The 277,422-nt window shown below is 37.6% G+C and overlaps 11 protein-coding genes, 6 long non-coding RNA genes and 3 pseudogenes across 118 annotated transcripts in view; 15 read left to right on the forward strand and 5 right to left on the reverse strand.

Annotated features, from left to right (window-relative positions):
- The window catches only part of LOC139195780 (uncharacterized), a 10,773-nt gene extending 10,397 nt beyond the window's left edge, over window positions 1–376 (reverse strand). The window contains exons 1-2 of the long non-coding RNA XR_011580741.1: window positions 294–376; window positions 19–81 (exon numbers count right to left, since the gene is read on the reverse strand). This is a non-coding gene — a long non-coding RNA (uncharacterized lncRNA). The remainder of the gene's footprint in view (window positions 1–18; window positions 82–293) is intronic.
- Window positions 377–4,533: 4,157 nt separating this feature from the next.
- LOC103419225 (protein ROOT HAIR DEFECTIVE 3 homolog 2-like) lies at window positions 4,534–7,071 on the forward strand (annotated as a pseudogene).
- A 16,112-nt stretch (window positions 7,072–23,183) lies between these two features.
- Window positions 23,184–23,581, forward strand: LOC139195781 (uncharacterized). Its single transcript, XR_011580742.1, has 2 exons — window positions 23,184–23,260; window positions 23,372–23,581. It is a non-coding gene; the product is annotated as an uncharacterized lncRNA (long non-coding RNA).
- Window positions 23,582–33,811: 10,230 nt separating this feature from the next.
- Window positions 33,812–34,511, forward strand: LOC139195779 (uncharacterized). Its single transcript, XR_011580740.1, has 2 exons — window positions 33,812–33,976; window positions 34,262–34,511. It is a non-coding gene; the product is annotated as an uncharacterized lncRNA (long non-coding RNA).
- A 427-nt stretch (window positions 34,512–34,938) lies between these two features.
- On the forward strand, window positions 34,939–36,549 carry LOC114823293 (uncharacterized). Its single transcript, XR_003771408.2, has 2 exons — window positions 34,939–35,069; window positions 36,320–36,549. It is a non-coding gene; the product is annotated as an uncharacterized lncRNA (long non-coding RNA).
- A 3,069-nt stretch (window positions 36,550–39,618) lies between these two features.
- On the forward strand, window positions 39,619–46,366 carry LOC103432961 (probable LRR receptor-like serine/threonine-protein kinase At1g56140). The gene is made up of 24 exons (XM_029098785.2): window positions 39,619–39,806; window positions 40,130–40,316; window positions 40,458–40,529; window positions 40,850–40,921; window positions 41,166–41,237; window positions 41,364–41,435; window positions 41,553–41,624; window positions 41,731–41,802; window positions 41,893–41,964; window positions 42,049–42,120; window positions 42,234–42,305; window positions 42,399–42,470; window positions 42,603–42,668; window positions 42,819–42,881; window positions 43,071–43,115; window positions 43,221–43,279; window positions 43,520–43,932; window positions 44,079–44,274; window positions 44,375–44,503; window positions 44,625–44,743; window positions 44,878–45,088; window positions 45,200–45,431; window positions 45,578–45,728; window positions 45,818–46,366. The coding sequence occupies exons 1-24, from the start codon at window positions 39,704–39,706 to the stop codon at window positions 46,136–46,138; spliced, it is 3,015 nt and encodes a 1,004-aa protein (XP_028954618.1). The 5' UTR covers window positions 39,619–39,703; the 3' UTR covers window positions 46,139–46,366.
- A 3,547-nt stretch (window positions 46,367–49,913) lies between these two features.
- On the reverse strand, window positions 49,914–58,733 carry LOC103413662 (uncharacterized). Of its 50 annotated transcripts, XM_070821340.1 has the most exons (14): window positions 58,492–58,722; window positions 58,230–58,288; window positions 58,064–58,129; window positions 57,436–57,506; window positions 56,297–56,394; window positions 55,741–55,940; window positions 55,436–55,514; window positions 55,191–55,260; window positions 54,946–55,024; window positions 54,640–54,699; window positions 54,326–54,467; window positions 54,175–54,226; window positions 53,790–53,935; window positions 53,518–53,609 (listed from the first exon to the last, which is right to left on the reverse strand). In XM_070821340.1, the coding sequence occupies exons 1-5, from the start codon at window positions 58,583–58,585 to the stop codon at window positions 56,307–56,309; spliced, it is 378 nt and encodes a 125-aa protein (XP_070677441.1). In that variant the 5' UTR covers window positions 58,586–58,722; the 3' UTR covers window positions 53,518–53,609; window positions 53,790–53,935; window positions 54,175–54,226; window positions 54,326–54,467; window positions 54,640–54,699; window positions 54,946–55,024; window positions 55,191–55,260; window positions 55,436–55,514; window positions 55,741–55,940; window positions 56,297–56,306. The 50 variants fall into 50 exon arrangements, with proteins under 50 accessions (XP_070677470.1, XP_070677460.1, XP_070677478.1 ...); XM_070821377.1 differs by lacking the exons at window positions 53,790–53,935; window positions 57,436–57,506; window positions 58,064–58,129; window positions 58,230–58,288; window positions 58,492–58,722 and adding exons at window positions 50,326–51,269; window positions 51,630–51,696; window positions 52,684–52,768; window positions 56,753–57,118 and having other exon boundaries at window positions 53,469–53,552; window positions 54,946–55,015; XM_070821342.1 differs by having other exon boundaries at window positions 53,362–53,935; window positions 54,946–55,015; window positions 55,191–55,269.
- On the reverse strand, window positions 51,100–142,930 carry LOC108170255 (uncharacterized). Of its 30 annotated transcripts, none has more exons than XR_011580730.1 (12): window positions 142,817–142,930; window positions 142,560–142,636; window positions 142,428–142,493; window positions 141,800–141,830; window positions 138,679–138,740; window positions 133,256–133,317; window positions 132,968–133,030; window positions 132,803–132,874; window positions 132,485–132,549; window positions 131,784–131,837; window positions 129,481–129,527; window positions 128,873–129,001 (listed from the first exon to the last, which is right to left on the reverse strand). XR_011580730.1 is itself a non-coding variant. In XM_070821319.1 (11 exons), the coding sequence occupies exons 2-10, from the start codon at window positions 142,608–142,610 to the stop codon at window positions 131,815–131,817; spliced, it is 495 nt and encodes a 164-aa protein (XP_070677420.1). In that variant the 5' UTR covers window positions 142,611–142,636; window positions 142,817–142,930; the 3' UTR covers window positions 51,100–51,244; window positions 131,782–131,814. The 30 variants fall into 30 exon arrangements, 17 of the variants coding, with proteins under 17 accessions (XP_070677420.1, XP_070677424.1, XP_070677422.1 ...); XR_011580735.1 differs by having other exon boundaries at window positions 132,968–133,067; XR_011580729.1 differs by lacking the exons at window positions 128,873–129,001; window positions 129,481–129,527 and adding exons at window positions 130,084–130,158; window positions 131,214–131,276.
- On the forward strand, window positions 64,343–83,714 carry LOC103454295 (protein ROOT HAIR DEFECTIVE 3 homolog 2-like). 8 transcript variants are annotated; one of them, XM_070821301.1, is made up of 16 exons: window positions 64,343–65,003; window positions 65,093–65,161; window positions 65,262–65,518; window positions 65,598–65,694; window positions 65,786–65,956; window positions 66,041–66,145; window positions 66,620–66,714; window positions 66,840–66,936; window positions 67,524–67,576; window positions 68,160–68,245; window positions 68,373–68,410; window positions 68,828–69,805; window positions 70,909–70,996; window positions 73,679–73,724; window positions 78,079–78,155; window positions 83,639–83,714. In XM_070821301.1, the coding sequence occupies exons 3-12, from the start codon at window positions 65,448–65,450 to the stop codon at window positions 69,050–69,052; spliced, it is 1,038 nt and encodes a 345-aa protein (XP_070677402.1). In that variant the 5' UTR covers window positions 64,343–65,003; window positions 65,093–65,161; window positions 65,262–65,447; the 3' UTR covers window positions 69,053–69,805; window positions 70,909–70,996; window positions 73,679–73,724; window positions 78,079–78,155; window positions 83,639–83,714. The 8 variants fall into 8 exon arrangements, with proteins under 8 accessions (XP_070677402.1, XP_070677401.1, XP_070677404.1 ...); XM_070821300.1 differs by lacking the exons at window positions 78,079–78,155; window positions 83,639–83,714 and adding an exon at window positions 74,889–75,526; XM_070821303.1 differs by lacking the exons at window positions 78,079–78,155; window positions 83,639–83,714 and adding an exon at window positions 74,889–75,526 and having other exon boundaries at window positions 69,734–69,805.
- Window positions 78,605–84,404, forward strand: LOC103423324 (uncharacterized). Its single transcript, XM_070821928.1, has 6 exons — window positions 78,605–79,004; window positions 79,131–80,528; window positions 80,640–83,209; window positions 83,639–83,713; window positions 83,841–83,936; window positions 84,345–84,404. Exons 1-6 carry the CDS (start codon window positions 78,605–78,607, stop codon window positions 84,402–84,404), a joined length of 4,599 nt encoding a protein of 1,532 aa, XP_070678029.1.
- LOC103413668 (replication protein A 70 kDa DNA-binding subunit B-like) lies at window positions 84,107–98,525 on the forward strand. 8 transcript variants are annotated; one of them, XM_070821292.1, is made up of 22 exons: window positions 84,107–84,248; window positions 84,345–84,447; window positions 84,602–84,721; window positions 84,814–84,917; window positions 85,465–85,572; window positions 86,096–86,197; window positions 86,598–86,798; window positions 87,663–87,814; window positions 88,781–88,863; window positions 89,348–89,419; window positions 89,611–89,656; window positions 92,909–92,961; window positions 94,121–94,268; window positions 94,981–95,254; window positions 95,399–95,498; window positions 95,583–95,707; window positions 95,777–95,858; window positions 95,942–96,074; window positions 96,250–96,407; window positions 96,728–97,177; window positions 97,370–97,522; window positions 98,349–98,525. In XM_070821292.1, the coding sequence occupies exons 9-22, from the start codon at window positions 88,817–88,819 to the stop codon at window positions 98,380–98,382; spliced, it is 1,875 nt and encodes a 624-aa protein (XP_070677393.1). In that variant the 5' UTR covers window positions 84,107–84,248; window positions 84,345–84,447; window positions 84,602–84,721; window positions 84,814–84,917; window positions 85,465–85,572; window positions 86,096–86,197; window positions 86,598–86,798; window positions 87,663–87,814; window positions 88,781–88,816; the 3' UTR covers window positions 98,383–98,525. The 8 variants fall into 8 exon arrangements, with proteins under 8 accessions (XP_070677393.1, XP_070677394.1, XP_070677392.1 ...); XM_070821293.1 differs by lacking the exons at window positions 84,107–84,248; window positions 84,345–84,447; window positions 84,602–84,721; ... (3 more) ...; window positions 86,598–86,798; window positions 98,349–98,525 and adding exons at window positions 88,949–89,088; window positions 98,111–98,172 and having other exon boundaries at window positions 87,738–87,814; XM_070821291.1 differs by lacking the exons at window positions 84,107–84,248; window positions 84,345–84,447; window positions 84,602–84,721; ... (3 more) ...; window positions 86,598–86,798; window positions 98,349–98,525 and adding exons at window positions 88,949–89,088; window positions 97,613–98,016 and having other exon boundaries at window positions 87,739–87,814.
- On the forward strand, window positions 98,430–107,925 carry LOC103416833 (protein ROOT HAIR DEFECTIVE 3 homolog 2-like). Of its 7 annotated transcripts, XM_070821311.1 has the most exons (12): window positions 98,430–98,526; window positions 99,379–99,423; window positions 100,100–100,141; window positions 100,429–100,507; window positions 101,030–101,195; window positions 101,278–101,402; window positions 101,518–101,780; window positions 101,860–101,954; window positions 102,046–106,495; window positions 106,965–107,059; window positions 107,185–107,281; window positions 107,483–107,925. In XM_070821311.1, the coding sequence occupies exons 4-8, from the start codon at window positions 100,436–100,438 to the stop codon at window positions 101,879–101,881; spliced, it is 648 nt and encodes a 215-aa protein (XP_070677412.1). In that variant the 5' UTR covers window positions 98,430–98,526; window positions 99,379–99,423; window positions 100,100–100,141; window positions 100,429–100,435; the 3' UTR covers window positions 101,882–101,954; window positions 102,046–106,495; window positions 106,965–107,059; window positions 107,185–107,281; window positions 107,483–107,925. The 7 variants fall into 7 exon arrangements, with proteins under 7 accessions (XP_070677412.1, XP_070677410.1, XP_070677411.1 ...); XM_070821309.1 differs by lacking the exon at window positions 102,046–106,495 and having other exon boundaries at window positions 101,518–101,748; XM_070821310.1 differs by lacking the exon at window positions 102,046–106,495 and having other exon boundaries at window positions 98,463–98,526; window positions 100,100–100,184; window positions 101,518–101,748.
- Window positions 115,445–117,882, forward strand: LOC139195777 (uncharacterized). The gene is made up of 2 exons (XM_070821290.1): window positions 115,445–117,339; window positions 117,516–117,882. The coding sequence occupies exons 1-2, from the start codon at window positions 115,450–115,452 to the stop codon at window positions 117,516–117,518; spliced, it is 1,893 nt and encodes a 630-aa protein (XP_070677391.1). The 5' UTR covers window positions 115,445–115,449; the 3' UTR covers window positions 117,519–117,882.
- LOC103435246 (probable LRR receptor-like serine/threonine-protein kinase At1g56130) lies at window positions 117,971–126,070 on the forward strand. The gene is made up of 27 exons (XM_070821288.1): window positions 117,971–118,124; window positions 118,448–118,634; window positions 118,780–118,851; window positions 119,175–119,246; window positions 119,491–119,562; window positions 119,987–120,058; window positions 120,490–120,561; window positions 120,806–120,877; window positions 121,248–121,319; window positions 121,437–121,508; window positions 121,588–121,659; window positions 121,751–121,822; window positions 121,907–121,978; window positions 122,093–122,164; window positions 122,259–122,330; window positions 122,493–122,558; window positions 122,669–122,731; window positions 122,912–122,956; window positions 123,061–123,119; window positions 123,368–123,768; window positions 123,915–124,110; window positions 124,211–124,339; window positions 124,425–124,543; window positions 124,676–124,886; window positions 124,998–125,229; window positions 125,376–125,526; window positions 125,617–126,070. Exons 1-27 carry the CDS (start codon window positions 118,013–118,015, stop codon window positions 126,043–126,045), a joined length of 3,336 nt encoding a protein of 1,111 aa, XP_070677389.1. The 5' UTR covers window positions 117,971–118,012; the 3' UTR covers window positions 126,046–126,070.
- A 13,619-nt stretch (window positions 142,931–156,549) lies between the features above and the next one.
- On the forward strand, window positions 156,550–183,509 carry LOC103425604 (probable LRR receptor-like serine/threonine-protein kinase At1g56130; annotated as a pseudogene).
- Window positions 183,510–198,304: 14,795 nt separating this feature from the next.
- On the reverse strand, window positions 198,305–200,019 carry LOC139196252 (uncharacterized). Its single transcript, XM_070821929.1, has 2 exons — window positions 199,479–200,019; window positions 198,305–198,402 (listed from the first exon to the last, which is right to left on the reverse strand). The coding sequence occupies exons 1-2, from the start codon at window positions 200,017–200,019 to the stop codon at window positions 198,305–198,307; spliced, it is 639 nt and encodes a 212-aa protein (XP_070678030.1).
- Window positions 200,020–223,265: 23,246 nt separating this feature from the next.
- Window positions 223,266–226,635, forward strand: LOC108170140 (uncharacterized). 2 transcript variants are annotated; one of them, XR_011581061.1, is made up of 5 exons: window positions 223,266–223,382; window positions 223,753–223,800; window positions 223,948–224,084; window positions 225,749–225,844; window positions 226,432–226,635. It is a non-coding gene; the product is annotated as an uncharacterized lncRNA (long non-coding RNA). The 2 variants fall into 2 exon arrangements; XR_003771126.2 differs by having other exon boundaries at window positions 223,278–223,382; window positions 223,750–223,800.
- A 9,216-nt stretch (window positions 226,636–235,851) lies between these two features.
- Window positions 235,852–250,234, reverse strand: LOC103428482 (protein ROOT HAIR DEFECTIVE 3 homolog 2-like). Of its 2 annotated transcripts, XM_070822696.1 has the most exons (20): window positions 249,957–250,234; window positions 249,795–249,858; window positions 249,593–249,695; window positions 249,319–249,389; window positions 243,410–243,473; window positions 243,203–243,278; window positions 243,032–243,079; window positions 242,860–242,922; window positions 242,338–242,394; window positions 239,455–239,613; window positions 239,280–239,348; window positions 239,103–239,194; window positions 238,934–239,012; window positions 238,245–238,407; window positions 237,983–238,110; window positions 237,159–237,421; window positions 236,962–237,058; window positions 236,728–236,847; window positions 236,212–236,316; window positions 235,852–236,085 (listed from the first exon to the last, which is right to left on the reverse strand). In XM_070822696.1, the coding sequence occupies exons 6-20, from the start codon at window positions 243,248–243,250 to the stop codon at window positions 235,966–235,968; spliced, it is 1,611 nt and encodes a 536-aa protein (XP_070678797.1). In that variant the 5' UTR covers window positions 243,251–243,278; window positions 243,410–243,473; window positions 249,319–249,389; window positions 249,593–249,695; window positions 249,795–249,858; window positions 249,957–250,234; the 3' UTR covers window positions 235,852–235,965. The 2 variants fall into 2 exon arrangements, with proteins under 2 accessions (XP_070678797.1, XP_028954025.1); XM_029098192.2 differs by lacking the exons at window positions 243,032–243,079; window positions 243,203–243,278 and having other exon boundaries at window positions 249,957–250,221.
- An 8,424-nt stretch (window positions 250,235–258,658) lies between these two features.
- On the forward strand, window positions 258,659–270,709 carry LOC103416834 (probable LRR receptor-like serine/threonine-protein kinase At1g56140; annotated as a pseudogene).
- LOC114822960 (uncharacterized) lies at window positions 260,410–262,076 on the forward strand. 2 transcript variants are annotated; one of them, XR_003771128.2, is made up of 5 exons: window positions 260,410–260,583; window positions 260,941–261,031; window positions 261,223–261,293; window positions 261,645–261,743; window positions 261,875–262,076. It is a non-coding gene; the product is annotated as an uncharacterized lncRNA (long non-coding RNA). The 2 variants fall into 2 exon arrangements; XR_003771127.2 differs by having other exon boundaries at window positions 260,422–260,583; window positions 261,645–261,750.
- Window positions 270,710–277,422: the final 6,713 nt, after the last annotated feature.

Here is a 277,422-nt window from a genome sequence, read left to right on the forward strand (position 1 = left end):
CTAATCGAGATGTCATACATTCTCCAATCCAAGACCTTGTGTGAATGGCGCTCTTCCAGTTGCAATTAGTGATGCATCTACCTAGGAGAAGATAAAGAGTACAATGGTCTATCACAAATGCCTTGAAAAACCTTTCATACTTATGAACTGTAACACTTATGCCTATAGTAATTTTAAGGCAAGCACTCAGGCTACTAAGTCATCAATTTGGAAGTCTAAACATATGCCTGACTTCAAGAACAGAATCACAGCAGGTTATAATCTATAAATTAGCGACAGATCCAGTTATTTACCTCAAGAGTTTCTTTTGGTTCCTTGGTCTTTGCATCAATTAGTTCAATGGTGACTTGTTTCCCATCCTTGGCTAGTGTGATCTATAAGAGACCAAAGAAGGTGAAAAAACTGAAACAGAAATCCTGAAAACACTTAATAAAAACGTCAATCATCAGCTTACCTTGGATGCGAATACCCCAGTTTGACAATCAATCTTCCGTGGATTAATTAGAACCCTATGGGCTAACTTTCCAATCTCAGGATCAAAACCAGGCACAAGCTGATCTAAAGCTTCAATGAAAGTAACCTACAAAATACTTAGGATTAATCTAGGATGCCTTGTGAGATAAGAACTCCTAGATAGTAAAAAAACAGTATTGAAAAATTAAAATAAATAAAACGTGAGAGAAGTTATTGATTGACCCATAAAATTAGCAAATTTCACATAGAACTATTGTAAAAACTCAGAAGATAAATGAAAATAGAAAGAAAGGAAATACCTCACTCCCAAGTGCTGTATATACGTCACTGAACTCAAGACCTATGTAACCACTGCCGACAATGGCAATCCACTCTGGAACAAACTCCAATTTGAGTGCATGGTCACTTGTAATTACAAGCTGAGCTGAAATGGAGGTGGGGTGGCCAGTTGTGGAGGTGTCTGGGTGTGTGTGTGTTGAGTAGAACTGCTTTTGTGCTTTATGGCTGGGGGATATAGTAGACGAAACAGAGAAATAAAGGAAGGAAACAGAGAAATCAAACTCTCCCGTACCTCCCTTAGTAACCCCTTCCTGACCGGCCAACCCCACGAACTGCACACAACCATGCCTTCCCCATTAATTGTTGCGGAAATGGCTTCCAGCTTGATTCGCTCATCCTACCCCTCCCATCTTTCCTTCCATCCCGTTTGCAACGCACGACTCTTCCCACTCCCCTCTTCTCTCACCCACGACTCTTTCATCTCTCCTCTTCTCTCTGCCTGCAAGCTGCAGATGCTCTGTGGACGAGTCACCGCATCCACCTCACTCCTTACCTACCGCAAGGTAAACTGTCATTTAACACCTATGACGTCAGTGTCAATTTCCTCTTGAACTATTTTTTCAGCCAATTGACCCCCGAACTATGTTTAAGTGGTCAATTTGGCCCCTACTGTTAAGCTTTTCGAGTTCCATCCAAATTGCCTTCAAAATTAAGGGTAAATATGTCATTTCAAAGGGTAAGATAACTATGAAAAACATAAGTAAAATAGAATTAAAAAAATCAAAAATTAAAAGAAGTTAGTAAAAGGCCAGATCTAGTCTATTTTAAAATAGAATTTACCTGACACCCCAGCTTATTTTAAAATAGAATTTAAAATAAGTAAAATATGTCATCATCAAATCTCAGGTGCCGTCATGAATAGGGAAAAAGAGAGAGAGAGAGAACTAAGCTGGGCGGGGTGTCGGGCAAAATGGGAAGGGAAAGGTTGCTAGCAGGGAATGGGATTCGGGGGTTGGGTTTTCTACTTTACTTTTTCTATTATTTTGAATGATTAAGTTTAGGGTTTGTATTTTTTTTTTAAATATTTGTTTTACATTATATGTTTTCTTTGTAGAGATTTAGCAGCCCATTTGCCCAAACCCAAAAAAATAAACCCGAACCCGAACCTTCCACAAAGCCCACTCATTAAAGCAATGGCATGGTTGTAATTAAACTGAAATCCGAGTACAAACACTGTTCATTGTGCCAATTGCAATGCTTTCTTTAGACTAAAGTAATAACTAGAAAGTGTAGCCCACGCATTGCTGCGGGAAATGTGATTCACGCGTTATTGCGGGAGTGGAAATTGTATGACATATTTTGATGAACTAAGTTAGAAAACGACTACATGTGTGACCAATGCAAACAACTAAATTAGACGCAAGCCAACTAATTTCGAATTTAACCAAATCAGAAAAACAATCACAATCGAACTAATCTCTACTTCTCATATGAAGTAGGAGATGTTCCCTGTTTTGCATCTGTGAACGGCGCGGTTTTCACCCTCTACGGACAAAAAGATGAAAGTAAAAATGTTTAGCAACATTATAAAAATTATACATACAGGATTATATATGTATTTGCACATAAAGTATAAAGATTTACTAACATATTCGAGGTTAAATTTAACAAAATAAGTACTTCTGAATTGAAATCAAACTATATCATAGTTGTTAAAAAATACTTTTGGCTAAATCTTACAAATAGAATGAAAATGTCGCTTTCTTATCAACTAATCAATTGTCTCAGCTGCGGAAAAAATTGATTTCAAAGTGTCCTTCACCAACTGAATGATGCATAAAATCTTTAATTTCAAAATAAACCAACTTTCAAAAATCCTAACACGATATGACATTATAAAAAACCTTAAACCCTTTACTGGAATAAACCTCAAAAATGGCCACTAATTGTTCTGGATGGGACACACCAATTTTTACCATGAGAAGAAAACAACTCCAAACCCAAATTAAGCATTGATAAATCGTATTTACTGAAGAGAAATTTTTTTTGAAAGGGAAGCTTACCAGTGTTAGCAAAGTTAAATTCAGTGTAAGAAAGTGAAAGAATATTGACATAAACATAGTAATGGGATTGATCATGGATTCAGTATGTTATTTTGTATCAATTCAAATGGATGAAAAATATTAAGGGAACTATAGGTCACAGTTTGGAGTACGCAAAAGTACAACTTCAAATTTTCAACATGCTCAGTAGATCTCTAAATTTCAAAAAGTGTACAAATTGAAACTAATAGAGCTATTTCTAACTTTCCAAACGTATTTAAATTAAACTAATAGATCTTTCTTCTGTGTACTGATAATTTAAGAATTGAAACTAATTTAACTCTTTTGGATATTGATACTTTAATATTTGCTACAAAAAATGAATCCATAACTTTCTTAGAGCATGAAATTGGAGCTAACATAAAAAAAAAATGTATCAAATTAACAATATGCAATCAATTAACAATTTCATAACAAAACAACTAAAAAGTCAGACCCAAGGAACACATATTTTATTCGCTTTTGAATACCAATTAAGAAAAAATCTTATGATAAAATTCAAAACCCACATAAACAAAAAATTCTATTAAACTGAAATCTCCCTAGGAATAGAGCATGCTTACAGAAACTTTCCTTTATGTTGAGATTGATTCCGGCAGTTAATGAAGTTACAGTGTTTTATTTGTTTTGGGAGCCATTCATACCTGAAGAAGCATTTAAGTATCAAATTCCTACACCAATATTAAGAAACAGAACAACCAATATATACACAATGACAAAGCTTAATCAAATGAAAAATGTAACCACAGTAGACCAAACAAATGTAACCTTTTGAATAAAGTATTTTTACATCATTCGCTGCAAAAGCAAGAAAAAAAAATGGCAAACACAGTTAGTATTGGATTAGGTTTAGAATATAATTCAAAACCTCATCTGTAACCTTGTTTCCATCTTGATCAGCGGCAGTTAAAACCGATTTGAAAACCAAATCACATAATCAGTTTCTAGCTCGAACAAAAAAGGACAATTTTTACAGCGATAAAAAAGTCCGTAATAAAAGGATTTTTACCATCCATGAACCAGCCACTATCCGAAGATATGTATGCTTTCGTAACAATAAGGTTGAGAGTAGTAAGTACTTCTACAACTTCCATAAGTATTCCATGTTTGTTCCTCCCTCCTTCCTTCACCACGCACCAACAATAAAATTCCCTATAACTAAATAAAGCAACATCTCCCCAAAACAACCGAAAACTCATCATCGCTCCCGACTCTATGTCATCTCACCGAATTTCACATGGCTCAGCCGCCCTTCCCCCAATTTCAAACCCTCAGACACACATATACATTACCTTGAATCTGTGTTGTTCGATTTTGTTGATGGGGATCCAGGTCGAAGATCCGAGACCAAAATTTTTGGTGCCCGTTTTCGCTGGAAACCATGGCTCATCTGGCGAGCCACATCCAAAACTACGAGGTCCGATTCTTCCCCGAGTTCTTTGACTCTCGCTCAAATTGGACGGATTTTCGAGTGGAACTGTTCGCCATGGCCTGCAGCAACGCCGTCGAGTTGCTTGGGGAGGCTGAGATGGACGCATCACAAAAGAGAAAGAAAGAGAGATGGCTTTTTCCATTCTATTTCTCCACGAGGGCTTGCTGGCGATAGAAGGGGTGTTGTCCCTGCGTCAGGATTTTCCTTTAGTGCACAACAGATTTGGAAAGTAATCAAAGAGAACAAGGACTTCACTTCTCGTATGCATATAATATATAATACACATACTGTAATTTAATTAGGTTATGGTTGCTACGGTTCGGTGTGAAGAGATTGCCAACCAGAAATTCAAACAGTTGGTCCACGATGAGGTATGTGGTCATTTATCTCCACATATGAGGTAGTGCTCTGATAATGTATCAAAGTCTTGGTTATTCAAATTTCTTAATGCAAATACCCATTATTTTTCAGAAAAAAACTTTCTTCGTCTTTAAGCGGTCCTGTAGAGGCTCTACTGGAAACTGGTGCGAAAGACACCTGGGCTTCGATACGAAAACTACTTAATCGTGAGACCAAAGTTGCAGTATCGGAGTTCTCAACTGCAGTTGCCAATTTTGAGTTGGACAATGAAACGGTTGTCAAAATGAAGCAGCATTTGAAGGATTATGCAAGAAATTGGTGGAGAAAAAAGCAAGAGAAGAGGCTGGGAAAATTATGATCCACATGAAGGATCGGTAGGAACTTTTTAAAAATCTTCTTTTCCTTTTCACCTTGTTATTTTGGTTGCTGATCACTTCTGTTGTCATTTCTCAGGTTTGCCGTAGTCTTCAATTATGACAGCGATTCAATGCCTAGGGTTTGAACTGGGAACGAAGACATTAGAAGTATTACCAAGGATGCACGAACTGCGGTAATCATTGGGAACTTTTGTGGAAGTACATGTTATCTATCTTTCTGACTTAAAGTGATGTTTTAGTTGTTTGATCATCTCTTTCTTGCAGTCTCTGAAGCTTTTGTTGACCATGGCTGCCATTCGCTTGGATGAGAAGCCAGATAATATTGAAAATGTCCTAGTTTCTTCTCTGGTGGACAGGACTGTTACTGTTTCATCTTCACAAAATAGGAAACTAGGACCTCCTACAGATCCTCTTGCCTCAAGCTCTTGGCAAGAGGTACCATTTATTTATGGGTTTGGTTTTTATGTAAAATTTTTCTATGATGAGACTCCCTTCTTATTAAGGTTAACTCTAAACTATGTTTCTTCAAAGGATACCTTAATTACCCCAGTACAGTGCAAGTCATTGTCAAAGCAGTTCAAAGCAGAGACCGAATATATCGTCACTCAAGCTATTTCGGCACAGGTATACTTAAGTTTAACTTTAGTAGTGTAATTGTTTTTATATCGTTTAATCAGAGTTGCATCTCGAATAAATGAATTTTGTCTTTTATAAAATGTTCTTTAAAGATTTGGTTATGAAAATATGAATATTGGAACATGTTCCTGCAAAAGTAATGAACAACTGGTGGGAGGAACGTGGAAATAGGACGCATGCATTGTCCTCGGATGACATTTTGGGTGGGAGTTCTTGTGTAAATTGGATTTAGTTTAGTAGTGAAACCAAACATATGGAAACATTTCATATTGAAAATCGCGCTGATTCTTGACTTGGGAATGGTTTAGTCAGATAGGACCGACTTATAATCAAGTTCAGTGTATTCTTGTTTTTTCTACAAAGAAAAATCCTAGCATCCTATTACTATTTTTGTAACGAGCTCCCTATCTTTATGCTTATAGCTCTGCTCGATCATGATGTTGTTTGCTTTTGTACTTTCAGGAGGCTCACAAGCGGAGTAACAACTGGTTACCTCCTCCATGGGCTATAATGGCGATGATCATTCTTGGTTTTAACGAATTTATGATGCTTTTAAAGTAATTACTTTCGTTCTTTTTTGTTTCCTTTTGCGAGTTTTAGGTTTTGGACATTTTTAAGTGTCCAGACGCTAATGTCTTGCACATCTGTTAATCACTGTGCCTTTTTTCTTCAAATGAAACAGGAACCCTCTCTACCTCATGGTTCTATTTGTTGGATTTTTACTTTCAAAGGCCTTATGGGTACAGATGGACATTACAGGACAGTTCCAGCATGGCGCTGTAAGTATAAAACTGAGTTTTTTATGTCTCACTTAGTAGAGTGTAAAATTGGGATTGAACGTGGAATACAACAGCTGGTGGTCCTAATTTGATAGAGACCTCACTCGGGGCTGGCCTTTTTGGTTACAGTTTCTCATCAAATTCTAATTTTCTTGATTGAAGCAGTTTCTAATTCTAGTTTCCGTTATTTGTTTTTACCAGCTGTCCGGAATACTGTCTATCTCATCAAGGTTTCTTCCAACCGTCATGAATCTTCTAAGAAAACTCGCAGAAGAAGCTCAGGGGAATCAAACACCGGAAGCACAAAGGCGGCTAGTTCTCTTTCTTCTCAGAGTTATAGAAATGAAACACCTCAGCCAAATCCAGTAACAAGCTCATTCCCGGAGTCCTCAGTGCCATCCAATATCTCGTCATCAGATACCGGCATGGAATACTCAAGCCCTCCTTTAAGACAAAGGCGAACGGCAAACGTTGAGGAAGTTGAATCTTCATGATGTATGATCTCCGTTGTTTGTACCATGTGCAGCAGATTAAGGTCACTACTCATTTGTGCGATAGTTTTCATTCTTTTTTATTTTGTTTCTTGTTTGTAGTTACTGAAAATTTGAATAAAAATAAACGGGGTTTGCTCAGTGCCTGGTTTTACAAATTATAGGTTAGTTGTTATGTTTCGAGGAATTAGATTGTAAACTCTGCGCATTCTATAACATATGAAATTTAATGAAAATAGTTTCAAAATTTTGCATTTTAATTAAAAATCAACTAATAATTTTATTTAATGATGAAAAAAACATAAAATATAAATATGTGTGCCTATCGCGTCCCCCCAATCCCCTCTCTTCACCCCTTGAAATATAACTAAATAAGAAAAAGTACATGAAAATACACATATATATTATATTATGTATGAATTAGCTAACTGTAACAACAATGACACCAATTTTTAGGCCTTTGACAGAGCAAGATAACACAAACACGTTTGGTACAATTTTTAGGCCTTTGACAGAGCAAGATAACACAAACACGTTTGGTACTATAATCTCATAAGGTGTATATTCATGTATATAATAAATAATATAAGTAAAAGTAATGTATGTAGATTTCACTTGTGCCTACTTAAGACAAAAGAATTAACATACATATATACACAGCAGTACTGTTACATTTCATAAATAGTGTAATACCGTTAAGTTTCATAAACAGTATAATAAGTTTCATAAACAGTGTAGTACCGTTTAGTTTCATAAACAATGTAGTAAGTTTCATAAACATTATTTCTGAGGACACGCGGAGGTACGTAAGTTTTTTTAATATTAAAATTATGTCTTTTTCATTAAAATTTGAGTTCTTTTGTCATTTTGATTAAAATTTAAATTTTTTTTCATTAAAATTAAGTTTTTTCATTAAATAAAGTTATTGTTTTTGGTTAAAATAAACTTAGTCCAATCCTTTTTTCATAAAAATTTCATTTTAACATTGCTTCTCTTTCTTGACAACTTTTTCTATATATTAGTAATGTCAGTAAAACAAGTCAAAAAAACTTGTGTGGAGCTCAGCTTATTACTGGACTTTGCTGAGTGGCGCTACATCCATTTTTTATCATTATTCTATTATAAATATAATACTATTTTATCATTCTTCTATTTTAATTTTTCATAATTATCTTTTCTACTAATTAACTATAAATTAATTAGGATCATCTACTACTAATTCATATACACCATGAAAATCATATCAGATATAAATTTAATTAGAGCTTTGCATAGTCTTGAAAATCATGTAGTATATTACACAGGAAAATTAGAAAAAAATGAAATCAAAATATAAAATATAGCACTTAAATCCTACTACAAAGTTTTTCTCGTGTTCAGCAAATATGAATGGTTGTGCATGTATGTTTCTTTCCCTTCTTCATAAGAATATGAATGTAAACAAAAAGCATCCACAATGCTAATATTTCATCAATAAAAATGAATTACAGTATCTACTTTGACTAAGGACAAAATTGAATATCACAAAAATATATTAAATTGTATGTAAGTTTGTTTTCCTTTTCTTTTCTTCTACCTTGACGAGCAGTAGCCTCAAATTTAGATCGTGGGTGGATTTTCTCAATTAAGATGCAGTTGGGGATCAAGATGATTTTAACTATGTTTCTGAAATTGATTTTTTTTCTTTCTTTTCATTCCATTATAGTTGGAGAAATTGGCTTTTCTTTTCCTCGTGTCCTTAATGAAGCAAGGAAAGAAACTAGGAAGAAGACTGCAACGGCAGAGAGAAGGAAAAATAGAAGAAATGAGAGAAAAAAAATATGAACGGTTAGATTAATCTCATGGTGTATATTATTAGTAAAAAAGATAATTATAAAAAATTTAAAATAGAAGAATGATAAGATGGTGTAGAACAAATGGCGGAATTAATCGAGGAGGAGATGGAACGTCGGAAGACAAAAGGGCGCAATCATAAAAGAGGTGTTAATTTCCCATAAAAGTGGCTTTTTGCAGAAACTTGTTAAAATAATTTTCCCACAAAAGTGGCTTGAGCCATCTTTTGCAGAAAGTAATCAGAACAGCAGCCTACTAATGAATAGAGTCTTTTGGGGTTTCAAGGGCTTTATTATATGTTAGTTATTTCCATTTTAAATTCCTAAGTCTTTTGAGTTTTTCCAAAAGGTTGTAAAAGGCTTATTTAAGCCATGGCTTTGTAATCATCTTTTCATCTTTCAATCAATTAATCAAATTATCCTTTGGGATTTCTATCAAACTGGTGGATTACAGTAACTTTGTTCTACAAGGGATTACGCTGGTAACCCTTTCATTGCTTCGTGCTACTTCAATTGGTACCAAAGCGGGTTTCTCCCGTCTTGGCATCGTTGTTTACCCTATCTATCCATGGGTGATCGTGATCGTGAACCTGCCCCTATCACTCGAGCAGACTTGGATGCTCAAGCTGAACAGATTACAAACTTGACTACTCAAATTGGAGAACTTCGTGAGATGTTGGTCCAAGCCATTAGTCCAAATAATCATATAACTGCTGGAGTCAATAATCTGAGAGTTCCTAGGGTCCGTGTTCAAGACAGCGAATCGGAGTTCGAAGATGAAGATGTGGAACCACACCCGGCTAACCATCCAAATCATCAAAACCACAATAACTTTGATGACTTTCAGATTAAGGCCGACATTCCAATTTTTGCGGGAAACCTTAAAATCGAAGATTTCCTGGATTGGCTAGTTGAAGTAGAAAGATTCTTTGATGTCATGGAGCTTCCCGAGACAAAAATGGTGAAGATGGTGGCCTTCCGTCTCAAAGCAACTGTCGCTGTTTGGTGGGATCAATTACAAAATACCCGGCAGAGGCAAGGAAAGAATCGAATCCGCACTTGGAGAAAAATGAAGCAACTTTTGATGGATCGTTTCTTACCTGCGGATTATGAACATCTTTTATACCGTATATACATCAGCTGCGTCCAAGGCAATAGAAACGTGACTGATTATACGGATGATTTCATGAGACTTACGGAGCGAAACAATCTGATGGAGACAGAAAATCAAAGGGTTGCGAGGTTCGTGAATGGATTGAAACCCTCCATTCAAGAAAAGATTGGGCTGCAAAATCTGTGGAGTTTGCAAGAGGCCATTAACATGGCCTTGAAGGCGGAGATAATAGAGAAAGAAAGGCGACAAACCTCTTTCCGGGGGAACGTGACGGAGCATTTTGAAAACCCTGTTGTCTCGTCCACCGACAAAGGAAAATCTGTGCCACAAAGTTCGGGAGGATTGAAACCTTCAAGTTTTCCTTCTCGAGCATCAAATGAAGGGAGTAGCAGAACTTTTAACAAGGGGCAGAATAGAAACCAACCTCCAAGGGAGAATCCGTATGCCAAGCCTATAAGAGACATTTGTTATCGTTGCAACAAAATTGGGCATCGATCTAACGTTTGTCCTGAATGGAGACAAGCCAACTTGTTGGATGCTGAAGGGAACCAAGAAGAAGATTATAGGGAAGAAGAAGTTGGTGATGATGACTATGAAGACGTTGAATTCACAACTGAAGAAGGAATGGATCACCTCGCTTTGGTGTTGCAGCGAGTTCTTTTAGCACCAAAAGAGGATGGGCAACGACACTGCATTTTTCGTTCTCTTTGCTCCATTAACAGCAAAGTTTGCAAAGTGATAGTAGACAATGGAAGTTGTGAAAATTTTGTGGCCAAGAAAGTGGTGGAGCATTTACAGCTACCAACGAAACCTCATGTCTCCCCATACTCACTTGGATGGGTGAAGAAAGGCAAGTTCCGTTGGGGAGATGAACAAGAACAAAACTTTGTTTTGATCAAAGAGAAGCTTTGTACAGCTTCGGTGTTAGCTCTTCCAAATTTTGAGAAAGTATTCGAAGTCGAATGTGATGCAAGTGGAGTGGGAGTGGGTGCTGTCCTTTCCCAAGAGAAGATACCTATAACTTTTTTCTTTGAAAAGCTAAGTGAAGCCCGTCAAAAATGGAGCATTTATGATTATGAGTTTTATGTGGTGATTCGAGCTTTAAAACAATGGGAACATTATCTCATTCAGAAAGAATTTGTGCTATTCACGGATCATCAAGCCTTGAAGTTTATTAACAATCAGAAGCATGTTAATAAAATGCATATCAAATGAGTAACGTTCTTGCAAAAATTTCCATTTGTTATCAAGCACAAATCTAGAGCTCAAAATCGGGTTGTCGATGCCTTGAGTAGACGAGCATCATTGCTAATCACTCTTTCCCAAGAAGTTGTGGGTTTCAAGTGCTTAAAGGAGTTGTATGCAACCGATGATGATTTTCAGGAAATATGGAAGAAATGCATTAATCATGAACCTATGTCAGATTACTTTATCAACGAAGGTTTTCTGTTCAAAGGTAACCAATTATGTGTTCCTGTCTCTTCCTTGCAAGAAAAGCTTATTCGAGATTTGCATGGAGGAGGACTAAGCGGTCATCTTGGTCGTGATAAAACTATAGCAAGTTTAGAAGAGAGGTACTTTTGGCCACAATTGAAACGAGATGTTGGAGCCATTGTGAGGAAGTGTTACACTTGTCAGGTTTCAAAAAGGCAAGTCCAAAATACGGGCCTTTACATGCCTTTACCCGTTCCTAACGACATTTGGAAGGACATTGCTATGGATTTTGTGCTCGAACTACCCCGAATGCAAGGGGGAATGGATTCAGTTTTCGTGGTGGTTGACAGGTTCTCCAAAATGGCTCATTTCATTGCTTGCAAAAAGACCGCTGATGCATCCAACATAGCCAAACTGTTTTTCAAGGAGGTTGTTCGATTGCATGGGGTACCTAAGTCCACCACTTCTGATCGAGACACCAAGTTCTTGAGTCATTTCTGGATTACATTATGGAGAATGTTTGGGACTACTTTGAAGCGAAGTACTATTGCACATCCCCAAACTGATGGACAAACGGAGGTCACAAATAGGACTCTTGGTAACATGGTTCGAAACATTTGTGGAGAAAAGCCAAAACAATGGGACTATGTCCTGCCTCAGATGAAGTTTGCTTATAATAGTGCCATGCATCGTGCTACGGGTAAGTCACCATTTTCCATTGTTTACACTGCCACTCCTCATCACGTGGTGGATTTGGTGAAGCTACCTAGGGGACATGGACTTAGCATTGCTGCATAAAATATGGCTGAAGATGTGGTGGCAATTCGTGATGAGGTCAAGCAACGGCTTGAACAAACCAATGTTAAGTATAAGTAAGCAGTGGACAAACATCGGCGTGTTAAAGTGTTTAAGGAAGGAGATTCTATCATGGTGTTCTTGAGAAGAGAATGATTCCCTGTTGGAACTTACAGCAAGTTAAAGCCATGAAAGTATGGTCCATTCAAAGTTATCAAGCGAATTAATGACAATGCCTATGTTATTGATTTGCCGGAGTCTATGGGAATTTCCAATACTTTCAACGTTGCTGATTTGTATACATTCAATGATGATGAAGTTCTTTATCCTGATCATAACTCGGGGTCGAGTTCTTCTGAAGTGGAAGGGACTGATGTAGAACAAATGGCGGAATGGATCGGGGAGGAGATGGAACGTCGGAAGACAAAAGGGCGCAATCATAAAAGAGGTGTTAATTTCCCATAAAAGTGGCTTGAGCCACTTTTCGCAAAAACTTGTTAAAATAATTTTCCCACAAAAGTGGCTTGAGCCATCTTTTGTATAAAGTAATCAGAACAGCAGCCTACTAATGAATAGAGTCTTTTGGGGTTTTAAGGACTTTATTATATGTTAGTTATTTCCAAAAGGTTGTAAAAGGCTTATTTAAGCCATGGCTTTGTAATCATCTTTTCATCTTTCAATCAATTAATCAAATTATCCTTTGGGATTTCTATCAAACTGGTGGATTACAGTAACTTTGTTCTACAAGGGATTACGCTAGTAACCCTTTCATTGCTTCATGTTGCGTCATAAGATATTATATTTTAAAAACTTACTATGTGTCGAGTTTAACTGAATTCTAGTGTCACTTAGCAAAATCAAATGGTAGCTGAACTCCAAACAATTTTTTTCTCACAACGAAGAGCATGTACGTTCGGTTCACCCTAGTTTTTATTGACATCTCACTAAAAAAATTTCGTTTTAATTTTTTTAAAAGAACACCACTTTTGTTACCAAATTACCCATAAACATCATATTCCGTTCACCCCAATGAAAAGATACTTTGTTTTTAAAGCTCAAGACAAATTAAATCATATGTCTATTATTTTTTAAAATAATAAAATATGTATTAAAATATTATTAACTCAAAATTGAAACTAAAAACTGCAGGTCTCGGGTTCAAAACCCGCTGCTGGTGTGGAAGCCAAACTTATGGCCAGGGGGAGGCTGAAATGCCTCTGTGAGTCTTCCCGGCGCCCAAAAGGGGTGGATAACCATGACTTGCCACCAGTTGTTCCTCTTGTTTTATTAAAAAAAATTGAAAAATGATTATATAAGGTATTTAGTATTCTAGTGAGTACAAAGTATTATCCTAGAATTTTTGCCAACTGAGAAAATGGCATACTTTCATGGGGTAAATTACCAAGTTTGACCTCTTTCTTGGTGAGTATTTGCTGCTTTGCCATTTGTTGCAGGGTCTATGGAAGTAGTATGCTAGAAATTTTTCTGTGTATCGGAAACACATTTCGATACATCAAGTGTAATAATACAATTGATTGGAAATTTAAAGAAAAAAAATCAACTAATTATATTATGACACTTGGTGTACTAAGCTGTATTTTCAGCATACTGAAAAATTTCTCAATAGTATGCATACTTTGTCTCTTTCCCTGCACTGCACACCATTGTACACCTCACGAGTCCATGTGTCAATGGATGCATGGTGTAAATAATGTCTCACTCGTTGGTTAGCTCTTCTCCTCTACAAGTTTACGAACATCACCATCTTCCAATCTCAAACCCGAGAACGATGATGCTCACAGTTTGATGAAATATAGATTATGAGTTTGGATATTGGCTTTGCGATTTTTTCCATTAATCTAGTTATTCGTTCAGTCTACAATTCGGTTGGACTTGCCAAAGATTCTTTGCATAATTTTTTAATTTAATTGGACCCCTCAGTAAAAAGAGGGCTTCGAACTTAAAAAGTTTTGAGAGTTTTTGAACATTGAAGATAATAAAGTCCATGGTTTTGTACTGGTTGTTTGTTTATTCTTTTTGAACGAATGAAAACTGTTGACTTTGAGATCTAAGGTTTTATGTCTAACAGTTAAAAACACTAGGAAATGTAATATGAATTTTTGAAAAAAAATGAAAAATTATGTAATATGAATTTGTCTGTCATAGCATTATAATTACTTTAGTTTAAAGTAGGGGGAGGTGGCACTGTGCAATTTTGGGGTACATTTCAGTTTATTTACGAAATTGCCACTGAGTCTCTCTGCCCCCCGATTTAACGTTATTTGCAAAATTGCCACTAGGCTTCAAAAAGGGTTTTGGGTTGTTAGGCTGGAATATCACTGTGTAGGATCTCCGGCTGTGTAGGATTTTGTGAGGGGATGGTTACGTGTCCATCATCATCGAAAGGTCTGCTTCAACTACAACGTCTCGACTTTTCTTTCTGTTTCAACTTGTCTCTCACAAGCCTCTGCTTCAGTCGCTCTTGATCTTAAGGTAGTTATAAGGGTAAGATTGGTTAGAATTGTTGGAGGGTATTATTGTAATTGAGCTTATCAATTCATCTATATAAAACCAAATGTAAACTGCCATTTATGGCATCTGAAAATATATACAAAACTTCATATTCTCTCATATTTTTCTCTAAGAGCTTCTTCTTCGCTCATTCATTGTTCATACATTTAGAATAGTTGACAATACTTTAAAAACTTACTATATGTCGAGTTTTAACTGAGTTCTAGTGTCACTTGGCAAAATTTAATGATAATTAGGGATGGGCAAATACCCATTGGTTATGGGTAACCGCGGTTAACCGCCCATTTAAATTAAACGGTTACGGTTATGGGGTAACCGTTTAGATAAATAAACGGTTATGGGTATAACCGTTTACCTGCGAAATTTAAATGGGCGGTTATGGGTATTAACCGCGGTTATAAACGGGTAACCGTTTACCCATTTATTTTATATATGTAAAATTAGCACAAACCATGTTCCCTATTGGACAAAACTTAGATCAATGCTATTGACTATAATGTGATTTATATAGCGATGTTTTAATTAATTAAAAAGTAATAAACGATAATCCGTGCAGTATTTCTATCCTTAAATTGAATAAATCAAAAGAAATTTAAGTGAGAAAAAAAATGGGAGCGCACTGAAATCATTTCCCTTGCAGTATGCATGCATTAGATTTGTTTCTGTGTTTACTGTAGCTATATGTTGATCTTGGATCGAACAAACTGGAAATCGAACATTCTTACAAGGCTATTGATCCCCCTACATTTTCTTTACCCTTCCTTCAATATTGTTCAACATCTTTGGGTTATTTTCTACACATAGTTATTGTACAAGTTATATATTTCCTGTTGTCGGTGTTTTTGGTTCGTTCTATTCCCTAAAAATCTTTATTTTTCTAGGGGAGAGATTGGAAAATGGATTGCTCTCGTTACGTTGGCATATAAATAACCGACGTAAGAGTGCTCGTTGTGTCTTTGTCGGCAATTATTTCCATTATTGGAATGGTATAAGGATTTAAAAAATTAAAATACGAAAATGCATGATGAATGTACCTATAACGGTGTTTAATTGTAAAAAAAAAAAAATTATGACAATTTTTTTTTAAATTTTCAAGTTCTTAAAAAACATGTAGACGGGTGAAAAATGGGTAATGGTAAAAAAAAAAAAAAAAGATAAACGGGTTAAAAATCGTAAATGGGTAAACGGGTATTAAACGGTTACGGTTAAATGGGTATGCGGTTATGGGTATGGTTAACCGTTTATAAATGGTTATGGGTATGTGTATAACCATTTAGGCAATTACCCAACGGGTAAACGGTTATGCGGGTATGAGCATGAACGGTTATGGGTAAATAACCGCGGTTACCCGCCCGCCATAACCATTGCCCATCCCTAATGACAACTAAACTCCACACAATTTTTTTCTCACAACGAAAAGCATGTACGTTCGGTTCACCCTAGTTTTTATCGACATCTCACTAAAACAATTTAGTTTTAATTTTTTTTTCAAAGAACACCACTTTGGTTACCAAACTACCCATAAACATCACATTCGGTTCACGCCAATGAAAAGATACTTTGTTTTTAAAGCTCAAGACAAATTAAATAATATGTCTATTATTTTTTAAAATAATAAAATATGTATTAAAATATTATTAACTCAAAATTGAAACTAAAAACTGCAAGTCTCGGGTTCGAAACCCGCTGCTGGTGTGGAAGCCATACTTATGGCCAAGGGGAGGCTGAAATGCCTCTGTGAATTTTCCCGACGCCCAAAAGGGGTGGTTAACCATAACTTGCCACCAGTTGTCCCTCTTTTTTTATATAAAAAAAAATTGAAAAATGATTATATAGGGTATTCAGTATTCTAGTGAGTACAAAGTATTATCCTAGAATTTTTGCCAACTGAGAAAATGGCATACTTTCATGGGGTAAATTACCAAGTTTGACCTCTTTCTTGGTGAGTATTTGCTGCTTTGCCATTTGTTGCAGGGTCTATGGAAGTAGTATGCTAGAAATTTTTCTGTGTATCGGAAACACATTTCGATACATCAAGTGTAATAATACAATTGATTGGAAATTTAAAAAAAAAATCAACTAATTATATTATGAAACTTGGTGTACTGAGCTGTATTTTCAGCATACTGAAAAATTTCTCAATAGTATGCATACTTTGTCTCTTTCCTTGCATTGCACACCATTGTACACCTCACGGGTCCATGTGTCAATGGATGCATGGTGTAAATAATGTCTCACTCGTTGGTTAGCTCTTCTCCTCTACAAGTTTACGAACATCACCATCTTCCAATCTCAAACCTGAGAACGATGATGCTCACAGTTTGATGAAATATAGATTATGAGTTTGGATATTGGCTTTGCAATTTTTTCCATTAATCTAGTTATTCGTTCAGTCTACAATTCGATTGGACTAGCCAAAGATTCTTTGCATAATTTTTTAATTTAAAATGATCCCTCAGTAAAAAAAAGGGCTTCGAACTTAAAAAGTTTTGAGAGTTTTTGAACATTGAAGATAATAAAGTCCATGGTTTTGTATTGGTTGTTTGTTTATTCTTTTTGAACGAATGAAAACTGTTGGTTTTGAGATCTAAGGTTTTATGTCTAACAGTTAAAAACACTAGGAAATGTGTCGGATTCAGCTTTAAAATTCGGTGATTTTTTACCTTGAAGCTTTTCTTAGGGAATGAAATAAATATCGGAATCCTTCTTTTCCTTCTTTTCCTATTTAAATGCTAATTGTTTTATTGTGATTTTGTATGTTTTCTTCGACATCTGTTATTCTTAAATTAAGATAGTGTTTTTTTTTTGTTAGGGAGTGAAGATGAATTTTAGAGATAGACAAACAAAATCAGTAACATATAAACCTAAAATTGCAAATTAATCCAAAAATAACAAATAATTAGATAAAAAGTTGTAGCCATATACATTTCTATATAATATTTGAAAAAAAATGAAAAATTATGTAATATGAATTTTGTCTGTCAGAAAATTATAATTACTTTAGTCTAAAGTAGGGGGAGGTGGCACTGTGCAATCTTGGGGTATATTTCAGTTTATTTACGAAATTGCCACTGAGTCTCTCTGCCCCCTGATTTAACGTTATTTGCAAAATTGCCTCTGGGCTTCAGAAAGGGTTTTGGGTCTTTGGGCTGGAATTTCCGTTCAAATTGGACTTTTCGATTTTGCCATCCACACGTTGATAATCGCTGTGTAGGATCGCCGGCTGTGTGGGATTTGGTGAGGGAAAACTTCACAGGTTCTTGCCGCTATTTCTCACTCGACAACAACGTTCAGGGATGCCTGGTCAATCCAACCCAACCCCGAGGTTGCCATTCCTATGGAATCTAGCTTTGCCGCTGGTTGGTCTCCTCCAAGTGGGGGTTTCGTGAAGATTAACGTGGATGCCAGCTGGTGCGCATCGGACGGCCTGGATTTTACGGGAGCTGTGGCTCGAGATGAGGAGGGCAGGTTCTTGGCTGCCTGCAGGTTCAAAGAGAAAGCCACAAGCGTGGCATTGATGGAGGCGAAAGCTATCTTGCATAGATGTAAGCTGGGTATGAACAGAGGGTGGAACTTGATAATGGTGGAGTCTGATTCTCTGGAGTCTATTTCTTGTTTGAAGGACGCAACAAGGAAGGGCAGCTGGGAAGCCTTCCCGATTATTGCGAGATGTAGTATTATGGGAAGTGGCTTTCAAGATTGCCGCTGGTCTTGGGTTCCAAGGTCGACCAATGTGGCAGCGGACCTTTTGGCTTCGCGGCGTTGTAAGGAGGTATGTGATTTTACGTGGGTCGATAGACCCCCATCCTCCCTTGTTCATGTTTTGTGTAATGACGGACTTCCCTGTCCGCATTAATTGTGTTGGTAGTGCGAGGAAGGACGCTGTAGCACTAGGTGCGGTGTCTTAGTTCTTGTTACCTCCTTGCTCTACCCTTTCCTTGTATTGGTTGTTTGCCTCCTTGTATTCCTTTGACATCTTTGCCCGGATGATATATAATCCCGTCTTCCAAAAAAAAAAGGCGCCATTAATACCAAACTACAAGGAAATTCAGAAAAAAAATGAACATAGCTCGACCTCAACACCTTATCAAAATATAGAAACCCATGTATCTTCTCACATTCCCAAAAGCAGGACGAAAATTTTCGCAGCATATCTACTGCTGTACACCCATTTTTCCATGTCCTATTCGATCAAATCCCACACATTCATAGTATGCCGAATTCTTCATAGGTGATGAATGGTGGGACCTATGTGCGGGGCCCCATGTTGAAAAAACTGGAAGTATTAACAGAAAAGTTGTCTAACTTGAGTCTATTGCTGGTGCCTACTGGAGAGGAGATGAAAAGAAACCGATGCTGCAGAGGATCTTTGGCACTGCATGGGAGAGTGAAGATCAATTGAAGGCATTTCAATGAGAAAGCTAAACGTCGAGATCACAGGCGCCTTGGTCAAGTTCTTGACCTGTTTTCTATACAGGTACTCAGAATTGCCCTGAATCTCTTTCTGCTGTTTACGCAGATTTATCAGTTAGCAATCCCATTATTTGTAATTATGAGGATTCTTGCATTGAACATTTTCATTGTTGAATTTTCACAGAATGATGCTGGTGGGGGTTTAGTGTTCTCGCATCCAAAGGGTACTATTGTGAGGCATGTAATGGAAGATTTGTGGAAAAAGATCCACATAGAACGTGGTTACGATCTGCTGTATACTCCACATGTTGCAAAGGCGAACCTTTGGCAGATAAGTGGTCATCTGGATTACTACAAGGAGAATATGTATGATCAAATGAATGTTGAGGATGAACTTTATCAGCTTCGACCGATGAACTGCCCCTATCATATCTTGGTTTACAAAAGGAAGCCTCACTCATATCATGAATTTCCTATTCGAGTTGCTGAGTTGGGAGCCGTATATAGATACGAATTATCTGGAAGCTTGCATGGTCTTTTTCATGTAAGAGGTTTTACTCAGGTATGGTGTTAGTATTTGCAAACTGTTAGTTTATAATCTCGGGACCTGTTGCAGGATGATGCCCATATATTTTGTCCAGAAGATCAGATCAAAGATGAAATTAGGGGTGTCCTAGATCTTACCGAAGAACTTTTGTTGCAATTCGGCTTCAGCAAATATGAGGTCAATCTCTCTACGAGGCGAGAGAAAGCTGTTGGAGATGATGATATATGGGTGAAACCGTGAAAGCAACATCTGCCCTTAGAGATGCTTTGGATGATAAAGGTTGGAGCTATCCAATTGATGAAGGTGGTGGTGCCTTTTATGGTCCAAGGATTGATCTTAAGTGGAGGATGCCCTTGGAAGGAAGTGGCAGTGCTCAACTATACAGGTTAATCCTAAACTCATGACGGGATAATTCTAATGTGTGCTTTGTTTTTTAATTGGTAGTCTCTCCGTCTATCTCTGTGTCACTTTGTAAAATGTTCATTGGAGATTTGAGCATCTTTTTTGAATTGAGCGAATTACATGGATTTGTTTGATAGACTAAAGCCACTTATTATTGTTATTTTAAATTGTTTGATCTTTTGTATTTCCCAAATTGTACAGGTTGATTTTAACCGACCACAGCGTTTTGACTTAACATATGCTGACTCAAACTCTGAAAAGAAGCGGCCTATCATGATTCATAGAGCTGTTCTTGGGTCATTGAAGCGATTTTTTGGGGTCCTTAGAGAGCATTATGCCGGGGATTTTCCATTATGGCTTTCGCCAGTACAAGCTCATGTTTTACCAGTTACTGACTCTCAGGTTTGTAAAGCAGTTGCAAGTTTAATTTTTCAATTAACTCAAGAACCCTCAACACACCTGCACAACGGTTACCTGGGCTACGACCCCCAACTCTCCTCCCAGCTATTCGACTCCTTTGTCGACTCTGAGTCGCTCAAGGACTCCGCCACCGATTCCCCAATCTTCCACAGCTCTGCTGTAGACAACGCTTTCGTCACTCAGCCGGCATCGCAGGCCTTCTCTCCTCCGTTGATCTACGCTGAATCGAACGGCCGGGGCTTTGATGGAGGGTTTGGCGGGTCCGACGATCCGATTTTGGCGGCTCCATCGGAGATGCTGCCTGAGGAGGGCTTCGCTCTCAGAGAATGGAGGAGGTAGGTTCTCGAATTCTAATTGTTTTCAATTGAACCGATAGTTCTGTATAGCAATTAAATTTTGACTCTTTTGTGCAATTTAGTTGAAAGTTGTTGGTTTTGATTTGGCTTGATCTTTCTGTTGCTCAGAAATTGAGTGGAAGTTGTTGTTTTGATTTCGGTAGTTTTCAAGAATTGGATGCTTAGTGATCAGTAATCGTCTGGCTCTATCGGGTAAGGAGATAAAGCAATTAAATTTCAAATTTTGGATTTATAGTTCGTATTTTGAGCCTGAATTCATGAAAACAAACATAACCCATTATTTATTAGCGATTAATGGTATGATTAATTTAGTTTTTAATCATAATCAATAGCATGTAGCTTTAGCAGAAGTGGGGTTTGGGAAATTGGCTAGCACCCATGTTACTTTTTGTTTGTCTGCTTTCCATTTCTCCTTTCTCTTGCCATCTTCTCTGTATTTTGGCTGCTTCTCTCTCCCGCACTCCCTTTTTTACTCTTGGTTGTTCTGTGGTTCTCCAGCCGCCGTTAGGTTTTTGTGGTCAGACAACGATGGAATCCGAGGACGATGACTACTGCAGCAGCGACGATTACTACTAGAAAATTTTATTTTGAATTCGTATCCCCTAATCACCGATCTCCTCAAGTTTGCCCCAAGCCGGCAAAGGAATAAGGGGAACGGAGCTCAGACTATCAGAGGTATAAATTCACATCCCTAATTTTTTTTTTATTAATTTCAACCGGATCTGAGAAATTCTAAGTCATGGATCTATGAATAGTGTCTGTTGAGTCTCTGAGCGTCTCTATTTTTTTTCATCAAATGGTCTCTGTAGTCTCTCTGTATTTGTGCATCCATATGGGAATATGATATTTAAAAGCTCATTCTTGTCCTGGGAAACCTCCTAAATTATCGATTCCTTGCTTTCTACGTACAATGTTTCATATTCTGTTTTCTAATTTTCTGATTTTGGGGTGGAGGGAGTGCTAATATGGTAATTTTCGGGGAGTTTGGGTCTTTGCGGGATTTTTTTGGGTAAATTTGTGATTTGCAGTTGATTTATGGGTTTGGTTTGAATGCACTGACAAAAGTTATTGTTTCTGTTAATGCAGATGATGAAAGGTAAGTTTGAAAGGAGAAAGGGTTGAAGTGGTGTCTGGTTAGAAGGAGAAAGATCCATGGCAGTTGGCACGACCATGGCCACGGCCACGAAGAGGAGACATTGTTGGCGATATCGAAGCTTCTCAAGGAATTGACCAAGGAGGAGGACATGAAAGTACATATTTGGATTTCATCAGCTTGACCAAGATCATGAGCATTTTGATTGTCTGCAGCTCTCAGTTCTTGGTATTTCTTCTTACACATTTAACCTGGTTGAATTTTTTATTTTGTGGGTTTGGAAATTCAAGTTTTTTTTTTCTGCAATTTATATTTCCATTGAAGTTTTTGAACTGTTCTGTTTGGTTGCCAGTATGATTACTTATAGACTATTTCGCCATATGCATTTGCTACAAAATGTAAACTTATTTTAAATGAAACATGTTGAAGTCTCTTTGCATTTGCATAAGCTATTGTGTGTTGTTAAAAGAGAGGGGGCATCTAGCATACAACACACACGCCATGGGTGTACAACTAAGTTTGCCATGGAAGGATTTCTGGATGTCTTCGATGCCTCTCCTTCAGCCAAACCTCTGCATTTACATGAATTTTTAGATTGCAGAGTCTGACAGCATGAAGCATATAGACTGTTAGCAGCTATAGATTTATTTTTCTAAACATTTTGGATAGGAAAATAAATGGATGGTAAAGGTAAAACTGAAATTGAAAAACACTGAGGTTAAACATGTACAGTTGAAACCGTACCATTTGTATAATTTTTTCCCAAAAAAAAGAAAAGAAATTAAGGTCACATGGCTTCGCCAAGCTCACAGCACACACGCCATGAGAAGAAATTTAATGACTATTGTCTGTTGCTAAAAGAGAGGAAAGGTAAAAGGTAATGGAATAAATCTGTTCTCAAAATCTAAAACTAATATTCTCAATGTGTTGGAATTCTCTTCTTTTCATTGTCATTATTTGGCTTCCTTCTTTCATTGTTTGTTCATTATACAACTGTTTTACTTACCATTAAAATCCAACTGATATAGTTTGATATTACAGATATGAATCCCAGAAATTAGTTAAACAGTTTATAATCTATTCAAATTAACAAGAAAAACATATGTTCCCATGCATGTAGAAACTCAGTGGAGATAAAACTACATTTGCAAATGAGGCAGAGCACCAATGAAGTGATTATGGTGCATGTGTTGTGTGGTCTAATATAGGAAGTATGTTAGTTGTACGAGTGATAATGCGACTTATTGCATGTAAATTTATCATCAAATTTGAAAGATATTGTACATTTATTTTGGTGATCGATATATCATTGTTTGATTTCAGTCTTTTGTTTTTACCTTTTCAAATAGTTGGTCTGCTTCTCTATATTTTCTCATTGCCTCCACGCAAAAGGTCAGTTTTCTTTTTTGTCATTAAAATGTTCTTAGATTCTGGTTATATGTGTTTGGTTTTTTGCTATTGTATCTTTTGAAGTTTGCTTATTTGTATATTTGTTTGCATCAGGTTTTGCTTGGTTGGTCTATAGGTGGCTTGGTTGTATCTTCCCCCTTCCTTTTTATCAATTTATTGCTTGGCAATGTTAATTTATAACTGCAATGCGCAAAAAAACTAGGACTAGCAAGAGAGTGGATGATACAAGAAAGACATAATATCCTGCTTTAACTGGTGCACAAGTGTGCAATGACAATATTTATCATGCTAACAATGTGGAAATCAACCTGCATTATTAGCTTTTACTGCCCTCATGTTAATTTGTAATCAGTCATTGATTTCTGTTCTTTTATGCACAGTTTTGGGTTTGTGGTATTGTGTTGATTGATGCTATTGGGGCTGGAGAATGTTAAAATCCCATGTCGGAAGTTTAACTAAATGAAATACAAAAAGAAATGAATGTTGGCAATGTTAATTAGTAGTGAGCCGCTAAACCGCCTCTAGAATGAAGGCTGGCTAGCCCCACCAATTTACTCTTTTGTGTTTCCATCTAATTTGGTGTATATCTTTGGCAGATGGATCTGGGATATGCCGATTGCTAGCAGATGGAACAATTGCTTCTTGGGCTCTTCTAACTAACAGACATTCAGTATCATGTAAGGAATTATAATGGTTTCGATTCTTCTGTACTTTTCCTTTTAAGTTTAGTGTTGTAGTACTAAGTTTTCTGGATGTCACATTGAGTCATGTGACCATCGTATTCTCTCTCACAGCTCACAACGACGAAATCGCGCATGGCTTTGTTGATTTTTGTCAACTCCGACCTCGATAAGCTATTGACCACCCCCTCTCCATCTTCTTTTTCTTCTTCTGCTTCTCCCTGTGCATTCCAGTTTGACTGTATGTGATCGAAAAGGTCAGTTCATCTAAATTCAGCAATTGACTCTCAAACTCTGAATCTGATTTCATCTCCTTCTGCTGTTCTCCTCCATTCCCCTCTTCTCTCTCTTCTTCTGTAAATTTAATCAACTAATTCGATTACTCATTTTTTTGATAGAACATCTGCGGCTCCAGGAAAGATCTTGGAGACTTGGTGCAAGGAATTGCTCAGACGGTGAAGTTATTTATAGGAGGAGATTTAAATGGACACGTGGGCAGGGAGACAGGCAACTATGGAGGTTTTCATGGTGGCCATGGTTTTGGGGAGAGAAACGAGGATGGGGAAGCTATCTTGGATTTTGCAATGGCATATGATATCTTCTTAGCCAACACCTTCTTTAAGAAGAGAGAAGAACATGTGATCACCTACAAGAGTGGGTCGTCAAAAACACAAATAGATTTTCTTCTAATGAGGAAAGTGGATCGTATAACTTGTAAGGATTGCAAAGTTATACCAGGAGAGAGCGTGGCTAATCAACATCGCTTGTTGGTGATGGATGTACATATCAAAAGAGTAAGACAAAAGAACAAGACTTGGAAGTGCCCAAGGACTAGATGGTGGAATCTAAAAGAAGAAAAACAAGCCATTTTCAAAGAGAAGGTAATCACCCAATGTGTGTGGGATAGAGAGGGGGAAGCTAGCCAAATGTGGGATTCCATGGCTAGTTGTATCCGAAAAGTAGCAAAAGAGGTATTAGGAGAGTCCAAGGGCTTTGCCCCACACCAAAAGGAATCTTGGTGGTGGAATGAGGAGGTACAAACAAAGGTGAAGGCTAAGAAGGAATGTTGTAAAGCCTTATACAAGGAGAGGACCGATGAAAATGGTGAAAGGTATAGAAAAGCGAAGCAAGAGGCGAAGAAAGCTGTCAGAGAAGCTAAGTTAGCGGCTTACGACGATATGTATAAACGACTAGATACCAAAGAATGAGAGTTGGATATCTATAAACTATCTAGAGCAAGGGAAAAGAAGACAAGGGACCTAAACCAAGTGAGGTGCATCAAGGATGAGGATAGAAAGGTTCTTGCTACAGAGAACGCGGTTAAAGACAGATGGAGAGGTTATTTTCATAATCTTTTCAATGAAGGACATGAAATGAGTGCTTCTTTAGGGGAGTTGAGTAACTCAGAAGAGTGTTGAAACTACTCTTTTTATCGTCGAATCCGGAAGGAAGAAGTGGTTGTAGCTTTGAAGAAGATGAAGCATAAAAAAGCAATAGGCCCAGACGATATACCAATCGAAGTGTGGAAACTTTTGGGAGAGACAGGTATAACATGGCTCACTGACCTTTTCAATAGGATTTTGAAAACGAAGAAGATGCCAAATGAGTGGCGAACGAGCACTTTGGTGCCTATCTACAAGAATAAGGACGACGTACAAAATTGCATGAACTATAGGGGTATTAAGCTAATGAGTCATACAATGAAGCTCTGGGAGAGAGTCATTGAGCATAGATTGAGGCAAGAGACACGGGTTTCGGACAACCAATTCGGGTTCATGCCAGGGCGCTCAACCATGGAGGCAATCTATCTCTTACGAAGATTGATGGAAAGATATAGAAATTGGAAAAATGATTTACACATGGTCTTTATAGATTTGGAAAAAGCGTATGATAGGGTCCCAAGAGACATTCTTTGGAGGATTTTAGAGAAGAAAGGAGTACGAGTAGCATATATCCAAGCTATAAAGGATATGTATGAAGGAGCAAAGACTGCCGTAAGAACTCATGAAGGACAAACCGAAAGCTTTCCCATAACTGTAGGATTACATCAAGGCTCATCCTTAAGTCCTTACCTTTTTGCGTTGGTAATGGATGAGTTAACAGGACATATTCAAGATGATATTCCTTGGTGTATGCTTTTCGCAGACGATATAGTGTTGATAGATGAAACTCAGGAAGGGGTAAATGCAAAGCTTAACCTTTGGAGAGAAGTGTTGGAATCTAAAGGTCTTCGCATAAGCCGATCAAAGACAGAATATATGGAGTGCAAGTTCAGTGCAAATAGAGGTCAAAACGAGTTAGGGGTGAGGATCGGAGATCAAGAAATACCAAAGAGCGACCGTTTTCGTTACCTATGATCTATCTTGCAAAAGAACGGAGAATTAGATGGAGATCTCAACCATAGAATACAAGCTAGATGGATGAAGTGCAAGAGTGCATTCGGCGTGTTGTGTGACCGCCGTATGCCACTGAAGCTCAAGGGAAAATTTTATAGGACGGCAATAAGGCCGGCGATGCTGTATGGCACAGAATGTTGGGCGGTGAAACATCAACACGTACACAAAATGGGTGTAGCGGAGATGAGGATGCTTCGTTGGATGTGTGGGCACACGAGAAAGGATCAGATTAGGAATGAGGATATCCGGGGTAAAGTAGGAGTAGCCGAAATTGAAGGAAAGATGAGAGAAAATCGGTTATGGTGGTTTGGACATGTGCAAAGAAGGCCTACTGACGCTCCGATTAGAAGATGCGACTATGGGACAGAGGTTCAGGGCCGAAGGGGTAGAGGAAGACCTAGGAAAACTTTGGAAGAGACTCTAAGAAAAGACTTAGAGTACTTGGATCTAACGAAGGACATGACACAAGATCGAGCACAATGGCGTTCTAAGATTCATATAGCCGATCCCACTCAGTGACTTGGATTTTCCAAGTCTCCAACCGAGAAGTTTTCCTCACTCGGGAAATTAAGGGAACATTACCCCAACCTACATGCTCCACTCAGAAAGCTTCAACATACAAGCTTCAACAAAAGAAAATTCAAAGAACTTAGCGAAGAAGGCTTTGGTGTATTTAACACAATACGTTGAAATGAAGGAAAGCTTATTTATTGATATCCCCGATAAGCTACAAATATGTACATATACATGAGTCAAAATAAACACACAAGAGGGAGCCTTCACAAAGGTTGCTTAGGAGAAGTCTCAGCAGTCGGTAGAGCCCCAGAAAGAGAAGGCACCGGAGGGGGATCATTTGGAGCCTCAGTACTGGACAGAACCCTAGAAGGAGGAGGCATCAGAGGTTGATCATTTGGAGCTTCATTACGCGGTACAGCCCCAGAAGACGAAGGCAATAAATGCCTTTGGAACAAACCCACAAATCTCTGATGATCAAGTAAAACCTGACCATCAGTTTCCTTCATCTGGTCAAGCTTCCTCTTCATGTTTGTAGCATAGTCATGTGCGAGCCGGTGCAACTGTTTATTCTCATGCTTGAGCCCTCTAATCTCCTGTTTAAGACTCATCACTTCAGCCGCCAATGATTCAACTTGGCGGGTTCGAGCAAATAGGCGTTGGGCCATATTAGACACAGAACCTGCACACTGAACACTGAGAGCCAGCGAATCCTTAACAGCTAACTCATCAGACCGTTTGGAAAGTAGTCTGTTATCTTTGGGAGTGAGAAGGTTCCTGGCCACCACCGCAGCGGTCATATCATTCTTCATCACGGAATCCCCAACGGTAAGAGGACCAGTAGGGGAGACGAATGATGGGCGCCATATGTTGTCTGGAGAAGGCGGGGCTGCCTCTTCAACAAGGTTCAAGTCAAAACGACGGTCGGAGGGGCCAGACATTTTCAAAGGTGTTGAAGAGAGAAAAGGTCGGACAAATCAAGATCTTAGAAGTGCAAGAATGAAGCTTCTACTGGTGGAGATTCAAGTGTGCTTTGGAACTTAATGCCAGCCCCTATAAAAATCTGCACTCGACGGAGCTTCAGAAATCGAAGAGGCGCCTGCTCAGAAATCGAAGAGGCGTTTGCTTTCTCAAAAACTGGGCTGCTTAGAGATCACGAGGGTTGATCTCAGAAATCGAAGAGGCGTTTGCTTTCTCAAAAGTTGGGCTGCTCAAAGACCACGAAGGCTGATCTCAGAAATCGAAGAGGCGCTCGCTTTCTCAAAAGCTGGGCTCCCCAGAGACCACGAGGGCCGATCTCAGAAATCGAAGAGGCACCTACTTTTCCAGCCTTGTCAGCACCTGTCACACGCACACTCAGCTTTGCGGAAATTATGGGCATTCTGTCGAAGACTTCTGGGGAAGTAGAAAACACACAGATAACTTTGCCAAAGTTCTCTGCCAAAGTTGAGCACGTGAAGCTTGCAGCTCCCACTACATCGCTCTGACCAAGAAGGGTAAAAGAATAGCAAAGAAACAGCACTAACAAAGTTTAGACCTATAAATTTTGAAGGTCTAGCTACCATATTATTACCCACAAGGGTAAAGGAACAGTACCACTGCTGGATAATTGGAAAGTTCCTGTGTGTCAACCTCTGTGCTTCGTGGCAAGGTAGACTAGCAAACATGCCCAACCTTTACTCACATTCGAGAAAACACTCCCAATAAGATTGTTTGCTCCAAAATCGAAGAGGCACCGTCCTCCGAATCTCGAGAGCCAGACTCCCAACATGACTACTTTCTTAAAAATCGAAGAGAGGGTAAAGGAACAGTACCATTGCTGGATAATTGGAAAGTCCCTGTGTGTCAACCTCTGTGCTTCGTGGCAAGGTAGACTAGCAAACATGCCCAACCTTTACTCACATTCGAGAAAACACTCCCAACAAGATTGCTTGCTCCAAAATCGAAGAGGCACCGCCCTCCGAATCTCGAGAGCCAGACTCCCAACATGATTACTTTCTCAAAAATCGAAGAGACTGCTCCCCGAATCTCGAGAGCCAGACCCCCAGCATGATTGCTTTCTCAAAAATCGATGAGGCATCGTTCTCCGAATCAATCGAAGAGGCGCTCGCTTTCTCAAAAGCTGGGCTGCTCAGAGACCACAAAGGCCGATCTCAGAAATCGAAGAGGCACCTACTTTTCTAGCCTTATCAGCACCTGTCACACGCACACTCAGCTTTGCAGAAATTATGGGCATTCTGTCGAAGACTTCTTGTGAAGTAGAAAGCACATGAATCTTACTGTTCAATCACCCACTTCCCACACGCAACAATAGCTCATGGGTACCACAGATAACTTTGCCAAAGTTCTCTGCCAAAGTTGAGCACGTGAAGCTTGCAGCTCCCACTACATCGCTCTGACCAAGAAAGGTAAAAGAATAGCAAAGAAACAGCACTAACAAAGTTTAGACACATAAATTTTGAAGGTCTAGCTACCATATTATTACCCACAAAGGTAAAGGAACAATACCACTGCTGGATAATTGGAAAGTCCCTGTGTGTCAACCTCTGTGCTTCGTGGCAAGGTAGACTAGCAAACATGCCCAACCTTTACTCACATTCGAGAAAACACTCCCAACAAGATTGCTTGCTCCAAAATCGAAGAGGCACCGTCCTCCGAATCTCGAGAGCCAGACTCCCAACATAACTACTTTCTCAAAATCGAAGAGAGGGTAAAGGAACAGTACCATTGCTGGATAATTGGAAAGTCCCTGTGTGTCAACCTTTGTGCTTCGTGGCAAGGTAGACTAGCAAACATGCCCAACCTTTACTCACATTCGAGACAACACTCCCAACAAGATTGCTTGCTCCAAAATCGAAGAGGCACCGCCCTCCGAATCTCGAGAGCCAGACTCCCAACATGATTACTTCCTCAAAAATCGAAGAGACACTGCTCTCGAGAGCCAGACCCCCAGCATGATTGCTTTCTCAAAAATCGAAGAGGCATCGTTCTCCGAATCTCGAGAGCCAGATACCACAGACCACTTTTTCAAAGTGCTCTGACAGAGTTAAAACATGTGAAACTGGCAGCTCCCACTACCGTGCTATGACCAAGCAGGGTAAAGGAATAGCATTACTACTTGTTGTTAGGGAGACTCCTATATATGTCGACCTCCATCCCCAACGGACAGGCAGACCTGCAAAAATGCTCAACCCTTCATCATATCTGAGAGGGCACTCCCAACGAAGCCTTTCGAAATATTCAGCTTTCTTTCCCCCCGATAATACCTCTGCAAACAAGCTATACTAGAGCAAGAATATCTCATATCATCAGGGTTAAAAGCAAGAGTATCTCATATCATGCTTTTTCCCTGTCTTTTCCTTTGGCCTTGTTTTTACCTGCAAGACAAGGAGAAAGAGAGCAATCAGTCAGCACTTGGAATCAAGCTTCCAGCCAGGAACTGACTGCCTGGAACCCCTTACCTGATTACTTACCTGGCATTGCTCTCGAGTACTCATCTTCAACATCTTATGTTTCCAGGGAAGATTCCGCATCTGCTTGAGGAACAGATAGGGCAAGTGCGAAGGATACAAGGAAGCATGTGGAGACAAGCGTAACAGCACACATGCCGATACATCCATTACTCTGTCAAAAGCAAAAGTATTCCATATCAGTAGGGTGGAACGTACTCTAGATTTGATGGACTTGTTTTGACCCTCAAATTCTTCAGTCGGCCTTATACTCTGGAGGAAACCAGAAAACCCTCCAGCTCAGTTCAAGAATAAGCCTGTGGAAAGTTACTTCTTCAAAAGCAAAAGTATCTCATATCATCTCTTCTAATTTTTCTTCTCTTTATCCTTCATGCTGCTGCAAGATGGGGAGAAGGTGAACAATCAGTCGGAGCTCTGATTGCTTACCTTGTATGTCACCTCTTTCAGCAGACCCCCTAGCTCGGCGACTTGGGGAACTCCTACTACATGGTTTGTATCGCGCTTGACCAAGCCTGAAACTACAAGTAAGCTTCAAGTGAAATTGATACATTACCTTGTGCATCTCCATCAGTTAAAGATACCACCCCTGGATGGAGGAAGAGTACTTCCAGAGAAGATGCCACATCTACCTATGAGACAGATAAGGCAAGTCAAGACGACACCACACTCTGATACTTAGAAGTTTCGTGATTACGAGATCATTCTCCCACAATATTTCCTAATGTCATTTGTACTAAATCATTCACTTGTACTCACTAAATGAGAGCTTGAACCTATGTATTTGTGTAAACCCTTCACAATTAATGAGAACTCTTCTATTCCGTGGACGTAACCAATCTGGGTGAACCATGTACATCTTGTGTTTGCTTTCCTATCTCTATCCATTTATATACTTATCCACACTAATGACCGGAGCAATCTAGCGAAGATCACAAAAAGCGACCGTTTTCGCTACCTAGGATCTATCTTGCAAGAGAACGGAGAATTAGATGGAGATCTCAACCATAGAATACGAGCTGGATGGATGAAGTGTAAGAGTGCATCCGGCGTGTTGTGTGACCGTCGTAGGCCACTGAAGCTCAAGGGAAAATTTTATAGGACGGCAATAAGGCCAGCGATGTTGTATGGCACAGAATGTTGGGCGGTGAAGTATCAACACGTACACAAAATGGGTGTAGCGGAGATGAGGATGCTTCGTGGGATGTGTGGGCACACGAGAAAGGATAAGATTGGGAATGAGGATATCCGAGGTAAAGTAGGAGTAGCCGAAATTGTAGGAAAGATGAGAGAAAATCGGCTCCGGTGATTTGGACATGTGCAAAGAAGGCCGACTGACGCTCCGGTTCGAAGATGTGACTACATGACAGAGATTCAGGGCCGAATGGGTAGAGGAAGACCTAGGAAAACTTTGGAAGAGACTCTAAGAAAAGACTTAGAGTACTTGGATCTAACAGAGGACATGACACAAAACCGAGCGCAATGGCGTTCTAGGATTCATATAGCTGACCCCACTTAGTGGGAAAAGGCTTTGTTATTGTTGTTGTTGATTGTCAAATGCTGTAGCAACTGTAAGTTTGTCAAAATTTATAATCATGGTTATTGATTGCTGGAATTTTGATCGTAGTGGTCCAGATTTACTTGCTCATGATCTTTTTATTGCTTTATTGTGAAAAATGGATAATTTACTGCAAAATTTGCTTAATTGAATGGAGATTTGCTAGGTTTTTAATACAATTAGGTTAATTGGATAATGGATATTGGAGATTTTCTCTAAAGGATTATAATTGATATAGAATTTAGGGGAAACTTGATATAACTCCAATTTTTTGAGCCAATAGTAGGAATAGTTCAGTTTATTAGAATAGGTCCAATTCTTTAAATTTAATTATTTTATTATCAATAATTATCTCTTAAATGAAAAAATTTATTGTAAAAATCAAATTTCTTCCTAATTATCTCTTTGATTATTTCTTTTTATTTATTTATTTGTTATTTCATGTTCTTTCTCGTGCTTTAACCCATTTATAGATTTTATTTTAATTTTTATAGTCAACCTATATCACAGGTTAATTGTATTTATCTACCTATATGACAGATTCTTTTTCATAGTCAACCTGTCACAGATTAATGTGTCTTGCTTGTAGGTATATTATGTTTTTTTCTACCTTTTAGTTAGGTTTCATATCTCACTTATAGGTATAATATACAATCATATATTTGCTACTTGAGTTAGGGTAGAATGTTTTGTAGATAGATTTATGTTAGTATATCAATTTTTTTTGTTATAAGATATTAATTAGATATTTTGAAGTTGAAAAATGCATAATATTAAAAGATTTTAATTGATTTTTAATATTTTTAGAAAATATAAAATGAGTATAAAAGAAATAAAAACATATAATTTATTAACTGGACTCACTCCTAAAAACTCTCTATGTTTTTGGACCTGGATCTAAAAGCCCCTAGAATTTATAAGTTTTATCTCTTTCAGGTTACTTTTATGTTTCGAATTAGTTGGATTTAGCGTTCTTCACAAGTTTTGATAATTGTTTAGTTTTTAAGTTTTGTTCCTTGCATGGTTGATTTTCTTTGATAATTGTTGAATCGCTTCTATATTTGCTTGGTATTTAGGATCTAAAGCATTTTGCCTTTTGAAAAGCAGCTGCAGGGAAAGTAAGAGGTGCCCTTTTCTTCTGTGTTTTTTTTTTTTTAATTTCTAATTTTGATGCAAAACATGAAATATTGTGGGAATCAAATGTATGATTGTCACCAAATATATATATATATATCTTTTGTGGAATATTATTGGTGATAATGGTAAGTCTATGCATAGGTGGTTATCCTTATTCTGTTTGAATTTCTCTCAAATTTTCTTTACTCTTCCTTATCTGCTATATTGTATGTGAAAATCTGAAATGATAGCATTTGTTAATCTATGTTTTGGGTTGTGATTTCCATATTTTACTTCCAAGTTCTGAGTCATTTATCTGACCTGAAAAGGCATTGTCAGTGAGAAGGCTTTTTTTTTTCGTTTCACTTTATATACTGTGCTCACTATCTGTTTAATATGTTTCATCGTATAAATTAAAGTCTCATTTCTCAGGTGCTTTCAAGTGACAACCCCAACTATGGATGCATGTTGCCACTGGAAACTATGAAAATTTAATAGTCGCTGGGATCACTGATCCAACTAAAGTGGGTTTCTTTATCAAGTACTTCATGAATAGAATATTTCGGAGATCCAATCCCTGGGACAGATTGAAGGTGAAGATCACAGGGGTGTGATACTGGGGAGGGTGGTAGGGGTATGGGGAGTGGGCTCTGGTTGGTTTCGATTTGACCGAGGCCATGGTTCGATGGAATCGAGGTGATGGGGACTATTCATGAGGTCACAGCCAGAAGATATGGGGCCTACGCATGGGGTTTAGGGGTTTCACGGGGAGGGTTACAGAGGGAGGGGGTGCACGTGTGAATTGCAGAGGGAGAGCTAGAGAGGGAGAAAGAGGGGGAGTAGGGTTGCTATATTCAAGTTCTCTTTTTTATTTTTACTTGAATTTGATTTGATTTGATTTTTTATTTTTTATTTTTTATTTTTTAATGCAACAGGTTGAGAATGCGAAAGCTCTGCCGGAGGTGGAGGTGAGAATTTTAATTTAATTCATGGTATATTGTTGTTGTTTTTTTTTTTTACTTTATTTTTGTGGGATTGTGCTGTTTTTGGGGAAAACAATATTAAATTGAAGTAAAGTTTAGATATTTCTGTAATTGGGATTTAGAGTAAGAGATGAAGAACTGAATGTGATTGCAAAATTAAAAGTTTAGAACTTTTTTGGTTTGGAAGCTAATTTTAAATTCAGTTAGCTAATTAATTAATAGAGAAATGTATAACGAATGCATGATATGTTTTTCGATGCGTATGAGCAGACATGGGTATTGCTTCAGCGGCAGTAGCTGCTATATGATGGTAGATGAGGAATTCTAGGATGCAGAGTGCTCTTAGTGTCAGAGATGAAGACTTGATAATGATCGTATCCAATTCCACCTCAAGATATACTTGATAATGTTGTCCTTTATGTGCAATTCACTGTATGATGTTCGTGCCTTTAATGGGCCTGTCAATATATTTCAGTGCACCCACCAATTGGTTTTATCATCATAAATCATTTGTGTGAAATGGGATGGTGAGTTTCTCAATACAGTTTTAATTTTTGTGCGAATAATGTTTGTAAAAAGTCTGTTTTTATTTAGTTCATTGCATATTCTTATTCTTTTATTTAGTTCACCATTCATGCTTTTAAAGATAAGAATTGCAAGGCTCTCTCAGATGTTAGTTTTGGGTGGCAATTGAAAGATACGAGGATAAACAAAAATACCTACCAATTGAAGAGATAAATTCAATTGAAAATATTTGGTTCATCAATTGTTATAGTTTGAGCTTTCTGCATTAAATGTCTTGTTTTCGGGAAGAGTGATTCATATAATTGGGTTTTATTAAATTTTTCATGATTTTATACAGTTTTTCGTTTAAACTTGTGGATTCTGAAACACTTTTATGAGTGTTAAAATCGTCTAAAATTTGTTTGGAATTTGGTGGTTTCTTCAATTTCATCACCACCCATTCTCACAACTTCATCTAAAGTGTTTTGCATGTACAAGATTCGTGTTCATGGAGGTCATTTCAAACAGATTTCAAGCTGAGCTGCAGAAATTTGATTCAAATTGGTGGATTTGGGTAAGAAACAAAGGGCTTGTTTGGTATCCTATTTGAAAATTTTTATCATTTCTCAAAACATTTTTTAAGAACATTTATTGAAAATAGTTTTTTTGATGACTCAAAAACTTGATTGGTTTCTAATTTAAAAATTTTAAATCTTACGACTTAAACTATAACAAAGCGATCTAAAAAGAGGGGGTTGCAAGAGAGGTAGAAAGAGGAGAGAGAGGAGGAAAGAAAGTAAGAGATGATTTAAGGAAAAAGAAAGGAGAGAGAATCGGAGGAGATAAAGAGGAAGATGAGTGAGAAAAAGAACCTAAAGAATAAAGAGAGCGAATTGGATGAGAGATGAAAAAGATAAAAAAAAAAAGGATAGAGAAAGAAGAAAAGAGAGAGATTTGAAGTGAGAGTGGAGGAGGAAGAGAAAAGAAAGAAGTGAGTTTAAGTTTAAAAACTCTAAAAACTCACTTTTTATGTTTTTAAATAATAAACTATATTTTTTAGTTAGTCTTGAGTTCAGTTTTTGAAAATAGTCCTACCAAACAAGTTTTTAAGGCCTAAAACTTGAAAATTATTTTTGAGTTTAAAAAGTTTGATTCAAGTACATTACCAAACAAGCCCTAAGAAACCATAATCTTTTCTTTTGGTTTTAAGAACTGAATTTGATGGTTAAGTTTATGTTTCAAGATTATCTTCCTTTCTCCTAAATGCTGAGTTTTATGAGATTACATTTGGCAAGTCTGAAAACGAATTAGAAATACTGAGTTTTATGAGATCTATTTGGCAAGATTATCTTCCTTTCTCCTAAATACTGAATTTTATGAGATCTATTATGAGATCTATTTGGCAAGATTATCTTCCTTTCTCCTAAATACTGAGTTTTATGAGATCTATTTGGCAAGTCTGAAGCGGATTGCGTATGTTTATATCTTCCTTTCTCCTAAATACTAAGTTTTATGAGATCACACCATCTTATGTTTATTGTATAATCTTTTGCGGTCAGAAGAATTATCATCTTTTTCCTTTCAGATTTCAACATATTTGGAAATACTTCAAATTTTTTGTAGTGCAGTTTGTAGTTAACGTGATTACGTAAGTTCTGTTTCTTTAGTAAAATTTTATGCAGGAAAGAAAGTCATTTCTCAGTTTGTAGTTAACATGATTACATAAGTTCTGCTTATCTTATCGACCTCGTTCACTCATGTGTTCTTCTGTTCATTCATGCTTGTGTTAAATTTATTCATGTTAAATGTGTCTTATTCATGCAGTTACTCATGAAACAGTTGTTCCTGCCGCAACGCACATGCGTATTTTCTAATTGAGACTATTAGTCAAGACTCAAAAGTTGGATCTTACTTCGTTGACCGGTATGCAACTATGAATTTTTTTAGATGCTAGCAATCTACGAATTTTTCTAGACGCTAGAAAATATTAAAGTCCCAATTAAGACGTTATGCTAGCAAATATATAGATAGAGAGAAAGCAAGTTGTTTACATACGTACAGAATTATCTCAGTTGTCTCGATTAAGACTTTACTAGCAAATATATAGACTGAGAGAAAGCAAGTCAAAATTACCCCAATCGTCCTAATTAAGACTTTACTAGCAAATATATAGGCTGAGAGAAAGCAAGTTGTCTACATCCATAGAAAAGTATGTCAATCCCAATTAAGACGTTGCCATTGAATATATTAACTGAGAGAAATCAAGTCGTTTACCTTCAAGCAAAAGTATCTCGGTCCCAATTAAGATGTTACTGGCAAATTTATGGACCAAGAGAAAGCAAGTTTATATACATACAAAAGTACTTTAGTCGTCCCCAATTAAGACGTTAGTAGCAAATATATGGACCGAGAGAAAGCAAATTGTTTGCATACTACAAAATTATCTCACTCCCAATTAAGACGTAAGAAATTTCGTCAACAAAAGCAAGTCATCGGAATAATTAAGCCAAGGTGGGTGGGGTGGTGGTGCGTTCATACGTGGCAGTATGACTTTCTGTCATCCAAAACATAGGAATTGGATCTCATCCGAATCCACTTTGTGGGGATCGTGTATTTTGTGGGAAAATCCCTTTCCCAAAACATATCATCTTTTGACTTTTCTCGCTGCATCATTCAACTACTTGCAGATATTTTCATCCCAACTTTTGAAAATTCCACCAGAGATTTTTCTTTCTTTTTTTTAGAAAATCCAACCTGTGTTTTTCTTTGAAAAAATCCACTTCCACTTATCTAAAATTCATTTTATCGTTGAATTTATATGTAAAATTATGACTGAAATATTATTCTTTTACCGGACAAACTTACAACATGTAATCTTAGCAATATTTTAAGCTAATTGTCAAAGTCTTGAGTTCAATACGTTGTAATCTGCGTACTTGCTTGAACAAGGTCATCAGTAGGTAGGGTATAATTTTCAACTAGCCTCTTCTGAATCCGAAAAAGGTGGATAACTGTAGTTCGACACTAGTGTCCATCCTTTTAGAAAGGAAAAAAAAAACTAATCAAATAGTGTGTCATGTGTTTTGTTAGACATAATAATGTGATTAGTTTAAGAATTGTCACAATGACATCGTGGTTTGATGTCATATCAAAATCACCAACTAACAAAGAATTAATCCTTCGTTCTTTCGCTATCGAGAAAAATCCCTCTCCATAATTACAGTAATTGACCAACTGAGCAAGAATATTAATCCATAAGTCAATCCATAAATATTTCAATGCTAAGTGTGTAATATTACAGTATAAAATTCAACTAATATGATCAAAGTCTTGGCCAACTCCAGGTTGGAAATTAAAAAGTAGCCGCCATTTGATCATGCAACTTGGACAAAATATATTACAGTATAAATTACATAAAACTATCTTATCTATCGAAACCATAATTTCATACTTCATGTTTTAAACATTGCAATGTCATACCTCAACCTATGATCGTTGCAATGTCTAAATTTTCTGTCAATTTAACTGTTAAATGATGAAGTAGTAGGAGTGAGACCCACTCATTTACCACATTGAATAACAAATTAATTAATTAATAATAAATTACTAGTTCTTATTTAACAATTAAACTTAATTTAAAAAAAAATAAAAATAAACTCTCTTCATTTCCCCAGAAATCGTCTCCTCCCCTCCCCCACCTCCCTCGTCCGTCCCCCTTCTTCCTCGTCCTCCTTCGTCCCCCTTCTTCCTTGTCCATCCACCGCCTTCGAGTCCACCGATTCGGACCAGCGAGTTCGTCATATCAGATCGGCACATATTCAATCTGTTCGACGGGAAAGATCCGGTGTTTTGACTCCCTCCGTGGTTCTTGTGGAGGTTGCAACGAAATGATCTGGCTACGACGTCGGCGAGCACATACCTTCCTCGGCATCAAAATCGGTCCGGTTTTCTTTGAAACGGCAGTGGATCGATTCGAATGATGGTTGGGAGAAATCGAATGGTGGTTGATGGAGAACCGAACGGACGGAGACGGAAATGAGAAGGTGTAGAGGTTGATACGCATCGGGGAAGCGAATCTGTAGCAGTGGTGGTAACCCAGAAAATGGGAAATAAAAAGAAAAAAATTGGACTGTAATGAACTTCCATTCTTCAATTAATATTATGGAGGATTTCGAAAATCCGGAGTTCTTGGCGAATTTTCAAATGGCCACTTCTTGAATTTTTGAAATTTTAGTTTCTCTAATTAAAAAAAAATGAATTCTCTAATTTCTTGAATTTTCTGGGTTTGTATTTGTGTTTTTCGTTTTGGGTTTTGTTTTTGTGGGGTTCTTCGTTTTGGCTTTCTGGAACTCTCTACCTTTGCAATTTTGTTTGGTGGTTTTTCTTAGAAAAATGGTGAAGAAGAAGAAATTGAAGAAATGGCAGTGGGGCGAAAGCCCCAGTCGGTGATGGGATTTGAAGAGAGGGAAGATGATAAGGGGATGGTTTCTAATGCTCAGTTTTGCGAAATCTTAGTGAACTTATGATGAAGAAATCAATTAGTTTTATGTAAAGACTGTTGGAGCAAGATGATTTGGGTCTGGTTTTGGTTTGCCATCAAAACCCACTTATTTGGGGTCTGGTTTTGGTTTGCCATCGAAACCCACCTGCGTTTTGCGATCGGCGGTGTATCAGTTGTTCCCGGAGGAGGACGAAAATTAGCTGTGTTTAAGGAGGACTAGGAAGAGGGGGAGCGGAGGAAGGAGTGATGGGAGGAGGAACGGGACTATTTCCACGAAACAAGGAGGAGAGGTTTTTTTATTTATTTATTTTTAAAGTTAATTTTAATTGTCAAATAAAAAATTATTAATTTTTTAATAATTAATTAATTTTTTATTCAAGTTGGCAAAAAAGTGGGTCTCGTTTCTATCATGTCATCATTTAACAATCAGATTGACAGAAAATTTAATAAAGACCTGACATTTCAACAAATTCATACGATGAGGAATGATATTGCAATATTTAAAACATGAGGTCTGAGATTGTGATTCGACTTATAATTGAGATAGTTTTTTGTAATTTACCTTATATTGTATATGTATACGTTGTCAATATATGACTAAAATCTAATGGTCTTCTTCTTCTTACATGCAATGCATGATTCAGCCAGTCGGAATATAAGTGTTGGCCGTTTAAGTTCATGAGGAGAGCAAGTTCTGCACATACGATATGAAGATGAAGTTGATGATGAGGATACTATTACTCTGCTTCCTCGGCTGCTTCTGGTTTCAGCTGTCCATTGCTCAAAATGCTACCACTGATCCATCTGAAGGTTCTCTCTCTCTCCCCACCCACCCCCTACACACACACTTTGCCACATTTAAGTGTTTTTGATCAGGAACTGGGCTTTTTTCCCTCAACAAAATGACATTTTTAAGTGTTTTTCGACTATATGAAATGAAGTTTCGAAGAACTTATTTGTAAAGCCCTTTTTCTTCCCATATACAAAACATCCAAATTAAGGGTAATTTTCCTGTGTAATAATTAATTTGATCTCTCATTTGATTCAAGATAGTCTGGTAAGTGGTAACGCAAGTCAAAGTATGGTGTGATATAACCTAATACACACAATGACTGAATTAACTGAGAGTGCAGTGAGGGCGTTGAACTCAATATTTGAACAATGGGACACACAAGCAGCGCCGGGGCTGTGGAATATCAGTGGAGAACCCTGCAGTGGATCTGCCATCAACGGCACCGAATTTAACTTCCCCGATAACAGCGCAGCCGTCGTTTGCAACTGTACTTACGACAACAATGCTACATGCCACATCACCAAACTGTATGTTAAACTACTCTCTTTATGAACAAGATTTCCGTGCCACTGCTGATTTTTCACTTGTTACCTATATATTGATGTCATAATTTGACTGTGTCGCTCCATTTTATGTAGTTCTAAATGTTCAATCTTTTTGCTTTCCAGGAGTGTGTATGGTCTTAACAAACGAGGGGTGTTTCCAGAAGAATTTTTGGATCTAAGATATCTCGCAAATTTGTATGAATTTTTTTCCAACTCCTTTCTCTGTTTTTCGTTCATATTATCCATTGGATATTAAAAATTGTAGAATTATCAGAGAGAGGAGTCAAAGACTCACTTCCAACAACACCGATATTGTCTCCAAATTGGTAATTACCACCTGCACAATCCGTCAGGTGTGAGGTTTATCTCAAAAATGCCTCAGCATTAGTTGGAGTGGGATTTGGATATTTAAACTCTTCTTTCTTTATTTCTCTAGCCGATGTGGGATTTCAACAAAAATATGGTGATGTTGTAAGATTAAGAGTTAACGATTACATTCCTTTCAATTTTTGTAGGTATATCGATCATAATTATTTCACCGGTCCCCTACCAGCATTCATTGGCAATATGTCCGCATTGACTGAATTGTAAGTAGTGAGAGAACATTTCTTTAAGTACTCATACTTCTGATGAGACCCATAGGAATTTGTATACTTGATTTTGAATATCATAATCTACAGTTATGTTCTTTACACCTTTTCGCTACTATTTATGCCGTAATCTACAAAAAATCATTATGCTTTTATTGAATAATGCAATACTAGTTTCCTGTTATGTAATGTAATTAAGTTTAATGGTGCTTATCTTTCACTAACTGATATCTCCATTCAGGACAATTAGCAGAAATTCATTCTCAGGGTCCATCCCCAAGGAACTTGGAAACCTTTTGGAGCTAACTATGCTGTAAGCCCTGAAAAATTAGAGAGCATACAATAAAATTTTGTATCGTAAACATTAGATACAGAACCTTCTATCACTCTTCAATATTTGCTTTCAAGTAAGTGTTTGCCTGTTCAACATGACTTGCAGGAGCATCGCATCAAATAATTTCTCCGGAACACTCCCTCCAGAACTTGGTAATTTAGTCAAGCTCGAGCGACTGTAAGTGCTTCGTTAAATCATCAAATTTGAATTACATGTTAATTCCTTACGAATGAGCAAAAGTTGCGCTTTATCGTATGAAATGGGTACTCATCAATTGCCTTATGATTTTCACAGTTACATGGACAGCTGTGGACTCGGTGGTGAAATTCCTTCAACATTTGCCAAGCTCACCAACATGCAAGTCTTGTAAGAATGGCTCTTAAATCGTATTTTAGATTTGTTCGTTTATCCAGTACTTTGAGATTGCTTTTCTTGGATGAGCTTTAGTATAAGTCCACTTTTTGAATTTTAGCTGGGCATCGGACAGTCCTTTCTCAGGAAAGATACCTGATTTCATAGGGAATTGGACACAACTCACTGATTTGTAAGTAGAGAAACCTTTGATCTTTTGCAGTTTATGAAAGCAGGCCCGAGGTGGATAATTTGTTCACAAGTGTCTTATATGTTTCTGTAGGCAATTTCAAGGGAACTCTTTCGAAGGCCCAATACCAACCAGCTTTTCTCAACTGACCTCATTGAACTCTCTGTAAGTACAAATGTTTCATAAATTGTAATTCTCTCTCTTTCTCCGAAGATGGGATTTCAGTTTATTTTGCATATAATGATGTAGGCGAATCAGTGATATATACAATGGGAGCTCCTCTCTTGATTTCATAAAAAATCTGAAAAACTTGACTGAATTGTAAGTGAAGATTCTCATCAATCCAGATACTTTCATCTAACTTCTTTTTCATTTTGAAATTTGATATCTTACCCCATCTTCTTTTTATCAAATTTTATGTTTTTGGAATACAGAAAACTACGAAACGCATTAATCACTGGTACCATCCCATCTAATATTGGAGAATATCAAAGTCTAGAGACACTGTACGTACCAGCAAATATAAGCTTGAGTCCCAACGAGACCAATTTGTCTTCTTTCATTCTGATTGCTCCTCTCAACTTATCGTTGGTGTGCAGGGATCTGAGTTTCAACAATTTGACAGGCCAACTCCCAAGTTCTTTGTTCAACTTGAGTTCTCTTGAATCCTTGTAATCCCCGTCTTTATTATTATCTTTTTCTTGCCTTATCATGCATAAGTTATCAAATCTTTAACATTCCCTTTTGTTTGTTCATCTCCTTTTCTTTTCTGGGTGCCTTTCTACTATAATCAAAATGGCCAGGTTTCTTGGAAACAATAGTCTCTCCGGACCTCTTCTGAACCAAAAGAGCGATCAACTTCAGACCATGTAAGTCCTCGTTTCTTAAAGTAGTCATATAGAATGCACGGTGCATGTATGTGTTTGTGTATAACCATAAGCATTCTAATCCTATCTTACACAAGCTCTTAATAACTTTCATGCATTTTGTGTCCTCTGATTTTATTTTGTTATTTGCAGAGATTTGTCTTACAATTTTTTATCAGGAAGCTTTCCCCAGTGGGTGACCAATATATCGCAAGTGTACGTGTCATTTTATCTTTCATCTTCATTCTACAGTTTAAATCACCAAAATATGTTCGGACAAAAAATTATCGCTGAGATTCGTTTTCACAGTGCTACTTGCCTACTAAGTTTTGATCTTGTACATGGAATTTTCATTTGATAAAGATATAGTTCTTCATATGTTGATTGATTAATGATTTTATGCAGGAACTTAGTGGTCAACAACTTCACATTTGACAGTTCAAACATAACGTGAGTTGAAGTTTCTCTTACTCGTTTTAGACAAGCAATACCATCACTACTCTTCCACTACATGATTCTATTTGGATAACTAATAATTGTTCTCTGTGTTTGCAGTCTTCGTGGATTGAATTGCCTCCAGAGAAATTTTCCATGCAATCGAAATACCCCACGATGTAATCTGCTCTTATGTCACCCATCATTTACTATTTTAACGCAACATCATGTTACAGGAAAAGGCATTGCTTCTCTAGTTATGTATACATATGGGTATAGATTGCAAGCATGTTTTCATAAGTTCAGTAATATGCATAACTGGTTAGAAATATGTGACTGAAGAACATTAGTATGAGTCTTCAATTTGAAGTTTCATCGCTAATCATGGGTAGATTCTCGTATTACATGAAACTTTACAGATGCAAGCTTCTCAATCAACTGTGGTGGACAGCAAATGAAGGGAGATGGCATATTGTATGAGACTGATGAATCAGTTCTTGGCTCAGCAACATTCAGTGTAACCAGTGCAGAGAATTGGGCAGTCAGCAATGCCGGTTTGTTTTCTGACCAATATCCCTCATCGTCCCCCTCATCGTCTCGGGAAAATACCCCATCGTTGGTAAATACCCATGCACAAGTCACCGGAACAGACGTGACCCCGGAGCTTTTCCAGACTTCAAGAGTGTCCACAGGATCACTGAGATACTATGGCCTGGGCCTTGAGAATGGGCCCTACACTGTAACATTGCACTTTGCAGAGACGGTTTATGAAAGTCGCACTTCGCAAACTTGGCAAAGTCTAGGACGGCGTGTATTTGATATCTATATCCAGGTAAGACTGCTTATAGAATAAAAATTTTAACTTATTTGAAGTAAACACCTCATTGGACAGGTTTTCGATGTTTTAAGCTACATTAACTAAAGACAGTGATTTAAAGGAGAATAGAATTATCACCTACCTCTTCATTTGGTTGCTAGGGTACCCGCAGGACGAAGGACTTTGACATATCGAAGGAGGCAGGTGGTGTTAACCGAGCAGTTGTGAGAAAATTTAATGTTAGCATGTCAGAGAATTATCTTGAAATTCATCTGTTCTGGGCTGGTAAAGGGACTTGTTGCATACCCGATTATGGTCATTACGGCCCACTAATAGCAGCTGTCCATGCTTCTTCAGGTATAGTATCTGATAACTTATAGAGATTTCCTGTGAGTGGTTTAAATGTATTTTTATGCTGTTAATTGACATTGAAGAATTCGTCTCTTTTATCACTTAGATTTTACAAAGAAGAGCAAGGCTGGGTTGATAGTCGGTATTGCAGTTCTTGTTGGAGTTGTGAGCTTGCTATTAATATTTGCGATTCTATTTATGAGGAGGAAAAAAACAGAAAAAGAAGACGATGAAGGTAAACGACCATATCATTACTGGTACCCAATTCAGGTTTCTTTGCTCTGACATTAACACACAAAAGTAAGAAGGCTTTCACTGAAGTAAAACTTATGTCATACTGTTTTGTGAATGTGCAGATATTCTAGGATTAGGCCCCTGGCCATATACTTTTAGTTATGCTGAATTAAGAGCTGCAACCGAAGATTTTAATCTTTCAAATAAGCTAGGAGAGGGAGGATATGGCCCCGTTTATAAGGTGAAATCCTTATTACATCAATATCATGTACTTGAAGTAATGACAAGAGAAAGGAGAGAGAGCGAGAAAAGAACATATAGCTTCTGTTTTCTTTCCCTTCACGTCACTAAATTGTGTTTCTGTGTACATTGTAGGGTACACTTTCTGATGGTAGAGTAGTGGCTGTGAAGCAACTTTCAGTAGCATCTCACCAAGGGAAGAGTCAATTTGTATCTGAAATTGCTACCATATCTGCTGTGCAACATCGGAATCTAGTGAAATTGTATGGATGCTGCATTGAAGGCAGCCACCACATTTTGGTTTATGAGTATCTTGAAAACAAGAGCCTTGATCAGGCACTTTTTGGTACAAACCTATCTACTTTTAGGTTGCATAGAAACAACATTGTCTGCAGTTTCAAGCACTCTAAAATTGTTAAGAAATGTTTTTGATTGGATGTGTTCACTGATATTTCAGGAACAAGTAACTTGCACCTTGACTGGCCTACTCGATTCAATATATTGTTGGGAACAGCAAGAGGACTTGCTTACCTTCATGAGGAGTCAAGGCCAAGGATTGTACATCGAGATGTCAAAGCGAGTAATATTTTGCTCGATGCAGAACTTTCCCCAAAAATATCAGATTTTGGACTGGCAAAGCTTTATGATGACAAGAAAACCCACATCAGCACCCGAGTTGCAGGGACAATGTAAATCATCCTTTATTGTTTTTCCAGAGGATACATACATTATGGCCACACACATTTATACTTGCATGAAATTTTCACACATGTTAATAATGCCTCTAATGATCTTAAGTAACATTGTGCAACCATTTGATTATCTTGCATTGCAGAGGCTATTTGGCACCGGAGTATGCATTGTTTGGACATTTGACAGAGAAGGCCGATGTGTTTGGTTTTGGAGTCGTCGTTTTAGAGATCCTCAGCGGGAGACCAAACTCTTACAATAACTTGGATCCAGAAAAGATTTATCTTCTTGAATGGGTAGGAATTGCATTCGCCTAGCTTCATTTAGGCATTGTTGTGAAAAACTTATTTATACTTTCCTTTGACAGTGGCATAATGTTTTTCAGGTATGGACTCTACATGAAAACGACCAAACTCTGGGGCTGATGGATCCGAGATTAATAGAGTTCGATGAAACTGAAGCAACTAGATTGATAAGAGCAGCTCTCCTGTGCACGCAGGGATCACCGATGGCACGGCCATCTATGTCACGTGTGGTTGCAATGCTCTCTGGAGACATTGACATAAGCACTGTCATGTCGAAGCCAAGCTATTTGACAGATTATGATTTTAAAGATGTAACAACATCGTTAACAAGTAGATTTTTGGTGGAGGATGATACCCCATCAACTTCATCCAAGGGTAGTAATGTTCGCCTCAACTATTAGTCGGGAGGCAGCAATGCAAATGGTGCTAACACTCCCTGGATTGACCCTACACCTTCTGTAAACGTCACTCAATCACTGCTCGCTAGCATTAGAGGAGAAGGAAGGTGATAAATATCGGGAAATGATTTTCGCATGTTCTTTTTACCCCTTTGTGCACCCTTGTACTTGTTTTGGACCCTTTCCTTTTATATAATACACATTTTAATAATTAATTGTAATTGTAATTTAGCTTTGGCTTTTGGTAGTGGGCAGGGACTGGCATGCCAGATTTGAATATACCTTAGCAGATGGATGTATATCCTACTTATTCATACACAATGTTTATAGATATGTTCATGAACCACCACCACTTGATGGAGATCCCACCACTAAAAATTAAGAATGTGTTCAGGGAATTCAGATAATTTAATAACGCCTTTTTGGGTCTATAAATTGAGCCTTGATGTTGATGGTCCAGTTGCATAATAAAGAAGAAAATGCCTTTTTGGGTCTATAAAATGAGCCTTGATTTTGATTGGACGTGTTCACTAATATTTCAGAGACAAGTAACTTGCACCTTGGTTGGCCTACTTGATTCAATATATTGTTGGGAACAGCAAGAGAACTTGCTTACCTCCATGAGGAGTCAAGGCCAAGGATTCTATATCGAGATGTCAAAGCCATTAATATTTTGCTTCATGCAGAACTCCCCCCAAAAATATCAGATTTTGGATTGGCAAAGCTTTATGATGGCGAGAAAACCCACATCAGCACCTGGGTTGCAAGGACAATGTAAGCCATCCTTTATTATTTTTCCACAAGATACATATATTATAGCCACACATTTATACTTGCATGAAATTTTAACACAAATCATGTTAATAATGCCACTCATGATCTAAAGAAACATTGTACAACAATTTGATTATTGCATTGCAGAGGCTATTTGGCACCCAAGTATGCAATGCGTGGACATTTGATAAAGAAGGCTGATGTGTTTGGTTTTGGAGCCGTTGCTTTTGGAGATCCCCAGCGGGAGACCAAACTCTGACAATAACTTAGATCCATAAGAGATTTATCTTCTTGAATGGGTAGGAATTGCATTCCCCTAGCTTTATTTTGGCATTGTTGTGAAAAACTTATTCACCCTTTCCTTGGACCATGGCATAATGTTTTTCATACATGGACTCTACATGAAAATGACCAAATTATGGGGTTGGTGGATCCGAGATTGACAGAGTTTGACGAAACTGAAGCGACTAGACTGATAAGAGTAGCTCTCATGTGCACACAGGCATCACCAATGACGAGGCCATATATGTCACGCGTGGTGGCAATGCTCTCTGAAGATATTGACATAGGCACTATCATGACGAAGCCGAGCTATTTGACATATTATGATTTTAAAGATGTAACGACATTGTCAACATGTAGCTTTTTGATGAAGGATGATACCCCATCAACTGCATCCAAGCATAGTAATGACCGCCTCAACTATGAGCCTGAAGGCTATACAAGTGGTGCTAACACCCCCCGTGGTTGACCTTGCGCCTTCTCCAGTAAACATCACTCAATCACTGCTCGCTGGCATTATTAGAGAAGGAAGGTGATAAATAATGGGAAATGATTTATGCACGCCTTTTATCCTTTTGTGCACCGATGTACTTGCCCTTGAGTAAAACTTACATGTCAATTTTGTGGTAGTATGTTGCGGTGTAAATCTCCACTTTTAATCAAAAGGAAAATAATGGATGTTTCTTTTTCAATAGTTGGTGCTATTCACACACCCATTTTAATTTCTCACACATTTTTTTGGTAATTTTTGTCTTTTGGTCTTTTTTAATTCATTCGATCCGACGGTCGAAAATTGAGAAGAGTGGGTGGAGGTAAAATAGGTGTGAATAGCACCACCCTTTTCTATCTGATACCCAAGTAGGTATAATAAAACATAAGCAATCTTAGTAGATGCCTATAAACAAAAGCCACGAGTTGGCTCTAGATGAGTTATTGTCAATTGTTGATTCATTACGGTGTCACCCTAATGTGACTCTTTGGTAGTGTTTTTGCATAAGCCAACTTTTTTACATGAATGATTATGAATTGTTGGTCGATCAGTGTCACCTGAAGAAAATCTTTGGTTAAATTGCTATGCAAGTGTCACCTTTCTCACATGAGTGGCCTCAACAGTGGGGCCCGAGTAAAACCAAAATGTAGGGAAGTTCATGCTCACCAAAGCAAATCTCAGTTGAAAAATAACCTCGGATCAATAAACAATTCCAAAGCAAGATCAACCTGTTTAAGGCTATGGTGCTCATCTAGTTGTCTTTGTGCCTTTTTTCTTTACATTTGGAAGTGCCAGTGCCAGATCACTTGAGGCAGCAAGTCTAGGCCCCACATTTTATTCGTTTCCATTGCCTACACTAAAAGTGACCATTAGAATTTGAACGTTATAAGCCTACCGTTTTCCAGTCCCACTTTTTTAGTTCTCGTCACTCACTTTGCTCTTCTCTGCAAAAGTATTAATTACATATATACTCTCTCTTAGTATCATCAGAACTCAAAGAAAGAATGAGAGCTTTGGAGAAGTGAAAGTAGTAGCAGAAACTAGAAGAAGAAAGGGAGACATCTTAGTCTCCCCCCAGAAGCTGAGGTTGCTGCCTGTCAAGAAGTGTTTGTATGTGGTCAAGGCGAGCACCTTCTTGACCATCTTATCTGGCTTCAAATTCGCATTCACTACCTCTTCTAGAATCACATCGAACACCTTCTTGAAATCAGCCGTCCAGTCCTGGCTTTTGATCAAAGTCTGCATAATATTCGGCCCTCGAATTAAGATCATCGCCTTGTATCGAATGCAGCTAAAGGTTTTTGCTTTAGGTGACCACATTTCCCTTCCATCGCTCGTCACTCAATTGAGGCAACAAAAGCCCCAAAGCCAAACTCACCAACAAGGTGTTGTCGACAACATACAGCTAACCAATTCTTCAACTTCCCCTGCTTTGAGTAGACCTCCATCATTTTCTTCCACTTAATATTAGCTTCTTGCTCGAGCTCAGGATACTTGATATAACTTAATATGTCATGTGGAAGCAGCGCTGCATCGTCAGCGGAAGCAGCGCTGCATCGTCAGGATCAATCTCATTGGCTGGAGCCAGTTGCTCTCGCTTGTTCTTCGCTCTATAACCCCACCGGTTGGAAGGTTCCCAGCCCTATGGCGCCATAGTTTTTCTCAAGGGCAACAAAACCTCCTTCCTCAGTCGGTCAATACAACAAACACTACCATCCCCTTCTCGGAGGCATGATTCTGGCGGGAAAACCTTCATTGCAATGATCAGCGATGGTAGGCAAATAGGTAGCTGCTTGGGTAATCTGCAAGCAGTAATCATCATGATGGTCATGGTCCTTGTGATGATGAATTTTTCAATATCAAACTTGAGGCACTGGGCAAAATTATCCGAAACACAGTCGTGCAAAAAGCGATAATCAGCGTCGCACTCGTATCTCTAAGCCGCCTTGTTGGTCGTGTGGATCGCCTTCCTCCTCAACAACAATTCGCTTGCCTTTGACTTGGTGTCTTTTTCCTTAACCTTCACCATTCCGTTTGAATCCGCCTTCTCCCTCGTCCTCCCAGTAAATTTCAGGTGAGCTTCGCCTCGTCGAACCTGCGAGAAAATGCGAGGAAGGTCTAGGATATGTCCGAAGGAGCCGAAAATTGGCACGAGATTGTAGGCAAGGGTTTTGGGGTGGTTCTAGTAGAGCCAAGCCGCGTCTGTCTATGAAGTTGCAGATGAGTTTGAGGGTGGTTAGAAGATTGTGCGACCAGGCCGAGGGAAGCACTTGGTTCATCAGAATTTTGTGGAATTCCACGGTCGACATGGCGTCCTTGGCGTAGTGGAAGTACATATCAACACAAGGGTTGTTGATGTTGTGGAAGCCTAATTGGGGTTGTTTGAATTTGAACTGCTCAGGTCGCGGCAGAGCAATTCTTGTGAATTGCGGTCAAACGGCCTTGTTTCGGCGTGCTTCCAGAATCGATATCAGGAATTCCCACGCTTTGCTGCGGGTTTTCAAACCATGAATAATATTCATAGAAAAATTAATTGAAAATGCTACACGAATACAATCACATTCTTAAATGTAGCAATTCAGACAACACACGTTTCATATGAGTAACACTCACGAAACCACACATTTACACAATTATCTCCAAATGAAAGAAAAAGCAAGAGATAGGTGAATTGATCCATAAAATAAGCAGTTCAATTTACATTGCTACTCTCTTGTAACTTATTAGAGCTTCTTTGCAGATCAATCATAATGATTTCTTCATTGCTTTCACCAGATATTTCTATAGTTCTACTCTAGCAGTCCAATTGACAGAACAAATAGCAAGTGCGATTTTATTTGTTGCTTTGAATGTGTTGTAAAGATAATACCACCAACTAAGGGTGGCAATTGATTCTTGTAATAACATACTATCTATGAAGCATGGATACGGATACGGCGATGCGATACGATACGACACGACACGGCGATACATAAAATCTTTAAAAATTAAGATACGATATGCTATGGATACGGCAAATAAAAATGTATGTAGCAACAAAAATATACATTTTAAAACATAATTCATCATTCAAATTCAAGTACATTTGAGTTGTTAGAGAAGAAAAGTTCAAAATATAATCCTCTTTATATAGTAGAAGAAGTGTGAAAGTCGTATTCATGATTTTAATTAAAGGGAAGCTCTTTTTATTCAACAACTTTCAATTATAGATGCCTCCTATTAACTTTCTCCTCCTCATTACCTTTTTTGAAAGTGTAAATGTATCCTAAAAGCTAGATACGTGTATCCTAAATGTAAGATATGCGTATCCATCAACTAGGATACGTTTCAGACGAGTATCCGAGAGTATCGGGCAAGTATCGTATCCGATCAAGTATCGGATACGGGATGCGGGACCAAACAGAAGTATCCGTGCATCATAGCATACTATAAAAGTAAAGGTATGGATAAAAAAGAAAATGCGTCTTTTGAAAGATATAGAACAAACCTGAAATTCAACGAATTGTCCTTTTACAAAGCACAACACCAGACTTGATTTCCCAGCTCCAACATCCCCAAGAAGCACTTGAAGAAGAACATCAAACATCACTGTGGTGATCACGACATGCAATACCCAAAGAAAAATAATTTAAGAAAAAATAAACCTATTCATCACATAATGCTAAAATACATATGCCTACATATCCATAATTCCTATGTTTACGGAACATCTTTCGATAAATCACAACTTCATTTTAAAATGGACTTTTGTATTTGTATTTTGCTTGTGAGTATGGTCTTGGTTAAAATTTAGCATTCTAGCATTTACTTATATGATATCATATAGCAAGAAAGCTATGAGACCCGAGTCACAGTATATTGTATTCTCGGAGACCCTCAAAATACCAGAGCTAGACAGAGATAAACAACAACACGAAAGAGAAACCTTTGCTTTACATGAACACTGACATTTGCATGTGCAGAGCTCTCTTTCCTGCTTTCCCTTCTTTTCTTCCTCACCTTTCGGCTCTTTCTCCTAGATTAAGGAGATCGTTGTTTTGTTGTTAGTGGTTACCATCATCAAAACATTCAAATCAAATTTAGTTAATATAATTAATTTTAATAATTGTAATAAGAAGTAATGATTATGTCCAACCTCTGGGTCAACATTTGTAGGCTATATCTAAAAAAAAGTACTAAAAAAGTTTAAACACAAAACCCCCAAAATTATAAAATCAAAATATAATGTACTACCCCTTTTCTCCCGTTTTTCTCTCACCCTCCATTTCTGCAAATCACCTACCTCCCTCTCTCCCTATGTACTCCTTACCTCTCTCATAATATCAAAACTCTCAAACCCAATTCAATGCCTCATTACCTAGTTTTTTTTGTATATCTTTTTCAACTAAACCCTAAACAATCTATTGCTGCAAGCAACATAACGTCCACTTTGAAGATTTTTGTGGAACCACTTTGCAGGTTTTGTGGAACCACTTTAAAAATTCAAATCTTTAAGCACCTGAGTACTGGAAATTCAAAACTTCAATAGGTATCCCTCCTTACCACAGATATGTAGTTTTAAAAATAAAACCAAAAGGATTAATTCCAATTAACATATACTTTAAAACTACCATAGTAATATTGATTAATTAAACTACTTTTTAAATATGCCCAGCAAGGTAACTTTTGGGTTTGACAAAAATTTTAAACCTACGAAGGGATATATCAAAATCAATTTGTAAGTATGACAAAAGTCCCTATGACAGTATCAAAGCAACTATAATCACAAAGAAGTTGAGAGATTACTTTCTGATTATCAAAACCACTACTGGATTTATGCAGACACAAAATCTCACAATATTATTACCACGACCTTATGCATAATAGGAACAACACCATAATCATTTGCCTACCAGACATTAACTCTTCTACAACATCAAGTTTAACAACCAACCAACCTTTGAACAAAGAACACACGGACAGAAAGAAGCGGGATAGATAAGGGGCAAAGCAATTTTCTTACTTCTACATCAAAGCAAAAGAACAACCATTATATAGGTATGCCATTATCATCTGAAGAACAAATCCAATTGGCAGCTTTTAGGTACCTACAATTATAAGCAAAGTTTGGAATTCACAAAAAATACTGGGCAAATACTAAGGCTACCATTTGAAAAAGCTAAACAACAACAAACTTTGACATGTTAACTACAACTAAATTCAGATGACATTCGATATATGAAGACAATCTGATAAATCAAAGGCTCTAAAATCAATACCATATTTCATGTGCCTTTTATTGATGGTGAACCCAACAGTAGAATCAGGACAAAAATTTGATTTAAAACCTTGCTATCTTTGTCCTTGTAAATATGATATTTTGGCATCGGCAATATATCACGAAAAAAAAACCAAATATATATGAACTCAAAGAAAATATAGAACGAAAATAAACAAGCAAATGATGAACATTTAGAAGCTAACTAGTATAAGTACCCGCGCGTTGCTGCGGGTTTTTAAAGCGTATAAAATATGTAAAAAATTCTACACACATGTACAACCAAAATAGGGATTCAATTATGGATTCGTATTCCTGTTTACAGTATTTGCACACATACACTAATCAGCACTTTTAAATTCTTCGATTATCACTTCAGAACTTCTTTTATTTTTTATGATATTCATGCTTCTCGGTAACAATGTGAAAAAGTAAAAGCTACTAATGTAAATTGTTAAAATAATTCAGTAATATCGCAGCTCTCAAATCCATTTAATAGGATACATTAAAAAAAAAAAATTGCAAGCTACCTGTTATCGTTGATCAGCAACTTTTTACATACATTATTTTGGTGGCAGCATAGGTAGATCAGCAACCTTCTACAAACTTTATTCCTTGCATAACATTGACAATAGTAATATCACATGACAATTTTATGATCACAAAAATTTCTGCAAGGCCAGCACAAACTGTCACAACCTTTGAAAATAACAATTGACAAAAACTTGTTCAGATTCAAGATAAAACTTCAATGACGCTCATATGATAAATCTGCCATTCATCTAGTAGCATTCTTACAAAAAAAAAAAAAAAGCATTGAGTTGCTTTCCTTCCAAATTAAGTTTACCTACCACGGGAGAGGTTGAACCAACTATCCCCTAGATCCCGAGTACATGCCAAAGCTCTCATTCAAAGCTGAAGGCATACCGCTGATTGACTCGAGACCCACCTTGGGTAAAAAATTTGACCACTGAGAATGTTGAATTCTCTGATCTGCCTTTAGATGAGAAAGGAAGATTTCGGGGGATGAGCATATCAAGAATGTAAGAGACTGGATAGAGGGGTTTGATTTCACAGTGGAAAAAAGCAAAACTCCACATACAGATATATACTACTTCCAAACTAAACTTTTGCAGAAACTATACATAAACTTTCTCAAAGATACAATGTCCGGCTTCAATACTACTCAGAAGACATAATTCATTGAAAATTATTCTGGAAGGGAGCAAAATTTACCTTAAACACCGCCGTAAGCAAATCAGCATTGGGGAGAATTTTTGTTGAAACACTGAATGGAAAATCAAGAGTTTAAAATTCAAACAGGAGCATTATTTAAAACCCAAAATTGAATCATCACATAAGGAATTCAGTGCAACCATCATCAAACCTGTTGCTCTTTCTAATCAACTACAGCTCCTTTCTCATTTTTCGTTGAGTTCCGAACACTCTGTATGCCATTGATTTGGATTGCCTCATTTCCTTTGGTATTTCTGCTAAACTTACTGGGAACGTCTTCTCTCTGCATTTCCCTAACCAAACACAATCACAAATTAGTCAATTATAATAAAAAAACGTAAAAATAGCGCTACATAGTGGATTTATAGAGGGTTTATAAAATAACAAAGGCACGTAATTTAATAGTTTATGAAAAAATAAATCATACATCGTTTTGAATAGTTCCTATTCAAAAAATAGACTTACTGATGAGTCAATTGCCAATTTTCTGAAGAAATCGTATGCTTTTTATGAGTGTATCACAACCTTCAAAAAATACATAAAAATCAGTAATATTGTAAATTAAAACAAAAAAGAAAACCTCAAAAAGGAAAAAAAAAACTAATTATCATTGAAGTTACTGAAAGCACCAGAAATTACAAAAAAAAAAGAGAGAGAATCCACACTAAACAAAAAAGAAAAGAGAACTTGCCCTCAAGTATGGATTGTATAATGATTTCCAGTGTCCAGGTTGTGAGTTTTCATGCTATTTTGAATATAACTCGCACTTACCAAGACCAATAGATGATGCTACACCAAGAGCCAGCCATCAGAGTCCAAATTGCAGATAACGAATAAGCTCCTGGATATGCTACATTTTGATTAATTATAAAATCAATAAAGGAAACTCCAAAAGAGAGAGAATCCACACTAAACAAAAAAGAAAAGAGAACTTGCCCTCAAGTATGGATTGTATAATGATTTCCAGTATCCAGGTTGTGAGTTTTCATGCTATTTTGAATATAACTCGCACTTACCAAGACCAATAGATGATGCTACACCAAGAGCCAGCCATCAGAGTCCAAATTACAGATAACGAATAAGCTCCTGGATATGCTACATTTTGATTAATTATAAAATCAATAAAGGAAACTCCAAAAGAGAGAGAATCCACACTAAACAAAAAAGAAAAGAGAACTTGCCCTCAAGTATGGATTGTATAATGATTTCCAGTATCCAGGTTGTGAGTTTTCATGCTATTTTGAATATAACTCGCACTTACCAAGACCAATAGATGATGCTACACCAAGAGCCAGCCATCAGAGTCCAAATTGCAGATAACGAATAAGCTCCTGGATATGCTACATTTTGAATAATTATAAAATCAATAAAGGAAACTCCAAAAGTACATCAACATTATGCAATAAACATGCCCAATAATGCATATATGATGCAACATTCATGGGAAATCTTTATCCCAACAACTCATACAAACAATATTAAGCAAACTATATTAATCAAATAACGGTTACTCTAACTAAAATTCTAAATGCAACTGAACAAAAATGTCACCCTTCGAGTAAATACCTCTTGTTGAGGTCCACCAACTGTCGCAGTGATCACTCATGTACCTCCTGCTAACATAATTAGAAGCAGAAACCAACCATCTCTCGCCATAAAACACCAAACATATTTGCCAATAGCCAAATTGAAATACTTTAACGTCTTTAACAGCTGTGTTGTAAGTGTTTAATTTTCTAGTTCCTGGTGATGCTTCAAACGGAGTCCTGCGGAATTCAAAGATTACAGACAACCTTCAGATTTTCAATCTGAAAATTGAAAAAATTAAACTACTTTCCTCAATTGGAATTTAATTAAACATTTAAAGAGTTAAAATGATCAAACTTTTTGTTTTTATTTACCTACCCATAAAAGTTTGATTTCCATTTTATTTAAAAACGTACAAAAATTGAAACCTTCTGTTTCCATTTGATTTCCCCTTTCATAATTAGCTCAGCTGAGTAGCTCCCCCACCTTATTACTCCCACGTACTAACGTAAACAATGAGTCACTACAAATTTCAGGTTTTACATGAAATTTTTTAAAGGAAAGTGTATAATTGGAAAGAGTAGAAGAAGAGTACATGTGCATGCTCAGATCAAATCAGCCAGAACCTGATCTAATTGCAATGACAGGAGTGAAATCCGACTTCCAGTTGCTGCACCTCCTAGCTTCCTTCTGCTGCAACTCAAATTTGGTAGAACAAAAGTCTCAATCTTTAACAGATAGGAAAAACCCAGTAATCACACATATTTAACAGATCGAACTCAAAAATTAAAGAACGAAAAGAAAAGGTGAGGAATTTACTCGAACCCACAAAATTAAAATTAATTACAGCATAATCAGGCTAAAGATTCAAAATTCACTATGTAAAGACCCAAATTAAACATAAAATTCAAAATTCACGACGCAACAACCCGAATTAAACACAAAATCAAGGTCCTTTCAGAAAAATAAGCTTAAGAAAGGGAAAATCTGAAACCTATCGAAAGCGCAGAAATAGAGAGAAAAGAATTGGGGGAAAAGTTGGGAAATTTACCAGAGGGGTTTAGGTGGAGGCGCCGAGAGGAGCCGATCTGCAAGGCAGATTGAAGCTCGAAGGGCCGAGCTTGGACTCTCCGGCAGTGGCGAGATCTAGGGTTTTCCACAGACAGATAGGAAACCTAGATTCGGAAAATAGGGAGAGAAATAGAGACCTTGATTCGAAGAGAAATGGTGAAGCCCTAAATCGAGCTGCTTGGTGCAGAGAAGAGTGAGGCGAGGAGGGAGACGGGGAGAGCAGGAGTCAAACAAAATAAGGAAAAGCTGATGATGGGGAGAGAGAGAACCGAAAAGCACCCAAAGAAATCGAAACCGGAGAGGATAAACGCGTGGCCTCGGAGGGGCAAGGAAGTCATTTTACTGTAGAAAAGTTGGCAAAAAATTGGCTTAACAAACGAATTGAGGGGTATTTTAGTCCGCACACTGCCCTAGAACAGTAACCAGCGTTTGGGTTTTAGTATATATAGAATTTCATTAGCAATTAAAGCAACCAAGCTCTCTCAACATCAAGATTCAGAACCCCCCAGGAACCAGAAATTTGATGAAAACTTTTCTAATCACTCAATTGGATTAGACAAAATCATGAATTTTTTTTCTAAAGCCCAATTATATTAAATCACAAATTTGAAGCAGAATTTAACATGCAATAAGTCAATAAGATTGGAATCACTTCAGACTAACCTCGATGGCAGGCCTCCGGAATCGCCCGATCCGAACCAACCAAAAAAAAATCTATTAACTTGATCTTCAACCTAACTATAAAGAGGAGCTTTATAACATCAACATGCCAAAACAACCAAGCCCAACAAATTAACAAACTAATTTTTCTTAATCAATAATAGCATACATATTATCAAATTATCAATCAATAATTCACATATCGTTAAGGGTTAAACAAATATATGAAGACTGGAAATTTACTCACACATCTAATATATCCTTGCATTTCTATTTCAATTCATAATACGTGGAAATCACATCAACAAATCAAAGCCCTAAATTTTTATCATCCTGAACTGGAAAAATCTGTAAAATCTAAAATTTTTGACTAAAAATGCTAACTTAGGAATAGGAGGAAATTTGCAAATTAGCTAAACAATGCTATTATTTATCCAATCAAAGGCAAATTGGAGTGGTGCAGAACTAACACTACAAAATTCGTTAAACTAAACAATGGGTAGAATGTTTATAAGATTTATATTTTATACAAAAATTAATCTTCTAAAAAAGCAAAAAACACAATTTTTTTGTTAAGCAATCGCATGGATTATAAATGCCAAAGATTAGATGATGGTAGGCGTCAGATTACCTCTTTAGCCGAAGCTGCGAAACCCCTCATTGCCGACGTGGCGGGGAGGATCTTCTGCCCCAAAATCTGAACCAACACAAAGATTAGGCAGTAAATCACATAATAATAAATTAATCAAGTGTTTTATATAATGAAGGTTCATAAATTGCAGAAGTAGAGGGTGTACCATAGCTGATGAGCTTCCAGCTCCCACTTTTTGCCTTAAAATTCCCAACATCTTTGATTCTTTCACACAAAATCACACTGAACGCAAACAGAAATCAGAAACAAAATACGATCTAAGAACTGAAAATTTCAGTGAAAGCACCAAGAGAGATGAGGAGGAATAACAAATGATTTACTGGAAATATGGAAAAGAAAAAAAACCAGATCAAAATTCGGATAGAAATAAACAATACGAATTAGGGGATTTGGGAGGGGGGACGAACCTGTTTGGCGGATTGGAGCGGGGATCGGATCGACGATGCGATGTGTAAAAAATGAGCGTTGAGGGAGCGGAGCAGCAGCAGCCAACACTTTCATGCAGAACTTAATTGGAAAACCCAGATCAAACCAACCTTTAAGTTTCAAGGTTTTTACCCTGGAATCCAGGCAGAACCAGATTAGATTCTAAATGGGTTTATCAAAAATAATAATTTGATCAAAAATGCTTATTCCTGTAGTGGGTGTACATCTGGTACTGCGTATTCTTGTAAATTGTCGTTGCAATAATACAATATTACTCAAAATGATGCAGTGGTGGGTGTACCGTGTACGGATTAAAGAGGGTTTTAGGTGAATGTGATCAGCCTACCCATGTGTCTAATGAATTAAAATAATAAAATGGTATGTGATGTGATATGTTTTAGGTCAATATAATAATAAGGGTTAAACTCTGTTTACTATCCTGAAGTTTTGTGGTTTTCAATATTTAGTACATCAAGTTTTTTTCGTCTCAGAGTCATACCTAAAGTGTTAATTTTGGGACAGTCTCATACATCTGTTAGTCAAACTGTTAAATCTACCGTTAACTGATGACGTGGCGCCCATGTGGACAATGACTAGGCACCACGTGTCATTAAAAGGTCCACGTGGATTTTTCTTTATCTTCATCATCCCAAACCCCTCATCCTAAACCCATCTCAATCTTCATCTCCAAAATCCAGAAAAATCAACAACCCTACAAAAATCAAGCTAAAACTTTCAAAACCCAAATCAAATCTCAGCCCCAAATACCCTCTAAACCATGAAAAAAAAAATCAAACAACAAAGAAATCTGAAAAATACAATAAAAACCCAAATCCAAGTTTCCGTCGATTAGCACGCAGAGCCATGAAGATCAGAACTTTGAAGCTCCGAGAGGTCCACAAGCCCACGAGCAGCGGCGGGGGGCCGTCGTACTGCTCGATGCCGTGGAACCAGCAGGCCTACCACGTAGTGACGGCCTCCTCCTCCGACCCCACAATCGCCATCCACGACTCTCTTATCTTGTCCAGCCTTCCCAAGCTCCTCCGCCACCACCGCGACAGCGTCACGGCTCTCGCTCTCAGCCCCAACTCCACCTGCCTCACCTCCGGCTCCGTTAAGCTCTACAAGTTCCCGGTCCCTATCTCCCAACCAAGTAAACAAACAACACCAAGATCTGAATTTCCATCCAAAATCAAATACAACAAATTAGGGTTTCGTAATATGAGAAATTGGGATATGAGATTTGGGTATAACAAGGAGAAAAATAACAAATTCATAATAAAGTTTGAAGCTTTTAAATATACAAATATGCACAAGAATGTAAATGGCAGGTTAATAGTACAAGAACCCATATATTCAAATTTTAGATAGAGAAAGAGAGATTGTGAGAGAGAAGAGAGAAGATAGGAGAAAGGAGAGAGAAAACTTACTCAGGTGGGTGTAAACGGTTCTTTAGGGTTTTGCCCTTCTGGCGAGAGAGAGAGGAGAGAGAAACCTGAGAGAGAGAGAGAGAGGAAAAAGGAAAGAGGAGAGGAGAGAAAATAGAGGAGAGAGGGGAGCGAGCGGTGGAGATGGAAGCTAGCGCGGGCGAGGGAGGCAAGGGGCTTACTGTCGCACCAGTGGGGAAGACGAAGGGGGAAGGAATCCAGCCCTTTTTCCAGTGAGGAAGACGAATGGGGGAAGTGAAAAAGGGGTTTTGTTTTGTTTTTTTTTAATTTTGTTTTGTTTTTTTTAAGTACTTTTATTTAATTAATTATTTAATTTTTTTAATGACACGTGGCACCCAGTCATTGTCCACATGGGCGCCACGTCATTAGTTAACAGCAGACTTAACAGTTTGACTAACGGATGTATGAGACTGTCCCAAAATTAACACTTTAGGTATGACACTGAGACGAAAAAAACTTGATGTACTAAATGTTGAAAACCACGAAACATGAGGGTAGTAAACAGTCTTTTACCCTAATAATAAAATATTAAACAATGAGCTGTAAAGGAAGATACTGCTCTTAGGTCATCTTCAACCAAAGGTTGGCTAGAGGGCTCGTTTTAGCCTTCTGGTCATTTAAGATATTAATATTTTAATAAACAATACATGATCATATTTGCCTTCATCTCCAACCAAGAGTCAAAGGGCCAAAGAGCCCGTTTCAACCCTGTCATAAAAAACCATATCCAACAGAGGGTCAAAGGGTTATAGTATGGAATGTGAAGAATTGAAATAAAATAAGGTAAGACAATATGAAATGATGAAAAATATGTGAGAAATGATGCAGAAAAAATTAGAAATTCAAAAAATAAATAAATAAACGTCCAAAAAAATGGCATGTTGAAAAAAAAATACAAAAATGGGCTGGGACCAAAAAGTGACAATTTCCCTTGGCCTGAAAGCCCTAAACTAGGCTGAAAGAACAAAAAAAAGAGAGCAGAAACTGGGCTGGGCAGCAAGTGGAAAAGAAAAATAAATAAAAAAATAAAACAAAATGGGCTAGCTGGCTGAAGATGGCCAACCGGTTGGCCATTTGGCCCATTCAGATTTTGTGGGGCCCACGAGCCCTCTGGCTTAGCCCTCGGTTAGAGACGATTTTCGGGTTATTTTCGGCTTGGACCCTTCGGTTAGAGATGACCTTATATTCGGAGTAGGATATTCTCCCCTCTTTTTTTCCCTCCTCTTCCCTCTCCCTATTTGAACAGTCACGGTTAATCGCGTCAACATCTTATATTAATTTTTTATAGAAAGAGAAAGACAAAATGAAAAATGTGAAACGAGGGAACGAAATACGATGGAAAGATGAGGGAAGAGAATCCTAATCCCTTATCTTCTTCGTGAGTTTTTTCAGACAGTGAGATAGTGAGTATATATTACACTATGTATTTGTACCCTGCCATGAATGATTAAAGTTTCACTTGGTCAGGAATTATTAAAGATACAGCAATTACCCTTCTAAGGTGAAATCAAGCCCAAATCTGATGAGGTTCTTATAAATAAGGTGAAATCAAGGGCCAATCTGTCCCATATCCTATGGACAAAATTACCATTCTAAGTTCTAATAATTACCATTCCAACCCAGCCCAAATCTAATGGGTTTCTTGTAAATAAGGTGAAATTGAGAAGGAAAAATTTAACTGTAGCTGAATGAACAGTAAATCATTCCTCAATTTTAGAATAGATAGCTAGAAAGTGTAGCTCGAGCGTTGCTGTGGGAAATGTGATTCACGCATTACTGTGGCATTGGAAATTGTATGACATATTTTGATGCACTAAGTTAGAAAACGACTACATGTGCAAACAATGCAAATAACTAAATTAGACACAAGCCAACTAATTTCAATTTTAACCAAATCAGAAAAACAATCACAGTCGAACTAATCTCTACTTCCCATATGAAGTAGAAGATGTCCCCTGTTTTGCATCTGTGAACCGCGCGGTTTTCACCCTCTACGGACAAAAAGATGAAAGTAAAATTGTTTAACAACATTATAAAAATTATACATACAATATTATATATGTATTTGCACATAAAGTATAAAGATTTACTAACAGATTCGAGGTTAAATTTAACAAAATAAGTAATTATGAATGGAAATCAAACTATATCATAGTTGTTAAAAAATACTTTTGGCTAAATCTTACAAATAGAATGAAAATGTCTTTTACCAACTGAATGATGCATAAAATCGTTAATTTCAAAATAAACCAACTTTAAAAAATCCTAACACGATATGACATTGTAAAAAACCTTAAACCCGTTACTGGAACAAACCTCAAAATGGCCACTAATTGTTCTGGATGGGACACACCAATTTTTACCATGAGAAAAAAGCAACTCCAAACCCAAATTAAGCATTTGATAAATCGTATTTACTGAAGAGAATTTAATTTTTTTTTGAAGGGGAAGCTTACCAGGGTTAGCAAAGTTAAATTCGAAAGTGGAAGAATATTGACATAAACATAGTAGTGGGATTGATGATGGATTCAGTATGTTATTTTGTATCAATTCAAATGGATGAAAACTATTAAAGGAGCTATAGGTCACAGTTTGGAGTATGCAAAAGTACTACTTCAAATTTTCAAGTTTGGAGTATGCAAAAGTACTACTTCAAATTTTCAAGATGCTCAGTAGATCTCTAAATTTCAAAAAGTGTACAAATTGAAACTAATAGAGCTATTTCTAACTTTCCAAAAGTATTTAAATTGAAACTAATAGATCTTTCTTCTGTATACTGATAATTTAAGAATTGAAACTAATTTAACTCTTTTGGATATTGATACTTTAATATTTGCTACAAAAAATGAATCCATAACTTTCTTAGAGCACGAAATTGGAGCTAACATAAAAAAAAGAAAATGTATCAAATTAACAATATGCAATCAATTAACAATTTCATAACAAAACAACTAAAAAGTCAGACCCAGGGAACACATATTTTATTCGCTTTTGAATACCAATTAAGAAAAAATCTTATGATAAAATTCAAAACCCACATAAACAAAAAATTCTATTAAACTGAAATCTCCCTAGGAATAGAGCATGCTTACAGAAACTTTCCTTTATGTTGAGATTGATTCCGGCAGTTAATGAAGTTGCAGTGTTTTCTTTGTTTTGGGAGCCATTCATACCTGAAGAAACATTTAAGTATCAAATTCCTTCACAAAATGAGTTTTCACATAATCTGAAAAAGGTCTTTTAATCACAATCTTAAGAAACAGAACAACCAATATATACACAATGACAAAGCTTAATCGAATGAAAAATGTAACCACAGTAGACCAAACAAATGTAACCTTTTGAATAAAGTATTTTTAAATCATTCGCTGCAAAAGCAGGAAAAACAGATGGCAAACACAGTTAGTTTTGGATTAGGTTTAGAATATAATTCAAAATCTCATCTGTAACCTTGTTTCCATCTTGATCAGCGGCAGTTAAAACCGATTTGAAAACCTAATCACATAATCAGTTTCTAGCTCGAACAAAAAAGGACAGTTTTTACAGCGATAAAAAAGTCCGTAATAAAAGGATTTTTACCATCCATGAACCAGCCACTATCCGAAGATGTGTATGCTTTCGTAACAATAAGGTTGAGATCAGTAAGTACTTCTACAACTTCCAGAAGTATTCCATGTTTGTTTGCTCTGTTATTAATTACAATCCTAAGAGAAACATTATTGGATGAAGAGGTGTAAGTTTGAATAAGGGAGATGGTAAATAATTGAAGTGATTTTGAGGAATTTAAGGTATGATTTATGCATATAGCTTGGTAGGTTCATTCTCCGCATGAGTTTCTCATACTCATCATCCATGTCATGCGAAAAGCTTATACTAACTTTTGCAGAAAGTCACCTAAAAAATGAAAAATAAAATTAGACAAAAGGTTAAAGAGAACAAAAAAACTAATTGGAGAGATGAACAGAACCATTGTAACCAATCGGAAAATGACTTGTAAATGTCAGTCAAAAGAATGTTTTATGTGTTTCTTTGAAAAAATGTTTGACCCTTACTTATAAAATTCCCTTACTTATAGAATTTCTATTATGGTCATGAAAGGTTTTTTCAAAACAATTGGTTGATTGATCCAGTGTGTTAACAACGTTTTTTCCTTTTTATCCCTTGTTGATTGAAAATGACTTAAAAACTAATGAAAAATGATTTCATTAAAGTAAATAGTACCATGATTGTAGTGGAAGGACTGTAGAATGGGATGAGTGGGATTGGCCATCCACACATTGCATGGCTTATAATATTACCACAGTTTTGGATTTCTAAGCAAGAAAATTTAAAATATGATTTTTTTCTTAAAAAATAGTGGCCCTCCTGCACAAGACTCTCCTGCAGCGTTCCTCCCTCCTTCCTTCACCACGCACCAACAATAAAAATCCCTATAACTAAATAAAGCAACATCTCCCCAAAACAACCGCAAACCCATCACTCTGTGCCGCCAAATCTTTCTATCGCCGACTCCATCCCCAAACCAGCCCAAAACTCATCATCACTCCCGACTCTATGTCATCTCACCGAATTTCACATGGCTCAGCCGCCCTTCCCCCAATTTCAAACCCTCAGACACACATATACATTACCTTCAATCTGTGCTGTTCGATTTTGTCGATGGGGATCCAGGTCGAAGATCCGAGACCAAAATTTTTGGTGCCCGTTTTCGCTGGAAACCATGGCTCATCTGGCGAGCCACATCCAAAACTACGAGGTCCGATTCCTCCCCGAGTTCTTTGACTCTCGCTCAAATTGGACGGATTTTCGAGTGGAACTGTTCGCCATGGCCTGCAGCAACGCCGCGGCCGAGTTGCTTGGCGAGGCTGAGTTGGACGCATCACAAAAGAGAAAGAAATAGAGATGGCTTTTTCCATTCTATTTCTCCAGGAGGGCTTGCTGGCGATAGAAGGGCTGTTGTCCCTGCGTCAGGATTTTCCTTTAGTGCACAACAGATTTGGAAAGTAATCAAAGAGAACAAGGACTTGGATCTTCCCGCTCACAAGGTTTGTTAGTTTATTTTCTTCCCATTGATAATTTGTGGTCTTGCCTTCTCATATGCATATAATATATACACATACTGTAATTTAATTAGGTTATGGTTGCTACGGTTCGGTGTGAAGAGATTGCCAACCAGAAATTCAAACAGTTGGTCCAGGATGAGGTATGTGGTCATTTATCTCCACATATGAGGTAGTGCTCTGATAATGTATCAAAGTCTTGGTTATTCAAATTTCTTAATGCAAATACCCATTATTTTTCAGAAAAAACTTTCTTCGTCTTTAAGCGGTCCTGTAGAGGCTCTACTGGAAACTGGTGCAAAAGACACCTGGGCTTCGATACGAAAACTACTTAATCGTGAGACCAAAGTTGCAGTATCGGAGTTCTCAACTGCATTTTTGAGTTGGACAATGAAACGGTTGTCAAAATGAAGCAGCATTTGAAGGATTATGCAAGAAATTGGTGGAGAAAAAAGCAAGAGAAGAGGCTGGGAAAATTATGATCCACACATGAAGGATCGGTAGGAACTTTTTAAAAATCTTCTTTTCTTTTTTACCTTGTTATTTTGGTTGCTGATCACTTCTGTTGTCATTTCTCAGGTTTGACGTAGTCTTCAATTATTACAGCGATTCAATGCCTAGGGTTTGGACTGGGAATGAAGACATTAGAAGTATTACCAAGGATGCACGAACTGCGGTAATCATTGGGAACTTTTGTGGAAGTACATGTTATCTATCTTTCTGACTTAAAGTGATGTTTTAGTTGTTTGATCATCTCTTTCTTGCAGTCTCTGAAGCTTTTGTTGACCATGGCTGCTATTCGCTTGGATGAGAAGCCAGATAATATTGAAAATGTCCTAGTTTCTTCTCTGGTGGACAGGACTGTTACTGTTTCATCTTCACAAAATAGGAAACTAGGACCTCCTACAGATCCTCTTGCCTCAAGCTCTTGGGAAGAGGTACCATTTATTTATGGGTTTGGTTTTTATGTAAAATTTTTCTATGATGAAACTCCCTTCTTATTAAGGTTAACTCTAAACTAGGTTTCTTCAAAGGATACCTTAATTACCCCAGTACAGTGCAAGTCATTGTCAAGGCAGTTCAAAGCAGAGACCGAATATAGAGTCACTCAAGCTATTTCGGCACAGGTATACTTAAGTTTAACTTCAGTAGTGTAATTGTTTTTATATCGTTTAATCAGAGTTGCATCTCGAATAAATGGATTTTGTCTTTTATAAAATGTTCTTTAAAGATATGGTTATGAAAATATGAATATTGGAACATGTTCCTGCAAAAGTAATGAACAACTGGTGGGAGGAACGTGGAAATAGGACGCATGCATTGTCCTCGGATGACATTTTGGGCGGGAGTTCTTATGTAAATTGGATTTAGTTTAGTAGTGAAACCAAACATATGGAAAAATTTCATATTGAAAATCGCGCTGATTCTTGACTTGGGTATGGTTTAGTCAGATAGGACCGACTTATAATCAAGTTCAGTGTATTCTTGTTTTTTCTACAAAGAAAAATCCTAGCATCCTATTACTATTTTTGTAACGAGCTCCCTATCTTTATGCTTATAGCTCTGCTCGATCATGATGTTGTTTGCTTTTGTACTTTCAGGAGGCTCACAAGCGGAGTAACAACTGGTTACCTCCTCCATGGGCTATAATGGCGATGATCGTTCTTGGTTTTAACGAATTTATGATGCTTTTAAAGTAATTACTTTCCTTCTTTTTTGTTTCCTTTTGCAAGTTTTAGGTTTTGGACATTTTTAAGTGTCCAGACGCTAATGTCTTGCACATCTGTTAATCACTGTGCCTTTTTTCTTCAAATGAAACAGGAACCCTCTCTACCTCATGGTTCTATTTGTTGCATTTTTACTTTCAAAGGCCTTATGGGTACAGATGGACATTACAGGACAGTTCCAGCATGACACTGTAAGTATAAAACTGAGTTTTTTTTGTCTCACTTAGTAGAGTGTAAAATTGGGATTGAACGTGGAATACAACAGATTAAGGTCACTACACATTTGTGCGATAGTTTTCTTTCTTTTTTATTTTGTTTCTTGTTTGTAGTTATTGAAAATTTGAAATAAAAATAAACTGGGTTTGCTCAGTGCCTGGTTTTCCAAATTATAGGTTAGTTGTGATGTTTCGAGGAATTAGATTGTAAAATCTGCGCATTATATAACATCTTATATAGAAAGCCGGAGGCAATGGTAAACAGTGGTAAACAGTGATTTTTTGGGTCACAGCACGCAGACAAAACTTTGGTGTCACCGGCTTCGACAAAAATAATTGGACGCAAATGCCCTCGGCCAAAAAAAATTCAAAGAGGCTAAAAAGAATGCATAAAATTATCCAAGGGTAATTTTAAGTCATTTTCAAAGAACGAAGTCGCTGGAAGGTTTCAGTTGCCATCCACTTTTCTGCTTCTTTCTTTCCGTCTCTCTGCCTCAGTTTCTTTATCTCTCAAACCCTAATTTTTCTCTTTCTGATCTCATCTCTCTACTCGCGGCGATCAGTCGAACACCGTCCAGGAATGCGTCTCCGAATTCATTAGCTTCGTCACCAGCGAGTAATTTTCACCTCTCTCTCTATGTCTCTTTCTCTCTCTACTGTTATTTACTTTGCTTTTCAATCGGAATTTTTTGTGTTGATTTTGAAATGGGGTTTTGTGTAGAAACAAATTTCATGATTTTTTTTATTTGCGTGTTTTTGTTGGTTCTGTTTTTTAGCTACAAGCAAATAATCTGCATATAATTAGTATTTAGGATCTAATGTTTTTTGGCTTTTCAAGAGCAGCGGCAGGAGGTACCTTTTCTTTTTTCTATTTTTTTAATTTCTATTTTCTATTTTTTATGCAAGATATGAAAATATTGTATGAATCTTATGTACGATTATCACCAAATGTATATATCTTTCTTGGAATTCTTGAGAAAATCCAAGCTGAATTCCATTCTGATTGAAAGAAATTTAATACCAGAAAGCTTGGCTCCCGTTTTGATTTGAAGAAATTTTTTTCTTGGATTAAACTACTAGATTAATTGTATTTTGTGGGTTCAATTAGGGATGTTTTAGGGTCTTTTTTTAAGAATATATTGAATTAGTTTATTTATTATTTACATTATTCCATTGCGAACTTTTGAAGGTGATCTCAGTGCACCTGTTGTGATCACAGTTTGTGATTTTGCACTCCCTGATGGCAGGTCACTACTCGAAGCTAGAGAGACTTCTTCAGCCCTTGGTTAGTTAAAGCCTACATTAGAGTCAATATCATGGATTCTCTATTCCTTATTTAGTAATAACTTGATTTATGCAACCCTCAAGTTTATTTAGCCATGTAAATTGAACTTTTTCCTGCTTTAATGTAGGGGCAGTTGGATCAGCTGACGGGTCAGCATTAGCAAAGGTTGGTTCAATTGTAATTACTTATCTCTATTTAACCATGTGTGTTTATTTTTTATGTATAACTGAAATATATAGTTGTGTGAACAACCCATGAAGAAGAATATTAGCTGGGTGAGCAACTTTTGTTTTTTATATTGTGTTTTGAAAATGTTTTGGAGCAACATTGTCGCACTGTAGCGCAGAGTATTTTTTATGAAAGAAAAGATCAAAGAATCCCCAGTTTTTAATAGCTCTGTATCCATAGTTGCCAATTTTTCTGTTATTATTATTATCTATACTAAAGTAGGGGGGAGGGCAGGCACTATTCACGTTTGTTTTGATTTTGCTTTATTTACAACAATACCAGCCTGATGGGGAGTGGGTTGGGAGGGTAATTCTCAAAATTTCAGAGGGTAATTTTGTCCATGTGGCTTATCAGGGAGCCACTCGATTTCACGCTATTTACAACAAGCCCGTCAGGTTTGGTCTGATATTGGGGCTGGTTGGAAGGGCACTTTTGTCCTATTTGTTTGAGACGGATTGGGTGGGTTTACTTTGCTGTCATTCAGGGAGGGTTTCGGGGATGGGAGGCCATGCCTCCGTTAGAGAGGGAGAGAGAGAAACAGAGCGAGAGAGAGAGGGAGAGGGATCCTGGCATGGGTGAGTGGAATGGAGACAGTGAGAGAAAGAGAGAGGGAGGGGTTGGATGGTGAACAGAGCCGAGTAAGGTCCCCTCAGTTCATGAATCACTCTGGATCGTTCGTTCCCTTTTGCATGTCGGATCAATGGCTGGATTTCGAAAGCTAAGTTCCATTTTTTATTCCATTATTTGCTGTTAGCATAGATGTGAACTGTTGGGTTAGGTTTTGGGGGTTCCTTTGTTTCGTTTTCTCTCATTTTCTTTCATTTTGGGGATGCATCTCTCTGTTCTGTGCATTGCGTTCTGTTTTAAGGTCAGTTTTCTTCTTCTTTTTTGTGGCTTTTTTTTGGGGGGTTTTCAGTTTGTTCATCTTTCACTCTGTATTTAGATTTTTCGTTCGTGAATGACTGAATGGATATTGGGTTTTGGTGGTTGAAAATATGTTTTTTTTTTCTGCTTAAGCTTCTTGCTCATTTTCCTGGGATTTTTGGTTTTCGGTTGCAAGGTTAAAGAGAACACTCAAATCTCAGGTTAAATGGGTATTGGGTTTTGGTGGTTTAAAATATGATTTTTTTTCTGCTTAAGCTTCTTGCTCATTTTTCTGGGATTTGTGGTTTTTGGTTGCAAGGGTAAAGAGAATGCTAAAATCTTAGAAATTGGTATTGGCTATTGTATTAATGCATTTGCATTTTCGTTGGTTTGCAGTGTAGGTGCATTGAGACCTAAAAATATTTGCGAGAACTTCATAAATTTTTCTGAGGCTCCGATCCTTGAAGGGTATGTGTTTTTGAGCTAAGTTTTTTTTTTTTTTTCGCTTCTCTATTGTTAGCATGTATTGTTGTCATTTCTGGATATTATATAAACTGCATAAAATTTGGATATGATGAGAAAACTAATTAAACTCAATCTTGGTAATGATTTCGTTTTTGAGAAGCTGTCGAAAAACAAAGTTTGGATAAGAAAAACATCATCCTTACCAGTTAAGTCATTGATAGCATTTTGAGCATCCTGAAAAGGTAAATGAGAGTATGATGAGTTTTGATTTAGTTAGAAATTGACAAACTGTTAAAGGCAGAGGCTGGGCTCTAAACTATTGTTCAGTGTTTATCTGTACTGGTTTGTTGTGTGCTTGAGGAGCTCTATCTTTTATTCTGTCCTGAAATTGGTCTGTCTGTGGAATGGAAAGATAAAAATTTCGTAAATGTTTTGATATTTTTGACATGATTTATACTTGGGATTCATATTTTTCAAAGTTTGTAAAAGTACTTGACCTGTGATGAGTTCCTTTGTATACCTTATTAAATAAGTTACATATTTTTCGTGAATAATTGTGTGTTTGATCTGGTATTAGAACAAGAATGCTGTTTGAAATTTTGTTGGCGTGCTAAGTGAAACCACGACTACTGAGGCTTTGGAGGAATGGTGTTGAAACCTATCAAATTTTCCCGTACTGATTGCTTCGTTTATTTTTTTAAGCTTTATTTGCTTCATTGTTCACCTGTGATGGGTTCATCAATATTGGTAACATAGGATAATTTCATGTTTTTTTCTTTCGGTTTTACGACATTTTTCCTCACTTCAAAATCTTATAGGTTTCATAAATTTACTTACCTTTGTTGGGATTCTGATCTTTTTACTGAAATTGTTTTGGTCCCTGATACTCAACTCTGATTTCTGCTATTAATTGCTGCTGAAATGTGACTTTTGCTATTAATTTATTTACCCTTCATATTTATGCTGCTTTTTGATTCCATTCGAATTAAATAATGTAGTTAATCTTGATATGAATTCTCTCTGTAACAATAATTAGCGATTTTAATTTAAATTATTACTGATTTGTTCTTGATTTGCCATTGAATCTTTCTTAATTTGGTCTGCAGGTGGTTCTGACGCGGAGGAGAAGCTGTAAGAGGTTATGATCTTGCTGCACTTAAGTGCAGCTGTTCTTCAACTCATATAAACTCTTTGGTAGGGTTCAAACTGTTAAGGGTTTTATTATTTTGTAAAAGCTTTTTAGCAGCAGAAGTTTGGTCTTTTTGTGGTTGCATTATTACACTGTACAACTCGAGTTAGAATGGGTTTCTTGCTAACTGATGTGACTTAGGGATTCTAAAAGTGGTTGCATTTTACAACATACAACTTCAGTTTGTCTCGGTTTCTCAATGAATGTCGTATGAATTCTTAATTTAATTTCAGAAGGTGATGCGTTTAAAGTTTGTGCTATGTGATGAAGTTAGCATTTTGTTTTTTTTATTATATACTGGTGGTCAACATTTTTAGTATATTGGTTGAGAAAGATTTATCATTTTCTCATTTTTGTATTTCTATAAATTTTGAGAGTCTTCGTTCTTCAAAAATCAGAAAGGTCACAATGTAGTAAGGGTGTAACAGTTGCCTAGGATCAAGCAAAAGGAGTAATACATTCAGCATTTACACACTGAAGTAGGCCAAAAGTGAAAACTGACCAGTAAAGATTATGGTAATTCACTGATTTAAACATAAACCAGCTTTGAGAGTGATGCTCACCCATTGTTCGTTTTCCTTGCAAGCATATTTTCTGCCCAAAGTTTCCCAAACTGTTCTCGAACCGCTGTATCAGCATATCTTTCCAACTTCTAATAGTCTCTGGTGCTAGAACATCTTCTAACTTCTAATTTTTTGTCTTTGTGTTGGATTTTGATGTTTATGTTTTGCTGCTAAGTAGACTTTATACTGTTTTAAATCTATTTTGTAAATGTGCTTAAAGATTGGACATGTTATTGAATATTAGCCATGTAGTTTGAATTGGATATGTGATTGAGTATTGGGTATTTAGTTTAAATTGATTTGAAAATGTGGTTTGTTGAATTGGAATTTGGATGTGTGCTAATTTGAATTGCATATGTTTGAATTAGAGATGTGCTGCTTTGAATTGGATAGGTTGAATTGGAGTGTGCTATATTGATATATAATGAACTAATGGATACAAAACACAGACGCACACACACGCACACATTCACCAGTAACCACCTACTTTGGGTTGTACCTGTATGGGTGAATCGCTCTGATACTGTGTATTCACACGGTTAATTCTGTTAGGTGCACGTTACCCTATAGATGTTACAATTTAGGTCTTGAATAATTTTTCTCACCTCCCTTCTAATACCATCAAATCAGGTAGACCTTTCCTTAACAAACCTAGCAATCTCTAAAATCTTCCAAATTTCCATACCTCTTCTATAGGTTTTCAGTGAATCAAGACGTTTTGTTGATATCTTGGTGTTTGTGTTCAACACATAACTGAACAACGAGTTACAAGGAAATGAGATTTTTATGCAAATCATTTGGAGTTTGATCTATTAGTATTAATGTACGAATGGAGAATTATTGTAATTGTTTTTTTTTTTATGTTTAACATCTTTTGCTAATCATATTTTTACCTCTTTTCCAATTTTGGGTAGCATTTTTTGCTTTTTAGTTGGCTTTGAAACGAAATTTTTTAAGCTGCCAAACACCATTTCGTTTTGTTTCAAGCTACTAAACCGCATTTGGTTCTGTTTGATTGTTGTCTATTTAGAGTTTTTCCTGTTTTGGTTGGTGGGGTTGAATTTATTTGGGTTTATATTTGATTTAGTTGGTTAATTTTTTTATTGGTTGCAGATGATATATTACTGTGGAACTTTCTATCTTTGTGGTTGTTTCAGTGGTCGTTTTTGCATATCTTGATATGTAATGATAAAAAAGTTAATGACATTGATCATAAAACAATTTTTTGGTTTGGTTTAGAAGAATGCAGTTGGTTCAGTGAGATTTTTATTCATTAACTGTATAACCAAATTTATGAATTGTATATATTGTCTTGATATCTGAATGTGTAATGGAGATGTAAACACATAGTATGAATGAGAGGGTTGAAATGGAATCAACCCTGTGGTTGGGGACTGAACGAATGTGAAATGTTGCATCTGGTATAAATTGGATAGTTGAGCATCCCGCTGTGGTTCTCTGTTTTTCCAAGAGAGGGTATCTGTTTTGAGTCTGCTATACTTATTGCTTTAATTTTTTATGACCCTTAATAATAGAGATTGAACTACAGTGTTGTATGATGGTGTTTCCAATGTTTTAGATGACATTGATCTATATTAGTTTAAAAAAATATTTAAAGATTTGTTTTCGAGGGAACCATTAGGTATTAATTCATATATGTATTCGGTGAGTTGGTCAGCTTCGATTTCAGCAATAGGAGAAATTTAAGCTGTGATATATAAAGTTGGTTATTTGCTTCTCAAGCCATTGAGCCACAAAAGTTATTCATGCACTTAGTTCTTTATTATAAGATTGAACAAATTTAATTTGCTTTTATATCCGATTGTATTGAACTAATTGTAGATTCCATGACATTACTGTTCCATTATGGCCTTGGTATAGAGCCCTTGGAATTTACTCAACATTTCACCTAGGTCTACAACTTTTGTATTCTTCGCTGAACCAAATTATTGTGTTAGATTCAAAATATTCCTAAATTTTTTTTTGTTTTGTTTTGCTTTTTTTTTTTTGGGCTTTTTGGTTTTTTGGTGTGTCTTTGCTCATTTAGCTAAAATTTCATTAGATTTCATCTTTAAATTTGAAAGTCTTAGGGTTGCTAATGGATTTACTTTTTGCAAATTTCAGAAATTTCGATCGTTGGAGGAAGAAGTTGGTTCCTTGATGTTTTGAGGTATATAATTATGTGCCATCATTTTTTTTTCAAAGCCTGATTAGTTATCTACCTTTTTTTTATTTATATTCGTGAAGCATTCATATTTGGATTTTAAATATATGATTAACTTTTGTTATTTTAGCTTTTATTGGAACTGAGTTTTTTTCTTTTTTATGTGTGTATCTGTTATCTGTTGATTTATGCAAATGTTGAATAACTGAGTATTTATTTGGTGGTTTAAGTTTTAGAGTGGAACTGGGCTTCTTTCTATTTTGTACACGTATCTGTATCTGTCTATTTATGTAAAGCTTGAGAAAACTGAGTGGTCGGTGTATTTGTTCCAAACAACATTCAAAATGGATGATTGGTTTATTTGTTCTAAACCCTATTAGATTTGTATTTGCTTGGATGGGCTGTTAGTATAGGGATGGTTAGATTACGAATTTTGTTTTGGCATTTTGTGATTCAGATCTAATTACAGGTTTTGTGTTCATGTCTCCATGTTTCGGTTTTTGTCCTCTTTGTGTGGTTAGTTTGGGATCTAATTGTCCAATGGTTGGATGGTTTGTTTGTTTTTTTTTCTTTGAACTTTGTTTGTGTGATCCTGTTAGAGTTGAAGGTCCCTTGCTAACTCTCTTATTCTGGTTTAGGCCAGCGTTGTAGCTTTTTTTTATCGAATGTTGTTAGCCATTTTATCTTTGTGATTTTGTTATTGGTTGGTTGGTGTTTTAATTAGGTTTTTCCGATAGTTAACTATCTCATCGTTCCCGAATTGTTTTAACATATGCTGTTCATAACTGCACTTTCTCAACAAATCAGAATTTAAAAAAAAAAAAAAAAACCAGCGTTTTAGAAAATGAGTTGCCTTTTAACAACTCATAAATACATCTTAGATGTTCAGAAAAATTCGTGAGCATTTACATTCAAAGCGCATTAACTCATGAATAATTAGGTTTTGTAGCTTCTTTATCAGCTATCACTTCAAAATTTGATTTACAACACTGTCAAAATACTTTTTGGTTGTGTTTTCTTTAATAATTATCTAACATTTGGGAGCTCTTATGCATTTACTTTATTAATTTGAGTTTTAAAGATTTATCACAGTGTCATTCTTAAATCTGGAAAGTTAAATATATTTTGAAAAACCATCAATATTAATGTTGTATTTAATTTCTGATTCAGGGTAAATAAAATGATGAATGAGATTGATCGAAGAGAACAACAAATTCTAGGAGGAGTTTTGGTCAAAAATTTAAGGGAACTGGTTAAGGCACGAAACGAAGAAAAAAATCGAGGGACATTAGTGAGATATTTCGATGCTCCCCCGGGATCTGGTACAAGAGAGCAGTGAAAATAGAAAAAACAAGGATGGGTTTGCGTGTTTATGGTAAAGGTCCGAATCGGAACAAGTTGGTGGTCCATACTATGTATCGACCTGCAAATCGTACTAATCCGCCGAAAGAAAAAGTTCCGATGAATGATAATGTTTTGCAACGATTTTTGGGGTTTTTTCGTGGAATGTTCAAGTTTGATCGTTCGAAAAAGGTTGGAGTTTTGTTGTTCTTGCTTGCCTCTGCTGCAACAACCTTTTGGGTTCTAAATGTCTTGAGACGACGTGGGTCATGGATAAGATAAGGGTAGTGTAAATTTTTTTTGTTTGGTGATAAGGGCAATAATGTAAACAATTAACCCTTTAACCATTGTAAGCATAAAATGTTGTTGATACTCTTTTTTGAACTTTTTGGTACACTTTTGTATCGCACTTTAATGTTTTTTCGTGACCCTTTTAGCATCTTAACTATGAAGTGTTGTTAATACTCTTTTTTACACCTTTTTGATACAACTTTGTATCATTTAAGGATATTTTTTTGCCTCATGGTCTTGGTATTATGTTTCTCTGCTTATAGTTTTATGCGGTTGCCTGTTCTCATGAATGAATAATTTCTTTGCTTATTTGGTCTGATGCTGAACAAAGCCAATGTATATGCAAGATTGCTAAAATTCAGCAGATTGGTTTTCCAATTGCAGCTTTGGTCGATTTTTGTAAAGATTCTATTCTCTTTTGTAACTCAAAAAATTTTGGTTGGTTAAATTCTATTTGTATGGATGATTATGTTGTGCAAGTTATTTGTTTTGAGCAATGACTGGACTCTAAAAAATTGTGGTGGTTAATGTGGTTTTTAGGTTGGTTTTTTGGTCGGGAAAGACGAGGTGTGCATGAGTTTTACATTCTTATTTTCGATTGATATATCACTACTAGAATATGGAAGACATTCATATCGTGCAACAAATCCAAGAATTTAAAATAAAAGGGCTAAGTGCGGTTTGTAGAGGGTGGGTTCAAGAATGGGTGAAGTTTGGGTACATGGTGGGATGAATACTAATGGTTTCTTGATTGTATCCATGCCTTTGGAAAACCGTAACGATTGTCTCCTCGCTGTTTCTGTGCGGGAAGCACAATGCCGGAAAACAAAGGTTAGGAAACTAACTACGGAAGCAAAGAAAGAGTGAGGCATGATTACAACGGCAACATTGTGCCCTGCAAGAATTGCCGGTGAGATAGAGATGGCTAACAGCCTTCGCACTTGGGATGCACTTTCAAGTGTTGTCAAGGTCCTCATGTGGTGTTATGTCTCTTTAGATTATAAACTCCGAAAACTCTCTCCATGTTTTGTTTGTATTTCCGCCAAGCAGGAGCAATATCTTCTGCTGTCTTATCTCTCCCCCAAGTGGATGTGGATGTTTCTTTAGCTGCAGTTTTCCCCCAAGATGGTGTGTCATCTTCACTTCCCTTATTTGCCCCTTGGGGAAATGTCATGGATTCTTCACTTTTGCCCTAGATAGATGTAGCATCTTCTGTGGCAGTATTTGTTCACCATGCTGGAGCAGTATCTTCTGCTGCCTTGAGTATCTCCCAAGTAGATGCACCAAGTTCTTTAGCTAGAGTTTTACCCCACGATGATGAAGACCATCGATTGTGTGCCTTTGACTTTTTTTGGCTTTGCTTTAATCCATGAGTTTTTGTGCCGTAATGAATTCTTTCTCATATTGCATATAAAAAACTACTCTGGTGCTTCTATTAAACCAAAACAAAGTTATATGTCACTTATACAATTTGCATGGTAGTTGTTGGTTAGGTTTGCTTAATTCTTTTACTAACAATTTGTTTACACATACTCGGTCCATTTGTCTTCATATAAGTATATAAAAACTGCATCGTGTAACTAATTAGATTTTGTCTACCTATAATTGAGCTTATGGGGCATATCTACTTTTAATGAAAGAAAAAAATGGCAAGCTAAAAATTTAAAGAGTTTCTAACACATATATACAACGATTATGTTTTACCTTGATCTCACTCTAACTCATTCATCGTGGCAGTATATAATCGTTCCATCAAATTTATGTGTTTAAAATACTTTTCTTGCAACGCCTCCTTAATGGCATTATTGTTACTAATCATATAACTTTATATGATTACTTTTTGTTTTTGTTGGTTTGGAAAAATAATCTTTTTTTAGTTAAAAAATGAATAATATAATAACCATAGTAAATATTTATTTTTATAATGATGAAAATTGAAATGGAACTTGACAATTCTATGGATGATATGCGATGGATAGATATTATTTTCAGGCTTAGATTCCAGCCTGATGTATGCTATCGCAAGTGATGGAATTGCATCATTCGTTTCTACCTTTTCTTGAATATATGTAATGAACATTTTTTCCAACGTCTATGGGATCAGACATAGCAAATGCAAACTTTCAAGTTCCGACTTTCTGATTGTTGCAATCTTTGATGATTTGTTTAATCCTCTTAGCCTTTTATTGGATGAATGAAAACTGTTTTGCATTGTTGTTATTTTTTTGTCTTATATGCTTCTTTTTCCTAGATCGGGTTTGATTCTACATGATTCGTTTATCTTGGTGCATTTCATTGGTTAACGAAGGGAAAAAATTTCAATGTTTCAAACCCTAATCATCTTGGTTTTAGGCAATACATCTTTTTTTCTACTCGAAAAATGTTTGGTGCATGTCCTACATAATGGATTAGAACTACTTTCTATGTTTGTTGTTGATTAAGTGCGCAAAGCCCAACTCCATTTTTGACTGCTAAAAATGATTTGTTGTTTTAAATAAACAGGTTAGATTGTTAACTGTGCACTTATCGTCTCGCACCGTTTACCGTTTTAGAATGAATAGAGCCTAAATAATTTGTTTCTTTCTTTCAAATTTATGCATGCATGTCCTACAGAACTAATGGCATAGAATTGGAATTGTGACTTGCCCTTTTTTGTTTAATGTTTGTTTGCTTTTCTATTTCCCTCCAATTATATATGTGTTTATATAATGTCTTCCTCTTTGTCCAGGTTCTGTTTTGATCATTGGGGGTCCTACATTGTTCTTCATTAACATTTGTAGCAGCTGGGCTTCCACATCTACAAAGGTTAGATTTTTGGCCCTTTAAAAAACCATCGCCTTTTTTTTTAATCCACTCTTTTCTTGGTTTACACGCTTGATTGTCAATGCATGTCTTTTTTGAATCATGGTAGCGTTGTTGTTTCATCTTTTGCTATTTACCTTTACCGCACTTTTTTTGTTGTCAGAATTCGTTTTATTTGTTCCTTTTCCGTATTCCACTATGAAACATCTTTCTCTAAGGAAACAGCTGCAGATCAACTTTTTGTATTCTTCCTTTTTTTTTTTTGGTAAAAGGGCTAGGATTATGTTTTTACTATTATGTTTACAACGTGGTCAGGATTTTGAAAACCTCCTGGTTTAATGGGTTGTGGTTCACTGGTCATTCCATGTGGTTAACATGGTTACTTCATCGTGGCATTGCTTTAATTAGAAAATAAACCACTACCGTGTGGTTTTTTCCGTCTGTGTAGATTTATGTCTGGAAGAATAGGGGTAGCTAGCAATGCCACTGGAACTAAACATGCCGATTTGCCTGCATCTGTTGCAGTCGTTGATCTGAATAGTTTGGTGTTACAAGATGTTCCCACCATTTATAACAATGAATACAGCAATGCTTCAAGCTCTTTGCTATTTTTAAACAGTGGAAGCAACCCTTCCCACACATTTGCATCAAATTTTGAACGAAATTTTCCCTCCAATGATGATTCTGCCTCACCTTTGGAAGCTGGGACAAGTTCTCAACCAATTTCTGTACCTGTTTGTCTTGCTGATCGTGCTACTCTACACTATCTATTAGCCAGAGATACTCAAAGTGTTAATTCTGTTGCAAATTCGCTCATCACTGGACAAGCAGCTTATCAGAAAAAAAGAAAAAGTATGCAATCTTCCAATGTGACTTTCTTTGCATTCTCTTGCTGGTTTGAAAATTTAACATTTCTTCTATGATCAACTTCTATTCATTGGTTTCATTTATGCTTCTATTAATCTTTGTTTTCTATAGGAATTGATCCAGAATATGTTGATTTTGGATTAAGAGATTGCCAATGTCAATACTGCAATGCTCTGTTTTGGCCTGCAGAGCAAACAAAGAAGCATGCTAAGCATACTTCCTCTGTTTCAACCCCGCAATTTACTGCGTGTTGCATGAGCAACAAAGTACACTTTGCACGTGCTAAACCCACTCCTGCTTATTTGGAACATTTGTTAAACCCCATGAATTCTCAAGCCTTTTTGAAGTTTAAAACAAATATTAGATCATATAATTCAATAATGGCATTAACTTCAATGGGGGCCAAAGTTGATCCGTCTATCAACAAGCGTCGGGGTCCATATGTTTTTAAGATTAACGGTCAGGTACATCATTTGATGGGTTCTCTGTTGCCTCCAGAAGGCATCGATCCTAAGTTTGCACAACTGTATATTTATGACACTCAAAATGAAGTCAATAATCGTATCAATTGTTTCAATGGATCAGAACCGTCTGAAAAACTTGATCAACAGATTGTTGGTGACCTCATCAAAATGCTGGATGAGTGTAATGAAGTTGTTAAGCTTTTTAGGCTCGCCAGGGATAGGATTAATGAAGGGTCCATAAGTAATTTAAGGCTGCGTTTATATGGTGCACAGAGCAATCGTGATGTGCAGTACAATTTGCCGACATGTGACGGGATTGGTGGGTTGATAGTTGGGGATATCGGCCAATTTCACACCGAAAGAGATATTGTTGTGGAGCATAAGACTGATGGCCTGCAGAGAATCACAAAGTTACATCCTAAGTACATGGCACTTCAATATCCTCTTCTTCTCCCATACGGTGAAGATGGTTATAGGAAAGGTCTCCCTTGGAATCCCAATTTTAGGGGGAGAAAACCAAAGGATGGCAGCGGGGTATCCATGAGAGCATTTTTTGGTTATCAAATTCAGGATAGACCAGGCCATACTGACACCCTGTTAAAAGGTGGGAGATTGTTTCAACAATACTTGGTTGATGCATATGCGACACTTGAAGAAGATAGGTTAGATTTCATTAGAGCAAATCAAGATTCTTTGAGAACAGAAGGTCTTAAAGGAATTCATGAAGCACTTAAAGCAGGAAATGCAGCTGGTTCTGCTGTTGGCAAGAGGGTTATTCTGCCAACTTCGTTTACAGGTAGTGCTAGATATATGATAAATAATTATCAGGATGCCATGGCTATATGTCGTCAGTTTGGAAATCCTGATTTATTTATCACTTTTACCTGTAATGCTAAATGGCCTGAAATTATTGAAGATCTGCGTGATAAACCTGGTTGTAAAGCTGAAGATAGACCAGATCTAATTTCTAGAATTTTTAAGGCAAAACTTGACCATATGATTAAATACCTCAAATCAGGAAAACCTTTTGGCGACGTCGAATCTGGTCAGTATATTTTTCTTGGCCAAAATTTTCCCTTTATTTCTTTTTGTCTTTTTGATACAAATCTAAAAAGTCTATAATTTTGATGTATCTACATTCTATTTTGATTAACAGTCCTTTACACAGTGGAGTTCCAGAAAAGAGGTCTTCCTCATTGTCATATCTTACTTTGGGTCAAAAAGCATTATAAGTGTCATTCTCCTTATGATGTTGATTCTATAATTTCGGCTGAGATTCCTGATCAAAGATGTGACAAGGCTGGGTATGATGCAGTTTCACAATACATGATACACGGTCCATGTGGTGCTGCAAATAAATTTTCACCTTGCATGAAAGAAAACAAGTGTTCAAAAAAATTTCCTAAATCTTTCACAAGTGAAACCACTTTTTCTGACGAGGGTTTTGTTAAGTATAAGCGTCGAGATATAGAAAATCTTTTTGTTCAAAAAAATGGAATCAAGCTTGATAATGCATTTGTCGTCCCTTACAACCGTGAGCTATTATTGAAGTATCAAGCACATATAAATGTTGAATCATGTTGTCAATCGATGCTTATTAAATATCTTTTTAAGTACATAACTAAAGGTGCTGATCGAGCTAGAGCTGTTTTCGAGGATGAAGAGTTTGATGAGATTGTGGCTTATCTAAACTGTAGATACTTATGCCCTTACGAAGCAGTTTGGAGATTGTTACAGTTTCACATTCATTTTAGAGAACCATTGGTTCAGAGATTGTCTGTGCACCTTCCATCTGACCAAAATGTGGTTTTCAAAGAGACTGATGATCTCAACCATGTTGTTAACAACCCTAATCTTGAAAGCACAATGTTAACACAATGGTTTCAAACCAATGTTGAAGACCCTGATGCACGTGAGTTATCTTATGTTGAATTTCCTACAAAGTATGTATGGAAAAATGATGAGAAACAGTGGTCCCGTAGAAAAAAAGGCAGATCTTTAGGTAGGGTTGCATATGTTCACCCTGCTGCCGGTGAATTATATTACCTGAGATTGTTGCTAAATTACCAAAAAGGCAGCTTTGGATTTGACCATCTGAGGACCGTCAATGCTGTTCTTCAACCCACATTTCAAGCTGCATGCACCTCTCTTGGTTTATTAGGTGATGATAGGGAATGGAATAACGCTATGTTAGAAGCTGTTCTCACTGCATCATCCTCTCAACTTAGGCAATTGTTTGTCACATTGGTTCTCTTTTGTGATGTTGCTGATCCATCAGCTTTGTTTGAAACGCATTGGAAGACGATGTGTGATGACATTGTGAAAAATATGATGAATGCTTTTGGCTTGCAAAATGTTTCTAAATACCAAGATGAAGTTAGAAATTTACTTTTGTACGAGTTAGAAAAACTGTTTGTTGCTGCAAATAGTTCTTTGTTGAAGCATCACTTACCGCAACCAAGCAATTTGATGATGGATAGGCTTGCAAATCGCAGTTTGAGAGAAGAGTTAGATTATGATGTGGACAAGATGAAACATGAGCACTCGCTCTTAATCAGCCAGTTAAATACAGAGCAACAATATGTTTATAACAGTGTCATGGAAACAATTGACAACAATAGATCCGGCCTATTTTTTGTGCATGGTCATGGTGGCACAGGTAAAACTTTTTTGTGGACAACCATCATTGCTAAAATAAGATCCCAAAATCAGATTGTTTTGGCGGTGGCTTCATCTGGAATTGCCTCCCTCTTGCTACCTGGTGGAAGAACGGCTCACTCTAGATTTAAAATTCCCATCAACATCACAGATTGTTCAGTTTGTGAAATAAAAAAAGGGACTCATCTTGCAAAACTAATCATTGAAGCTGTTCTTATTCTTTGGGACGAAGCCCCCATGAATCATAAACAATGTTTTGAAACTCTTGATAGATCTCTTCGTGATGTTCTTAAAGGGTCAAGACCAGGTTTCGACCATTTGCCATTTGGGGGTAAGCCGATTCTTTTTGGAGGTGATTTCAGGCAAATTCTTCCTGTTGTCCCAAACGGAAGCGTCGCTGACATTGTTGAAGCTTCATTGACAAGTTCATATCTTTGGCCCTATTTAACTATATTCTTTTTGAAGCAAAATATGAGACTTTCAAAGACAGGTTTGGACGAAAGGGAAAAACAAGAACTTGCTCATTTTGCAAAGTGGATATTAGACATTGGCAATGGTACTGTTGTCGAATCTTTATCTTCAACTGATGAAGAAAGCTGTTGGGTTCAGATACCCGAACAATTCCTTATTCGTTTTGATGAAGATCCCATCAAAGCCATGGTTTCAGCTGTGTATACGGATTTCATGACAAATTTTCAAGATGTCCCGTATTTGAAAGAGAGAGCTATTGTGACACCACGTAATGATACAGCTGCTGGAATAAATGATTTTCTGTTGGGTATGGTACCCGGTGAAAGTCGTACCTATCTCAGTTTTGATTCAGTGTCTTCTTCAACAGAAAATTTAGAGAATTTAGACGTGCTTTATCCAACAGAATTTCTAAACCAACTTGATTTACCTGGTTTGCCGCATCACAAGTTGGTTTTGAAAGTTGGCACCCCAGTGATGTTGATCAGGAATTTAAACCAAAGTGTTGGGTTGTGTAACGGAACACGATTGGTTGTGATCCAATTAAACGACAGAATTATACAAGCAAAAATCATTACAGGAAGCAACATTGGTGAAAAAGTTTTTATCCCCAGGATAATTACTGAATCATCTCAGCACAAATTTCCCTTTATCTTGCGAAGGCGACAGTTCCCTCTAAAAATTTGTTATGCGATGACAATCAACAAAAGTCAAGGACAATCCTTGAAAATTGTCGGTTTGTATCTATCCCAACCTGTTTTTTCTCGTGGGCAACTATATGTTGCGGTGTCTAGAGTCACCTCAAAAAAAGGTCTCAAAATTGTTATCACTCATGATTCCGACATGCCTTACGGCTATACAAAAAACATAGTTTATAAAGATGTTTTGAAACATTTGCATGAAGGTATAACTTTGCATTATTATTTTGTCCTTTTATTTATTTTTCTAAACATGACTCTGCCGTTACTTTGATAAATCAGCTTAGTAAGTTTTCAATTTAATTTGGTTCTCAATTTTTATTCTATTTAGATTGATGGAGATGATGCCGCTTCATTTTCCAATACCATACTAGCCAGCAAACAAGCTCCAAATCAGGGTTTGCAGGTTGGTGATCAAAATGTGATTGTAATCAATATTTATATATAGATAAATAACTGAAAGTTTTAGTTTCAGAGATGAAATAGGTATGAGTGCTTATTGAAATCTGTTCTATTGTGGTTTTTTTTTGCAGGAAAAGCAAGAAATTACAATTGAAAAAGAAAAGTGTAATAAGCAGAAATGTATCACCATTGTGAAAGCACTGCAGCTTTTTGGTGAGCTATCTGTTGTATTATATCCTTTGTCTTTCTATTTGCAAACTTTTATTTAAATCCTAGCATAATAGGTAACTGCAATTTATTTTTGGATTTGGTTCTTCACTGATGGGATGTTGTGGGGGCGTGATTTGCGGGAGATAGGGGAGGGGATTGGGTGCAGAGAGAGGTGAGGGCAGGTGCACGATTAGGGGGACAGAAAGAGAGTTGATTGGGTCCACCATGAACAAAGCTCCTTTGAAGTTCGAAAGCCCGATATGAAATGCAATTTCCATAATCCTGTTCGCCCTGAAATCCGACAATGTCCTCATCTCCTCTCGCGACCTGTAAGTGTTACTCCACTTTGGTTCTCAGTAATATGGAGTTTGTAGCACTTTTGGCTTTTCAATTCTAAAAATTTATTCTTTAAATTCTTTTTGCAGATATTAAGATTGTACGACCTGGAAGTGACGGGCATACCAAATGGATCCATGGATGGATGAAACTATGAAGAAGACTCATGTCAGCCGCCAAGCTACCCGAAAAGTGAGGCTTCAAATTTGAGTTGTCTTTCATATCTGTGTGTGATTTTGATTTCTTTGGTTCTGGATGGGTTTTGATTTCTTTGATTCTGGGTGGATTTTGATTTCTTTGATTTCTGAGTTGGCTAATTTATGTGCTCATTTATTTCTTTATACAGCTTCCAAATCTTGCGTGGATTTTTCAATGAGTTGCACACCTCAATTCGGTTGTTGCGGTTGACAGGATTAAAGCCCAGTTTCAGCAACATTTACTCCCAAATCGACTGTTTAACAGATAGGTATTTTCTTTTGCTTTGTTGTTGACAAAATGAAAGCCTGTTATGTAAATTGATCGCTTTTATCTCGATTTTTTGTATTAATTGGACGACAGTGATCCTGACATGGCAGATCCTCTTCTTCAATGGTAAATGACTGAAAAATATTGTCCCATCACCGCGGAAAATGAGCTGTCCATTGTGACCATAATCCATGGAGGTAATCTCACCGTCAAATATTTTATGAATGACTCTCCCACTGTTAAAATTGAAAACTTGAAATATAGGTGTAAAAGTTCCACCAAACAAATACAATCAATTAAATTGATAATATCCTTGCAACCCTATAACATTATTGGAATAAAAAAAACAAAAAAAATACCTCCCTCATGTTTCATAAAAAGGATAAGCAAATATGAAAGTAACAATATAAACTTTTTATATGGGGATGTCTAATAAGATGTTCCATTGTGATTGTAATGCAATGCATGCAATAAATGGCGTTTTGTTCATCTTATCAGGAGCAGTAAAATCTTTAGTTATAAAGTATGAATCCGTGTTCATATTAATTTGAGATCCAAGATGTTTTTTAGACTAAAAGAAAGAGTTATAAAGTAAATATGGCTGCAGCACCATTGGACCAGAAGACCACATACTTTAACAATATATGATGAAAACTACTCATTGTTCTCTTATTCATTTTCTAATTCTTCTCTTTAAGATATAATATGAAAATCTTATTTCAAAATTGTGTTTTTTCCCTTCAGAAAAAATTTGGGCTATAAGAGCTCAGTGCAAAGCTTCCTGTAAGCATGGGACAAAACCAAGGCACAGTTCCACGCAAGGTGGTTCAATCGTTCATTTTCGTCTAATTGGTACTTGCCCTCCAATTATTAGATTTCTTGCAATTTTACTTTTGCAGTGCTCTTATAGTTTGTCATTTTGTTTTGAGATGCTTTTAATTCTTATTACATAGGGGAGCAATAGTTCATGTGTGTGAATTTTTGTTTGGTTGTGTTTGGGGTTCAGAAGTGGATCCATTATGCATGGATAGCTGGCTGTCAGCTTATCCCATGTATCTCTTATGTTTTCACTTTATTAATGTGCTGAATTATGGTTTCTCTCTAAATTGAAGAACTAAAAATCGCAACCAATCAAAAAAGTAATCAGATTATGAAATGAGTACTTTGCTTTCTCATCATTTGTCTGTTTTGTAATTTTCATTTATTCATCTTCTTTTGACACTCTATTCAATTGTATTTTTGGTTTTCCCTGCTTCTTTTATTTTATGCTTGCATGTTCTTTTGTATGCCTGATGTCTTTCTCTACAAGCTATGCATGAACATTTGTTGTTGTTCTCAACTAATAGATATAATTTCACGAATTATGTTTTTAAAGTCAGGGAAAAGACTTCTTCAGCATAACTGGGGTTGCCGTGGGGTTGCTGGGACCTGTTTTCACTACAAATAGGATGTATCTTTTATATAAAAGAAAAAAATGGTGAGTTCACAAAATTTCATTCTTCATCTTGATTTCTTTGATCATACTTTTTCTTTCATTTTGATTCTTCCGTTAGCTTTGCTAATTGCTACCACTCAATTTGCAATTTAACATCAATTACATGCTAAATGAACTTTAGAGATCAAGTAGGGAGTGGAATGAGAGGAAAAGTCGTCACTTTCTCTCAGCTCTCTCTAGACAAGGTTTCCAAATAGTTTTCCCTTATTTTTTATAATTGTTTTTTTTTAGTTTAATGGGATGGAATTAAATAGTTAAGCTACCATACTAATGAATGTGCTTTATTGAATTTTTAGTAATCAGAATGTGACAAAATGAACACCTCTTTGTGTTTTTAATTTTTCTCACCTTTTCGGATTCAATCCCATGCCGCCATGTCCAGCTCGCTCGGTTACCATAATTGACACAAAAATTGGAAGTACCATATACCCAGTCACAAACACTCAGGAAATCACAGCCACGTGAAAAGAAGCTTCCTTTTTTTGCTGGTCAAAGAAAGCTACTTCCTTTAAAAACCAGAAAAGTCAAAGCGACTGCCTTTTCTCTCTCTTCTCATCACCATCACTTTTTGTGTCTAATTGGAGTAAGTGTTTTCGGATGCCCCTACTTTGAATCTTCAATTTTTTTCCCTGCGTCTTTATTTACATTCTCAGCTTTTACACTACAACCGTTAGATCTGTTATTTTGTTTTCTCTCTCTTATTTTTTTTTGGTTTTCAACAATAAAGTCATCATCTTGCTTCCCCATTAACATTTAGCGCAAATAAACAAATTCAAGTTTTATATTGGGTTTAATGCATGCCCAAGATTGGATTTTGGGCAAAGTTTTTGAAAGTTAATGGTTACATTGCTGACGATTAATATGTAAACATGTTAAATTCAACCAGGTGCATAGACTTGAATTGCAACGTTACATTTCCACTTTTATTTATAATTGCACCATAGAGAACCACTATAATTCTGAATATTGTTATGCTAATTAAACGCTTAATAAATTTTGTAAAAAAAAAAAAGATTGTATATGGTTCCCACAAATTTAGAATGTGCAAGAACTAGGAAAAAGAATTTGTATACATTGTTTGTTCATTTAATTTTGCTAAATATTAATTTTACTCTAATTGTTTGCTTTGTGTTTTAGGTTTTTGGAATTTTGATGTTTGGTAGTTATTTTGTGTTTCGATTAAAGCATTTGGTAATCTATGACTCTGTTGGTGCATGATCTCAGGATTCCAAATATAGTTCTCAAACTATATTTTGGGATCCCACTTCATATGCCAATACATTTTGTAATATGGATCAATGAAATTAATTGCTAATTTTTAGACTTTTGCATAACCTGATTTCTGAGTTCGACTCTGCAAATAATTTTAAAATACAGTATAACCTGATTTCTTAGTGGTTTGGATTTATGTAATCTCATCATCTCATGGTTTCTTTTTGTTGAGCAGAAAGCTTGGGAAATTGTACAGGTCCCATTCAAGAATTTGGTGATGATGGTTTCATGATTTGGATGGCTGGGAGTATAGTGTATTTGTTTAGCACTGAATCACATTTTCCGCTCTTTGGCAACCCATAATCACCTTACATGGTGTAGAGAAGGGTAAATGATTCTTATTCTGTTAATTGGTCTGTATGTGTTTGATTCTCCACTTCAACTCCTTTATTTGGTAGTGTTATATATTCTGTTCATACAGTATAGACTAATGCTTAAATTAGATATTGCTAAACTTCTAAATCCTTAGCTGCTCTACCTTGAATACATTTCGAGTTATTTTATATAAGATTTTCCCTTATGAACAAGTAAACTAAATGGAGTGATTCTTATATTTCTTAAGATTTGGTTCCCCAAAATGATTGTGACGATGATGAAAAATGTTTATTATGTGATTTTAAAAAAAAAGGGTCAAATACAGTAAAAGTAACTCAAACTATGTCATTCAGGGAGGGAGGGAGGGAGGGAGAGACAGAGAAATGGATTTGGTGAGAGTAAGGCATGCGGCTCGCAAGCAGACAGAGTTCTAGGGTTTAAGAGTTGGTTTCAAGAAAGTGAACGGGCTAGAGTGGGGGTAAGGCTTGGGCTGGGTTTGTGCAATGGTGCTGGATTAGTTACAGACAGAGAAGGCGATGAGGACGTGGAATGTCAGGGACAGGAAGGGAGAGGGAGGTCTGCCAAAAATTAGGATTGATGGTGAGGAGATTTTAGGGCAGGCATGAGGCCATGCTGCCTCTGAGATAGAGATAGAGAGAGACACACAGAGAGAGACAGAGCGAGAAAGGGCGGGATTTCACAGATTTGCAAATTCATCCCCTTGCTGACAGTTCCGATCTGATTTGAAGATTTGTCAACTGGCTATAATTTCATGGTAGCTTGGTTTAAAGCGGTTCCAAAATATGGGATCGTTTGGAATATGTTCCCCTCTCTCTCCATCTCAGATCTCTGCAGTTTCATAAATTAGGGTCACAAATTTCTCTCTAACTTCTGATTTTTTAATTTGTGCTCAGTTTTTTGTTTGTTCAGATTTTCGACCTATGGTCTGATTGACATTGGGTTTGCTCGAGTTTACAGATCTATGTGTGCAGCAAGCAAAATCCTTTCATTCATATGAGCTTCTTGATCCTCTTTAACTTCACAGCAGCTGACCTACCTGGGTCAGTAATCTTAAATTGATTTGTTAATTTCTGTTGTTAAATGTTTATCTTTAATTGATTCCTTCCAGGTTATTTTCGTCTGCAGCTTTTCTTTCGGCTCCAGAATACCATATGGAAACATATCATCTTTCTCTTCTCTCTCTCTCTCTCTCTTTCTCTCTTCATGATCTGTGTCTTTCTTTCTTTAGGTGCGCACCATCAGGGTGTATTATTCTTTGTTTTCAGGTCAGTTTCCTTTTTTTTTTTTTTTTGGTTTTTTTTGTAGGTTTTTAGTTCGTTAATTTGTCACTATGTTTAGATTTTTCGTTCGTGCATGATTAAATGGGCATTCGGTTTTGGTTGTTGAAAATATGATTTTTTTTTTCTGCTTAAGCTTCTTCCTCTTTTTTCTAGAATTTTTGGATTTCAGTTGCAACGGTAAACAGAACACTAAAATCGATATTGGCAGTTGTATTAATGCATTTTCATTTTCGTTGCTTTGCAGGATAGGTGCATTGAGACCTAAAAATGTATGCGTGAACTTCATACATTTTTGTGAGGCTCGGAACCTTGAAGGGTAAGTGTTTTTGCTTTGTTGTGATGTTAAAATGATGTGAGTGTTGGGGTTGGGGAAGGATACTGGTTCTTCCAGATTACTGGATTATGGTTGTTAAATTGACACGTTCTTAGATTATTGGATTACGGTTATTTACCTTCTCTTTGAGTTTAGCATGTTTGAGAATTGATAATGGATTTACTATGTTTCAGGATTTTGGATCGTTGGAGTAAAAACTTGGTTCTTTGGCATTTGAAGGTATATAATCATACACCTTTTTTTGTTCAGAGCTTAATCAAGAGGACAGCCTTATTTAGATTTTCTTCTCTGTGAAAAAGTGAATTAGACCTCAATTTTTTTAGCATTCTCTAATTTCTGTGATGTTTGATATGTATTTTATGGTTTGTGACATCTGTTATACCAATGTTTACTAAACTATGATTCATGTTTTTTATTATAGGGCTAAACATGTTCGTCCACCGAAAAAATGACTGACTAGAGTCTCCATTATAAATTGCCACAAAGTTGCTCTGCCGTTTTTTGCCTTTAAAACATGTACAGCTGAAAACTTAGTTGTTGAAGCAACAACAGAACCTTTTTTTGAGTTTTTTGTAACTGCTTAAACAAGTGCCTAGATTCTAGAGTATGTATTTTGTCACCTTAACTATAGGGGAAAATATGTGTCAACTACATCTTCCTTTTGTAACTAACAAAAACAGGCATCCTACATCTTTATTCCTTTGAACATTTGGCTTTCTTTTTTGTAAGTACTTAAACAGGTGCCTAAGACTGCAAGGCCTGTATTTTGTCACTATAACTACAAGGGAAAAATATGTGTGAACTACCACTTTCTTTTATAACTTATGGAAACAAGCATACTGCATCTTTGTTACTTTGAACATTTATACTTGAAAGATTAGCTTCCAAAAAAATTGCTTTTTATTTAATGTTGATATGCGTACTGTTTTTAGTTAATAGAAATTGGCTGGTAATTAACAATATTACCATTTAGATGCCTTCAATTGTTCTTATTGAAAGTATTTAGTTGAATTCTACTATTTACATCAAGCCATATATACAATGATGTAATTCTAAAAGTAGAGATTTAATGGCATTACTATGTTTTTAGTTCAATTCAATGATACAAACTGTTAATTTCCTTTACAGTTACTTTTATTTCAAGACACTGCACTCTTCTTTCAATCCCACATTCTTATAAATCCTCAAAATATTATTTTTACGCAGAATTAGTTTTGCAAAATACACACGACGGTGTTAAAATTGAGAGTTATTAAAATAATATGATTTCCCTGGAATCTGACGGTGTTAAATTGCAACAACTAAATTTTTTCCGTTGTATTAAATTTTCGAAGCGCTTCCTTTACACTTTTGATAACTTAGCAGCTGCAAGAAAAGCACAAGCAAATAAATTTTTATTTTACTGCAGCTAGGGGTAGATGGGTTAGGAAAGTGGGAAATGGACCAGTTTTTGTTTTTTATTCCTTGAGTCCATTATTTTGTAAGTGGTTTGCCGACTCCTTAATTTAATAAGATTAGTTTAGCACTTTGTGATAACAAAACAATTTAAAAGTTGAAAAACCTTATCCACTCATCTATTCTATTAAACCTTAAAGATACCTCCCAATATAAACATAAATTAAATATAACTAAAAAAAATACAAATAAAACAAACAATACTAGAGAAAGCAATGTCATCCACAAAAACCAGAAGAAGGACAATACCAGATCTGATGTTGACCTCTTTGACATTGAAGATTGATTTTTTTTAAAACCGGCTCCTTTCTTTTCTCCTATTTCGGCTCAACTACATGCTGCTACACCTTTCAATCGACTGGGTTAGGTTGCTAATTCTCAAAAGTTCAGAGAGTAAATTTGTCCATATTGTTTAGCAAGGAGCCACTCGATTTCACACTATTTACAACAAAGCTGTAAGGTTTTGCCTCATATTGGGGCTGGGTTAGAAGGGTAATTTTATCCTGTTTGTTTGTGACAGATTGCGGTGGGTTTACGTTTGCTGTCATTCACTGAGCTTTTCGGGGATGGGAGGCCATGCCTCCGATAGAAAGAGAGAGAGACACAGCGAGAGAGAGAGGGAGAGGGAGGACTGGGGATCTCAGTGTCATTGCTGCAGATCCTCGATTTCATGAGTGGGGAAGGAGAAAGAGAGAGAGCAGAGAGCAACATGCGTTTTTTGAGGTTAACGAGTTACCCCACGGGGTTGGTGAACAGAGGATGTCTGAGAGAGGTATGGGAGAGGAGAGGGTTTTCAGTTTTGTCCTCTGATTCAACAGGTAAAATACTGTTGAGAAATCATTGTTTGTTGTTTGTTTCCCATTACCTTTGTTAAAACTGTGATTGACATTTTTTTTGTTTCAATAAAATTGTAATGGATGTTTATAACCTGCTTAGTTGGGTATTAGCAAGATAGATCTGTTTAGTGCACTGTTTGGTACATTGTTACAGTCAGGTTCGTGTCTTTTAAACTTAGGGTGTCGCACTGTTCGCATTTCTGTTTTCTTCATGCTTTGCTGCTGTTTCCTTCTCAGCAAGTCGAATTGAGGTTCCTTTTCTGCTTTACATCCTTTGAATCTCCCTCTCTTGCTAGGTTGTTTCTTTGAATATCCCTCTCTTGCTAGGTTGTTTCTCCATGTTTTGTTGCTTCTGTATTTGTGCGATAAGAATGTTTGAAGACTGTTTTATTTATTGTTTTGCTCCTCTGTTGCTAGGTAGTATAATTTTGGAACAAGTTTCTTCTCTATGTGTTCAAATCCATCATTGTTTTTTTGTTCTTCAGTTTCTTTTTCACCATTTGCTCTCTTCTGATCATTGATAGTTTAATAGCACTTGCAAATTCAGCACAAACAAATTATCTACTCTGTTTATTTCTACTAAGCAATATTTCTTTGCCGAGATTATGTCTAACTTTAGCATACTTGAAGCCGGTATGCTATGCCATCAGTTGCTTCTAATTTTGTAAACAGTTAATATTATCTTAAAAGTGAAATTATGAATCCTTATAATTCAAATGCCAATGATTCGAAGCTCATGACTGCATTATTATAGCTCTGTAAGACTTATACTAATGTGAATAAAAATTGCTGACATACTTGCCATGTAAACTCATATCCATTTGCTACTATTGTCCTGCTTATTTGACCACATTAAGGGTAGTGGAAGAAGATAAAGAGCTTGACTTAGTCATCCTGTTTCCTTTACATGAGGAAAGAAACATAATAAAAGTTAATCTTCCTGTCAATTTCCAGTTCATTATGGCCTTGGCCGAGGCCTCTTGCAGTTTACTCAACATTTGACTTAGGCCTTAACCTTTCGTATTCTTTATTGAACCAAATTAGTTCTGTTGGTAAAAAATGTTTGTAAATTGTTATTTTTTTTTTGGTGTGTCTTTTGGTCATTTAGCTAAAATTTCATTACATTTGGTCTTTAAATTTGAAACTCTCTGAGTTGTTAACGGATTTACTTTGTTTGCAGATTTCAGAAATTTGGATCGTTGCAAGAAGAAGCTGGTTCTATGCCGTTTTGAGGTATATAATTATACGCAATCGCTTTTATTCAAAACCTAATAAGCTATCTACCTTTTTTTATTTATATTTGTGAAGCTTTCATGTTTGGAATTTAAATATATAATTCAATTTTTGTCGTTTGAGCTTATTTTGGAACTAAGTTTCTTCCTATTTAGTCTGCGTATCTGTATCTGTCCGTTTATGTCAAGATTGAAATAACTAAGCATCCATTTGGTCGTTTAAGCTTAGAATGGAACTAGGCTTCTTTCTATTTTGTGCATGTATCTGTATGTCTCTATTTATGAAAGCTTGAGATAATTGAGCATGTATTTGTACCAAACCCGTTCCAATTGAATGGTTGTTGTATTTGTTCGAAACACCATTCGAATTGGATGATTGGTTTATTTGTTCTAAAACCCCATTATAATTGTATTTGCTTGGATGGGCTGTTAGTATAGGGATAGTTAGATTAGGAATTTTGTTTTGCCATTTTCTGATTGGTATCTAATTACAGATTTTGTGTTGCATGTCTACATGTTTCAGTGTCTGTCCTATCTGTGTAGTTAGTTTGGGATGTTTTTAGATTCTTAAATAGTGCTGCTTAATATTGTTTATAAGTTTATTTTTATGACTGGGGGAGCAGCGATACTGTCGCAACTGAACTTAGAGTTGTGAACATAACTGAATTGATAGGTAACAAAAGTACTGGGAGAACTTTCATGGGTAAGAATAAGATCGCCATTTTTTTCATCCTCTTAGCTCAATTTCGTAGTTAGATGTCCATTGAAGACACAGTCAAGGTTTAGATTCAATGTGTTTTGTATAATTTTGTTTTTTAGTATTAAACAAGCAAGAAGCCACCTTTCAAGGACTGCAGCATATGTAAGAGTATACGTAAAATTGAAAACCATTTATAGTTAAAAAAAAAAGGGACGGATTAACTAAAGAAAAGTTGAAAATTTTTATCTTCCCCATATATTACTCATGATTCCGACATACCTTATGGTTATACAAAAAACATAGTTCATAAAAATGTTTTAAAACATTTACATGAAGCTATAAGTTTGCATTGTTATTTTGTCATTTTGTTTATTTTTCTAAACATGACTGTGCCGTTACTTTGATAAATTAGCTCATTAACTTTTCAATTTAATTTGCTTCTCCATTTTTTTCTATCTAGATTGATCGAGATGATGTCGCTTCATTCTCTAATACCATACCAGCCAGCAAACAAGCTCCAAATCAGGGTTTGCAGGATGTGGATCACAAAAACCATCGAAGATGACCCTCAGCCACAAAGTCTTGATTGTGTGTTTGTTGATAAACAGGTGAGAATATTTCCTCTTTTTCGTTATCGTAAGATGCTTATGTTTTTTATGTATCCAAGTGTGCATGCTGTGTTCTTGGTACAACAAATTTTGTGGTCAAACATTCTCTAAAGTTTGGGAACTGATTGCTCTATGCAATTCATTGCCGAATTATACATCACTTCCACATGATTAATGTTTGTGTGGTTAATTGTTCTATTGGATTCAATCATGGGCCTTGATATCAATTTTTAAACTGAGCCACTACATTCATGCAAATCCAAAAGAAATCAAAATTCCATCTTCTCCATATAATGCCATGTGATGCAATAAATTTTGTTCTTAGAAAACCAAATTTTAGACTCTGTTGTTGACACTTTTCCTCTCCTTGCATTTCACTACAAAGATTATATGTAATTCTGCTGAAACAATTTTTTTTGCATGTGTAAACAAAACTAAGTAGAGACAATCAATTCTTCTTTTTCTTAATTTGTTTTGTTTCTTTTTTTTACTCACAAAAATATAATTCAAACTTTATTTATAAGTTTGCTTCACTTGCTATCATTTCAATTCATAAAGTAATCTTTACTATTATGGTGTATTATCTTAAATGCCGCCTCTGTGAACAGAATTGTTCTATCCTCACTGTTTTTTAGCTTCTTAAACCGCATGTATTAAATGTTCTCCCGCACATTTAATAATCTATATTATTTTAATTTTCTCCTTCTAACAGGGGGATGCAGTTCACGCGACTGTGAATGCTCGAGACATTCAATTTTTTTTGGACCTTCTGACAGTCGGCGATGCATACGAGATCACTAAATTTCGTGTTGTTCACAACAGGACATCGAGCAAAGTTGTCCCTCATCCTGCGGCGCTTGAATTAAATAGGAGAACCACATTCGTTCCAATTCACAAAACAAATCAGGAGATCCCAAAGCAATGGTTCAATTTGATTGACCTTGATCAACTTCATAAGAGAATCAACAACGATGTTGAACTTACAGGTAACAAATTTGGTTTTGCGTGTTGCACTAACATCTAAAATCATCATTATAATTTATTCATTGCCTTTGGTGCGCAATAATTTTCACCGCTAAATATTATTCATAGATGTGTTTGGTTATTTAACAGCTAAATATTGTTTGTAGATGTGTTTGGTCATTTAACGGCTGTGCAGCCGATTGAAGACGTGACTGTCCAAAGCTCAAGAATTGCGAAGAAGAGGAATCTTAACTTGCAAGACATCAGGTCATTCCTATGCGTTAAGTTAAAATTACGCACATAAAACGTCATATTAATGACATAAAACATCACATATTTTTAAACTTACAGGGGCGAAACGATTAGGATCACCTTATGGGGAGAAGCTGCAACAACTTTTGAGGACAGTGGAATAAAATCCCTTCCACCACCTATCTTCCTTGCTGTAACAAGCCTCAAAGTCAAAGAATACCGAGGTTGTACCTCAACGTCCTTTATTTAGCTGCTTAAACCATCTATTGCTCATTCTTATGTTTTATATATAGGAAACCCTGTTCTTGGAAGCACTGGATCAACTGTTTGTATTTTCAATCCAGAGATTCCACAGCTCACCCAATACAAACAAAAGTAAATCGACAACCTTCCTTTAATAACTTTGCTGTTTATATTTCTTCAATTTGTCTTTCTCAACCTAAACATTCATGACAAAGGTTTAAGGATCTGAAATCACCTGTTCAAACCTTACGCACCTCAGCGGAAATGTATGCAGACCGTGCTGTTAGTCCTAATTTTGAGTCCAAAACAATTGATGAGCTCCTTCTACTTGATCCTGCTTTGCACAAAGTTAGTCTCTTATCACCTACTTATTAAGAAAAATCACATCTTTTTAATAATAAATTTTATAACTGCTTCATACTTAGCTATATCTTGCTTTCTTCTATATTCATTTATATTTCATGTTTACAAGACGATGATTAAATGTATTTCATTATTTTAAAATTGTGTGATTCCATAACAGAATGTAAGTTTTGAATGCAAAGCGACTGTCATTGGATTTGATTTGAGTAGAGGTTGGTGGTACAAGTCGTGCCCATTCTGCCATAAAGCTGTCAAAAAAACTTCCGGAGCATTTCAGTGCAATGAACATGGTTCATTTAACAGGTTACCTGAACCATGGTAATTTCTTTTACACCTATTTTACATCTAACTGTTGTATTAAGCTGCTTAGTCATTTTTAAATTTCTTGCAATTATAAAATTTATGATTGATGATGTTTTTGTGGCTATCATATGGTTCCTGTGCTATTTTACTTAAAAATAGTTTAGTTATATTGGTTTTTTTTTTTTCGTTTTGGATTTTGTGATCATTAGCATTCTTACACCCATTATGTGGTATCTGGTTAAATTTGTTGACTTGATGCTTTTGGCAATCTATACTTTCAGAATGTTAATGGTAGTGATAAATGCCTAACCTGAAAATATATAACTCTTCCTTAGGTTCAAAATCAATCTTATAGTGGAAGATAGCACAAATCAGCACAATTTCCTCATGTTAGGAAGGAACGCTGAAAAGATACTTCATGTTTCTTGCCACACTTTGGTAATAGAAGACGGATATGACGATCCCTTCATGGTGCCACCACCTCTAAAAAAATTGGTGGGCGAGACAAAAAGATTTTTGCTATCTTTTGGCAATCAAAACAGTGATTTTAGGAAGACAGACTTCATCATTTATGGATTGCTTCAAGATCAGCTGCCCTTGAACACAGCAATTGCCTCAATCGACCCACAAACGCCTACTGCCACTGCAGGAAAACAAATTATAACTGAAGCGACTCCTGCCCCAGTGACACCTTCCCAGCGGCCAGATCACCATCCCCAATCGGTTGTACCTCTCAAAACTTCAAAGAGACCATTGTTCATTGATCAAGCAGACAAACCAGACAGGTTAAGTTTTCCTCTCAGTTATCATCTTATGTGTAAGTTTTAATAAATATACTTGCTTATCTTGGGTGAACATATGTATTATGCTGTTGATATAAAAATTGTTAGCCAATATTTTTGCTCCAGTCTTTTGACTCCTTTTTTCATACCTATCACAATTCTCTCAGACCTTATAAATTCTACCTTCATTCACAGCAAAAAAACTCGCACTGAGCAAATAGAGGTAACCAATTCTGCTAGAATTGCCAGAGAATTCCACAAACTGGTTGTCCCTAAGATTGAGCCCGCCGATAAAGAACCGATAGCTGCGCTCAAAACAAAGTCTCAAACCAAAAAAACCAAGGATAGGTAAATTACAATTTATTTTTTGCATGCACACCTACATAACATCTGTTATACCAATGTTTACTAAACTATGATTCATGTTTTTTATTATAGTGCTCAAGATGTTCGCCCACCAAAAAAGTGAATGACTACATTCTCCGTGATGAATTGCTACAAAGTTACTCTGCAGTTTTTTGCCTTTAAAACATGTGTAGCTGAAAACTTAGTCAAAACATTTTTTTGAGCTTTTTGTAACTGCTTAAACAGGTTTCTAGGCTGCAGGGCATGTATTTTGTCACCTTAACTATAGGGACAAAATATGTGTGGACTGCATCTTCCTTTTGTAACTAATGGAAAACTGCATCCTGCATCTTTATTCCTTTGAACATTTGGCTTTCTTTTTTGTAACTACTTAAACAGATGCTTAGACTGCAGGTCATCTATTTTGTCATTATAACTACAGGGGCAAAATATGTGTGTCCTCTTTCTGTAACTAATGAAAACAAGCATATTGCATCTTTGTTGCTTTCAACATTTATGCTTGGAAGAATAACTGCAAAAACAAAAACAACCTTATCTTTTTACCTTTCACTCATCTATTCTTTTTATTAGTTCGTGTAGTTAACATTTGTGCATTCAAGTCCCGCAGCAACGCGCGGGCAGTTTTGCTAGTTACAACAATTCTGAAAGGGACTCAATTTTCGGAGTCTTCAGTTATTGTTAACTTTTTTTTAATCGAAAGTTTTTTTTTCACCTTTTGGTTTAGGCTTCTCTAAATATCGAAGCTATATTTAATGATTTCATGTTTTTTTTTTAATTGTGTTACATCTTAATTTGATGGTGTTTACAGAAGGATACATGTAGATGTAGCAACTGTTTTGTAAGAGCCAAAGAAACTGTACATGGGCTTGGGTTAGCAGTTGCTATTTCATCCCACAGATGGAGACGCTATTGATATTGAGTATTCTTCGAAGAAATTCCCCTCTTCAGAGAAGTAATCTGGCAGCATTCGTTAAGCACTTTCCAAGGTACGGACTTCACCAATCCCAGGTTTTAGTTTTATTGAATTTTTAGGGGCATATTCCGTAATTAAAGGGGAAGGAGGGGTCCAATTTGGTTTCGAAATCTTCAATCTGGTCAAATGAAAGAATCAAAATTCAAAGATAATATGCCACCAATCATAGGACTCTGACTTCCAACTCTGCTGCTGCACTGAAAAATCATAGTTTTCTTCATACGTTGGAAACATATTCTTTTGTTTTTGGTTTTTTTTACTAATATTAGTAGCTTTTTAGGGTTTAACTATTTGATTTCACACATTCATTACAGACACAGTAAATAGTTACATTTTAAATTCGTATAAGCATGGAATTTTTGCTTTTGTTTTTATTGTTGTTGCCTTGATTGTGGTTATCTGACCGATTAATACTCCATGATATATTGAGCAATATTGTGCGGCTCAAAGAATTTCGTATGTGTTTATGCGTATTTTTGTACTCTTGGATAATTCTAATCAAATTCCATTGCTCCTAAGCTAAGGTCAGAATTTGTAGCATATAAGGGAAGGCTAGCAGATTCTTGCCAATTATCCAAAGCTGGATATTAAGGTCTTTAAGATTAATATCTTTTTGTATGTGTAGCATCTGCTTGGAAAAGGTTTCAACTTTATTTTTTATTTGTTAGATGATCAATTGATGTATTTTATGACAGTTGATCCGCAAGATATAAACATGATTTCTTTGTTTATGTATACTGTTTAATTATATCGATGGAAATTGGTGCTGCCATTGTGGCAGTATATGAATTTCTGGCTTTTGAGATAAAGTACTAAGAAATTTTGATTTCTTTTTTCTTTACATGCTTTTCTTTTAATTTTGCAGGAATTCTCACGTTGCTTTGATTAAGTTATACATGGCCATGATAAGGTATTGCTCATCCCCACAAACATTTTGTACATGTGTGGCATTAATATATTTTGTTTTCTGATTGAATTTGTTTTCATTCAATGGGGTTGGCGAACTAAACAGCAAGTAGCTTTTTAATCGTGTTGAAATTGAAGTCCTAATTTTGGTAGTTTGTTCATAATTAGTGTGTTATGTTGTTTTCCTGTGTGTTTTAAGTGTTTCTTAACTTATGGGAGTCTTCACAAGAAATGTTTTGTACAAAGATATTTTGCTTCGATCAAATATATGATATGGTTACATTCATTCTTTTAGTGTTTAATTCACTTTTCAAATCCACGTAAATAAATACATTTAAATTGTATAAATCGTGGGTAGAATGCCGTAATTATAAAAGGGCCTTCCGCACGCGCGTGAGCGCGTGCAGGGAGGCTAGTATGGAAATTAATGAAAAGGATTTCAAAACTTTGTATTTTAATAAAAAAATATCTAATAACTTTATTTAATGATAAGGATAAAAAAAAACATAAAATATAAACATGTGTGCCCAACGTGTCCCCCCACCCCCCTTCCCTCACCCCTTGAAATATAACTAAATAAGAAAAAGTACATGAAAATACACATATATATATATTATATTATGTATGAATTAGCTAACTGTAACAACGATGACACTAATTATGTTTTTAATCTTTGGTAGCACTGCAAGAAGCTGTTGAAACTGGTCCCGTACAAGGCTTTGGTAAAAGGCTCAGTTCCATTCTAGCCACCTATCTTTCCGAGAAGTTTGACTCTGGTTTAATTATGTTTTTAATCAATTGTATAACTTGAACGCATTTTTCCCATGTAACACTGTCCACCTTGTTTTTTGGGTTTTAATTTTGCCACTAAAACTAAATTTTTATATGTATTCTTACCTGTTGTGTGTTTTCTATTCGTTGGAAGGTTTATTGTTAGTGTTCTATGGGCTTGTACTGTTTCTAGTTCTGACTTTATTTTGTATGTCTTGATCTCGCTTATGCATCATAGGTATGACATGGAGGCCATCTACTTTGATGAACGTGTAAGGAACTCAAAACGACAACTGTTGGAGTCAAAAGCATTGGATGTATGTCTACTCTCTCTCTCTCTCTAATTTAACAGAGGGTATAGTTAAGTTTTCAGTTTCTTAGACAATTTTTGCAACATAAGGAAGTTGTGATTAGTAGTGGTTCTAGTTAGGTTGTCAGTTTCATATACCACGTTACTGTTGGCCTCAATCTCAGAATGAACACCATTATAATGAAGTGGTTTGGCAACATAAACTTTATCCTTCAAGTATCGCTATCAAAGAATTATGCTTAAATCAACAGCTAAACATCACTACCGGAGCATGACTCCATCTAATTACATTACCAGAAGCTTAAAATCACTAATCTCACTCCGAGAAACTGAGAGGACAAATAGAGCTTGCTTGTTATGTAATACACGAAAAGTAACATTGCCTTCTACCTCAGATTGTCTTCAAAGTTCAAAATAAAACTGGTTAAAGGGTCTGTTGGACTTGATGTGGTCAACTTTGTAAATTCGTTGCTGCCACTAATGCGAATTATTATTTTGTTTAAATCTTGCTTACCTCTGAATTTTCCAGTTTGTTTACCCTGCGTACTCGGCCATGCTCGGACACCTACGTTATAAAGCCCTTGAAGATTTTCAAGTGAGGCTGGAGCAATTGTTGAACAAAGATGAGGGATTTGCTTCATCTGTTCGTACCTGTGCTCAGTCTTCTATGCTTGAGTTCGAGAAAGGATGTGCAGGTAATACAATTTGTTTGGCTAATTAACATGTTTGTCAACCAAAATATTGCTTTCATTGCTTTTAACATGTTTCTCCTTTCAGATGTTGCCATACAACAAGCTAATTGGGATGCTTCAAAAGTCCGGGAAAAGCTTCGACGTGATATAGATGCACATGCATCATCGGTTCGTAGTGCAAAACTGGCAGAATTGAATTCCAACTATGAGGTAGTGCTCTGATAATGTATCAAAGTCGTGGTTATTCTAAGACTATTCTTATGACGTTAGGCTCATAATCTGTTGTTATTCAAATTTCTTAAGGCAAATACCCTTTATTTTTCAGAAAAAACTTTCTTCGTCTTTAAGTGGTCCTGTAGAAGCTTTACTCGAAACTGGTGCAAAAGACACCTGGGCTTCGATACGAAAACTACTTAATCATGAGACTGAAGTTGCAGTATCAGAGTTCTCAACTGCAGTTGCCAATTTTGAGTTGGACAACGAAATGGTTGCCAAAATGAAGCAACATTTGAAGGATTATGTGAGAAATGTGGTGGAGACAAAAGCAAGAGAAGAGGTTGGGAAAATTATGATCCACATGAAGGATCGGTAGGAACTTGTTAAAAATCTTCTGTTCTTTTTTACGTCGTTATTTTGGTTGCTTATCACTTCTGTTGCCATTTCTCAGGTTTGCCAGTCTTCCATTATGACAGCGATTCAATGCCTAGGGTTTGGACTGGGAACGAAGACATTAGAAGTATTACCAAGGATGCACGAACTGCGGTAATCACTGGGAACTTTTGTGGAAGTACATGTTATCTATCTTTGTGACTTAAACAGATGTTTTAGTTGTTTGATCATCTCTTTGTTGCAGTCTTTGAAGCTTTTGTCGACCATGGCTGCCATTCTCTTGGATGAGAAGCCTGATAATATTGAAAATGTCCTCGTTTCTTCTCTGGTACTCAGGAAATTAAGGGAACACTACCTCAACCTACATGCTCCACTCACAAAGCTTCAACAAAAGAAAATTCAAAGAACTTAGCGAAGAAGGCTTTGGTGTAAATTAACATAATACGTTGAAATGAAGGAAAACTTATTTATTGATATCCCCGATAAGCTACAAATATGTACATATACATAAGTCAAAATAAAGAAACAAGAGGGAGCCTTCACAAAGGTTGCTTAGGAGAAGTCTCAACAGTCGGTAGAGCCCCAGAAAGAGAAGGCACCGGAGGGGGATCATTCGGAGCCTCAGTACTGGACAGAACCCTAGAAGGAGGAGGCATTAGAGGTTGATCATTTGGAGCTTCATTACGCGGTACAGCCCCAGAAGACGAAGGCAATAAATGCCTTTGGAACAAACCCACAAATCTCTGATGATCAAGTAAAACCTGACCATCAGATTCCTTCATCTGGTCAAGCTTCCTCTTCATGTTTGTAGCATAGTCATGTGCGAGCCGGTGCAACTGTTTATTCTCATGCTTGAGCCCTCTAATCTCCTGTTTGAGACTCATCACTTCAGCCGCCAATGATTCAACTTGGCGGGTTCGAGCAAATAGGCGTTGGGCCATATTAGACACAGAACCTGCACACTGAACACTGAGAGCGAGAGAATCCTTAACAGCTAACTCATCAGAGCGTTTGGAAAGTAGTATGTTATCTTTGGGAGTGAGAAGGTTCCTGGCCACCACCGCAGCGGTCATATCATTCTTCATCACGGAATCCCCAACGGTAAGAGGACCAATAGGGGAGACGAAGGATGGGCGCCATATGTTGTCTGGAGAAGGCGGGGCTGCCTCTTCAACAAGGTTCAAGTCAAAACGACGGTCGGAGGGGCCAGACATTTTCAAAGGTGTTGAAGAGAGAAGAGGTCGGACAAATCAAGATCTTAGAAGTGCAAGAATGGAGCTTCTACTGGTGGAGATTCAAGTGTGCTTTGGAACGTAATGCCAGCCCCTATAAAAATCTGCACTCGACAGAGCTTCAGAAATCGAAGAGGCGCCTGCTCAGAAATCGAAGAGGCGTTTGCTTTCTCAAAAGCTGGGCTGCTCAGAGACCACGAGGGTCGATCTCAGAAATCGAAGAGGCGTTTGCTTTCTCAAAAGCTGGGCTGCTCAAAGACCACGAAGGCCGATCTCAGAAATCGAAGAGGCGATTGCTTTCTCAAAAGCTGGGCTGCTCAGAGACCACGAGGACCGATCTCAGAAATCGAAGAGGCACCTACTTTTCCAGCCTTGTCAGCACCTGTCACACGCACACTCAGTTTTGCGGAAATTATGGGCATTCTGTCAAAGACTTCTGGTGAAGTAGAAAGCACATGAGTCTTACTGTTCAATCACCCACTTCCCACACGCAACAGTAGCTCATGGGTACCACAGATAACTTTGCCAAAGTTCTCTGCCAAAGTTGAGCACGTGAAGCTTGCAGCTCCCACTACATCGCTCTGACCAAGAAGGGTAAAAGAATAGCAAAGAAACAACACTAACAAAGTTTAGACACATAAATTTTGAAGGTCTAGCTACCATATTATTACCCACAAGGGTAAAGGAACAGTACCACTGCTAGATAATTGGAAAGTCCCTGTGTGTCAACCTCTGTGCTTCGTGGCAAGGTAGATTAGCAAACATGCCCAACCTTTACTCACATTCGAGAAAACACTCCCAACAAGATTGCTTGCTCCAAAATCGAAGAGGCACCGTCCTCCGAATCTCGAGAGTCGGACTCCCAACATGACTACTTTCTCAAAAATCGAGGAGAGGGTAAAGGAACAGTACCATTGCTGGATAATTGGAAAGTCTCTGTGTGTCAACCTCTGTGCTTCGTGGCAAGGTAGACTAGCAAACATGCCCAACCTTTACTCACATTCGAGAAAACACTCCCAACAAGTTTGCTTGCTCCAAAATCGAAGAGGCACCGCCCTCCGAATCTCGAGAGCCAGACTCCCAACATGATTACTTTCTTAAAAATCGAAGAGACACCGCCCTCCGAATCTCAAGAGCCAGACCCCCAGCATGATTGCTTTCTCAAAAATCGAAGAGGCATCGTTCTCCGAATCTCGAGAGCCATATCCCCGATAGGATTGCTTGTTCGAAAACCGAAGAGGCAACACTTTCCCAACTTCAAGAGCCGGATCTCCTTGGATAAAGCTGTCTGTAATCTTCACACGCAACATCTGCTTTCCAGATACCACAGACCACTTTTTCAAAATGTTCTGACAGAGTTAAAACATGTGAAGCTGGCAGCTCCCACTACCGTGCTATGACCAAGTAGGGTAAAGGAATAGCATTACTACTTGTTGCTAAGGAGACTCCTATATATGTCGACCTCCATCCCCAACGGACAGGCAGACCTGCAAAAATGCTCAACCCTTCCTCATATCTGAGAGGGCACTCCCAACGAAGCCTTTCGAAATATTCAGCTTTCTTTCCCCCCGATAATACCTCTGCAAACAAGCTATACTAGAGCAAGAATATCTCATATCATCAGGGTTAAAAGCAAGAGTATCCCATATCATGCTTGTTCCCTGTCTTTTCCTTTGGCCTTGTTCTTATCTGCAAGACAAGGAGAAAGAGAGCAATCAGTCAGCACTTGGAATCAAGCTTCCAGCCAGGAATTGACTGCCTGGAACCCCTTACCTGATTACTTACCTGCCATTGCTCTCGAGTACTCATCTTCAACATCTTATGCTTCCAGGGAAGATACCGCATCTGCCTGAGGAACAGATAGGGCAAGGGAGAAGGATACAAGGAAGCATGTGGAGACAAGCGAAACAGCACACGTGCCGATACATCCATTACTCTGTCAAAGCAAAAGTATCCCATATCGGTCGAACGTACTCTAGATTTGATGGACTTGTTTTGACCCTCAAATTCTTCAGTCGGCCTTATACTCTGGAGGAAACCAGAAAACCCTCCAGCTCAGTTCAAGAATAAGCCTGCGGAAAGTTACTTCTTCAAAAGCAAAAGTATCCCATATCATCTCTTCTCATTTTCTTCTCTTTATCCTTCATGTTGCCTGCAAGATAGGGAGAATGTGAACAATCAGTCGGAGCTCTGATTGCTTACCTTGTCTGTCACCTCTTTCAGCAGATCCCCTAGCTCGGCGACTTGGGGGACTCCTACTACATGGTTTGTATCGCGCTTGACCAAGCCTGAAACTACAAGTAAGCCTCAATTGAAATTGATATATTACCTTGTGCATCTCCATCAGTTAAAGATACTACCCCTGGATGGAGGAAGAGTACTTCCAGAGAAGATGCCATATCTACCTATGAGACAAATAAGGCAAGTCAAGACGAGACCACACTCCGATACTTAGAAGTTTCGTGATTACAAGACCATTCTCCCACAATATTTCCTAATGTCATTTGTACTAAATCATTCACTTGTACTCACTAAAGGAGAGCTTGAACCTATGTACTTGTGTAAACCCTTCACAATTAATGAGAACTCCTCTATTCCGTGGACGTAGCCAATCTGGGTGAACCACGTACATCTTGTGTTTGTTTTCCTATCTCTATCCATTTATATACTTATCCACACTAATGACCGGAGCAATCTAGCGAAGATCGTAAAAAGCGACCGTTTTCGCTACCTAGGATCTATCGTGCAAGAGAACGGAGAATTAGATGGAGATCTCAACCATAGAATACAAGCTGGATGGATGAAGTGTAAGAGTGCATCCGGTGTGTTGTGTGACCGTCGTAGGCCACTGAAGCTCAAGGGAAAATCTTATAGGACGGCAATAAGGCCAGCGATGTATGACACAGAATGTTGGGCGGTGAAGCATCAACACGTACACAAAATGTGTGTGGCGGAGATGAGGATGCTTCGTGGGATGTGTGGGCACACGAGAAAGGATAAGATTGGGAATGAGGATATCCGAGGTAAAGTAGGAGTAGCCGAAATTGAAGGAAAGATGAGAGAAAATCGGTTCCGGTGATTTGGACATGTGCAAAGAAGGCATACTGACGTTCCGGTTCGAAGATGTGACTACAAGACAGAGGTTGAGGGCCGAAGGGGTAGAGGAAGACCTAGGAAAACTTTGGAAGAGACTCTAAGAAAAGACTTAGAGTACTTGGATCTAACGGAGGACATGACACAAAACCGAGCGCAATGGCGTTCTAGGATTCATATAGCCGACCCCACTTAGTGGGAAAAGGCTTTGTTGTTGTTGTTGTTGTTGAAACTCCTTACTTATTAAGGTTAACTCTGAACTAGGTTTCTTCAAAGGATACCTTAATTACCCCAGTACAGTGCAAGTCATTGTGGAGGCAGTTCAAAGCAGAGACCGAATATAGCATCACTCAAGCTATTTCGGCACAGGTATACTTAAGTTTAACTTCAGTAGTTTAATTTTTTTATATCGTTTATCAGAGTTGCATCCCGAATAAATGGATTTTTTCTTTTATAAAATGTTCTTTAAAGATTTGGATTATGAAAATATGAATATTGGAACTTGTTCCTGCAAAAGTAATGAACAACTGGTATGAGGAACGTGGAAATAGGTCGCATGATTGTCCTCGGATGACATTTTGGGCGGGAGTTCTTATGTAAATTCGATTTAGCTTAGTAGTGGAACGAAACATATGGAAACACTTCATATTGAAAATCGCGCTGATTCTTGACTTGGGAACGGTTTAGTCAGATAGGACCAACTTATAATCAAGTTCAGTGTATTGTTTTTTCTGCAAAGAAAAATCCTAGCATCCTAATATTATTTTTGTAACGAGCTCCTTATCTTTATGCTTATAGCTCTGCTTGATCATGATGTTGTTTGCTTTTGTACTTTCAGGAGGCTCACAAGCGGAGTAACAACTGGTTACCTCCTCCATGGGCTATAATGGCAATGATTGTTCTTGGTTTTAACGAATTTATGATGCTTTTAAAGTAATTACTTTCGTTCTTTTTTGTTCCCTTTTGCGAGTTTTAGGTTTTGGACATTTTTAAGTGTCCAGACCCTATTGTCTTGCACATCTGTTAATCACCGTGCCATTTTTCTTCAAATGAAACAGGAACCCTCTCTACCTCATGGTTCTATTTGTTGCATTTTTACTGTCAAAGGCCTTATGGGTACAGATGGACATTACGGGACAGTTCCAGCATGGCGCTGTAAGTATAAAACTGAGTTTTTTTTGTCTCACTTAGTAGAGTGCAAAATTGGGATTGAACGTGCAATACAACAGCTGGTGATCCTAATTTGATAGAGACTTCACTCGGGGGTGGCCTTTTTGGTTACAGTCTCTCATCAAATTGTAATTTTCTTGATTGAAGCAGTTTCTAATTTTAGTTTCCGTTGTTTGTTTTTACCAGCTGTCAGGAATACTGTCTATCTCATCAAGGTTTCTTCCAACCGTCATGAATCTTCTAAGAAAACTCGCAGAAGAAGCTCAGGGGAATCAAACACCGGAAGCACAAAGGCGGCCAGTTTCTCTTGCTTCTCAGAGTTATAGAAATGAAACACCTCAGCCAAATCCAGTAACAAGCTCATTCCCGGAGTCCTCAGTGTCATCCAATATCTCGTCATCAGATACCGGCATGGAATACTCAAGCCCTCCTTTAAGACAAAGGCACGGCAAACGTTGAGGAAGTTGAATCTTCATGATGTATGATCTCTGTTGTTTGTACCATGTGCATCAGATTAAGGTCACTACTCATTTGTGCGATAGTTTTCATTCTTTTTTATTTTGTTTCTTGTTTGTAGTTACTGAAAATTTGAAATAAAAATAAACGGGGTTTGCTCTCTTTCTTGACAACTTTTTCTTCATATTAGTATTGTCAGTAAAACAAATGAAAAAAACTTGTGTGGAGCTCAGCTTGCCACTGGACTTTACAGAGTGGTGCTACAATGCACTTGTTATCATTTTTCTATTTTAAATATAATACTATTTTTTCATTCTTCTGTTTTAAATTTTCATAATTATCTTTTCTACTAATTAAGGGTAAATTAATTAGGATCATCTACTACTGATTCATATACACAATGACAATCATATCAGACCGGTAAAACGAGCCCCAGAAAATATAAATTTAATTAGAGCTATGCATAGTCTTGAAAATCATGTAGTATATTACACAGGAAAATTAGAAAAAAAACTGAAATCAAAATATAAAATATAGCACTTAAATCCTACCACAATGATTTTCTCGTGTTCAGCAAAATAGGAATGGTAAACAAAAAGCATTGTGGATGCTAATATTTTATCAATAAAAATGAATTATAGTGTCTACTCTGACTAACAACAAAATTGAATATCACAAAAATATATTAAATTGTCTGTATGTTTGCTTTCTTTTTCTTTTCTTCTACCTTGACAAGCAGTAGCCTGACATTTAGATCGTGGGTGGATTTTCTCAATTAAGATGCAGATGGGGATCAATATGATTTTAACTATGTTTTTGAAATTGAATTTGTTTTTCTTTTCATTCCATGATAGTTGGAGAAGATTGGCTTTTTTTATTCTTCTTCTCGTGTCCTTATGAAGAAAGTAAAGAAACTGGGAAGAAGACTGCAACGGAAGAGAGAAGGAAAAAGAGGAAGGAAGGAGAGGAAAAAAATATGAACAGTTAGATCAATCTCATGGTGTATATTATGAGTAAAAAAGATAATTATGAAAAATTTAAAATAGAAGAATGATAGGATATTATGTTTAAAAAACTTACCATTTAGCGAGTTTTAACTGAATTCTAGTGCCACTTAGCAAAATTCAGCAGAAACTCCACACAAATTTTTCTCAAAACGAAGAGAGTGTACGTTCCGTTCACACTAGTTTTTATCGACGTCTCACTAAAAAAATTTAGTTTTAACTTTTTTAAAGAACACCACTTTTGTTACCAAACTACCAGTAAACATCATGTTCAGTTCACCCCATGAAAAGATTCTTTGTTTTTAAAGCTCAACACAATTTAAATAAGGGAAATTTTATTTGAACCCATATTTTGTATCTCAACACCCAGCTTACTTTTTATATCCCTATTGTATTTGATTTATCTATCATTATCTATTTACACCCAACATTATTTCCGAAACCGTCTTTACTTATCAAAACTTAACTCAATCAAACTTCTTTTTACATCCAACTCAATCTACTTAAAAATAAAAAATAAAACCCTAACCAGTCCATCATCTCCATGGAGCAAATTCCCTTCTCTCTCTCTAAAAAAATCCTTCCATCTCCCATGGTATGGTTGTCATTCTACATCCCCATCTACTCCTCCGTAGTCATCCAAACCTTTTCCTCTTCCTTTTCTTCATCATTTGACATCTCTAAATTTCTAAAGCACTAACTAGCTTAATAATCGGTATGAGCTTCTGGTTAGAGTGTTTAATGAGTTTGGTATGTTTCAATTAAATGATAATCTTCTAGACTCTATATTCCTATATGTGGTAGAAAAATGGGTACGTCCATGATAAGTTTTGGTAGATCAATGAATATTTTTAACCGTGGATAATTATTACTTACAAAAGTTACGGACAACAATTCACATTACATTGAATTGTGGCTAAAAAGTATATCGCCTTTGCACGTTTTAAAGGCGAACTCATAGCTAAGCAGTTTTTATTGTGGAGCAAAACTTCAGGAATTGATCTAGCCTGGATGTGTAATTGAGTTTATGCATTTTAATGATTAAACTGATAAATATTTCAATCACATATGGATTTAATATCGTAGTATCTTTTAGCCTCTATATGCCACAAAAGTTGCGGACAAAAATTCACAATACATAGAACAGTGGTTAAAAAGTATATCGCATTTGCACGTTTTATAGGTGAACTCATAGGTAAGCAGTTTTTATTGTTGACCAAAACTTTGGGAATTGATCTAACTTGATTGTATAATTGAGCTTATGCATTTTAATGATTAAATTCATAAATATCTCGACCACATATGAATTTAATATCGTATTGTCTTTTAGCCTCTATATTGGTATCTGTGGCAAAAAATGGGTACATCCATGAGAAAATTTTGTAGATCAATGAATATTTTCAATCTAGATATTTATTAGATACAATAAATTATAAGTCTATTCGCAAAAGTCTAAGTCAATGCCACGTACAATATTTGTTAAGATATATTTAGGGAACTGTTATTACCACTTCAAAAATCTTATTCTACATTTTGCATAAGTGTATTTTTCTTTCTAATTATAGAAAGTTTGGAGTGCCAAATGAAATTTTTGGAGTGCTAATAATAATTTTCTATATTTATATACATTTTATTTTAGTTTAGAAGTTGACTTCCTTTTTTTTTCCTCTTTCTTTATCAAGTTGGGAGTATCACTGATTGTGACCCTGTGCAACTAGTTGTTGATTTGTTTTGAGTAATCAACATTATTTCTTACAATGTCTTGAGCGTATGAATAACAGAAAGAAAAGGGTCATGATACAAGCTCAATAAGGGTAGTACTAATTAGTAAACAACTTATGCATGCTGTTTGCTCATAATCAAGTGGTATGAAGGGACAAATGTGTATGTTTCATGCATGACTTGGAATAGTATTAGTAAAGTCACACATGCCAATCAACTTGTTGGCAAGTAGCCATTTACCACAGTGGTGAAAAAGTGTTGTACTCTTGCATGACGGTGTGGGTTCAAATTCTGTCAGTGTCTAATCTAACATCTAACTTACTACTGCTATAGCTCGACTTAAAAAAAAATTGAAATATATGTAGTGGATAAACACAATCTCAAAATTTAATTAAACTCACATAATAACGATAAATAAAGGCATTATCACAACTTGAGGGTGGTGAGCAATCCCATTAAAATAGAACTTAATATATACATATTAAAAACAAAAACAAATTCATGCAAAATCTCCCGACGACTAATACTATTCCAAGTCATGCATGAAACATACACATTTGTCCCTTCATGCCACTTGGTTATAAGCAAACATCATGCATTTACTAATACTATTCCAAGTCATGCATGAAACCTACACATTTGTCCCTTCATGCCACTTGGTTATAAGCAAACATTATGCACAAGTTGTTTACTAATTAGTATTACTACTATTCAGCTTGTATCATGACTGTTTTATTTCTGTTATTCATATGCCCAAGACATTGTAAGAAATAATGTTGATTATTCAAAACGAATCAACAACTAGTTGCACAGGGTCACACTCAGGGATACTCCCAACTTGATAAAGAAAAAAAAAAAAGGAAGTCGACTTCCAAACTAAAATAAAATGTATATAAATATAGAAAATTGTTATTAGCACTCCAAAAATCTCATTTAGCACTCCAAACTTTCTATAATTAGAAAGAAAAATACACTTGTGCGGAGACTTAGACTTTCGCAAATAGACTTATAATTTATTGTATCTAATAAATATCTTAGTCCCAATTAAGACATAAGAAATTTCGCAACAACTGGCTATATAGATGAGAAAATTATATAGTACGCTACTGATAATTACTTATTTCAATGTACCTTTCCATCTTTTTGTTAAAGAAAGAAAAAAGTGACTATTAATTTTAAAACAATAGAATATTATATTGGCACTCTAAAATTTCATTTTACACTAATTTTTTTATAATATTACTTAATTAGAAAGAAAAATAAAATTGTAAAAAATGTAAAATGAGATCTTATGAGTGGTCATCAGGACAGGACATCTAACATTTTTGGAGTGATAGCATGAGTCATGACTTGGATGAGTGGTGATGTAATTAAATGATGTGAACCATTTGGCGTTTGCATGCATGATGATGATCTTGGCGTTCTGAAGCGAAGAAGTCGTCGATATTAACAGCAACTGCAAGTTGCTGCAGATCAGGACATATGTTATCTACATCCCCAAGTGAATGAGAAAATTCAACAACGGCAAGTTGCTGATGAGGAAAGCGTATGCAGAGACTTGGTCCAAATGTAAAGTTGGTGTGAGAATGTGAGGACAAAAAGAGACTAAATTGTGTAATTGCTTATTAAGAGATTAGAGTACTTCTTATATTGTCAATTGATTTTACAAAAATACCACTCTTATCATATATTTGTATCATTATTTATAAGGAAAATTAATGAAAAGAGTTTGAAAACTTTGAGTTTTGATGATAAGGACAAAATAAAGGGTAAAATGAATAGTACCATGATTGACTTTTTAGTGTAAAAATATGGTTTTTCGTTAAAGTGAACAGTACCGGGAGCTTTTCGTTAAAGTTCCGTTATTTATATCCTCCTTCTAATAGAGATAGGATTCACTTGCATTGGTGGACACTACCATTATTAAAGAGATAATATAAATAATGGTATAAATAGGTTACACTAGGTAGTAAGTATAACATTACTTTTAATTTTATGATAAAATCTCAACTTTCTTGAGAAAAGTGTACGATACAAGTCGCATCTTTTATAGCCACCCTTCTTTTAAGGACAATTCTAGAATTGTACATAAATATTTCAATACTAAAGCAGCTCAATGTGTAATATTACAGTATACAATTCAACTAATATGATCAAAGTCTTGGCCAACTCTAGGTGGGAAATTAAAAAAGTGGCCGCCATTTGATCATGCAACTTGGACAAAATATATTATAGGGCAAATTACATAAAATTACCTTAATTATCGGTCGAACCACAATTTTATAGCTCATGTTTTAAACATTTCAATGTCATACCTTAACATATGATGATGTGTAAGAGTGGGATTCACTCATTTGCCACCTTGAATAAAAAAATAATAAATTACTAATTCTTAATTAATAATTAAACTTAATTAAAAAAAAAAAAAAACTCTCTTCATTTCCCCAGAAATCGTCTCCTCCCCCTACTCCCTCCTCCGTCCCCCTTCTTCCTCATTCGTCCCCTTCACTCCCTCATCCGTCCCCCTTCTTCCTCGTCCATCCACCGCCTTCGAGTCCACCGATTCGGACCAGCGAGTTCGTCATATCAGATCGGCAAATATTCAATCTGTTCGACGGGAAAGATCCGGTGTTTTGACTCCCTCCCTGGTTCTTATGGAGGTTGCAATGAAATGATCTGGCTACGACGTCGGCGAGCACATACATGTCTTCTTCGGTATCAAAATCGATCCGGTTTTCTTTGAAACGGCAGTGGATCGATTCGCATGATGGTTGGGAGAAATCGAATGGTGGTTGATGGAGAACCGAACGGACGGAGACGGAAATGAGAAGGTGTAGAAGTTGACACGCATCGGGGAAGCGAATCTGTAGCATTGGTGGTAACCCAGAAAATGGGAAAAAAAAGGGGAAAGAAAAAGAAAAAAATTGGACTGTAATGAACTTCCATTCTTCAATTAATATTATGGAGGATTTAAAAAATCCGGAGTTCTGGGCGAATTTTCAAATGGCCACTTCTTGAATTTTTGAAATTTTAATTTCTCTAATTAAAAAAAAATGAATTTCTCTAATTTCTTGAATTTTGTGGGTTTGTATTTGTGTTTTTCGTTTTGGGTTTTGTTTTTGTGAGGTTCTACGTTTTGGCTTTCTGGAACTCTCCCTTTGCAATTTTGTTTGGTGGTTTTTCTTAGAAAAATGGTGAAGAAGAAGAAACTGAAGAAATGGCAGTGGGGCGAAAGCCCCAGTCGGTGATGGGATTTGAAGAGAGGGAAAATGAAAAGGGGATGGTTTCTAATGCTCAGTTTTGCGAAATCTTAGTGAACTTATGATGAAGAAATCAATTAGTTTTATGTAATTGGAGCAAGATGAATTGGGTCTGGTTTTGGTTTGCCATCGTAACCCACCTGCGTTTTGCGATCGCCGGTGTATCAGTTGTTCCCGGAGGAGGACGAAAATTAGCTGTGTTTAAGGAGGACGAGGAAGAAGGGGAGCGGAGGAACGAGTGATGGGAGGACGAACGGGGACGATTTCCAGGGAACAGGGAGGAGAGGTCTTTTTGTTTTTTGTTTTTAAGTTAATTTTAATTGTCAAATAAAAAATTAATAGTTTATTAATAATTAATTAATTTTTTATTCAAGTTGGCAAAAAAGTGGGTCTCGTTTCTACTAGGTCATCATTTAACAGTTAGATTGACAGAAAATTTAACGGAGGTCTGATATTGCAACAACTTCATAAGTTGAGGAATGACATTTCAATATTTAAAACATGATGTATGAGATTGTGATTCGACTCATAATTGAGATAGTTTTTTGTAATTTATCCTATATTATATATGTATACGTTGTCAATATATGACTAAAATCTAATATATAATGGTCTTCTTCTTCTTACATGCAATGCATGATTCAGCCAATCGAAATATAAGTGTTGGCAGTGGCGGATCCACAGTGGGGTCATTGGGGTCGCGCGACCCCTTGGAAGCCATGGAAGCAACCTTCGAGACCCCTTGGAGATGGTGGGGCGACCCCTGGTGCGACCCCGTTGCCGTTGGAGTCGTCGGTTTTCTGGGCAGGAGGACGAACGAAGAAGACGAAGGCGCTGTGCGCCAGTTTTGATTTTGAAAAAACCTGGGCAAAACGACGTCGTTTTGGGCCAGGCCGAAAAAAAAAAAAAAAAAAAATTCCCACCGTGTCCCTCCCCATCCCAGCCCTTCCTACCCGATCCCTATACAATTAAAAGCCCCAAATTTTCATCCTTCAACCCTAACTCAATCCCCCCAAATCCTCAACTCCTCTCCTCCATAGCTGCTGCCGCCCCCAACGTGAACTCCATCTCCTCCCTCCTCTGCTGGCGGCTCCAACTCCATCTCCTCCCTCCTCTGCTGGCGGCTCCAACTCCATCTCCTCCCTTGGTTTTTATATTGTGATGTGAGTATTTATTTTGAATATTTTGTATATGTAGAATATATTTAATTAATTGAAATTCAATTCATATTTATCTTGTGAGTTTTTATTGTGAGTTTTTATTGATGGTTTGTTTATATTGATGATTTGTTTATATTGTGAGTTTTTATTGGTTTGTTTTTATTGATGGTTTGTTTATATTGTGATTTTTTATTTTCATTATTTTGTATATGTAGAATGCAAGATGAGATATTTAATTTAATTGAAAATCCAATTCATATTTATTTTGATTATGTTTATGGTTTGTTTATATTGTGAGTATTTATTTTGAATATTTTGTATATGTAGAATATATTTAATTTAATTGAAATTCAATTCATATTTATTTTGATTATATTGATGGTTTGTTTATATTGTGAGTTTTTATTTTCATTATTTTGTATATGTAGAATGCAAGATGAGATATTTAATTTAATTGAAAATCCAATTCATATTTATTTTGATTATGTTTATGGTTTGTTTATATTGTGAGTATTTATTTTGAATATTTTGTATATGTAGCAAGCATTATTATGGAACGGTTTTTTAAGAGAAAGTCATCATCGGGTTCGGGTAGTTCGAATAATGTTGATAGTCCAAATACTGTTGGTAGTTCAAGAGCTCCAAGTTCAAGACAAAGTCAGTTAGATGGTGTTTTGGGTAATCTTGAAGCAGATCCTGGATTGAGAACTCGAATAATAGATTATGATGCTAATATAAGAGATGAGGTCCGAAGATCATATCTACAAAAAGGACCTTGTCAACCTAGAGGTCATAATTTCCCAATAACTAATATGTCGGGAATTAATCGACGCTTCATTTCCCAATGGTTTGATGAGTTTGATTGGTTGGAGTATAGTGTATCTAAAGATGCAGCATTTTGTCTCTATTGCTATCTCTTTAAAACCAATTTTGCACAAGTGGGTAGTGAAGCTTTCACTGGAGATGGATTTAAGACTTGGAAGAAAGGGAGAGAAAGATTTAAGATGCATGTTGGACCGGTTGGGAGTGTTCATAATAAGGCTAGAGAAGTTGCTACAAATTTGATGAATCAAGCTACACATATTGAAACGGCAGTGAGCAAACACTCTGACCAAGCTCGTAAGGCTTATCGCACATGCTTGATTGCTTCAATCAAGTGCACTAAGTTTTTATTGAGACAAGGTCTTCCTTTTCGTGGCCATGATGAAAGTGCCACTTCAAGCAATAGGGGAAATTACTTGGAGTTATTGCAATTCCTTGCAGATAATAATGATAAAGTTAGAGAAGTTGTGATGGAAAATGCTCCGGGGAATCTCAAATTACTAGCTCCTTCCATTCAAAAAGAAATTGTGAATTCATGTGCCCTTGAAACACTTAATGCTATCATGGATGGTCTAAAAGATAGATTCTTTTCAATATTGGTGGATGAAGCACGTGATGTGTCTGTGAAAGAGCAAATGGCTATGGTGTTGCGTTATGTGGATGACAACGGGCATGTAATTGAAAGATTTGTGGGTATCCAACATGTTACCGACACTACTTCAAGTTCACTAAAGGATGCTATTGACACATTGTTTTCTCACAACGGTTTGAGCATTTCCAAGCTACGAGGACAAGGTTATGATGGTGCTAGCAATATGAGAGGTGAGTTGAATGGCCTTAAAACAAAGATATTGAGAGAACAACCTTGTGCATATTATGTTCATTGCTTTGCTCATCAACTTCAACTAGCTCTTGTTGCCGTAGCAAAGAATAATATAGACATTGCCTCTTTTTTTGCAATGGCTAATAGTGTGGTTAATCATGTTGGAGCATCTTGTAAGCGGCGTGATTCACTTAGAGGGCAACTTCAAGAAGAGCTTGTGATAGCTTTTGAAAATGATTGTCTTATAACGGGGCGAGGCTTAAATCAAGAAACAAGTCTCAAATGTGCCGGTGACACACGATGGAACTCACACTATGGTACCTTGATTAGCATCATTTCTATGTTTTCATCCGTGGTTCATGTGCTTCAAATGGTTATTAATTATAATCCCAATGAAAGTGCGGCTGAAGCAAATATGTTAATGAGAGTGATACTTACTTTTGAGTTTGTGTTTCACCTTTTCTTGATGAAAGTCATATTGGGACTCACAAATGATTTGTCACAAGCATTGCAAAGGGAAGATCAAGAAATTGTGAATGCAATGGCTTTAGTGAAATCATGCAAGGAAAAGCTATATTGGATGAGGAATAATGGGTTCGATGCATTGGTTGATGAAGTATCTTCTTTTTGTGAAAAACATCATATTGATGTTCCTAACATGGAAGAAGCATTTATACTTCCAGGGAGGTCAAGGCGTTATGCTCCAATAAAGACAAATCGTCATCATTATCGTGTGGAGCTCTTTATTTATGTCATTGATGAGCAAATTACGGAGTTAGAGGATCGCTTTAATGAGGTAAATACCGAGTTGCTTATTTGTATGGCATGTTTGAGTCCGAAAGATTCATTTGTAGCTTTTGATAAACCAAAGTTACTTCATCTTGCTCAATTTTATCCTCAAGACTTTTTGGATGAAGATCGTTTGGCACTTGAAGATCAACTTGAGATTTATATTCATTATGTGTGTTCCAGTAGTGATTTCTCTCAATTGGAAGGGATTGGTGATCTTGCAAAAAAAATGGTGGAGACAAGGATGCATCAAGTATTCAATTATGTATATTTGCTCATTACATTATCTTTAGTTTTACCAGTTGCAACTGCTTCAGTGGAGAGAGCATTTTCTGTCATGAATATTGTTAAGGGTCCACTTAGGAACAAAATGGGAGATCAATGGTTGAGTGATAGCTTGCTTGTTTATATTGAGAGATATATTTTTGCTTGTATTGAAAATGAAGCTATAATGCTTCGTTTTCAAAATATGAAATCTCGTCGTGGACAATTATAATTTGTAATATTGTTTCCGTTATGAATTATGAATGAAAGTACTATGATTTCATTTTCAATATGTTTTTCCATCCTAAATTTTTATTTGAACTTTTACACTGCGACCCATTGGAGTAAGATTCCTGGATCCGCCACTGAGTGTTGGTCGCTTAAGTTCACCCCATCGAGGAGAGCAAGTTCTGCACATGTACGATATGAAGATGAAGTTGATGATGAGGATACTATTACTCTGCTTCCTCAGCTGCTTCTGGTTTCAGCTGTCCTTTACTCAAAATGCTACCACTGATCCATCTGAAGGTTCTCTCTCTCTCTCTCTCTCCCTATACACATACACACTTTGCCCCATATAAGTGTTTTTGACCAGGAACTGGGCTTCTTTCCCTCAACAAAATGATATTTTAAGTGTTTTTCGACCATATGAAATGGAAGTTTCAAGGAACTTATTTGTAAAGCCTTTTTTCTTCCCATATACAAAACATCCAAATTAAGGGTAATTTTCCTTTGTAATAATCAATTTGATCTCTCATTTGATTCGAGATAGTCTAGTAAGTGGTAAACAAGTCAAATTGTGGTGTGATATAATGTAATACACACAAGGACTGAATTAACTGAGAGTGCAGTGAGGGCGTTGAACTCAATATTTGAACAATGGGACACACAAGCGGCGCCGGGCCTGTGGAATATCAGTGGAGAACCCTGCAGTGGATCTGCCATCAACGTCACCGAATTTGAGTTCTCCGATAACAACCCAGCCATCTATTGCAACTGTACTTACGACAACAATGCTACATGCCACATCACCAATCTGTATGTTAAACTACTCTCTCTTGACGAACAAGATTTCCATGCCAAAGCTGATTTTTCACTTGCTACCTATATATGTTAACGTCATAATTTGACTGTGTCGCTCCATTTTATGTAGTTCTAAATGTTCAATCTTTTTGCTTTCCAGGAGCATGAATTATCTTTACAAACAGGGGGTGTTTCCAGAAGAATTTGTGGCTCTGAGATATCTCACATCTTTGTATGAATTTTTTTCAACTCCCTTCTCTGTTTTCGGCTCATCAAAATCATATATTGGATATTAAAAATTGTAGAATTATCAAAGAGACGGGCCAAAAACTCACTTCCAACAACGCTGATACTGTTCCCAACTTGGTAATTACCACATGCACAATCCGTCAAGTGTGAGGTTTATCTCAAAAAGCCTCAGTATTAGTTGAAGTGGAATTTGGATATTTAAATTATTCTTTCTTTATTTCTATGGCCAATGTGGGATTTCAACAAAAATATGGTGATGTTGTAAGATTAAGAGTTAACGATTACACTTCCTTTCAATTTTTGTAGGAGAATCAGTCAAAATTATTTCACCGGTCCCCTACCGGCATTCATTGGCAATATGTCTGCATTGACTGAATTGTAAGTAGTGAGAGAACATTTCTTTAAGTACTCATACTTCTGATGAGACCCGTAGCAATTTGTATACTTCATTTTGAATATCATAATCTACAGTTATGTTCTTTACACCTTTTTGCTACTATTTATGCCGTAATCTACAAAAAATCATTATGCTTTTATTGAATAATGCAGTACTAATTTCCTGTTATGTAATGTAATTAAGTTTAATGATGCTTATCTTTCACTAACTCATATCTCCATTCAGGTCAATTAATGTCAATTCATTCTCTGGGCCCATCCCCAAGGAGCTTGGAAACCTTAAGGAGCTAACTCTGCTGTAAGCCACGAAAAATTGGAGAGCATACAATAAAATTTTATGTAAAATTTTGTTATAACAATGGAAGAATTATCTGAAGGTTTCTCTCCCTCTGCAAAATCTAGCAGGGCATATTCTCTTCATTTCTCTACAATTCACACACACTATGTGCTTTACATAACCGTTAGAATCCAAGGTGGATTCTCTCTCTTGACAAAACAATCTCAACCTTACATCTAGCTAGTTGCTAGGATCATTACACCTGACATTATTTGCCTTGCTACATTAGAGCTGCACACTTGGTATTTTAAACTCAAGTGAATACACAAATTTGATACACAACATATTTCCTAATCAGCTATAGACTTACAATTCAACACAACCTTCTATCACTCTTCAATAATTGCTTTCAAGTAAGTGTTTGCCCGTTCAACATGACTTGCAGGGACATCGAATCAAATAATTTCTTCGGAACACTCCCTCCAAAACTTGGTAATTTAGTCAAGCTCGAGCGACTGTAAGTGCTTCGTTAAATCATCAAATTTGAATTACAAATTTTGGTTCATCACTCCCTCCAAAACTTGGTAATTTAGTCAAGCTCGAGCGACTGTAAGTGCTTCGTTAAATCATCAAATTTGAATTACAAATTTTGGTTCATCACTTCATCAAAATTATCTATTGGATATTAAAAATGGTAGAATTATCAGAGAGACGGCAAAAGGCTCACCTTTCAACAACACCGATATTGTCCCTAACTTAGTAATTACCACCTGTACAATCCGTCAGGTGTGGAGTTTATCTCAAAAGACCTCGACATTAGTTGGAGTGGGATTTGGATATTTAAATACTTCTTTCTTTATTTCTCTAGCCGATGTGGGATTTCAACAAAAATATGGTGATGTTGTAAGATTAAGAGTTAACGATTACACTTCCTTTCAATTTTTGTAGGTATATGGATAAGAATTATTTCACCGGTCCCCTACCGGCATTCATTGGCAATATGTCTGCATTGACTGGATTGTAAGTAGTGAGAGAACATTTCTTTAAGTACTCATACTTCTGATGAGACCCGTAGCAATTTGTATACTTCATTTTGAATATCATAATCTACAGTTATGTTCTTTACACCTTTTCTCTACTATTTATGCCGTAATCTACAAAAAATCATTATGCTTTTATTGAATAATGCAGTACTAGTTTCCTGTTATTTAATGTAATTAAGTTTAATGATGCTTATCTTTCACTAACTCATATCTCCATTCAGGTCAATTAATGTCAATTCATTCTCTGGGCCCATCCCCAAGGAGCTTCGAAACCTTAAGGAGCTAACATATTTGTAAGCCATGAAAAATTTTCTGAAGGTTTCTCTTTCTCTGCAAAATCTAGCAGAGCATGTTCTCTTCATCTCTCTACAATTCACACACACACTCTGCTTTACATAACCGTTAGAATCCAAGGTGGATTCTCTCTCTTCACAAAACAATCTCAGCCTTACATCTGGCTAGTTGCTAGGATCATTACACCTGGCATTATTTGTCTTGCTACATTAGAGCTGCACATTAGGTATTTTAAACTCAAGTGAATACACAAATTTGATACACAGCTTATTTCCTAATCAGCTGTAGACTTACAATTCAACATAACCTTCTATCACTCTTCAATAATTGCTTTCAAGTAAGTGTTTGCCCGTTCAACATGACTTGCAGGGACATCGGATCAAATAATTTCTCCGGAACACTCCCTCTAGAACTTGGTAATTTATTCAAGCTCGAGCGACTGTAAGTGCTTCGTTAAATCATCAAATTTGAATTACATGTTAATTCCTTACGGATGAGCAAAAATTGCACTTTAACGTATGAAATGGGTATTAATCAGTTGCCTTATGATTTTCACAGTTACATGGACAGCTGTGGACTCGGTGGTAAAATTCCTTCAACATTTGCCAAGCTCACCAACATGCAATACCTGTAAGAACGGCTCATAAATCGTACTTTGAGATTGCTTTTCTTGGATGAGCTTAGTATAAGTCAACTTTTTGAATTTTAGCTCGGCATCGGACAATCCTTTCTCAGGAAAGATACCTGATTTCATAGGGAATTGGACACAACTCACTGATTTGTAAGTAAAGAAACCTTTGATCTTTTGCAGTTTATGAAAGCAGACCTGAGGTGGATAATTTGTTCACAAGCTTCTTAATATGTTTCTGTAGGGAATTTCAAGGGAACTCCTTCGAAGGCCCAATACCAACCAGCTTTTCTCAACTGACCTCATTGGAGTATCTGTAAGTACAAATGTTTCATGAATTGTAATTTTCTCTCTTTCTCCGAAGATGAGATTTCAGTTTATTTTGCATATAATGATGTAGGTATATCAGTGATATATACAATGGGAGCTCCTCTCTTAATTTCATAAAAAATATGAAAAACTTGACTGATTTGTAAGTGAAGATTCTCATCGATCCAGATACTTTCATCTGACTTCTTTTTTCTTTTTGAAATTTGATATCTTACTCCATCTACTTTTTATCAAATTTTATGTTTTTGGAATACAGAAAACTACGAAACGCATTAATCACTGGTACCATCCCATCTGATATTGGAGAATATCGAAGACTACGGGCACTGTACGTACCAGCAAATATAAGCTTGAGTCCCAACGAGACCAATTAGTTTTCTTTCATTCTGATTGCTCCTCTCAACTTATCGTCGGTGTTGCAGGGATCTGAGTTTCAACAATTTGACAAGCCAACTCCCAAGTTCTTTGTTCAGCTTGAGTTCTCTTACATCCTTGTAATCCCCGTCCTTATTATTATCTTTTTCTTGCCTTATCATACATAAGTTATCAAATCTTTAACATTCCCTACTTTTATTGAAGATCTGGACATCTGACCTTTTGTTTGTTCATCTCTTTTTCTTTTCTGGGTGCCTTTCTACTATAATCAAAATGGCCAGGTTTCTTGGAAACAATAGTCTCTCCGGACCTCTTCTGAACCAAAAGAGCGATCAACTTCAGACTATGTAAGTCCTCGTTTCTTAAAGTAGTCATAAGCATTCTAATCCTATCTTACACAAGCTCTTAATAACTTTCATGCATTTTGTGTCTTCTGATTCTATTTTGTTATTTGCAGAGATTTGTCTTACAATTTTTTATCAGGAAGCTTTCCCCAGTGGGTGACCAATATATCGCAAGTGTACGTGTCCTTTTATCTTTCACCTTCATTTTACAGTTTAAATCACCAGAATATGTTCGGACAAAAAATTATCGCTGAGATTCGTTTTCACAGTGCTACTTGCCTACTAAGTTTTGATCTTGTATTCATTTGATAAAGATACAGTTCTTCATATGTTGATTGATTAATGATTTTATGCAGGAACTTAGTGGTCAACAACTTCACATTTGACAATTCAAACATAACGTGAGTTGAAGTTTCTCTTACTCGTTTAGACAAGCAATACCATCACTACTCTTCCACTACATGATTCTATTTGGATAACTAATAATTGTTCTCTGTGTTTGCAGTCTTCCTGGATTGAATTGCCTCCAGAGAAATTTTCCATGCAATCGAAATACCCCACGATGTAATCTGCTCTTATGTCACCCATCATTTACTATTTTAACGCAACATCATGTTAGAGGAAAAGGCATTGCTTCTCTAGTTATGTATACATATGGGTATAGATTGCAAGCATGTTTTCATAAGTTCAGTAATACGCATAACTGGTTAGAAATATGTGACTGAAGAACATTAGTATGAGTCTTCAATTTGAAGTTTCATCGCTAATCATGGGCAGATTCTGGTAAAAAAAAATTACATGAAACTTTACAGATGCAAGCTTCTCAATCAACTGTGGTGGACAGCAAATGAAGGGAGATGGCATATTGTATGAGACTGATGAATCAGTTCTTGGCTCAGCAACATTCAGTGTAACCAGTGCAGAGAATTGGGCAGTCAGCAATGCCGGTTTGTTTTCTGCCCAATATACCTCATCGTCTCGGGAAAATAACCCATCGTTGGAAAATACCCATGCACAAGTCAGCGGAACAGACGTGACCCCGGAGCTTTTCCAGACTTCAAGAGTGTCCAGAGGATCACTGAGATACTATGGCCTGGGCCTTGAGAATGGGCCCTACACTGTAACATTGCACTTTGCAGAGACGGTTTATGAAAGTCGCACTTCGCAAACTTGGAAAAGTCTAGGACGGCGTGTATTTGATATCTATATTCAGGTAAGACTGCTTATAGAATAAAAATTCTAACTTATTTGAAGTAAACACCTCATTGGACTGGTTTTTGATGTTTTAAGCTACATTAACTAAAGACAGTGATTTAAAGAAGACTAGAATTATCACCTACCTCTTCATTTGGTTGCTAGGGTACCCGCAGGATGAAGGACTTTGACATATCGAAAGAGGCAGGTGGTGTTAACCGAGCAGTTGTGAGAAAATTTAATGTTAGCGTGTCAGAGAATTATCTTGAAATTCATTTGTTCTGGGCTGGTAAAGGGACTTGTTGCATACCCAGTTATAATGATTACGGCCCACTAATAGCAGCCGTCCATGCTGCTTCAGGTATAATTTGTGTTCACTTATAGAGATTTCCTATGAGTGGTTTAAATGTATTTTTCTGCTATTAATTGACATTGAAGAATTCGTCTGTTTTATCACTTAGATTTTACAAAGAAGAGCAATACTGGGTTGATAGTTGGTATTCCAGTTCTTGTTGGAGTTGTGAGCTTGCTATTAATATTTGCAATTCTATATATGAGGAGGAAAAAATCAGAAAAAGAAGACGATGAAGGTAAACGACCATATCATTAACACATAGAAGTAAGAATGCTTTCATGAAAGTAAAACTTATGTCATACTGTTTTGTGAATGTGCAGATATTCTAGGATTAGGCCCCCGGCCATATACTTTCAGTTATGTTGAATTAAGAACTGCAACTGAAGATTTTAATCCTTCAAATAAGCTAGGAGAGGGAGGATATGGCCCCGTTTATAAGGTGAAATCCGTATTACATCAATATCATGTACTTGAAGTAATGAAGAGAAAAAAGAGAGAGCGAGAGAAGAAAATATAGCTTCTGTTTTCTTTCCTTTCACGTCACTTAATTGTGTTTCTGTGTACATTGTAGGGTACACTTTCTGATGGTAGAGTAGTGGCTGTGAAGCAACTTTCAGTATCATCTCACCAAGGGAAGAGTCAATTTGTATCTGAAATTGCTACCATATCTGCTGTGCAACATCGGAATCTAGTGAAATTGTATGGATGTTGCATTGAAGGCAGACACCGCATTTTGGTTTATGAGTATCTTGAAAACAAGAGCCTTGATCAGGCACTTTTTGGTACAAACCTATCTACTTTTAGGTTGCACATAAATAGCATTGTCAGCAGTTTCAAGCACTCTAAAATTGTTAAGAAATGTTTTTGATTGGATGTGTTCACTAATATTTCAGGAACAAGTAACTTGCACCTTGACTGGCCTACTCGATTCAATATATTGTTGGGAACAGCAAGAGGATTTGCTTACCTTCATGAGGAGTCAAGGCCAAGGATTGTACATCGAGATGTCAAAGCGAGTAATATTTTGCTTGATGCAGAACTCTCCCCAAAAATATCAGATTTTGGACTGGCAAAGCTTTATGATGACGAGAAAACCCACATCAGCACCCGGGTTGCAGGGACAATGTAAGCCATCCTTTATTGTTTTTCCAAAGGATACATACATTATGGCCACACACATTTTTACTTGCATGAAATTTTCACACATGTTAATAATGCCTCTAATTATCTCAAGTAACATTGTGCAACCGTTTGATTATCTTGCATTGCAGAAGCTATTTGGCACCGGAGTATGCAATGTTTGGACATTTGACAGAGAAGGTCGATGTGTTTGGTTTTGGAGTCGTCGTTTTAGAGATCCTCAGCGGGAGACCAAACTCTTATAATAACTTACATCCAGAAAAGATTTCTCTTATTGAATGGGTAGGAATTGCATTCGCCTAGCTTCATTTAGGCATTGTTGTGAAAAACTTATTTATACTTTCCTTTGACTGTGGCATAATGTTTTTTCAGGTGTGGACTCTACATGAAAACGACCAAACTCTAGGGCTGGTGGATCCAAGATTGACAAAGTTTGATGAAACTGAAGCAACTAGATTGATAAGAGTAGCTCTCATGTGCACGCAGGGATCACCGATGGCACGGCCATCTATGTCACGCGTGGTTGCAATGCTCTCTGGAGACATTGACATAGGCACTGTCATGTCGAAGCCAAGCTATTTGACAGATTATGATTTTAAAGATGTAACAACATCGTTAACAAGTAGATTTTTGGTGGAGGATGATACCCCATCAACTTCATCCAAGGGTAGTAATGTTCGCCTCAACTATCAATCGAGAGGCAGCAATGCAAGTGGTGCTAACGCTCCCTGGATTGACCATGCACCTTCTGTAAACGTCACTCAATCACTGCTCGCTGAAATTAGAGGAGAAGGAAGGTGATAAATATCAGGAACTGATTTTCGCATGCTCTCTCTTTTGGTAGTGGGTAGGGGACTGGCATCACAGGCATCACCGATGAGAACAACTCTCCTGTGCACGCAGGCATCACCGATGACGAGGCAGTCTATGTCACGCGTGGTGGCAATGCTCTCTAGAGATATTGACAGGCATTGTCATGTCGAAGCCGAGCTATTTGACAAATTATGATTTTAAGGATGTAACGACATTGTCAACAGGTAGCTTTTTCATGAAGGATGATACCCCATCAACTGCATCCAAGCATGGTAATGACCGCCTCAACTATCAGCCCGAAGGCAACAATGCAAGTGGTGCTAACACCCCCGTGGTTGACCTTGCGCCTTCTCCAGTAAACGTCACTCAATCACTGCTCGTTGGCATTATAAGAGAAGGAAGGTGATAAATAATGGGAAATGATTAACGCATGCCATTTATCCTTTTGTGCACCCATGTACTTGTCCTTGGGTCTTTTTTGCCTCTAAGGTTTTGGCTATGATGATGTATATCTAAAAATAGATACGATTTTATAGATATTTGGTTCAAACTTACATGTCAATTTTGTGTTAGTATGTTGCGGTGTAAATCTCCTCTTTTAATCAAAAGGAAAAAAATGGATGTTTCTTTTTCTATAGTTGATGCTATTCACTCCCATTTTAATTTCTCACACATTTTTTTGGTAATTTTTGTCTTTTGGTCTTTTTTAATTCATTCGATCCGACAGCCGAAAATTAAGAAGAGTGGATGGAGATAAAATAGGTGTGAATAGCACCACCCTTTTCTATCTGATAGCCAAGTATGTATAATAAAACATAAGCAATCTTAGTAGATGCCTATAAACAAAAGCCACAAGTTGGCTCTAGATTAGTTATTGTCAATTGTTGATTGATTACGGTGTCACCCTAATGTGACTCTTTGGTAGGGTTTTTGCATAAGCCAACTCTTTTACATGAATGATTATTAATTGTTGGTCGATCAGTGTCACCTGAGAAAATCTTTGGTTAAATTGCCATGCAAGTGTCGCCTTTCTCACATGAGTGGTCTCAACGGTGGGGCCAGGTAAAACCAAAATGTAAGGAAGTTCATGCTCACCAAAGCAAGATCAACCCGTTTAAGGCTGTGGTACTCGTCTAGTTGTCTTTGTGCCTTTTTTCTTTACATTTGGAAGTACCAGTGCCAGATCACTTGAGGCAACAAGTCCAGCCCCATATTTTATTCGTTTCTATTACCTCCATTGAAAGTGACCGATAGAATTTGAACGTTATAAGCCTACCGTTTCCAGTCCCACTTTTGTCACTCACTTTGCTCTTCTCTACAAAAGTATTAATTACATGCGCACACGCACACGCGCGCGCGCGCACACACACACACTTATTAGCAGCACATATACACCTATATATATACTGTTTCTTAGTCTCATCAGAACTCAAAGAAAGAATGAGAGCTTTGGAGAAGTGAAAGTAGTAGCAGAAACTAGAAGAACAAAGGGAGACATCTTAATCTCCCCCCAGAAGTTGAAGTTGCTGCCTGTCAAGAAGTGTTTGTATGTGGTCAAGGCAAGCACCTTCTTGACCATCTTATCTGGCTTCAAATTCTCATTCACTACCTCTTCTAGAATCACATCGAACACCTTCCCGAAATCAGTTGTCCAGTCCTGGCTTTTGATCAAAGTCTACATATATTCAGCCCTCGAATTAAGATCCTCACCTTGTATCGAATGCAGCTAAGGGTTTTGGCTTTAGGTGACCACTTTTCCCTTCCATGGCTCATCACTCAATTGAAGCAACAAAAGCCCCAAAGCCAAACTTGCCGACAAGGTGTTGTCGACATCACATAGCCAACCAATTCTTATACTTTCCCTACTTTGAGTAGACCTCCATCACTTTCTTCCACTTAACATCAGCCTCATGTTCGAGCTCAAGTTACTTGATATAGCTTAATATGTCATGCGAAAGCAGCGCTGCATCGCCAGGATCAACCTCATTGGTTGCAGCCAGTTGCTCTTGCTTGTACTCCGCTCTATAACCCCACCGGTTGGCAGGTTCCCAGCCCTCTGATGCCATAGTTTTTCTCAAGGGCGACAAAACCTCCTTCCTCAGTCGGTCAATACAACAAAGACTACCATCCCCTTCTCAGAGGCATGATTCTGACAACATATGATGATCAGCGATGGTAGGCAAAAAGGTAGTCGCTTGGGTAATCTCCAAGCAGTAATCATCATGATGGTCATGGTCCTTGTGATGATGAAATTTTCAATATCAAACTCAAGGCACAGGGCAAAAATATCCGAAACACATTCGTGCAATAAGCGATAATCAACGTCGCACTCGTATCTCTGAGCCGCCTTGTTGGTCGTGTGGATCGCCTTCCTCCTTAACAACAATTCGCTTGCCTTTGAGTTGACGTTCTTTTCCTTGACCTTCACCATTTTGTTTGAATCTGCCTCCTCCCTCGTCCTCCCAGTAAATTTCAAGTGAGCTTCACCCCGTAAAACCTGCGAGAGAATGCAAGGAAGGTCTAGGATATGTCCAAATGAGCCGGAAATTGGCACAAGATTGTAGGCAAGGGTTTTGGGGTGGTTCTGGTGGAGCCAAACCGCTGCCGCGAAGAAAGCTTCGTCTTGGTTACATTTTCCACCATAGTCGCGTATGTCTATGAAGTTGCAAATGAGTTTATGGGTGGTTAGAGGATTGTGCGACCAGCTGAGGGAAACACTTGGTTCATCAGAGTTTTGTGGAATTCCACGGTCGACATGGCGTCCTTGGCGCAGTGGAAGTACAGATCAACGCATGGGTTGTTGATGTTGTGGAAGCCTAATTGGGGTTGTTTGAATTTGAACCGATCGGACCGCAGCAGAGCAATTCTTGTGAATTGCGGTCAAACGACCTTATTTCAGCATGCTTTCAGAATCGATATCACTAGCAGGAATGCTCGCGCTTTGCTGCGAGTTTTCAAACCATGGATAATATTCATAGAAAAAATAACTGAAAATGCTACAGAATTACAATAACATTCTTAAACGTAGCAATTCAGACAACACATGTTTCACATGAGTAACACTCACAAAACCACACATTTACACAATTATCTCCAAATGAAAGAAAAAGCAAGAGATAGGTGAATTGATCCATAAAATAAGTAGTTCAATTTACATTGCTACTATCTTGTAACTTATTAGAGCTTCTTTGCAGATCAATCATAATGATTTCTTCATTGCTTTCACCAAATATTTCTATAGTTCTACTCTAGTAGTCCAATCGACAGAACAAATAGCAAGTGCGATTTTATTCACTGCTTTGAATGTGTTGTAAAGATAATACCACCAACTATGGGTGGCAATTGATTCTTGTGATAACATACTATAAAAGTAAAGGTATGGATAAAAAAGAAAATGCGTCCTTTGAAAGATCTAGAACAAACCTGAAGAAGAACCTGAAGAAGCACCTGAAGAAGAACATCAAACATCCCTGTGGTGATCATAACATGCAATACCCAAAGAAAAATAATTTAAGAAAAAATAAACCTATTCATCACATAATGCTAAAATACATATGCCAACATATCCATAATTTCTATGTTTACGGAACATCTTTCGATAAATCACAACCTTCATTTTAAAATGGACTTTTGTATTTGTATTTTGCTTGTGAGTATGGTCTTGGTTAAAACTTGGCATTCTAGCATTTACTTATATGATATCATATAGCAAGAAAGCTATGAGACCCGAGTCAGTTTATTGTATTCTCAGACCCTCAAAATACTAGAGCTAGACAGAGATAAACAACAACACGAAAGAGAAACTTCTACTTTACATGTACACTAACATTTGCATGTGCAAAGCTCTCTTTCCTCCTTTCCTTTCTTTTCTTCCTCACCTTTCGGTTCTTTCTCCTAGATTAAGGAGATTGTTGTTTTGTTGTTAGTGGTTGCCATCATCATCATCACATTCAAATCAACTTTTGTAATTAAGGCGTTCTACGCGCGACTTATATAATTTAAATGATAACAAAAGAACGGTTGATCTCTGATCTAATTGCAGACACAATCTGCAGAACCGTCTTCTATGGGATTTGAACTTATGAAGTGTGAGGTGGAGACCTGAATGTAACAAATTGGTTTTAAGTGAATAATTCCAAACATATAAAATTTAGATCATCACACCGAACGCAAACCGAACAATTAAATAAAGAACTGAAGGCATAAGCAATCTAACTAGACAAATAAGTGAACTTTCCCATGCCAAAATCTGAAAGGCCAACAGAAATATTTCATTACAGCACAGAAGACAAAACTTAAAACTAATCAAACTTAGGTGAACCAATTATAGAGAACATAACCCTTGTAACCAATCGGGAAAAGATGCTTAAACAAAATTAAGAGGAGTTTTTAAAAAAACCATCATTTCAATTATTTTCCAGTCTTACATTTGGATTAAACAGAAAATATAAGTAAAAATGCCAACTTTCTTAAAAAACTACGACTATTTTTACAAATTTCCAATACCCAATACTGAAAAATGAGAATCACGAAGCAATGAAGAACGGAACACGCGAGAACCAAAAAGTTAAAAACAACACGTAACCATTTCAAAGGCCCAAAATCCTGCAAGGACAAAAAAATCCGATAAAATAAGTACATCAGCACTCCCTGCAAAACCCCAAAATCAGAAAATTATAAAAAGAACCCAAAATCAGTGGCATGGTCCTCGTTTCTCCATCATTCAGTAGCTAATGACCTAATGGAAAAGAACCCAAAACATACAGCTTAAAATATGGAAAGTGCTTATAAAAGCTCATGAATAACTTTCAAAGCCTGCATAGAAATGGTATAGCGCAGATAACAACAGACAATAAAACTATGCACAGTATAACCTAAATCTGATATGTTGCATTCCACACACACAGATTGTTCAAAATTAATTTCGTCTCCGTCTTTTTTCAAATCTGATAAAATCCCCAAAACACAAAAAATAGCAGCTAACTATTTTTTAAACTCTGTAAACAACGATATGCATCTTAACCCATTTAACATATTCATAAAATAACATCAAACACATTTATGCATGAGATAATATAGAAGTGAAGTCTCACAACTTTCATAAAAAGTTATTACTTTGTTAGAGAAAGGCTTGAAAAAATATGTAAATTACTCACGTCTATTACAAAAATGTTACAACAGCAGACAAAAAAGGCCAAAAATACCAAAAGCCGCACCTCCTGAAATAAAAAACATAACCAAACGACACATTCACAGTATCAATCTAAACGATATCCAGAAAAAAAATGAAATGAACAGACAAAACCCATGTAAATATACAGAACAAACCAAAAGAAAAAAAAAAGAACTGAAGCCAGTAAGAAGATCACAAATCTGATAAAGCAAAAGGTAACATAATCTATATCGATTTAATTATCCATCCAAAATGACAGAATCTATATCGATTTAATTATCCATCCAAAAAGACATTTGAACGAAGAATATTTTTAAGGATCCAAACAACCATTAAACTAAACAATTAAAAGTAAAAACAGCAAAGCATTCATTGAAGAAATATATATATATTATAACGTATTTGGTTTTTTATACCTAAAAGAAAAACATTGGCTTTCTTGTATGCATTGAAGTATGCATGTGTCGGAAATTTACAATCTATAGAGACTCAATCTTAGACTCAAAAAGACATTTAAAGGAAAAGTAATAAGAAAAATAAGTAGTGGTTTTACCTATACTCCATGTGTGGACTCCAATTTTCAATCACAATTCAAAATTCAAGAGGCCTATAAATCAACCAAATAGGAAATGATCAGTGGAAGAAAAAGAAAAACAACTGAAGCCAAAATAGCATCTAACAAATCATTTAGAACCATCACAGAAAACAATTTTTGCATATAAGTAATTTAAAGGAATACCATCAGGTCATGCATATATACAACGTACCCAATTAGATAAGAAGCACATCAACAATTGATGATCAAAAAGTTAGTCAGCCTCAATTGCTTGAATCCAATTAACTCAAAGATAATAAACAGTCCATTTAACGCACGGGCTGACTGTCAATTTTATAAAGCTATAATTCTGTGCAGTTCAAAAACCAAGTGGAAGAATAGGCAAAAACTATCTCATCGCCTGTAAATGTAATTAACTAAATATTAAACTTCACAGCCACAAATAAACCTAAATTCCTCCTAAAACTATCTCATTTAAGCTTGATTTTACTATAATCTATAAGTGTGGTAAAAAATGGGAGGCCAAACGATTTGTTAACAAAAAAGGTAGACATAGAAGTAAAAGGAACAGGGCAGACATTAGTTGAGGAGAAGCTAATGTCACCTTGAATTGACGACAAACAGTTCTTATCTTCTCGAATTAACGAAGATAAGTACCATTTTTCTTTAATTCAAGGTAATATAAAAAGAAATTATACCTGTACAGTGTTCAGATGTAGCAATCCTATGCAATCGGCTAAATGATGTGTGTCCTCTCAAAGATCTGTATATCCATTACAGACTAATCTTCAGTCTTGCAGAAAATGATATGTTGACTACAATTTCCCATACTACTAAAAAACACAAATAATTCTATCTACAAACCAAATAATACGTGCAACTTTATGCTACAATGGTAGAATAAGATGGTTGTACAGGACGACACAAAGATTGAGACTTTTTTTTACTTCTAAAATTCTACACACTTTCGAGCCCTAAATTTTCGCGGAAACAAAAGAAAGTGAAAGAAGTCGTACCTGGTTTGAGAGAGTGGGACGCCATCGGCGAGTTTGGTGTAGCAGTGATGGCGGAGATCTCTGGTGAGAAAGCTAATAAGATGGACAAAATCATTGAACAAAAAAAACCTCGATTTTTAAAATTAAAGTCAACAAAAATTTGAACAAAGAAAAGAGAACTCAAACCCGAAACAAATAAGTCGGAGAACTCGCCAGGAAACCCAAAGTTTCTGCAGGATTGGCGATTTCCTGAAAACCAAGCTTTTGTAGGTTTAAAATTTCTTCCCTAAGGCAACAGATCCAACATTCCCAACTTTAAGCTATTTCAGCTACATAATAGAAAGAAAAAAAATTTAATTTATATAATTAACTAATCTGATTTAAGATTAATCGAAAAGCTTGGAAATTTCAGCTTTAAAATTACATGTCAGGCTGCAAATCTAATAAAAAGCGTAGAATTTTAAAAATGCTGACCTTAAATACAGAGGCCTTCGCAGGCTGCAAAGAAACGTCAGAAACCCGAAAAACCGGATCTCCTGAAACCAAAAACAAAACCAAATTAACCATCATCACCCATAATTCGAAGCCACAAACAAAATCCCCAAAATTACAACCCAAAAATTTAAACAAAAAAACCTATTTATAAATCCAAATTTACACTCCCAAGTGCAAGACTCTAAGCTCCAACTGTTCTTTCTCAACTTTAGCTATTTCAGCAACATAACATAAATACAACAACAACAACAAAACCTTTTCCCACTAAGTGGGGTCGGCTATACGAATCCTAGAACACCATTGAGCTCGGTTTTGTGTCATGTCCTCCGTTAGATCCAAGTACTCAAGTCTTTTCTTAGGGTCTCTTCCAAAGTTTTCCTAGGTCTTCCTCTACCCCTTCGGCCCTGAACCTCTGTCCCGTAGTCACATTTTCGAACCGGAGCGTCAGTAGGCCTTCTTTGCACATGTCCAAACCACCGGAACCGATTTTCTCTCATATTTCCTTCAATTTCGGCTACTCCTACTTTACCTCGGATGTCCTCATTCCCAATCTTATCCTTTCTCGTGTGCCCACACATCCCACGAAGCATCTTCATCTCCGCTACACTCATTTTGTGTACGTATTGATGCTTCACCGCCCAACATTCTGTGCCATACAACATCGCTGGCCTTATTGCCGTCCTATAAAATTTTCCCTTGAGCTTCAGTGGCCTACGACGGTCACACAACACGCCGGATGCACTCCTACCCTTCATCCATCCAGCTTGTATTCTATGGTTGAGATCTCCCTCTAATTCTCCGTTCTTTTGCAAGATAGAACCTAGGTAGCGAAAACGGTCGCTTTTTGTGATCTTCGCTAGATTGCTCCGGTCATTAGTGTGGATAAGTATATAAATGGATAGAGATAGGAAAGCAAACACAAGATGTACGTGGTTCACCCAGATTGGCTACGTCCACGGAATAGAGGAGTTCTCATTAATTGTGAAGGGTTTACACAAGTACATAGGTTCAAGCTCTCCTTTAGTGAGTACAAGTGAATGATTTAGTACAAATGACATTAGGAAATATTGTGGGAGAATGATCTCGTAATCACGAAACTTCTAAGTACCGGAGTGTGGTATCGTCTTGACTTGCCTTATCTGTCTCATAGGTAGATGTGGCATCTTTTCTGGAAGTACTCTTCCTCCATCCAGGGATGGTATCTTTAACTGGTGGAGATGCACAAGGTAATGTATCAATTTCACTTGAAGCTTACTTGTAGTTTCAGGCTTGGTCAAGCGCGATACAAACCATGTAGTAGGAGTCTCCCAAGTCGCCGAGCTAGGGGATCAGCTAAAAGAGGTGACAGACAAGGTAAGCAATCAGAGCTCCGGCTGATTGTTCACATTCTCCCTATCTTGCAGGCAGCATGAAGGATAAAGAAAAGAAAAATGAGAAGAGATGATATGGGATACTTTTACTTTTGAAGAAGTAACTTTCCACAAGCTTATTCTAGAACTGGGCTGGAGGGTTTTCTGGTTTCCTCCAGAGTATAAGGCCGACTGAAGAATTTGAGGGTCAAAACAAGTCCATCAAATCTAGAGTACGTTCGACCCTGCTGATATGGGATGTTTTTGCTTTTGACAGAGTAGTGGATGTATCGGCACGTGTGTTGTTACGCTTGTCTCCACATGTTTCCTTGTATCCTTCTCACTTGCCCTATCTGTTCCTCAGGCAGATGCGGTATCTTCCCTAGAAGCATAAGATGTTGAAGATGAGTACTCGAGAACAATGCCAGATAAGTAATCAGGTAAGGGGTTCCAGGCAGTCAGTTCCTGGCTGGAAGCTTGATTCCAAGTGTTGACTGATTGCTCTCTTTCTCCTTGTCTTGCAGGTAAGAACAAGGCCAAAGGAAAAGACAGGGAAAAAGCATGATATGGGATACTCTTGCTTTTAACCCTGATGATATGAGATGTTCTTGCTCTAGTATAGCTTGTTTGCAGAGGTATTATCGGGGGGAAAGAAAGCTGAATATTTCGAAAGGCTTCGTTGGGAGTGCCCTCTCAGATAAGAGGAAGGGTTGAGCATTTTTGCAGGTCTGCCTGTCCGTTGGGGATGGGGGTCGACATATATAGGAGTCTCCCTAACATCAAGTAATAATGCTATTCCTTTACCCTCCTTGGTCATAGCACGGTAGTGGGAGCTGCCAGCTTCACATGTTTTAACTCTGTCAGAGCACTTTGAAAAAGTGGTCTGTGGTATCTGGAAAGCTGATGTTGCGTGTGAAGATTACAGACAAGCTTTATCCACGGAGATCCAGCTCTTGAAGTTGGGAAAGTGGTGCCTCTTCGGTTTTCGAACAAGCAATCCTGTCGGGGATCTGGCTCTCGAGATTCGGAGAACGATGCCTCTTCGATTTTTGAGAAAGCAATCCTGCTGGGGGTCTGGCTCTCGAGATTCGGAAAGCGGTGTCTCTTCGATTTTTGAGAAAGTAATCATGTTGGGAGTCTGGCTCTTGAGATTCGGAGGGCGGTGCCTCTTCGATTTTGGAGCAAGCAATCTTGTTGGGAGTGTTTTCTCGAATGTGAGTAAAGGTTGGGCATGTTTGCTAGTCTACCTTGCCACGAAGCACAGAGGTTGACGCAGGACTTTCCAATTATCCAGCAGTGGTACTGTTCCTTTACCCTCTCTTCGATTTTTGAGAAAGTAATCATGTTGGGGGTCTGGCTCTCGAGATTCGGAGGGCGGTGCCTTTTCGACTTTGGAGCAAGCAATCTTGTTGGGAGTGTTTTCTCGAATGTGAGTAAAGGTTGGGCATGTTTGCTAGTCTACCTTGCCACGAAGCACAGAGGTTGACACACCGGGACTTTCCAATTATCCAGCAGTGGTACTGTTCCTTTACCCTTGTGGGTAATAATATGGTAGCTAGACCTTCAAAATTTATGTGTCTAAACTTTGTTAGTGTTGTTTCTTTGCTATTCTTTTACCCTTCTTGGTCAGAGCGATGTAGTGGGAGCTGCAAGCTTCACGTGTCTCAACTTTGTCAAAGAACTTTGGCAAAGTTATCTGTGGTACCCATGAGCTACTGTTGCGTGTGGGAAGTGGGTGATTGAACAGAACGATTCATGTGCTTTCTACTTCACCAGAAATCTTCGACAGAATGCCCATAATTTCCGCAAAGCTGAGTGCATATGACAGGTGCTGACAAGGCTGGAAAAGTAGGTGCCTCTTCGATTTCTGAGATCGACCCTCGTGGTCTCTAAGCAGCCCAGCTTTTGAGAAAGCAAGCCTCTTCGATTTCTGAGATCGGCCTTCGTGGTCTTTGAGCAGCCCAGCTTTTGAGAAAGCAAACGCCTCTTCGATTTCTGAGATCGACCCTCGTGGTCTCTGAGCAGCCCAGCTTTTGAGAAAGCAAACGCCTCTTCGATTTCTGAGCAGGCGCCTCTTCGATTTCTGAAGCTTCGTCGAGTGCAGATTTTTATAGGGGATGGCATTAAGTTCCAAAGCACACTTGAATCTCCACCAGTAGAAGCTCCATTCTTGCACTTCTAAGATCTTGATTTTTTCCGACCTTTTCTCTCTTCAACACCTTTGAAAATGTCTGGCCCCTCCGACCGTCGTTTTGACTTGAACCTTGTTGAAGAGGCAGCCCCGCCTTCTCCAGACAACATATGGCGCCCATCCTTCATCTCCCCTACTGGTCCTCTTACCGTTGGGGATTCCGTGATGAAGAATGATATGATCGCTGCGGTAGTGGCCAGGAACCTTCTCACTCCCAAAGATAACAGACTACTTTCCAAACGGTCTGATGAGTTGGCTGTTAAGGATTCTCTGGCTCTCAGTGTTCAGTGTGCAGGTTATGTGTCTAATATGGCCCAACGCCTATTTGCTCGAACCCGCCAAGTTGAATCATTGGCGGCTGAAGTGATGAGTCTCAAACAGGAGATTAGATGGCTCAAGCATGAAATAAACAGTTGCACCGGCTCGCACATGACTATGCTACAAACATGAAGAGGAAGCTTGACCAGATGAAGGAATCTGATGGTCAGGTTTTACTTGATCATCAGAGATTTGTGGGTTTGTTCCAAAGGTATTTATTGTCTTCGTCTTCTGGGGCTGTACCGCGTAATGAAGCTCCAAATGATCAACCTCTGATGCCTCCTCCTTCTAGGGTTCTGTCCAGTACTGAGGCTCCGAATGATCCCCCTCCGGTGCCTTCTCTTTCTGGGGCTCTACCAACTGCTGAGACTTCTCCTAAGCAACCTTTGTGAAGGCTCCCTCTTGTTTGTTTATTTTGACTCATGCATATGTACCTATTTGTACCTTATCGGGGATATCAATAAATAAGCTTTCCTTCATTTCAACGTATTGTGTTAAATACACCAAAACCTTCTTCGCTAAGTTCTTTGAATTTTCTTTTGTTGAAGCTTGTATGTTGAAGCTTTGTGAGTGGAGCCTGTAGGTTGAGGTAGTGTTCCCTTAATTTCCTGAGTGAGGAAAACTTCTCGGTTGGAGACTTGGAAAATCCAAGTCACTGAGTGGGATCAGCTTCTATGGCCCCCTTGCTCATTTAACACTGCATCCGGGTGCCGATGGAGATACAGCGACCCTTGCTCACTTATCACTGTGCTCGGGCCACACAGCGCGCCACTTACGGGTGACGCCCTAGCTTTAGCGCGATCTTGTTCTGGATTCATTTTCATAAGGATTCGACGTAGTCATGGAGTGCCGGTTGTCGACTACCTGACGCCCTCCCCCTCCTCCTTTATCCGGGCTTGGGACCGGCAATGTAAGATCAATTTAACTATAATTAACTAATATGATTTAAGATTAATAAAAAAAACTTGGAAATCTGCTTGAATTCAATCTCAAAATTGAAAACGAACACTTCACTTTTACAAAAGTTGTACAAAGCAAAATAAAAAAGACAAATCAAAGTCTCACAAAGGGCCACAACGACAGCAAAATTGCAACAGAAAGAGGAAAAATGTTCAATCAAACCATTGGATAACTCTTCTCAGGCAGTCAAAAAAAACCCACAAATTCAAAACCACAAAAATCCAATCTAAAACATCGATTCACAGACTGAGATGCACAAAATGATATATTAACAAATCCAAAACGAAATACAAAAATTAAGAACCAACAAGCAAAAAAATACCGATTATCCCCTGCATAAGTGAGCACACGTTCAAAAAGCCTCTCAAAGGCTGAGATTCAACTTTAAAATATAAAGACTTTAAGCCACAATTGTTCTTTCTTAACTTTAACTACTTCAGTTACATAATCGGAAAAAAAAATTAATTTAATTATAGTTAACTAATCTGGGTTAAGATTAATAAAAAAGCTTGGAAATTTCAGATCTAAAATCACACGTCAGGCTGCAAGTAGAATCAAAACCATGGAATTTCAAAATCACTGACCTTAAACACACAGGTCTTCGCAGGCTTCAATGAAAAGTCACAAACTCGAAAAACCCAATCTCCTGAAATCGAAAACAAAACCAAATTAACCATCATCACCTAGAATCCGAAGCTACAAAACAAAATTCTCAAAATCAAAACCAAAAAATTTGAACAAAAAATCCATTTAAAATACAAATTTACACTCCCAAGCACATAACATTCAAAGCAGACAATTACCCAAATCAAATCGACAGCAGGAGATGCAATCTTTTATGGGCTTCAAATTTTCTTCAAACCGAGACCAAATTCGTTATTTTTCAGCAAGAGAGCGTTGCCGTTTGTAACCCCCGATGAAAAGATCCAAACAAATTTGACTAACAGTAGAGAGAGAAAGAGAGATAGAGAGAGAGGTGAAAATTACTCGCTGGTGACGAAGCTAATGAATTCGGAGACGCATTCCTGGACGGTGTTCGATTGATCGGCACGAGTAGAGACATGAGATCAGAAAGACAGAAAAATTAGGGTTTGGGAGATAAAGAAACTGGGGCAGAGAGAGATGGAAAGAAAGAAGCAGAAAAGAGGATGGCAACTGAAACCTTCCAGCGACTTTGTTCTTTAAAAATAGCTTTATGACAAAATTACCCTTGGATAATTTTATGCATTCTTTTTAGCCGCTTTGAATTTTTTTTGGCCGACAGGCATTTGCGTCCAATTATTTTTGTCGAAGCCGGTGACACCAAAACCGGCCTCCGGCTTTCGAAGAAGGATGGTCTGCTTTCCATTTCCGTGCCTTCTTCGTGTCTCCTGTTTGAGTGGTCACGGTTAAACCACGTTAACATTTTATATTACTATTCATTTTTGTCTTATTATATTTATAAAAATAATAATATAAAATGTAGACGTGGCTTAACCGTGATCACAAAAAACAAGAGGGCACGAGAAGGACAACGGAAGTGGAGGGCAGACAATCCTTATCCCGGCTTTCTATATAAAAGATAATTAACTTTAATAATTGTAATAGGAAGTAATGATTATGCCCAACCTTTGGATCAACATTTGTAAGCTATATCAAAAAAAAAAATACTAAAAAAGTTTAAACACAAAACCCCCCAAAATTATAAAATCAAAATATAATGTACTACCCATTTTCTCCCGTTTTTCTCTCGCCCTCCATTTCTGCAAATCACCAACCTCCCTCTCTGCCCGTATACTCCCTACCTCTCTCATAATATCAAAACTCTCAAACCCAATTCACTGCCTCATTACCTAGTTGATAAAAGTCCCTATGACAGTATCAAAGCAACTATAATTACAAAGAAGTTGAGAGATTACTTTCTGATTATCAAAACCATTACTGGCTTTATGCTGACACAAATGGTGCGTTTGTTGCACCGGACTATCTCGGACTGGACTAGCTTCAGGGACTAAAATGGACTGGCTTAGACTAGACTAAGCTGGACTGACTTAGTGAAGCGTTTTTATGCAGTGCCGGATTAAGAAGCAGAACTCTAATATTATATTATTAAATCTATATATACAATATTTTATCATTGATTTAATCTAATCTACTAATTTTTTTATTATTATTTTATCATTTGGCTAGAATCATCTTCTTCATTTTTATCTCCGCCCATAACTCCCAACCCTCTCCCTTTTTTCTGCCTTTTCTCCCTCTTTTTCTCAGTACTACCGTCTTCCCCCAAAAAACCCCAACCCCTCCCTCTCAAGCTTAGCATCACCAATTTAATGGCAGCAATGGTGAGCTTTCCTGTTCAGCTTCCTTTCTCTCTCTTCCCTTTGTTTTTTCGTTCAAATCCCTCTCTCTCTTCCCTTTGCCTCTTTTATCGTCAACTTCACTTGTTCTTCCATGGGTGAGGATTGAAGTTGCAGACGGCACGGGTGGGTGGGGCTGGGTATGGGCATGGGTAGGGATTGGAGTTGCAGACGGCAAAGGGTGCAACTTGGTCGGGTCGCTAAGAATATCGTTGTAGTTCTCTCGGATTTGAAACGAGGGAATGGTCTTGGTGTGGTGTTGTGATCTCGTTGGAGAGAAGACGCAATGTAGACGAAAAAAGGTCTTCGCAGAGGGAGGACGCCAAGCGGTGCAAATGAGACGAAGCAAGTCTCAGCAGTCCCGTGGTTTTCGGGGAGCTTCGCTAAGACGACCTAGCGAGGGAGATAGTCCACACGAGTCTGGACTAGTCTCATTTAAGTTAGTCCCCAAGCTTACCAAACATGGGACAATAATCCTAGCCAGTCCAGTCCCACTTAAGAAGTGAAACAAACGCACCCAAAATCTCACAATATTATTACCACGACCTTATGCATAATAGGAACAACACTATAATCATCTGCCTACCAGAAATTAACTCTTCTACAACAGCAAGTTTAACAACCAACCAACCTTTGAACAAAGAACACACGGACAGGAAGAAGCAGGATACATAAGAGGCAAAACAATTTTCTTACTTCTACATCAAAGCAAAAGAACAACCATTACATAGGTATGCCATTATCATCTGGGGAACAAATCCAATTGGCAGCTTTTACGTACCTACAATTATAAGCAAAGTTTGGAATTCACAAAAAATATTGGGCAAATACCAAGGCTGCCATTTGAAAAAGCTAAACAATAACAAACTTTGACAAATTAACTACAACTAAATTCAGATGACATTCAATGTATGAAGACAATCTGAGAAATCAAAGGCTCTAAAATCAATACCATATTTCATGTGCCTTTTATTGATAGTGAACCCATCAGTATAACCAGGATAAAAATTTGATTTAGAATCTTGCTATCTTTGTCCTTGTAAATATGATATTTTGGCATCGGCAATATATCATAAAAAAAAAACAAATATATCTGAATTCAAAGAAAATATAGAACAAAAATAAAAAAGCAAATTATGAACGCGTAGAAGCTAATTTCATTAGCAATTAAAGCAACCAAGTTCTCTCAACATCAAGATTCAGAACCCCCAGGAACCCAGAAATTTGATGAAAATTTTTCTAATCACTCAATTGGATTAGACAAAATCATGAATTTTTTTCTAAAGCCCAATTATATTAAATCACAAATTAGAAGCAGATTTTGACATGCAATAAGTCAACAAGATAGGAATTGCTTCAGACTAACCTCGATGGCAAGGCCTCCGGAATCGCCCGATCTAAACCAACCAAAAAAAAATCTATTCACATGATCTTCAACCTAACTATAAAGAGGAGCTTTATAACATAACATGCCAAAACAACCAAGCCCAACAAATTAACGAACTAATTTTTCTTAATCAATAATAGCATACATATTATCAAATTATCAATCAATAATTCACATATCGTTAAGGGTTAAACAAATATATGAAGACTGGAAATTTACTCACACATCTAATATATCCTTGCATTTCTATTTGAATTCAGAGTACGTGGAAATCAAATCAACAAATCAAAGCCCTAAATTTTTATCATCCTGAATTGGAAAAATCTGTAAAATCTAAAATTTTTGACTAAAAATGCTAACTTAGGAATATGAGGAAATTTGCAAATTAGCTAAACAAGACTATTATTTATCCAATCAAATGCAAATTGGAATGGTGCAGAACTAACACTACAAAATTCGTTAAACTAAACAATGGGTAGAATGTTTATAAGATTTATATTTTACACAAAAACTAATCTTCTGAAAAAGCAAAAAACATAAAAATTTTGTTAAGCAATCGCATGGATTATAAATGCCAAAGATTAGATGATGGTAGGCGTCAAATTACCTTTTTCACCGAAGATGCGAAACCCCTCATTGCCGACGTGGCGGGGCGAATCCTCTGTCCTAAAATCTGAACCAACACAAAGATTAGGCAGAAAATCTGAAAGTTCATAAATTGCAGAAGTAGAGGGATTACCATAGCTGATGAGCTTCCAGCTCCTACTTTTTGCCTTAAAATTCCCAACATCTTTGATTCTTTCACACAAAATCACACTGAACGCAAACAAAAATTAGAAACAAAATATGATCTAAGAACTGAAAATTTAAGTGAAAGCACTGAGAGAGATGAGGAGGAATAACAAATGATTTATTGGAAATATGGAAAAAAAAATCAGATTAAAATTTGGACAGAAATAAACAATACGAATTAGGGATTTGGGAGGGGGGACAAACCGGTTTGGAGGATTGGAGCGGGGATCGGATCGATGATGCGATGTGTAAAAAATGAGCGTTAAGGAAGCAGAGCAGCAGCATCCAACACTTTCACGCAGAACTTGTTGAATCCACATCCGCCGTACTAAAAGAAAAGATAAGTAATAGTTTAAATATCCTAACCTCACTCTAACTAACACCGATGCCTTTTGTGATAAAATTTTACACTTGACGGATTATGCAAGTGGTAATTACCAAGTTGGCGATAGTATCGATGTTGTTGGAAGTGGGCCATATGGCCCGTCTCTTTGATAACTCTACATTGTATCAGAGCCAAGGAACGAACCCGTAATGTACTATCACGTGATGGGTGGATCCTCTGGCCCCGTGCGATATGGTGGGTCCCTTGGCCCCGCTTATAGGGTGAGTCCCCTTGGCTCCACGTGGTTGCCAATGTGTGGGTCTTCCACGTGTGGCCCACTAATTGAGTCTCACGTGATGGGGCGTGTTGAATCTCACATCGGCCGTAGTAAAAGATAAGTATTAGTTTAAATATACTAACCCCACTCTAACCAACACTGAGACATTTTGTGATAAAACCCTACACCTGACGGATTGTGCAGGTGGTAATTACCAAGTTGGGGGACAATATCAATGTTGTTGGAAGTGGGCTGTATTGCCCGTCTCTCTGATAATTCTACAGAACTTACTTGGAAAACCCAGATCAAACCAACCTAGATCAAACCAACCTTTAAGTTTCAAGGTTTTTACCCTGGAATCCAGGCAAAACCCAGATCAGATTCTAAATGGGTTTATCAAAAATAATAATTTGATTTTGATCAGAAATGCTTATTCTTGTAGTGGGTGTACATCTAGTAATGCTTATTCTTGTAAATTGTCGTTGCAATAATACAATAATACTCAAAATGATGTAGTGGGTGTACGGATTAAAGAGGGTTTTAGGTGAATGTGATCAGCTTACCCATGTGTCTAATGGATTAAACTAACAAAATAGTATGTGATGTGATATGTTTTAGGTCAACATAACAAGAAAATATTAAACAATGAGTTGTACAGGAAGATACAGATGCTCTTATGTTCTTTGTGAGTTTTTCCACAGTGAGATAATGGGTATATATTACAGAGCCGACTTCTCTGCCCTCCCATTTCCCATACACTCTTATCCCCTTCTATTTTATGCTGTCACGGTTAAACCACGTCAACATTTTATATTGATTTTTTTATAGATATAATAAAACAAAAAGCAATAATAATATAAAATATTGACGTGGCTTAACCGTGACCGCACAAATAAGAAGGAATGAGAGTTTATGGGAAGTGGGAAGGCAGAGAAGCCAGGTCCACCGTCCATATATTACACTCTGTATTTGTACCCTTGCCATGAATGATTAAGGTTTCACCCTAACATTTAAATAATGAATGTAGTGGTCAAGAATTATTAAAGATACAGTAATTACCCTTCTAAGGTGAAATCAAGCTCAAATCTGATGGGTTTCTTGTAAATAAGGTGAAATCGAGGGGCAAAACTTTAACTGTAGCTGAATGAATAGTAGATCATTCCTCAATTTTAGAATAGATAACTAGAAAGTGTAGCCCGCGCATTGCTGCAGGAAATGTGATTCACGCGTTACTGCGGGAATGGAAATTGTATGACATATTTTGATGAACTAAGTTAGAAAACGACTACATGTGCAAACATTGCAAGCAACTAAATTAGACGAAAGCTAACAAATTTCGAATTAACCAAATTAGAAAAACAATCACAATCGAACTAATCTCTACTTCCCATATGAAGTAGAAGATGTCCCTTGTTTTGCATCGGTGAACAACGCGGTTTTCACCCTCTACGAACAAAAAGATGAAAGTAAAAATGTTTAACAACATTATAAAAATTATACATATAGGATTATATATGTATCTGCACATAAAGTATAAAGATTTGCTAACAGATTCGAGGTTAAATTTAACAAAATAAGTAATTATGAATTGAAATCAAACTATATCATAGTTGTTAAAAAATACTTTTGGCTAATTCTTACAAATAGAATGAAAGTGTCGCTTTCTTATCAACTATTCAATTGTCTCAGCTGCGGAAAAAATTGATTTCAATGTGTCCTTTACCAAGTGAATGATGGATAAAATTGTTAATTTCAAAATAAACCAATTTTCAAAAATCCTAACATGATATGACATTGTAAAAAACCTTAAACCCTTTATTGGAACAAACCTCAAAATGCCCACTAATTGTTCTGGATGGGACACACCAATTTTTACCATGAGAAAAATGCAACTCCAAACCAAAATTAAGCATTTGATAAATCGTATTTACTGAAGAGAAATTTTTTTTGAAAGGGAAGCTTACCAGTGTTAGCAAAGTTAAATTCAATGTAAGAAAGTGGAAGAATATTGACATAAACATAGTAGTGGGATTGATGATGGATTCAGTATGTTATTTTGTATCAATTCAAATGGATGAAAAATATTAAAGGAACTATAGGTCACAGTTTGGAGTATGCAAAAGTACTACTTCAAATTTTCAACATGCTCAGTAGATCTCTAAATTTCAAAAAGTGTACAAATTTTAGAGTACTCCAACTAACGGTAATTTTTTGGAGTGCTACCATACCCTCTCCACTGTTTTATTTCTTCACTCAAATTATAATTTCACTCATCATAAAAAGTTAAAAAATTAAAATGTTAGTTTCCAACCCACTATTTTTCTAAAACAACCTCTAATTAACAATTGGTGTAAATGTGTATGACCGCATTATACAGAGCCACCAACAGCGGCTGTGACTTCATCTACAGTCGCTCTTCATTGTACCAGTGAATCCACCTTCACAAATTCAAGTCCCCTTTTTGGCACAAGCTGATGATGGCGCCATTAGCGCCACCTTATCCAATTCCACACCACGCCTTCTCATCTAACCAAACAAAGACAAAGCTTGCTTATACCTCCCATTCTGAGCACACCCCACAATCATGGTGGTCCACGAAACAACATTCCACTTCGATATCTCGTTAAAAATCCTTTGCGCCCCATCAACATCCCGACACCATACATAGCCCGCAAGCAGCGAATTCCAACTTGCAACACTCCTCTCACGCATACCATCAAACACCAGGCGTGCATACTCGACACCACCCCCAAACCCACTTACCAGAACCCTCTTGTACACCTGTTCCCCTTCTATCACCAACCCTGACCTCGCACAAGAACCAAAAGAACATACGAATAGGAAAACCCATTAGCCTCTGCCTCCAAACCCACCAGCCGTTTATACAATTCAACAGACTTCCGCAGAATTTGCTCCAAGCGTGGCTTCTGATCATCTGGCTCCAAACAGTAGTAACTGTGTTGTCAACATTTTTGAAAATTTTTAGGGCATGATCGAGACACTCAAAAGAAACGTAAAATGTTAAAATTCGAACAAGAAGGTAGCTTTTTGTGTGAGTCCATGAATTATTATTTTGGGTGTGAATTTGGGTGTACTTGCACATCAATGGAAGCAAGTAATTTTTTATTTTGGTCCTTATATGTCATTTTACAAAAGAGTAAAATTGACATTAAAAAATTATTAAAATAGCGGGTGAGAAGATAAGACTGTAGAGTAGAATTATTAGCACTCATTTTTTATAAAATCGCATTCTAGGAAAGTAGGAATGGAACTTCCATTCTTATTATATATACAAAGTATGCAGATGCTCCCTTGCAATTGGCTAATGGTGATATTTCAATCATCCGAGAAAAACTCCGTGCTGATATGTATGAACATGCATCATCTGATTCTAGTGCAAAGTGGGCAGAATCGAGTGCCCATTATAAGGTAGTGTTCTACCTAATGTATTAAATTTTTTATTGTCATATGGCCAAGGACACTTATTGAGTTAATTAAGCTCCATAGAGGAATAGAGAAATTGAAGGGCAAGATAGAGAGGTCATTTGGGGGAAGAGGAAGCCGGGAAGGTGAGGCTGCCGGCTGCAGGATGATATGGTTGTAGCAACGATCATTCAGTGTTGTTTGATGACTCGTTTGGAAGTGCTTTGAAAATGATTAGAAATGCTTTTGGAGAATTTTTTTTTTTAGTTTAAAAAACACTTGAAGTGTTTCTTGCAAGAAGTACCAATTATGTACTTGTCCAAGAAATACTAAGTACTTTTACAGGATTCACTTGCATTTTTATTAATGAGTGATTCAAAAAACATATTCACCATAAGCACTTTCAGCTATTTTAAAAACATTTATAAACGGACTTGAGTTTCTTTCCGTTTGGAAATTTTCATCTTTTAAATATTAAAAAAGTAGTTTTTTTTTTTTAAATTGCATAAAGAAAACATATAAAATATCATTTAAGTTGTAATTATCGTTCAGCTTACTATACATGTTTGAACCTTTTATATGATTTGATTGTAATAAAATCACGTTTACGGATGTTGTCCCTTATGTTCATTTGTCAAAAGGCAAGTCCTTTTGGCTTGGTAAAGGCCATGTAGTCGTTCGTCCGAAAAAACAAAGGCCAGGCTGTCCGGTCAAATTGTGGCATCAACTCCCTTCTCTCTCTAACCCTCACACGCTCACTACTCACAATCCTTTGGGTATTAACTACATTGAGAATAATCAAAGGACAATGAATAATTGAGAAAGATGAAGAGCTAGAGAGAAATTTTAAAGAGAAATATGGCTTCTGTATTTCTAAGAAAATAACTAACTAATTACATTTGTCAATTGCAGTTCTTTATATGATAAAACAATACAAACTTACTTGTAACTGATTAACCAGCTAACAAATCATTTAATAGCCTAACAAATATTCTAACAACTTTGATTGACGTGGCAATGATTATATAACAACCTATAATCAAGATAAACACACATTTTTTGTCTCTCACATACTCTCATTTAGTTATGTCAATTGTTTTTTAGGATAATTCTTTGTGTCTAGTTTTGGGTAAATAGATTAACAAAAATCATAGTACTGTCTATAATTTGATGGAGATGTTGAATTATTGTATTTTCAGTCTCTTCAAACAAAAATGCTACACTCACTACATATTTGTACTATCATTTGTACAATCTATCAAATAAAAGTTGAGTCCGCCAACACATGTAAATCTCATATCAATTAGAGAGATGGTACAAATATATTGCAAATGTAGTATTTTTGCTAAATTAAACTAGCAAGTATAACGTCTCAGTGTTGAGGGATTCTTAAACATATGTAGGTTGAGAAATGATTTCCACACAATCTTTTTTTTTTTTGGTAGTAAACTCCTATTATGTTTTGTCTTGATTCTCCTCTGATTTATTCACCTAAAAGTTAGAAATAGCTTTCGAGGGTGTGTCAAGAATATAAGTGTGTAAAATTTATTTCCAAGTATGTAGGCTTATTTGTGTGTGAGGTGAATTTTAGTGTTAGTGTTCTAATAGGCCTGTACTGTTTTGTAGTTCTGAATTTATTTGTATGTCTTAATCTTGCTTATGCATCATACCAACCACCTTGACGAAGGTGTAACTCAAAACGGCAACTGTTGGAGTCATAAGCATTTGAGGTATATTGGTTACTCTCTGTCTCTCTAATTTAACAGAGGCTTTAGTTAGGGGTTCATTTTCTTAGAAAATTCACTACCAAAAAACTGGCATTTGGGTACAAAACTAAGGACACTAATGAAGAGTTTGTGTCTCTATGAACACCAATACAATGGACCAGTGCCCATTCAATAAAGAGCACAATGTATTGTGCCCAATGTAAAAGAAAATTGACACAAACACATTAGGCTGACAACTTTTTGATAAAAAATACTCAGAAAGGGATATTTGTGTCTATAAATAGACTTAAGCGCACAATTGTACGTGTCCTACTTTTATAATCGTATAAGTATATGTGTCTTACTAAACAAATCTGGGACAACTAAAACAGAAGAGCGGGTCATACTTTTTCTCTCCGTTGTGAGAGCCTTCACTCCGCAGTGAGAGTCTTCCCTCCTGTGTGAGAGCCTACAACATGATAACTCCGCCCTCAACTGTACCATACCAGATCTAATAGTGCATCCCCCTCCAGTTTTCAACCATTTCCTCCCTTTCCCCAAATTTTCAATTGTTCCCAAAATCGAGTTCAACTAGTCTGGGCGGTTGGGTTTATTAAGTGCCTGCGCTTCTTACACCTTTCCTCCCTTGTTCAATTATTGATTGTGTCCTCTTCGACCATCAGCATTGATTTCTCCATCTTTTCCCTCTGCTCATGCGGTGAGTAGTTGGGTCCAACGGCTGACGAATTGAAGGCTTTCAATTCAACTTCAAATGGGCCATAAAGGTCAATTAGGTATTGCAGATTGGTTGGTCCCCTTAGTTCCCTTCGTTCCCCTGGGTTCCTTTGTCCCTCCCCTGACGCATTTAACAGACTACAGATCTCCGGATTATCCTTGCAAATATTCAGATGTCAGGTACAATTACTCGGAAACTCAACCACCGATTAATAACTCAATTGCTCCTTGGGTAAGAGTTGTGCTCTGGATCTGGGTAAGTATTGGTTATAGGCATTTTAAACACCTTAAGAAAGCTGGGGGTTTGCCGAGTTACAGTTTCAAACACTGTGAAGAATATCACCTACAGGATAACTTTGTTGAACTGGAGTCGGCCCAATCTGAAGTAGAGGATCTAGTGGTGCAGCTGGAGGAATCGCTTGAACTCTCACATATGGAACAAAGTGTGAAGCTGGTAGGGGCAGCTCTGACAAAAAAAAAAAAAAACCCTAAATAAATGGGGTGTTCGAAATATTCTGAGGAGTGTTTGGGGTGAGTTTGGGGAAGTAAACATAAACTGGGTCTAGGAAAACACGTTCATCATTATAGTAAGAGATGAGGAGACGGCGAATCGAATACTAGAGCAGGTCCCTTGGGCAGTTATGAGTAAGAACTTATCTGTCAAAAGATGGCCTCAAGAACTGGCACTTGAAGAGGTAATGTTGAGAAAGGTCCCATTTTGGATCCAAATGAAGGGCGTGTTATTACATCTGAGCACAGAGGTAAATGCCAAGAAATTGGCATGCCATATGGGAGAGGTTATTAAGATAGAAGAGCTGTCACTGGCTAGAGGGTTCTTAAGGGCCCGGGTGTTGGTGGATACAGATAACCCTCTTATAAGCGGATGCTGGCTTCCACGTCCTGGGGATAAGGAATCCTGGATCGAGTTTAGATATGAGCGGCTCCAAGATTTCTGCTATAGGTGTGGGAGGATCGGCCATGTCATGACGGAGTGTACCTTTGAAAAAAGCAGGAGTGGGGCTGCTGGGTTTGGTGAATGGACTCGGATGAAACAACCCAGGCCTCTATAGGAGTATGTCCATCCACTACCAGTAATGCAATGCAACCGTCGCCATGCCGGAATGATACGAGAGAAGCGGAACTTAAACTTTCAAGATATGGCAGTCTCAACAAGCACGAAGGGGATTCTAGATTAGGGATCATCTGAACCCCAAAGGCTGGGAATTGTCTTCCATGATCTCGGGAACCAGGGGAGAATTGGGGGGGGATTATTGCTATGGTGGGACCTCCTGTTAGTGGAATTCTTCCCCCAGTGCAATGCGAGAATGTAATTCGGCCTGAAGCGGAACTAACAATCCAATCCTGGGTGTGAGTGATGACCTTGGTCTGCTTCCGGTGGAGACCCACACCTTTGAAGAGGGGGAAAGGGAAAGGGGTAGAAGCTCCCACCAAACTTCAATCCAAGGATTCTTTAATGGCTTGGGCCTAAAGAGGAAAACTGATAGGAAGATTCAGGGGGGAGGACAAGCTCGGAGTAAAAGAGTGAAAAAAAAAGCAGGCTGCTTAGGAGAAGGAAGATGACAGCGAGTAGGGGGCGAAATCCCAGTATAAGTGGCGGTGGCATAGAAGGTGGAATTTCTGTTCTCGTGGAGGCAAATCTGCTTGATGTGCCGATTGGTCAGGGGAAGAAAGTGAGAAGCCTGCGGGTTGGAAGCACAAACCAGGATTCTAATGCACCTCAGACTAAGAGGGCGGGGGTGGAACCTTGGGGTGGTGGCGGCTGGCCCATAACAGTTACACCATCGCCATGATCTACTTAATGTGGAACTGCCATGGTCTTGGGTCGGACGCGGTAGTTCGAGCTTTTCATGGGCTTATTAGGCGGTACAGACCCTGTGTGATCTTTCTGTCCAAGACGAAGATGAAGGATCACAAATTAGAAGGAGTTCGGCACATAATGGGTTATACATACAGATTCTCGGTCCCAACTATGGGGGCTGCGGGTGGTCTTAGTCTTTGGTGGAACGACCCTGTCCAAGTGACTATCCTTTTCTCATCAAAGAATCTAATTCACACAAGAGTCCGAGATGGGGGTTGTGATGATTGGTGTTTTGCATCATGGGTTTATGGTACTCTATATAGAGCAGAGAATAGGGCATTCTAGAGGTGGATCTCGGAGGTTTTACAGCCTTGCCCAACCCCGTGGTTTTGTGGAGGAGACCTGAATGAGTATCTTTGGGATAGTGAAAAAGCTCGGGGGAGGGAGGAGTCTCGCTCTCGCCCCCAGTTCCTGCAGGATTTTATGTCGGAAATAGAGCTCGTGGATTTACATTTCAGTGGACCAGCATTCACCTGGAGAGGTTCCCGTAATGGAAGCTTGGTGCAGGAAAGATTGGACCGTGGGATGGTGAATGGCAGTTGGCAAGATTGTTGGCCTAATACTTCAGTCACCCATGGAACGGTTATAGCCTCAGACCACTGTTTAGCTTTGAAATTCTTTCCTCGCCAAGCTTTTCAACAATTGATCTGACATTTATAAAGTGTTAAATGGAGTATTAGCGCAGTCGTATACCATCCAATGGAGCATGATCAACCAAAGCTGGTATGTGGTGGTATGGATTAATAGAGTACTTAACTGCAGTTTTTTGCTCAATATTATATGCACACAAATATGTATGTGTATCTGTGCCTGTCTGTGTACTTATGTACAGTTTTTTGCATAATTTTATAATATTTAACTTGCAAACAAAGAGCTAATGACAAGTTGCTTAAGAATGATTAATAGATCAATCAGTCACATTAAAGCTTATACAGTAATTTTTTGTTGTAACTGAACTTACTTATCATAATTCTATGTACTATTTGCCACAATGGAAATCGCATATGCTGTCAAGTGACACTAGAATCTGTGCTAGTGCAGAAATTTGGAATGAAATTGCAGCTGTGTCAGGGGCTGAGTCCTTTATGACCACATCGAAAGAAACTACTGCCAGAATGAGAACCTCAAGCGGTCCAATTATAGTCAAAGCTACAGTGCTTTCTGTTGTGTCCAAAACCTAGGGCATGTTCGTAACTGTCTGGAAACTTAAACATAAAAAAGGCATAAAAAAAAATATAAAATGTTTGTGGAAGCCAGACTTGTAGTCAGGAGGAGGCTGAAATGCCTCTATGAATCTTCTTGGCTACCAAAAAGAGTGGATAACCATGAGTTGCAACCAGTTGTCCCTCTTTAAAAAAAAAGAAAATTGAAAAATGATTATATAGGGTATTCAGTATTCTAGTGAGTACAAAGTATTATCCTAGAATTTTTGCCAACTGAGAAAATGGCGGACTTTCATGGGGTAAATTACCAAGTTTGACCTCTTTCTTGGTGAGTATTTGCTGCTTTGCCATTTGTTGCAGGGTCTATGGAAGTAGTATGCTAGAGATTTTCCCGTGTATCGGAAACACATTTCGATACATCAAGTGTAATAATACAATTGATTGGAAATTTAAAAAAAAAATCAACTAATTATATTATGACACTTGGTGTACTGAGATGTATTTTCAGCATACTGAAAAATTTCTCAATAATATGCATACTTTGTCTCTTTGCCTGCACTCCACACCATTGTACACCTCATGGGTCCATGTGTCAATGGATGCATGGTGTAAATAATGTCTCACTCGTTGGTTAGCTCTTCTCCTGTAGAAGTTTACGAACATCACCATCTTCCAATCTCAAACCTGAGAACGATGATGCTCACAATTTGATGAAATATAGATTATGAGTTTGGATATTGGCTTTGCGATTTTTTCCATTAATCTAGTAATTCGTTCAGTCTACAATTCGGTTGGACTTGCCAAAGATTCTTTGCATACTTTTTTAATTTAATTGGATCCCTCGGTAAAAAGAGGGATTCGAACTTAAAAAGTTTTGTGAGTTTTTGAACATTGAAGATAATAAAGTCCATGGTTTTTGTATTGGTTGTTTGTTTATTCTTTTTGATCGAATGAAAACTATTGGCTTTGAGATCTAAGGTTGTATGTCTAACAGTTAAAAACACTAGGAAATGTGTTGGATTTAGCTTTAAAATTAAGAGATTTTGGCTTTGAGATCTAAGGTTGTATGTCTAACAGTTAAAAACACTAGGAAATGTGTCGGATTTAGGTTTAAAATTAAGAGATTTTGGACCTTGAAGCTTTTCTTAGGGAATAAAATAAATATCGGAATCCTTCTCTTCCTATTTAAATGCTAATTATTTTATTGTGATTTTGTATGTTTTCTTCAACGCCAGTTATTCTTAAATTAAGATAATGTTTTTTTGTTAGGGAGTGAAGATGAATTTTAGAGACAGAAAAACAAAATTAGTAACATATAAACCTAAAATTGCAAATTAATCCAAAAATAACAAATAATTAGATAAAAAGTTATAGCCATATACATTTCTATATAATTTTTGAAAAAAAATGAAAAATTATGTAATATGAATTTGTCTGTCAGAACATTATAATTACTTTAGTCTAAAGTAGGGGAGGTGGCACTGTGCAATTTTGGGGTACATTTCAGTTTATTTACGAAATTGCCATTGAATCTCTCTGCCCCCTGATTTAAGTTTATTTGCAAAATTGCCACTGGGCTTCATAAAGGGTTTTGGGTCGTTGGGCTAGAATTTCCGTTCAGATTGGAATTTTCGGTTTTGCGATCCACACGTTGATAATCGCTGTGTAGGATCGCCGACTGTGTGGGATTTGGTGAGGGGATGGTTACGTGTCCATCATCGTCGAAAGGTCTGCTTCGACTGCAACGTCTTGACTTTTCTTTCCGTTTCAACTTGTCTCTCACAAGCCTCTGCTTCAGTCGCTCTTGATCGTCGCCTTTTCTAAGGCGTCCGAGGGACAAAAACCGAAATCTAAACCTCCACCACAAATGAAGTCACGAACGCCACTCTCACTCACCCTCCACTGTTGCACACGAACCCAATCATAATTCTGAAATCCAAACATAACCCAGATGTTAATCCTTCAGAGAATGGCAATGGCCACTTCTTCTTCCTTCCTCTCAATCCCTCTCCTAAAGACCTCTTCTTTGCTTTCCCCAATTAAACACTGCGCTTCGCCACTGAGCTCCGAGTTCAGGGCTATCCCTCTACGGCGGTAGAAATGGAGTCTTCACCTCCTCGGCGATGGCCACGAAATCAAACACCAGAAGCACAAAGGCGGCCAGTTTCTCTTGCTTCTCAGAGTTATAGAAATGAAACACCTCAGCCAAATCCAGTAACAAGCTCATTCCCGGAGTCCTCAGTGTCATCCAATATCTCGTCATCAGATACCGGCATGGAATACTCAAGCCCTCCTTTAAGACAAAGGCGAACGGCAAACGTTGAGGAAGTTGAATCTTCATGATGTATGATATATGTTTTAGTTACTGCTCATTTGTTTGTACCATGTGCATCAGATTAAGGTCACTACTCATTTGTGCCATGGTTTTCATTCTTTTTTATTTTGTTTCTTGTTGTAGTTACTCATTCTCGGTAATCAACTGATAGTAAGGGCTGGTTTGGTATTGCTGTGCTTTAAAAAAAAACTGGTTTTGCTGTGTTGTGAGAATAAGCAGCTGTGAAATAAAGTAGTGTTTGGTAAATTTTTTTGTAAAAGTGCTTTTGAAAAAAAAAATATTATAATGTTTTGTAAACTTTTATGTAAAACAGATGTGAAAAAAAGTCAGTTTTTCAAAGATGGGCTTTGTAGCTTCTTGTTTTTGGCTTTTTTTCACCCAAAACTATGAAAAAAAAGCTGAAGTTGAATATTTACCAAACACAAAAAAGCTCCCAACTTTTTTTTTATACCAATTTTTTTTCAGAATCACCTCAGTACCAAACCAGGGCTAAGTTCTCTCTTCTTTTTTTTTCTTGTTATTTTAGTTGCTTATATATCACTTCTGTTAACATTTTCAGGTTTTCAACAATCTTCAATTACGATAGCAACTTGATTCCTAGGATTTGGAATAAGAAGGGAGACATTAGTTGTCACATTCCAGTCTCGGCTCCGCTGTAGCATGATATTGTCCATTTTGGGTTCCGGCCACTCTCTCACGATTTTGTTTCTGGGAACTCATACGAGAACTTCCCAGTGGATCACCCATCTTGGGATTGCTCTCGTCCGAACTCGCTTAACTTTGGAGTTCCGATGGAACTCAAAACCAGTGAGTTCCCAAAAGACCTCATGCAATATGGAGGTAGTCATGTACATATAAGACACATTACCCCCTCTATGTTGGTCAGTGTGTGATGTTACATTAATACCATTACGAAGGATGCTCGATCCGCTGTAATTATTTAGAAACTTAATGGATGGAGGTATAACCTGTCTGTATTTTGTTTGCGTTTAAACGATATCTTAGCAACTTTTTTCTTTTATATCTCTTTGATGCAGTCTCTTAAGATTTTGTTGGCTATAGCTGCAATTCGCTTGAGTGAGAAGCCAAATAACATTGAAAAGGTTCTCTTTTCTTTTCTAATGGATGGAACTAAAGCCTCTATAGTCTATAGATCCTCTTACATCAAAACACTTGGGAAGAGGTACTGTGTATAAGGATTTTTTTTTCTTTATCTCCATATGGATAGACTTTCTATTGTCAAACTAATTTCTTATCAATAATTAATTCTGACTATAAGGAATTTTCCATTAATCTAGTTATTCGTTCAGTCTACAATTCGGTTGGAGTTGCCAAAGATTCTTTGCATAAAATTTTAATTTAATTGGATCCCTCAGTAAAAAGAGGGCTTCGAACTTAAAAAGTTTTGTGAGTTTTTGAACACTGAAGATAATAAAGTCCATGGTTTTTGTATTGGTTGTTTGTTTATTCTTTTTAAACGAATGAAAATTGTTGGATTTGTGATCTAATGTTTATGTATAGTAGTTAAAAACACTAGGAAATGTGTCAGATTCAACTTTAAAATTCAGAGATTTTGGACCTTGAAGCTTTTCTTAGGGAATAAAATAAATATCGGAATCCTTCTTTTCCTATTTAAATGCTAATTGTTTTATTGTGATTTTTTATGTTTTCTTCGACTCATGTTATTCTTAAATTAAGATAGTGTTTTTTTGTTAGGGAGTGAAGATGAATTTTAGAGACAATAAAACAAAATCAGTAACATATAAACCTAAAATTGCAAATTAATCCAAAAATAACAAATAATTAGATAAAAAGTTATAGCCATATACATTTCTATATAATTTTTGAAAAAAAAGGAAAAATGATGTAATATGAATTTGTCTGTCGGAACATTATAATTACTTTAGTCTAAAGTAGGTGGAAGTGGCACTGTGCAATTTTGGGGTACATTTTAGTTTATTTACGAAATTGCCACTGAGTCTCTGCCCCCTGATTTAGCGTTATTTACAAAATTGCCACTGGGCTTCAGAAAGGGTTTTGGGTCTTTGGGCTGGAATTTCCGTTCAGATTGGAGTTTTCGGTTCTGCGATCCACATCATCGCTGTGTAGGATCGCCGGCTGTGTGGGATTTGGGGAGGGGATGGTTACGTGTCCATCATCGTCGAAAGGTCTGCTTCGACTGCAACGTCTCCACTTTTCTTTCCGTTTCAATTTGTCTCTCACAAGCCTCTGCTTCAGTCGCTCTCGATCGTCGCCTTTTCTAAGGCGTCCGAGGGACAAAAACCGAAAGCCAAACCTCCACCACAAATGAAGTCACGAACGCCACTCGCACTCACCCTCCACCGTTGCACACGAACCCAATCATAATTCTGAAATCCAAACACAACCCAGATGTTAATCTTTCAGAGAATGGCAATGGCCATTTCTTCTTCCTTCCTCTCAATCCCTCTCCCAAAGACCTCTTCTTTGCTTTCCCCAGTTAAACACTGCGCTTCGCCACTGAGCTCCGAGTTCAGGGCTCTGTCCCTCTACGACGGTAGAAATGGAGTCTCCACCTCCTCGGCGATGGCCACGGAGGCTCAGATCTCGACCCAAGACGACAAATTGAAGGATGAAGAAAATAAGAACATATGGAAAAATGGGTGTACAGCAGTAGATAAGGTGCGAAAATTTTCATCCTGTTTTTGGGAATGTGAGAAGATACATGGGTTTCTATTTTGATAAAGTGTTGAGGTCGAGCTATGTTCATTTTTTTCTGAATTTCCTTGTAGTTTTGGTATTAATGGCGCCTTTTCCGCTGTTATGGTGATGAACTATTTATATGTGTTTGACTGCAGTGTGCACACGTGATGGCCATGGCTGTTCAAAAGCTCTTCCCTGATGCAAAAGTGACAATTGGTCCATGGATAGAAAATGGGTTTTATTATGATTTTGATATGGAGCCTTTGACGGACAAAGAGTTGAAGAGAATCAAGAAGGAGATGGTAAGTGGAATTTTAGTATAAGTTATCATGTTTGTATCAAAGTTTTGGAACCATGAAACTGTTGAAAACTATTCATGAGCATTTCTTTTGTGATTTGTAGGATCGCATCGTTGGAAGAAACTTACCGCTCATACGAGAAGAAGTTTCAAGAGATGAAGCTCACAAAAGAAAAACCGCTCTCAACGAACCATACAAATTGGAAATTTTGGATGGTATTAAAGAAGATCCCATTACCATATATCATATTGGTAAGGGTTTCACTATATTCAGGCTCAATATAGGATGGAAGGTGATGATTTAATGTGCAGGAACTGTGCGTAAAGGAATAAAAAAGAGAGGGCGGGGGTGTGCTCAGGGAAAACAATGTTGTTGGTGCTCTTTAAAAATGAGTTATTGATATGCAGATTGAAAAGGAGACTAATTTGAAGGTGGGAGGAACCTTTTGGTCAAGCTAACCAAATTATACTTATGTTTATACATATGCATGCTTGTACTGGGATTTGATTGTGTTTTAAACTAGCATCCTGTCATATTAGACTGTCTTTATGTCATAATTCATCATAGTATGCCGAATTCTTCATAGGTGATGAATGGTGGGACCTATGTGCGGGGCCCCATGTTGAAAAAAAACTGGAAATATTAACAGAAAAGTTCTCGAACTTGAGTCTATTGCTGGTGCCTACTGGAGAGGAGATGAAAAGAAACCGATGCGGCAGAGGATCTATGGCACTGCATGGGAGAGTGAAGATCAATTGAAGGCATTTCAAAGAGGAAGCTAAACGTCGAGATCACAGGCGCCTTGGTCAAGTTCTTGACCTGTTTTCTATACAGGTACTCAGAATTGCCCTGAATCTCTTTCTGCTGTTTACGCAGATTTATCAGTTAGCAATCCCATTATTTGTAATTATGAGGATTCTTGCATTGAACATGTTCATTGTTGAATTTTCACAGAATGATGCTGGTGGGGGTTTAGTGTTATGGCATCCAAAGGGTGCTATTGTGAGGCATGTAATGTAAGATCTGTGGAAAAAGATCCACATAGAATGTGGTTACGATCTGCTGTATACTCCACATGTTGCAAAGGGGCAGATAAGTGGTCATCTGGATTACTACAAGGAGAATATGTATGATCAAATGAATGTTGAGGATGAACTTTATCCATTTCGACCGATGAACTGCCCCTATCATATCTTGGTTTACAATAGGAAGCCTCACTCATATCATGAATTTCCTATTCGAGTTACTGAGTTGGGAGCCGTATATAGACACGAATTATCTGGAAGCTTGCCCGGTCTTTTTCGTGTAAGAGGTTTTACTCAGGTATGATGTTAGTATTTGCAAACTGTTAGTCTATAATCCTAGGTGTATGAAGTGGTTTTTTTTTGTTTAACCTCGGGACCTGTTGCAGGATGATGCCCACATATTTTGTCTAGAAGATCAGATCAAAGATGAAATTAGGGGTGTCCTAGATCTTACCGAAGAACTTTTGTTGCAATTCGGCTTCAGAAAATATGAGGTCAATCTCTCTACGAGGCCAGAGAAAGTTGTTGGAGATGATGATATATGGGTGAAACTGTGAAAGCAACATCTGCCCTTAGAGATGCTTTGGATGATCAAGGTTGGAGCTATCAAATTGATGAAGGTGGTGGTGCCTTTTATGGTCCAAAGATTGATCTTAAGTTGAGGATGCCCTTGGAAGGAAGTGGCAGTGCTCAACTATACAGGTTAATCCTGAACTCATGACGGGATAATTCTAATGTGTGCTTTGTTTTTTAATTGGTAGTCTCTCCGTCTATCTCTGTATCACTTTGTAAAATGTTCATTGGAGATTTGAGCATCTTTTTTGAATTGAGTGAATTACATGGATTTATTTGATAGACTAAAGCCACTTATTATTGTTATTTTAAATTGTTTGATCTTTTGTATTTCCCAAATTGTACAGGTTGATTTTAACCTACCACAGTGTTTTGACTTAACATATGCTGACTCAAAACTCTGAAAAGAAGCGGCCTATCATGATTCATAGAGCTGTTCTTGGGTCATTGAAGCGATTTTTTGGGGTCCTTAGAGAGCATTATGCCGGGGATTTTCCATTATGGCTTTCGCCAGTACAAGCTCATGTTTTACCAGTTACTGACTCTCAGGTTTGTAAAGCAGTTGCAAGTTTAATTTGTCAATTAACTCAAGAACCCTCAACACACCTGCACAACGGTTACCTGGGCTACGACCCCCAACTCTCCTCCCAGCGATTCGACTCCTTTGTCGACTCCGAGTCGCTCAAGGACTCCGCCACCGATTCCCCAATCTTCCACAGCTCTGCTGTAGACAACGCTTTCGCCACTCAGCCGGCATCGGAGGCCTTCTCTCCTCCGTTGATCTACGCTGAATCGAACGGCCGGGGCTTTGATGGAGGGTTTGGCGGGTCCGACGATCCGATTTTGCCGGCTCCATCAGAGATGCTGCCTGAGGAGGGCTTCGCTCTCAGAGAATGGAGGGGGTAGGTTCTCGAATTCTAATTGTTTTCGATTGAACCGATAGTTCTGTATAGCAATTAAATTTTGACTCTTTTGTGCAATTTAGTTGAAAGTTGTTGGTTTTGATTTGGCTTGATCTTTCTGTTGCTCAGAAATTGAGTGGAAGTTGTTGTTTTGATTTCGGTAGTTTTCAAGAATTGGATGCTTAGTGATCAGTAATAGTCTGGCTTTATCGGGTAAGGAGATAAAGCAATTAAATTTCAAATTTTGGATTTATAGTTCGTATTTTGAGCCTGAATTCATGAAACAAACATAACCCATTATTTATTAGCGATTAATGGTATGATTAATTTAGTTTTTAATCATAATCAATAGCATGTAGCTTTAGCAGAAGTGGGGTTTGGGAAATTGGCTAGCACCCATGTTACTTTTTGTTTGTCTGCTTTCCATTTCTCCTTTCTCTTGCCATCTTCTCTGTATTTTGGCTGCTTCTCTCTCCCGCACTCCCTTTTTTACTCTTGGTTCTGTGGTTCTCCAGCCGCCGTTAGGTTTTTGTGGTCGGACAACGATGGAATCCGAGGACGATGACTACTGCAGCAGCGACGATTACTACTAGAAATTTTTATTTTGAATTCGTATCCCCTAATCGCCGATCTCCTTAGGTTTGCCCCAAGCTGGCAAAGGAATAAGGGGAACGGAGCTCAGACTATCAGAGGTATAAATTCACATCCCTAATTTTTTTTTTTTATTAATTTCAACCGGATCTGAGTAATTCTAAGTCATGGATCTATGAATAGTGTCTGTTGAGTCTCTGAGCGTCTCTATTTTTTTTCATCAAATGGTCTCTGTAGTGTCTCTCTGTATTTGTGCATCCATATGGGAATATGATATTTAAAAGCTCATTATTGTCCTGGGAAACCTCCTAAATTATCGATTCCTTGCTTTCTACGTACAATGCTTCATATTCTGTTTTCTAATTTTCTGATTTTGGGGTGGAGGGAGTGCTAATATGGTAATTTTCGGGGAGTTTGGGTCTTTGCGGGATTTTTTTGGGTAAATTTGTGATTTGCAGTTGATTTATGGGTTTGGTTTGAATGCACTGACAAAAGTTATTGTTTCTGTTAATGCAGATGATGAAAGGTAAGTTTGAACGGAGAAAGGGTTGAAGTGGTGTCTGGTTAGAAGGAGAAAGATCCATGGCAGTTGGCACGACCATGGCCACGGCCACGAAGTGGAGACATTGTTGGCGATATCGAAGCTTCTCAAGGAATTGACCAAGGAGGAGGACATGAAAGTACATATTTGGATTTCATCAGCTTGACCAAGATCATGAGCATTTTGATTGTCTGCAGCTCTCAGTTCTTGGTATTTCTTCTTACACATTTAACCTGGTTGAATTTTTTATTTTGTGGGTTTGGAAATTCAAGTTTTTTTTTTCTGCAATTTATATTTCCATTGAAGTTTTTGAACTGTTCTGTTTGGTTGCCAGTATGATTACTTATAGACTATTTCGCCATATGCATTTGCTACAAAATGTAAACTTATTTTAAATGAAACATGTTGAAGTCTTGCATAAGCTATTGTGTGTTGTTAAAAGAGAGGGGGCATCTAGCATACAACACACACGCCATGGGTGTACAACTAAGTTTGCCATGGAAGGATTTCTAGATGTCTTCGATGCCTCTCCTTCAGCCAAACCTCTGCATTTACATGAATTTTTAGATTGCAGAGTCTGACAGCATGAAGCATGTAGACCGTTAGCAGCTATAGATTTATTTTTCTAAACATTTTGGATAGGAAAATAAATGGTTGGTAAAGGTAAAACTGAAATTGATAAACACTGAGGTTAAACATGTACAGTTGAAACCGTATCATTTGTATAATTTTTTCCCATAAAAAAAAAGAAATTAGGGTCACATGGCTTCGCCAAGCTCACAGCACACACGCCATGAGAAGAAATTTAATGACTATTGTCTGTTGCTAAAAGAGAGGAAAGGTAAAAGGTAATGGAATAAATCTGTTCTCAAAATCTAAAACTAATATTCTCAATGTGTTTGAATTCTCTTCTTTTCATTGTCATTATTTGGCTTCCTTCTTTCATTGTTTGTTCATTATACAACTGTTTTACTTACCATTAAAATCCAACTGATATAGTTTGATATTACAGATATGAATCCCAGAAATTAGTTAAACAGTTTATAATCTATTCAAATTAACAAGAAAAACATATGTTCCCATGCATATAGAAACTCAGTGGAGATAAAACTACATTTGTAAATGGGGCAGAGCACCAATGAAGTGATTATGGTGCATGCGTTGTGTGGTCTAATATAGGAAGTATATTAGTTGTACGAGTGATAATGCGACTTATTGCATGTAAATTTATCATCAAATTTGAAAGATATTGTACATTTATTTTGGTGATCGATATATCATTGTTTGATTTCAGTCTTTTGTTTTTACCTTTTCAAATAGTTGGTCTGCATCTCTATATTTTCCCATTGCCTCCACGCAAAAGGTCAATTTTCTTTTTTGTCATTAAAATGTTCTTAGATTCTGGTTATATGTGTTTGGTTTTTTGCTATTGTATCTTTTGAAGTTTGCTTATTTGTATATTTGTTTGCATCTGGTTTTGCTTGGTTGGTCTATAGGTGGCTTGGTTGTATCTTCCCCCTTCCTTTTTATAAATTTATTGCTTGGCAATGTTAATTTGTAACTGCAATGCGCAAAAAAACTAGGACTAGCAAGAGAGTGGATGATACAAGAAAGACATAATATCCTGCTTTAACTGGTGTACAAGTGTGTAATGACAATATTTATCATGCTAACAATGTGGAAATCAACCTGCATTATTAGCTTTTACTACCCTCATGTAAATTTGTAATCAGTCATTGATTTCTGTTCTTTTATGCACAGTTTTGGGTTTGTGGTATTGTGTTGATTGATGCTATTGGGGCTGGAGAATGTTAAAATCCCATGTTGGAAGCTTAACTAAATGAAAAACAAAAAGAAATGAATGTTGGCAATGTTAATTAGTAGTGAGCCGCTAGACCGCCTCTAGAATGATGGCTGGCTGGCTAGCCCCACCAATTTTCTCTTTTGTGTTTCCATCTAATTTGGTGTATATTTTTGGCAGATGGATTCGGGAGATGCCGATTGCTAGCAGATGGAACAATTGCTTCTTGGGCTCTTCTAACTAACTGACATTCAGTATCATGTAAGGAATTATAATGGCTTCGATTCTTCTGTACTTTTCCTTTAAAGTTTAGTGTTGTAGTACTAAGTTTTATGGATGTCACATTGAGTCATGTGACCATCGTATTCTCTCACAGCTCACAACGACGAAATCGCGCAGGGCTTCGTTGATTTCTGTCAACTCTGACCTCGACCAGCATCGGGTAACCTATTGACCACCCCCTCTCCATCTTCTTTTTCTTCTTCCGCTTCTCCCTGTGCATTCCAGTTTGACTGTCTATGATCGAAAAGGTCAGTCCATCTAAATTCAGCAATTGACTCTCAAACTCTGAATCTGATTTCATCTCCTTCTGCTGTTCTCCTCCATTCCCCTCGTCTCTCTCTTTCTTCTGTAAATTTAATCAACTAATTCAATTATTCATTTTTTTTATAGAACATCTGTTGCTCCACGAAAGATTGGGTTTTTGCTTGATCATTGTCAAACGCTGTAGCAACTGTAAGTTTGTCAAAATTTATAATCATGGTTATTTGTTGCTGGAATTTTGATCGTAGTGGTCCAGATTTACTTGCTCATGATCTTTTTATTGCTTTACTGTGAAAAGATGGGATAATTTACTGCAAAATATGCTTAATTTAATGGAGATTTGCTAGGTTTTTAATACAGTTATGTTAATTGAATAATGGATATTGGAGATTTTCTCTAAAGGATTATAATTTATATAGAATTTATAAATTTTATCTCTTTCGGGTTACTTTATGTTTCGAATTAGTTGGATTTAGCATTCTTCTCAAGTTTTGATAATTGTTTAGTTTCTGAGTTTTGTTCCTTGCATGGTTGATTTTCTTTGATAATTGTTGAATTCTATATTTGCTTGGTACTTAGGATCTAAAGCATTTTGCCTTTTGAAAAGCAGCTGCAGGGAAAGTATGAGGTACCCTTTTCTTCTTTGTGTTTTTTTTTTTTAATTTTAAATTTCTAATTTTTATGCAAGACATGAAATATTGTGGGAATCAAATGTATGATTGTCACCAAATATATATATCTTTTGTGGAATATTATTGGTGAACATCGCTTGTTGGTGATGGATGTACATATCAAACGAGTGAGAAAAAAGAACAAGACTTGGAAGTGCCCAAGGACTAGATGGTGGAATCTAAAAGAACAAAAACAAGCCATTTTCAAAGAGAAAGTAATCACCCAGTGTGGGATAGAGAGGGGGAAGCTAACCAAATGTGGGATTCCATGGCTAGTTGTATCCGAAAAGTAGCAAAAGAGGTATTAGGAGAGTCCAAGGGCTTTGCCCCACACCAAAAGGAATCTTGGTGGTGGAATGAGGAGGTACAAACAAAGGTGAAGGCTAAGAAGGAATGTTGTAAAGCCTTATACAAGGATATGACCGATGAAAATGGTGAAAGGTATAGAAAAGCGAAGCAAGAGGCGAAGAAAGCTGTGAGAGAAGCTAAGTTAGCGGCTTATGACGATATGTATAAGCGACTAGATACCAAAGAAGGAGAGTTGGATATCTATAAACTAGTTAGAGCAAGGGAAAAGAAGACAAGGGACCTAAACTAAGTGAGGTGCATCAAGGATGAGGATGGAAAGGTTCTTGCTACAGAGAACGCGGTAAAAGACAGATGGAAAGGTTATTTTCATAATCTTTTCAATGAAGGACATGAAATGAGTGCTTCTTTAGGGGAGTTGAGTAACTCAGAAGAGTGTAGAAACTACTCCTTTTATCATAGAATCCGAAAGGAAGAAGTGGTTGTAGCTTTGAAGAAGATGAAGCATAGAAAAGCAGTAGGCCCAGACGATATACCAATCGAAGTGTGGAAAGTTTTGGGAGAGACAGGTATAACATGGCTCACTGACCTTTTCAATAGGATTTTGAAAACGAAGAAGATGCCAAATGAGTGGCGAACGAGCACTTTGGTGCCTATCTACAAGAATAAGGGCGATGTACAAAATTGCATGAACTATAGGGGTATTAAGCTAATGAGTCATACAATGAAGCTCTGGGAGAGAGTCATTGAGCATAGATTAAGGCAAGAGACACGGGTTTCGGACAACCAATTCGGGTTCATGCCAGGGCGCTCAACCATGGAGGCAATCTATCTCTTACGAAGATTGATGGAAAGATATAGAGATGGGAAAAAGGATTTACACATGGTCTTTATAGATTTGGAAAAAGCGTATGATAGGGTCCCAAGAGACATTCTTTGGAGGATTTTAGAGAAGAAAGGAGTACGAGTAGCATATATCCAAGCTATACAGGATATGTATGAAGGAGCAAAGACTGCCGTAAGAACTCATGAAGGACAAACCGAAAGCTTCCCCATAACTGTAGGATTACATCAAGGCTCATCCTTAAGTCCTTACCTTTTTGCGTTGGTAATGGATGAGTTAACAGGACATATTCAAGATGATATTCCTTGGTGTATGCTTTTCGCAGACGATATAGTGTTGATAGATGAAACTCAGGAAGGGGTAAATGCAAAGCTTAACCTTTGGAGAGAAGTGTTGGAATCTAAAGGTCTTCGCCTAAGCTGATCAAAGACAGAATATATGGAGTGCAAGTTCAGTGCAAATGGAGGCCAAAACGAGTTAGGGGTGAGGATCGGAGATCAAGAAATACCAAAGAGCGACCGTTTTCGTTACCTAGGATCTATCTTGCAAAAGAACGGAGAATTAGATGGAGATCTCAACCATAGAATACAAGCTGGATGGATGAAGTGGCAGAGTGCATCCGGCGTGTTGTGTGACCGCCGTATACCACTGAAGCTCAAGGGAAAATTTTATAGGACGGCAATAAGGCCGGCGATGCTGTATGGCACAGAATGTTGGGCGGTGAAGCATCAACACGTACATAAAATGGGTGTAGCGGAGATGAGGATGCTTCGTTGGATGTGTGGGCACACGAGAAAGGATAAGATTAGGAATGAGGATATCCGGGGTAAAGTAGGAGTAGCCGAAATTGAAGGAAAGATGAGAGAAAATCGGTTACGGTGGTTTGGACATGTGCAAAGAAGGCCTACTGACGCTCCGATTAGAAGATGCGACTATGGGACAGAGGTTCAGGGCCGAACGGGTAGAGGAAGACCTAGGAAAACTTTGGAAGAGACCCTAAGAAAAGACTTAGAGTACTTGGATCTAACGGAGGACATGACACATGACAGAACACAATGGCGTTCTAAGATTCATATAGCCGATCCCACTCAGTGACTTGGATTTTCCAAGTATCCAACCGAGAAGTTTTCCTCACTCGGGAAATTAAGGGAACACTACCTCAACTTACATGCTCCACTCACAAAGCTTCAACATACAAGCTTCAACAAAAGAAAATTCAAAGAACCTAGCGAAGAAGGCTTTGGTGTATTTAACACAATACGTTGAAATGAAGGAAAGCTTATTTATTGATATCCCCGATAAGTTACAAATATGTACATATACTTGAGTCAAAATAAACAAACAAGAGGGAGCCTTTACAAAGGTTGCTTAGGAGAAGTCTCAGCAGTCGGTAGAGCCCCAGAAAGAGAAGGCATCGGAGGGGGATCATTCGGAGCCTCAGTACTGGACAGAACCCTAGAAGGAGGAGGCATCAGAGGTTGATCATTTGGAGCTTCATTACGCGGTACAGCCCCAGAAGACGAAGGCAATAAATGCCTTTGGAACAAACCCACAAATCTCTGATGATCAAGTAAAACCTGACCATCAGATTCCTTCATCTGGTCAAGCTTCCTCTTCATGTTTGTAGCATAGTCATGTGCGAGCCGGTGCAACTGTTTATTCTCATGCTTGAGCCCTCTAATCTCCTGTTTGAGACTCATCACTTCAGCCGCCAATGATTCAACTTGGCTAGTTCGAGCAAATAGGCGTTGGGCCATATTAGACATAGAACCTGCACACTGAACACTAAGAGCCAGAGAATCCTTAACAGCCAACTCATCAGACCGTTTGGAAAGTAGTCTGCTATCTTTGGGAGTGAGAAGGTTCCTGGCCACTACCGCAGCGGTCATATCATTCTTCATCACGGAATCCCCAACGGTAAGAGGACCAGTAGGGGAGACGAAGGATGGGCGCCATATGTTGTCTGGAGAAGGCGGGGCTGCCTCTTCAACAAGGTTCAAGTCAAAACGACGGTCGGAGGGGCCAGACATTTTCAAAGGTGTTGAAGAGAGAAGAGGTCGGACAAATCAAGATCTTAGAAGTGCAAGAATGGAGCTTCTACTGGTGGATATTCAAGTGTGCTTTGGAACTTAATGTCTGCCCCTATAAAAATCTGCACTCGATGAAGCTTCAGAAATCGAAGAGGCGCCTGCTCAGAAATCGAAGAGGCGTTTGCTTTCTCAAAAGCTGGGTTGCTCAGAGACCACGAGGGTCGATCTCAGAAATCGAAGAGGCGTTTGCTTTCTCAAAAGCTGGGCTGCTCAAAGACCACGAAGGCCGATCTCAGAAATCGAAGAGGCTTGCTTTCTCAAAAGCTGGGCTGCTCAGAGACCACGAGGGCCGATCTCAGAAATCGAAGAGGCACCTACTTTTCCAGCCCTGTCAGCACCTGTCACACGCACACTCAGCTTTGTGGAAATTATGGGCATTCTGTCGAAGATTTCTGGCGAAGTAGAAAGCACATGAATCGTACTGTTCAATCACCCACTTCCTACACGCAACAGTAGCTCATGGGTACCACATATAACTTTGCCAAAGTTCTCTGACAAAGTTGAGACACGTGAAGCTTGCAGCTCCCACTACATCGCTCTGACCAAGAAGGGTAAAAGATTAGCAAAGAAACAACACTAACAAAGTTTAGACACATAAATTTTGAAGGTCTAGCTACCATATTATTACCCACAAGGGTAAAGGAACAGTACCACTGCTGGATAATTGGAAAGTCCCGGTGTGTCAACCTCTGTGCTTCGTGGCAAGGTAGACTAGCAAACATGCCCAACCTTTACTCACATTCGAGAAAACACTCCCAACAAGATTGCTTGCTCCAAAATCGAAGAGGCACCGCCATCCGAATCTCGAGAGCCAGACTCCCAACATGATTACTTTCTCAAAAATCGAAGAGAGGGTAAAGGAACAGTACCACGACTGGATAATTGGAAAGTCCCTGTGTGTCAACCTCTGTGCTTTGTGGCAAGGTAGACTAGCAAACATGCCCAACCTTTACTCACATTCGAGAAAACACTCCCAACAAGATTGCTTGCTCCAAAATCGAAGAGGCACCGCCCTCCGAATCTCGAGAGCCAGACTCCTAACATGATTACTTTCTCAAAAATCGAAGAGAGGGTAAAGGAACAGATCTGTATGTCAACCTCTCTGCTTCGTGGCAAGGTAGAATAGCAAACATGCCCAACCTTTACTCACATTCGAGAAAACACTCCCAACAAGATTGTTTGCTCCAAAATCGAAGAGGCACCGCCCTCCGAATCTCGAGAGCCAGACTCCCAACATGATTACTTTCTCAAAAATCGAAGACACCGCTCTCCGAATCTCGAGAGCCAGACCCTCAGTGGGATTGCTTTCTCAAAAATCGAAGAGGCATCGTTCTCCGAATCTCGAGAGCCAGACCCCTAGTAGGATTGCTCTCTCAAAAATCGAAGAGGCATCACCGCCCTCCGAATCTCGAGAGCCAGACTCCCAACATGATTACTTTCTCAAAAATCGAAGACACCGCTCTCCGAATCTCAAGAGCCACACCCCCAGTAGGATTGCTTTCTCAAAAATCGAAGAGGCATCGTTCTCCGAATCTCGAGAGCCAGATCCCCGACAGGATTGCTTGTTCGAAAACCGAAGAGGCACCACTTTCCCAACTTCAAGAGCTGGATCTCCTTGGATAAAGCTTGTCTGTAATCTTCACACGCAACATCAGCTTTCCAGATACCACAGACCACTTTTTCAAAGTGCTCTGACAAAGTTAAAACTTGTGAAGCTGGCAGCTCCCACTACCGTGCTATGACCAAGCAGGGTAAAGGAATAACATTATTACTTGATGTTAGGGAGACTCCTATATATGTCGACCTCCATCCCCAACGGACAGGCAGACCTGCAAAAATGCTTAACCCTTCCTCTTATCTGAGAGGGCACTCCCAACGAAGCCTTTCGAAATATTCAGCTTTCTTTCCCCCCGATAATACCTCTGTAAACAAGCTATACTAGAGCAAGAATATCTCATATCATCAGGGTTAAAAGCAAGAGTATCCCATATCATGCTTTTTCCCTGTTTTTTCCTTTGGCCTTGTTCTTACCTGCAAGACAAGGAGAAAGAGAGTAATCAGTCAGCACTTGGAATCAAGCTTCCAGCCAGGAACTGACTGCCTGGAACCCTTTACCTGATTACTTACCTGGCATTGCTCTCGAGTACTCATCTTCAACACCTTATGCTTCCAGGGAAGATCCCGCATCTGCCTGAGGAACATATAGGGCAAGTGAGAAGGATACAAGGAAGCATGTGGAGACAAGCGTAACAGCACCGATACATCCATTACTCTGTCAAAAGCAAAAGTATCCCATATCAGCAGGGTCGAACGTACTCTAGATTTGATGGACTTGTTTTGACCCTCAAATTCTTCAGTCGGCCTTATCTCTGGAGGAAACCAGAAAACCCTCCAGCCCAGTTCAAGAATAAGCCTGTGGAAAGTTACTTCTTCAAAAGCAAAAGTATCCCATATCATCTCTTCTCATTTTTCTTCTCTTTATCCTCCATGCTACCTGGAAGATAGGGAGAATGTGAACAATCAGCCGGAGCTCTGATTGCTTACCTTGTCTGTCACCTCTTTCAGCAGATCCCCTAGCTCGGCGACTTGGGGGACTCCTACTACATGGTTTGTATCGCGCTTGACCAAGCCTGAAACTACAAGTAAGCTTCAAGTGACATTGATACATTACCTTGTGCATCTCCACCAGTTACAGATACCACCCCTGGATGGAGGAAGAGTACTTCCAGAGAAGATGCCACATCTACCTATGAGACAGATAAGGAAAGCCAAGACAATACCACACTCCAGTACTTAGAAGTTTCGTGGTTACTATATCATTCACTTGTACTCACTAAAGGAGAGCTTGAACCTATGTACTTGTGTAAACCCTTCACAATTAATGAGAACTCCTCTATTCCGTGGACGTAGCCAATCTGGGTGAACCACGTACATCTTGTGTTTGCTTTCCTATCTCTATCCATTTATATACTTATCCACACTAATGACCGGAGCAATCTAGCGAAGATCACAAAAAGTGACCGTTTTCGCTACCTAGGATCTATCTTGCAAGAGAACGGAGAATTAGATGGAGATCTCAACCATAGAATACAAGCTGGATGGATGAAGTGTAAGAGTGCATCCGGCGTGTTGTGTGACCGTCGTAGGCCACTGAAGCTCAAGGGAAAATTTTATAGGACGGCAATAAGGCCAGTGATGTTGTATGGCACAAAATGTTGGGCGGTGAAGCATCAACACGTACACAAAATGGGTGTAGCGGAGATGAGGATGCTTCGTGGGATGTATGGGCACACGAGAAAGGATAAGATAAGATTGGGAATGAGGATATCCGAGGTTTGGACATGTGCAAAGAAGGCCTATTGACGCTCCGGTTCGAAAATGTGACTACGGGACAGAGGTTCAAGGCCGAAGGGGTAGAGGAAGACCTTGGAAAACTTTGGAAGAGACCCTAAGAAAAGACTTGATTTTGGATCTAACGGAGGACATGACACAAAACCGAGCGCAATGGCGTTCTAGGATTCATATAGCCGACCTCACTTAGTGGGAAAAGGCTTTGTTGTTGTTGTTGTTGTTCCTTATCTGCTATGTTGTATGTGAAATTCTGAAATGATGGCATTTGTTAATCTGTGTTTTGGGTTGTGATTTCCATATTTTACTTCCAAGTTCTGCGTCATTTATCTGACCTGAAAAAAATATTCGGTCCTACTCCTAGGCTAAACATTTGTTGGTTTTATTTTTATTCCTTATAGAAATTCAAACATCATCCTGCAATCAAAACACCGCTGGAAGGTGGGACTGTTCCCTATAAGTATGCTGTCAGCACTGAATGAAATGTTTATTGAAGAGTTAAGGTATGAGGCTTTAAGAACAGGGTTTCTCATAGCTCGAGTTCTCATTGTTGTCAATCATAGTGATTTCATGTAAGATGTAGTTCAAGCACACTACAAGCAGAAGTAGACAATCTGTTGCTTATTGAACTACCCTTGTTATCAGTTTTGACTCAAAAAAATATTTGATGATGACATGCTGAATTGAATATTGGCTAAAATTATATTGAAATTTGCAGGCCGAAGCAGATATCGTTAAAAGAGCTCTAAGTCACCCTCTGAAATTAATTGCCAAAAGTGTAAATGGAAGCATTGTCAGTGAGAAGGCATTTTTTTTTTCGTTTCACTTTATATACTATGCTCACTATCTGTTTAATATGTTTCATCGTATAAATTAAAGTCTCATTTCTCAGGTGCTTTCAAGTGACAACCCCAATTATGGATGCATGTTGCCACTGGAAACTATGAAAATTTAATAGTTGCTGGGATCACTGATCCAACTAAAGTGGGTTTCTTTATCAAGTACTTCATGAATAGAATATTTCAGAGATCCAATCGCTGGGACAGATTGAAGAAGGTGAAGATCACAGGGGTGGGATACTGGGGAGGGTGGTAGGGTTATGGGGAGTGGGCTCTGGTTGGTTTCGATTTGACCGAGGCCTTGGTTCGATGGAACCGAGGTGATGGGGACTATTCATGATATCACAGCCAGAAGATATAGGGCCTATGCGTGGGGTTTAGGGGTTTCACGGGGAGGGTTACAGAGGGAGGGGGTGCACGCGTGAATTGCAGAGGGAGAGGGAGAGAGGGAGAAAGAGGGGGAGTAGGGTTGCTATATTCAAGTTCTCTTTTTTATTTTTACTTGAATTTGATTTGATTTGATTTATTTGATTTTTTTTTTTTTTTTGGTGACAGGTTGAGAATGCCAAAGCTCTGCTGGAGGTGTAGGTGAGAATTTTAATTTAATTCATGGTATATTGTTGTTTTTTTTTTTTTACTTTATTTTTGTGGGATTGTGCTGTTTTTGGGGAAATCAATATTAAATTGAAGTAAAGTTTAGATATTTCTGTAATTGGGATTTAGAGTAAGAGATGAAGAACTGAACGTGATTGCAAAATTAAAAGTTTAGAACTTTTTTGGTTTGGAAGCTAATTTTAAATTCAGTTAGCTGATTAATTAATAGAGAAATGTATAATGAATGCGTGATATGTTTTTCGATGCGTATGAGCAGACATGGGTACTGCTTCAGCGGCAGCAGCTGCTATATGATGGTAGATGAGGAATTCTGAGATGCTGAGTGCTCTTAGTGTCAGAGATGAAGACTTGATAATGATCGTATCCAATTCTGCCTCAAGGTATACTTGATAATATTGTCCTTTATGTGCTGTATGATGTTCGTGCCTTTAATGGGCCTGTCAAAATATTTCAGTGCACCCACAAATTGGTTTTATCATCATACATCATTCGTGAGAAATGGGATGGTGAGTTTCTCAATACAGTTTTAATTTTTGTGCAAATAATGTTCGTAAAAAGTCTGTTTTTATTTAGTTCATTGCAGATTCTTATTCTTTTATTTAGTTCACCATTCATGCTTTTAAAGATAAGAAGTGCAAGGCTCTCTCAAATGTTAGTTTTGGGTGGCAATTGAAAGATAGGAGGATAAACAAAAATACCGACCAATTGAAAGGATAAATTCAGTTGAAATTATTTGGTTCATCAATTATTATAGTTTGAGCTTTCTGCATTAAATATCCTGTTTTCGGGGGAGAGTGATTCATATAATTGGGTTTTATTAAATTTTTCTTGATTTTATACAGTTTTTCGTTTAAACTTGTGGATTTGGAAACACTTTTATGAGTGTTAAAATCTTATTGTATGTCTAAAATTTGTTTGGAATTTGGTGGATTCTTCAATTTCATCACCACCCATTCTCACAACTTCATCTAAAGTGTTTCGCATGTACAAGATTCGTGTTCATTGAGGTCATTTCAAACAGATTTCAAGCTGAGCTGCAGAAATTTGATTCAAATTGGTGGATTTGGGTAAGAAACTAAGAAACCATAATCTTTTCTTTCGGTTTTAAGAACTAAATTTCATGGTTAAGTTTATGTTTCAAGATTATCTTCCTTTCTCCTAAATGCTGAGTTTTATGAGATTACATTTGGTAAGTCTGAAAACGAATTAGAAATACTGAGTTTTATGAGATCTATTTGGCAAGTCTGAAAGCAGATTGCGTATGTTTATATCTTCCTTTCTCCTAAATACTGAGTTTTATGAGATCACACCATCTTATGTTTATTGTATAATCTTATGCGGTCAGAAGAATTATCATCTTTTTCCTTTCAGATTTCAACATACTTGGAAATACTTCAAATTTTTTGTAGTGCAGTTTTTAGTTAACATGATTACGTAAGTTCTGTTTCTTTAGTAAATTTTTATGCAGGAAAGAAAGTCATTTCTCAGTTTGTAGTTAACATGATTACATAAGTTCTGCTTATCGACCTCATTCACTTATGTTTTCTTCTGTTCATTCATAATTGTGTTAAGTTTATTTAGGTTAAATGTGTCTTATTCATGCAGTTACTCATGAAACAGTTGTTCACGCCGCAACATGCGGGCGTATTTTCTAATTGATACTATTATTCAAGACTCAAAAGTTGGATCTTAATTCGTTGACCGGTATGCAACTATGAATTTTTTTAGATGCTATATCTACGAATTTTTCTAGACGCTAGAAAATATTAAAGTCCCAATTAAGACGTTATGCTAGCAAATATATAGACCGAGAGAAAGCAAGTTGTTTACATACGTACAAAATTATCTCAGTCGTCCCGATTAAGACTTTACTAGCAAATATATAGACCGAGAGAAAACAAGTTAAAATTACCTCAGTCGTCCTAATTAAGACTTTACTAGCAAATGTATAGGCTGAGAGAAAGCAAGTTGTCTACATCCATAGAAAAGTATGTCAATCCCAATTAAGACGTTGCCATTGAATATATTAATTGAGAGAAATTGAGTCGTTTACCTACAAGTACTTTAGTCGTCCCCAATTAAGACGTTAGTAGCAAGTTGTTTACGTACATACAAAATTATCTCACTCCCAATTAAGACGTAAGAAATTTGATAAACAAAAACAAGTCATCGGAATAATTAAGCCAAGGTGGTTGGATGGTGGTGGGTTCATACGTGGTAGTGTGACTTTCCGTCATCCAAAACATAGGAATTGGATTTCATCAGTGCGGTTAGAAATTATTTGATTTTTTCATTTAAAATTAAATACAAATAGTATCTGACAAAAACTGATCGTATGGTATACGATGAACGGCTAAGATGTAAGGATAAAGTGGATATGGGGAAAATCCCTTTCTCAAAACATATCCTCTTTTGACTTTTCTCGCTGCATCATTCAACTCAACTTGCATATATTTTCATCCCGATCGAATTTTCAGTTCAACCACAACTTTTGAAAATTCCACCTGAGATTTTTTATTTTTTATTTTTAAAAGAAATCCCACCTTTGTTTTTCTTTGAAAAAATCCACTTCCACTTATCTAAAATTCATTTTATCGTTGTATTTATACGTAAAATTATGAATGAAATATTATTCTTTACCAGACAAACTTACAATATACATGTAATTTTAGCAATATTTTAAGCTAATCGTCAAAGTCTTGAGTTCGATACTTTGTAACAAGGTCATTGGTAGGTAGGGTTCAATTTTCAACTAGTCTCTTCTGAATCCAAAAAAGATGGATGATCGTAGTTCGACACTAGTGTCCATCTTTTTAGAAAGGAAAAAAAAACTTATCGAATAGTGTGTCATGTTTCTTGTTAGACATAATAATGTGATTAGTTTAAGAATTGTCACAATGACATCGTGGTTTGATGTCATATCAAAATCACCAACTAACAAAGAATTAATCCTTTGTTCTTTCGCTATCGAGAAAAATCCCTCTCCATAATTACAGTAATTGACCAATTGAGCAAGAATGTTAATCCATAAGTCAATCCCTTAATTTTTAAACTAGAAAAATATTAACAATCTAGAACTGTACATAAATATTTTAACACTAAAGCAGCTCAATGTGCAATATTACAGTATACAATTCAACTAATATGATCAAAGTCTTGGCCAACTCCAGGTGGGAAATTAAAAAAGTGGCCGCCATTTGATCATGCAACTTGGACAAAATATATTATAGGATAAATTACATAAAATCACCTTAATTATCGGTCGAACCACAATTTCATACCTCATGTTTTAAATATTTCAATGTCATACCTTAATATATGAATTCGTTGCAATGTCTAAATTTTCTTAATTTAATTGTTAAATGATGAAGTGGTAGGAGTGGGACCCACTCATTAAAAAAAAATTCTCTTCGTTTCCCAGAAATCGTCTCCTCCCCCTACTCCCTCCTCCGTCCCCCTTCTTCGTTTCCCAGAAAATCGTTTCTGGGTTTGTATTTGTGTTTTTCGTTTTGGGTTTTGTTTTTGTGGGGTTCTTCGTTTTGACTTTCTGGAACTCTACCTTTGCAATTTTGTTTGGTGGTTTTTCTTAGAAAAATGGTGAAGAAGAAGAAATTGAAGAAATGGCAGTGGGGCGAAAGCCCCAGTCGGTGATGGGATATGAAGAGAGGGAAAATGATAAGGGGATGGTTTCTAATTCTCAGTTTTGCGAAATCTTAGTGAACTTATGATGAAGAAATCAAATTAGTTTTATGTAAAGACTGTTGGAGCAAGATGAATTGGGTCTGGTTTTGGTTTGCATCAATTCCCACTTATTTGGGGTCTGGTTTTGGTTTGCCATCGAAACCCACCTGCGTTTTGCGATTGGCGGTGTATCAGTTGTTCCCGAAGGAGGACGAAAATTAGCTGCGTTTAAGGAGGACGAGGAAGAAGGGGAGCGGAGGAAGGAGTGATTGGAGGAGGAACGGGGACGATTTCCAGGGAACAAGGAGGAGAGGTTTTTTTAAAAATTTTTAAAGTTAATATTAATTGTCAAATAAAAATAAAAAATATATTAATTTTTTATTCGAGTTGGCAAAAAAGTGGGTCTCATTTCTGCCACGTCATCATTTAACAGTCAGATTAACAAAAAATTTAATGGTGGTCTGACATTGCAACGACTTCATAAGTTGAGTTATGACATTGCAATATTTATATACATATACGTTGTCAATATATGACTAAAATCTAATGGTCTTCTTCTTCTTACATGCAATGCATGATTCAGCCAGTCGGAATATAAGTGTTGGTCGTTTAAGTTCACGCCGTCGAGGAGAGCAAGTTCTGCACATGTACAATATGAAGATGAAGTTGCTGATGAGGATACTATTACTCTGCTTCCTCAGCTGCTTCTGGTTTCAGCTGTCCTTTGCTCAAAATGCTACCACTGATCCATCTGAAGGTTCTCTCTCTCTCTCTCTCTCTCTCTCCCCCCCCTATCCCTAGACACACACACTTTGCCACATTTAAATGTTTTTGACCAGGAACTGGGCTTTTTTCCCTCAACAAAATGACATTTTAAGTGTTTTTCGACTATATGAAATGAAGTTTCGAGGAACTTATTTGTATAGTCTTTTTTCTTTCCATATACAAAACATCCAAATTAAGGGTAATTTTCCTTTGTAATAATCAATTTGATCTCTCATTTGATTCGAGATAGTCTAGTAAGGGGTAACACAAGTCAAATTATGGTGTGATATATAATACACACAAGGACTGAATTAACTGAGAGTGCAGTGAGGGCGTTGAACTCAATATTTGAACAATGGGACACACAAGTGCAGTGGAAGATCAGTGGAGAACCCTGCAGTGGACCTGCCATCAACGACAACAACCCAGCCATCGCTTGCGACTGTACTTACGACAACAATGCTACATGCCACATCACTAAACTGTATGTTAAACTACTCTCTTTATGAACAAGATTTCTATGCCAATGCTGATTTTTCACTTGCTACCTATGCATGTTAACGTCATAATTTGACTGTGTCGCTCCATTTTATGTAGTTCTAAATGTTCAATCTTTTTGCTTTCCAGGAGCATGTATGCTCTTAACAAACGAGGGGTGTTTCCAGAAGAATTTGTGGCTTTGAGATATCTCACAGATTTGTATGAATTTTTTCCAACTCCCTTCTCTGTTTTTGGTTCATCAAAATCATATATTGGATATTAAAAATGTAAAACGAATGAAAATGGTTTGAAAACTTTGAGTTTTAACGAAAATGACAAAATAAAGGGTAAATTGTATAGTATCATGATTGACTTTTTAGTGTTAAAATGTGGTTTTTCGTTAAAGTAAACAGTACCGGGAGCTTTTTGTTAAAGTTCCCTAATAAAAATTGTAGAATTATCAGAGAGACGGGCCAAAAACTCACTTCCAAGAACATAGATACTGACCCAACTTGGTAATTACCACCTGCACAATCCGTCAGGTGTGGGTTTATCTCAAAAAGCCTCGGCATTAGTTGGAGTGAGATTTGGATATTTAAACTCTTCTTTCTTCATTTCTCTAGCCGATGTGGTATTTCAACAAAAATATGGTGATGTTGTACGATTAAGAGTTAACGATTACACTTCCTTTCAATTTTTGTAGAAGGATCGATCGGAATTATTTCACCGGTCACCTACCCGCATTCATTGGCAATATGTCTGCATTGACTACATTGTAAGTTGTGAGAGAACATTTCTTTTAAGTACTCATACTTTTGATGAGACCCGTAGCAATTTGTATACTTCATTTTGAATATCATAATCTACAGTTATGTACTTTACACCTTTTCGCTACTATTTATGCCGTAATCTACAAAAAATCGTTATGCTTTTATTGAATAATGCAGAACTAGTTTCCTGTTATGTAATGTAATTAAGTTTAATGGTGCTTATCTTTCACTAACTGACATCTCTATTCAGGACAATTGGCGTCAATTCATTCTCTGGGCCCATCCCCAAGGAGCTTGGAAACCTTAAGAAGCTAGTCCTGCTGTAAGCCATAAAAAATGAGAAAGCGTACAGTAAAATTTTGTGTCATAAACATTAGATACAGAACCTTTCAATAATTGCTTTCAAGTAATTGTTTGCCTGTTCAACATGACTTGCAGGGCGTTCGGATCAAATAATTTCTCCGGAACACTCCCACCAGAACTTGGTAATTTAGTCAAGCTTGAGAAACTGTAAGTGGTTAGTTAAATCATCAAATTTGAATTGCATGTTAATTCCTTACGGATGAGCAAAAATTGCACTTTATCGTATGAAATGGGTATTAATCAGTTGCCTTATGATTTTCACAGTTACATGGACGGCTGTGGACTCGGTGGTGAAATTCCTTCAACATTTGCCAAGCTCACCAACATGCAAACCCTGTAAGAACGGCTCTTAAATCGTATTTTAGATTTGTTAGTTTATCCAGTACTTTGAGATTGCTTTTCTTGGATGAGCTTAGTATATGTCAACTTTTTGAATTTTAGCTGGGCATCGGACAGTCCTTTCTCAGGAAAGATACCTGATTTTATAGGGAATTGGACACAACTCTATGATTTGTAAGTAGAGAAACCTTTGATCTTTTGCAGTTTATGAAAGCAGACCTGAGATGGATAATTTGTTCACAAGCTTCTTATATGTTTCTATAGGTGATTTCAAGGGAACTCTTTCGAAGGCCCAATACCAACCAGCTTTTCTCGACTGACCTCATTGAACACTCTGTAAGTACAAATGTTTCATAAATTGTAATTCTCTCCGAAGAGGGGATTTCAGTTTATTTTGCATATAATGATGTAGGCGAATCAGTGATATATACAATGGGAGCTCCTCTCTTGATTTCATAAAAAATCTGACAAGCTTGACTCATTTGTATCATTTGTAAGTGAAGATTCTCATCGATCCAGATACTGTCATCTAATTTCTTTTGTAAGTGAAGATTCTCATCGATCCAGATACTGTCATCTAACTTCTTTTTCCTTTTGAAATTTGATCTACTTTTTATCAAATTTTATGTTTTTGGAATACAGATATCTACGAAACGCATTAATCACTGATACCATCCCATCTGATATTGGAGATCTATATCTAGGGACACTATACGTACCAGCAAATACAAGCTTGAGTCCCAGCGAGACCAATTAGTTTTCTTTCATTCTGATTGCTCCTCTCAACTTATCGTTGGTGTTGTAGGGATCTGAGTTTCAACAATTTGACAGGCCAACTCCCAAGTTCTTTGTTCACCATGAGTTCTCTTACATCCTTGTAATCCCCGTCCTTATTATTATCTTTTTCTTGCCTTATCATACATAAGTTATCAAATCTTTAACATTCCCTACTTTGATTGAAGAATATCTCGACTAATCCTTCTAGATTTTGTGTAGATCTGACCTTTTTCTTGCTCATCTCTTTTTCTTTTCTGGGTGCCTTCTACTATAATCGAAATGGCCAGGATTCTTGGAAACAATAGTCTCTCCGGACCTCTTCCGAGCCAAAAGAGCTTTCAACTTCAGACTATGTAAGTCCTCGTTTCTTAAAGTAGTCATATAGAATGCACGGTGCATGTATGTGTTTGTGTATATTCGTAAGCATTCTAATCCTATCTTACACAAGTTCTTGATAACTTTCATGCATTTTGTGTCTTTTGATTCTATTTTGTTATTTGCAGAGATTAGTCTTACAATTTTTTATCAGGAAGCTTTCCCCAGTGGGTGACCACAATGTCACAAATGTACGTGTCCTTTTATCTTTCACCTTCATTTTACAGTTTAAATCACCAGAATACGTTTGGACAAAAAATTGCCGCTGAGATTTGTTTTCACAGTTCTACTTGCCTACAAAGTTTTGATCTTGTACATGGAATTTTCATTTGATAAAGATATAGTTCTTCATATGTTGATTGATTAATGATTTTATGCAGGAACTTAGTGGTCAACAACTTCACATTTGACAGTTCAAACATAACGTGAGTTGAAGTTTCTCTTACTCGTTTTAGACGAGCAATACTATCACAACTCTTCCACTATATGTTTCTATCGGGATAACTAATAATTGTTCTCTGTGTTTGCAGTCTTCCTGGATTGAATTGCCTCCAGAGAAATTTTCCATGCAATCGAAATGCTCCACGATGTAATCTGCTCTTATGTCACCCATCATTTACTATTTTAATGCAACGTCATGTCAGAGGAAAAGGCATTGCTTCTCTAGTTATGTATACATATGGATATAGATTGCAAGCATGTTTTCATAAGTTCAGTAATACGCATAACTGGTCAGAAATATGTGACTGATGAACATTAGCATGAGTCTTCAATTTGACGTTTCATCGCTAATCATGGCTGGCTTCTGGTATTACATGAAACTTTACAGATGCAAACTTCTCAATCAATTGTGGTGGAAAACAAATGACGGGAAGTGATGGCATATTGTATGAGACTGAAGACTCAGCTCTTGGCCCAGCAACATTCAATGTAACCAGTACAGAGAAATTGGCTGTCAGCAATGCCGGTTTGTTTTCTGAGAGAAAGGACCCATTTTTTCTGGTAAACACCCTTGCACAAGTCACTAGAACAGATGTGACCCCGGAGCTTTTCCAGACTTCAAGAGTGTCCCCAGGATCACTGAGATACTATGGCATGGGCCTTGAGAATGGGCCTTACACTGTAACATTGCACTTTGCAGAGACGGTTTATGAAAGTCGCACTTCTCAAAAATGGGAAAGTCTAGGACGGCGTGTATTTGATATCTATATTCCGGTAAGACTACTTATAGAATAAAAATCTAACTTATTTGAAGTAAACACCTCATTGGACAGGTTTTCGATGTTTTAAGCTACCTCTTCATTTAAAGGAGACTAGAATTATCACCTACCTCTTCATTTGGTTGCTAGGGTACCCGAAGGACGAAGGACTTTGACATATCCAAGGAGGCAGGTGGGGCTAAACTAGGAATTATGAAAAGATTCAATGTTAGCGTGTCAGAGAATTATCTTGAAATTCATCTATTCTGGGCTGGTAAAGGGAGTTGTTGCACACCTTCGGCAGGTGATTACGGCCCACTAATAGCAGCCGTCCATGCTGCTTCAGGTATAATTTGTGTTAACTAATAGAGATTTCCTGTGAATGGTTTAAATGTATTTTTCTGCTGTTAATTGACACTGAAGAATTCGTCTGTTTTATTGCTCAGATTTTACACTAACAGTTTCTGGGCTTCCACCAACTACTCCAGGAAAGAAGAGCAGGAATGGGTTGATAGTTGGAATTGCAGTTCTTGTTGGAGTTGTGAGCTTACTATTAATATTTGCGATTCTATATACGAGGGGGGGGGGAAATCAGAAAAAAGGACGACGAAGGTAAATGACCATATTATTAGTGGTATTCAATTCAAGTTTCTCTACTCTGACATTAACACACACAAGAATGCTTTCATGAAAGTAAAACTTATGTCACACTGTTTCGTGAATGTGCAGATATTTTAGGATTAGGCCCTCAACCAAATATTTTCAGTTATGCTGAGTTGAGAGCTGCAACCGAAGATTTTAATCCTTCAAATAAGTCAGGAGAGGGAGGATATGGCCCTGTTTATGAGGTGAAATCCGTATTACATCAATATCATGTACTTGGAAGTAATGACAAGAGAAATGGGGAGAGCGAGTGAGCAAGAGAAGAAAATAAAGCTTTTTTTTTCTTTCCTTTCATGTCACTAAATTGTGTTTCTGTGTACATTGTAGGGTACACTTTCTGATGGGAGAGTAGTGGTTGTGAAGCAACTTTCAGTAGCATCTCACCAAGGGTAGAGTCAATTTGTATCTGAAATTGCTACCATATCTGCTGTGCAACATCGGAATCTAGTGAAATTGTATGGATGCTGCATCGAAGGCAGCCACCGCATTTTGGTTTATGAGTATCTTGAAAACAAGAGCCTGGATCAGGCACTTTTTGGTACAAACCTATCTACTTTTAGGTTGCATAGAAACAACAATGTCTGCAGTTTCAAGCACTCTAAAATTGTTAAGAAATGTTTTTGATTGGATATGTTCACTAATATTTCAGGAACAAGTAACTTGCACCTTGACTGGCCTACTCGATTCAATATATTGTTGGGAACAGCAAGAGGACTTGCTTACATTCATGAGGAGTCAAGGCCAAGGATTGTACATCGAGATGTCAAAGCGAGTAATATTTTGCTCGATGCAAAACTCTCCCCAAAAATATCAGATTTTGGACTGGCAAAGCTTTATGATGACGAAAAAACCCACATCAGCACCCGGGTTGCAGGGACAATGTAAGCCATCCTTTATTGTTTTTCCAGAGGTTACATACATTATGGCCACACACATTTATACTTGCATGAAATTTTAACACACATGTTAATAATGCCTCTAATGATCTCAAGCAACAATGCCTCTAATGATCTCAAGCAACATTGTGCAACCATTTGATTATCTTGCATTGTAGAGGCTATTTGGCACCGGAGTATGCATTGTTTGGACATTTGACAGAGAAGGCTAATGTGTTTGGTTTTGGAGTCGTCGTTTTGGAGATCCTCAGCGGGAGACCAAATTCTTACAATAACTTGGATCCAGAAAAGATTTATCTTCTTGAATGGGTAGGAATTGCGTTCGCCTAGCTTCATTTAGGCATTGTTGTGAAAAACTTATTTATACGTACCTTTGACCGTGGCATAATGTTTTTCAGGTGGGACTCTACATGAAAACGACCAAACTCTAGGGCTGGTGGATCTGAGATTGACAAAGTTTAAAGAAACTGAAGCAACTAGATTGATAAGAGCAGCTCTTTTGTGCACACAGGGATCACCGATGGCAAGGCCATCTATGTCACGCGTGGTTGCAATGCTCTCTGGAGACATTGACATAGGCACTGTTATGTCGAAGCCAAGCTATTTGACAGATTATAATTTTATAGATGTAACAACATTTTCAACAGGTTGATTTTTGGTGGAGGATGATACCCCATCAACTGCGTCCAAGCATAGTAATGTTCGCCTCAACTATCAGCCTGAAGGCAACAATGCAAGTGGTGCTAACACCCCTGGGGTTAAGCCTGTGCCTAGCACACCCCTGGGGTTAAGCCTGCGCCTTCTCCAGTAAACGTCACTCAATCACTGCTCGTTGGCATTGTAGGAGAAGGAAGGTGATAAATAATGGGAAATGATTTCCGAATGCCTTTTATCCTTTTGTGCACCCATGTGCTTGTCCTTGGGTCTTTTCTGCCCTTAAGGTTTTGGCTATGACGATGTATATCTAAAATAAGATACAATTTTATAGATATTTGAGTCAATTTTGTGTTAGTATGTTACAGTGTAAATCTCCTCTTTTAATCAAAAGGAAAAAAATGGATGTTTCTTTTCTTATAGTTGGTGCTATTCACACTCCCATTTTAACTTCTCACATAATTTTTCTATAATTTTTGTCTTTTGATATTTTTTAATTAATTCGATCCGACGGTCGAAAATTGAGAAGGGTGGGTGGAGGTAAAAATAGGTGTGAATAGCACCACGCTTTTCTATCTGATAACCAAGTATGTATAATAAAACTTTGTTAATTGTTGGTCGATCAATCTCAACGGTGGGGCCGGGTAAAACCAAAATGTAGGGAAGTTCATGCTCACCAAAGCAAATCTCAGTTGAAAAGTAAACTCGAATCAATAAAAAATTCCAAAGCAAGATCAACCCGTTTAAGGCTATGGTGCTCGTCTAGTTATCTTTGTGCCTTTTTTCTTTACATTTGGAAGTGCCAGTGCCAGATCACTTGAGGCAACAAGTCCAGGCCCCACATTTTATTCGTTCCTATTGCCTCCATTGAAAGTGACCGTTAGAATTTGAACGTTATAAGCCTACCGTTTTCCAGTCCCACTTTTTTAGTTCTTGTCACTCACTTTGCTCTTCTCTACAAAAGTATTAGTTACACACACACACACACTTATTAGCAGCATATATACACCTATATATATACTCTCTCTTAGTCTCATCAGAACTCAAAGAATGAGAGCTTTGGAGAAGTAGTAGTAGCAGAAACTAGAAGAAGAAAGGGAGACATCTTAGTCTCCCCCCAGAAGCTGAAGTTGTTGCCTGTCAATAAGTGTTTGTATGTGGTCAAGGCAAGCACCTTCTTGACCATCTTATCTGGCTTCAAATTCGCATTCACTGCCTCTTCTAGAATCACATCGAACACCTTCCCGAAATCAGCCATCCAGTCCTGGCTTTTGATCAAAGTCTGTGATAAACCTAGTTCGGAAACCCTAATGAACAACCGGTCCACGTCAACATCACCAAACCTTCCCGCTGCAATCTGCAACAGAAAGGATCATAACTGTTAAACCACTAGTTGTACACCCTGGACAAAAGGAATGGTGCACATGGACACAACATTCCTTTACAGCTTGTCTACCACATGGTTTCTGCACTTGTGTTGTGATTGCTGCATCGTGGGCATCGTGGGCAGCAAGAACAGCACTTGCTGTGCATTTGTTTATTGCAACATCACTTGCTGTGCATTTGTTTATTGCAACATCACTTGCTGTGCTTTTGTTTAATGCATGCGTGTCCTTAAAAGGTCGTACCCAGTGCACAAGGCTCCCGCTTTACGCAGGGTCTGGGAGAGGTGAATGTCGGCTAGCCTTACCCCCATTTATGGAGCGGCTGCTCCCAAGTCTCGAACCCGAGACCTACCGCTCATGGGCGAAGACACTTGTCATCGCACCAAGTGCGACCTCTGATGTCCATTGTAAGAAGTGCATATAAATATAAACTCTGATGTCCATTGTAAGAAGTGCAGTGTAATAATAAACCAGTTTCGAATACCAAGTTTTTCATGGTATCTAAGAGCTGACAGTCTAAACGACCAAAAGCTTTATTTTTTTTTCTCTCATGGCGTCCAGTTCAAGTTCCTCCAATCCCATTACTTTTTCCTCTCTTCCAAATGCTTCCAACTTTCTGACTATCAAGTTGGATCGTACCAACTATCCCCTATGGCATGCCCAGATGTTGCCCTTGCTTCGTAGCAGGAATTTGGTGTCTTTTGTTGATGGAACCAACCCATCTCCTCCTGCCTTCTTGAAGGATGATGCTGGCCAACTCACTGATAAAGTCAATCCTGACTTTGATGCATGGATTCAGCAAGATGCTATGGTTCTCTCTTGGATCAACAGTTCAGTCCATCCCACAGTTCTTGCCTCTCTTATTGGTAAGACAAGTTCTCTTTCTGCATGGACTTGTTTACGTGACAGGTATGCCTCTCAGTCTACTGGCCGTCTCCTCCAATTGCGTAGTGAACTTATGAATACCCATCGTGGTGATTCCTCTATTGCTGAGTTTCTTGATCGTATTAATTGTCTTGCCGACACTCTCTCCCTCTCTGGTTCTCCTATGACTGACTCTGATCTTGTTGCCATTATTTTAAATAATGTTGGGCCTGCTTATGAGAGTACTGTTGCTTCTGCACAAGCACGGGATGAGGCCATTACTTATAGTGCTTTGGAGGCTCTTCTTCTTGGTGCAGAAAGACGTCAAAAGATTCATACAGTGTTTGAAAATGGGCTCACTGCCCTTGCTGCTGGAAGAGGTCGTCCAGGACCTTCCCGTGGTCGCGGTGCTCCTCGCGGAGGCCGTGGTCACTTCAATAGTGGCCGTGGCCAATTTCCTCCTCGTCCTCAAAGCCAGGAACACCATGCTCCTCCACACCGACAACCTCATGATGGCGTTTTTGGTGCTCCTCCTTCTCCAACCCAATCTGGTGGCCGTATCCAATGCCAAATATGTCGTCGTCACGGCCATTCTGCAATCGATTGTTTCAATCGTCTGAATATGGCCTATGAAGGACGTGTTCCTGCTCCACGTCTCCAAGCTTATGCTGCTACTGCACCGTCTCCGGCATCCGCCTCTCCCTCTGGCATCCACAACTGGCTTTTTGACTCTGGAGCCAATGCACATATCACCAATGATTTGAATCAAATTTCAAATCCTCGTCCCTACAATGGCACTGACAATGTTAATGGCGTGGTGGACGGATCAGGTTTGCACATTTCTCATGTTGGCACTTCTTTTATTCACACACCCCATCACTCCTTTACCCTTCCCCACACCCTTCACTGCCCTAATGCTTCTACTAATGTTATTTCCATTAATCAATTTACCAAAGACAACCATTGTTCACTGACCTTATATCCCAATTCCTACCGTGTTCAGGACCTTCAAACGGGGAAGATGCTTTTGCAAAGCCGGAGTAAAAATGGTTTTTATCCATTTTTCAGTTCTTATGTGGTCAACCATGGAGTCTCTGCATTTGTCGGTGTTAGAGTGTCGGATGCTATTTGGCATTCTAGGTTAGGACACCCTGCAAGTTCTGTTTTGCATAGTCTAATTTCCCAAAATAAATTACCTTTAACTAGTAATGCAACCTACGACTTTTGTTCATCATGTCCCCTTGGCAAAAGTCATAAGTTGCCTTTTAATTTATCTTCTTCCCAGTCATCGTTTCCTTTGGAATTAATACATTCCGATGTATGGATTTCTCCTTCTTATTCAATTAATGGTTACAAGTATTATGTTGTTTTTGTGGATGATTTTTCTCGTTATGCATGGCTCTATCCTTTAAAATTAAAGTCTGATGTTTTTCAAACCTTTGTTAATTTCAAAAAGCTTGCAGAAAATATGTTCAATACCAAAATTAAATTTTTTCAATCTGATGGTGGAGGAGAGTTTGTCAATTCCTCTTTTAAACACCTTTTCTCTCAACATGGCATTCATCATAGACTTAGTTGTCCTCATCATCCTGAGCAAAACGGTCTCGCAGAACGCAAACATCGTCATCTTGTTGAAATTGGCTTAACTTTACTTGCTCATGCGTCTCTCCCTCACACTTTCTGGGATGACGCTTTTCAAACTGCAAATTATCTCATTAATCGTCTTCCCACCAAAATTTTGAATGGCGTCTCTCCTTTCCAAAAACTGTTTTCAAAATCCCCCCAGTATGATTTTCTCAAAGTATTTGGTTGTGCTTGTTTTCCCTATTTACGTCCTTATACTGATTCTAAACTTAAGTTTCGATCAAAACAATGCATTTTCTTAGGCTACTCATTAAATTATCAAGGTTATAAATGTTATGATCCTACCACTGGCAAGTCTTTTCTGTCTCGTCATGTTGTTTTCAATGAAAAAAGTTTTCCATCGAAAGAACTTGCTCCTCCGACCTTGTCAAACTCTCGTCCGTTGGACCATGTCCTTGACATTGATACCTTCCATTACACCCAACCACAGTTGACCCCTCTGATCCCTCCTTCCCTTCCAACACCGATTGTCGCCACCTCCCCACCTCAATCCCTACCACTACCTACCCCAGACTCCCATTCTCACCCATCAACTTCCACTACTCAAGTGAATATAGAACCTGCCAACACCACTTCACATACTGTTCCTTCCACTCATCCCATGATCACGCGTGGTCAACAAGGAATTCGAAAACCAAATCCCAGATATGCTTGTATCACTAACGTTACTAATACTTTGGTTAAGCCCACATGTTTCTCACAGGCAAATAAGTCTCCACAATGGCGCCAAGCCATGGCAGATGAATTCAACGCCTTACAGCGTACTGGCACTTGGACTTTGGTACCCTACAAGTCTTCTATGAACGTGTTACCAAATAAATGGGTGTATCGCATCAAAACAAACTTTGATGGTTCCATCGAGCGTTTTAAAGCTCGCCTAGTTGCCAATGGTTTTCATCAGCAAGAGGGCATTGATTTCTGCGAAACCTTCAGTCCGGTGGTCACACATGCCACAATTCGGCTCATTCTCTCTATTGCTCTTCACTTTCAGTGGCCTATCTGCCAACTTGATGTTCAAAATGCCTTCCTTCATGGCACGTTGAATGAGGAAGTTTATATGCGTCAACCTGCAGGGTTCATTGATCCACAGTTTCCCTCTCATGTGTGTCGACTTCGACGGTCTCTCTATGGTTTGAAACAAGCACCCCGTGCTTGGTTTCAATGTTTTTCCCAGAAACTAGAACACTTGGGCTTCACTGCTTCTCAAGCTGACTCGTCTCTCTTCACCTATTTTGATGGCTCAACAATCATTTATCTTCTCATCTATGTGGATGACATTTTAATCACAGGGAACAACAATGCTCACTTGTCTCAGTTTATCACGCAGCTTGGCACTCATTTTGCAATGAAAGATCTTGGGCCCTTACACTACTTCTTGGGGATGGAGGTTTCCCGGACGCCTTCTGCTTTCTATCTTACTCAATCCAAGTATATTTTGGAGCTTCTACAGAAAACTAATATGGCTGACGCCAAGCCCATCTCAACGCCAGTTCGCAGTGGTAAACGCTTGAGTTTATATGATGGTGAGCCTTTCTCAGATGGATCTTCTTTTCGCAGTGTTGTGGGCGCCCTTCAATACCTTCTATTTACACGTCCTGATATTGCTTATGCTGTCAACCAAGTGTGTCAGGTCATGCACTCTCCAACTACTGCACACTGGGCTGCAGTCAAACGCATCCTACGGTATTTGAAAGGCACACATGATCACGGCTTACTTTACAAACCCAGTCCTCTCACTCTCACTGTGTTCCCTGACGCTGATTACACTGGCGACCCTGATACCCATCGTTCCACTGGCGGTCACTGCATATTTCTTGGCAATAATTTAATCTCCTGGAGTTCGAAAAAGCAACGTGGAGTGTCACGGTCTAGCACAGAGGCGGAGTATCGTCAACTTGCCTATACTTCTGCTCATCTCTCATGGTTTCGTAATCTTTTCCGTGATTTATATCTTCCATTACAGCCACCTCGTCTCTGGTGTGACAATATCAGCGCCATTGCTATTGCTTCCAATCCTGTTTATCAAGCTCGCATGCGCCATGTTGAAGTGGATTATCACTACATCCGGGACAAGGTCATTTGCAAGGAAATAGAAGTTGGTTATGTAGCTACCACATACCAAATTGCTGATTTTTTAACCAAGGGTTTGTCCTCTGTCCGCTTCCATTAACTTATCTCCAAGCTTCCTGTTCGTCAACGCCCCGTCAGCTTGCGGGGGCGTGATAAACCTAGTTCGGAAACCCTAATGAACAACCGGTCCACGTCAGCACCACCAAACCTTCTCGCTGCAATCTGCAACAGAAAGGATCATAACTGTTAAACCACTAGCTGTACATCCTGGACAAAAGGAATGGTGCACATGGACACAACATTCCTTTACGGCTTGTCTACCACATGGTTTCTGCACTTGTGTTGTGATTGCTGCATCGTGGGCATCGTGGGCAGCAAGAACAGCATTTGCTGTGCATTTGTTTATTGCAACATCACTTGCTGTGCATTTGTTTATTGCAACATCACTTGCTGTGCTTTTGTTTAATGCATACGTGTCCTTATCAGTGTATATAAATATAAACTCTGATGTCCATTGTAAGAAGTGCAGTGTAATAATAAACCAGTTTCGAATACCAAGTTTTTCAGTCTGCACATATTTGGCCCTCGAATTAAGATCCTTGCCTTGTATCGAATGCAACTGAGGGTTTTTACTTTAGGTGACCACCTTTCCCTTCTATGGCTCGTCACTCAATTGAGGCAACAAAAGCCCCAAAGACAAACTCGCCTACAAGGTGTTGTCGACATCACACAACCAACCAATTCTTCAGCTTCCCCTGCTTTGAGTAAACCTCCACCATTTTCTTCCACTTAACATCAGCCTATTGCTCGAGCTCAGGATACTTGATATAGCTTAATATGTCATGCGGAAGCAGCGCGGCATCGCTAGGATCAATCTCATTGGCTGCAGCCAGTTGCTCTCGCTTGTACTCCGCTCTATAAAACCTCATTCCTCAGTTGGTCAATACAACAAACATTACCATCCCCTTCTCGGAGGCATGATTCTGGTGGGAAAACCTTCCTTGCAATGTTTTCGAATAACATAAGATGATCAACGGTGGTAGGCAAAGAGTAGCCACTTGGGTAATCTCCAAGCAGTAATCATCATGATGGTCATGGTCATGGTCCTTGTGATGATGAAAATTTTCAATATTAGACTTGAAGCACTGGGCAAAAATATCTGAAACACAGTCGTGCAAGAAGCAGTAATCAGCGTTGCGCTCGTATCTCTGAACCGCCTTGTTGGCCGTGTGGATCGCCTTCCTCCTCAACAAAAATTCGCTTGCCTTTGACTTGGCGTCCTTTTCCTTAACATTCACCATTCCATTTGAATCGGCCTCCTCCCTCGTCCTCCCAATAAATTTCAAGTGAGCTTCGCCCCGTACAACCTGCGAGAGAATGCAGGGAAGGTCTAGGTCCGAATGAGCCGGAAATTGGCACGAGATTGTAAGCAAGGGTTTTGGGGTGGTTCTGGTGGAGCCAAACCGCCGCCGTGAAGAAAGCTTAGTCTTGGTTGCGTTTTCCACCGTCGCCGCGTCTGTCTATGAAGTTGCAGATGAGTTTGAGGGTGGTTAGAGGATTGTGCGACCAGGCCGAGGGAAGTACTTAGTTCATCAGAGTTTCGTGGAATTCCACTGTCGACATGGCGTCTTGTCCCTTGATGCAGTGGAAGTACAGATCAATGTAAGGGTTGTTGATGTTGTGGAAGCCTAATTGAGGTTGTTGTTTGAATTTGAACTGCTCGGGCAACAGCAAAGAGGGCGGAGGCGGAGCAATTCTTGTGAATTGCGGCCAAACAGCCTTGTTTCGGCATGCTTCCAGAATCGATATCAGTAGTAGGAATGCCCGCACTTTGCTACGGATTTTCAAACCATGAATAATATTCATAGAAAAATTAACTAAAATGCTACAAGAGTACAATCATATTCTTAAATCTAGCAATTCAGACAACACACATTTTACATGAGCAACGCTCACAAAACCAAACATTTACACAATTATCTCCAAATGAAAGAAAAAGCAAGAGATAGGTGAATTGATCCATAAAATAAGCAGTTCAATTTACATTGCTACTCTCTTGTAACTTATTAGAGCTTCTTTGCAGATCAATCATAGTGATTTCTTCATTGCTTTCACCAGATATTTCTATAGTACTACTCTAGTAGTCTAGTTGACAGAACAAATAGCAATTGCGATTTTATTCGCTGAATTGAATGTGTTGTAAAGATAATACCACCAACTAAGGGTCGCAATTGATTCTTGTAATAACAGACTATAAAAGTAAAGGTATGAATAAAAAAGAAAATGCGTCCTTTGAAAGATATAGAACAAACCTGAAATTCAATGAATTGTTCTTTCACAAAGCGCAACACTAGACTTGATTTCCCAGCTCCAACATCCCTAAGAAGCACCTGAAGAAGAACATCAAACATGACTGTGGTGATCACGACATGCAATACCCAAAGAATAATAATTGAAGAAAAAATAAACCTATTCATCACATAACGCTAAAATACATATGCCTACATATCCATAATTCCTATGTTTACGGAACATCTTTCAATAAATCACAACCTTCATTTTAAAACGGACTTTTGTATTTGTATTTTGCTTGTGAGTATGGTCTTGGTTAAAATTTAGCATTCTAGCATTTACTTATATGATATCATATAGGAAGAAAGCTATGAGACCTGAGTCACAGTATATTGTATTCTCGGAGACCCTCAAAATACCAGAGCTAGACCGAGATAAACAACAACACGAAAGAGTAAAACTTCTACTTTAAATGTACACTGACATTTGCATGCGCAAAGCTCTCTTTCCTCCTTTCCTTTCTTTTCTTCCTCACCTTTCGGTTCTTTCTCCTCTATCTAAGGAGATTGTTGTTTTGTTGTTAGTGGTTGCCACCATCTACACATTCAAATCAACTTTAGTTAATATAATTAACTTTAATAATTGTAATAGGAAGTAATGATTATGTCCAACCTTTGGGTCAACATTTGTGGCTATATCTACAAAAAAGTACTAAAAAAGTTTAAACACAAAACCCCAAAAATTATAAAATCAAAATATAATGTACTACCCCTTTTCTCCCGTTTTTCTCTCAGAATATGATTCTCTACTCTCCTATTCTCATCTCATTCCATCTCTTCCTCTCACACATTATTTTTTGTCTTATTATTTTTATAAAAAATCAATATAAAATGTTGATATAATTTAGCCGTAATCGTTCAAATAGGAGGAGATAGAAGGGTAGAGAAATTAGGAGGGTAGAGAATCCTACTCATTTTCTCTCACCCTCCACTTCTACAAATCACCAACCTCCCACTCTCCCTATATACTCCCTACCTCTCTCATAATATCAAAACTCTCAAACCCAATTCAGTGCCTCATTACCTAGGTTTTTTTTTTGTATTATCTTTTTCAACTAAACCCTAAACAATGTATTGCTGCAAGCAACATAACGTCCACTTTGCAGATTTTTGTGGAACCACTTGGCAGATTTTGTGGAACCACTTTAAAAATTCAAATCTTTAAGCACCTGATGATCAGATTGAAATTTAAAACTTCAATAGGTATCCCTCCTTACCACATATATATAGTTTTAAAAATAAAACCAAAAGGATTAGATCCAATTAACATATACTGGAAAACTACCAAAGTAATATTGATTAATTAAACTACTTTTTTAAATATACCCAGCAAGGTAAATTTTGGGTTTGACAAAAATTTTAAACCTACGAATGGATATATCAAAATCAATTTGTGAGTATGATAAAAGTCCCTATGATAGTATCAAAACAACTATAATCACAAAGAAGTTGAGAGATTACTTTCTGATTATCAAAACCACTACTGGATTTATATTGAGAGATTACTTTCTGATTATCAAAACCACTACTGGATTTATGTAGACATAAAATCTCACAATATTATTACCATGACCTTATGCATAATAGGAACAACACTATAATCATCTGCCTACCAGAAATTAACTCTTCTACAGCAGCAAGTTTAACAACCAACCAACCTTTGAACAAAGAACACACGGACAGAAAGAAACAGGATACATAAGGGGCAAAACAATTTTCTTACTTCTACATCAAAGCAAAAGAACAACCATTATATAGGTATGCCATTATCATCTGGGGAACAAATCCAATTGGCAGCTTTTACGTACCTACAATTATAAGCAAAGTTTGGAATTCGCAAAAAATACTGGGCAAATACTAAGGCTGCCATTTGAAAAAGCTAAACAACAACAAACTTTGACAAATTAGCTACAACTAAATTCAGATGACATTCGTTATATGAAGACAATCTGAGAAATCAAAGGCTCTAAAATCAATACCATATTTCAAGTGCCTTTTATTGTTTGTGAACCCAGCAGTAGAACCAGGATAAAAATTTGATTTAGAACCTTGTTATCTTTGTCCTTGTAAATATGATATTTTGGCATCGGCAATATATCACCAAAAAAAAAAAACAAATATATCTGAACTCAAAGAAAATATGGAACGAAAATAAAAAAGCAAATTATGAAAAATTAATCTTCTGAAAAAGCAAAAAACACAAATTTTTTGTTAAGCAATCGCATGGATTATAAATGCCAAAGATTAGATGATGGTAGGCGTCAGATTACCTCTTTCGCCAAAGATACGAAACCCCTCATTGCCGATGTGGCAGGGCGGATCCTCTGCCCCAAAATCTAAACCAACACAAAGATTAGGCAGTAAATCACATAATAATAAATTAATCAAGTGTTTTATATAATGAAAGTTCATAAATCGCAGAAGTAGAGGGTGTGCCATAGCTGATGAGCTTCTAGCTCCCACTTTTTGCCTTAAAATTCCCAACATCTTAAATTTCAGTGAGCACTTGAGAGAGATGAGAAGGAATAACAAATGATTTATTGGAAATATGGAAAAAAAAATCAGATCAAAATTCGGACAGAAATAAACAATACGAATTAGGGATTTGGGAGGGGGGACGAACCTGTTTGGCGGATTGGAGCGGGGATCGGATCGACGATGCGATGTGTAAAAAATGCGTTGTGGGAGCGGAGCAGCAGCAGCCAACACTTTCATGCAGAACTTGGAAAACCCAGATCAAACCAACCTTTAAGTTTCACAGTTTTTACCCTGGAATCCAGACAAAACCCAGATCAGATTCTAAATGGGTTTATCAAAAATAATAATTTAATCAGAAATGCTTATTCTTGTAGTGGGTGCACATCTAGTAATGCTTATTCTTGTAAATTGTCATTGCAATAATACAATAATACTCAAAATGATGTAGTGGGTGTACGGATTAAAGAGGGTTTTAGGTGAATGTGATCAGCCTACCCATGTGTCTAATGGATTATACTAATAAAATGGTGTGTGATGTGATATGTTTTAGGTCAACATAATAATTAAATTTTAAACAATGAGATGTAAAGAAGATACAGATGCTCTTATCTTCTTTGTGAGTTTTTCCAGACAATGAGATAGTGGGTGTATATTACACTCTGTATTTGTACTCTGCCATGAATGATTAAAGTTTTACTCTAACATTTAAATAATGAATGTAGTGGTCATGAATTATTAAAGATAGAGTAATAAAATATTAAATAAACAGTGATAATTTGGAGGAGTTCTTACCTTTTCCGATGGATTTTCCCCAAACAGTGGGGATGGCAGCGGCGATACGGGGCCTGCTCTCGGTGAGCTTCTCAGCACCGGCACCACTCGGGTTGAGTGAGAATCTGATAGTCCAAGTCTACAGGTTCCGTTGGTGGCGGCGATTCCTCGCGAGCTTCATTTCCTGAAACCAAAAACCGAATCAAATTAGACAACCACACGCAAGATCGTAACATAGAGACATAACCCCCAAAATCACAGGAAAAAAAATTCAAACATCCACCTGCAAATCGAAAACCACAAAAATGAAATTAAATTAGGCACACTTAAAAAGCCTTAAAATCACCAGAAGAAATTAAATTACGCGTGTTAGTCATCTGGGAAAGGAAGAAAGGTGGAAAAGCAGAGCCTTTTCATTTGCTTCCACAGATTTCTCGAGCTCTCTCTCAAGCCCGGAACCCTAGCCTCCGCAAGCGAATTAGGTTTGTATCTCGCTCTTTCTCTCTCACGTATTTTTTTTCAATTCGGGACTGAATTTTGATCATCGTTGGAGCTCCTGCTTCCACTTCTTTTTCGTTTTTCTTTTCCTTTCGTTTCTCTCTCTCGCTCTCCGTCACGATTCTCACCTTCTTCAAATTTTCAATTTAATTCGAAGAAAATGTTACCCAAAAAAGCTAGGGTTTCCTGGTGAGTCTTATCTCGACAGTATACTTTGTTTGAATGTTTGATTTGAGTTGTTTGAATGTTTTATTTTACTTGAACTAGAGTCTCTGTGTTTCCCTTTGCTGATCGTTGTTTCTTTCGAGCAAAGGCTGGGTGGATTTTGGGAAAACAATCTGTTGTGTTCGCCTTTTTTTTTTGTCTGGGATTTTCAATTTCTATCCGAATTTTTGGTTGATTTCCAGCTCAATTTGGGGGTACCTGCCTACTACTTAATTAATTTTTTATTAATTTCACTTTAAGCACTAATTATTACAATTCTTCCATTTTTGCTGGTGAAGGTACAAAGAATAGTGTGGACTATGAAGGAAGCGTGCTTTGTGTTGGAAGTATGTTGGTGTCTTGGGCTCCCATCGAAATCTCTGATATCATTCCTGATAGGTATTTGCTTTGCACTTTTTTCTCCCTTCATTTTTTTCAAATGTATACACGAAAACTTTGGGATGTCAATAATAACGTGTCTATATAATTGTACCAACACAATGTACCACTATTTTATTTCGATGCATTTGCTACAAATTTACGATTTAGATAGTGTAATGATTGAGATAAGGGTATGATGTGGCTGATATGAACTCAATCCACTTCTTGGCTTCATAACGTGGATGTTGAATGGATGCACTTTTTAAATTTTATATGCAAACAAAATCAAATCTTCTATTTGCTTTTGTTTTTTTACTTGCTTCTGTTTTCAAATTTATTTTAATATAATTTTTGTTTTGGGATTAATTACATGCTTAGAGTTTAGTAGATTTGGATTAAATTTTGGTTGAACAGATTGTGCAATTGCGAATCTTGATCTAATGGATAGGATTGTATAAAGAATTCGTGGATTTATCTCATCTAAAATTATTTATATTTTTAAGATTTTCAATTGTTTTATGATGCCAAGTTTGGTAGAAAGAAAACGACTGAGCCGCAGCAGAACGGGTAGTCCACTGATGGAGCTGTGAGTAATGGGAGTAGTAATTCCTGCGTGACAGCAAATGGGAATATGTGAAGAGAAAACTGACTTGGTCATCTATGAGCAATTTGAAAACCAGGTTGTGGATTTGATCTTATCATATGATGCATTGCATTTGACTCATTGCATAGACTATGTAGAGTTGGATTCATTAGCATTTGATTTTCTCGGATTTTTTACATGTATTTGCGGTGACACAGTGGACGAATTCTAGGATGGAGGTGGAAGGATTTGGAAGAATCAGATGTGCCTATTCGTTTGCAAGGTGATTGTTTTAAAGCTTAAAATACCGTGCGAATTTATTTCACTAACATTACATTGGTTTTTTAATTTGATATGTTGTTTTGGTGTGTGAAAATCGAAGAACTTTTAAATGTTTGCGAATTTGGTTGACACTTTAGTGCAATTCATTTTGGTCAAGGCTTTGGTTTGTGGCCAATTGGAATTCATTTTGCTAAAATAAGATACATCTCTTTTTGCAGCCTGCAATTGCCTTTCAATTAGAGAACTGTACGAGGTTAAATATTTTTTTTTGTTCTTTGACCAAAAGCTTTAAGAGCTTTGTATTAACAGAGTCCTTAGGGATTCCTTTGATTATTTTGCTTGAGATGAGCCGTGTTTTGGAAATTCTATGAATATAATTTACATGGATTCTTGAATTTATGAGTGTTCAGTTAGGTTCTACTGAATTAACTATTTTCGAGAATTTTTCTTTGTCTTTATTTTTTTGAGATGTGATGGTGTTTTTCTTTGGCCTGAATACCTTTGATGGTTCCTAGAGTATATCTCCAACATTCCTTAGAAGTGGTTGCTACTGTGTCATAATATAAATTTTACAGAAGGAAAGGTTTTTTATTTTCTATTCTTGCTATATTGTCTTCGGTTGTGCAAACTATTCATTGTAGGGGATCCCTTCATATATATTAGTTAATTCTTGCTAAGATTTGTGCAAACTGTTTTTGTTATGTCAAAGTTGAAACCTTTTTTTAGGGTTGTAAATAGATTTCACATGTATGTAAATACTATATGTACACATTATAACTTTCTACATATTTTATACGATTTTAAAATCCACAGCATCGCGTATGCATTTTTGCTAGTTAAACCTAAAATCATGTAATTATGTATGTAGTGGAGAATAATGCAGAAAGATTGTTTTTTATAGTGCAGCCAATGACAATTCATTTCTCATGAAACAAAGAAAAGAGAAACAGAGGTATAAAAGTATATTATTTTTTATAGTTGCAAATATTATGAATTCTGAAAAGAAAAAACTACATATAACACTTCAATCACAGACCTAAGCATCTGAAACGCGGCGGCCAAGATACCATTCAAGACAGGCTCAACATAATGGATGAACTAACCTATCTGTGTCCCTGAGCTCACTGCATGTCATATACACCCGACCAACTGGGCATAGGAGCATAATGAGGAAAACTTCTGTATCCTCACTTAGAAGAAAACAATGCATGCATAATAGCCACATAAACCTCGCGTATATAAATTGTTGTGACAATAATTTGCAATAGAAAACGTAGTTATAAATAAGATATACGAAATACCAACATTACAATGGTTTTTTTTTTTCTTCATTCGATTGTACTGAAGCATGCATCTTAGTGGAGAACAATTAAGTACTACGTGAGGTCTCTATAATGAAATGGGAGATTGATTACACTTGAGGAAACTGAAAATTCAAATATGCACACTCCATAGTGTATCTTCACAACCAACAGAAACATTTATGTATACGACATATGTTTGACATTGTTTTTCCCCACTCAAATCGTCTTGAGAAATTTTGACTACATTGAGAATAAGCAAAAGAGTACTTTTTACTACCTAATTTACTAAGATCCACCAAATCTAAGAACTACAAAACTTTGATTAAAAAATCAAATAGAATAGCATGAGAAAGTTATTAAGACACCATATCTAAATTTTTTGCATATAAAAACACCTGTATTTCACCTGATTTTCGAATGAAATACAGATGCTTGTATTTCACCTGTACATAGCTGCCTGACATTTGTTGTCTTCTTCGGGTTCAAGATCCTTCTATTGTCTGAGATGTGAAAGAATCAGAAATCGTAAAGAGTTTGATAAATAAACATGTAATGTGATTATGTGACCACCATGCACTCATGTCTCAGACAGATAAACAAAGATACCAAAAAACATAGGGGCAATGTTAAGATAAACAGTGAGGCAATGTCACATTGTTTTGCATGATCTTGAAAATTGGGGATAAGGTCATCTCTAACCGAAGGGTTCAGAGGGCTGAAAATAGCCCTAAAACCGTCTCCAACCGAGGGCTAGGCCAGAGGGCTCTGGAATCTGGGAGGGCCCCACGGAATTTCAAAGGGCCAAAGGGCCAAAGGGCTAGCTGCTTTCGGCCAGCCAGCTAGCCCCAGGCTAGCTATTTTTTTTTATGGTTTTCCCATTGCTGTCGATTATAATCGACAACATTAAAGAAAGATTTTTTTAATACTGTCGGTTATAACCGACAATAATAGTTATTCAAAGGCAAATTTTTTTTTAATTACTATTAGTGTCGGTTATAACCGACACTAATAATTTGAAAATTTTTCAATATAACGGCTAGTAGACGTTGTATTAACTTTTTTTTTGTTTTTTTATATGAATTTAAACTTCTTCTTTTTTCCCTTTTTTGTCCTTTTCATATGAATCAAATTTGATTTCATATTTTTTTTCAATTCTATTTTACAAAATTTGTTTCATATTTTCGGTATGCCTCTTGGTGTAAGGTAAACAACTTTTCTGCGTCATTCTTAGGGTTTGGAATTGTTTGGACAAGTGTCGCCCACTTTGGGTAGATGCCATCTGCCAAGTAATACCCTATATTGTATTCACGGTCGTTGATGTAGTAGTCAAGTTGAGGTGCTTTACCTTTCGTCAAGTTATTGAAGAGGGGTGAACGCCCAAGAACTGTAATGTCATTTTGGGATCCAGGGACTCCAAAGAAAGCATGCCAGATCCATGTGTCATATGAGGCAACTGCCTCTAACACAACAGTTGGCTTTCTCGACCTTCCGCTAAAGCCTTTTTGCCATCCAGTGGAACAGTTCTTCCAATCCCAATGCATGCAGTCTAATGACCCTATCATGCCCAGAAACCCACGGTCTTCAGCTTTACGAAGGAGCCGATTCAGATCTTCTTGATTTGGCTCTTGGAGGTACTCGTCTTTGTAAACTTGAACAATTGTGTTGCAAAATTCGTCAAGAGTATTAAGGCATGTAGACTCAGACATACCATGGGTTTCATCCATCGAATCAGCTGAGGAACCATAGGCCATTATTCGGAGTGCAACAGTAACCTTCTGATGAGGTGAGAAACCAGGGCGGCCTGCTCTGTCCCGCTTCTGTCGAAAGTATGGATTGACCTGCTGGACATCACGAAGTAAACGATCGAAGACATGACGCCTCATCCGGAAGCGACGTCTGAAATCCTCTTCTATGTACACCGAGTTGGGGTTGAAGTAGTTGTTCATCAGATTGGCATGCGCCATTGCTCTGTTTCGTGGTTTGTAAGAGCGACCAGCAACAGAGCCACCCCATTGAGGTTGTTCCTCAGTTGGCTGACACACCATAGCCGCAGCCATGTTTTGTTTGTTGCGCCTTACTTGAACTTCTTCATCAGACCCCTCATCTTTTCGTCTCATTTGCACCCATTTTGCTTCCAATTTGGAATTGGATGAGGACCCCCTATTGGAATTGGATGAGGATCCAAAGTTGGAATTCATTGCAAACTTGAATTGAAAGAGATTGAATTGAAGTAGATTGAATTCAAAGTTGTGTGAATTATAGCCTAATATCCACCCTATTTATAGCAAAAAAAATTCAAATCCAACGGCTAGCTGACGTCATGTTGACGTCACTTAGCCGTTGGATTTGAATTTAAATTATAGTTTTTAATTAATAAATTATGTTTGGCCCTATGGTACTTTGGCCCTCGGTTGGAGACGGTTTTTTGTGACAGGGCTAAAACGAGCCCTCTGACCCTTTGGCCCTCGGTTGGAGACGGAGGCAAATATGGCACTGTAATGTTCATTAAAATATTAATATCTTGGGGAATCTTGGAGGGCCAAAGGGCTAAAACGAGCCCTCTGACCAGCCCTCGGTTAGAGATGGCGTAAGGTATTCAAAGTGCTAACAAAGACGTGCAAATGGTATTGAAATGCTAAAAAGGGCATTTTGAATAATTATATTATGCGGCAGCAAAAAGACAATTGACTTTCAAACTACAAAAATAAATGATAAAAAACACATACTTGCACCCAATGCATTGTTTTTTTTTTTCTGTGCAGTATAAGAATAAAAAAAAGATAACATTCCCCTGAAACCAAATTCATCCCCCAATTTCTTGCAACAAATTTCAGTAATTACGAACGCAACTAAATCTTAAATAAACAGAGCTGTTCAATTATATTAAACTACATATAGGGAGGGGGAAAGAGATAAAAGAGAGAAAAGAGAGACCTGGAACTACCTGGATCCTCAATACTGACCAGAGCATAATTCCGATTGGGTTTCAAAAGTGAAGTGTACATCAAATGCTATATCAGTGTTGTCGGATGCTGAAAAGTAACTGCAATCCAAGGAACAATTTCATTTATAAGTATAATAAAAATAGAAAGAATCAGGGAAAATCTGTGATGGTGGAAAACATAAAAGCCAAACCAAAACTCTAAACCTATATTAGAGGTTTATTAAATCCAATGTTGAAAACCATTTAATAGTATTGTTTGAAACCTAAAAAAGGATTGAATAGTCTTGGTAGAGTGGAGGTAAAAAAAGAAGCAAGCCACTATAAAATTACAAGCATCGTCCAGCTGAGAACAACAACAACAACAACAAAGTATTTTCCCACTAAGTGGGGTCGGCTATATGAATCCTAGAACGCCATTGCGCTCGGTTTTGTGTCATGTCCTCCGTTAGATCCAAATACTCTAAGTCTTTTCTTAGAGTCTCTTCCAAAGTTTTCCTAGGTCTTCCTCTACCCCTTCGGCCCTGAACCTCTGTCCATTAGTCACATCTTCGAACCGGAGCGTTAGTAGGCCTTCTTTGCACATGTCCAAATCACCGGAACCGATTTTCTCTCATCTTTCCTTCAATTTCGGCTACTCCTACTTTACCTCGGATATCCTTATTCCCAATCTTATCGTTTCTCGTGTGCCCACACATCCCACGAAGCATCCTCAGCTCCGCCACACCCATTTTGTTTACGTGTTGATGCTTCACCGCCCAACATTCTGTGCCATACAACATCGCTGGCCTTATTGCCGTCCTATAAAATTTTCCCTTGAGCTTTAGTGACCTATGACGGTCACATAACACGCCGGATGCACTCTTACACTTCATCCATCCAGCTTGTATTCTATGGTTGAGATCTTCATTTAATTCTCCGTTCTCTTGCACGATAGATCTTAGGTAGCGAAAACGGTCGCTTTTTGTGATCTTCGCTAGATTGCTCCGGTCATTAGTATGGATAAGTATATAAATGGATAGAGATAGGAAAGCAAACACAAGATGTACGTGGTTCACCCAGATTGGCTACGTCCACTGAATAGAGGAGTTCTCATTAATTGTGAAGGGTTTACACAAGTACATAGGTTCAAGCTCTCCTTTAGTGAGTACAAGTGAATAATTTAGAACAAATGACATTAGGAAATATTGTGGGAGAATGATCTCGTAATCACGAAACTTCTAAGTATCGGAGTGTGGTATCATCTTGACGTGCCTTATCTGTCTCATAGGTAGATGGGGCATCTTCTCTGGAAGTACTCTTCCTCCATCCATGGGTGGTATCTTTAACTGGTGGAGATGCACAACGTAATGTATCAATTTCACTTGAAGCTTACTTGTAGTTTCAGGCTTGGTCAAGCGCGATACAAACCATGTAGTAGGAGTCACCCAAGTCGCTGAGCTAGGGGATATGTTGAAAGAGGTGACAGACAAGGTAAGCAATTATAGCTCCGGCTGATTGTTCACAGTCTCCCTATCTTGCAGGCAGCATGAAGGATAAAGAGAAGAAAATGAGAAGAGATGATATGGGATACTTTTGCTTTTGAAGAAGTAACTTTCCACATGCTTATTCTTGAACTGAGCTGGAGGGTTTTCTGGTTTCCTCCAGAGTATAAGGCCGACTGAAGAATTTGAGGGTCAAAACAAGTCCATCAAATCTAGAGTACGTTTGACCTTGCTGATATGGGATACTTTTGCTTTGACAGAGTAATGGATGTATCGGCACGTGTGCTGTTACGCTTGTCTCCACATGTTTCCTTGTATCCTTCTCCCTTGCCCTATCTGTTCCTCAGGCAGATGCAATTTCTTCCCTGGAAGCATAAGATGTTGAAGATGAGTACTCGAGAGCAATGTCAGGTAAGTAATCAGGTAAAGGGTTCCAGGCAGTCAGTTCCTGGCTGGAAGCTTGATTCCAAGTACTGACTGATTGCTCTCTTTCTCCTTGTCTTGCAGGTAAGAACAAGGCCAAAGGAAAAGACAGGAAAAAAGCATGATATGGGATACTCTTGCTTTTAACCCTGATGATATGAGATATTCTTGCTCTAGTATAGCTTGTTTGCAGAGGTATTATCGGGGGGAAAGAAAGCTGAATATTTCGAAAGGCTTCGTTGGGAGTGCCCTCTCAGATATAAGGAAGGGTTGAGCATTTTTGTAGGTCTGCCTGTCCATTGGGGATGGAGGTCGATATATATAGGAGTCTCCTTAACAACAAGTAGTAATGCTATTCATGTACCCTACTTGGTCATAGCACGGTAGTGGGAGCTGCCAGCTTCACATGTTTTAACGTTGTCAGAGCACTTTGAAAAAGTGGTATGTGGTATCTGGAAAGCTGATGTTGCGTGTGAAGATTACAGACAGCTTTATCTAAGGAGATCCGGCTCTTGAAGTTGGGAAAGTGTTGCCTCTTCTGTTTTCGAACAAGCAATCCTATCGGGGATCTGGCTCTCGAGATTCAGAGAACGATGCCTCTTTGATTTTTGAGAAAGCAATCATGCTGGGGGTCTGGCTCTCGAGATTCGGAGAGCGGTGTCTCTTTGATTTTTGAGAAAGTAGTCATGTTGGGAGTCTGGCTCTCGAGATTCGAAGGGCGGTGCCTCTTCAATTTTTGAGCAAGCAATCTTGTTGGGAGTGTTTTCTCGAATGTGAGTAAAGGTTGGGCATGTTTGCTAGTCTACCTTGCCACGAAGCATAGAGGTTGACACACAGGAACTTTCCAATTATCCAGCAATGGTACTGTTCCTTTACCCTCTCTTCGATTTTTGAGAAAGTAGTCATGTTGGGAGTCTGGCTCTCGAGATTCGGATTACGGTGCCTCTTCGATTTTGGAGCAAGCAATCTTGTTTGGAGTGTTTTCTCGAATGTGAGTAAAGGTTGAGCATGTTTGATAGTCTACCTTGCCACGAAGCACAGAAGTTGACACACATGGACTTTCCAATTATCCAGCAGTGGTATTGTTCCTTTACCCTTGTGGGTAATAATATGGTAGCTAGACCTTCAAAATTTATGTGTCTAAACTTTGTTAGTGTTGTTTCTTTGCTATTCTTTTACCCTTCTTGGTCAGAACGATGTAGTGGGAGATGCAAGCTTGACGTGTTCAACTTTGGCAGAGAATTTTGGCAAAGTTATCTGTGGTACCCATGAGCTACTGTTGCGTGTGGGAAGTGGGTGATTGAACAGTAAGACTCATGTGCTTTCTACTTCACCAGAAGTCTTCGACCGAATGCCCATAATTTCCGCAAAGCTGAGTGTGCATGTGACAGGTGCTGACAAGGCTGGAAAAGTAGGTGCCTCTTCGATTTCTGAGATCGGCCCTCGTGATCTCTGAGCAGCCCAGCTTTTGAGAAAGCAAGCGCCTCTTCGATTTCTGAGATCGGCCTTCGTGGTCTTTGCGCAGCCCAGCTTTTGAGAAAGCAAACGCCTCTTGGATTTCTGAGATCGACCCTCGTGGTATCTGAGCAGCCTTACTTTTGAGAAAGAAAACGCCTCTTGGATTTCTGAGCAGGCGCCTCTTCGATTTTTGAAGCTCCGTCGAGTGCAGATTTTTATAGAGGCTGGCATTAAATTCCAAAGCACACTTGAATCTCCACCAGTAGAAGCTCCATTCTTGCATTTCTAAGATCTTGATTTGTCCAACCTCTTCTCTCTTCAACACCTTTGAAAATGTCTGGCCCCTCCGACTGTCGTTTTGACTTGAACCTTGTTGAAGAGGCAGCCCCGCCTTCTCCAGACAACATATGGCGCCCATCCTTCGTCTCCCCTACTGGTCCTCTTACCGTTGGGGATTCCGTGATGAAGAATGATATGACAGCTGCGGTGGTGGCCAGGAACCTTCTCACTCCCAAAGATAACAGACTACTTTCCAAACGGTCTGATGAGTTAGCTATTAAGGATTCTCTGGCTCTCGGTGTTCAGTGTGCAGGTTCTGTGTCTAATATGGCCCAACGCCTATTTGCTTGAACCCGCCAAGTTGAATCATTGGCGGCTGAAGTGATGAGTCTCAAACAGGAGATTAAAGGGCTCAAGCATGAGAATAAACAGTTGCACCGGCTCGCACATGACTATGCTACAAACATGAAGAGGAAGTTTGACCAGATGAAGAAATCTGATGGTCAGGTTTTACTTGATCATCAGAGATTTGTGGGTTTGTTCCAAAGGCATTTATTGCCTTCGTCTTCTGGGGCTGTACCGCGTAATGAAGATCCAAATGATCAACCTCTGATGCCTCCTCCTTCTAGGGTTCTGTCCAGTACTGAGGCTCCGAATGATCCCCCTCCAGTGCATTCTCTTTCTGGGGCTCTACCGACTGCTGAGACTTCTCTTAAGCAACCTTTGTGAAGGCTCCCTCTTGTTTGTTTATTTTGACTTATGTATATGTACATATTTGTAGCTTATCGGGGATATCAATAAATAAGTTTTCCTTCATTTCGACGTATTGTGTTAAATACACCAAAGCCTTCTTCGTTAAGTTCTTTGAATTTTCTTTTGTTGAAGCTTTGTGAGTGGAGCATGTAGGTTGAGGTAATGTTCCCTTAATTTCCTGAGTGAGGAAAACTTCTCGGTTGGAGACTTGGAAAATCCAAGTCACTGAGTGGGATCGGCTATATGAATCTTAGAACGTCATTGTGCTCGGTCATGTGTCACGTCCTTCGTTAGATCCAAGTACTCTAAGTCTTTTCTTAGAGTCTCTTCCAAAGTTTTCCTAGGTCTTCCTCTACCCCTTCGGCCCTGAACCTCTGTCCCATAGTCGCATCTTCTAATCGGAGCGTCAGTAGGCCTTCTTTGCACATGTCCAAACCACCGTAACCAATTTTCTCTCATCTTTCCTTCAATTTCGGCTACTCCTACTTTACCCCGAATATCCTCATTCCTAATCTTATCCTTTCTCGTGTGTCCACGCATCCAATGAAGCATCCTCATCTCCGCTACACCCATTTTGTGTACGTGTTGATGCTTTACCGCCCAACATTCTGTGCCATACAGCATCGTTGGCCTTATTGCCGTCCTATAAAATTTTCCCTTGAGCTTCAGTGGCATACGGCGGTCACATAACACGCCGGATGCACTCTTCCACTTCATCCATCCAGCTTGTATTCTATGGTTAAGATCTCCATCTAATTCTCCGTTCTTTTGCAAGATAGATCCTAGGTAACGAAAACGGTCGCTCTTTAGTATTTCTTGATCTCCGATCCTCACCCCTAACTCGTTTTGGCCTCCATTTGCACTGAACTTGCACTCCATATATTCTGTCTTTGATCGGCTTAGGCGAAGACCTTTAGATTCCAACACTTCTCTCCAAAGGTTAAGCTTTGCATTTACCCCTTCCTGAGTTTCATCTATCAACACTATATCGTCTGCGAAAAGCATACACCAAGGAATATCATCTTGAATATGTCCTGTTAACTCATCCATTACCAACGCAAAAAGGTAAGGACTTAAGGATGAGTCTTGGTGTAATCCTACAGTTATGGGAAAGCTTTCAGTTTGTCCTTCATGAGTTCTTACGGCAGTCTTTGCTCCTTCTTACATATCCTTTATAGCTTGGATATATGCTACTCGTACTCCTTTCTTCTCTAAAATCCTCCAAAGAATGTCTCTTGGGACCCTATCATACGCTTTCTCCAAATCTATAAAAACCATGTGTAAATCCTTTTTCCCATCTCTATATCTTTCCATCAATCTTTGTAAGAGATAGATTGCCTCCATGGTTGAGCGCCCTGGCATGAACCCGAATTGGTTGTCCGAAACCCGTGTCTCTTGCCTCAATCTATGCTCAATGACATAATGGGTACACATATCTTTCATTAAGTAGATATAGAGGGTAGGACAATGATACACAGAGAGACCTGAAAGATGCGGGAGAACATTTATTGTCAAAGAAATTATGTGATAATCAACCATAAGATGCATTTATCTGCATGTAGGTGTTTCATTTAAGAAAGTAATCATGCTCCTGCATGTTATCGAATGTTAATGAAACTGAAATTTTACCTCGGCAGCCAGCCACCATTTTTGGCAAAGCAACAACAATTTTGGGAAAGGGTTCAGAATCCTGCTGCTGATCATAAATTATACTCCTCTTCTGCACCATTTCAATTCTGCACCATTTCTTACATGGCCGGTCCCAAGCCCGGATAAAGGAGGAGGGGGAGGGCGTCAGGTAGTCGACAGCCGGCACTCCATGATCACGTCGAATCCTTATGAAAATGAATCCAGAACAAAATCGCGCTAAAGCTAGGGCGTCACCCGTAAGTGGCGCGCTGTGTGGCCTGAGTACAGTGATAAGTGAGCAAGGGTCGCTGTATCTCCATCGGCACCCGGATGCAGTGTTAAATGAGCAAGGGGGCCATAGAAACTTCTTTTCGAACGACTCCACTCAAAGTTGTTTGGGAGCATATGCTCCTATCAACTTTACCCGGGACACACAAAAGAAGTACTTTGATCCTATTAGACGGGGGAGGGTGAAGAAGCTAGGACAGAAGGGTAGAGTTCAAGAGAGCAAAATGCGTTTAGGAACGTGGAATATAGGAACCTTAACGAAAAAATCTATGGAAGTAGTGGAAGTTATGGTGAGGAGAAGGATAAATATTATGTGCCTACAAGAAACTAAGTGGGTTGGTAGTAAGGCAAAGGATCTAGAAAACTCAGGGTTTAAACTTTGGTATTCGGGCACAAATAGAACGAGAAACGGTGTTGGCATCATCGTGGACAAGACCTTGGTACAAGATGTTATAGATGTCAAGAGGGTAGGAGATAGAATCATGGCAATCAAGATTGTAATAGGACAAGAACTTATCAATGTGATTAGTGCGTACGCACCTCAAGTAGGGTTGGATACGAGTTCGAAGAAGAAATTTTGGGAAGATCTTGGAGACTTGGTGCAAGGAATTGCTCAGACGGAGAAGTTATTTATAGGAGGAGATTTAAATGGACACGTGGGCAGGGAGACAGGCAACTATGGAGGTTTTCATGGTGGCCATGGTTTTGGGGAGAGAAACGAGGATGGGGAAGCTATCTTGGATTTTGCAATGGCATATGATCTCTTCTTAGCCAACACCTTCTTTAAGAAGAGAGAAGAACATGTGATCACCTACAAGAGTGGGTCGTCAAAAACACAAATAGATTTTCTTCTAATGAGGAAAGGGGATCGTATAACTTGTAAGGATTGCAAAGTTATACCAGGAGAGAGCGTGGCTAATCAACATCGCTTGTTGGTGATGGATGTACATATCAAAAGAGTAAGACAAAAGAACAAGACTTGGAAGTGCCCAAGGACTAGATGGTGGAATCTAAAAGAAGAAAAACAAGCTATTTTCAAAGAGAAGGTAATCACCCAATGTGTGTGGGATAGAGAGGGGGAAGCTAGCCAAATGTGGGATTCCATGGCTAGTTGTATCCGAAAAGTAGCAAAAGAGGTATTAGGAGAGTCCAAGGGCTTTGCCCCACACCAAAAGGAATCTAGGTGGTGGAATGAGGAGGTACAAACAAAGGTGAAGGCTAAGAAGGAATGTTGTAAAGCCTTATACAAGGAGAGGACTGATGAAAATGGTGAAAGGTATAGAAAAGCGAAGCAAGAGGCGAAGAAAGCTGTCAGAGAAGCTAAGTTAGCGGCTTACGACGATATGTATAAACGACTAGATACCAAAGAAGGAGAGTTGGATATCTATAAACTATCTAGAGCAAGGGAAAAGAAGACAAGGGACCTAAACCAAGTGAGGTGCATCAAGGATGAGGATGGAAATTTTCTTGCTACAGAGAACGCGGTTAAAGACAGATGGAGAGGTTATTTTCATAATCTTTTCAATGAAGGACATGAAATGAGTGCTTCTTTAGGGGAGTTGAGTAACTCAGAAGAGTGTAGAAACTACTCTTTTTATCGTCGAATCCGGAAGGAAGAAGTGGTTGTAGCTTTGAAGAAGATGAAGCATAAAAAAGCAATAGGCCCAGACGATATACCAATCGAAGTGTGGAAACTTTTGGAAGAGACAGGTATAACATGGCTCACTGACCTTTTCAATAGGATTTTGAAAACGAAGAAGATGCCAAATGAGTGGCGAATGAGCACTTTGGTGCCTATCTACAAGAATAAGGGCGACGTACAAAATTGCATGAACTATAGGGGTATTAAGCTAATGAGTCATACAATGAAGCTCTGGGAGAGAGTCATTGAGCATAGATTGAGGCAAGAGACACGGGTTTCGGACAACCAATTCGGGTTCATGCCAGGGCGCTCAACCATGGAGGCAATCTATCTCTTACGAAGATTGATGGAAAGATATAGAGATGGGAAAAAGGATTTACACATGGTCTTTATAGATTTGGAAAAAGCGTATGATAGGGTCCCAAGAGACATTCTTTGGAGGATTTTAGAGAAGAAAGGAGTACGAGTAGCATATATCCAAGCTATAAAGGATATGTATGAAGGAGCAAAGACTGCCGTAAGAACTCATGAAGCACAAACCGAAAGCTTTCCTATAACTGTAGGATTACATCAAGGCTCATCCTTAAGTCCTTACCTTTTTGCGTTGGTAATGGATGAGTTAACACGACATATTCAAGATGATATTCCTTGGTGTATGCTTTTCGCAGACGATATAGTTTTGATAGATGAAACTCAGGAAGGGGTAAATGCAAAGCTTAACCTTTGGAGAGAAGTGTTGGAATCTAAAGGTCTTCGCCTAAGCCGATCAAAGACAGAATATATGGAGTGCAAGTTCAGTGCAAATGGAGGCCAAAACGAGTTAGGGGTGAGGATCGGAGATCAAGAAATACCAAAGAGCGACCGTTTTCGTTACCTAGGATCTATCTTGCAAAAGAACGGAGAATTAGATGGAGATCTCAACCATAGAATACAAGCTGGATGGATGAAGTGGAAGAGTGCATCCGGCGTGTTGTGTGACCGCCGTATGCCACTGAAGCTCAAGGGAAAATTTTATAGGACGGCAATAAGGCCGGCGATGCTGTATGGCACAGAATGTTGGGCGGTGAAACATCAACACGTACACAAAATGGGTGTAGCGGAGATGAGGATGCTTCGTTGGATGTGTGGGCACACGAGAAAGGATAAGATTAGGAATGAGGATATCCGGGGTAAAGTAGGAGTAGCCGAAATTGAAGGAAAGATGAGAGAAAATCGGTTACGGTGGTTTGGACATGTGCAAAGAAGGCCTACTGACGTTCCGATTAGAAGATGCGACTATGGGACAGAGGTTCAGGGCCGAAGGGGTAGAGGAAGACCTAGGAAAACTTTGGAAGAGACTCTAAGAAAAGACTTAGAGTACTTAGATCTAACGAAGGACATGACACAGGATCGAGCACAATGGCGTTCTAAGATTCATATAGCCGATCCCACTCAGTGACTTGGATTTTCCAAGTCTCCAACCAAGAAGTTTTCCTCACTCGGGAAATTAAGGGAACACTACCCCAACCTACATGCTCCACTCAGAAAGCTTCAACATACAAACTTTAACAAAAGAAAATTCAAAGAACTTAGCGAAGAAGGCTTTGGTGTATTTAACACAATACGTTGAAATGAAGGAAAGCTTATTTATTGATATCCCCGATAAGCTACAAATATGTACATATACATGAGTCAAAATAAGCACACAAGAGGGAGCCTTCACAAAGGTTGCTTAGGAGAAGTCTCAGCAGTCGGTAGAGCCCCAGAAAGAGAAGGCACCGGAAGGGGATCATTTGGAGCCTCAGTACTGGACAGAACCCTAGAAGGAGGAGGCATCAGAGGTTGATCATTTGGAGCTTCATTACGCGGTACAGCCCCAGAAGACGAAGGCAATAAATGCCTTTGGAACAAACCCACAAATCTCTAATGATCAAGTAAAACCTGACCATCAGTTTCCTTCATCTGGTCAAGCTTCCTCTTCATGTTTGTAGCATAGTCATGTGCGAGCCGGTGCAACTGTTTATTCTCATGCTTGAGCCCTCTAATCTCCTGTTTGAGACTCATCACTTCAGCCGCCAATGATTCAACTTGGCGGGTTCGAGCAAATAGGCGTTGGGCCATATTAGACACAGAACCTGCACACTGAACACTGAGAGCCAGCGAATCCTTAACAGCTAACTCATCAGACCGTTTGGAAAGTAGTCTGTTATCTTTGGGAGTGAGAAGGTTCCTGGCCACCACCGCAGCGGTCATATCATTCTTCATCACGGAATCCCCAACGGTAAGAGGACCAGTAGGGGAGACGAAGGATGGGCGCCATATGTTGTCTGGAGAAGGCGGGGCTGCCTCTTCAACAAGGTTCAAGTCAAAACGACGGTCGGAGGGGCCAGACATTTTCAAAGGTGTTGAAGAGAGAAGAGGTCGGACAAATCAAGATCTTAGAAGTGCAAGAATGAAGCTTCTACTGGTGGAGATTCAAGTGTGCTTTGGAACTTAATGCCAGCCCCTATAAAAATCTGCACTCGACGAAGCTTCAGAAATCGAGGAGGCGCCTGCTCAGAAATCGAAGAGGCGTTTGCTTTCTCAAAAGCTGGGCTGCTTAGAGATCACGAGGGTTGATCTCAGAAATCGAATAGGCGTTTGCTTTCTCAAAAGTTGGGCTGCTCAAAGACCACGAAGGCCGATCTCAAAAATCGAAGAGGCACCTACTTTTCCAGCCTTTTCCAGCCTTGTCAGCACCTGTCACACGCACACTCAGTTTTGCGGAAATTATGGGCATTCTGTCAAAGACTTCTGGGGAAGTAGAAAACACATGAATCTTACTGTTCAATCACCCACTTCTCACACGCAACAATAGCTCATGGGTACCACAGATAACTTTGCCAAAGTTCTCTGCCAAAGTTGAGCACGTGAAGCTTGCAGCTCCCACTACATCGCTCTGACCAAGAAGGGTAAAAGAATAGCAAAGAAACAGCACTAACAAAGTTTAGACCCATAAATTTTGAAGGTCTAGCTACCATATTATTACCCACAAGGGTAAAGGAACAGTACCACTGCTGGATAATTGGAAAGTCCCTGTGTGTCAACCTCTGTGCTTCGTGGCAAGGTAGACTAGCAAACATGCCCAACCTTTACTCACATTCGAGAAAACACTCCCAATAAGATTGCTTGCTCCAAAATCGAAGAGGCACCGTCCTCCGAATCTCGAGAGCCAGACTCCCAACATGACTACTTTCTTAAAAATCGAAGAGAGGGTAAAGGAACAGTACCATTGCTGGATAATTGGAAAGTCCCTGTGTGTCAACCTCTGTGCTTCGTGGCAAGGTAGACTAGCAAACATGCCCAACCTTTACTCACATTCGAGAAAACACTCCCAACAAGATTGCTTGCTCCAAAATCGAAGAGGCACCGCCCTCCGAATCTCGAGAGCCAGACTCCCAACATGATTACTTTCTCAAAAATCGAAGAGACACTGCTCCCCGAATCTCGAGAGCCAGACCCCCAGCATGATTGCTTTCTCAAAAATCGATGAGGCATCGTTCTCCGAATCAATCGAAGAGGCGCTCGCTTTCTCAAAAGCTGGGCTGCTCAGAGACCACGAGGGCCGATCTCAGAAATCGAAGAGGCACCTACTTTTCTAGCCTTGTCAGCACCTGTCACACGCACACTCAGCTTTGCAGAAATTATGGGCATTTTGTCGAAGACTTCTGGTGAAGTAGAAAGCACATGAATCTTACTGTTCAATCACCCACTTCCCACACGCAACAATAGCTCATGGGTACCACAAATAACTTTGCCAAAGTTCTCTGCCAAAGTTGAGCACGTGAAGCTTGCAGCTCCCACTACATCGCTCTGACCAAGAAAGGTAAAAGAATAGCAAAGAAACAGCACTAACAAAAGTTTAGACACATAAATTTTGAAGGTCTAGCTACCATATTATTACCCACAACTGTAAAGGAACAGTACCACTGCTGGATAATTGGAAAGTCCCTGTGTGTCAACCTCTGTGCTTCGTGGCAAGGTAGACTAGCAAACATGCCCAACCTTTACTCACATTCGAGAAAACACTCCCAATAAGATTGCTTGCTCCAAAATCGAAGAGGCACCGTCCTCCGAATCTCGAGAGCCAGACTCCCAACATGACTACTTTCTCAAAATCGAAGATAGGGTAAAGGAACAGTACCATTGCTGGATAATTGGAAAGTCCCTGTGTGTCAACCTTTGTGCTTCGTGGCAAGGTAGACTAGCAAACATGCCCAACCTTTACTCACATTCAAGACAACACTCCCAACAAGATTGCTTGCTCCAAAATCGAAGAGGCACCGCCCTCCGAATCTCGAGAGCCAGACTCCCAACATGATTACTTCCTCAAAAATCGAAGAGACACTGCTCTCCGAATCTCGAGAGTCATACCCCCAGCATGATTGCTTTCTCAAAAATCGAAGAGGCATCGTTCTCCAAATCTCGAGAGCCAGATACCACAGACCACTTTTTCAAAGTGCTCTGACAGAGTTAAAACATGTGAAACTGGCAGCTCCCACTACCGTGCTATGACCAAGCAGGGTAAAGGAATAGCATTACTACTTGTTGTTAGGGAGACTCCTATATATGTCGACCTCCATCCCCAACGGACAGGCAGACCTGCAAAAATGCTCAACCCTTCATCATATCTGAGAGGGCACTCCCAACGAAGCCTTTCGAAATATTCAGCTTTCTTTCCCCCCGATAATACCTCTGCAAACAAGCTATACTAGAGCAAGAATATCTCATATCATCAGGGTTAAAAGCAAGAGTATCCCATATCATGCTTTTTCCCTGTCTTTTCTTTTGGCCTTGTTTTTACCTGCAAGACAAGGAGAAAGAGAGCAATCAGTCAGCACTTGGAATCAAGCTTCCAGCCAGGAACTGACTGCCTGGAACCCCTTACCTGATTACTTACCTGGCATTGCTCTCGAGTACTCATCTTCAACATCTTATGTTTCCAGGGAAGATTCCGCATCTGCTTGAGGAACAGATAGGGCAAGTGCGAAGGATACAAGGAAGCATGTGGAGACAAGCTTAACAGCACACGTGCCGATACATTCATTACTCTGTCAAAAGCAAAAGTATCCCATATCAGCAGGGTGGAACGTACTCTAGATTTGATGGACTTGTTTTGACCCTCAAATTCTTCAGTCGGCCTTATACTCTGGAGGAAACCAGAAAACCCTCCAGCTCAGTTCAAGAATAAGCCTGTGGAAAGTTACTTCTTCAAAAGCAAAAGTATCTCATATCATCTCTTCTCATTTTTCTTCTCTTTATCCTTCATGCTGCTGCAAGATGGGGAGAAGGTGAACAATCAGTCGGAGCTCTGATTGCTTACCTTGTCTGTCACCTCTTTCAGCAGACCCCCTAGCTCGGCGACTTGGGGGACTCCTACTACATGGTTTGTATCGCGCTTGACCAAGCCTGAAACTACAAGTAAGCTTCAAGTGAAATTGATACATTACCTTGTGCATCTCCACCAGTTAAAGATACCACCCCTGGATGGAGGAAGAGTACTTCCAGAGAAGATGCCACATCTACCTATGAGACAGATAAGGCAAGTCAAGACGACACCACACTCCGATACTTAGAAGTTTCGTGATTACGAGATCATTCTCCCACAATATTTCCTAATGTCATTTGTACTAAATCATTCACTTGTACTCACTAAATGAGAGCTTGAACCTATGTACTTGTGTAAACCCTTCACAATTAATGAGAACTCTTCTATTCCGTGGACGTAGCCAATCTGGGTGAACCACGTACATCTTGTGTTTGCTTTCCTATCTCTATCCATTTATATACTTATCCACACTAATGACCGGAGCAATCTAGCGAAGATCACAAAAAGCGATCGTTTTCGCTACCTAGGATCTATCTTGCAAGAGAACGGAGAATTAGATGGAGATCTCAACCATAGAATACGAGCTGGATGGAAAGAGTGCATCCGGCGTGTTGTGTGACCGTCGTAGGCCACTGAAGCTCAAGGGAAAATTTTATAGGACGGCAATAAGGCTAGCGATGTTGTATGGCACAGAATGTTGGGTGGTGAAGCATCAACACGTACACAAAATGGGTGTAACGGAGATGAGGATGCTTCGTGGGATGTGTGGGCACACGAGAAAGGATAAGATTGGGAATGAGGATATCCGAGGTAAAGTAGGAGTAGCCGAAATTGTAGGAAATATGAGAGAAAATCGGCTCCGGTGATTTTGAACATGTGCAAAGAAGGCCGACTGACGCTCCGGTTCGAAGATGTGACTACGGGACAGAGGTTCAGGGCCGAAGGGGTAGAGGAAGACCTAGGACAACTTTGGAAGAGACTCTAAGAAAAGACTTAGAGTACTTGGATCTAACGGAGGACATGACACAAAACCGAGCGCAATGGCGTTCTAGGATTCATATAGCCGACCCCACTTAGTGGGAAAAGGCTTTGTTGTTGTTGTTGTTGTTGCTGTTCCCGTGACCTCCCCCATCCTCCCCTATTGAATTACCAAACACAAAAGACGTAACAAATTAAAGTAATGCAACTTAACAAAAACAAGGACATCTGAGCTGTTCAAGAAATAAAGTAAAAACATTACCTCAAGAATTCCATGAAACCTGGATATATCGTCAGGGGCAATTCTGGGGGAATAGTTGATAAAGAAATACGGCTCAAATCCATGAAAATGGCAGCAAACACTATGTCCTAGGATGATGCGACAACTTATCAAAGTTAGAAAATGTATTATCTCAGTTTATATTAGTTTAGTTTAGTTTGGTAGCATATATGATCCCCGTGCAGCAACATAGAATACCTAGTAAAAGTTGCATTTCTGAGAACAAATAACCAACATGCTTGGCCGAAAAGACAATGTGGATGTTTTAGTAATACAAAAGTACAGTTTTATTCAGGTTTCTCAGTCACCAACCAAACATTGTCATAGCAGAAAAATAACCCTAAAAGAAATTTGGAGCACAAACTAACCTTCCTTCATTGAGCAGCAAGGAAGAGGGGGAGAAAATTGATTCCACATAAACCAAGGCATAAGATGCTTACCAAACTTTTCAAATGGCTAAATTGTTCATTTAACTTGACAACTTCTTCCTGCAATTCACAAGTAAGATCATTAGATGCGGTAAATAAAACATCATACTTCATCCATGGCAATCTAGCAGAGAAACCAATTACATTCAGATGGAGCCTAATCTGTGGAAGTATAGCTATATGCACTGAAAATGCATTATCATATTGTCATATTTAAAACTGAGGTTTATGCAGTATGCTTTCTCTAGCGTACACAATTTTTGCCCTTCATTTTTGAAGTTCTGCACTTCATAATTCATATACTTTCAGTTTCCTTTCTAATGAAGGTATGGACTGCTTTCCATTGGAATTTTCATAAGACAATGTTATGATATTCCTAATTTAGAATGTGTTCCCATTCTAAAGAATGCAAGAACTAAATCATAAATATTGTACAATTAGCTCTCAATTACTCTGATGTGATTGTGGCAAGGCATGAGAATCAGAACCACTCCATGTTCTCCCCCTTCGTGATTTGGTCATTAAAAAATACTTCATTCCCTCCATCTTTTATCACGTCTTCTTGGTGATGACTTGTTTGTCTTCGAACTGTATCCACAAAAAAACCACAAATTAATCCCAAAAAAATCATTCCCTCCTCGTTTTGCACCTTGGACATCGAGATTTTAAACCAAAAACCAAAATCAAACAAACATCAATTTTAAACATACATTAAGAGGAATCAAATTCAAACTGAAATTTGAAATTTGGAAAATTCCAACTTTGATATGCTATCGCTACTTGTGTTCATTAAATTTGATGGCACTGTCAGTGAAAAGTAACCTTAGGGCTACTAATATGTTCACTAAACGGCAAGGAAATCAATTTAGTGGGATAAATGGTCCCATATCACAAAACATACTATCGGACCTCTGGACAATCAAAGGTGACACAGACAACCAAGAATGAGAAACAAAGCATAGAGCGGACGAATAATATAAGCCGAAAAAACCAAACAATCAATTAAAAAATCATAAAATTGCGCTATCTAAAACGGAAAGCATGGAGAAACAATGTATAGAAGTTCAGGACATACCAAAGCCTTGATTCAAACGTAATGGCTCAAAATCCCTAGATCAAAAGCAGCAGCAAGAGCAGATTATGATGCTGTGATGAGAGCCCGATCTAAACTACAAAAAATCAGTGAGATTACATTGAATCAAGGCAAGATCGGGCTCTCATCCCTAGATCAAAGGCTGCAGCAAGAGCAGATTATGATGCTGTGATGAAACCCCATTCCAATCGAAGCGTAAACAAACGAACACAATAAAAGTAATTGAAACTGTGACGGTGCAATGGACTCAATCTATGATAGTGCACCAAACAAAGGGTAAGTCTCAGAACATCAATTTTCACTTCGTCCCCTACACTTGACCAAAGATAAACGCACAAATTTCCAAACAAAGCATAGAAATTGAAATTGTGTCATGAAAACTATTGAGACATCTTTGCTTGGTGCTTGGCAATGCTCTAACCCACTATGGGGTTTTAAATTATTCTATCCAAGTACAATGATGGGGATCCACTGCCAGCTAACGACCAGTCATTTATACTTGATAATGTTCTCAATTACCATCCGGAAAAAGCTGTTAAATGCGTTCTGGAATCGGTCATCTCACAGGATGCTTATCTACCCTGTTCTTGCTTAACTGCATTTTATTTAGAATTATGTTTCAGCGCACTTTTGATGCATTATGCTAAGATTCTGTGATTGATTTCATTGTTATATTGGTTATTGTAATGTTCATTTCATTGTAGGGCAGACATGAAACATTAAAATAGTAATGAAGCTCAGAATATTCCCTAAACACCAAAATCCACAACACATGCCCTCTACCCAACAAAGATAAAATAAAAACTACAATTCAATGTTGAAAAACTAAAGTGGCCAGAAACCAAAAAATCTTAGTGACAACTTGTACAGACGTTACAAAAATGCAGGACGCAAAACACATTAAAACGTCTAGAAACTCGAAGTTATCGCTATTTGGTTATGAAGATAGATATATATCACCAGGAAACCAAAAAAATGGCAAGGATTTGCCAAAATTTGTAAATCAAACACAGATGTTTGAACTCCTTTTCCTCTGTTAGTCTGTTATCATCTCACATGCCACACTATTCAAGACTGGATCAATTCGATCACAACCAAACTGCCAGTATTAAACTTAACTAAGTACTGGTCAAATGATCTAACCATTGTTTATTACAGATCCAAATCAACAGTGGTAATAAATAAAATAATTTCAGTTGCCATTTGCAATTAAAATTGAACAATGCTTACTCCCAACGAATATCATCTAACATTGATTGCAGCAATCACATGTAATCGAATTAGCTATGTATTTGAGGATTTGGGAAAGGTTTTTTGAGAGTAAACAAACGTTAATTATTAGCTATGTATTTGCTTAACAAACAGTAGATGAAATTGCTATGTATATTTTAATGGGGAATTTAAAAACCAATCCCAATTTGTCATTGCTCAAACAAATTGGAATTTCAGAACCAATCTCAATGATCAAATTAACAAAATATTCAATTTTATGAAAACTCTTAAGCTAATTTAGAAAGGCAAATTGCAAGATTTTGAAGGAATTTTAAAAATGAGGGAGAAAAATTAGAAGGTCTTGCCTTATCTCCCTCACAAAATCAATCGCATAAAAACCATAGCTTTTGATGGAATTTCAAAACCAAACAAATCTCTAAGATGAATTTGTCATGTAAACATGTTTAACACAGATTTCTCAATTATAAACACTACTCTTTCTCAATTATTAAAAACATAAAGATCAAAGTCAATTGGGTGTATAATAATATACCTCATCATGTCAAGCAAAGCAACCAACTTCTGCCTCCAACGACCCAAAATTCTGAAAATTCCAAAAAAATTAATTTAAAAACAAAACAACATAAGAAAGATAAAACTCGGCATAAGAGAAATCTACAAATCGGATGCCAGATCATCAAAGATTAAAAACCACTCAGAATCTATTAGCATTTGAGTCTAAATATGAGAAATTGTGAACTTTGTTCCATAGGATAGTTAACAGGATACTATCATATCAAAACCAACGCTGAATAAAATCCAACAATGAGATTACGTTGATATAACGTCATTTCATTAAAGCTGCATATACTAACCAAAAAAAGAAAATATGGGAAGAATAGACTGCCTCCATTGGCCCTTCAAGTCTCCTAACCACCAAACAACCCGTCTAGATGCATTTGCCTGTTCTTTCCCACAATTCTTAGAGATCAAATAGAACCCTCGGATTGACTGGGGACAATATGGAAATCCTTTTTGATACCGTAATACGGGAAGACATGAATAATTTTGACAGAAAGACACAAACTGTTAAGGGAGGATGTGAAGCTTCTGTACGGAAGGTTTCTACTCTTGTGCATCTAAAAAAATTAAATGAAGCAAGAGAAATTCAACAAAAAAACTTGAAAACCCTTGCCCAAAAAAAAACTCACTAAATTCAAAGCATAGCATCTACACTGAGTCACTAACATACTGCTCAGTTATACTCATCATCTCTGATCAATGTAATCATATATTTCATAGCTACACTCCCCATTGACATACACTGACATAGCATCTACTTTTTTGCTGACTTTATTTGCTCAGTTAAGCAATAACCAACATACACAATCTGACAATCATAGCAGCTACACCAATCATCCATAAATGGGCAGAAATACAAATATTATTATATTGGGGTTTGGAACAAATAAATCAATCATCCAATTCAAATGTCGTAAACAAATACACCAACCATTCAATTGGAATGGGGTTTGGTACAAAAACATTTTTCCATTAATTGGATATTCAATTAACTGGGATTAAAAAAAGATTACCAAACAAAAGCCAATTTTCTAAAGAAAATTAGTGTTTTATACCTGCCAATTCCAAAGGCCTGTATGAGCCCAAAATTGAGGGATGGTGACATCTGCAATTTGTAGTTGGGGATCTGCATTTCCTGCAATTCCATAGTGTACAACAGCTTTCACCTTGAATAGGGTTTGTAGTAATTGAGTTGAGATGCCTGCATTGAGCTTTTCACAGGTTTCTACATCAATTTTTTTTCCAGCAGGTTTCTACAGAAAATACTTAAAGAAACAGAAAACTTCCTCTGTAAGTTTTCAATTGTATTGACTGAATGATAACTTTACACATTGTGTAGGTATATATAGCCTTTTTGGCTATTTACATTAATACCCCTAGCTTTCTAACTATTCACAACTAATTACATTCAGTTATTTAACAATAACAGAATTGTTAACAGTGACAGAATTGGATGACTTGTCATTCTCCCTAATACACCCCCTCGAGCTAGAAGGGAAATCAGAAATGACTCCAATGGGAAGCTTGGAGCACAGATAGGTGAATATGTTTTTAGAAAGGGACTTGGTGTGAAGATTTGCTAATTGGTCTTCACTGCAAACAAACTGTACTTTGAGGAGTTTTGCTAGAACCAATTCTCTAATATAGTGGTAATTGATCTCAACATGCTTTGTTCTCGGATGAAAGACAGGATTAGATGCTAATGATATTACTGATATGTTGTCACACCAAAGAGTAGGCAATGTAGATAGAGGATAGTGTAGATCTTTGTGAATCTTACAAACCTAAGTGATTTCAGCAGCTGTGTGAGCTTAGGAGCAATATTCAGCCTCTGTAGATGAGCTGATAAGATTAGAATCCAGGAAGACACAATAACCAGTGGTTGATCGCCTGTCAAATGTGCAGCCAGCTCAATCAGCATCAGAGTATGCTGAAAGGTAGACAAGACCTTTAGTAAACCACAAACCATGTGAAATAGAGCCTTTGAGAAACCTGAGAACCCTTTTTGCTGCCTGAAGATGTTATTCCCTGGGAGCATGCATGAATTGCCAGATTTAGTTCACAGCAAAGGCAAGATCCGATCTAGTCCAAGTGAGATATTGTAAACCACCAACAATGGAACGATATTCAGTGGGATTGGACGAGAGAGGCCCACTGTGATCTAGTTTCTGAGAACCAAGATGAGTGCAACAAGGTTTTGCACCCTCCATGTTTGTCTTCTTGAGAAGATCCAATAAGTACTTGGTTTGGTAGAGAAATATGCCCTGTGAAGATCTCTGTACCTTTAAACCCAAGAAATAATGTAGAGGACCAAGGTCTTTGACTGGAAATTGGGCACTTAGTTGCTGAATAAAGTGTTGACAAAGTTGAGGAGAGGGTCAAGTGACAAGAATATCATCAACATAGACAAGAATAATGACTAACTGAGGACCATTGAGAACAAATAAAGAAGCATCTGATGAGGATTGTGTGAACCCAAGAGAGTGAAGAGCTTGAAACAGTATATCAAACCAAGCTCAAGGAGCTTGTTTGAGGCCATACAAGGATTTCCTCAACTTACAAACAGAGGTAGGATGTAAGGGGTCAACAAAACCAAGGGGTTGTTGCATGTAGACATCATCCTTTAAGTCTCCATGAAGAAAGGCATTACTAATGTCCAATTGATTTAGAAACCAATTATATTGCACAGTTGTGGTTTGATCCTAATTGAAGAGGCATTTTTTTTTCCTTCTGGTTTGTTCACTGTTCAGTTGTGGTTCAGTTCTCCACCTTTTGGTTGGAGTACAACAAATGCTTTTAAATTATTAAATTAGGAGAGCTAAGAAAGATATTTTGTGCTAATTGCTATTTGATAACTCTGGTTTTCTCTTTTGGCGACCACCTTGCTCTCCATTTTTCTTTTTCCTCTTGCTCTGCTGGTTTTTCAGTGTTACAACCTCTCTACAAAAACCACACTATATGTGTTTTGCATGTTTGTTCATGCTTCTATTGTTTGTTGTTGTGGTGGTAACCCTGTGAATGGAATTCTCAGTTATCTATTCCTCTAGAATACATGATGCATCTGATTTTTGTTCATTGACAGATGACGCCACATGCTTGAGATTTTTATGCCATCACTCTTGGTTCTTTTGTGATTGTTATTGTTTGTTTTAAAATGTGTATGTTGAGTGTGATGCGTTTAAATTGAGCAGAGGCCATAATTTTTTTTATCAAAGAAGGAATCATTGAGGTCACTTTAGAAAATGGATGGGTGTCTGGTTATTTTGTCATTTGAGTGGTGTAGCTTTGTTATGATCTCTATTCCGGCACTGTGTGATTAGTGTTAATGGTTTTTCAACACTGTTTGTAACCTATTTTCGTTGTTGTCATGTAACTTAGTACTGATGGCTGTGTTTGTGATTTTCAGAAATTTGGATCGTTAGAGGGAGTCTTAGTATCACCATTCTGCAATGGATTAAGTTCATGCCACGGCCTCAATGCATTTTATGGGTGGGGATGAGTGGTACAAATTTTTTGTTTTAGCATGTTTTTGTGTTTGTTGGAAGGTCTCAATTATTATTTTTAGATAATCTATCATCTCATATGGAAGAGTTGAATGCAAAAAAGGTCATGATGACAAATGATACCTTCCTGTTATTAGCTGCTTTTCTTTCTTGAAATGTAATTCTGTTCTAGATTAAGTTTGTTGCACTGTCACAGATTGAGGTATTTTCCTGTGTCCGTTTATTTGCGCTTTGAACTCTTACTTTGAATCTCATTGATTTTTTTGTAGTTTAGATCGGACTATCATCGCAACATCATGATCTACTCTTGCTGCTGCCTTTGATCTAGGGGTCCGGAGCGATTGCACTTGAATCAAGGCTCTGGTAGTGAACTTTCTCATTCTTCCCGAAGTGCTTTAATATGCGTTGTTGATAACTGCGCTCTCTCAACGAACCATAAATATTTTTAAACAAATCACAACTTCCATATTTAAGAAAATGAGTGGCTTTTTAACAATGCATGAACGTAGCTTACATGTTCAGCAAAATTCATGGATATTTACATTCAACCTGCAAGTATCATTAACTCATAAAAAATTAAGTTTAATTCATGGATGTTTATATTGAACCCGCAAGAATCATTAACTCATAAAAAAATGTTTTGTATTTTCTTTATCGACTATCGCTTCAAATTTTTATCTAAAACATTGTCTAAATGCTTATTGGTTGCGTTTTTTGTCCCTCTATTCATTCATGATTGCATTGAATTTATTCAGGTCCTGCTGCAACGCGCGAGCCTATTTTCTAGTCACTTTAGTCTAAAGAAGGCTTTTCAATTGCACTGTACAAATGAATAGTAACTTGGAGTGGATTTGGAGTTATTTACAAAATTACCATCATCCCTTCACTGCAAATTGAAAATTTCGATTTATTTACAAAATTACCACCGCTTTTGCATAGTTTAAAAGCGCCCACGCATCAGTCATCGTGGATTGCTCTGCTTCGACTACATTTCGACTGTTTCCATCCCCATTTCTTTCCCTCTTTTTCTCTCCCGACTCTCTCTCTCACTACCCTATTCTCTCACGCCCGCTCACCATCTCACTCCAGGCAATACATACATGAACTCGATGAGAAGCCACCATCCCTTATCTACAAAGCGAAGAAGAACTCAGCAGATTGTATGTTACTCCTCCCCAATATTTTCTGTATGTTTTCTTCAATTATTTGTTTTTGGGTTTGTTTCTTTCTCGAGAATAAGAAGAAAGAAACAGGAAAAATTAATATTGGGTAGTTAATTTATCTTGGAGTGTTATATTTATTCAAGACATCTGGGGAATTAGGTACATAATTGATTGATTACCTGAGTAAATTTCTTTGATTTTTTCTGAAAGAATTTGTTTTTTTTTTTTGGGATTTTGATGTTTTCTTGAATTTTACCACTTTGGTCGTGGCTTCCACTCAAATGTTAATTTAATTTAATTTTTTGGGGTATTACAGCAAATTATATATATAGTTTGCCGTTATAGTTTGGTCCTTTTTATGCAGTAGATTGTAGAAAAATGATCAAAAACAGCTTCAAGCAAGCACATGAGTTTGGTAAGTTTTGGTGTTCATTTGCTGAATTTGTTTATGCTTTGTGTATTGTCTGTTCAATTTATATCAGTTTCAGAATTTATAACTGTGATGTTTATAAATAAGTCTACGGAGTAAGTTGCATAATTGTGCGGCATCTTTTATATGCAGAGAAGAGACGCGCTGAATCTCACTCTGCCATTCGCCCCTCCGTCCTCTCATGATCTCTCACACCCTCTCTCTAATTTCAGAACAATATTAAGCAGCTTAAGCTCTCTTTGCATTGAATCAATGGCAGTCATCTAGAGGTGATTTTCTTTGCCTTTTTGTTGGGTTAGTGAATTTTTAGCTTAATTTGGGTAGTGTAGGTTTCGTTTTGGCTTAATTTCGATTTTAAACTCTAATAAAATATTGGTTTTAGGGATTTCTTCTTTGTGATCATCTTCATGTTTGATTGGTGATTTAGCATGTGGATTGTCTACTTCTTTGATGAAAACTCTCACCGTTGGGACTAATATAGGTTTCTCATATTTTCTTGCACCATTTGTGAGGGATTTAATTTTCCTTTTCTGGGTTTTCTTATACTCAAGGTATGATTTACATTCTGGAATTCATGGTTCAATTGGAAATCACGATGACATATCAACATGCGTTGGACCCTCGATTTTGTATTATTTACATTCCTGCCATTGCCAAAAAGCATGGGCTGCAGAGACAAAGAGAGGGAGATAGGTGGGGGATGGCAGGGAGGGGAATGGAGAGGGAGGAGTGAGGTTGCCATAAAAAGGGGTTATGGTTGATTTTTTTTTCTCCTCAAATCAAGGGTTGGTGTCGGGATTGAGGGATGTGTCAAAATTGCCAACAACAACAACAACAACAAAGCCTTTTCCCACTAAGTGGGGTTGCCAATAGAAGCCTAAATTAATGGGTAGCTGTCGGTGATTGAAAGATTGAGAGGGAGAAAATTGGGGGAGGTTGTCACTGACCCGATGGAGTGAGCGATTTTGTGAGGATTACACTGACTTATTGACTAGCAACACAAGACAAGACATGCTTCCGGTAAACCGCCTCCGTCGTTTTCCTCTTCTCGCCTCCGTCTACCTCCTCTCCCCTTCTTCGTCTCCCTCCTCCTCCTCTCTCTCTCTCTCTATGGAATCGATCGATCTTCGAAGAGGATAAAAGGATCTAAAATGGTGTGTTTCTTCTACTGTGATTCTGTGTTTTTAATTTTTCTGGGTTTGGCTTCTTCTGTTATTCCACTACTAATTTACAAAAATAATGAATTTTGTACATTTTGTTTTTATTTTACTTTTTGTTATATTTCATTGCAATATCAAATAAAGTTGGTATTTTAAAATCTCACTGCAATTTTTTTTGTTATATTGTTGGTGGGTATCTTTAATTATGCCCTGAAGGAGGAAGGCAAAGAGAGGACAGACCTGGGTTTGGGGCATAAAAGGGATCTTTAGATTTCTGTAAAAATACTTTGTGCCTTTTTGCTATTGGTGATGAGTGTTCATGAATATTTATGCTTTAATATAGCTGTTACAGGAGCAAGTTGTTTAGTTAAAATCCTAAGAAGATTAGGGTAAAACATTCCGGCTGTCTCATTATTGATAGTCTGAATTTCTGCAATCTCTGAGATATATTTGGGATAGTTTTATAGTGATATACGTCAAGGTTCAAGAAACAGTTTGCTGCACTGCATTATAGGAGTATCTGGTTGATGAAATTTTTCTGATTTAAGCATTTAGCTCCTCGACTGCATTAAATCAGTATTTAAAGAAATTTTTGTATGAGAATGCATTGATAGAATTTTTTTTGCCCAAAAATCAACTTACAGAGCTTCATGTGAGTTAGTCTTAGCTTTTGATTTAATTTTTTTTAGAATTATTATCATTTTTTTTATCTCTGCTGCTGTTTTGGATTTTTTTTTTTTTTTATGATTTTTACGCAATGTTCATCTGTGTAGGCACTCAAATTAGTGTTTTGGAGTGCATCTTGACCAGACCACCACAAAAGAGAAAATGGAAACCAAAATCAGAGCCATCAAAACAAACAAATGCTGGTATGTCCTAAAAAAGGTTGGTTTGTGTACTTTCAAAAAATATATGGAAGATGAGAATATTGATCATGGTGTAGAATGTGATGGTAATGTGGTTGAAAAAGATAAAATGTTGCACGAAAAGATCTCGGAGCTCATTGACGAAAATATGCAGCACCAGGCTGAGTTGATAAGGAGAAACAAGGAGAATAGTGAAACAATTGAGTGGCTTTTATCCCAGGTGCATAAGCTAACAGATGGGAACAAAATTTTGAGGATTAATCTGGGAATCCATTAGGATACTACTGATCATACAATTGCAATCCATAAGGATGCTACTGATTATACAATTACAAGGCAAAACAAGCCTCAGTTTTCAAAGTCTAAGTCCATGGGGCCATCTTTCCCTAGAAGGCTCACTGGATGCCTAGAACTTGATCTTAATTAGCTACTTTTCAAATTTAGTAGGTAGAGTTATAAGTTTTCAAATGTATCTGTTTATATGCTTTCATAATACATGTGAAGATTCCGAGTCAATTATAACATATTTCAATTTTTAATTTTATGAGTATAGAAAAGGAACTGAATGCTTTGTTATTTTGATCTTGTAGCTGAAGCCAAGTCTGGATAGAGAGAAAGATCTCATGGCAGGAATCATGGACTTGATGAAGGTGAGGTTAACAAAGTGTGCTTTAGCACCAAGATTGGAATCTGGGTGTTCTGAGTTTTGTTTTGTTGTGATTTTCTATAATCTAGATGCTGAAATACTTGGAGTTGGAATTAATAAGAATTGATTGAACATGGATTTTTTATTAGATTGGTATGGCTGACATAGTTAAGAAGTAGTTTAAGATGCAGTGATTAGGGAATTTCTTTAACTGAACATATTTGTTTTCACGAGGTAGATAGAATCCTCTGTAATTTAATTAACTAGATTGAAATTTGGGATTTGGATTCTTAAACTATGGTGGTTAATGTCGCTTTTTTGGTGAATTTTTCAAGTGTGGGATTTATATTGTTATTCTCAGTTGGTATATAAATATTTGAGTGTGCAAGAAATGGTTACCATACAAGAAACACAAGAATTGAAATTAGAAGGGATAAGGGCAGTTTGCAGAGGGTTGGTTCGGGGATGGTAAAAGTTACGTAGGTGGCGAGATTAATGGTGGTGGTTTCGTGGTGCCGTAGTTCTCCGTGAAAAATGGCGACGGTCGTCGCCTTGCTATTTCTGTGCAGAGCAACAGTATCGAGAGAGAGAGAGAGAGAGAGAGAGAGAGAGAGAGAGAGAGGTGAGGGAAATAGGGAGAGTAATAGAGAGGGAGTGAGACATGAGGGTGGTGGCAAGTTGGTGCATCGAGGGAGTGGCAAGTGAGGTGGTGGTGGTTTCTCGAACGGGAGATTTATGGTGTACTAGAGAACTTGACTCCTCTCTCAGTCTGGTCTCTGGAGAAGAAAACCAAACATAGCTATGCATTAGCAAAGTTTGAAATGAGGATTTTTAATCTTTGGCATGCTATTGTCTTTATTTGATCATTCTTTGAAAAAAATTCTGATGGACAAGTGAAATAAACTGAATGAAAACTTGGAGAAGAAGTTCTGATTTTTAATATCTTTAATCGGGGATTATTATGATGCCCTTTGACAATTGAAATGTGAATGCATTATGTTGTTTAGAACACAAGTCAATATTTTTTAAACTGGAACAAAACTCCATTATCTAGACTCGAGTTTTGCTAAAATTGTTTTATAAATTTCATTATAGTTAACAAAAAATAAACTTATGAAATCTCAATTATGATTGTTCATGTGCCCCTACTGAGAAATGTGTTAGGTATGATGATGGATGCTATAGATAGAAAAATGTTGGCTTAAGGTTGGATTGCAGGTAAATATGTGCTATCCTGGATGATGGAATTGCATAGCATCCTAAGTTTCTATATTTTTCTCAACAGATTTACTGAAAATGTTTTTCAAGGATATTCAACAATAACTTTAATCTTCAGACTCTCATTGTTGCAGTCTCTAATGCTTTAGTTAATCCTATTAGCCTATTGTTAGATCAATTAAAAGAGTGTTTTAGCCTTCTGTTAGTGTTTCGTCTTATATACTTTCTCATTGTTAGATCAGTTGTGATTCTGTGTGGTTCATGTTTCCGGGTGTAAAATTGTTCATACAATCTCACTTTTGCATCTAATTAATGAGCCAAAAAGAAAATTTTTAACATTTTAAATCCTAATTATCTCTATTTCAGCCAATGCATATTTTTTCCACCTAAAAGTCTTTGATGCATGTCTTCTTTTTTTTTAAGTATTGAAACATACATTGTTCTAAATTTGTTGAGCACTTGAAACTTTACAAGTTAAGACTTGGAATTTTATGATATATGATAACTGTTTTGTATGTTTGTTGTTGATTAAGCACGTGGGATACAACTCGGTCTTAGACACTTAATAAAAATTTATTGTTTGAAATTAATGGGGCACAGGTTATTCTCATGATATTGGCTGCAAATGCTGCAGTAGGAGTGATTACAGAAACCAACGCAGAAAAAGCTTTTCAAGTAACTTTTACATTTATAGCATTTCAGAATTCGCATAAATACCATAAAACATCTTGAAAGACTACCATTTCAAGCGGATCTTTTCTTTCATGCGGAAACCAAGCTTCCTTTTTCTTAACTCATTCTACTAAAACTTCAAATTATGTTCAATTTGTTGATTGGCTGTTAGCACTTAAGTTGATCTATTTATTTCCAATGTACCCTTTTTTATGCATGACTGCTTTTCTGTTGCATGTTTAAAAGATGAATGCATCAATTCTTAGGTAACCTTCTTTTTGTTCTGTGATGTAGGACAGAGTAGGACAGCGGAAATAGATTGTTTAGCGGAAGTGAATAGACATAAAACTTAAATTCAAACATCATTTCCATTTATGCTTCTGTTTTATAGGACTGGGGGGGGGGGATAAAAACAGTATATTTTGTTGTTGCATGTTTCATTAATTCAAACTTACAAATATACACTCTCTTCATTATGCACAGTATGTTGATGTGAACTGAATCTAAATAATTTGTCTTTCTGTCGAAAATATTCATAGTATGTCTTGCATTACAGTTTCAAAACCCACAGCAGCGCGTGGGCAATTTTATTTTCCCTCTCCCTATATGTAGTTTAATATAATTCAACAAGTTCAAAGAGAATGATCAGAATGAAGGTTTGTATTAGATCCGATGTGCTTCCTCTTTCTATGCATTTTGGTTCAAATTAGGGTTTTAGGTTGAAACCCGAAATGAAAAGAGAATAAAGTTTTCAGGATCTTTGGATTTTGTGTTTCGATGAGAGGAAAAGATGAGAAATTTATTAAGAAAAGTTGTGATCGGATTTTGCATGTTTACCGTTTTCAAGGTACGGTGTTCATCGATCTTAACTTTAAATTTGTTTCTCAATTTTTTTTGTAGTTTTGGATTTGTAAAAACCCTCGATTGAATCGGGAGCCTTGTGCACTGGGTACGACCGACAAAGGAACTTAGGTGGTAGCTGTATTACTAATTAGCTACAGAATTTATATATTCTTATGAGTACGGTATGGGTGCAGGTTTGCTAGTTTGCTTTTTGGGATGAAATTACTTTAAATACAAAGGAAAATTTGATTGATATTATTGGGTTGTATGCAGAAATTTAAGTTTTACCTATTTTGATAATGCTCGGTTTTTGTGTATTGAGTTGGATAGACAGTTCATAAGTTTGGTTCCATATTTATTCGGAGAAGAAAACACAAAGAGGGCAACACAATAACCCTAGGATGATTATATATGGAATGAATTAAATCTATTAATGAATTATATTTTGGGTGTTGTTAGGAAGAAACGCCTACACTCCAAATATTTATGAATTGGATTCATTATAAAATAGGTAAATTGTATGCATTACTTTGGCATAAATCTTTTGTTAAATTTTATTTTGCTGACTTTTAGTTTTTGACTTTCCTTTGGCAGGACTTTTAATTAAGCATGCATCTTTGGTGTAATATTATCATATTCTTGAGGTTTGAATTTTTTACTCTTACTTTTGTGACCATTATATGTTTGCATATCTATCTTTTGGGTTATCCATCAATTAAAAATTATTATGTGAGGATTTTGATTGTTGACTTATCATTGGTATATTTCAAGTGGTTTTTGATATTTTGATAGGTGTTGGAAAAAAAAAGATGAAATTGTTTTGCGCTCAATGCATAGTTAATCTTAAAATAGGGTTTATTAAATTGGTTTGATGATATATAGGTGGTAACAAATTAATGATGTAAACTTCTACAAGGAAGAGGCTGATGAGAGACTTCGAGAGGCTGCAACAAGACCTATCTGCGAGGATTAGTGGGGCGCCTTAGGATAACAATATAATGTTGTCGGCGAGGTTAGTTATTTTTGAGGCTTTGCTTCTACAAACGTGAACTCATTACATGGAAACCGAATTTTATGTGAATTTTAATTGTTATATATCAAACTCCTCTGCACTGAACTCTGTGTATTACAACAATTATAATTAGAACTTGGATGAAATGGGCTCCATACAACAAAACTCATGCCCTAACAATAATAATTAGAACCAAATTTGATAATTTCTCATAGTTTAGGCCATTTGGCGAAGTCAGAATGAGAAACATAGATGTTTTCTTTATCTTATGCTATTTGTTTGACTGTAAATCGTATGGAGTAAATCTTTTGGTGTCATTCTAAATAAATTGGAAATATGTCTCATGCAAAATTAATGTTGATGTTTATCAATGGAAATAAGTTTTGAAGTGATTACCTTTCTTTATACAAGTTCTCTTCACAATGAAACCTATATTATATAGTCACTTTTACTTGCTTTCGCACAGAGGGGTGTCTGGACATGTAATTGGCGTGTCATTACTCACTAAATCTTTTTTATCCTTATCTTCTATATTAATATCACCATTTTTTGGGGTGCTCATTGAGTGGTTTGGCAGGTAATAGATAAAGGTTTTAATGCATTCATTTAATGTTATTGCAGATCCGCTAAATTCTTCAAGAAGTCCAGTTTACAGAACTGAAGCTGTTTAAGCACAAGGTGTCCCAGTTTATAGATGAGGTATTATAAAATTTAAAAAGGGTCAATATTATCATTATTGATCCTTAACATTTAACTATCAAAGCTTGAGTTTATAATAATTAATTCTTCACTGATGATATGTTGTGATGGGGTTTACTAATTTTCAGTACTCTTCAATTCTTTTTAATCAGCAAAATCAAATAACCCATGGAATTTATGGCATACAATTAGTTTCCTTTCAGTTGGGTTGAAATGATATTGATTGTGCTGTTATGAAGCTCCTTTTTATAGTTGGGTTGAAAATCATATTGATAGATTCTTTATTTGGTTGATCCTATCTGTAACAAATGGGGTTGTTTTGTTTGATGTTTGAATCAAAATTTGATCTTTTTTTGTGTGAAATTATGATGGAATCACAAATTTGTGAGGTATATCTCAGCGCCAAACTAATCCTCGCAGGCAGGTCTTGTTGCAGCCTCTCGAAGTCTCTCATCAGCCTCTTCCTTGTAGAAGTTGACATCATTAATTTGTTACTACCTATATATCATCAAACCAATTTAATAAACCCTATTTTAAGATTAACTATGCATTGAGCGCAAAACAATTTCATCTTTTTTTTTTCCAACACCTATCAAAATATCAAAAACCACTTGAAATATACCAATGATAAGTCAACAATCAAAATCCTCACATAATAATTTTTAATTGATGGATAACCCAAAAGATAGATACGCAAACATATAATGGTTACAAAAGTAAGAGTAAAAAATTCAAACCTCAAGAATATGATAATATTACACCAAAGATGCATGCTTAATTAAAAGTCCTGCCAAAGGAAAGTCAAAAACTAAAAGTCACATATTCGGTGAGGGTTTAGGGGATGGGAGGCCATGCCTCCGAGAAGAGGGAGAGAGGATCTCAGCGCCATTGCTGCAGATCCTCGATTTCATGAGTGGGAGAGATGTTTGGAGATTTTTTTCCCACTTTTTGAGGGACGGATGGACAGGGGAAGAGAGAGAGAGGGCAGAGAGCATGATGTGCGTTTTTTGGGGTTAACAGGTTACCCCACGGGGTTGGTGAGCAGAGGATGTCTGAGGGAGGTATGGGAGAGGAGAGGGTTTTCAGTTTTGTCATCTGATTCAACAGGTAAAACATTGTTCAGAAATCATTGTTTATTGTTTGTTTCCCATTTGCTTTGTTAAAACTATGATTGACATTTTTTTGTTTCGACAAAATTGTAATGGATGGTTATAGCCTGTTTAGTTGGGTGTTAGGAAGATAAGTCTGTTTGGTGCACTGTTTTGTACACTGTTAGAGTAAGGTTGTGTCTTTTATACTTGGGGTATTGCACTGTGCTCATTTCTGTTTTCTTCATGCTTTGCTGCTGTTTCCTTCTCAACAAGTCGAATTCAAGTTCCTTTTCTGCTTTTCATCCTTTGAATATCCCTCTGTTGCTAGGTTGTTTCTCCATGTTTTGTTGCTTCTCTATTTGTGTGATAAGGGTGTTAGAAGGCTGTTTTATTTATTGTTTTAATCCTCTGTTGCTAGGTAGTATAATTTTGAAACAAGTTTCTTCATGTGTTCAAATGCATCATTGTTTTTCGTTCTTCAGTTTCTTTTTCATCATTAGCTATCTTATGATCATTGATAGTTTAATACCATTTGGGAATTCACATGCCACAACAATATTAATTTCCAAGCTCCCCTGTTTGCAGCTTTAGCACGGTAAAACTTTAGTTTGGTTTAGTATTGTGCTTTAGAGTGAACTTTGAGTGTTGATATAGGTGCAGGCAAGTAGTCAAACCACGTACAAAGTTTGGTGTTCATGTTCTTTGATTGTATTCCTAAATTTGTGTTGGATATGCAATTATATGTTTCAATATTTTTCTGGAAAATGTTGAGATAATTGGAAAAAAAAAATTGGCTGGTGCTGAATGATGTCCATGCCATAGTTTTTAACAAATTTCAATTAGTTTTAAACAAGCAAGAAGCCACCTTTCAAGGACTAAAGCATATGTAAGAGAATATGTAAAACTGAAAACCATTTATAATTAAAAAAAAAGGACGGATTTACGGGCCACATGAGATTTTGACATTCTGATCAAAAAGTGGGAAAAAAATCTCTAAACATCTCTCTCACTGATGAAATTGAGGATCTGCAGCAATGGCGCTCAGATCTCCACTCCTCCCTCTCCCTTTCTCTCGCTCCCAAAACTTCTTTATTCCAAGTTGTAAATATGTTGTGAATATGCGTGAGTAGAGTTGTAAAATAGAGAGAGAAAATGAACTTTAAACAGATGAAGGAAACAAAATTTAAGCAAAAACTTCCAATCTTTAAAAATGTGAGGCTTTTCAGTAGGTGTGTTTTGTAAAAAGGTTTTAATCTTTCTTAGAAATGTAGCTTTCTCAGTTATGCAATGCTTTTAATAGGCATATTTTTATCTTTCCTGATTGCTGATTTAATTTGGGTTTTGTTAATAGTTTAATTTGGAGTTTAATTGAAGGTTTCATTCAGGTTTGTAGTTGGGGATTAATTGAGGGTTTTACTTTACTTGGCTTAAATTGCAGAATGTGGCTTTAAATTTGAAAGTGTCTAGGTTGCTAACAAATCTGCTTTCTTTGCAGATTACAGAAATTTGGATCATTTGAGGAAGAAGTTGGTTCCATGCTGTTTTGAGGTATATAATTATACGCAATCATTTTTGTTCAAAGCCTACTTAGCTATCTACCTTCCAACCCAGCCTCAAATCCCATGGCTTTGTTGTAAATAAAACAAAATCAACAAAAATTTGAACAGTGCCTGTACTTTAGACTAACGTAATGTCTTCGTTCCCAGTCCAAACCCTAACGAGGTAGAACAGAGTTTGCATAATCAACTGGTAAATGATACAGGATTATCTTCTGGCGTGGATGAGCATCTAGCTAAGGAGGCAATAAAAGCAGGTAGACTCTTCATCTTCCGTTGATTGTCATGTATATGTTGGTGATATACATTTTGCCAGTGCAGATGGTTGGTACTAAAGGACTCTGTTCTTGATTTCTGGGCCAGTTTCTGCTGAGAAACAAAGGATTGCAGGGGAGATTGCATCATTGCTAAAGCTCAGTGTATATTTGATACTAACCTGTCTGAAAGGTTAGCTCATCTCATTTAGTTTTATTGTTTGTTATTGTTAATTCGACATCGTCAAGGTTGGTTTGTGTCTACCGATTATTCTTGTTTAATGGGTTTTTTGATGTTCAAGATTTAAGAGAAACTTGTGGTTGTGTCACGTTTATGTATGATTCTACTCACATTAGACTAGGAAGAGATTATATACCAATTTGTACCGTTTGCACGGTTATGTATGATTCAGCACTCAACTTAAAGAGTGATTTCATATATGTTGTATTTAATCCTTTGCTGTTATGGTCGGCAAATGCTGTGCAAGTTCCTCTCCTTCTTTTCTTTGCTGTCGTACTGATTTTTCTTGATCTCAATTTTAGTATCTCAGCGTCATATAGCCCCTTCTTTCTCATATTAGTTGTGTTTATAACCGAGTAGAGTAATATAGTCCAACTGAATTTCTTGTTCGCTTTGGCGTGTAAATTGTTTTCTGCCAGCTTAGAGAAGACCATTGCTGCATAGCGAGCTGGGGCAGAAGTTGCTGGACTACCTGTATGCGATTGTGTTCTTATTGCAGGAAGCCAGTCTGGTGTAGCTGAAGCTGAGCAAGTGGGCATGCCATGTGTTATTTTAAGAAGCAGGTGGAGGCATTTTTTGCTTCAGTATTTTCCTGTTGCAGATTCTCACATACATCTACGAGCTTTATTTTTTAATTGCTCAGAACAAATCTCTGCCAGTTTACAATTTCTTTAAATCCTTATCATTTTTATTTCCAGTGTTCACGTAGTTTGACGACTAGAGCTGATTTCCCTTCAGCAAATGCGATGATGGATGGGTTTGGAGGAGCAGACCTGACCGATCAATAAACTGCGCAACAAGAGACGGTCATGAAATTCGAATCATGTTCCTCTTTTTGCGAGACTACTAACAGAGCTGTAAATCTTTTTTTTTCTTTCCATTATTGAACAGCGTAAACTGACATGAATTTCATAACTAGAAACAACATAAACTAATGTGTACCTTCAACTAGAAGCAATCTTTTTTTAAGTGATACTGGGGAAGTTAGATTCGAACTCGTGCATAAAGGAAAATGTTTTAAACCAATTTAGCTACAAATCAGACAAATTTAACTACGAACGAAAAATAAAATTGGACATTAAACTACTAATTCTAACTGATTCCAATTAATCAATCTGGTATTGATCATAAAAGTGGTGGGATCAGTGGCGGAGCCAGAAATTCATGCCAGGAGGGGCCTTTAAACTAATGAAAGAAATTATTAAAAAAAATTAGTAATATCATGGAAATTTTGAATCAAACAAGAGTGATGGAGCTTTAAAATTTGTATGAAAAAATTAGTATTGAGAGATGTCATAATAAATAGAACCTGTGTAGACATCTAACGCAACATTGATAATAACGTTATAACTAGCTCAAACTATTATTGCGATATTTTTCTTTTAATATTATTGAATCTTCCTCTCGAATATATATATCTTGTTTTATATGAACTAACAAAAAAATAATCTATTATTACGATACTTTTTTTTTAATATCATTCAATCTTCCTCTCGAATATATATACCTTGTTTTATATGAACTAACAAAAAAATAAGGGAAAATTTGAAAGAAATCCAATTTTATAGTCCATCTTTTGAAATAAGTCCAATTTTTAGTGACTTTTGACTTTTGAAATATGTCTAATTTTTAGTACAATTGGACCCATATCAAAAGACCCAAAAAATAATTGGTTTAAAAGAAATCAGAATGTTAGCAGAAGGGTAGTTATATATGGTAATTGGTAAAAAAAAAAACCATAAAGTAGCTTTCTGTCAGCAGGCGTCGACCCCGGGACCTAATGAAACCTTTAAAACCTGACATACCAACACACCACATGCATATTATTGCAAAAATTACTACATAATCAATATAAATGTATTTCCAGGATGGGCCCTGGACTACCCTAGTCTCTATGTGGCTCCGCCAATGGATGGGATTCCCATAACTGCGAGACTCACATTAACCGCAGCGGCTGCCGTACCAAGTGCTATTTTCCTCGCCATTGTCCTTTTATGGCGCTTGTGAGCTTCCTGAAAATACAAAGCAGCAAATTAAGTATTATATTAGCTTGAGTTAACTCCCCATTATCTCTATAAAAGCTTCACGGTATTTTCAACTTAAATGTAAAATAAAAGCTGATCCGTTATAAAATATACCATGGATGAAGTAGCTTCCACGATATATTTCTGAGTCATTTCTTTGAACTTGTACCACAGTCGTTGGCACTGTACCGGTGTGAATAGGGTATCCTTCAAGGAAACCTAGTTCAGAATCAATTCTCAATAAGAAACTGCCAGTTCAATTATATATATCCTATCTATATCTATACTATTGTATCTTTTAATAAAATCCTCTTTGTTGACAAAAAAACTAATGAAATACTATTACACCCATCCATGCATAATTGAAAGAAAATATTAGCTAAAAAAAAAAGTCATGGGCATTAAGTAATTTTGCACAAAAAATTTTGTTTTTTTCTTTCCCTCACCCGCATATGTAACCAGAGTTTTACTTCTTCACTTTCTCTCTCCCACTTCCTACTTTTCTTATTTTTTTTATTTTAATTTCCATTCAATTAAAAATCTATTTTAATTTCATTTTTTTTAAATTTCCATATATATATATATATATATATATATTAAACTAAGCAAAACACATTAAATTAGTAATACATTGTTCCAACTCGAGGGAAGAGAGTCTTCAATTTCTTTCGTTAAACAAGAAAAGAGTTCATCATAATTTCGTTTCTCATCCAAGTCAATGGTAGCCATAACCGCCAAAATCTTAAGAGACTGCACAAAAAAGAGAGTGAAAAAAGGTTACTAATTAAACAAAAACATAATAATGTTATGTCAATGTTAAACTTCCGTTGATTTATATTAAATTAAGTTGTTCTCAGTGATTACAGCAGAATGGGCTTCTTCTGTAGCAACTGTGATATGCTTCTTCTTTTTCCAAGCCCTAGGCTGTGAATTGCTATCGTAACAGAAGACCCTTGAAAACCTGAAAATTGTTAACCAATTAAACTCTGATAATTAAGCAACCAAAAAGATGACAAGAGTATATATATATTTATATATATACAGTGAGAAATTTGCTTTACCTATCTTTCATTTCGGTCAAAACTTTTTCAGCAACAATATTGTCTCTTGCTTTTTGCTCCACCACGTTTCTGGCAATGTTGCTTAAATATTGCCTCATTGCGTTGAATTCTTTTTCTTCCAACTCAAAACCCTGTATAGATAACCTTGATATTGCATTTTCAGTCTCAAGCTTAAGAATTCTTCTTATTGAAACCCACATGCCTTCTCCACCATCCCCAAACGCAGGGTCTACTTGACTAGTTAAAGATGCAACAAGTTGTTCCTACAGTCAACATTATACAAAGTTTCCCAAATAAGTAATTTTCTTTAATTTATAATACAACGATATGGTTTACGCTAAAGGGTGGTTGAATATTTCAACTAAGCTGCACAATACCAAGCCATAATAAATTGATATTGAACTCGTCTTCCAAGGAAGTCGAACCTGAGAATTCACACTTGCAAATGGAGAGTAAATATCATTATACCATTACCATAGCACTAGTTGCCCTCAAATAAGTAATTTAAGTAATAATACATAATCAACATATGATTTATTTAATAATTCTACATACTAAAGCACGTAAAACTGACTACATTGAGTTTAATCTCTAAAAATTGACCCTATAATTGCTCATACACTATCTAATAGTCTTTAATAGAGTTCACAATAAGTTATTTGATGCCAGTCAAACTGAAGACATGTTGGACTTCAGATGTCACACAAAACCAACAAGTTACGGAAGACGGTCTTTAATGGAGATTGACTCTATCATTGTATGGGCGACCAACACATATTAGATATTGTGTGAGGAAAGAGATTCATTTTGTGTAGAAATACTACCTTATATTTGAGCTTCAATTCTGACAACTTTGCACTACGAATAAATGATGCTGCATGTACATCTATATCGCGTTGAAGCTTTTCTACAATGGTTGAAAAACTCCAATTTCTATGTTGTAAGGAAGCATCTGAAAGGATAACTTAGCATGGTTAATTCAACTCATCTAGTTAAGTAGATGAAATGCCAACAATGATGTTGTTTTAAAGAAATTTGTATGCCTTGAGAAACAAGTAACAGAATCACAAAGGATATGATATATACCAGCACACCATTGGCGAAATTCACGCATGGAAGAAAGAATACAGGCACGAAGAGATTCATCAAATCCTTTTTCTGGGTTAAGTGACGCCGCCCTCACTTTAAACCCTTCAAATGCTTTAGAGCATAAGTGTACCAACATGGTATTGTACACAGCCTGGGCAGACTGTACAGTCCAGAGGAAAGCAAGATTATGAATAGGATTAATGGTAATAAATAAGAATAAAATAAAAGGCTCATTGACTTTGAATTATGGATCGGTTCAATGCTTCATTTTATATATCCTATCTCTTGAACAAGCATACCTTATGCGTAGAACTGCGCCTAAGAAACTGAACTTATTTTCCAAGAACATGAACTTACAAGCAAAAAATATCATACTGATGTGCCCCTATTTCCTTGAGCTGCAGTGTGCAGACCTAACTAAAACTTTGTTAACTACACTACTAGAAAACTACACGTACAGCACAAACTTACAAGCACAAATATCATACTGTGCCCCTATTTTCTAACATTAAGCACAAAGTAGTTCTATTCGTACTCTTTTCTTTTCAGGCACATGTAACCGTGTTGTATCCTTACTTATTGAGTACAAGTTTACATGGGTCCCAAAGGACCATCCTAACCTGAGAATAAGTATTTAACTGACACGAAACGATTAGCTAGAGAGGAAGATCATAAAGTAGCCATACCTGCAATGCTCTCGACTCCAACATGTGTCGTTTCGACTTCCTTACACCTTCGTCAAAGTCCACGACCTCCTTGTCATATCTATATGTGATGCACAAATAAGCAAGATATATATTTATCAAGGCATACAAATAAAGTATCATAAGTAGTAGAAACTAGAGTGGAACTTACTCAGAAAGATAGTAGTATAGAATTGAGCTGACCCTTTTACCGAAATCTTGTACAGGACCAGTTTCAGCAGCTTTTTGTAATGACAACCAGCGCTAAATAATGTTCATCCAAGCAACAACCAATAAAACTTCCCTTAAGTTAGCATCTAACAAATGGAGATAACTGATTAATACATACCTCACTTTCCATGAATTGTCCCAATGTCTTGTCGGCAGTTGCTTCACAACGCATGGTGGCAACCATAACCTAATATAAAAACATTATTTGTAGATGGTTATCTGATTATGAGAAGTCCTGACCACAAATATTGTTACGTCCAATGGGAAAATTTAATAAGAAACAAACAAAGTACCCTTTGAGAAGGAAGATCCAGGTCTTTGTTCTGTTTGATCTCTTTCCAAATCTGCTGTATCATGAGAGAAAATGCAGAGGCAGGGACAGCACGCCTTCTATAACCAGGAAGGCTTCCTGAAGAAGTAGAATTGACAAGACGCTGCTTCAGTTGAGCAACCTGCATGATACAGTCAAATGTACGTAAGTACCACGCTCCACTGTAAAGTTCTATACGAAAACCATGGTTTAACACCGCAAGGGAATTTGGTCCTTGCACACATTGATCTGATAGATACTGGGATCGCTCACTTTTCTACTCAAGGAGTTTTGTGCAGTCACAATTAATAAAGTGATTTTTAAAACTAGGTTTCGTCTTCCTCGGCGGACAACTAAAAATTGGTTCATTTGCTAGCTCAAACTTTAATTTCTTTCAATTTCTTTGACGCGGTCTTGCAAATATGTCGCCGCAGATTGTGCTTCTTGGAACATATGATGCAGATGGAGTCGGAGTGGATTAAAGATCAAGTCCACGAGCAAGAATTACTTTGCAAATTTGGACTCCCGTCCCGTTACAAAGACTGCGACATCACAAGTTCAACACACAGCTTTGCTATGTCATATGGACTTTCTCGGCATATTTTATCACCATTTTAAGTTTTTACGACGTGTTGGGTATTTTGTTATTTGTTTAATTATTTTTCTACCAAGAAAATCTAGAGCTAACAGTCATTATGTAAGGCTTATTTTTAGTTATGACACATGTTCATCAAATCTCACTTTACTACACTCGATATTGTCTCACTTTGACACCTACGCTCTTCCCCACTTAATCCCTTACACTCTATATTATCTCACTTTACTATTTGTACTTTTCCTCAATGCCCTACTTTTTACCTTGTTCCATAAAATAGATTAAGAGAATTGTTAATTGTGCTAAGTCATGGACAATTTAGTCTTTTCAACTATTTTGATGGGTTAAATCTATGCACATTGATCTAAAAACTTTGAAATTGACTTGCGAATCCTGAAATTCAACATTCTCTTCCTCTTTTTTCTCTTGATCTAAAGAAATCAAATTCTTCTTTGAGTTTAACACACCTCCTTTTACCCATAGGTTCCACTAACATGAAATGTTATATGCTACACAACCAACTTAGTTGATGGAATTAATAGGTTAATTAAAGTGGGACATAAAGGAAGAGTGCATATAGTAAAGGGTGACAATATAGAGTGTAGGGGGTAATGAGGGACATGAAGAAAGAGTGCAGGTGGTAAAATGAAACAACATTGATTGTAGGGGGTGAAGTAAGATTTGGTAAATAGTACATATGCCATAATTTAAAATAAGAAATGCTAATGAAAATGGCTCAAAACTTTGAATTCTATCCAAAAGTTATCTAATAACTTTATTCAATAATAAGGACAAAAGAAAGGAAAGGAAAAAAAAAACCCATCCAAATGCGCATGCAACGTGCTCGCCAACCCACGTTTAGTTTCAGAAATAATACCCGTGTTCAATTTTAGAAATAGTCAGTTTAAGTAATAGTGGTATCATGTTCAGTTTAAAAAATAGTCAATTTAAGAAATAATGGTAGTACCAGTGTTTTGTTTAAGAAATAATGATAGCACTGTGTTAAGTTTTTAGAAATAGTACCATGCTCAGTTTAAGAAATAGTGTAGTACCCGTGTTTAGTTTAAGAAATAGTTAGTGTTCAATTTAAGAAATAATGAGGGAGATGAGAGAGAGTGTGTGTGATGGATGCGATAAGTTTAAGCCATTTTCATTAAATAAAGTTATTAAATGGTTTTTTGTCAAAATAAATGTAATCCAAGCATTTTTCATTGAAACTCCCTTGAAAAGAAGCCTTGTACAAAACTACATATAGGCTTCCTTAGGTTTTTTTTTTTTTTTTTTAACAAATGATATGCTTAAATAGTTAGTTGTTAGGGGGATGGGAATCAAAGGGGATCGAATCTGCACCAGAGTGTATAGACATGATTGATTTCTACCACTATGCTAAAGCATCAGTCTACCTAGTTACAGTTTGTTAGCTTTCATATTTTCATTCAATAAACTTAATTTGAGGTTCTTTTTGGTGGGTTCTAGTTTACTTGTTTTTTAAGGTTATCATTTGATATCTTCTCTTTGACAAGCTAAGTCACCTTATTTACTTCTTCAACAAGGCATTTTGAAGACAGCAAGGTGCTCTCTCCCCTTTGAAGGGAGTTTAACAACAAGGTCCTAACTAAGCTTTAACTTTCCTCAAAACTTGTGGGGAAAGTTTCTTGTACAACCGACAAGGTACCTAACTAAACTTTAGCTTCCCTCAAAACTGGTAGGGAAAGTTTCTTGTACAACCAAGGACTAAAACCCTATCAAAACATACCCAACCCAAATCCCAAAAAGCGAAAGACCAAAACACCTCAACCCAAAACCCAAATCACATGAACTATGTCCTTAGTTGTTAAAGAAAGTAATCATCAAATGTTTATCGGTGATCTAATAATTTCTTAAGCCCCTATTCGTATTATTCTATTATCGGAGTACCCACCTATGACTTTGTTCGAAACTGGGAGCAGTGGGTGAGATTTTATAAGTGCAGGACATTCGTGCTCCCTTCTCCCATACCCTTTCTCTATAGTTCTAGATCTATCTAGGGTTATAACCATAACTCTTGGGACTTGGGAGTTGAATATCATGGGGCAACTCGAAATACTTTAGCTAACCCTCTTGATCTTTGCGAAACTTGTCCAATGGAGGTTCAAGGTGGTTCAAGGCACGGAAGGCTCGCAATTAACAAGAAGCATGGATCGTTTGGTTGCACTTCCGCATGAGGTATAATCGGATACCTTGACATGAGATATATAATGAATTGCTTTTGATAAAGCAAGAGAGGGGTACCTCTTCCTCAAACTTCTCCTTCAGAAACTCATAATTTGACAAACCAACTACGTGTACCTACGTATCAAAGGATGTCAAAATCAGAGACAACATATACATATAGATAGAGACGATCGATCGGGAAACACATTGACACACATTTTAACAGATTTTCTTGTAGTTCACATTCCGTAACTTTTTTCAACGCTCTGAAATGTCTATATTATAATTTATCATTCATAGATCATTTTTACAAAAAATTAGACAAATCTAAAATCATTAAGATATTTATTTTCAGTGAAGAAAATTGAAGAATATGGTTTTACAAAGAAACACTAAAATGACCATATTTTAGTTGTCATATTGTTTCAGATTTGGGTGATTTTTTATATAAATGATTTGAGGAAAAACTTAAAAGATAAACAGTTAGATTGTTGAAATACTTATGGAATGGGCCTTGAGAAATTGTGTCAAAATTGTGTGTCCCGATCTTAATCCATGATTGGGAAGATGATCAAGAATAATCAAGACAAGAGATCTAACGCTAAAAAATTCAGAGAACGGGGTCCTTTCATGGGCTTGGGGCTTCGGAACTGCATCCCATATCTGCAGAATTTGTTCACACCATTATAGTGTAAGGCATACCGAAGAAAAGGAAATAACCAACAAAATCAAATCATAGATGAAGGCAAAATTAATTACGTAGTACGAATACCTTCTTTATATCCTTCCTTAAATCAAGCTCCAGATTTTTAAACGGGGTCTAAATTAACGAATGGCCACAAACTAGAGAATTAGTTTGTAAGGAAGGACTACAACGTAATTGAACAGAATGGTCTTGTACATATATTACTAGCCAAGTAAGTTATATTATATATCTCCAGACCTGTGTCGATTTATCACGAATGATAAAAAAACAACGCAGTTTGTCCATCAGGGGTGCCGATTAATCGCAACCTCGCCTATAGTACACTCAAAAGTTACATAATATCCACCGTTAGACGACAATATACTAGAGAATTAGGGTCTCGTTTGATATTTAAGATTAAATTAGAGACAAACACGGTCATATATAATCATAGCTATTGAGTACCTGAAAAACAGTTCTTAGTAAAGGTTTGTTAGCAGCATTCTCCCGACCAAGATCATGGCACCACCTGTATAGATAATTGAATCTCCAATTGATATCTAAAATAATCTGAAATCACATGTGTGTATATGTAATTGAATCCTTATGAACTGATATGAATTTTGTTAGAAAGACCCAAGAAACCTTAGACTAAGTCTTTCAACTGATGGGTTCAGTCCCCACAGCTGTTTGAAAACTTATAGTTGTTGGCCTGTAATACTTGTCAACCATAATCTTCCTTCATACTTGTGCATTATAATGTACACATTCATATATTTATAATGTACCCAGTTTTCAAAAAAAATTCCCACTTTGTATATGTAAAATGCACCAATTTTTTTTAATGTAAAATGTACCCATTTTTAAGTGTAAAATCTATTCACTTTTTATTATCTATAATGTACCCATATTTTATAATAAAATGTACCCTTTTGTAATTTATAAGGTAACAATATTTAAAAATAAAAATACTTTTTTTTTTCACTCAATTAAAATTTGAAGAAAAAATTAAAACTCCCTATGCGGTATTAATCTTTGCACATTTTAAAGAGGAACTGTTAATTTTCGTTATAAATTTCTTAATTAATACTGAAATTTAATATTTTGTCCTTCAATCAAATTAAGTATTCAAATTAATGAAGTTTCAGTTTAAAAATTTTGGTCAATCACGGACCAGAAGCAAAGTTTTCCGAAATAATTTAAAGATATATTATGTATATTATTGAAGTTTTGGTTTCAACTTTGTTGTTTTCATTCTTATTTTTCTGCTGCAATAGCAGCATTGTTTATATACATACATCTTACATACGCGCATGCAATAAAGAAAAGCAATACAGGTGTTGTGCTTGCTGTCATGATGCAGCAACTAGGGAAAAAATAAACAGCAAACCATAGCAACAAAACCATGTGATAGTCTATCTGTCAAGGAATATACATCATTCCTTTTCACGAGCAATATTCCCTCTCTCCATACTGTCAATATCTTATTCCCTCTCTCCCATACTGTCCTAGCTGTCAATACTCCCCCTCAAGCTGGATCAAGGGCGTTGATTGATCCAAGCTTGAACAATAACCGTTGAAACTGTGTAAAATCAAGAGCTTTCGTGAAAATGTCCGCAAGTTGATCATGACTTCTAGTGTACACAGTTTCGATGATGTTGGATTGAACTTGATTGCGGATGTAGTGGCAGTCAACTTCAATGTGTTTAGTCCGTTCATGGAATACAGGATTGGATGCAATATGCATGGCAGCCTGGTTGTCACAGAATAAGGACATGGGTTCCTTGCTGGTGAAGCCAAGATCAAGAAGTAGACTCTTCAACCAGATGAGTTCAGAAGCTGTTGCTGCCATGGCCCGATATTCAGCTTCAGCACTGGACCGTGCAACCACTGTTTGTTTTTTACTTTTCTAGGTGACAAGATTTCCACCTACAAAGGTACAAAAACCTGTGGTGGATTTTCGATCAAGGGAATTACCAGCCCAGTCCGCATCGGTATAGGCCAGAATGTGGTTAGACTCATTTTTCTGCATGAGTATGCCTCTGCCGATCGAGCCCTTGAGATATCGAAGAATTCTCTTGACAATTTCCCAATGTACCAATGTAGGAGAATGCATAAACTGACTGATAAGGCTTACGGAGTAAGCAATATCAGGCCTTGTGATAGTTAGGTAAATGAGTTTCCCAACCATGCGTTGATACACATTAGGATTTGAAAGAAGGGTACCTGGAGCATCCAGTTGAAGTTTGCTAGCAAGAGGGGTGCGGGCAGGTTTGCAGTTGACCATATGTGCTTCATCAAGAAGGTCAAGGACATACTTCCTTTGATTTAAGAATAAACCCTTAGAGGAGGTAGCCATCTCAATTCCCAGAAAATATTTCAAGGATCCCAAATCTTTAATGGCAAACTGTTGGTGAAGTGACCCTTTAAGAGCCTCGAGTTCATCCATGTTGTCCCCCGTGATGATAAGGTCGTCAACATATATAAGAACTACAAGCTTCCCTTGGACACCATTTCGAACAAAGAGAGAGGAGTCAGCATGACTCCTTTTGAACCCTGCCACTTCAAGAACGGAGCTCAGTTTGGCATACCAAGCTTGAGGAGACTGTTTAAGTCCATATATAGCTTTATGAAGCTTGCAGACTTTGGAAGGTTCTTTTTCTTGAGGGTGTCCTGGAGGTAGCTTCATGTACACCTCTTCTTGGAGCTCACCGTGAAGAAATGCGTTTTTAACATCCATTTGAAACAAGGGCCAGTCGTGGTTGACTGCTACTGATAACAACACCCTCACAGTGTTCATTTTGGCAACGGGAGCAAAGGTCTCCTTGTAGTCAATGTCGTAAGTTTGAGTGAAACCCCGTGCAACTAATCGGGCCTTGTGTCTTTCAATGGTACCATTAGAATTGAATTTAGTCTTGTAAATCCATCTACTCCCTACGGTTTTCTTCCCTTTGGGAAGATCTACTATACTCCAAGTTTGATTTTCATTCAGTGCTTTAAGCTCATCATGCATGGCATCTCTCCACACAGGCATACATACTGCTTCTTGAAAGTTTTTAGGCTCAACATTGTTTGCCAACTGACTTAGGAAAGATGCATGAGATGCTGACAGTTTGTGATAAGTAAGGACTTCAGAAATGGGATGCCTTGCACTGTAAGTAATGTACTCTTGTAGCCGTCGAGGAGGGTTGCGATCGCGAGTTGGATTTCGTTTTGGTGCTGCTACAATTGGTTGTGTGGCAACAACTGATGCTGGGGCACGAGGTATGTCTTCACTGACCATCTCATCAACTGGAGGATCACTTATAGGGTGATATGGGGGGGTGTCTGTATGGATTTCAGCAAGAGTTGGTAATGGAAACATATCCATTAGACTCTCCCCCTGAGAACTATTTGGGGAGTGATTGTTGAAGAAAGGAACGTGTTCATCAAACCGTACATCCCTAGAGACAACCAGCTTCCCAGTGTGTGGGTTATAACATTTGTATCCTTTTTGAGAACTTGAGTACCCCATAAACACACACTTGATAGCTCGAGGTTCGAGTTTATCACGATGGTTTGCTTGAACGTGAACATAACAAGTGCACCCAAAAATCCTGAAATGAGTTAAATCAGACGTTCTTCCCTTCATAACTTCAAAAGGTGATTTGGAATTTAGGACACGAGTGGGAAGTCTGTTAATGATATAGGCTGCAGTAAGGAGTGCTTGGGACCAGAATCTCTTGGGAACTTGCATCTGAAACATAAGAGACCTAGTTTTCTCTAATAAATCCCTATTCTTGCGTTCGGCTACACCATTTTGTTGTGGTGTACCCACACAACTAGTTTGATGCAAGATACCATGACTGCTCAAGTAGTTTGACAGATTATTGGAGGTATACTCGGTGCCATTATCTGATCGTAAGGTACATATTTTTTAGGAGAAGTGGTTGGTTATTAGCTTATGAAAGTCTTGAAACGCTGTAGAAAATTCACTTTTAGACTTTAAGAGATATAACCAAGTAACCCTAGAGTAGTCATCTATGAATGTAACAAAATACTTGTACCCATCAAATGACTCAACACGGGAAGGTCCCCAAATATCTGAGTGTACAACTTCAAAGGGTTTACTAGTTCTAGATTTAGAGGGTACAAAAGGTAGCCTAGTGGCTTTTGACATTTGACAGATCTCACACTCATGTGTGTTGGTACAATAATTTGGAAATAACTTAGACATTACTGGTTCGGAGGGATGAGCTAGGCGTTGGTGCCAAAGTTGATGCTTCTGGACATGGCTTAGGTTGGCAATGGGTTCCTTAACTTGATTGAACTCCTTTGAGAGGTAGTACAGACCATTTAAGAAAAAACCCTCACCAATCTTCTTTTGAGTGACTCGATCCTGAAATACAACTGTGTGAGGAGAAAAAATAGCAAGACAGTTCAAAGTATGTGTGATTTTTCCTATGGACAGAAGCTGAAATGGAAATGAGGGTACATATAGTGCCGTAGACTCTACATCACTCCCCATCAATTTAATTTTTCCTTTTCCTAGGACTGGTTCCCCTTTCCCATTTGCTACAGACACATGAGTAGGATTAGGTAATTTTTGAAACTCATGTAGACAAGCTTGTTTGTTGGTTATATGGTCAGTGGCACCTGAGTCTATAATCCAAAAATCGTGTGTGAGGTATACATTGAGAGCCGTGGAAAGTGCACAAATGATACCTGGGATATTGCCGGATGTAGTGGTGTTTGAATTTGCCAAAAAACCAGCAAATTTTCCAAGCATTTATGTGGGATTTTCCGTGGTGACATTGTTACCTTCAGCGATATCACTCTTCTTTTGGAGAAAGGCGGCAAACTCATGGATCAGGGAGATAGGATTTGAGGTGAAGTTTGACATCTCATTAGATTGACAACTCAGAGATTGGAAAGCTTTAGGCGCAAACCCTTTCCCATCCCTGATCATTTTTCCTTCCTTGTTAAACTTAGGTTTTAACTCAGGATGTAAAATCCAGCATTTTTCCCGTACGTGTCCCTTGGTGTTGCAGTATGTGCATTTCCAGTCAGCTTTTCTTCCATTAAAAGGCCTTTCACTAGTGGAGTTGTGGTTACTAGTGAAAACTCTAGCTTCTGAGCTAGACCGGGGCTCAACATGCATTACTTTCCTTCGAGTTTCTTCTCTTTGGATTGCATGACACACGTTGACGAAAGATGGTAGCTCAGGAGTCATTAGTAAATGGCTACGCAAGTCTTCATACTCAACTCCCAAACTTGCCAATAGTTGGAACACTTTATCTTCATCAGCCCTTTTCAAGAGTACAGCGGATTCAGTGGTGTGTGGACGGTATAGATCAAGTTCATTCCACATAGATTTCATGCTTCCAAGATGCTGAATGAAAGTTTGATTACCTTGCTTAAGCCCAGCGAGGCTTTTCTTCAGTTCAAACACACGAGCAGCATTGTGTTGACTGTCATACATTTCCTTGATCGATTCCCATAAGATGTGTGAAGAATCTGAGTAGCTGAAGATCTCAGACAACTTGGGCTCCATCGAGTTAAGTATCCAGGACATAACAAGCTGGTCATTTGATTGCCATGCATCAAAGGTAGCTGAGGAAGTCTCTGGAGGCTTGATGGTTCCATTTACGTACCCTAGTTTCGATCTTCCTCCTAGGGCAAGAGATATAGCTCGTGACCACGACAAGTAGTTGAACTCATTCAACAACACAGAGCACAGTCGTAGGTTGCTCTCTCCGTGTATCATGTTGGCTGGTGTTAAGGTTGAGGAACTTGTAGCCTCATGACTAGATGAGGTATCTTCTGCCATCACAACAAATGATGAACAGAGGAAGAAGAACAGGCTAGAAAGATAATCAACAGAGGCAGGACCCTATGGTTCCTGCTCTGATACCATATTGAAGTTTTGGTTTCAACTTTGTTGTTTTCATTCTTATTTTTCTGCTGCAATAGCAGCATTGTTTATATACATACATCTTACATACGCGCATGCAATAATGAAAAGCAATACAGGTGTTGTGCTTGCTGTCATGATGCAGCAACTAGGGAAAAAATAAACAACAAACCATAGCAACAAAACCATGTGATAGTCTATCTGTCAAGGAATATACATCATTCCTTTTCACGAGCAATATTCCCTCTCTCCATACTGTCAATATCTTATTCCCTCTCTCCCATACTGTCCTAGCTGTCAATATATATGTATAACGTATGGTTTACTAGTAACTAATAGCTGTTGTGTATGAACTATCCACACATGCCCACTACCCAATTGAAATATCCATACATCAAACGTATGGTTTACGAGTAACTAAAGTCAGTAAAATGGTCCAATAGCCAAGGCGCAAATAATCCCAGAAAACTAAAGAACTTACATATTTATCATCACAATGTCGGATATTGCCATAGCAAATAGAGCGCTTTTTTTCTCGAATGCAGTATCATCCTGGAAATGCCCAAAATTGCAGAGGAAATTGAGTAAATCCAAGGATGTTCAACAATATTTCACAAATAGTAGCTCCTAAGGTTTGTTTCTGTATCAAATTCCATAAATTTTCTTTACTGAGTAAGTTATCTAGTGACGAAAACTAATCTCATAGCTAACACACACTCTTAACACATAACAAATTACTCTCAACACAAGATTACCTGGCCTCTCTCACTTCCATCAGTACCCTCAATATCCAAGGCGAGGGTGCAAGGCTCAACGCCAACACACTTGGCAATCCAAATGCCCTTCGTTGTTTGGCTCCTGAAACGTATATATATACACACACAAATACCGACTTGTGCCGAAAACAAATAAGCGTACGTGCTAAATGGTGCAAATTCATAAGTCACAATTACAAACCTCCTATCTGGATTCATCTCCTGAAACTTAGTGTCGAACAGATGGTTCATCAAAGTGCTCTTTCCTGTGATTTCATGTAGGCAACCAAATTTCAGAAAACTATATATATAGAGCGCAACCAATCAAACTGAATATTGAAGGTAAAGATCACTTATTCATTACCTCCACTCTGAGGACCTATGATGGAAACAACAACATATTCTCTACACTTGGGAAACTTCACTCTCTCTACGAAGGTGTCGAGCCCATAAGAATTAAACTCGCAGTTTCCATAGATGAGTTGTGTGCCGCAGCTATCTTCCCTCTCCATTCTCTCAATCACTCTGCCCTCCCTAGCCTTCTAAACAGAGAAACTAAAGCAAATGCATGTGTGCGTGTCTTTGTGCAGTAGGGAAGTAGTGAGAAAATAATGGGAGACACTCAGAGAGAGAACTGTGTACACTATTTACATGCATGTGTGTGTGTATATATAGGACTTGGATTGTCTGCCCTCTCATCCCCTCCTATTTTTGTGGTCATGGTTAAGCCACATCAACATTTTATATTCTCATTACTTTTTACTTTTTGTCTTATTTTGTTTATATTCAATTTTAAATAAAAAATTTATAATGATTTATGATTGTACAATGTACGATGAACGGACGTGATTAAAAGATCCCCGGAATCCTCACAAAGTGAATCCGAAGAGGATCCTCATTCCACTCCAAAAATGTTAGATGTCCTGATGACCACTCATAAGATCTTATTTTACATTTTTTACAAATATCTTTTTCTTTCTTATTAAGTAATTATAAAAAATTTAGAGTGCAAAATGATATTTTTAAAGTGCTAATATAATTTTATATTATTTTAAAATTAATAGTCAATTTTTTCTTCTTTAACAAAAACATGGAAAGGTACATTGAAATAAGTAATTATCAGTAGCGTACTACATAATTCTCTCATCTATATAGCCAAATGTTACTAAATTTCTTACATCTTAATTGGGACTGAGATAATTTTGTATGTATGTAAACAACTTGCTTTCTCTCGGTCCATATATTTGCTACTAACGTTTTAATTGGGACGACTAAAGTACTTTTGGATGTATATAAACTTGCTTTCTCTTAGTCCATATATTTGCCAGTAACATCTTAATTGGGACATATACTTTTGTTTGTAGGTAAACAACTCGATTTCTCTCAGTTAATATATTTACTAGTAATGTCTTAATTGGGATTGACATACTTTTGTATGTATGTAGACAACTTGCTTTCTCTCAGCCTATATATTTGCCAGTAACATCTTAATTAGGACGACTGAGGTAATTTTGACTTGTTTTCTCTCGGTCTATATATTTGCTAGTAACGTCTTAATCGGGACGACTGAGATAGTTTTGTATGTATGTAAATGACTTGCTTTCTCTCGGTCTATTGGCCAGCACAACGTCTTAATTGGGACTTTAATATTTTGTATGTATGTAAGCAACTTAGCTTCTCGGTCTATATATTTGCTAGCATCTAGGAAAATTCGTAGATTGCTAGCATCTAGAAAAATTCATAGTTGCGTACCAGTCAACGAATTAAGATCCAACTTTTGAGTCTTGACTAATAGTATCAATTAAAATGTTCTGACAGACAAATTCATCTTGCATAATTTTTCATTTTTAAAAAAATTATATAGAAATGTATACGGCTATAAATTTTTATCTAATTATTTGTTATTTTTGGATTAATTTGCAATTTTAGGTTTATATGTTACTGATTTTGTTTTTAGAAAACTTCATTTTAATCCTTAAAAAAGATGAGTTTTAGACTATAACCTTGTGTACGATTAAAATCCAATTTTTATTTATCTTTTTTTATATTTTAATGTATTAATTACATTTAAATTTAATTTTTATTTCATTCATCATAATATATTTTAATGACTACAATTAAGCGACTAATTTTTTTATAATATATATTCCGATAACAATTTTGTATGTTCTTTATTTAGGTACATTGATACATTTGAATATGTCGGTATATCATCGGTACAAACATATAGGTACATTGATTCAATATAATGCACTTCGTTACGTACATTTAGGTACACACATTTGAGTATTGCCTTTTAGGTACATTAATTCAATATATTATATTTCAGTACATACATTTAGGTACATATATTTTAGTACATACATTTCGATATTGACATTTATGTACATACATTTTGGTACATACATTTCGGTATTGACATTTAGGTACTTACATTTTTGGTACATATATTTCGGTATTGACATTTAGGTATATTAATTCAATATAATACATTTCGGTACATACATTTAGGTTCATTATAATATATTTAGGTACAATCATGTAGGTACAAATATTTCCGTTCAAAAAAGTCAATTTTATATATTTCGGCACAGTCATTTCTGTAGACTTATGTATTTATATATTTTTGTATCACAAATTTCTTTTAATATTTTCTCATTTACGTTCTTTTATAATTAAAAAAAACTAAATATGTGTATATTAATAAAATTAAAATTTAATGTGGAGAGATTAAATAAAAATACACATTAAATAACAAAAATTAAATGTAAATTTTGATAAAAGTACCTCACTATCTCATAATTTTACCTTTATCCCATTGTTCCACGTGGTTCTCCATGCAAACCCATTCAAACATGGAACCCATGCAACTGACCAGATACCAAGCTGCACGACAAGACCTCCCATAACTCTTACTGCCGTATTAATTGTAAAGGGTTGGCAAGCAGCCAGCTGTGCAATTTGGCATTATGCGAAGAAGTAGTTGATTTTTACCTACATCCACATCCCTATATGAATGAGAACATTCAAAAACGCAACTGCAAGTTGCGTAGAGCTGGGGTAAGCGTATAATACAAGTCGCATTGTTGAAATTTTTTCTTTTAAGTTTTCAATTGTATTATTACATTTAGATACATAATTGCATTTTCACTCGTGCATGTACTTTTGGAATCTCATTCATCGTTTGCAGTTTTGGTTAGCTAGTTTGTAAATACTGAGCACTAAATTGCTAATTCTATGCCTTGAAGTAACGAACCCTAACTGAATTATAAGTTCTAAATTATATGGCTATAAATCTGTAATAATAAGTTATAATAACACTTAACAAAATCCCAAAAGGCAATGTTGCCATTGCTTGAAGGAGTGAAAAAAAAAAAAGAACAAAACTTTGGATCGCCTAAGGAATGGAGTTCGGACTAGGGTTGGGTGGGGACATGTGACGAGGAAAAAGAGGTCGGGGGGTGGGGGGGGGGGAGTGGGGAGGGAGAGAAAAGTTAGGTAAAGACGTGTGAAGAGGATCGTGGAAGAGGAAAGAGGAACAACCTATCTTGATAATGTAATAGAAAGTCACAATATAAACACAATCTTACAGTAATAATTTCATTGTGTAAACTTAGATTGTATAGTGTAACTTTACATTTGTTGTAATATCAGACATTGAATATTAACGTTGGAAATTTGGTCTCAGAAAGAGAGAGACGCTTTCAGCTTTCCACTTCCGAAGCGTATCTATTTATCCCGATTCCGTGGCTCCTTGCCCTCCGACACCACCCTGGCGTTAGCTAGGCGTCACTTGGGCTGGTCCCAATGTCTGTCAATTTTAGGCCGACCTGTGGACTGGCTTGGACTGAGTGCCAGTCGATTCCACAGGCTGGAGTGGATTGGCTGAGTCTCAACCTGTTTTTTCCACTGGGTGCCGGCCTATCCCACCCCCAGTGGAAATGCTCTAAGAATATGAATGTAAACAAAAAGCATCTGCAATGCTAATATTTCATCAATAAAAATGAATTATAGTATCTACTTTGACTAACGATAAAATTGAATATCACAAAAATATATTAAATTGAAATATAACTAAATAAGAAAAAGTATATGAAAATACACATATATATTATATTATGTATGAATTAACTAACTGTAACAACGATGACACTAATTTTTAGGCCTTTGACAAAGTAAGATAACACGAACACATGTCTAGTACTATAATCTCGTAAGGTGTATATTCATGTATATAATAAATAATATATATATATAAGTAATGTATGTAGATTTCACTTGTACCTACTTAAGGCAAAAGAAATAATATACATATATACACAGTAGTACTGTTAAGTTTCATAAACAATATAATAAGTTTCATAAACATTGTAGTATCATTAAGTTTCATAAATGGTGTGATACCGTTAAGTTTCATAAATAGTGTAGTAAGTTTCATAAACAGTTTTTCTGATGACGCACTGGTCATTACGTCAATTTTTTTTAAAATTTTTAATATTAAAATTATGTCTTTTTCATTAAAATTTAAGTCTTTTTCATTAGGCTAGTTAAACGAGCCCCAGAAAATATAAATTTAATTAGAGCTTTGCATAGTCTTGAAAATCATGTAGTATATTACACAGGAAAATTAGAAAAAAAAAATGAAATCAAAATATAAAATATAGCACTTAAATCCTACTACAAAGTTTTTTTCGTGTTCAGCAAAATATGAATGGTTGTGCATGTATGTTTCTTTCCTTTCTTCATAAGAATATGAATGTAAACAAAAAGCATCCACAATGCTAATATTTCATCAATAAAAATGAATTATAGTATCTACTTTGACTAACGACAAAATTGAATATCACAAAAATATATTAAATTGTCTGTAAGTTTGTTTTCCTTTTCTTTTCTTCTACCTTGACGAGCAGTAGCCTCAAATTTAGATCGTGGGTGGATTTTCTCAATTAAGATGCAGTTGGGGATCAAGATTATTTTACCTATGTTTCTGAAATTGATTTTTTTTTTCTTTTTCTTTTCGTTCCATTATAGTTGGAGAAGATTGGCTTTTCTTTTCCTCGTGTCCTTATGAAGCAAGGAAAGAAACTAGGAAGAAGACTGCAACGGCAGAGAGAAGGAAAAATAGAAGAAAGGAGAGGAAAAAAATATGAACGGTTAGATTAATCTCATGGTGTATATTATTAGTAAAAAAGATAATTATGAAAATTTTAAAATAGAAGAATGATAAGATATTATATTTTAAAAACTTACTATGTGTCGTGTTTAACTGGATTCTAGTGTCACTTAACAAAATCCAATGGCAACTGAACTCCACACAACTTTTATCTCACAACGAAGAGGATGTACGTTTGGTTCACCCTAGTTTTTATTAACATCTCACTAAAAAGATTTAGTTTTAACTTTTTCTAAAGAACACCACTTTTATTACCAAATTACCCATAAACATCACATTCGGTTCACCCCAATGAAAAGATGCTTTGTTTTTAAAGCTCAAGACAAATTAAATAATACGTCCATCATTTTTTAAAATAATAAAATATGTATGAAAATATTATTAAGTCAAAATTGAAACTAAAAACTGCAGGTCACGGGTTCGAAACTCATTGATGGTGTGGAAGCCAGACTTGTGGTCAGGAAGAGGTTGAAATGTATCTGTGAATCCTCCCAACGCCCGAAAGGGATGAATAACCATGACTTGACACCAGTAGTCCCTCTTTAAAAAAAAAACGAAACTTGAAAAATGATTATATAGGGTACTCAGTATTCTAGTGAGTAAAAAGTATTATCCTAAATTTTTTGCCAACTGAGAAAATGGTGGACTTTCATGGAGTAAATTAACAAGTTTGACCTCTTTCTTGGTGAGTATTTGCTGCTTTGCCATTTGTTGCAGGGTCTATGGAAGTAGTATGCTAGAGATTTTCCCATGTATCATAAACGCATTTCGATACATCAAGTGTAATAATACAATTGATTGTAAATTTAAAAAAAAAAAATTCAACTAATTATATTATAATACTTGATGTACTGAGCTATATTTTCAGCATACTGAAAAATTTCTTATGGTAGGCATACGTTGTCTCTTTCCCTGCATTGCACACCATTGTACACCTCACGGGTCCATGTGTCAATGGATGCATGGTGTAAATAATGTCTCGCTCGTTGGTTAACTTTTCTCCTCTACAAGTTTACGGACATCACCATCTTCCAATATCAAACCCGAGAACGATGATGCTCACAGTTTGATGAAATATAGATTATGAGTTTGGATATTGGCTTTGCAATTTTTTCCATTAATCTAGTTATTCGTTCAGTCTACAATTCGGTTAGACTTGCCAAGATTCTTTGCATAATTTTTTTAAATTACATAAAACTACCTCAACTATTGGGTCATTAACAGTTTCATACCTCGTCTTTGAAAAGTTTCAATGTCATACCTTATCTTTGAATTTGTTGCAATGTCATATCTTCCGTCAGTTGTCTGTCAATTCCTCTGTTAAATGCTGACGTGGTTTGAGACAGGGCCTACTTTCTATTAAAAAAATTAATAAAATATTATTAAAAACAAACAAAAAAATCATTTAATATTTTTAAATATTAAAATATTAATTAATTAAAAAGTTAAAAATAATTAAAAAATATTAAAAATATTTTAATAGTTAAAAATATTAAAAATATTAATTAATATTTTAATATTTAAAAATATTAAATGATTTTTTTTTAGTTTTTAATAGAAAGTGGGCTCGTCTCAAGCCACGTCAACATTTAACAAAGGAATTGACAGACAATTGATGGAAGGTATGACATTGCAACAAATTCGAAGATAAGGTATGATATTGAAACTTTTTAAAGACGAGATATAAAACTGTTAATGACCCCAATAGTTGAGGTAGTTTTATGTAATTAACCATTTTTTAATTTAATTGGATCCCTCAGTAAAAAGAAGGCTTCGAACTTAAAAAGTTTTGTGAGTTTTTGAACATTGAAGATAATAAAGTCCATGGTTTTGTACTAGTTGCTTGTTTAGTCTTTTTGAATGAATGGAAACTGTTGGCTGTGAGATCTAAGGTTCTAGGTCTAACAGTTAAAAACACCAGGAAATGTGTCGGATTCAACTTTAAAATTCGGAGATTTTGGACCTTGAAGCTTTTCTTAGGGAATAAAATAAATATCAGAATCCTTCTTTTCCTATTTAAACACTAATTGTTTTATTGTGATTTTGTATGTTTTCTTCGACGCCTGCTATTCTTAAATTAAGATAGTGTTTATTTTTAGGAAGTGAAGATGAATTTTAGAGACAGAAAAACAAAATCAGTAACATATAAACCTAAAATTGCAAATTAATCCAAAAATAAAAAATAATTAGATAAAAAGTTATAGCCATATACATTTCTATATAATTTTTTAAAAAAGTAAAAAATTATGTAATATGAATTTGTCTGTCAGAACATTATAATTGATACTATTAGTCAAGACTCAAAAGTTGGATCTTAATTCGTTGGCTGATATGCAACTATGAATTTTTTCAGTGCTAGCAATCTACGAAGACCGAGAGAAAGCAAAGTCTTTTACATACATACAAAATATTAAAGTCCCAATTAAGACATTATGCTGGCAAATATATAGATAGAGAGAAAGCAAGTTGTTTACATACATACAAAATTATCTCAGTTGTTCCGATTAAGACGTTACTAGCAAATATATAGACCGAGAGAAAACAAGTCAAAATTACCTCAGTCGTTCTAATTAAGACGTTACTAGCAAATATATAGACTGTGAGAAAGCAAGTTGTCTACATACATAGAAAAGTATGTCAATCCCAATTAAGACGTTACCATTAAATATATTAACGGAGAGAAGTCGAGTTGTTTAACTACAAACAAAAGTATCTTAGTTCCAATTAAGATGTTACTGGCAAATACATGGACTAAGAGAAAACAAGTTTATATACATACAAAAGTACTTTAGTCATCCCAATTAAGACGTTAGTAGCAAATATATGGACCGAGAGAAAGCAAGTTGTTTACATATATACAAAATTATATTAGTCCCAATCAAGGCTCAAGAAATTTCATAACAACTGGCTATATAGATAAGAAAATTATGTAGTACACTACTGATAATTACTTATTTCAATGTACCTTTCCATGTTTTTGTTAAAGAAAGAAAAAAGTGACACTTAATTTTAAAACAATAGAATATTATATTGGCATTCTAAAATTTCATTTTGCACTCTAAATTTTTTATAATATTACTTAATTAGAAAGAAAAATACAATTGTAAAAAATGTAAAATGAGATCTTATGAGTGGTCATCAGGACAGGACATCTAACATTTTTGGAGTGATAGCATGAGTCATGACTTGGATGAGTGGTGATGTAATTAAATGATGTGAACCATTTGGCGTTTGCATGCATGATGATGATCTTGGCGTTCTGAAGCGAAGAAATCGTCGATATTAACAGCAACTGCAAGTTGCTGCAGATCAGGACATATGTTATCTACATCCCCAAGTGAATGAGAAAATTCAACAACGGCAAGTTGCTGATGAGGAAAGCGTATGCAGAGACTTGGTCCAAATGTAAAGTTGGGTGTGAGAATGTGAGGACAAAAAGAGACTAAATTGTGTAATAGCTTATAAGAGATTAGAGCACTTCTTATATTGTCAATTGATTTTACAAAAATACTACTCTTACCACATATTTGTACCATTATTTATACCCTCCCTCTAATAGAGATAGGATTCACTTACATTGGTGGACACTACCATTGTTAAAGAGATAATATAAATAATAGTATAAATAGGTTACACTAGACAGTAAATGTAACATTACTTTTAATTTTATAATAAAATCTCAACTGGCAAAAGTGTATGATACAAGTCGCATCTTTTATAGCCGCCCTTTTTTTAAGGACAGTTCTTGGATACTCAACGAGGAGTACCCAAATTTACTCACATCTGATGTGGTCCAATAATATTACAACATGTGTATTTCAAAACTTTATCCCAATATTCGTATCTTAATAACCAGACACTTTTCATCTTCTTTCTCATTCTGTTAGATGCCATGGCTGATCTGCCATAGCTAATCCATATCCATGGACCCCAGCCACCCCATATCCTCCTTCCACCAGATCCCCCCACAGCCCCGCATCAGAGGATTTGCTCTCTCTTTCGTTCTTTCTCTTCGAATCAACATCAAAAGGGAGTCGCCGGATGCACTCGACGCCGATGATGACATGGTTTCCGGCGAAGGGCAGAGAAGTGGTTCTGGGTACGTCTTTTGGGTACCCTCCATTGGGCCACTTCATTTAGTCAGTCTTTTGGGTACTCTCCATTGAGTACCTAAGTATTGTCCTTAAACAAAAACAAGCCATCGGAATAATTAAGCCAAGGTGGGCGGGATGGTGGTGGGTTCATATGTGGCAGTTTGACTTTCTGTCATCCAAAACATAGGAATTGGATCTCATCCGAATCCACTTCGCGTATCGTGTGCTCAGAAATTATTTAATTTTTTATTTAAAATTAAACATAAATAATATCTGACGAAAATTGACCATATGATATACGATGAACGGTTAAGATGTAAGAATCTTTAGGATCTCATGAAATGAATTCGGAGAGAATCCCTTTCCCAAAAAATATCATCTTTTGACTTTTCTCGCTGCATCATTCAACTCAAACTTGCAGATATTTTCATCCCGATTGAATTTTCAGTTCAGCCACAACTTTTGAAAATTCCACCAGAGAATTTTTTTTTTTTTTTTTTTGAAAATCCCAACTTTGTTTTTCTTTGAAAAAAACCACATCCACTTATCTAAAATTCATTTTATCGTTGTATTTATATGCAAAATTATGAATGAAATATTATTCTTTTACCGGACAAACTTTCAACATACATGCAATTTTAGCAAGTTTAGCAATTTTTTAAGCTAATCATGAAAGTCCTGAGTTCAATACTTTGTAATCTGTGTATTTGCTTGAACAAGGCCATCGGTAGGTAGGGTACAATTTCCAAATAGCCTTTTCCGAATCCGAAAAATGTGGATAACCGTAGTTCGACACTAGTGCCCATCTTTTTAGAAAGAAAAAAAAATTAATCGAATAGTGTGTCATGTGTTTTGCCAGACATAATAATGTGATTAGTTTAAGAATTGTCACAATGACATCCTCGTTTGATGTCATATCAAAATCATCAACTAACAAAGAATTAATCCTTTGTTCTTTCACTATCGAGAAAACTCCCTCTCCCTAATTACAGTAATTGACCAACTGAGCAAGAATGTTAATTAATATGTCAATCCCTTGATTTTTAAACCAGAAATTTTTTTAACAATCTAGAATTGTACATAAATATTTCAATACTAAAGCAGCCCAATGTGTAATATTACAGTATACAATTCAACTAATATGATTAAAGTATTGGCCAACTCCAGGTGGGAAATTAAAAAAGTGGCTGCCATTTGATCATGCAACTTGGACAAAATATATTATAGGGAAAATTACATAAAATTATCTTAATTATCGGTCGAACCACAATTGTATATCTTATGTTTTAAACATTGCACTGTCATACCTCAACATATGAATTCGTTGTAATGTCAGACATCCGTTAAATTTTCTGTCAATTTAGCTGTTAAATGATGACGTTGTAATTTACCCTATATTATATATGTATACGTTGCAGGCCCGGTCCAGGCCCAATGCAACCGGGGCGGATGTTCGGGGCCCAAAATTGAAGGGGCACCAAAAAAGAAAAACCCACATAATTAGTATAAAAAAAATAAATAATATCCAGCCCATGTTTGACAAAAGAGTTGAACGACCCATCCCCCAATTAACCCTACCCATTTGCCATTGCAATCTCTCTCTCATTGAAACTGGGCCGCGGACCTCATCACAGTCATTGAAGCCGGCACGACTTCTGCGACGATGACCTCCATCACCTCCGTGGAGTTGAATTTCGTAGTCTTTCGTTACCTTCAGTAATCAGGTATGCTTCACTTTGCAAACCCTCAAATCGACTTTTCGAATTTATTTCCCTAATTTTATGTTCCCGTTTTTAATTGTATTGTCATCTTAGGGTTTCTGGGAATTTGGGTGTGCTGTACAGAGTATAGGGGTGTATTTATCAATTGCTGTACAGAGTACTGGACTTAGTTCAAAAACTACCTATGTTTTTGGACCTAGATCAAAAAGCCCCTATAACTTAATTAGGGTTGAGAACTATAATTTTTGGGAATAAGTTTGCAAATTGGCTTCCTGTTGCGTCGAGAGGGCATGAGATTATGGTGTAATTATCAAAGAAACTTTATATTAAGTTATTAACTAGAGCTTACTTCAATTTTAGGCGGATTATGTTCAAGAATACAGCAGCTATGTGGGATTTATGAGGGATGGAGCACAGTGGTTTGTGGAGAACACAGACATTAAACTTGTTGGTGAGATATATATATTCGCACTTATGTTATTTTTTATGACATGTAGTTTCTAACAGTCTGCGTGTATGATTAGGGTAATATAATCTTATACTGAGCTCTTCTCAGTGAGATATAACTGATTATTTTGCTGTTTATGTATCATTTCTGTTCTTTCTTTTGAAGCTGACGTGTTCGTCTTTTGTTAAATATAGGAATTGATTATTTATCCGCTGCTGCATATGATGATTTGATTCCATCCCACCTTGTTTTTCTAGAAGGCAGGGTAAGAAAATCTTTATTTGACAAGACATGAAAGGGTTTTTTCTTTAGTTCATGATTATTTTAGCTGGATGAGTTCCAGTTGGTAGATTGTTGAACAGTGGTAAATGCAGAACCAAAAATAGAGGCAACCAAGTTTTCATGTTTTTTCAAGACTCAACCTAACACTGCTTTGCAAGTGGTTTCACCTTTCCCTTTGCCACATGCTTTGGTTTTGAAGTGACCATACATCAACTCATGATTTTTATTTTTTTTTGACACTGCTTTGCAAGTGGTTTCACCTTTCCCTTTGCCACATGCTTTGGTTTTGAAGTGACCATACATCAACTCATGATTAATCCCCTATTTGTTGCAGGAAATGATGACCCCCTCCAAGGAGAAATAGCATGGAATAGGACGCCACGAGAGCTTGGTATTTCAGCTTATGCTCTTCAACAACTTGGTGGTTCACATGGTTTGCAGTTGAGATTAATTTAGTGGGATATGTTATTTTACATGATTGGATGAATATCTGGTTGGATTTGGGATGTATTGGATGTGTATTTAATGCGTTATGTGATTGGTTTTTTTTTTTCTTTCTTGCAGCTGCTACATCAAAACAAATTAGAGAATTAATGAAGGTTGATGGGCTTACTAATGATGAAGTCAAAAGCCATTTGCAGGTTTGTATATGTGATTATCCATCTGTTTTTAATCGTAATTTGGCTGATGTGAATAAAATTTTATACATACATGACGGAAATTGGAAGCCATTTTGCATGCTATTAGTGGTGAATCTTTTTACACATACATGTGATTATCCTCGTTAAATATATTTTTTTTAAACATGTATTTTCGTATTAAAAAAAGGGCACATTTTGAGCTTTCGCACTGGGCACCAAAAAACTCAGGACCGGCCCTGATACGTTGTCAATATATGACTAAAATCTAATGGTCTTCTTCTTCTCACATGCAATGCATGATTCAGCCAGTTGGAATATAAGTGTTGGTCGTTTTAGTTCATGCCGTCGAGGAGAGCAAGTTCTGCACATGTACAATATGAAGATGAAGTTGATGATGAGGATACTATTACTCTGCTTCCTCAGCTGCTTCTGGTTTCAGCTGTCCTTTGCTAAAAAAGCTACCACTGATCCATCTGAAGGTTCTTTCTCTCTCTCTCGCCCCCCCCCCCCCACCACACACACACACACACACACATTGCCACATTTAAGTGTTTTTGACCAGGAACTGGGTTTTTCTCCCTCAACAAAATGACATTTTAAGTGTTTTTCGACTATGAAATGAAGTTTCGAGAAACTTATTTGCAAAACCTTTTTTCTTCCCATATACAAAACATCCAAATTAAGGGTAATTTTCCTTTGTAACAATCTATTTGATCTCTCATTTGATTCGAGATAGTCTGGTAAGAGGTAACACAAGTCAAATTATGGTGATATAATCTAATACACACAAGGACTGAATTAACTGAGCGTGCAGTGAGGGCGTTGAACTCAATATTTGAACAATGGGACACACAAGCAGTGCAGGGGCAGTGGAATATCGGTGGAGAACCCTGCAGTGGATATGCCATCAACGGCACCGACAATTATGGCCCCGCTATCAACCCAGGCATCGTTTGCAACTGTTCTTATGACAATAATGCTACATGCCACATCACCCAACTGTATGTTAAACTACTCTCTCTTGATGAACAAGATTTCCATGCCACTGCTGATTTTTCACTTGCTACCTATATATATTGACGTCATAATTTGATTGTGTCGCTCCATTTTATGTAGTTCTAAATGTTCAATCTTTTTGCTTTCCAGGATAGTGTATGGTCTTAACAAACGAGGGGGCGTTTCCAGAAGAATTTGTGGCTTTGAGATATCTCACATATTTGTATGAATTTTTTTCAACTCCCTTCTCTGTTTTCGGTTCATCAAAATCATATATTGGATATTAAAAATCGGTTCATCAAAATCATATATTGGATATTAAAAATTGTAGAATTATTAGAGAGACTGGCCAAAAACTCACTTCCAACAACACCGATACTATTCCCAACTTGGTAATTACCACCTGCACAATCGTCAGGTGTAGGGTTTATCTCAAAAGGCCTCGGCATTAGTTGGAGTGAGATTTGGATATTTAAACTCTTCTTTCTTTATTTCTCTAGCCGATGTGGGATTTCAACAAAAATATGGTGATGTTGTAAGATTAAGGGTTAACGATTACACTTCCCTTCAATTTTTGTAGGAAAATTGATCAGAATTATTTCACCGGTCCCCTACCGGCATTCGTTGGCAATATGTCTGCATTGACTGAATTGTAAGTAGTGAGAGAACATTTCTTTAAGTACTCATACTTTTGATGAGACCCGTAGCAATTTGTATACTTCAGTTTGAATATCATAATCTACAGTTATGTTCTTTACACCTTTTCGCTACTATTTATGCCGTAATCTACAAAAAATCATTATGCTTTTATTGAATAATGCAGTACTAGTTTCCTGTTATGTAATGTAATTAAGTTTAATGGTGCTTATCTTTTACTAACTGATATCTCCATTCAGGACAATTAGCATCAATTCATTCTATGGGCCCATCCCCAAGGAGCTTGGAAACCTTACGGAGCTAACTGTGCTGTAAGCCATGAAAAATTAGAGAGCGTACAATAAAATTTTGTGTCGTAAACATTAGATACAGAACCTGTTGTTATAAGCTAAAAATCTGGTTATGCATGAACAATCGAAGAACAGAAAATGAGAAGGATAACAATGGAAGAATTTTCTAAAGGTTTCTCTCTCTCTGCAAAATCTAGCATAGCATATTCTCTTCATCTCTCTACAATTCACACACACTCTGTGCTTTACATAACCGTTAGAATCCAAGGTGGATTCTCTCTCTTCACAAAACAATCACAGCCTTACATCTAGCTAGTTGCTAGGATCATTACACCTAGCATTATTTGCCTTACTACATTAGAGCTGCACACTCGGTATTTTAAACTCAAGTGAATACACAAATTTGATACACAGAACCTTCTATCACTCTTCAATAATTGTTTTCAAGTAAGTGTTTGCCCGTTCAACATGACTTGCAGGGACATCGGATCAAATAATTTCTCCAGAACACTCCCTCCAGAACTTGGTAATTTAGTCAAGCTCGAGAACCTGTAAGTGCTTCGTTAAATCATCAAATTTGAATTACATGTTAATTCCTTACGGATGAGCAAAAATTGCACTTTATTGTATGAAATGGGTATTAATCAGTTGCCTTATGATTTTCACAGTAACTTGGACAGCTGTGGACACGGTGGTGAAATTCCTTCAACATTTGCCAACCTCACCAACATGCAAGCCTTGTAAGAACGGCTCTTAAATCGTATTTTGAGATTGCTTTTCTAGGATGAGCTTAGTATAATTCAACTTTTTGAATTTTAGCTCGGCATCGGACAATCCTTTCTCAGGAAAGATACCTGATTTCATAGGGAGTTGGACAAACCTCACTTCTTTGTAAGTAGAGAAACCTTTTATCTTTTGCAGTTTATGAAAGCGGACCTGAGATGGATAATTTGTTCAAAGCTTCTTATATGTTTCTGTAGGGAATTTCAAGGGAACTCTTTCGAAGGCCCAATACCAACCAGCTTTTCTCAACTGACCTCATTGAAGTATCTGTAAGTACAAATGTTTCATAAATTGTAATTCTCTCTCTCTTTCTCCGAAGATGGGATTTCAGTTTATTTTGCATATAATGATGTAGGTATATCAGCGATATATACGATGGGAGCTCCTCTCTTGATTTCATAAAAATTATGAAAAACTTACTGAATTGTAAGTGAAGATTCTCATTGATCCATATACTTTCATCCAACTTCTTTTTCCTTTTGGAATTTGATATCTTACTCCATCTACTTTTTATCAAATTTTATGTTTTTGGAATACAGAAAACTGCGAAACGCATTAATCACTGGTACCATCCCATCTGATATTGGAGAATATCAAAGTCTAGAGACACTGTACGTCCCAGCAAATACAAGCTTGAGTCCCAGCGAGACCAATTAGTTTTCTTTCATTCTGGTTGCTCCTCTCAACTTATCGTTGGTGTGCAGGGATCTGAGTTTCAACAACTTGACAGGCCAACTCCCAAGTTCTTTGTTCACCATGAGTTCTCTTACATATTTGTAATCCCCGTCCTTATTATTATATTTTGCTTGCCTTATCATACATAAGTTATCAAATCTTCAACATTCCCTACTTTGATTGAAGATCTGGACTAGTCCTTCTAGATTTTGTGCACATCTGACCTTTTGTTTGTTCATCTCTTTTTCTTTTCTAGGTGCCTTCTACTATAATCGAAATGGTCAGGTTTCTTGGAAACAATAGTCTCTCCGGACCTCATCAGAGCCAAAAGAGCGATCAACTTCAGACTATGCAAGTCCTCGTTTCTTAAAGTAGTCATATAGAATGCACGGTGCATGTATGTGCTTGTGTATACTCGTAAGCATTCTAATCCTATCTTACACAAGTTCTTGATAACTTTCATGCATTTTGTGTCTTCTAATTCTATTTTGTTATTTGCAGCGACTTGTCTTACAATTTTTATCAGGAAGCTTTCCCCAGTGGGTGACCACAATGTGGGTGGCCCCAATACCGCAACTGTGCGTGTCGTTTTATCTTTCACCTTCATTTTACAATTTAAATCACCAGAATATGTTCAGACAAAAAATTATCGTTGAGATTCATTTTCACGGTGCTATTTGCCTACTAAGTTTTGATCTTGTACATGGAATTTTCATTTGATAAAGATATAGTTCTTCATATGTTGATTGATTAATGATTTTATGCAGGAACGTAGTGGTCAACAACTTCACATTTAACAGTTCAAACATAACGTGAGTTGAAGTTTCTCTTACTCGTTTTTAGACAAGCAATACTATCACTACTCTTCCACTACATGTTTCTATTTGGATAACTAATAATTGTTCTCTGTGTTTGCAGTCTTCCTGGATTGAATTGCCTCCAGAGAAATTTTCCATGCAATCGAAATACCCCACGATGTAATCCGCTCTTATGTCACCCATCATTTCCTATTTTAACGCAACGTTAAAAGGCATTGCTTCTCTAGTTATGTATACATTGGATATAGATTGCACGCATGTTTTCATAAGTTCAGTAATACGCATAACTGGTTAGAAATATGTGACTGAAGAACATTGGTATGAGTCTTCAATTTGAAGTTTCATCGCTAATCATGGGTAGATTCTGGTATTACAGCAAGCTTCTCAATCAACTGTGGTGGACAGCAAATGACAGGAAGTGATGGCATATTGTATGAGAGTGACGACTCAGAACTTGGTCTAACATCATTCCGTGTAACCAGTACAGAGAATGGGGCTGTCAGCAATGCCGGTTCGATTTCTTACGATACTTCGTTTTCTGACGATACCCCATCGTTGAACAAGACCCTTGCACAAGTCACCGGAACAGATGTGACCCCGGTGCTTTTCCAGACTTCAAGAATGTCCACAGGATCACTGAGATACTATGGCCTGGGCCTTGAGAATGGGCTCTACACTGTAACATTGCACTTTGCAGAGACGGCTTATGAAAGTCGCACTTCGCAAACTCGGCAAAGTCTAGGACGACGTGTATTTGATATCTATATTCAGGTAAGACTGCTTATAGAATAAAAATTCTAACTTATTTGAAGTAAACACCTCATTGGACAGGTTTTCGATGTTATAAGCTACATTAACTAAAGACAGTGATTTAAATGAGACTAGAATTATCACCTGCCTCTTCATTTGGTTGCTAGGGTACCCGAAGGACGAAGGACTTTGACATATCGAAGGAGGCAAGTGGTGTTAACCGAGCAGTTGTGAGAAAATTTAATGTTAACATGTCAGAGAATTATCTTGAAATTCATCTATTCTGGGCTGGTGAAGGGACTTGTTGCATACCCGATTCTGGTGATTTTGGCCCACTAATAGCAGCTGTCCATGCTGCTTCAGGTATAATATGTGTTCACTTATAGAGATTTCCTGTGAGTGGTTTAAATGTATTTTTCTGCTGTTAATTGACATTGAAGAATTCGTCTGTTTTATCACTTAGATTTTACAAAGAAGAGCAATACTGGGTTGATAGTTGGTATTGCAGTTCTTGTTGGAGTTGTGAGCTTGCTATTAATATTTGCAATTCTATATATGAGGAGGAAAAAATCAGAAAAAGAAGACGATGAAGGTAAACGACCGCATCATTAACACACAGAAGTAAGAATGCTTTCACGAAAGTAAAACTTATGTCATACTGTTTTGTGAATGTGCAGATATTCTAGGATTAGGCCCCCGGCCATATACTTTCAGTTATGTTGAATTGAGAAATGCAACTAAAGATTTTAATCCTTCAAATAAGCTAGGAGAGGGAGGATATGGCCCCGTTTATAAGGTGAAATCCGTATTACATCAATATCATGTACTTGAAGTAATGACAAGAGAAAGGAGAGAGAGCGAGAGAAGAAAATATAGCTTCTGTTTTCTTTCCTTTCACGTCACTACATTGTGTTTCTGTGTACATTGTAGGGTACACTTTCTGATGGTAGAGTAGTGGCTGTGAAGCAACTTTCAGTATCATTTCACCAAGGGAAGAGTCAATTTGTATCTGAAATTGCTACCATATCTGCTGTGCAACATCGGAATCTAGTGAAATTGTATGGATGCTGCATTGAAGGCAGACACCGCATTTTGGTTTATGAGTATCTTGAAAACAAGAGCCTTGATCAGGCACTTTTTGGTACAAACCTATCTACTTTTAGGTTGCACAGAAATAGCATTGTCTGCAGTTTCAAGCACTCTAAAATTGTTAAGAAATGTTTTTGATTGGATGTGTTCACTAATATTTCAGGAACAAGTAACTTACTGGCCTACTCGATTCAATATATTGTTGGGAACAGCAAGAGGATTTGCTTACCTTCATGAGGAGTCAAGGCCAAGGATTGTACATCGAGATGTCAAAGCAAGTAATATTTTGCTTGATGCAGAACTCTCCTAAAAAATATCAGATTTTGGACTGGCAAAGCTTTATGATGACGAAAAAACCCACATCAGCACCCGGGTTGCAGGGACAATGTAAGCCATCCTTTTGTTTTTCCAGAGGATACATACATTATGGCCACACACATTTTTACTTGCATGAAATTTTCACACATGTTAATAATGCCTCTAATGATCTCAAGTAACATTGTGCAACCATTTGATTATCTTGCATTGCAGAGGCTATTTGGCACCGGAGTATGCAATGTTTGGACATTTGACAGAGAAGGCCGATGTGTTTGGTTTTGGAGTCGTTGTTTTAGAGATCCTCAGCGGGAGACCAAACTCTTATAATAACTTAGATCCAGAAAAGATTTCTCTTATCGAATAGGTAGGAATTGCATTCGCCTAGCTTCATTTAGGCATTGTTGTGAAAAACTTATTTATACTTTCCTTTGACTGTGGCATAATGCTTTTCAGGTGTGGACTCTACATGAAAACGACCAAACTCTAGGGCTGGAGGATCCAAGATTGACAGAGTTTGATGAAACTGAAGCAACTAGATTGATAAGAGTAGCTCTCATGTGCACGCAGGGATCACCGATGGCACGGCCATCTATGTCACGCGTGGTTGCAATGCTCTCTGGAGACATTGACATAGGCAATGTCATGTCGAAGCCAAACTATTTGACAGATTATGATTTTAAAGATGTAACAACATCGTTAACAAGTAGATTTTTGGTGGAGGATGATACCCCATCAACTTCATCCAAGGGTAGTAATGTTCGCCTCAACTATCAGTCGAGAGGCAGCAATGCAAGTGGTGTTAACACTCCCTGGATTGACCATGCGCCTTCTATAAACGTCACTCAATCACTGCTCGTTGAAATTAGAGGAGAAGGAAGGTGATAAATATCAGGAACTGATTTTCACATGCTCTTTCTTTTGGTAGTGGGCAGGGGACTGGCATGCCAGATTTGAATATACCTTGGCAGATGGATATATATCCTACTTATTCATACACAATGTTTATAGATATGTTCATGAACCACCACCACTGGATGGAGATCCCACCACTAAAATTTAAGAATGTGTTCAGGGAATTCAGATAATTTAATAAGGCCTTTTTGGGTCTATAAATTGAGCCTTGATGTTGATGGTCCAGTTGCAGAATAAAGAAGAAAATGCCTTTTTGGGTCTATAAATTGAGCTTTGATATTGATTGGATGTGTTCACTAATATTTCAGAGACAAGTAACTTGCAACTTGGCTAGCCTACTTGATTCAATATATTGTTGGGAACAGCAAGAGGACTTGCTTACCTCCATGAGGAGTCAAGGCCAAGGATTGTACATCTAGATGTCAAAGCCATTAATATTTTGCTCGATGTAGAACTCCCCCCAAAAATATCAAATTTTGGATTGGCAAAGCTTTATGATGACGAGAAAACCCACATCAGCACCCGAGTTGCAGGGACAATGTCACATTTATACTTGCATGAAATTTTAATACACATCATGTTAATAATGCCACTAATGATCTCAAGAAACATTGTACAACCATTTGATTATCTTGCATTGCAGAGGCTATTTGTCACCAGAGTATGCAATGCGTGGACATTTGACAGATAAGGCTGATGTGTTTGGTTTTGGAGTCGTTGCTTTGTAGATCCCTAGCGGGAGACCAAACTCTGACAATAACTTAGATCCAGAAAAGATTTATCTTCTTGAATGGGTAGGAATTGCATTCCCCTAGCTTTATTTTGGCATTGTTGTGAAAAACTTATTCACCCTTTCCTTGGACCATGGCATAATGTTTTTCAGACATGGACTCTACATGAAAACGACCAAATTCTGGGGCTGGTGGATCCGAGATTGACAGAGTTTGACGAAACTGAAGCGACTAGACTGATAAGAACAGCTCTCCTGTGCACGCAGGCATCATCGATGACGAGGCCATCTATGTCACGCGTGGTGGCAATGCTCTCTAGAGATATTGACATAGGCATTGTCATGTCGAAGTCGAGCTATTTGACAGATTATGATTTTAAGGATGTAACGACATTGTCAATAGGTAGCTTTTTGATGAAGGATGATACCCCATCAACTGCATCCAAGCATAGTAATGACCGCCTCAACTATCAGCCCGAAGGCAACAATGCAAGTGGTGCTAACACCCCTGTGGTTGACCTTGCGCCTTCTCCAGTAAACATCACTCAATCACTGCTAGTTGGCGTTATTAGAGAAGGAAGGTGATAAATAATGGGAAATGATTAACGCACACCTTTTATCCTTTTGTGCACCCATGTACTTGTCCCTGGGTCTTTTATGCCTCTAAGGTTTTGGCTATGATGATGTATATCTAAAATAAGATACGATTTTATAGATATTTGGTTCGAACTTACATGTCAATTTTGTGTTAGTATGTTACGGTGTAAATCTCCTCTTTTAATCAGAAGGAAAAAAATGGATGTTTCTTTTTCTATAGTTGATGCTATTCACTCCCATTTTAAATTCTCACACAGTTTTTTGGTAATTTTTGTCTTTAGGTCTTTTTTAATTCATTCGATCCGACGGCCGAAAATTAAGAAGAGTGGGTGGAGGTAAAATAGGTGTGAATAGTGTTGATGCACAAAATCAGCGAGGACTTTGGTACAACAGAAAATGTCAGGTTTGTGACCTTCGCTTGGTCGCTTCGGTCACTAGTGAAGATAAGTACGTAAATGAATAGGGACAGGGAAGCAAACACAAGATGTACGTGGTTCACCCAGATTGGCTACGTCCACGGAGTAGAGGAGTTCTCATTAATTGTGAAGGGTTTACACAAATACATATGTTCAAGCTCTCCTTTTGTGAGTTCTAGTGAATAGTTTAGTACAAAATGAGGCTGGAAATCTTTTTATTAAAATGAGATTGGTGAGGATGGAAATCTTTCCTTTTGCCCTGGGATTGATATGTCTGCTGACTTGGCGAAGCATTAAATGAGGCTGGGGGGTGTGCTGCTACCGTTTGGAAGGTTGATGTCTTTTCATTCGGTTGGATCTGGCCTCCACTCCCTACTTGCTGATAAGGGGTGACCGTAGAGGGTTTCCCTGGATATGTCCTTGCCTCAGCAGAGGCATGGTTGTAAGCTTGTGCCATCACCTCAGAGTAAGTCTTCCAAGTGTTGGCATTGATCATGTACTTGAAGATACAGTCACGTAAGCCTGCCGTGAAGGCCTTGAGGGCGGTCTTGTCATCTGCCTCAGCGCAGCGAGAATACTCATGGCTGAAGCGGCCAGCGTACTTTCGTAATAACTCGTCCAGCTTTTGGCGAATAGTGTACAAGTCATCTGCGGAATGCAAGCGATCGGTCTGGAAAATGTGTTGAGAGACAAACAGTTTCCTCAACTCTTCAAATGAGTCTACTGTCTCAGGTGGAAGACGGCAATACCAGTTTAAAGCTCCGCCAGAGAGGGTGGAGGGGAAGAGAAGGCATCGTTCTTCGTCGGTGTGTCCTCGGTATACCATGGTGGACTCAAAGAGGTTAAGGTGTTCAATCGGGTCTTCCCTTCCAGTATAGAGCTATAAGTGAAGCTTCTGCTTTGTCTTCGCTTGGAGGGGAGTGTTGAGGATCCTTCTTGTGAGAGGGCTAGGCCTGGGTTGGTTCCAGTCAGGTATCTCGGCTTGACGTTCAGCCTTCAGCTTGTTTACTTCCTCAAGGAGCTGCAGGACAAGGGGGTCCTGAGCGGAGTCGTGCACCACCGAAGTTCTCTTCTTTAAGTCCCTATCGCCTCTTGGAAGCAGGAAAGTTTGATCAAGATAGCGTGATCTTTCTCTGGACTCGCCACACTGACTCCTAGAGTGAGTATGTTGGAATGTTTCCGAGTCCCTAGTACCTTCATATTCTTCTGGGACTTGTTGCCCATTCTCTAGATTGACGGCTAGCCTGGGTCGTGGAAGTGGACCGAGTCTTTCAAAAACCCTTGGGTCATTGATCTTCGAGCTTATGTGGATGGGATTCTCTCGACGTTGCTTTAGGAAGTCTCGACAATCGCGATAGACAGCTTTTGATCCTTCCACTCCCTATGTGAGGAGGTGTTTTCCTCTACTTCTCCTGCTTCGGGTTGAAGCAGCTGGGTTGAGAGAAGTCTCATGTTGATTATCACATTGATGTGTAGCTCGATCCCTATCAGGGATGTCCGTGTCGGATATCGGGGACCCTCCGTGTTGGGGGGCATTCAGTTGATTGTTAACCTCAACAGGGGCGACGAACTTATGTGTTTGAGCCTGCCTAGCCTCATGAAGCATCTTGAAAAGTTTTTCATATTGTTCATGGAGGACTTCATTCTTCATCGCTATCTTGTTGTTCTGAAACTCTAGCTCATCGACTTTAGCTTGAAGAGTAACTCTATTTCCTTCCTGCTTTCGTTGCTTCATACTAGGTTAAGCAGGGGTGTCATTCTGTGTGATGTGGCTTCTTTCGCTCCCCATGTCGGAGAGAGATGCTTGGCCAAAAGAAAGTGTACGAACGGTGGAAACCAGCTTGACAAAGCTGAAGAGAGTGGGAGTAAGTGTCCTTCCCACAGACGGCGCCAAATGTTGATGCACAAAATCAGCGAGGACTTTGGTACAACAGAAAGTGTCAGGTTTGTGACCTTCGCTTGGTCGCTTCGGTCACTAGTGAAGATAAGTACGTAAATGAATAGGGACAGGGAAGCAAACACAAGATGTACGTGGTTCACCCAGATTGGCTACGTCCACGGAGTAGAGGAGTTCTCATTAATTGTGAAGGGTTTACACAAATACATATGTTCAAGCTCTCCTTTTGTGAGTTCTAGTGAATAGTTTAGTACAAAATGACATTAGAGATTATTGTGGGAGAATGATCCCTATTTATAGAAGAGAGTTTCTAGTTTTGTTCTAACATGGACACGTGTCGTGTTGTGATTGGCTTATGAGGTTGACACGTGTCGCGCTGTGATTGACTTCTGATGTCGACACGTGTCGCATTGTGATTGGCCTTCTGGTTGAAGGGAACCTCTTCTAGGTCCTTGACGGTATAATGTTGACCGGTGCTCAGTAGTTTCGGGATTGGTCAAGTATGGTACAAACAATGCTCCCCTAAGTTCCCGAGTGAGGGAAACTCCTCGGTTGGGGACTTGCAAGATCCAAGCCGCTGAGTAATCACGAAACTTCTAAGTACCGAGGTGTGGTATCATTTTCACTTGCCTTATCTGTCTCCTATGTAGATGTGGCATCTTCTCCGGAAGTACTTTTCCTCCATCCAGGGGTGGTGTCTTTAACCGATGAAGATGCACAAGGTAATGTATCAATTTCACTTGAAGCTTACTTGTAGTTTCGGGTTTGGTCAAGTGCGATACAAACCTTATAGTAGGAGTCCCTCAAGTCGCCGAGCTAGTAGATCTGCCGAAAGAGGTGACAGACAAAGTAAGCAGTCAAACTTCCAAGCAAGCAACCCAGGATCGGAGGTTCGACTTCAGCTTCCGGTTGATTGTTCTCATTCTCCTTGTCTCTCATTCTACTGCCAGGATAAGGAGAAACAAATGGATAAGAGATGATATGAGATACTTTTGCTTTTGAAGAAGTAACTTTCCACAGGCTTATTCTTGAACTGTGCTGGAGGGTTTTCTGGTTCCCTCCAGAGTATAAGGCCAACTCAAGAATTTGAGGGTCAAAACAAGTCCATCAAATCTAGAGTACATTCGACCTTGATGATATGGGATACTTTTGCTGTTGACGGAATAGTGAATGTGGTATGGAAAGGTGTCGTGCTGTAGCGATCTGTTTCAGCTCACCGTTGAACCTTCTGCTTCAATCTTTTGCATGGCAGAAGTGGTGTGCAACCTTTGCATTTAAATGGTCATTCTGAACATTCCTTCATAATGACTCATCCACGCTTGGCAGCTTCAGTGTAAAGAGCCAATATCTGATCAACTGTCATGAGGTATATGCCGGTGGAATTCGTGACCTTGACAGCAGTTGAGGATGAGTACTCGAGAGCAATGCTAAGTAAGCAACCAGGCAAAGGTTCCAGGCAGTCAGTTCCAGATTGGAGGTTTGATTTCAGGTTTCGACTGACTGCTCTCTTTCTCCTTGTCCTGCAGGTGTGGACAAGGACAAAGACAAAGACAGGGAGAAAGCATGATATGGGATACTCTTGCTTTCGACCCTGATGATATGAGATACTCTTGTTCTTGGTGTGGCTTATTTGCTGAGGTATTATCGAGGGGAAATAAAGTTGAGTATTTCGAGAGGTTATGTTGAGGGTGCCTTCTCGAATGCGAGAAATGGTTAAGCATTTTTGCAGGCTTGTCTGTCCGTGGAGGATGGAGGTCGACATATATAGGAATTTCCCCATAGCAAGTAGTAATGCTATTCCTTTACCCTTCTTGGTCATAGCAATGTAGTGGGAGCTGTCAGCTTCACATGTTTTAACTTTGTCAGAACACTTTGAAAAAGATGTATGTGGTATCTGGAAAGCTGATGTTGCGTGTGAAGATTACAAACAAACTTTATCTAAGGAAATCTGGCTCTCGAAGTTCTGAGAGCTGTGCCTCTTCGGTTTTCGAACAAGCAATCCCGTCGGGGATCTGGCTCTCGAGATTCGGAAAGCGGTGCCGCTTCGGCTTTTAAGAAAGTAATTATGTTGGGAGTCTTTTCTCGAATGTGGGTAAAGGTTGGACGTTCTTGCCAGTCTGTCTTGCCGCAGAACACGGAGGTCGACACACATTCTCCACAAGACCTTTTGAAGCAGGAGACTTTCCTTGGTCAGATTTTTCTTAACAAGGACAACATTTGCTACCTATGTTGGGTAATTGACTTCACGGACGAAGCCTATGTCCTTGAGTTTTTCAACTTCTGCTTTCATCGCCTCATATCGCTCAACATCATAAGATCTTCGCTTCTCTTTTACTGGTTTGGTCTTGGGATCAATACTCAAGTGGTGACAGATGATATCGGGAGAGATGCCCGGCATATCTTTATATGACCAAGCGAAGACCTCGGCGTTCTCTTGTAAAAATGAGATCAGCGACAACCGAATGGGTGGTGACAAAGTGGTGCCAATCTTCACCATGCGATCTGGATGGTCTTTGGAGATAGAGACATTCTCTAACTCTTCAGCAGGTTGTGCTTGCTGGGTGAAGGAGTCATCTCGAGGGTCGTCGGGTTGACTGTTGCCATCATGAAGATCCGAGTTAGCTTCATCTGGACTGGTCTTTACTACCTGGTTATGTACAGAGAGGGTCTCCTTGGGGACATGCAGGTGTTGTTGCTTAACTGAAGTGTTGTAACATGATCGAGCACTAAGTTGATCTCCCCTGATGTATCCATTGCCGAAAGGGGTTGGAAACTTCATCAACAACATATGTGTGGATACCATGGCCTTGTGATCATTTATGCATGTGCGCCCAAAGATGACATTGTATGCCGTCGGGCAATTAACCACTAGGAAGTTAGTGGTAATAGTAGCTGTGTAGGGGCCTGTACCAATGGTGAGGGGTAAATGTATACTCCCTAAAGGTTGCACGATATCGCCAGAGAAGCTTATCAGAGGAGAAATCGAGCGATCGAGCAAGTGTTCAACTACATTAAGTGCCTTGAAAGCTTCAGCAAACATGATATTGACTGAAGCACCAGTGTCTATCAGGATTCGTTTCACATCAAAATTTGCTATGTGAGCCTCCACGATCAGCGGGTCGTTGTGAGGGTAGATGATACCTCTTTCTTCCTCAGGGTAGAAACATATTGGATCCCAGTTAGGCTTTTGATACTTGCCTCCCCTGATGTCTTCCACGTGAAACACTTGATGGCCAGGTCTCAAAGTTCGTTCACTGTTTTTCATGGCCCTATTGGAAGATTCAAACATGGGTGTGCCGCCGCTTATGGAATATATCACATTCACCTGGCGTTGGTTACGGTTATCCCTTGGAGGGTGAAGGAGGAACTGATCAATTTTTCCGTCACGTGCCAAAGCTTCAATATGATCACGGAGGATGATGCACTTCTCGCTATCATGGCCATTATACTCGTGGTAGCAACAAAACACGCATGTGTTCTTCGTGGACTTGTAATCTGGCTGTCTTGGCTTTGGCTTTGGTATCAGGTGAGCTATACTGGGGTAGATGGCCACGCATGTAGCGTTCAAAGGTGTGTATGTCTTATACCTCGGGGTAGGGCCTGTCTTGACACGCGATTGGCCCACTGCGTTGACTGCCTGGGGATGGGTGTTATTGTGACGATATACTGAGTTATCGCGATAGTGCCCCTTATTCTTTTTATTAAAATGAGATTGGTGAGGATGGAAATCTTTCCTTTTGCCCTGGGATTGATATGTCTGCTGACTTGGCGAAGCATTAAATGAGGCTGGGGGGTGTGCTGCTACCGTTTGGAAGGTTGATGTCTTTTCATTCGGTTGGATCTGGCCTCCACTCCCTACTTGCTGATAAGGGGTGACCGTAGAGGGTTTCCCTGGATATGTCCTTGCCTCAGCAGAGGCATGGTTGTAAGCTTGTGCCATCACCTCAGAGTAAGTCTTCCAAGTGTTGGCATTGATCATGTACTTGAAGATACAGTCACGTAAGCCTGCCGTGAAGGCCTTGAGGGCGGTCTTGTCATCTGCCTCAGCGCAGCGAGAATACTCATGGCTGAAGCGGCCAGCGTACTTTCGTAATAACTCGTCCAGCTTTTGGCGAATAGTGTACAAGTCATCTGCGGAATGCAATCGATCGGTCTGGAAAATGTGTTGAGAGACAAACAGTTTCCTCAACTCTTCAAATGAGTCTACTGTCTCAGGTGGAAGACGGCAATACCAGTTTAAAGCTCCGCCAGAGAGGGTGGAGGGGAAGAGAAGGCATCGTTCTTCGTCGGTGTGTCCTCGGTATACCATGGTGGACTCAAAGAGGTTAAGGTGTTCAATCGGGTCTTCCCTTCCAGTATAGAGCTATAAGTGAAGCTTCTGCTTTGTCTTCGCTTGGAGGGGAGTGTTGAGGATCCTTCTTGTGAGAGGGCTAGGCCTGGGTTGGTTCCAGTCAGGTATCTCGGCTTGACGTTCAGCCTTCAGCTTGTTTACTTCCTCAAGGAGCTGCAGGACAAGGGGGTCCTGAGCGGAGTCGTGCACCAC

This window comes from Malus domestica, chromosome 05 (genome assembly GCF_042453785.1).
Source record: "Malus domestica chromosome 05, GDT2T_hap1".
NCBI classification, from domain to species: Eukaryota; Viridiplantae; Streptophyta; class Magnoliopsida; order Rosales; family Rosaceae; genus Malus; species Malus domestica.

Coding starts and splice junctions, on each gene's coding strand:
- LOC103432961 (XM_029098785.2), top strand. CDS start 39,704: ATGAAGATGAAGTTGATGATGAGGATACTATTACTCTGCTTCCTCGGC. Junction 40,530..40,849: donor CTAAGATATCTCGCAAATTT/GTATGAATTTTT, acceptor CAATTTTTGTAG/GTATATCGATCATAATTATT. Junction 42,882..43,070: donor GTGACCAATATATCGCAAGT/GTACGTGTCATT, acceptor GATTTTATGCAG/GAACTTAGTGGTCAACAACT.
- LOC103413662 (XM_070821343.1), bottom strand. CDS start 58,585: ATGAAAGTGTTGGCTGCTGCTGCTCCGCTCCCTCAACGCTCATTTTTT. Junction 58,130..58,229: donor CTGGAAGCTCATCAGCTATG/GTACACCCTCTA, acceptor GTGTTGGTTCAG/ATTTTGGGGCAGAAGATCCT. Junction 56,395..57,435: donor TCCGGAGGCCTGCCATCGAG/GTTAGTCTGAAG, acceptor TTTGAGTTGCAG/CAGAAGGAAGCTAGGAGGTG.
- LOC103454295 (XM_070821301.1), top strand. CDS start 65,448: ATGCAAGAAATTGGTGGAGAAAAAAGCAAGAGAAGAGGCTGGGAAAAT. Junction 65,695..65,785: donor CCAAGGATGCACGAACTGCG/GTAATCATTGGG, acceptor TCTTTCTTGCAG/TCTCTGAAGCTTTTGTTGAC. Junction 68,246..68,372: donor AGAGACTTCTTCAGCCCTTG/GTTAGTTAAAGC, acceptor GCTTTAATGTAG/GGGCAGTTGGATCAGCTGAC.
- LOC103423324 (XM_070821928.1), top strand. CDS start 78,605: ATGTCTGGAAGAATAGGGGTAGCTAGCAATGCCACTGGAACTAAACAT. Junction 79,005..79,130: donor TTATCAGAAAAAAAGAAAAA/GTATGCAATCTT, acceptor TGTTTTCTATAG/GAATTGATCCAGAATATGTT. Junction 83,714..83,840: donor CTCCAAATCAGGGTTTGCAG/GTTGGTGATCAA, acceptor TTTTTTTTGCAG/GAAAAGCAAGAAATTACAAT.
- LOC103413668 (XM_070821291.1), top strand. CDS start 89,027: ATGATCTGTGTCTTTCTTTCTTTAGGTGCGCACCATCAGGGTGTATTA. Junction 89,657..92,908: donor TGGTTCTTTGGCATTTGAAG/GTATATAATCAT, acceptor CTTTGTTTGCAG/ATTTCAGAAATTTGGATCGT. Junction 97,178..97,369: donor CAAGCAGACAAACCAGACAG/GTTAAGTTTTCC, acceptor CTTCATTCACAG/CAAAAAAACTCGCACTGAGC.
- LOC103416833 (XM_070821308.1), top strand. CDS start 100,418: ATGCATCATAGGTATGACATGGAGGCCATCTACTTTGATGAACGTGTA. Junction 100,508..101,029: donor TGGAGTCAAAAGCATTGGAT/GTATGTCTACTC, acceptor TGAATTTTCCAG/TTTGTTTACCCTGCGTACTC. Junction 101,749..101,859: donor AGACAAAAGCAAGAGAAGAG/GTTGGGAAAATT, acceptor GCCATTTCTCAG/GTTTGCCAGTCTTCCATTAT.
- LOC139195777 (XM_070821290.1), top strand. CDS start 115,450: ATGGAACGGTTTTTTAAGAGAAAGTCATCATCGGGTTCGGGTAGTTCG.
- LOC103435246 (XM_070821288.1), top strand. CDS start 118,013: ATGTACGATATGAAGATGAAGTTGATGATGAGGATACTATTACTCTGC. Junction 124,544..124,675: donor GATATGGCCCCGTTTATAAG/GTGAAATCCGTA, acceptor TGTACATTGTAG/GGTACACTTTCTGATGGTAG. Junction 124,887..124,997: donor CCTTGATCAGGCACTTTTTG/GTACAAACCTAT, acceptor CTAATATTTCAG/GAACAAGTAACTTGCACCTT.
- LOC108170255 (XM_070821316.1), bottom strand. CDS start 142,610: ATGTTGGGAATTTTAAGGCAAAAAGTAGGAGCTGGAAGCTCATCAGCT. Junction 132,875..132,967: donor CTCCGACTTATTTGTTTCGG/GTTTGAGTTCTC, acceptor CCATCTTATTAG/CTTTCTCACCAGAGATCTCC. Junction 131,277..132,484: donor TACATCTGAACACTGTACAG/GTATAATTTCTT, acceptor TTTTTATTTCAG/GAGGTGCGGCTTTTGGTATT.
- LOC139196252 (XM_070821929.1), bottom strand. CDS start 200,019: ATGAGACGAAAAGATGAGGGGTCTGATGAAGAAGTTCAAGTAAGGCGC. Junction 198,403..199,478: donor CCTTCGTAAAGCTGAAGACC/GTGGGTTTCTGG, acceptor TTCACATCTCAG/ACAATAGAAGGATCTTGAAC.
- LOC103428482 (XM_029098192.2), bottom strand. CDS start 250,104: ATGGAGAGGGAAGATAGCTGCGGCACACAACTCATCTATGGAAACTGC. Junction 239,195..239,279: donor GACAATTCATGGAAAGTGAG/GTATGTATTAAT, acceptor AACATTATTTAG/CGCTGGTTGTCATTACAAAA. Junction 236,317..236,727: donor TTCCCTCGAGTTGGAACAAT/GTATTACTAATT, acceptor ATTCTGAACTAG/GTTTCCTTGAAGGATACCCT.